Source organism: Martes martes (assembly GCF_963455335.1).
Source record: "Martes martes genome assembly, chromosome: 5".
NCBI lineage: Eukaryota > Metazoa > Chordata > Mammalia > Carnivora > Mustelidae > Martes > Martes martes.
In genome coordinates, this window is record NC_137892.1 from 100,244,726 (window position 1) to 100,533,083 (window position 288,358).

Sequence of the window (288,358 nt, forward strand, 5' to 3'; positions counted from 1 at the left end):
CACTTGCCCATTTGTATACACTGCCATGACGTAAATCTTTTAAGATCAAAATATCTATTAAATACTGAGTTGGAATATTAAGGACATTTCCTGAAGATGGAAAATTGGTTATTTAAAAAAACCCATAACCTTAAGATGCAATTTTTATGACTTCATCTTATTCTAAGTGGTAACTGGACTTCTAATATTGACATGAATTAATAGTGTAATACTCCTATGCAACTTTTTCAACATTAAGGGTTTAAAACTCCCCAGTAATTGTCATGTACTGCTGTGGCTCTTTGGATGGTCCACATTTTCATAAAGTGGTTCACATTTCTCACAGCACACAGTGGTTGTGCTAATGGAGTTGGCTGGGACAGGTTATAACTATCTTACAAAATTCTACATTGGCTTTCCTAAAATTGGTGAATATAATTTACCATAGAGATAATGCTAAACATATTAAACTCTCTCTTGGCATAACTACTATAGCATGTGAGAGGAATTTATATCAAGCACTGTGAATAATTATGAAATATTCCTTATCATATAATTCACTATAAGTAACATATTCTCCATATTAAAGCTAATACATAAGCTATTAGTTGGGCCACTTTTGGTCTATTTATCTATAAATACAAACAGTTTATAAATTGTCTGACATATCTCCCTCTAGGGAAAGAAGAGTTTGGCTGACATTCTGACGTGAATGGCTTCTCCTTGGCATTGCCAAGCATATTCACTGCTCTGACCGATGTAGGATATGAGGAAGAAATTAATCTTAGGGTCCCAAATGAATGAGCTCAAAGGTCATGAGAACAGATTCACGGTGTATGAAGAATGACATCATCACTAAGTTACATTTCATATATCCGCAAGGGTCCAAAAGGTGGCAATTTTGGGGTCGGGGGGACTTGCCAGGTCCTTTTGTCTTTTAATTTTCATTCTGACAGAAGAAATTCTCTCCTTACCCAAATCTAGATCAAAATATCTAGGAAGTTTTGACTTCTCAACTAGACCTCTCCAAATATACCATGTTGTTTTTACAATATCCAAAAGGCTCTATGTGTAATTGATGTTTGAAAAATCTTGAGTGAACTCTGGTGAGCAAGACTCACCTCTGATACAAATATGGTGTCAGGACAGCTTCAATCCTGAGCAGCTGGTCTAGCAGAGAGAATGCACAGGCAGGGATGGCAGTGCTCCTTCAGAGTCCACATTTGCTGCCCGGCTTTCTGCTTAAGATGCTCTTGTCTTTGTACAGGAAGCTTTCAGGATTTTGGTGGGGTTTTTTTTTGTTTTTTGTTTTTTTTTTTTTTTGTAATATAATGAGGAAAAAAAGTTGTGTTTTTTTTTTTAAAACTATATTGAGGGCATTATGGGGAAACTCAAATGTATTGTGGAGCAATGAAGAGATGGTTCTCAAACAAGAAAGGGGAAAAGATTTTTTTCTACCAGAAAGGACTTTTCATGGCTATTGACCCACAAGTGTCTCAGTTAAATGCCTACCCATCCCCTAGAGCCAACGGTCAGCCAAAGGGTAACTGTTAAAATGAACCAATTGTTTCTAAGGTGTGTTCCAGGTAATTCAAGATGTCCTTGAATTAACTTTGGGGCTCTTGACAAGAAACAACCATTAAAAGAGTGAATGTCCAAGGTGTGTATCATCTCCCTGACCAAACCACCATCACTGGATACCCCAATTTGATAACTGGCAGGGACAATGCCTAGCAGAATGGGTGCACAATACATATTTGTCAACTGACTCACTGAGACACCACATAGGGTTTCATGTCTTTAAAGATTCACAACCACTGTTTCCTCTCATGAAGTTGCTTCCTCATGCAGCTTTTCAGACCTTCTGTTCACTCAGGTAGGTCAAGGAGAAACCGGCTTTCTTGCATCATGTTGGCATTCTCTTCAGACAACTACCTTGAAGTGAAAAATGTTAGTGCATGACAGGTGCGCAAAGGATGAGCATCCATTCTGGTTTGCTTGGGACAGTCCAGATTTACGCCCACTGTGGGTTAAATATTCATAATGCCCTCATTTACACTCATAAGTGTCCCAGTTTGGAAGATCAATTGTGTGATCCTCCCAACGAAGGTCTTCGGTAAGACCAGTCTGTGGTACTCATTCCATAATGAGCAGCTCCTCACTCCCCTACCCCCTGACTTAACCAAGATTCGGAACCCACAGATCAAAAGGAGCTCCATTAATATTAAAAAGCTTCTCTATTTCTATTATAAGCCACTCACCCACGGTTACTTTGCAATTTTAGTAATGACCAATTTTAATAGATTTGATTTATGTATTTTCATCTCCTCCCTCTAAAAGAAAAAAAAGGACAATGCATTTTATCAAGCAAAAAGATAAGTGGCAATAATACAAGAAACAATGAACATATAATATAATTTTTTTCATTAACAATCCAAGCACTACAAAACATAGAATATACAACTTAAAAACAGAAATACAAATTAATGAAAAATGGGGTACAGGTCATATTAGCAATGCAAAAGACCAGCTTAAGCATAGTTTCTCTAAATCAACAGTTAATAAAAGGAAAGTGCCCTTTTCTCAAATATGCACAAAAATATTCCGGTCACTTCTAGGGAAAAGTTAATCAAAACTTTCTGCTAATTCTATATTACAGCATGTGTTACTAATGGTTTACAAAACCGAAGCGTCTTCTTACACTTAAAATTTACAACCTTTTCCAATCATTATACACTCGTTTAATCCGGTCTGTCAAAAATAAAACTATTTCATTTTCATATTTATGAAATAATTATTGATATGTTATGGACCTTCAGTGGTGTATGTACGATAGGGACAACAATCAGAATGACATCATGGATGAAAAGTGGGCCAAGGGTCCAAGTAGATAACCCTCTGCCAACCACACCTGTATACTGATTCCCGAAATAATTCAACTACTCCTAAAATAAGTCTAATTTTTCATTTCTTCATCCTAAAAAAAAGTCTAAAGTTTTCATATTTAAACGGGCTAACCAATTCCAGAGTTTACTCAAAGTCTCTCCAGGGATGCCACTTGACAGAACATTTCTTCCTGGGTTCATATTATCCCTATAAGTCTGAGTCCAGCTGAAAAAAATAAACATAAGGACTCAATACTATGCCCCTTCTCTTCTACATGTTTAGTGATTCACACTAGATTTTATGATAACTGCACAATCCTCGGTACAGGTCTGCAATGCAAATGAGAAAGAAAATATTTAAATTTTAATTGTTCAAGCCATAATGTCAACAGCCACCGTACCCCATGACTCCCTCCCAAAGACCTCCGCGCAGTCATGCTTCCAGCCCAGATTTTATAGGAAGTCATGCTTCACGAGTGCAGTTCCAACGCTTAGAAGAATAGGAAGTCACATTGATCTCTCCTTCCGAGCCACCCGTACAAGGTGGACCTATGGTCAGTCAGCCTTAGCTTTGAGCTTTCTGGTTCATGTCCAACAGTTGCCTACCAAGTAGATTAACATTCACCTAAGGTGGCAAACTTGAGAAGGAGAAGAACCGAATTGCAGTTCTGGAAACTGTTTCAGTGGCTACCGAGCAGTCCTTTGGTGTCATTCACTGCTGCTGCTGCTGCCGCTGCCGCCATCCTCTCGCTTGGGGGAGGGTGAACTGTCTCGGACTGGCAGCAGGTCATAATGGCAAGGGATGTGACTGTTCTTTGGGAGGTCGTATGGATCCTGGCTGAGATGCCCATTATTGCTGAATATTCCTTGGACAACACTCACTGTAGGTTCTGTGACAACCAGGGACACATCAATTTATCAGCAATGGAAAGTTTTAAAAAGAATAGAATATGGCATTTCTTGCAAATCTCACACATATAGGAGGAGCACTTCTAAAAATGCAAAGAAACATTATTTTAATGAACAAAGGAGGGTTTTATAATCACATTGAGGTGGCTACTCTACATCTGTCAGACCAGCTGATGTGTACAGTGGAGTTCTGAACAAAAAGGTGACCACAGGGTTGGGATGAAGACACCCAGGGACTAGACAGAAACCCTGGATATGAATCGTTGTCTGAAAAGCACTTTGTAGTTAATCTAGTCCAAACCCTCTACCCCATAGGTGAGAAGACTGGGATCATTCCAGGGTAACTCAATTCATGGAAATACTTAACAAGGTGACTTTAGGACTCAGGACCCTGGCTCTCAGTCGAGTTCCCATGTTAAAGTGGTGGGTTTACTGGACGGTTCAAAGGGGGATTGTAACCGATTTAAAAAAAAATAAATTTAGGTCACTATACCTCCCATTAAAACAAAAGCTGTCTTAATTCTTTAAGAAGTTATCTTTTCAGAGACATGTCTGTGACATAAATTAATTACTAGCAGCTGGAGTTAAATTAGCTATTTCATTTACAAGTTAACAAGTAATAGAGAATTTTTTAAAGTTTAAATCATAAACTTGAGAGAGACAGAGAGGAAAAAAAAATTAACTAAAATACATAGCCCTACTCTACCTACCCGGTGACAGCTCTGATGTGTTTCAACTTTCCCCAAATGGTATTTGTAAGGGGAAATCAGAATAATTCTAATTTTAAATTGAATTCTTACTAATTTCCATCCCATTCACATCCAAGAATATTACCAATATATCAGACAAATTTAAAAGTAAAGTGTTTCCATCCTGCTAAAAGCATTAATGTAATGAATATGCAATCAGAAATAGAAACACCTGTTTCATCCCCTTGAACCATTTGTTTAGGCTAACTCCACACAAGAGCTAATGTGAGACATATGCTATTCCACAGGTGTGCTCAAATAGTCACTATGGTTACAAAACAAAAGATAGACAGCCAAGTGAGAGATAAGGAAAATTTACTTAATTTTGCTAAATACTATTTTCTTTTCCCTTAAAAATTTATTTGACACCAATTAATATGGTCACTGAAAACACAGGTTGCATTGAAAATATGGACCAGTGTCTTCAATCATGTTTATAAGAACTGTTACTGTATGCTCAAGGACTTTAAAACTGTTTTTAAAAAATTCCTATATTAGGTTCTTTCTTTGGTTAGGGGAACTCACCAACTTCATAGACATTCTTGTTGGCTGAGGTTGAGTTATTGATCTCTGCATAGGGGGAATCTCTCCGTGCCGGTGACTTCATCTCCACATAGCCACACTCTGAGTTTTTGGGGATAAGTACAGGTGGGTCTTTAATAGTGGCATATGGGTTTTCAGAACTGCTTAGGGAGCAGTTACTTGAATTATATTCAGAATTCTTTCCCAGATCTGTGAAGAGAGATGGGGGAGAAAAGCAAATGATAGTGCAGGGACATTAATTTTTTTCTTGGTGGTAATATACTCAGGTTACTTCTTTCTCTTTGTAGCTAGTTTTCTATGATTATATATACCAACAACAACACCATACATTTTCTACCTGTTTTGGTGAGAATCTGCTTTAAAATTACCGATCCATAATTTTTAGCTCCTCTTTCAGGTGAGTATCAATGTAAAACCTTGTGGATTTGATTTCATTTTGATTGTGTTTCACACTCAAAACTAATTCCATTCTAATTTACTAATAGTCTCTGAATTCTCAGAGGCTTCAATCAAGAAACCACCTGTGGATGCTCCTGGGAGCACAAGAATGTTCTATCATTGTGGTGAGGGAGGCCTTTGTCACTTGAGACTTCCTTGTAAAACTTCAGGACTGGGCACATGAAGTTATTCATGCAAAGATGCTGAACTCCTGTTTTCCTTGCTATTTCCTTTTTCATGCATTTCTCTCTCTCCATAAGTCCTATATCTTTTCAAAGAAATATGAGTGTTTCCCCAGCAAATGGAAACCTTTGTTCCCCCAGACTTATGCTCTAACACCACGCACCTACGGTCACGCTTTTGACCTCAGTCAAACATGTCTGTGTGTCTGGTGGTGTAATTAACCACACCAACAACTGACCATTTTCTCTACACTGCCACTCTTGCTTGTTTAGCCAATTATTTCAGTCTCTGATATAAACTGTTTTTAAAATTATGATTCTGATAGATGTATTTCTTCCTTAAATTTACACCATACCTTTCAAGGATTTTCCCATATAGCTTCTGTCAAGTCCAAAAGCTCCTGTGATAAAGAAGAAAAAAATCCCCAGTGAGATCTGGAAACAAGAGAAAACCCATCTAATATTCCAAGGTCATGGAGGAGGATGGTTTGGGCACCTACGATTTCCCCACTGCAAGAAATAACCAAGAGTGCTGCTTTTCAAACCTTTGTTACCAGGTTGCTCATGCTTGATATTTTCAGCACTTAGTATATATATATATATATATATATATATATATATATATATATATATATATATATATCATTCGGATCATCCTCCTACTCATTTCCAGTGACTTTGGGAAAGGCTGATCAGTATAGGTAGGAAATAAGGCATGGGTGAATTGGTATACTTGATTCAAGGTCGCACTGTGGAAAGGACATAGCCAGGGCTAGAACTGAGACAAAGGACTTCAATTTCATCACTCACTCACCACATGACTTTGGGCAAGATGTTCAGCTCTCTCTCTGTCAATTTTTTTTTAATCTCTAAAATGAGGGAAACAAAATCTGCTTTCCAAACTTTACGGAGCTGGTGTGATCATTAAGTGAACCAGACCGCATGAAAAGGGGTCCTAAACTCTGAGGTGCTATATAAATGAATGGCAACACAGAATGTGTCCTACGACCCCCAGCCTCATTTTACATGGAGGCATTCCAAGGTCTCTTCCATGATCTTTTAAAGAAGTGTTATAGCCTTACATTAGAAACAGAGAGTAATGACTAATGACAAATATTCAAATAAGTAGGAGAATGGCTAGGGGATGAACCCCTGCCACTGTGCATGTGCCCCTTAGAGTGGTAGTTGACTCAAGTTCTGATGTCCTGGAGGACACTTGTGAAGAAAGAGGGAGCATCCCTTAAAGGGAGTGAGTGTGTCTAATATCGTGGGACAGGATACAGGAATGTCCTCTTTTCTCAGAGAATGTTTTCTCTCTCTTGGGTCTGGGTTGTGAAGCCTAGCCATGCTCCCAGCTGGCAGGAAAGGTGCCCAATTATGCAGGGAGGCAGGATAAGGATGAATAGTGAATTAACCTAATCAAAGTAAGCTCTGGCCTTTGCCCTTAGTTCCTGGGAGGGGATCTCTAAGTCCTTGGACTATCCCACCCAGTAACAGTGTTTTTGTTTACCTGGGGCCTAGGACTACACCGGGTAGTGTTACAAAGAGATTTATGGAAGGGGGTTGGGGTCACTTCATGTCAGCTCCATCTCCAGATGGGGGGGTCGAAAGGTCAACCACATCGGCGGTCAGCCATGTTGACCTTACCAAACTCTCATAAAAACTCTAGACACCAAGGCTGAAATGAGCTTCCTTGGCTGGTAATACTTCATGCATCTTGTCATATACTGTAGCCAGGAAAAGTTAGCACTTTCCATGATTCCACTGGGAAAGGACAACTGGAAGCTTCTGGCTTGGAACTTTCCTTGACTCTGCCCACTGTGTCTCTTCCCTTGGCTGATTTTCACCTGTATCCTTTGGCTGTGATAAACTCTAACCATGAGTATAACAGCTCGCAGGGAGTTCTATGATTCTTTCTGCCAAATTATGGATCCTGAGGGTGGTCTTAGGGATTTCCAGACCTTTGTAAAGGGATGGCATGAAGAAGGGTAGGATCTGTGGCCTCTGAGAACTCCCTATGAAGGAACTCTGTCTTTGCTGCTCTGCCGGATTCACTTAGCTGTCTCCAGACTTTAGCAAAGTCTTGTTAACTGTCCATCTTGATCTTAGCTGTGTAACGGCTAGCATTCCCCCAAGAGGCTCAGGAGAGGAGCAGCCTGAGGTGGAGAGTAAATTAGGGAACAAGAGTGGCACCGTGACACCAGCATGCCTGCTAGGTTCTCTCTGGAGGCTGTTTTAATGAGGGAGCAGGCAGGTTTCCTCATATAAACTCCCATTTGTTCCAGTCCCTGGATAGATGCTTTCAAATGCTTGGCTTAATCTAATTCATACAATGATCACAACATGATCACTATCTCCATGCCACAAATGAATGGATCTTCTTCATGGGGGTGATTAGCCCAGTGCCATATAACAGAACCAGAAGTCGACCTCAGGGCTTTTTGTGCCAGGTTCAGGGCTCTTTCAGACAACATCACAACAACTTCTCCATCGTGTCAAGCACATACACATTTTAGCATCCATAGTGTGCCCTACCCTGTCCATTGTAAGGGAAGACTTTTTCTGGCCAACAACTATAAAGGGACATTAAATGTAGAATTGCTCTTGGATGGAAACTCATGAAGGAGACCCAGAATTTCCAATGAAGATGTTACATTCTCAGTCTGGTGGGTCTTAAGGAGACAAAAAGCAGAGAAGTTTATATGTTACCACTGCAGGGACTGGGTCCTAGAGTTAGGACCATATGTAGCAGGTAAAAGTGGAGTAAGAGAACTTTTCCCTCATTAGTGCCAGCTAGTACTTTCCTGATATCAACTCACATATTCCTTGGAGCTACAAGAAATCTCTCTGATGTTAAATGATTTGACCGATAAGTATACTGTGAATCTGGTATCTAAATAATTTGACCGTGTTCAGGAATGCACAGCTATTTGATAATGTGGATAGAGAATGCAGACAAAAGTTAAGAATTTGTATTTGTTTTCCTACTTTAACATTTACATTTCTATAGTAATAGGGGATTCCAGAGCCCATACGGACTGGTTCCTCTATCTGGCTTAGGTAATTTGGCGTGTATGGTGTTCCCAGAAAGAGCAGGGGAGGAGTAAGTAGTTGGAAGATGAACTTTGAGACCTGGCTTTACCCTCTTCCTTCCATGAAATCCTGGGCAAGAAGTTAACCTCTCTGTGCTTCCCAGTTTATTCCTCTAAAAAACAAGATTCATGGAAGGGCCCATCCAGTAAGGTTGTCAGATTCAGCAAATAAAAACAAAGGAAGGACCTTGCACTTTGAATTTCAGAGAAACAACAAATAATTTTTAGGGTAAGTATGCCCCATGCAACTTTTGGGATATATTTATTATACTAAAAATATTTGTTGCTTATCTGAAATTCAAATTTAACTGGGTTTTCCTGGCCACTCCGCCATCAAATAAATACAAAAAAGGGTTTGCTATCCATAAGGTGAGCACATATCAGTTACGGCTTCATCAAGCACCTCCCTGAAATCAGGGGCAATGGCTTGGTAATGGCACAGTTCACTCAGTGGGGTATCACAGCAGCTCTTTAAGGCTGGTCCAGGAGGCCTCACCCTCTTTCCAGGAGGCCCACAAGATCAAGACTGTTCTCATTATAATACATCAACATTATTTGCCTGTTTCACTCTTGTTCTCTCTCAAGTGCATGGTGGTTGTCTAAGAGCATCACCAAGCGTGGGATCACCAATGACTGAATGGAGAAGCAGATATGAGAATCCATCTTCTCTGAAACCAGATGTTAAAGAGATCCAACAAATGTAAAACAGTGCCACTCTTCTCACTAATTTGTTTTTGTTTCAGAAAATGTGGGTTTTTTTTTCATAAAAATGTGTTTTACATTATCATGAAATTAATTACTATTATTATAAACAAAGCAATAAATAACTCTTTTAAATGGTCTCAGTTTTAATTTGTAATGTGGTATCAATAGATATAACCCATATTGAAAGAAGCTCTTCAGGGCTCCTGATAACTTTCAAGAGTATGAAGCAGGTCTGATTCTAAAACGTTCGAGAAGCACTGACTATATTCCTGTTGATATCTTCATTTCCTCACCTAAAGGGGAAGCGGCCCTCAAGTATGGGTGCCCCATATTAAAAGACAGCAAAGGGGAACACACATCCTGGTACCAGCCTGACAGGATTCAGATCCTAGCTCTACCATTTAATAGGCTTTAAGACTTTTCTCAGGGGACTTAACCTCTTTTTGACTCAGTTTCTCAACTGTTATACGGACATGATGATGACATTAACAGTACCTACTTATCAGAGTACTTGTGAGAATCATGTAAATTAATATATGTAGAGTTAGAATGGGAGCTACAAGCAGGCAGAGATTCTCATCTCTTTTTATCAATTCCTGGCACACACTAGGACCTTAATAAATGTTTGTTGGGTAGATAAAGCACCCAGGACATTAATAAGCCCCATACAAGCATTAGGTATAATTCTATCGTTCTGTTTTTTTCATGCATATTTCCAATAGATCTCTTTGGCATATCATAAATCTATGACTATCTGAGGGGACTAGAAGATAAGGGAGCTTGTTGAGGACGGATGTTGGGAGAACTTGCCAAGCTCATTGAGGTAGCCGCCATGTTTCCAGTCTGCTGGCAGTGTTCCCGTGCAGTCCGCCACTGGGCCTCTCTTCCCAGGATTCACATTTTTCAGATTTACAAACAGCTGATTGTTCTTCGACTGTTAAAAATATAAACCATCAAGATGTAAAAAGAGAACATAGCATAGCCCAGCACAGTGTTACAGATGTGAGAAAGGACATCTGTGGCATGGATCAAGGGCTGGTTCTTCAAGGAGGCCACGCAAGGGGACAGAGGTCATCATGGGGTGGCCTTAGAGGGCAGTAGGAGTATCTGTCCCTTAGCCCCAACTATTCCCCACTGCCTCAAATTCTTCATCTCCCTTAGTCACTCTGTGCCCATTCAACTTTACTTGAGTTAAGGTACATGGAACTTTGAATTTAAAAAAGTTAAATTCTTGGTTATGATTTTTTTGAGTCACCAGTGACTCTGAGCCATTTTCTTAGCAATAAACATGAGGATAAGATTATGTACTTTGCCTCCTTCCCTGAATATGTAGGAGAACAAATGCAATGATGAACATGAAAGTCTCGAGGGAATGGGAAGGGCTATTTAACTATTAGGTGCCATAATTAAAATCCAGCAGCATTAATTTAATTGCAATGGAATTAATTTGACTAGCTTGGTTTTTGTCTAGCAGAGAGCCAGAATATGACAATGGAGATTATAAATATAATTTGGGACAGTCGGAAGGAAGAAATGCTTGGAATTTCCAAGCGTCCTCAAGGAGACTGGGGGTGAGGTGAGTGGTATGGGAGGAGCAGCCCTAGGCGTCCACCCTCTCTGTGTACCTATAAAAATGAGGAAAACAATCACTCTTGAGTCATAGGATCGATGTGAAGATTAAATGAATTTATATTTGCAGATTGATTAGAAATGCTTGGCACATAGTTTCTATTTGATCATTTTTGACCTACAAAAAAGCAATTTCCTGTGGTTCAACCTAAATCAACACATGCAGCTGTTTTTGTGAAGAAAGGACAGGGGGACCCGGCAGGGCACTGGAAGACAGGTGGTCTGAAAAGACAAAAGAAAGGACCCAGGATGGAGTCTGCTAAGGTCAGCTCTGAGACGTCATTTTAAAACCTCAGGCAATATCAGAAACATTATTCCAAAGACCTACACCGGAACCAGTACAAATCGGAGACAAGGAGACCATGACTCACACTCCAACTGCCTCCCTCATGAACTGGGGAGCTCTGTTTCAAAGTGAATGCAATTCCCCACCACTCGGATTTTTCACCAGTAAACTTGAGATTCTAAGACGCAGATAAGAGATGTAAAGTGCCCAGAGCTGCAGCTCTCCCTCCATGCTCCTTCCTGTCCTTTCTCTTCCCTGCTCCGCTTCAGAGCCTGGGAGTCACTTCCTCTCACCTTAGCGATGGTCATCCTGTCCCTGTTGTTGACATGAGGGGATGTGGCGCACTGGGTAAGCGTGTGATAACTGGGGTTGGTGAAGTAATGACTGTTGGCGCTTCCCCCATTGCTGTGGGGAAGGGTTTCTGTAAGAAGAGAAGGAAATGGTTAAGGTGACAGGCTCCCCTAAGTCTGTGTGGATCAAAGGGAAGCAAAAGAACCAGAACAAATGTTTGTGCCACTTCCACATTACAGGCTGGGCCGAATCCCCTCCTGCCCAGCATACACAGCAAAGCTTCTAGAAGCAGCAGGTGCCTGCCTTCCTACCTGCTTCCTGGAAAACCGTGCAAGTGTCCTCAGACAGCTCCTCTTTGCCTGGGAAGCCATCACGTTGAAGCTATGTCTGCTGGAACTTGCCTCTTTTTTTAATCTTTTTGAAATCTTTTCTTTCTTTTTTTTTTTTTTAAGATTTTATTTATTTATTTGACAGACAGAGATCACAAGTAGGCAGAGAGAGAGGAAGGGAAGCAGGCTCCCTGCTGAACAGAGAGCCCGATGTGGGGCTCGATCCCAGGACCCTGGGATCATGACCTGAGTCGAAGACAGAGGCTTTAACCCACTGAGCCACCCAGGCGCCCCTGAAATCTTTTCTTAATCTTTTAGACCCTATAGCTCTTACCATAATATTCTGGGCCAGAAATGCACTATGAAGCTAATCAGCGGCTTTAGGTATTTCCCCTAGAATCAGTGTATATATAAACATGTAACCCATCCTACAGTAATTGTCTAAAATAATAAATTACTTTAAGTGTACAAATTCCTTAATTTAAGTGGTTTCTTCTTCTCCTTCTCTTTCTTCCCCTTCCTCCTCTTCTTCTTCCCCTTCCTCACTACTTCCTCTTCCTCCTTCTTCCTTTTTTTCTTCTCCTTCTCCTTCTTTGGAGAGAACGAGCATGGGCAGGAGTGGGCTGGGAGGAGGGGCAGAGAGAAAACCTTAAGCAGACTCCCTGCTCAATGTGGAACCTGATGTGGGGCTCGATCTCCCAACCCGGAGGTCACGAACTGAGCTGAAATCAGGAGTCACCTTACTGACTAAGCCACCCAAGCACCCCTAAGTGGTTACTTTCTCTGATGGAAGAGCATGTCACTTAAAAATTTACATTTCTGGGCACATGTGACAGAAAGATTTTAAAGAGTTTTCTTACAGAACAGCTTTGATTCTTGCTAATATGACAAAACTGTTTCTTATATAAGTTTGTTGCCATGTGATTAATGGTTTGTATGGGCCCAGGGACAGGTTAGAAGGCACTCTGTTAAGTGCCCAGGTCCAGAGACAGAAGACCTGGTTCTGTTCCCTGATCTGCTCCATGACCTTACCAAACTTACGGGTGCCTCCTCCTCTCCACTCCCAGTCCCCCACATACGACAAAAGCTTAGGTGCCCAGCAAAGCTTCCTCCCAGTTGAAATTCCCAAAGTCTAAAGCAACCTCATAATGAATCCAGTTTAAAAACCCTCATGGAAGAAGACAGTGATGATTTTGCTACCATTGACCTCTACAGCACATCTGTAACAATGTATCTTTTCCAAACACAATATTTGCTCAAGGCTACTGGACAACAAGGGAGAGCCCAGCCACATGCCCCAGTTTCAAAGAACCAGGATGAAACCTTCCTTCTCAAGGAGTAAGATGGCCCTAGGGACCAGTCTTACCTGAAATGGCATAGTCTGCATTCATGACCCTCAGAGCAGGGGTGTAGGTAACTGCTGGCATGCTCGATTCCTTTCCCTTCTGCTTCTGTCTATAAATAATGAACAAGGCCAGCAGGAAGAGCACCACCAGCACAAGAATGATGATGCCCACGATGGCCCCGATCTGGTAGGAGTCAGCAGGAAGAGCTGTACTGGTCCTGCTTAGGCTGTTCAGGTTTCCAACTATGATGACACCAGCTAGTGAAAGGAAAAGATGAGATCTGAGTAAGGACGACAAGGTGCCAGACAAACGTCTGAACTCAATCTACAAACTTCTCCCAGTGGGCTCATGCCGGGACATTTTCAGTTCATGAAAGGTTAATTTGGAAACTTTTAGAAACTGCAGGAAGGAAAAATGAACATTCTTCATTTGCGGATGTTGTTGGCTGGTCTGTGCCCAGAAAAAGGCGGCTCTATGCCTCAAAAATGGGACTGGGGATTTGCAGAACCCAAAGACTTCACTGTAGGGTTTGGGAGCTTCTCGCATAAACACTAAATAGACACTCAGACCAGACCAGGAAACTCACTGGAGGTAATAATTTATCTATTTTTTTTTTTACCATGCTTTATTTCTTAAGCAACAGGAAGCTTATGAAAGGCTAACTTCTAAATGCCTCAACTGCCTAACTTAATTTTATGTCTATCCTTAGCATTTCTAAGAGTAATTGTCCTTCCAAGCAAGGATAACTCCATTATAAATCTGGTCCAAGATGAGGGTCTGCCTTATCCTAATTTCAGTGGGCTTTTTACCCCAGGAGATACTGCTATGCAGTTATTTTCCATGACCAAAAGGTCTGCCCCAGTTAACACCTGACAACATCACCCTAAAAGCTTACTAATTAAAATTTAAACCGTAGCTTTACATAATTCTTTCTTGCATTCAAGGAGGACAGGAAAGTGAGGACAGGAAAGATACGAACCATGAGTCAAGAAACTGGGTGTCTAAAAAAAAAAATTGATCCAGAGGTGCTGAATTTTTCTTTAAGCACTTTGGCCAGAGTTTTACCATCTAACTATAGAGGAGGAAACTGGCCCCAAAGCAGGTGCTTCCAGCTCAAACATCCCTATAACTTTATGATTCTGAGGGTTACACTTCCTTATTAGACAGCATGCCCCATAACACGGAGCATGGAGGCCAGTGCCGTGTGACCACAAGCCATGTGTATTAATGATGTGATTGTGAAACACAACCTCCTATTGTTAGGACAAATACAAATCGTGAGCACTCAGAAGTTCCCTAATGAAAGGAAATGAACTAGGAATGCCTATGTAGTGCACAATTTCAGGGGACGGCACCTACAACGCTAGAGTTCATGAGAGTGTTACCTCCTGAAGACAGCTACACAAACCAGGAGCTCTCTGGGTACCACGCTTCAGAACCATCAGAAGAAATTTCTCAAAGGCCCCGCGCAAGTTTTTTTTTTTTTTTAAAGTTAAGCATATGCCTATCATACAAGCCAATCGTTCTACACCTATTGATTTACCCATGACAAATGGCACTGTATCTCCGTACAAAGACTTGATACACTATTGTTCATAAGAACATTATCTATAATAGCCCCAAACTGGAACCAATCCAAATGTCCACCCACAGGTGAATCAGTAAACAAATTATGATACACCCATGCAATGGAATGCTACTCAGCAATACAAAGAACTGAAGCACTGATATATACAACCAAATGGTTCAGTCTCAAAATGATTATGCTGAGCAAACGAAGTCAGACAAAAGAGAGTATGGTGTGATTCTATTTACATGAAATTCTAGCAATACAAACTCATCCGTAGTGACAGAAACTAGTTCAAGGGTTGCCTGGGGCCTCGGGGTCAGTGGTGGCAGGGAAGGGCATGAGGTAACATTGGGGGGTGATGGCTGCATTCACTAACTTTACTGTGGTTGGGTTTCATGGGTGGATATGCTAGATCTTATCAGATTGTACACTTTATGTCATACGTGTCATACATATATGTGTATGTGTGTGTGTATATCTACCTCTAATATAGTAGCATACATGTGTTGCTTTTCACAGATTAGTTATACCTCAATAAAGGTGAAAACATTTGCAGGCACAGTGGAAAGCTCATGAACTTTGGAATCAGACAAACCTGGCATCTAAGCCCTGACCTACATATAACTATGTACTACATATTAGCTGTGCAACCTTGGGTAAATTACTCAGCCTCTCTGAGCTTTAGTTTCCTCACCTGTAGGACAGCAATAATAAGGCATCCATCTGGCAGTAAATAACAAGCTGTGCCTTGCAGTGTCCCAAGCCCATTTACATCAGATAATGTAGGTGCAAATACTTAACACTGGCTACATGGTGGTTACACATTTCAAGGCACTAGTGTCCTTACCTTGATCACATCGTGCCCCTTTCCAGCCTGGGCTGCAGTAACAGGTGCCAGTGATATGGTCACAGGTGGAGTTGTTCAGACAGTCACATATCTGGCGACAGCCGTAGCCATACGTTCCTGCAGGGCACTCTGAGAAGGAGATAAAAGTCCAATGTAAGCTCGCCAGCCTTGGGCATCTGGGCAAAAGGCTGTCTCTTACTACATGATTCCATGTGTCTAGAGGGCAGAACTTCCAGGGGGATCCTTGCGCAGGTAGAACTACCCAGGGAGTCCTAGAGCTGACAGAAATTCCCTGACTCAAGGAGGGGACTCACAGGCCAGGCTGCACGGGGCCAGAGACTGAGCTCCTCGCCACAGCTCCTGACTCCTTCAGCATTTATGCACCCACTTCTCTGATGGGTAAGTAGACACTGTAGAACCCAATGGAACTGATGAAGACCATCTGCCAGGGCAATCTGAGATGACCCCACCGGGCAAAACGGTGGGACGGAAGACTGAAGAGTATAAACCAGAGCCGAATCCTTGAGAACATGAGCAGTTTACTGAAGGCTCAGCGATCCTCCTACAGGCACATTGTGACTTGGATTAGCTGGGAGCAGGGGACAAAGGAGGGGCAATTTTTGTTAATTTTCTAGGTAAGAACTTCATTTACTATAGAATGGCTCAAAATGGGGGTGTGCAGGTTGAAGCCTGAGAGACCAAAATGGAGAGATTTTTAGGATGCACTTTTAATAAGAGCTGGGTATAGATTTCAAAGAAGAGTATAGGCATGTCAAATTTTAAAATCATCCCCAAATACTAATGTTTTCTGCAAAGTGGGCAGCAGGGGGCAATGTGCTATTATTTTTGGAGTTCTCAGTCAAACACAGTGTTTCTGTTTACAAATGAGCATCAGGAGGGGTCTCCAAAAATAGGAACATTTTGATTGGATGTTCAAAGTAATCACAGAGGGATTTAAGCAGCTTTTAAAAAATAAGACCATAACCAGTCTGGCTTCCAAGGGAAAGTCAGTTTAGAGCCTCTTCTGGTTTCTGTGCATATATGTATGTGCACATATGTTTAGACATTTATACACACAGATGCACAATATTTACATACACAAGGGGTGTACAGGCAACTGTGTGACTCAGTATGGGTTTCGGGATGAGATGAATACCAGTACAAAACTCAAATTGGGCCATTTCTGTCCAGGCTGATTCCTAGAGTTAACTCCTGCTATGCACTAGTAAGGAAAATATGCAAAAATACTTCTAGGGTTCAGCACACCAGACCCAGATGACCTAGCCGTCCGGGGGTGTTGTGAGATGCTGCTGGAGTGGAGAGAGGGTGATTGTTTATTGCCAAAGTCCTGCTATGCTGATCCACCTTTCCAGGCCACACTGCTCCTACAGCCATGTAATCTTTGATGCAACCTTCCCAGGAATGCCCCCTCTGATAAGCCACAAAGGTCCTGCCCCCTTTCCTGCCAGCTATGACACGAGTGTGAGCCCCACACAGCTCTAAGATCCTATTTATCCATTCAAAATATTGAATGAAAGTCAGAGGAAAGGAACAATAGGCTACTTTGAAGTACTCAGTCTAACACTAATTTTCTTATAACCCTGCAGATGCACAGCTGTAGGGGCGGAAATGCAAGACAAGGACGCGTAATTGCAGCAGAGCATGTTCTTCTGGAGTGGGAGTCTTACAACAAAAAGTTTTAAGGCAATCTATTGTCTTGAAGGTCGGAAAGACTAAGATGAGAAGTTGCTAGGGAAACAGTATAAAAATACCATCTAGAAAAGGCTGTCAGAAGGGGGGTGGCCTTTTGCATGGACGTTTGCATGGACCTGGTTCCACACCCCCAGTGGGACTGGGAGCCCACCTGCCACCTGGCCCCAGAGAACGCACTCTCGTCCAGAGTACGACCCGGGCTCTGTGTCTGCCGTGAAGAAAACCTGACTGGCTCGTAAAGTTCTGGGCAGCCCCGTTCCAAAAATAAGCAGGACAGTGAGAGTGAGAGCCAGGGTGAACAGATGGAAAACTTGAATTCTGTCTTCATCCTTGGAGCCGCACCCCCTCCACCCAGAGCACTGATTACTTACCCAGAAGAAGTCTGAAGGAAAAGACAGTCAGCAAGGAACACCAGGTGGCCAGGTCTCTGGGCAGGGAACGGTCAGCTGGGCCAGGAAGTGACCAACCATCGGTTTAGACAACTTAAAAGTTGCAGGTCCTGCCTTCATATTCTTAGGCATGCAGGACAACTGGTTCTAGGGGAAAATACCACCTGGGTGTGTCACACTCTCATACTCACTCTGTTCACAGTGCTTCCCCATGAAGCCAGTGCGGCACGTACACTGCCCGGAGATGTGGTCACAGTCAGCGCCATTTTGACACTGGCATATCAATGCACAGTCCTTTCCATAGAACCCCAGAGGACATCCTGCGAGGGAGGGAAAGACAGCAGAGTCAGGAGGCTGCTGAGGGAACCAGAAAGAAGCTCTTGCTGCCAACTGTTTGTGTTTAAATCTGAAGGATGCGGAGCCACTGGAGAGTGAATAAAGACAATAACACAGATCTCAGCTTGTCACAAAGGCTTCTTTGAAGTCCCAGGATGCTCCTGCAAGGAGGTCATAATTCATGAGCAGAAAGCAGAACAGTTCCACACCTGACAGTTTAACTCTTGCTGGTGCTCCCGGAGACGAGTGTCTTCTAGCAAAGCATGCTTTCAACCCCATGGAGGTATGGGGGCATTTCCTTGTATTCCTTCACTCAGCTACTAGACTCCCAGACTCAAGTGCCATGGACTGAAATGAGTACTTTATATTAAAATCACACGTGTGCTTTTACTTAATAGTACAGAGTGTCCTAAGTCTGCTGTAGCTCTGTCCGCTGTATCTGTCACTAACTTAGATAATACTAGCTCCTTCATCAGAGATGTATGTAGAATGCTAAACTTACAAAACAAAACTAAACCCCTGCCCTTCATAGGCGCTTTGTAAAAAAGCAACACACTTTCCATTGGTGCATGATTTGTAAGACACAGACCCCTGGGGCCTTTGGGCTAAGGATAGGCGCTGGCCCTGCAGGCTGTCACAGGCCAGCAGCTGACAAGCAGGGGGGTTTCAGGGATCCCTGGCAAGCTTTAATACAGCCTGCGTCTAGGGTCATTTCTAAGTATCACATGGGATTTTTACTTTCCCTTTTTCTCAAGAGAGGTTTTAATGAAAGTTCAGCTCTCAGGAAACAGAGGCACAGCAACAGAGGTCAGCTTGCAGGGACAACTATCACTGCCACGTTTATTATTCAGCACCTATTCTGTGCCAGCTGCTGCTTTCCATGTGTCCTCTCACTGAATCTTTACAGTAGTCCCACCTATAAACCTACAAATGGGAACTAAGCCCCGAAGGTCCCCTCAGTCACAGAGCCAGCAAGCAGCAGGCTGGCCGGGCCATGATACAAACACAGGCAAGTCTGGCTCCAGACCCTGCGTTCTGCCCACCATCTTCTGCTACGTCCACTTAAAAAGGTCCTCTGATTGAGGTAGACCCAGATTTTGGAACGATAAATAATAACTTACAAGCACTTTCCCCTAACGAGCTTGAAACCCTTTCTGCATACAATCTTGGCAGACTATGCTCAAGACAAGCTCTCTCCTTGCCGGCTCTTCCTTTCGAATCATGGCTCAAGGTCTACACCTCCCATAAAGTTTCAACACACTTTTTCGGCCTCTTCACTAATTATATCCCCTAATTAGTATTCAACAAGAAATGCCTAATTTCTGACCCACCTTTCCTTCTCAGCTCATTTTTGCGACTTAAAATTCTTTTATTATTAAAAATGTTTTAAAAGAATAAACTATACATTTTTATTAATAATAACCATAATTTGTGCTTTCCTGTCTTGTTTCCTTCATTCCTTTGAAGGCAAGAGGGCAGAGAAGAGTCTTTTTTCCCCCGACAGTGCTGAGCTGTGGAGTGCTTTGCACAGTACAGGCTATGAGGGCAAAAACCTCATACAAGAAGAAACAATTAGGACACTATGGGATATAAAATGGAAAAAAGAACTAGTGGCTCTTAGAGCAGCCTGGCAGCACCATGTGGAAAGTTGTCAGAAATGTGAATTCTCAGGTTCCACCCCCGCCCCGGTGACTCAGGCACTCTGGGAGTGGGGCCAGCCGTCTGCGTGTATTGAGCCCCCCGTGATCCCGAAACTCACTCAAGGCAAACTTCTCCAAGAGCACGCGTTATGTTAGGGAGGGAGGCTTGTCATCTTCACTGCCTTCTAGTCACTGTCACTTACCCTAACCTTTGTGCTGTTGGAATAAATGACAGGGTATACATTCATGGAACCACTACCCCAATGTGAAGAATTATATAGAACATTTTCATCACTTTCCACCACTCTCCACCTTCCCAATCAATTGACAATTGACAGATCGATTTGTGTTTGATCTTCATATAAAAGGAATCACATGCTGGGCAGCTGGGTGGCTCAGTCATTAAGTGTCTGCCTTCAGCTCAGGTCATGATCCCAGGGTCCTGGGATCAAGCCCTGCATCTGGCTCCCTGCTCAGCGAGGAGCCTGCTTCTCCCTCTCCCACTTCCCCTGCTTGTGTTCCCTCTCTCGCTGTGTCTCTCTCTATCAAATAAATAAATAAAATAAAATAATAAATAAATAAATAAAGGATCACATGGTAAAAACAGTAGATGTATGTGCATACACATATACATGTATATGTACAGACATGAACATGTATGTACAAATGATAGGGAGCTGGGTGCCTATAAACAGGGTCTGGTTGAAGGAGAGGTGGCAAAGGAGCCGCACACCACCACATCCAGCAATGCTCCATCCTGACACAACATGCAGACAGAAAACCTGGACCTTGACAGCATCTAAACACACAGAAACATTTAAACATCTAGCGGTCATCAGGGCAAGACCCTCCAACTCCAGGAGTCCCAGCTGAGCTCAGCTCAGGTGTGCGGAGGGCGAGCTGGCAATCTCCTCGGGGGTGGCTCCCCCCCTGCCCCCCGAGAACGTCGGAAGGCCGGTTGCTTACTCTGGGTGCAGTAGAGACCCGTCCAGCCAGGCGTGCATTTACATTCGCCGTCGTAGGCGCTGCAGAAGGCCCCGTTGTGGCAGTTGCACGTGTGGATGCAGTTTGGGCCCCAGTGCGCAGGTGGACAAGCTGAAACCACAGCACGCATGGAGAGTTCCGTTAGAGCCTGGGGGTCAGCACCCAGCAGAGAGAGTGCCGTCCTCCCACCCCATCTCCTAGCATGCGAGACGTTAGCAGTGTGCGTCAGGACTCAGCAAGCATGGTGCCCCGGATCTGCCTGATGCCCGGAGGGCAGTGCTGACCGCAACAGCAACTGTTACAACGGACACTGTATTTATGGGCTGACTGCACAGTAAGGTGGGCAGAGCAACAATCATCTTGAGGGCGCAGATTTAGTTCCTTAACAAATAAATGCATATTGGGCTCTTATGCACCCAGCACTGTTCTAGACACAGAAGAGATAGCAGAGGACAAGACAAGGCCCAGACCACCCTCTGAAACCTTATGTTTTAGTAGGGGAGTCAGGCAGGCCAAGGAACCAACCAACCACCAGCCAGCCAGTCAACAGAGAAAACAGTGGCAGCAAGTTCTATGAGAAAAAAAATAAAATAGGGCAACGAGGGAAGAATGACCAGAGCTACTCCTTCAGGGAAGGCTTCTCAGAGGAGAGGACATTTAAGCAGAGGTCAGATGGGCTAATGATGGGACTTGAGAGAAACTAAGGGACCCAGTGTCACATAAGTCATGAACTTGCCCCTCTACTCTCTCTAGTGAGAGATTTGTTTTTAAACTTTATAGTTTAAGGTTTCAATTATATGTAAGCATCGGTTTATTCATAGAAACTCTTAATTGGATGATGCAGAAACAATAAAATAGAATCGTTTGGAGTCACCGACCAATGAAGAGCAGTAAGAACTTCAGATAAAGTGTCCGTGAAATTGTATAACATTATGGGGTAAAATGATTTGACTTACCAAAAACAAACAAAACCCCCTTTTGTTTATACTAATGCTTCAAGAAAATAACTGCTTAAAATGAGGACAACCATTATGGGGCACCTGGGTGGCTCAGTGGGCTAAAGCTTCTGCCTTCAGCTCAGGTCATGATCCCAGGGTCCTGGGATCGAGCCCCGCGTCAGGCTCTCTGCTCAGCAGGAAGCCTGCTTCCCCCCCTCTTTCTGCTTGCCTCTCTGCCTGCTTGTGATCTCTCTCTCTCTGTCAAATAAATAAATAAAAATCTTTTAAAAAAAATGAGGACCACCATTGGATCTACATGAGACAATGGACGTTAGCTGAGGCCACTGTGGTGATCATTTCACGATATATACACATCAAACCATCAAGCTGTACGCCTTAAGCTTATTCAGTGATGTATGTCAATTACTTCTCAATAAAACTGGAGGGGAAAAAAAGGAGGACCATCTAGAATTTATATTTGGTTATCCAGTAGGGAATATGGCCCAATAAAAATAATATGTCTGAAGTAATTTTACAAAATGGAAAAAAATCTCCCATGGTTATGTGCATCATTTTTGCCCAAGAACAAGGAAAAATAAATAGCTGGAACTTGAGGCCTGATATAAAACTGAGAATGGACTTTCTGAGTACAATACCCTCATTTCATAGACAAAGAAGCACTGAATAAGCAAAATGTTATCTATTTAGATTCTTTCTAAGACATCATGTGGGTTTAACATTGCATGGAGCTCTTAATGGGGAATAAAACCACTTAAAATTAAAATAAGGTATATTATAATTCTTCATATATTATTTCCTGATTATAGAAACCCTCAGACTTCCAACCTAAGGAATGTGGAAACAAACAGATACACATGGTTGTTCTCAAGCAAGACTCACGTTGAGAGCAGTCACTGCCAATCCAACCCGGGTAACATTGACAAGATCGGTCAATGGGGTTACAGGTTCCGTTGTTGGTACAGGTACAAACTCCAGCACAGTTTTTCCCAAATCTGCCACTGGGACACACTGTGAATAAGTTACAGGGTCAGTAATGCACAATTACATCTCAGCTCATGGAACTCCAGTCTTGGGGCAAGAAACGACTTTGAAGGTCATCCGCCCAGCTTCCCGTTTACTGGCTGCCTCCACTCAACAGCATCCCTCATCTTGAACGGGCTCATTTTAAGCAGACACATGAAGCCAAAGATTCTTAGGAAGGCATCCCAAACCAGGAGACATCATCACATTTCTAGAAATCTGACTTCATGGCCGCTCACTCAGGGAGCCAAAACCCTTCTTCCCTCTGTTGATTTTTCCTGGGAGGCTGTTTCCAGTTAATACCAAAGAGTAGCACAGCTCAGAGAATAAAGAGATTCTGCCAAAGCAGGAAGCCAGCTTCTCAGAAGTTCCTAGTCATATCTGCAGAAGTTGCAGACACAGCACACCAGAAGGCATGGAGAGCTGAGAGCGGAAAACGTGTCCTCGGACTCCCCCAAGGGCAGACTGTATGTGGTTCGCCCACCAATGCACACCTCTCTGAAACACTCGCACACCTTACCTTCATTGCAGAGGGCGCCTGTGAAGCCAGGCAGGCAGTCACAGAGGCCCGTGATGTGGTGGCATGGCCCGCTGCTGTGCACACACTGTGGGCATGTCTGGCTGCAGCGATGCCCATAGAAACCAGGGGAACAGACTGAAAACAGATCGGAAATCAACAGATATAATTCCTGGGATGTGTGTCTCTCAAATTCCACATCAGCCTCCAGTTCCAGTTAGGGGTAAAAAAAATTTTTTTTAAACAATATTGAGAATTTTCCAAGTATAAAATCACCACCATGGAAGGAAGAGGGGTACTCTTTAATAATGAAAAGAAACCACTAGACTGGATGGCTCGAGGGCAGGCAAATGTCTCTGTCCTCTCAATTTTCTCATTTATGGTCCTACTTAACTCAAGGCATGACACAGAATGGAGGCTTGAAGAATTTTTGTTGAAGAAACAATTCTAATTCTATTCTAAAATACACCAAAAATACTCTCAAACCGTGTGTCAATCCTTTATTCTTTAAGAGTCATTACTGGCAATAAATAGATCTCCAGTCTTCATTTATCTATCTATCTATCTATTATCTATCTATTTATTTTAAAGATTTTATTTATTTGACAGACAGATCACAAGCAGGCAGAGAGGCAAGCAGAGAGAGAGGGGGAAGCAGGCTCCCCACTGAGCAGAGAGCCCGATGAAGGGCTCGATCCCAGGACTCTGGGATCATGACCTGAGCCGAAGGCAGAGGCTTTAACCCACTGAGCCACCCAGGCGCCCCTCCAGTCTGCATTGAAAGGATTGTTCCTTCTCAATGTGATTGAGGTAAATGATGGTGATTGAAAAGGGAGCAAGCAAAAAAATGCTACATAACTAAGTCCTTCTCAAGACATTCCTTGAATTTAAATACAGGATGAATGTGTAGAGCGAAGAAAAAAAAAGTTATTTAAAAAGTAGGATAAGGTATCTTAAAGTCATATACTCTTTTTTTAATTATGTTTCCTAAAAATTTAGTAAAATCTTATGGATCCCTTCCTAACTTCAAGTCCCATTGACCTATGTCAACAGCCCCATTTTTAACTCCGCAGTGCTATTTTCCCCACAGCACTGGCTGTAAGTCTAATAGCACGATGTATGATTTGCCGCTAGGTTTGGCTGATGTTGACTTCTGGTAATTGAGGTAAGGCCAATGCCAAAATTGCTGAATCAAATATTTACAGGTCAATGGATTTCTGGAACACCATTTGTAAGATTTAAGGCAGGATCGAGAGACGTATCCCGATGATAATGCCAATGAGGCATTGAAATCATTACTGAGAAGGAATGGCTCTAGCCCCATCTGTTAGGTTCATCCTGAAGGCTGGAACGAATAAAGCTCTTGGGGAGTGCTATCAAGGACAGCCCTTGGAGAAACAGGGAGACCTAGTATCTCTCCTCTCCCTCCCCTTGACTGAAACAGAATGGCACCATGTGCTGAGAGGTAGGACAGGAGCCGTAACTCCGGGGGCCTAAGAAGGGAACGCAGACATCGCCCCTCATGAGATACTTACTTCTCTGACAAGTGGTGCCTCGGAACCCCGGCGCACACTCACAGATGCCGTCATCTGGGGAGCACGAAGCCCCATTTTTACAGTAGCAAGGCAGAGAGCAGTTGGGGCCCCAGCGCCCCTCAGCACACACGCTGTCACAGTGGACACCTGAAACAATGCACACGAGTGAGGCTGAGTGAGAGGCAGGGTGGACAGGTGCCTCGGGGATGCAAAGTCCAGGACAAGGAGCACGGTCACGGTCCCCAAGCTGAGTGATCCCAGGAAACCATAAGGGGGCACGGCGTAGGGTTTAAAATTCACTTACATACATCCGTACATCATCATATTGTGTAATCACTCATTGTGTCACCATAACATTAAAATAATCCCAGGATGATTTTCTATGGAGTCATAAAAGAGCAGGAATAAAACACCTTTGTTATACTGGTTTTCCTCTTTTAGGAGGAGGAACAAATGGGAAGCCCAAGAGTTCTATTAAAAGAAAAATTTATCAAAAATATTTTATCGTTGAAAACTTCCTCCCCCGCCCCATTCTTCATCTTTACAGAGAAATGAACAAAGAGTAAAAAGAGAAAGAGAAGTAAAACAGTGGTTAAATTGTTCTACATAAAGAGAACCTTCCCCCTGGAGCAGATACCATCTTAAAATATTTTGATGATACATTGTACAGGATGGAAAGATACACTCATCTGTGCCACTAAATTCCTCTTTAAAAATTTCACCTTACACCAGGCAGGTAAAGGCAGAATATCACAACTGATGCTATTTATAACTGTTGTCTAAGTTATTGATTATTAGGATACTATATGTAGGTTTTTAACTCTCACCCTGGGAACAGAAACTCTAGAGCTACTCATGAATGAACAAATGCCTAAAGAAAAAACAAGGGAGGGGAACCAAAATAAGTCCCCAAAATAAAAATAAAACCAGTTTTGTTTTGTTTTTTTTTTTGAGGTAAATAGAAGTCTCTTTGGTATGTTTGTCTTTGAAATACAACAGGCACCTCTTTCTTGTAAGTCAGAATTCTCCGCAATTCAAAGACATGCTCTCTGCATTGAGAAGCAATGAGTTATAATTAGTAGTGAACCAGCGACGGCTGGCTTGAGACCAAGGGAAAACACAGGAAAAACAAGCACGTACACACACAGGGACTCCAGAACGCTGTCAATACCCAGCACCAAGGAAGCTGAGAAAGGCATGTTTTGTATTACAGTTTTTGCTTCTGTGGCCCAAACCTTAAAACAGGTGCAGCCCCAAACCACAACGTGAACATGGCTAATTGGTACACAGTCATTTCTGCCGAGCCATAACTCCGCTTTGGACAGTTCCCGTTTCTCTCCTTCCAAAAGTCTCCCCCTTAGTAAAGGCTGCTAAGTAGTCATGAAAGCGTACAGACCTCATTGTGTCTAGCTTGCCCCAACAATAGATGATTATTTGAGCTTGCACTGTGGGCTGAAGGAGATCAGACCTGCTATAAGCTGACCAGCGTTTCGGGGTTCCCTATAGAATAAAATACAAAATTTGGGTCCATTGTGATTTTTTTCCCTTGAGTTCACGAACATGCAATCTTTTTTTATTTCCCTAAAAACCTCTTTTGAAAAGCTAAGGTGGAATGACATGTAAATTCTCTGCTCACCAAATGTGATTCACCAACTATAGGGTTGTATCTGGTGTTTTGGCTGACAAGGCAAAGCATCAAACCTACTGAGGAATAAACCACTTCAAAAGAGGGCTGCAAGCCTAAATTTTGTTTTGTGAGTCTGAAGGAGGTATCAACAAGGGTAACCTGTTACAGGCTTCAGTCCTGAGATCTGACCATAATCCATAACTCCTATTTAATGGCAGCTAGGATGGGGACACCCAGTTCACAGATACTCAGACAACCCTGAGCATTTGGGTTTGGAGCCATTCATGCAAATCCCAGTTAGGATTTTTGAGATGCGGAAGCTGAGTTAATCTGAAAATCATCCTGAAAATGAGTCCTCATTTTTGGCACATTTTTGTGGGGTGGGAGCTTGAGGAAGGGGGGGATTTAGCCATTCATGGTGATTTGGTTCATCAGCTTCTTGCCAAATCTCTCCTTCATATCCAATAAATGCAGTGAAGCTGGAATGGAGCACACTTTAGGTCAAAATTATCTGCCACTTTTTTACATTATAGATTATCATAATTTATATACGACTTAGCACATTCTCAATCAGAGCATGTTAAGAGAAAAAGACTCCAGGGCAGATTGGCAAATCTGAATAAAGTGATCCTTTATTTCATATCTGACTTGTCTTCCCTAATAGGTTTGTCCAGCTGGATAACATAACCATCTGTCATAATCAACTTTATCGAGGTAATTTTCATAGAGTAACAGGGCCCACGATATAGCAAAGAGATCCATTACAATGATATGCTTGTTTCACATGATTTACCCATGATTTCATTTCCAGAGAATCACAGGGAATTCTAGAGATCATCTGTCAAATCTTCTGTCTCCAAATGTATAAGCATATTTCAACAGAACCCAGCTTACTTTTAAAAAATCTTTATTTCAGGATTGCAAATAAATCTTTCTTTAAAAAGTAAATTATAATAATTCTATTACCAACTTCCCCTAAAAATCAATCCCTTTTCTTTTTCTCTACCATTGGTAAAAATAAATCATCATTTTTCAGATATTAATGCTTAATCTATTTGTAGACTTTGTATATTTGAAGCTGCATTTTTTCCTCTTGCTGTCCCATTTTCTCCTCTTCAGAGCTCTGTGCCCTCCTGTTATCTTTCCCTTCATCTTATAGTCAAGAAAAGATAAGATAAATTGATTATTGTTGAGTTGTTACCTTCTCCAGAGAATACTTGTATTTTAAGGGAATATACATGTAAGGAGCCTAAGAAATAAATCTCTAATTGTGAAATATCTATCAAGCAGTGAGGCTCACAGAGGAGGTAACTGGGCAAGTGCTTCTCTAGGTTACACTAGGTATACAGCTACTGATGTGACTTCTGTGTAAAGGTATTCCTGCCGTAAATTTTTTTTCAGGATAGGGAATTCTAAGTTTGCATTAACCATCTTTTTTTAGTGTGTGTGTTAATCCTAAATTATTTCCATCGATTTCACCGCAGTCTTTGCAAACTTGGCTGGCGTTCTACAAGACATTTTTCTGTTTCCTTTTTTAATCAAAGACAGAAAAAAGAATTCAACTTAATCAACATTCAAGGGGTCCAGTAAGCTATTGGCTTACTGGTAATAGGTTCTCTAAGAAAGACCTCCAGCTGTAGAATGATAACGGCCCCAGAATAAGCACCGTTAACTCTGTCTGGGGGATCACAGTCAGAAAAGGAAATAGCTTTAGAAAAGGAAATAGCTTGTGAAGGTGGACAACGGTTCCAAGCTAATGGAATGGTGCGTATAAGACTCTAAAGTCCAAGGAAGTACCCAAAGCTGAGAACAGCCAAAACTGGGGTTGGAAAGAATGGGAAGGTCTCTGGGAAGCCAGTTTGTGGCATGCAGAGAAAGCCAAGAACGCCATGCTGTGGAGTGTGAGCCTCCCCCTTGGGGGTGACAGGGACAAAATAGACAATTAAGTAGGAGAAGCACATAATTAGATTTGTGGTTGGCAGGAGGGCAGAAGACAGTATGAGGAGGATGAGCCTGGAAGAGAGAAGGCCTGTGTCAGGTGGCTGTTGTAGGTCACACAGGTTAAAAAAAAAAAAAGATATATATGACAAGGTCTTAAACTAAGTCATTGGCAGTTGGAATCCAGGGAGGATAAATTCCAGAGAAACATAAGAGAAAATGGAGATGAAATATCTGTACCTGCCCCCCACCCCATATTCCACACAGGGTAATGAATGAATTCTGGCAGCTCCCTGAAAGCGAGATGGGGATTTTGCTCCCTACAGTGTTAAAGATGTTATTAAAGATGGTGCTAAATATTTGTTGAATGCATCAATAAGCAGAGTCCCTCTTTCCACCATGATATTCAGAACCATTTTCCAAGTGGATGGAGCAACCATATAATTCCCTCTTTCCCGAAAGAAATGATGAGAAGCATAGGCAAACCAAGAAACCCAGCGTATTTCTGTTCTGTGTGCCTAAAATGGTGACCTTTCCCATCTGAGGGGGTGGAAGTGTCTGCCTTGCTGATTTTGGAGAAGACAGACCTTCATGAGCTCAGGTCTGTGGTCTGTGTTTTTTAATGTTAGCCCAGATTACAAAGCAGAAGAATTATGGAGGCATCTTGCAGAAATTCTTTTGGAAGGTTTACTAAAGAACAGATAAAGGCTCTAATAGGAATTACTTCATGAAGCAACTCCCTAAGGTATTTGGAAGAGGGGACAAAACGGGAAAGGGGTATCTTTAAATTTGCAGAAATCTCTGGTTCAATGGAAGGAAGAATTTTTTTCCTGATAAACGTTCTAACGCTGATAAGGCGATCTGTGAGGGACTGTTTTTGCCAGGACCAAGGACAAAGAGCTCTTTGATAGCCTTCCCAAGTTGCTAGGCAATGACTGAATGATCGTGATAAACTTCAGCTAAGCAGCTCTAAAGAAATGTTCGTGCATTTCATGCCTGATGCATTATGCCGGCAGCCTCAGTGTGAAACCAGCATTCACTAGGCATTTGTGATCGCATGAATGCGGTAAAAGAAATCATCTGGGGTGTCAGTACTTCTCCCTCTCAGAGATAGAACCCAAACTCCTCATCTTGCTAATTGTTCATATTCCTTCTGCCAGCACTGCAACCTTTGGGGGCATTAGTGAACGAAGGACATGATTTCAATTCAGTGTCTGGTTCCTGAGCAACAAGCTATGAAACACGTATTAGAACGAAGAGAGAGATTTGTTAATAATCATTGGGCTTGATGATTATAGAAGAGAAGAACCACAGTATAGAGTCATAAGACTTTTTCTGCTTTCCTAATCCTCTTGCTAACAAAGCGGCCACTTACTGCTGGCGTAGAGACGTTAATTCATTGGCGTCTCCACCGGTGCCCATGCAGGGTTGGCCCGAGAGGATGTGAGCTTCTGCAGGCCGGGGGCTGGCAATGCTTTCCCCTTGTGTTCCCGGTACCACCCAGCACTGTGGCTGCACACAACTCAGGAGACACTCGAAAAGGCTTGCTAAATTGTTCTATTTGGATGCATGAATTTTAAAGATGGATTTAAAAAAAAAAAAAAGATCTGCTTTCTCGGGATGACCAAGTTGAAAAAAACAACTTGAAAAGTCCTAGAAAGCATCAATGTTTGCATTTGCAGCTGCAAGACAAAAGCACCAGAGAGTATGACCTGCCTCACCCTGGACCCCCGGATAAAAGCAAACAGGACAGACTGCTAGACAGATGGGGAACTCGGGGAGCTTTGGCTGTTTCTGCAGCCTTTCTTTTCAGAACACAAGCCCCTTCCTCCACCGTCACCTCAGGGACCCCACATTCTGCTTTTGCAGAACTCCCTCCCCACAAAATCACATAGACAGACCTACAAGGGCTCCTGCATGAATGCTGTCCACCCTTCAATACCCTGGTTGATTGGGTGCATGCATGTTAATTAAAGCTCATTTGTGCCTGAATTTGGACTTTTATGTTACTGCACAATGAAAGGTAGTTTCCCCCTTACTATAACAACTCAGGTGTTATTAAGCCTCATGAGAGATCACTTTGGGACAGATCAGTACCTATGGTAGCAGTTCACTTGTTCACCTGGTCCTACTTGGAGTATTTGGGGAAATGCACAGAGGGGGCCATCCTTTGGGGGAGGGGCTGGAACCACTACAGGCCTAGCTGTGCTTGCTGGGAAGAGCCAAAAAGCTGGGCTCAGGGTGCCTGGATGGCTCAGTGGGTTAAGCCTGTGCCTTCAGCTCAGGTCGTGATCTCAAGGTCCTGGGATCGAGCCCCACGTTGGGTTCTCCGCTCAGTGGAGACCCTGCTTCCTCCCCTCTCTATCTGCCTGCCTCTCTGCCTACTTGTGATCTCACTCTGTCAAATAAATAAATAAATTCTAAAAAAAAAAAAAAAAAGAAAGAAAGAAAGAAAGAAAAAAGCAAAGAAAAGCTAGGCTCTTCTCAGAAACTTTCCTCCTTCTAACACACTCCTCCTGGCCAGACTCAGAGAATCACCCCACCTCTCCTGCTACTCTTCTTGCCCCTGCTACCCTCATCCATGCTTGCTAGTTCCTCTCCTTTTCCCACCATTCCTAGAGGTTGATTTGGTATCCTAATCTCTTTTCTCTTAGTTTAGCATTTAACTCCCCTCCGCCCCCGCCGCGGTATGAGTATATCCCTAAGCCTTCTGCCACTGGTTACAAGGCTTCTGTCACAGAAATGCTCCCTGGGACCCCTCTACCTCTTCAATAGTGAGAGTAAAAAGGCATAGCAGAGGCCAGTCTACAGACTGGTAACTATGTCCATGCATGGGTCACCAGTGCAGCTTTTGAAATGACAAACGAGGCCACCATGTAAAGTTGTGCAGGCTGTATACTGCACAAGAGCCCCAGGCCACAGAGCAAAGGGAAGACGAAATCCAGCTTGCCCTTGACCTGCCAAGAAGTGCAACCTGAAAGATTTCCAAATCTTCTCCAAATTTGTACAAAAGGTGCTTTATGGGCTGGCAACGGCTCCATCCCCCTCCTCACTCACTCTCCAGCTTGTCATTCAGTAGATGTGAGGTGGGGACGGGGAACACACAAGTTAAAAATATTCCCAGGTGACAGTGATCTTAGCCAGGGCTGGGAACCAGGCTGGAGACGACCTATGTCCCCACACAGCTGGAATAAAATCTTGATTAGCTCTCATGCTCAGTGAAGAGGTGTTCTGGCTGGCTGAAGTCAAGGCAGAAAGGAAGAAAAAAACGTCAGCATGTTTCTACTGTTTTGGGAAAATATTTATAAAGCATATTACCTCACTACTCTGGAAATACACATTCACACACACACACAACTAATTACATTTCATTGACATCTGGGACTTTTGAATAATCATTTTTAAAAGTCAGTCTCATTTTATAGCAGTGTGCATGTGTGTGCGTGTGTGTGCCTGCGTACATGCACGTGTGGGCTCATGTGTATGTGGGGAGAGGTGTGGGAGAAGGCGCCTAGGACGCAGACTATATTTTGGACAGTGTTTCATTTTTCTGCCCATTTTTTTTAAACTGCAATCTGCCTCTTTTTGATAAAATAGTCAAATGGCTAAAAATAGCTATATAGTAAGGTTTTAAATAACTATATATAATAAAAGTGCCTGTCTTTTTTTAATGGTACCTTTCTTTTGGAAATAGTACCCGGGATATCAGAGGCAACTTTTGGTTTGGGTAATATGTATGGCAGTACCTTTTGAAAATCTGTTTTAGAACCAGGTAAAATGGAACGGTCGATGATAGAAATAGAGTCTCAGTTCCTTTAGGAGAAAAAGACAGTCCAACGTCAGAAAAGAGGGTAAAGTCAGGAGGAGTGGTGGATGAGCCCCACGGTGAGAAAGCCAGCTGATTTCCTTAGTGTATCAGATTAGCAGATGATTTCCTCAGTTGAGGTGTGTCATTTTCTTTTCAAAGATTTTATTTATCCATTTGAGAGAGAGAGAGTGAGAGAGAGCATGAGAGGGGAGAAGGTCAGAGGGAGAAGCAGACTTCCCGTGGAGCTGGGGGCCCAATGCAGGACTCAGTCCTGGGACTCCAGGATCATGACCTGAGCCAAAGGCAGTTGATTAACAAACTGAGCCACCCAGGTGCCCAAGGTGTGTCATTTTCTTTGTAAAGAGGAATAAAGCTCTCCCCACCCTTATCTCTGGCTCTAAAAACAGAGGTCTGATGAGCATCCCCCCCAACACTGTCCTCCATGACCTTGCATTGTTGGTGACCCTGTGCCTTCTTATTGATTTGTCAGGGGAAGAGCCCCGTTACACTCTTGTTGTTAGACTACACCAAAACCTCACTGTTACCCCCAACGCTATTACCCTGTCCAGTGATACCGCACATTTCAGCTACAGCACCCTCAACAACAGGGAGGAGAGGAAAAGGAATCATTGACTTCCCCAGACTCATGTTATTTATCCGCCCTGGCATCTGGTATCCAAATGCAAAGCCAAAGCTTTCTTTATGTGGAGAAAGATTCTTCTGAGGTACTTCTTCAAAAACAAGTTCGTTGATGAAAAATTATGAGTCTATCCAGTGTTGACAATGAAATGGCGCTCTATGTAAATAACACAGAGTCCCCTCTTCTTTCCTCTTGGGAAAATGAACCAGTTCTTGGTCCAATTGGTGGGGGGCTTTTTGAAATGTTCGTAACCTTCTTCTCCTTGATGTAAGTTTGCATATACCTAGTATGTACTGTGAATGTGGGGAATGATTTCTCTTTAAAAAATTCTTGGGGCAGTCTTAGATCATCAGAGATCAACAGCCTCCACAGAAGACCCAGAGAAATGAGACAATGGGGCCATGAAGCAAAGAGACAGGGGGCTGATAAGTAAAGAGCAGCTTGAAGCAGCAGAGTGTCTTCCCCTTTGGAGAAGCAGACCAGTCACAGATGGACAGAGTATTACAAGATTATGCTGTGTGACAAAGTCACTGCATTCCCGCAGGAGCTCCATAGGTCTAAGGCCAGATGGGGTAATTTGTCTTACCCCACGACCCAGACTGTGGAATGCAACAAACACATTTTCTGGCTGGCTTCAGGCCAAATCATATCTCCTGCTTTTCTCATGTAGACGCGAGTATGCCTTTCACAGTCTGGCTCTAAATCATCAAAGCAGGTAGATACTTGAGCAATGACTGGTGTGTTCAGGAACACCTCACATTTCCTCTGTATTCATAAAACAAAAGGAGATTTGGTGGAGTGTGGTCCAAAACAAATGATAGGGCTTCTCTGTTAGAAAAGTTCTGAATTTGCCCGGGGGTTCAAAATGCCTTTCCTTCATTGTGGTGATGGAGAACTTAGTACTGGTCATTTTATTTGAGGAGTTCAAGCATGCTAGGGAAGTGACGAAATCTGGTTTACTCTTAGCATGATGCAGTTTTAACATTTAGTGACTGAGAGCCACATGGAAACATGGGGAGGTGGAATTTCACGCTGTGAGGTCAGAGTTATCTTAGCTTTTGCAGGTCAAGGAGAAACTGGAGGGCAGAAGAGTCCTTGTGTCTATGGGTAACTCCTATTGACAGGAAATAAAGTCCATTACCCCAGCCTTGGTCTGCTTCCCAAGGTAGCTCTCAGACACAGGAAATCAAGCACATGACAGTTCATCTCAGTTTACTCCTGTCAGAAGCCAAAGCAGCTCTCAACAAATTTCAAAGGACTGAGACACTGACAAAGAGGTCACTGATGACATTTTCTATTCAAGGATCTGAAGACATGTATTGCCAAGTTAGCAGTAATCCCCATATTGATCTATAGACTCATTCCTCATTAAATCCACCTTGCTTCTTCATAGGAATTGATATGTTCACCCTAAAATTCATATAGAAATTCAAGGGACCCGGGATGGCCCAAACAATCTTGAAAAAGAAGACCAAATTGAAGGACTCACACTCCCCATATTTCCAAAACTTTCTATAAAGCTATAGTAATCAAAACAGTATGGTACTGGCATAAGGATATGTATCAGAGGAGCAGAAGTGAGAGTCCAGACATAAATGCCCTCATACAAGTGGTCAGTTGATTTTTTGCAAGGGTATCAAGACAATACAGGTGATGGGCGGGGAGGCGGATGAATGATCTTCTCAGGACATTATGCTGGAACAAATGGAAATCAGCATGTGGAAGAATGAAGTTGGACCCTAATCTCACACCATATATAAAACCAAACTCGAAAAGGATCAAAGACCTAAATGTAAAATCTAAAACTATAAAATGCTTAGAAGAATACACAGGTACAAATCTTCGTGACCTTGGACTAGCCAACGGTTTCTTAGATTTGACACCGAAAACATTAGCAGCAAAAGAAAAAAACAGATAAACTGAACTCCGTCAAAATAAAAATTTATTCTGTGGAAAGAGACTCATGAAGAGAGTGAAAAAAGTAATATACAGAATGGGAGAAAATATTTGCAAATCATACATCTGATAAGGAACATACATATAAAATACATAAAGAAATACTCCAAGTCAATTATAAAAATACAAAGTGACCCAATTAAAAAATGAGCAAAGTCTCTGAGTAGATAGCAGAAATACAGATGGCTGGAAAAAGATATACAGATGGCCGAACTAAATACAGTAGACGTTTAAATCGTCCTTTATTAGGGGAATGCAAATCAAAAACTCAATGCAATAACATTTCACACCACTTGAATGGCCAGAATAAAAAAGACAGATAATAAAAATTTTGGGTGAGGAGACAGAAACCTCACACATTACTGGTGGGAGTGGAAAACGGCGCAACTGCCTTGAGGAACAGTGTAGCAATTCTTTAAAAGATTCAACTTGGAGTTATCACACAACCCAGCATTCCACCCCTAATTTATATTCCAAACTTACACATCCACACAAAACTTTGTACGTGAATGTCCTTAACAGGATTTTTCAAAATAGCCATTAAGTGGAAACAACCTAAATGCCTATTAACTGATGAACGTGCAAATAAAACGTGGTCTACCCGTACTATGGAATATTAGTCAGCGGTCAAAAGGAATAAAGTACCGATAAATGCTTCAGTAGGAATGAACCTTGAAAACAAGCCAACAGAAGGAAGCCAGTAGCCAAAGACCACATATTGCACGAATCTATGCAGTATCAGAATAGGCAAATCTATAAAGACAGAAAGTAAATTAATGGTTGCTTAGGGTGGGGCAGGGGAGTATGCCTAGTGGTGAGTTGGGGGTAAATGGAGAATAACTGCTAATAAGTACAACTGGAATTTCTTTACGAGGTGATGAAAGTCTTCTAAAAATGATACTGATGATGGTTGTACAATTCTTTGACTATACTAAAAACCACTGGATTATACAAATAGGTGTATACACCTATACAAATAGGTGGATTCTGTGGTATATCTTCCTCTCTCTGCCTCTGCCTCTCTGTCTCTTTATATATAAATGCATACATATAAACATATGCATATATACTCTCTCTCTCTCCCTAGGTATGTACAGACACACATAAACATACACATACACACATATGCACATATATGAAGAGGTTGCAGTTTATCAGCACTTATCACCACAGTCCTCTCATATAATTCTCAGAAGTCCTCATCCATGCTCAGAATTAATCTCAGCCTAACTGTCCTTTCCCTCAGCACATTTTGGAAGAAGTCTGTGCACAGTCTGTGCAGTCACAACGAGAGCTGGAGATGCAGTGGGAGGGCATTAGTGCAAACCCTGTCTCTCTCATTTACTGACCCTGGGGCCTTGATCAACACTCAACTTCTCTGTGCCTCAGTTTCTTCATCTGCAAAAAGGACAGAATGATATTTTCTATCTCACAGAGTTGTTGCAAGCCTGCCGTAACCATTCAATAAACACTACTTATTTTTATTTCTCTGTTCTTATTTTTATGCTTTTTTGCTAAGAGGTAAGATCACCCTAATGCCATAATTTCCTAAATGTTCCATTTCTGGCATGGAGGCATAAGATTCTCCTCTGAAAGAACCATCTCCTCAAAACATGAACCATCACTACAGAGGACACTTGGCTTGTTACTACCAGTTTCTCTTTTAGAAGACATGTCAAAATAAAAACAAACAAACAAACAAACAAAAAACAAAAACAAAAAAAAAAGGAGGTAAGTCAAAAAACCATTTTGGAAGATAGGGAAGCACCATCAGTATGGAAATAGTTGTTTCCTACAAATCTCCCTCTCTTCTCTGAACATAGATACATGTATATTTAGATATAAATACAACATATGCAAAATACACAACCAAACACACACATACACAAATGACTAGGAATGAGAATTTTAAAAGAGAGTTTGGGCTCATTTAACCACCTTAAACACGCACCCAAGTTTCACAGTACTTGACTCCCAATTGGCGTATTAGCAGCCAATATTTTCTTTTACTTTCAGAAGAAATCGCTCATAAATAGACCCAGTCTCTCATCCCCAAGTTCAATAACTTTCTTGGTGCATTTCCATTTGTAATTTTTCTAAATAAGCATTTTAAATTCCACTCATTTTGTAAGGTTTTGTTTTTGTTTTTTAGAATAGGCTTGACTTCATGAAAGAAACAAAAAAGCAGGACCCCAATTTGCCTGAGCATTCAGTGCCCTCTCCCAAGTCTGTTTATCATGAGCAAAAGCAGGGTTCATTTTCTAGTCTGATAAACTTCCTAGCTGGAACCGTGAAGCCCTATAAATAAGGAGAAACCTCCACCTTGTGGCTACAAAATTGATACTCAATCATACTATGAATTTTTATGACCTAAGTATTATTGTAAGAAAAAGAAAGTTTTAAAACTTTCATGTCTAGCAATGAATATTTTAATATGGCATATTAACCATATTAATATTAATATTGAATATTTTTGCCTCACCAAGATGAACTTAGTTATGTTCTTATGGTTTCTTTCCATCCTTTCCTCAGTGCTCCAAAATGTCACAGAAGCCTTGCTAGGCCCTTCAAGCCATTCACTCGTCCCTAGTTACTGAATTAGGTCTCATACTGATATCTCTTGGGTAAAAATGTGACCGTTTTCACTGGAGGTTTTAACATTTCTTCTTCCCTGAAAAGGTGACCTGTGTGTGCTTCTCTAAAGCAGCAAGGAACAGCACTGGGTATAACGTGGCACGTTTCCCATTTCAAGTAGTGGTCCCTGGCTCACCTGACCATCCGGGGAGGCAGCGGCAGTGACCCGTTGTGGAGTGACAGCCATCTGCATGGCTACAGTCACAGCGCTCTGCACAGTTCAGCCCGTACGTACCATCCTGCGTGGAAGACAGCGATAAGGTCATGGAAACCCATACTGAGAGATGATGGGGACCTCGGTCAGCCACCTCAGATCCAGGACTCTCCTCTCCCAAGCATCTCTCAGCAACACACATTATAATCCCCTCTTGCCATCTCTCTCTTTCCCCAAATGCAGGCAGTGGTGTTTTAAAATCATTCAGACTGTAATTGATGTCTAAGGTAATGGTTGGTCCTATGAATGGTGAAACCAACTGATATGCACACATACAAATATATGTAAACATGCTCATTAATTAAGAGAATCTTTTGTGTCTTATCATAAGCCACCGCTCATAATGAAATAGTCTTTTGCTCCTGAAGATTTTTATAACGTGTTCCTTGTAGGGCATGCTACTCATTAAGCTCTAAAATTAAAAGAAAATCATAGCGCTAATTGAAGTTCATTTCTGTAAACTTCCAATGCAATACAAAGAACCTTTAGGAGAAGTGAAAATCTTCTGTTGCTTTCCCCAGTCAATACCCTCCTTTCCATGAGGAAGTGTCAAGGACATGAGTATTCTGAATCGAGATCCCAAGGAAGGCTGGCGTACTTGCTGGCACGCACTCCTCCCCGGTCTGTTCCCAGGCCTGAATGTTTTCAGGTGCCCATCCGTTTCGGTCCAGCAGAGATGACACCCTTCAGGCATGTAATCGTTTAGTTTGTGGGAAAGGAATGGAAAACTCTGCACTTAGCAACACTTCCCTTTCATGCCAGGTCTTGACGAACTGAGGGAGGACACTATAAACCTTCAGGGCGTACACAGTTACGCAGGGCAATGAAGCTGAAAACCAGCATAAAACAGGTGGTGGGTATCTGAGAGCATCATCATTTGACTACAATTTACTAAAACTAAAAAACTAAAAAAATAAAAAAAAATTAGGCTCCACTAATGTTTGCTGGGGTTTTGCCACCATATGAGCCACTTAAACCAGCAGTGGACTTCAGTGAATTTTCTAAAGCATCTTACACACACACACACACACACAGGGCAAGATTGTGCCAGGTGCTTTGGTTTACCTACCATCAGATTGTGAGTGAAAGGTGCTCTTCGAGCCCGTCACAGAGCACTAATAATTTGTTCACTGGTGGATGAGAGGCAGCAAAGCTAACTGAACTCTTTCCCAGGGGTTTGGAGGGCACATGAGAGCCCAGGGTGGGATCCTCTCTAGTTGGGAAATGGGTTGTACTTGATGAAGTGGAAGCCCAGGGGAAAACTGCTCCCACCACAAGGGGCCCAGTTCTGAGGGTCACAGTGTCATCTCGCCATTTCTCCTGGGGGCGAGAATGCACATCACTGAGTGAACGCTTAATGGCTTAGGAGGAAAGAAATGAGATAGGAAGAAAGAGTCTTGGAAAAGAGGGCAAGAAACAGGCCACGGGCTTCAGAGGAAGAAAGGGAAATCGGCACGTTACTACAGAACATGTGTCCCACTTGCAGCCCCTGTCTGCCTGCAGTGGGACAGGGTATGAGATTTATAGTGACTACTGCCTCCAAAGTAGGTCAGGGGAGTGGAGCCAGCATAGAACGAGGGAAATCTTTGGAGATTCTTGTGACTTGAGATGCACTTGTGTTTAACAGACGGCTGTTTCTAAACCTCTCACCACCTCAGTAAGCATTTCTGTGACACTGGTCACCACCCCCTTTCAATCCTCTGCCACTTTCCCGCCCTGAGACGGAAGGATTTCCATGATAATGGAGATACAATATTTGGAGAGTTGACAGGCAGACGGCTGGGTGGTTGACTGGCTGCCACGGAGACATAGGGCTACAGGAACGGGGTTAGGGGGGGCGGCGGGGGGAAACCAGGCAGAGATGAAGGAAAAGAAGGGAGTGCTTCTCGCAGAGCTACCCAACCAATTTCCATGTCTATCCCTCTTCTGATCTTATGTCCGATTTGACTTCAAAGACCTCAGTTCTTCTGAGGGTTTCGTTGGGTTCATACATGCATGCCTGACACTGGGGACATTGCAGCAGTGAGGAGACACTCTGCCCTCAGCAACCCCACCCCCCATGCCTTCCCAGCTGGGATGTTGGCTCTGTCGTACCTGGCAGGGGAGCTCACACTTCTCCCCACGCCAACCAGGTGCACACGTGCAGGTCCCATCTTGGGTGTTGCAGGCTCCCCCGTTGAGGCACTGGCAGGTCAGGTTACAGCTAAAGCCCCAAGTGCCACTGGGACAGCTGATGGAGCAGTCCACACCGTGCCAGCCTGCAGCAACAAGAACGCCAGAGCGTGGAGGAAACAATGGTGCACATCGGGGCCCCCAGGCCCAGCACAGAGAGCAGGGGCGCTGCCGAGAGGCGCCTCCATCAGCAACGACCCAAGTACCCAGATTCCATCTGTGCTGTATGATGGTCAAAGATGCCACGAGCAAGAGGCACCGCTGGGCTACTGGGATAAGACAGGGAGCAGGGGCACCTCTAATGTGTGGCGATAAGCCATGCAGAATGCCGAGTGTCGCTCTGGTCAGGAAAGTGAAATATTTATATGGGAGGCTAAAGGAAGGCATGTGTTTGAAAGAGCAACCCTACCTTTAAAGCAAACCCACTGGACCCTGCCTGTTGCAGCAACTAGAGATAGATACATTTTGCCCTTTGCCTAAAATTGGACCTTGGCTGCATTTCTTGGTGCGACTCCAGGCCAATTTCGGGACATGGCTGTATGTCTGCTTGCTCACTTTAACCCAAAGCCCACAGACTCCCAGACTTTGGGAGCTGGCAGCAACTTTGGAGATCCTACATAAGTCCCTTTCCTTGGCTCACAAATGTAGGAGAGCCCACCCTGGATGGCTGGGATTAGATGCTGAACGTTGGCACCAATGGAGCTAGAACCCTAGTGGAGGTTTCTTCTCTGTGACTTTAGAAGGTAACAGAATGAAGAGCAGAGAAAAGACTCATTCACCCACTTACCTGCCTTGCAAGTACAAGACCCATCTACAGGTGAGCAGAAAGCATTGTTCTTACAGCCACAGAGAGAGGAACAGTTTATTCCGTAGGTTCCCAGTGGGCATGGGATAGAGCAGTCGATGCCCTAGACAGGCACAGAGAGGAAAAGGCATGCAATTTTACTGCATGAAATAAGGCCAGCACAAACAAACAAAAATACATCTTGGCACTGCTAATTATATTCCCTGTCTAATTTTAATACTTGTATTTTTTTAAAATTGTTAAATGTCCTCAGCATACAAATTTTAAAGATTCAAGGGCAATGCTAGCTGGCCTGTTTAGGATTCAGTATTAAATGGGACTCAAAAGAGCCTGCTGCCTTCATAAGCTTCCCCTCCTAGCAAATAAAAAAAAAACCCTTGTCCTTGCACTCAGACAAGCAGATACAGAACAATAAACTATCAACTACAGCCAATAAATAAATAAGCATAAATATAAACTATACATTAAATTGCAATGCTTCCTAGCCTTCTTTGAATAATATGTAAAATGATTAGTGGGTGAGGCAAAGCAACAGAACACACACCACCTACAGCATGATTCAATTTATTATCTGACAATAAGCCTAAAACATAGAAGTGGATTATCAAGGATGGCTGGAGGTCATCTTCTTTAAAAACAGAAGAGACTTGAGGTGCTGGGGTGGCTCAGTCGGTTAAGCATCTGCCTTCAGCTCAGGTCATGATCCCAGGGTCCTGGGATCAACCCTGCCTTGGGCTCCCTGCTCAGCGGGGAGTCTGCTTCTCTCTCTGCCCCTCCCCCCTGCTCACGCTCTCTCTCTCTCTCTCTCTCCCTCTCAAATAAATAGGTAAAATCTTTAAAAATAAATAAAAAGAAAAACAGAAGAGACTTAACACAGGCTTAATGAAGGGCTCCACCAAAGAATAGTGATATAGGTTAGAAAAACCTGTAAAGATCCCCTCAACTCTGAGTCTTTATTACCTACTCACCCCACATTTCACACTCTGGAATAATTAACAACATCTTCATTGGTTAATCCTCTCCTCTTTCAAAGGAGAGAAAATAATCAAAACTCACCCATTTTCCTTTATTTTTTTCCCCCATTTTCCTTTAAAACAAAAATTCCTAACCTGTAGTTCAGGAATCCTAGAAACTAGGTAAAATTCTGCTCGGTGGGTGCACGGGCAATAAGGTACCTCCTTATGTTTCTTATTAATGCTTTTCATTCTCTTTCTAGGCCATGATGTGACAGATCTTAGCACATTCCCTGTACTTGAGGAAAGGTCCTATATGGGACACGGTGTCATAATGCTCCTCATCGTACCCCGCGTCACCTTCCTCCAGAGCCACTCACTTTGAATCCCGGGGCACAGGTGCACTTCCCGGTCACACTGTCACAGTCAGCCCCGTTTTGGCAGTTGCAGATCTGCTGGCAAGCTTCCCCGAAGAATCCAGGAGAACACGTCTCATTGCAGTAGAGTCCTGACCAGCCCGGCTTGCAGGCACACTCTCCAGACATGGGGTGACAGCTGAGAGACACGGATGAAAGGAGAAAGTCACTCCCGGGTGAACATGACACCCAGGGCCCATGCAAATGTTGCTTCAGCCATGAGCAATGAATGGGTGGGTAATTCCATGCACAATAATTTAAACTTCGTTCCCAGGCTTGCTATGATTTAATTAATTGGCTGAAACCCGACTGGTACCACAGAAATGCGGCGTGAAATCGGCATCATGCTCTAACCGGAAGACTATTACAATGGCTTCCTTTTGTCTGAAATTCATTATAATCTTCATAAGTTGAAAGCACTAATTCAGCAATAGGTCCCTAGATGAGAGGGTTGAAAGAACGACTCTGTCCGGTGCACGACACCAAAGTGGTGAACCGGGGTTTTATGTCCAAGGAACTCCAAAAGCAGTGGACCTTCCTTGCCTGTTTCTGTTCTCCGTACCTGCTGGCAGAGCAGCTGTCTCTACCTGAGGCAGCTGCCGCAGGGACTGGCCAGGCAGCCAGCTGTCACTCTGGAGCAAACGGACACATCAGCTGCGCTGGGAGGCACTTGTTAGTGAGGCTGACACAATAGGACACTCTGTGGCATGCAAAACACATGTGCTTCTCACCACAGGAACATCTCAACAATCAAACTGGCTCTGCTCACAATCGGAAGGCTGTGAAAGACGGTCTCTTCCACCCCTGGTGGAGATAAACCCTTCCTGGTAACTACAGCCCACAGCAGAATCCACTGCCTCATCCAGAACTTTGGTAAGGGACTCTCATCCAGAGACAATCCATGGATTTTCAGTCTTAGAGAGAATGATTTGGGGGAGAGGAGGAGGCTGAGATGGCACAACAGCTCTCCCACTGCCTGGGTACCTTAGTGAAAGCACACAGCCCCTGAAGCCTGAAGTCCTAGTCTGTCAAGGGCAGGTCTCAGCCACACCCCTGTGGGGAGGATGACTTGTTCCTCTGCTGCAACTAAGCGCCCACAGGCAAAAGACGAGCATCCGGCACAAGCTTTATTAAGGGAACACGCTATGAAGAAATACCCAAGTACTACTCCATATTTAACATGGTTTCTTAGGTATAGAAGATTTGGATTTGAGGGACACCTGGGTGGCTCAGTTGGTTAAGTGTCTGCCATCAGCTCAGGTCATGATCCCAGGGTCCTGGGATCGAGCCTAATGTTGGGCTTCCTGCTCAGCGGGGAGTCTGCTTCTCTCTCTCTCCCTCTCCCTCTGCCCTTTCCCTGCTCATGCTCTCTCTTTCAGGCTCTCTCAAATAAATAAATAAAATCCTAAAAAAAGAACAAAGGTTTGGATTTGAAAGGCAAGGGTTTGTCTTAGATCTCCTTAGACCTACTCAGATCTACTCGTCTGCTCCCAATCCTTGAGCAAACACTGGGCACCTTCATCTCAAACTTAGGCCTGTCAAATACCATGTCTTAGTTCTTCTGGTCCTTTGTTCCTCCGTGTTTACTCTCAATCACCCCACTGGAGCAGTGGTACCACCAACCACTCAGCTGTTTAAACCAGAAACCTCAGTTATTCCTGGGAACTCCTCCCTCATTTCCCATGTCCTCTTTATCACTAGGACCTAAGAGCCGGCCTCCACCCCCATGTCTCTGTCCACACCATCACCACACTACCCGACACTGAGAAACCAGGGAAACCAGGCCGGCCTTCTGCCTTGCAGCCTCTGCACTCACTCAAGACTTGTCACCTAAAAAGTAGATGCTCTCCTATCATTCTCATTAAATATCTTCAAAAACTCCCCACTGCACTGGGAGTAAAATCTGTGCTGTCTAACACAGCTATAGTGACTGTGTTATTTGTTGTCTAAACCAGGACATTTTAAAGAGTGAAGAGGGAGTTTTTAGGACTACAGCCCCTAATCCAAAGAGTCCCTGTGATCCTAGACATCAAGTTGCCCTAAATGCAGCCCACAGGCCATTGTTACCTGGCCACTACCTGCTTCCCAACCTGTCCTCTAGTCATTAGTCTCTCTTTATTACCATGCTCAACAGCAACGGATTTCTTTTACTTGGGAAAAGAACTGAGTGTTGCCAATATAAGGGCGTCACGTGGGCTATCCCATACACCTAGAAGACTGCTTCCCCATTCTTCGCCTGGGCATCTCCATTTTACCCATGTCTTCCTTCCATTCTAGACCTCGAGTTCCATGAAGGCGAAAATTTGGCATGTTACCTGACCTGTCCCCGGCCTGCAGTGGGCACACAGCAAACACTGAATGCGTGATGGAAAACGGCAGTTGAAGTAGAGAAGGTTCGGACTCTGAAGTCTTGCTTTCCCACATGGATCTGCTTACCTCCCTGAGTCACCCAGCCACTCTGAATGATAATCGGTATATCTGCACAGAAAGGCAAGATTTGCCCTAGAATTCGTTTTTAAAATGTCAGAGTTGTGGCCGAAGGGGAACCACTCTGAATTACAAGGCATACTCGCTGACGTGACTCTTCTGGTGCTACCGTAAGTCAACACACGTGCGAGCAGCTAGCGTTGACCCAGCCCTGAGTATGTGTCAACATCACGCTCAGGAATCCGTGAGCACATAATTTCATTTAATTCTCACAACCCATTCCAATTGTTGGGTATCATCCCACTTTATAAATCAGGCAAGAGTGACCTAGAAAGAGTAATTTATTCAAAGCCCAACACAGGTAGTAGCGGAATCAAACCCGGACCTAGATTTATTGGTTTGTTTTTACACCAAAGAGAAAGGAGGCTTGGTCGCAGCTTGCCGGGAAGGCTAGATGTGAAAAAGAATGGCTAAAATGTAGGACTTAGCATCGAGCAATGGGTTAGCAGGACCAATAAAAGCCTGTATTGTGAAAAAGAAGAGACAAATCTAAATTTACTTCAGGAAGGTCCTACATTTGAGAAAGGGAAAAGAAATTTTTTAAAAGAATTTATTTATTTATTTGACAGAGAGTGAGATCACAAGTAGGCAGAGAAAGAGGGGAGAAGCAGGCTCCACACTGAGCAGGGAGCTCGATGTGGGGCTCGATCCCAGGAGACCCTGAGATCATGACTGGAGCCGAAGGCAGAGGCTTAACCCACTGAGCCACCCAGGTACCCTGGGAAATGAAATATTTTAAGCGTGGATTGGTTAAAGTAGTTTGCCTTACTTTGACATACTATAAAAAAAAAAAAAGGACATCTTTTAGTAGCAAATATTGCTTTACATTAAAAAGGAGAAAATCCTATTCCCGGTGTAGACACAAATGTTAAACAAAACAGACAATCCGGAGATAAGGGAATTGACTAAGCTACAGGCAGACACAGAGATTGATATTCAACACCCCCCAGTGAGGATTAGTGCAGCACACTGGTTCTCTGATTGATTGGCACTGAAATTAGTATTCTGCAATTTGTAATTAGATATAGGAAGCCAGAGCACTTTGGAAGCATTTGATGGGTTCTCTTGCAGGCAGCTTAATTGGTAATGAGATTTACGTGTTGATGTTAGAGGCGGATTGGAGGTTGAAGGGTAACACACTCCTACTCATTTTCTTTCTAAAGAACAGATTGCTCTGTGTATATGAAAATAGGATTACATACACATAGGAATACCTATCACTTTGTACACATATACAACCAGATATAAACATTCAAGTCAGTTTTTCAGTTTAAGAGTTAAATTATTACGTGAGTCTAATATAATGTTGGCTAAAATAGAACGAGTCATCGAACTTCCTTTTGTTCATTTCCTTAGGTGTTATTAATGCTCAAATGTAATGACAATTATGTGGCATTTGCAAATAGGCACATCCTGATTGCCCACAACTATTAAATGTCCTTATTAACAAGAGCTACTGTACATCTCCCATGTGGAATCTTAATAAATCTCCAATTTTATTTTGGTGTTCAAAACCATTTCTACTCTGTAAGAGTTAGTTTTTGGCTGAAAAGTACAGGTCACAGTGAAAGTCTTTAGGGTCGATAGTAATACTATGATCAAAAACATGAGGGTCACTTATAATTATATTTAAATTCATTTCAACCTTAGGATAGATTGTAAAAGTAAAAATGGCTCCAAATTCTTGGTAACTCCTCCTATCAGAAGGTGGAGTGTTTTGAAACCACAGCTGGTTGTGTGACCTGTTTTGTCCACAGGGATGATAGCAAACACAACATAGCCAAAGGTTTGAAAAGTGTTTGCATGTTGGCATGTTGCTCTGTCTCTTGCTGCTTTTGGGAGCCAGTCATCCTGAAAAGAAGCCCAGGCTAACTAACATGCTAGCTGCTAAAGACATGTGGCTCAGGTGCCCGTCACCACTGACCAGATGCTGGACAAGTGAGAGGAATTCTAGAACCACTCTACCTCTAGCTAGTCCGCCAGCTGAATACAGGGAGGAAAGCAGAAGAACCACCAAGCTGAGCCTAGCTCTAACAGTCAAGCAAAAAACCAACTGCTAATAAATAATCAACTTATACCACTGTCTGCGGTGTTTGTTTTGTTTTGTTTTAATGCAGCAAAAGCTAACAGATACAAACCGCTAACCCAGATATGTGGTTGCATTACCTGTCAATATGTACATGCATATAACTACATATTAACCTAAAGACAATATAAACTAATAGTCTGCATTGCGTAAGTTACCTCAGTCATGAAAACGAAAAGTTTTAGGGTAAATAAACATCACGAGTTACATAATAGCAAGCTCCACTTGCCTGATTAAATGGTGAAATGAACAAGCTGGATTTTCAATTAAAACAAAGATTTGGGGTGCCTGGGTGGCTCAGTGGGTTAAGGTTCTGCCTTTGGCTCGGGTCATGATCTCAGGGTCCTGGGATTGAGCCCCACATTGGGCTCTCTGCTCAGCAGGGAGCCTGCTTCCCCGCCCCCCCCCGCCCCTCTGCCTACTTGTGATCTATGTCTCTGTCAAATAAATAAATAAAATCTTTAAGAAAAATACAAAGGCTCTATGCCTTTTGGTTCAAAGGAATCTTGTGTTTCTAGGACTTTCACATTTAAGTTCAGGGTACTTTAAGGTACAAGAACCAGGGGGATGGCTTCAATTATGAATTCAATAAGAGAGAGTCCTTTCATCAATACTGAACTAGTTTTAAGAGAAATCTGCAAAAGCTAATTTTTATTTTTTAATTTTTAAATTTTATTTATTTATTTATTTATTTACAAAAGCTACTTTTTAAAAACTAGCTTTCAGGCAAGCACTTCCTGGGTTAATTGTTTTTAATCTGATTATTTGTTATACCTTATTAGACGGATTTTAGTTTTCTTTTGATCCATGTGATTGCCAAATAATTTCCCATACTTCTTTGGTAAAGCATACATGCTTAGGTACATGTGACCTATGTCAAATATATCAGGGTATTGATGTCAGTCAAGTGACTGTCCACTGGGACCTTGCCACTATTGAACATGGTACCCAATTCTAACAAAACTCACATTCTCTCTGCGTCCCCAATGCTTCTCATGACACAGCTCCCTTCTGTAGGTTTATTAATCTATTTGATGTCAGGCTCATACAATGAAATAGCACTCTGATATTAAGAAGTTCTTAGCTGTCACTACACAAGGCTTACCTTTTGCTGAAACAAGCCTTAAACACTGCAGGAAAGGTAGCCAAACTCAAGACTTATCCCTAATCCTGCCAGCTCCTTAAACACTGGAAAGTTAAAAAACAAACACAATCCTGCAGAAATGATTCATTTTCACTCCCCAAATGTTTACTTAACCTTGTCACATAAAGAGTGGCAATATTTTCCAATGAAGAAAACCAAAGTTGATTAAAGCAGCTTGCAAAGTTGCTTGAGATACATTAAGAATGCACTTCTTTGATATGTCCCAGTAAAATGTATTCCAAGCATGCACACATGGGCTCATGCACATGCATACGTGCACACACACACACGCACACACGCACACACACACACAAAACCTCTCATAGTACAAAGTCCATTTTTTTGTTCCTAGCAATGGTTTAAAGAAGAGACCAACCATAGGTTTCTGTTTACATTTAACTTTTGTGCATTTGAGAATTGACAGGGCCACAAGTTTACCTTTTAGAAGCATAAATGAAGTAAGAGCTGTGCTGAATGCAATTAAGTAATTCTTGTAACATTTGAACTTCTATACAATGCACCATATTTTTGTCAGACCCAACTTTTCCAGCAGTCTGCAAATGAGGCCCAGAATTCTAAGTGATATGTATCTGGTCCTTGGGGGATGGAGAGGAAGAAAGGGGGTGGAAAGGTATTTTCAGGGGCAGACAAGGTACAGTAGGGTGGGTGGGAACCACGGTTTCCTGTTCTTAAATTCTTCAAGAGATTTTTGAGCTAAAAGACCCCTGTGAGTTTTATGTCAGAGTAATCAATTCTGAAAACATATTTCACATATGACAGCCACATGTGAAACACTTCTATAAAACTTCCACCGGTATACTTCCTCACTATACAGATGTGCTCTCAAGTCAAAGATGTTGCAGCGAGAATCATTTTTTTGTGATATTTTCACATATGAAATTGGCTTAACTCATGTCTCTCATTGCATCTTTGCTTCTAAGGGAATGTCACAGAATCCCTCTCTTAGGGTAATGTTCTACTAACCCCAGCAAATTTAATTTTTGGCAATGGCCATTCATCGAGACTAGAACTTAATATCAACCCATGACCATCTGCCAGTTTTAATGTTTCTAACTTGGACCGTCACCCACTAAAGAAAGAAGTTGTCCATATACTTGGTGGTTCCTCTGAAGGATGACCCAGGGGCAGGAAGGTCTCAGGGTGGGCATCTCTCTGGCAATCCATCCTTCCAAAGAGTGGACACTGACGTTCAAATGTTAATAGGGCACATCCTTCCAAGGTAGCTGACCCTCACCTGTGAGTGTGGTCCAAGTGGCAGGGACACTGCTTGTCACATTTGATGCCGTAGAGCCCTTCGGGACATAGGCGTGCCTCACAGCGCTCACCAGCAAAGCCTGCTTCGCAGAGACACGAGCCACTCACGTGATAGCATTTCCCTCCGTTGACACACTGGCAGGTCTCAGCACAGCGAACTCCATATGTGCCAACGGGACACTCGTCCTGGCACCTACCAAGCAGGGGGGCGGAGCAGAGGACAGATTATGTAATGTCATGTACAAACACACAGTTGATTCCAACAGGCTTTGTAAAGTAGAAACTGAAGGTGCTTTTTGCATTTGTTGTGTTTTTTTAGTGACGGGACCATTATAGGTATAAAAGCAGGAAGCTGCATTACTCTGGCTACAGGTAGTAGTAATAGCCACATGACCTATTCAAAGGAATAGAAAAACAAAACAAAACAAAAACAAAAACAAAGTAAAATCATGAACTTGGCATAGGAATCCTGTTTTATACCTAGTATTTTGCTTGTTAAAGATATACATACATGCATGTATATACATACTGGAAAGATACCAGGAGATACCAGAAGAGAGAGAAGAGTGACTGCTCAGATAAGGAAATTAAAATGTTCGCTTTCCCTGTTTCAAAGAGAAAACTTTGTAGCAAATTTCAAACAATGTTAATTCTCTTGGCTTTCATGGTGGCTTTAATATTTAATCTTAGCCATGTGGCTGCTTTTTTCAAAGCTGAATGGGAATAATTGCTCCCCATTTAGAAAGTTATATATTTAATAAACAAAGTCCTCTTTAGATCTGGGGAAGTCAGAGCTATTGCAACCAGGTTTCTTCAATTCCACCTGGGGAACTCTTGCCAGGGGGTGTATGGACACGTGGAGTTTCCTAGTACAAAAAAATTTTTAAGGGGGTTACTATCCCCTGTTTATTAGAAGGACTGACAAATGGCAAGGAAAAAAAAATCAGGTCTCAAAAATTCACTTTATCTTTTAAAAAATGACATTAGAGTCATTTCTGGTGTCAGAGGAAGGACAGGCTCTGGATAAGTTGGATCAGGTGGGCAGCTAAGTGGCTGGAAGGAATGGTGATGGAGAAGAGAAAATTCTCATTACTCCATAGAATGTGTGACCAGCTGTCAGGCCAGCCAAGTTTCTTTTTGACCTGGCAAGGTGACTTCACGGAGCCTCCTGCAACAGAAGGAGCACTTCCTGCCAAGGGAGAGGGAGACAGGGTCTCGTCTAGCCGAGCGCCTGCCATAAGGACGGTACACTTTGTGGGTGGGAATCAGCAGACACTTCCCATGTGGCTCTCAAGTCACGCCAGACCCATGGTCAGAAATGTAGGTCAGCACTGCATTTTTTCAGATCAGTATCATACAAGCAGCAAGTGCATAATAATGAATTCAAGGATATCTGAAGGCAGTAGCAAACAGGCTAAAAAGCAAACCTTTTCAACAAGGCTTGGCATATTTTTAATAATAGGGTGTGATTAGTAACAATACCAAGTTTGGATGGGATTCTACTTAAATGTAGAAGCGAAATCAGATCTCCCTCTGCCCTCCACCCCCAGCTCTTTGACTTTTCGGCGGTTAACCCTGGCTGTAGTATATCCTTAATGTGACAGAGACAAGAAAAGGAGCCTCTTGTAAACTTGGCTTCACCTGATGCTTAAGACATCTTTAAGTGTGTTTGTCAAAAGGTAAAATCTTCAAATCAACTGCTCAAAAAACCATTAGCAAAGTTCTGAAGTAACCGCCTACCATATAGCATAAAATCAGATGTGTGCTTTAAAATTATGCAGGAGTATACCTATTTTTAGACCAGAGTATTTTTAAAAGGTACTCTATTTTTAACTTGTAAGAAGTCTTAAAAAGCCAAGTCACTTAGTTTATTCCTCAAGGACGTAAACTTTAGGGAAAGAAATGCCGAGGTGCAGTAATTGGGCCTCATCATGGATTCTGTTAAAGGCTGGTAAGAACTCTGCAGCCTGTCTATCCAGATTTTCTCGTGATTCCGTACCAAAAAGGAAAATATAAACAAGGTAAAATAACATTGCTTTCTCTCTCTTGCATGCATGGGAAAACAAATCCAATTGTTAAGCTTTGGGATCCACGATTTTAACTTAGTAAAAAGCTTAGCTCTAAAAGTGGGTGAACCGAGTATAGATCGGAAGCCTGGAAAACCGTCTGCTGCCAAATGACATGGAAGCAGTGTGTATATTTTATCCTATCTTGGCAGGGACTTCCTTTTCTTTGGGAAAACAAAATCCATAATAGCTGGTCCCGACCCATATTTACTTTTCAAGCCTGTAATAAAACATACTACTAGTTCATATTATAAATGGCAAAAAGCCATTTGAATTTGCCTTACTAAAGTAGCCACCGTGTAAAGCTTGGTTCATATTCTCATTTCTTTTTCACCAAAGTTGCACATGTAAGAAAACCCTGTTTATAATAGTTATGTCTATTTCCATCTACCAAACCAAGGTAGTAGGATATCGTTCTAGTAGTAGACTTTTTCTATCTCAAACATAAAGCAGAGGCACCTGGGTGGCTCAGTCAGCTAAGCATCTGCCTTTGGCTCAGGTAATGATCCTGGGGGTCCTGGGATTGAGTCCCGCATTGGGCTCTCTGCTCAGGGGGGAGTCTGCTTCTCTCTCACCTTCTCTGTCTGCCCTCCACCTCCAGCTCATGCTCTCTCTTTGCCCATGTCCACACTCTCTCAAATAAGTAAAAAGAAAAAATTAAAAAAAAATAGCAATCATAAAGTAGCTTATAGCTTTCAGGTTAGCGGAGTTAAAAGCCTCTGTCAAACAGACTTATCTCCCTTTTTGGCCCCTTTATCCAAAAGAGGCATCATTTCTCAGTGAATTTTATGCCCTTCATGTTGTTTATGTGGTCCCAGGCAGAACGACAACAAAAAAGCTATCCTAGGAATTAGTAAAAGAGGTAATAGATTTTCTTACAAGTGAAGGCAGAGAAGCTGATAAAGACAGAGCAAAAAATATCAGCCACAGTGGAAGTATGGAAATTTGGAATATATATATATGTGCGTGTGTGTATACATTATATATAAAATTATATCTAATACATATGTATTTATCATATATATGAATATATATGTATATATCTCATATATAAAATGTATATATATTTGTTTTCATTTATTATTTTTTAAAATTTTTGTTTTTGAATAATGCTCTGGAATTGGGAAAAAGATGGATAAGCTTTAAGTAGAGATAATAAAATATGACACCAATTCCCCAAACCCATGAGGTTCACAGGCTTGTTTTAATATCATTTCGACTACTATGATGCATCTTATCACAAATGGATGGAGAAGGAAGTGAGTTAGCATATAAGGGGTGGCAGCTCCTTCCCGCCTGGTCCTTCTGAGCATGTCCCTCCCCAGAGTGCCAGGAATAATTGGGCCAAACCATGATTTAGTGTGAAAGAATCACATTCCTCATTAAACCTGGGATCATGGATCAGTTGCCTGCCTTTTGAGCATCTGGAAGTGCTGCTCTGGGGGAAATATACAAAGCGCTGGAAAACAGCCAACTTTTCCACAATCCTAGATCCAGGAAAGTTCTCCCAGTGGAGACCAATGCTACGTCCCCCCAATTCCTGTCTGTCATTTCTGACTTCACCTCCTTTGACTCACTTTCCTTCTTCACTTGTAGGCTCTACGGAACACAGGTGTGGCCGGACAGTCCCACCTTTGCCGGAACAGGGAGCATGACAGAGGCACAGATCTCTTCCTCTGGCTCACTCTTGGGGAACACCAGCTATGAGCGTGGGCCCCAAAGTCCTGAACAATTCCATGGAATCAGCATGGAGAACATTCTTTTAACCCTTTCAGAGGAATTTCTGGGAGGCTCTGGAAATCATCTTCTCTTCCTTCTTGCCTGGCCTGGCCACAGTACATTTCCCCACCACAATGTCCTCCCAACCTTTCCGCAAGCCCCCAAGACTATTATGTGGGCATCCCCTGGGCTGCTCTGCCTGCCTACAAGGTGTCTGTTTTGTTTGTTCTGTTTCGCTCTGGCTGGGAGGACCATCCCCACGTCCTGGGAAGGCTTTGCTGGCGGCAGCCTGTGGTGGTACCTGCTCCTTCGGGCAGCAGAACTCTGGTTTAACCTCAGGGATCAAGTTCTGCTGACTTCTCAAAACAGGGAAACACCAAGACCCCGGGCCCTCAAAGCTGCCTTCACCACACCTCCTGCCACAAACTGCCCCATAGCTACTCATTTTTCCCTATTGTAGTGACAAATGTGCATGTTGTCAGTGTGTGTGTGTGTGTGTGTGTGTGTGTGTGTGTGTGTGTGTGTGTGTCTAGAACCCAGATGGAGATGGTATAATTGAAAACAGAAACCACATCATCAGTTCACTGGCAAAACAAAGTTATCAGAACAACTCAAGAAGAAGTTCCCTCTTCACTTTCCTTTGTCTTTCTTTGGCTCCTTGCTCTCTTTGCCTTAATCTAAAATTCACCTGGAAATCAGTTATTACTCCCCTTCCCTGCATTCTAAATCAGATGAATATAAGCTCGCCCGACATGTTTGTTGTTTCTGTGTTGCCTCAAATTTGAGCCTTAAACTGTGAGGGAACAAGAAAAAAATTATATAGCTGATCCTTGAGTAACACAGTTTTGGAAGTACATGTCCACTTACAGATTTTTTTTTCTTCATACATACAGTCCTGGAAATATATTTTCTCTTCCTTGTGATTCTCTTAACATTTTCTTTTCTCTAGCTCACTTCATTGTAAGAATACAATATATAACACATATAACATACAAAATACGTGTAAATTGACTGTTTATATTATCAGTGAGGCTTCCTAAATAGTAGGCTATTAGTAGTAAAGTTTTGGGGGAGCCCAAAGTTACATATGATTTTTAACCCACTGAGCCACCCAGGTGCCCCCCAAAGTTACATATGATTTTTGACTGCATGAGGGGTCAGTGTCCCAAAGCCCTGAGTTTTTCAAAGGTCAATTGTATTTAATTTTTTAGTGCCCTAAAATATTAGACAAAAGTATTATTTGGGATTCTGAATAAGATAGTAAGTTCAGAACTCATCTAAAAACATCTATCCAAAACACAACTGTAAGCCAAGATGTAGGTCACAAAAACTTTCTAAGAAGTCCTATAACATATTACATGGGGTGCCTCAGTGACTCAGTTGGTTAGGTGACTGCCTTCGGCTCAGGTCATGATCCTGGAGTCTCAGGATTGAGTCCCACATCGGACTCCCTGCTCAGCAGGGAGTCTGTTTCTCCCACTGACCTCTCTCTCTCTCTCTCTCATTCTCTCTCTCTCAAATAAATAAATACAATATTTAAAAAATATATTACAAAGACCAAGCTCTGAAGGGTGCTGTGATAATTTATAACATCCAAAAATTAAAGGTAAAATACATAACTATATTAACAAAAGGTGAAAAGTCTTTTAATGAAGTTAAACAAATACTACTAAGAGAAGTTCTTAATAAAAACAGGGATTAAAAAAAAACAAACACTTAACAAGAAGTTTACTAAAAACCAGTAACAAACATGAAACTACACTGAAGCCATTTTCAATAAAATTAAGATAGGAGTTTCTGCTTTTTTTTTTTTTAAGATTTTATTTATTTATTTGATAGATCACAAGTAGGCAGAGAGCAGGCAAAGAAGGGGGGGAGGCAGACTCCCAGCTGAGCAGAGAGCCCGATGCGGGGCTTGATCCCAGGACCCTGAGATCATGACCTGAGCTGAAGGCAGAGGCTTTAACCCACTGAGCCACCCAGGTGCCCCAGGAGTTTCTGCTTTGACCTCTATTTGTCCTCACTGATTTAGAGGCTTAAATTAATGCAATCATTTCAAGAAAGGAAATAATCATTATAACACTGAAAAGCAGAGACAAATACCTTTTTTGATAAATGATGAAATAACTGGTGTTTGCTAAACATAACATCAGAATTAATTAAAAATTTTGGTGGAGAGGCTAAATAAAAAAAACTCAGGACCAAGTTTTTCTTTATCTTGAAGTAGCCAATTAGAAACAGAAATAACATTTTTCCAAAAAATACAAATTAATTAGAGATAAAGTTAACAAGAAATTCTAAGTTGAGAGGTGGTGGGGGTGGGGGGAAACCATGCTACAGTATCTTAGTAAAAGTTAGAAAAAAATAAAAAAGATCAGAACTTTGGAAAGAAAAAAAAAGGAGGGAGGAAGAGTGAAGAAATACTTAGGTCACAGATCTCACTAAAAAATAATGATAGCTAATTTTTATTCAGTTCCTAGACATCACTCAAATTGATAATCGCTGGTATTTACACGGTTCAGGGAAATTACTCACCTATAATAAGAACTAATGTTTGTAAACTTCCACACTGTTCTAACTGCTTTAATGTACTTATTCAATCTTGATTCAACTCCAGAAGAGAGTAAACTTATTATTTGAGTATTAGCAATAAGGATGTGTGGAAGGACACAGGTTCCAAAAATCTTTGTTTTGAGCCAGCATGGTACCCTACCTCTCCAAACTTTTTTCTTCAATTTTACACACACATCCACTAAGCCTGGTTAGCTGGTCTTTCAGGATGTAAGAAACAAAAGAGCAAATTAGAAGGCGCAACGTGAGCAAAACCGTCTAGGGTAACACTTTATTATCTAATATGAAATATGACAGTGGCTGGAAGAGTCACACGAGTACAGCCACACATTTGCTTTTATTTCATGTGGGACTGGAGAGCACTAGCAATCCCATCGGACCTTCCTCAGTCACGGCCGCACAGGAAAATAACTGATATTCTTAATGGAATACTGAATCACAAGACCATAACTCTATGCCCCACATATTTGCTAAAGATAACCAGGTACACATCCAATTTTGAAATAAATCTACCAAAAAATGTTTAAAATATATTTTGATCTTTGAAGTAGCTGTCCAACCACTCGACTGTTGAACCTGACATACTGACCATAGGTTCTGGACAGCTGATATTTTTTAATCTATGTTTTTGAATGTTTCCTCTCTATCTTCAATTCACTATCGTCTATGGCTCACTTTCTTTCTTTTTTTTTTCAAACATCTTTTTTTTAAAGATTTTTTATTTGTTTATTTTATAGACAGAGATCACAAGTAGGCAGAGAGGCAGGAGGAAGCAGACTCCCTGCTGAGCAGAGAGCCCGATGCGGGACTCGATCCCAGGACCCTGGAACCATGACCTGAGCCAAAGGCAGAGGCTTTAACTCACTGAGCCACCCAGGCACCCCTATGGCTCACTTTCTACACACTGAGTTGGGAAATAATATATCAAATGCACTGATAGTTTATAGATATCTCTGGAATGTTATAGAATAGTCACAGAGGTGTTCCCTGGGCTCTTCGAGCTTTTCTTTCACGCCATTACGAGCAGTCAGAGAAAGATGAGGCTATCCCTTACCGTTCCCCTGTGTATCCTGGACTGCAATGACATTGGCCTGTGGCAGCATCACACGTCCCTCCATTATGGCACTGACATTCTTGTGAACAGTTCTTTCCGAAGCGACCCTCGGGGCAAGGCTGACCACACACTGTGCCCTGCATTCAAAGAGACTCGGAAAATTACATGGGCCTCCAGCCAGGGAAGGGCCAAAGGAGGAGGAAAAGAAGAGAGGAAACACAAAGGGAGGAAGGTATAGGGGAACAGGGCTGCAAGAGAATTAGATGAAGGGGATTTTAGAACACATGCACTCTGCTCATCGTCTTTAAAATGTTAGAAATTTTAAATGAACTTATTTACTTAGAAAGCCAGAACTCTAGATACGTTTGAAGATGGCAGAATAATCTTAAGAAAGACCCATATTAAAAAACTGAAGTTTAAGATAAAGTTACATGAAATTATTATGGTAACCTCAGGAATTTATAAATCCTCCTAAGCGTTCTTCCGTGTGTCCTTACATGTATAAGTCAACAATACTTATCGAGCATCCATTACAGAAACAGCAACATCTGGTGCAAATGGAATATCCAAATGCTTTACCATATGTTCTAAAGAAAATATACATTATCAGTGGTTTTATGTCTTAAGGTATAATGGAGCATGAGATGGAAATTTTGTGTACCTGAATTAACAGTAACATCTCCTAAGACAGTAGTCCTGTAAGAATGAACCCAGACATATTATTTCAGAAGAAAAACACTTTTATTTTCAGCAGGTTGAACAAACATTGCTGGGCCAAGATCAATAGGAAAGCTTATTTCCTGGGAAGAAAAATCAGAGGGTAACTGGGACATGTTTCCTCACCCTAGAAGCTGTCCATCTTGTCATGCACTATCATTATATTTATTCCAATCCTATGTTTATAGGAATAAGTACCAATAGGTCAATGAAATACTATGATTTTCTACTTCACTTGGCTATATAACTTGGGCTTGTAGTTTATCATCTGTTTATTGGAGTTATTGTTAGCACAAACAACATATCCCAAATAACAGGGATTTTTAAACTGTTTTTTTTCTTTTTAAACTGTTTCAAGCTGTTGCTTTGTCCTCCTTCTCCCTAAAAAAAGGCAGACTGTGGGCACTCTGAAATTGGAGGCTAGCGAACACCAGATGGTTTTGTAAATGTTTATTCTGGATAGCGTAAGAAAATACATTTCCTCTAACTCCTGGCTACCCACAAAGGCAGTTGGTGTGCTAATTAAGTCTCCTCTGGTGGTTTTTAGCTATCTACAAACAGGGAAAGTTCTTCCACAGACTCTTGGAACCAAAAAAGCCTTTGAGAGATGATTCAGACCAATGCCTCACTGAGAATCATCTATGTGTCAGGCACAGAGCTAAGCTCTGAGAATCAAAGATAAAGTCAAAACCTTTAATTTGTTCACAATGTGGTGGTGGGGGATAAATGCAAAAATAGCTCTAATCCCTCCATTCTAGCACAACTGTCAACATGCCTGAAAAAATAGTGTGCCAGGAGTCAATTTGCAGTAAGCTGGAGTTCTGGTCAAAGTTCTCATTCTCTCAGGGAATGAATCTGGCCACATTTGTAAGGGTCCCACATCAGCTTCAGAGATGCTGTGGAAATACTGTTTATGAATAAAGATTAATGTGAGCAAATAGCTTCGAATGAGACATTCCTCTCCTGAGTTGAAATACAAACGTGTGTATTTGTAAAAGGAATATATATTCATCTTTGAAAAGCACCTAGAGAGACAGCATAAATAAAATGTTGTAGAGAGAAGTTTAAGTTAGGAGCTAAGCTATGCAGATTGAGAAATGACCCAAAGCATTCAATAAAAAACTTCTGTCCAGGTCGGGGGCCTGGAGTGTAGAGAAGGCAGTGGAGGGGAGGCCCCACTGGGCTGATGGATCCGTCCACCCAGTTACTGGGACTCACTGTCCGAGCCTGTGATTGCCACTATCCCGCATCATAACTACACCAATTAAGAAGAAATTTCCGGTCTCAAGATAAGGCAACTCTACTGACAATGTCTGTACACCAGTACTAAGAGTAGAATGCTTGCAGCTCTTCATCCAAACACGGAGCTCTCTGGACACTCTGCTGCCCCAACAAAAACATTCCCTTGCCAAGGACCAAACAATGGCCAACAGGGCAAAAGACAAGAAATGAAGAACAGAGGAGTCAAATATAATTCAATATTTCTATCTTGAGCAACTAAGAAAGAAATGCTGGTTTTAACTAAGACTGAAAAATCCAAAAAGGAGTAGCCGTAAGAAAGGCCTGGGTGTATCACAAGTATGTTTCTATTAGCGCTGACTTTGCTGGGCTTACACTCTTCAAGAGCTCCCTTGTTCGCCCCATCATCAGGCACTCAATAAAAGGCCTCCTCGCTCTGACTCCACTGCCTCATGGAGTTTCTCCAGGCTCTGCCTCTAGAACCAGACCTAGTCTCACCTGCTTACCTCTCTAATTCTCACCTTGGGTCTGGTATTTCTTTTCCACTTTTCTCCATGGCCCTCACACCTTGAGCGCTCCCTTTCTTCCCATGATTCTTACCGGGAAGTGGACTCCAGTTCTCCTTTGCTTCAGGACTACCACAAGGACATTAGCGGACCCATTCCATCCCAGACTTGGCTCCTAAGGCTCCAGCTTGGGTGGAGCCCTGTCAGACTGTGGCTTTATGTGTACAGGCCATCTAGGTTGGGGGTCTAATAGGACAGTGACAAATATGTGTCTGGACTCAGCTGAGGGAAGGTCAAGATTTAGAAAAATCACAGGATGACTGTTAAAGCCATGAACTGGGTGAGAGTTCCAGAGATTTATAGTGAGGAAAGAGAAGAAGAAGAAGACTGAAACCCAGGAAATACTGTAATAAAGCAGTATGTAGAAGAAGGAGGTTAGGAAAAAGAGATCTTTAGTAACAGAGGTAGAGGGTTAGCAGAGGCATGGAAAGATTATGAAGGATGGATATGGATGAGCAACGGGGTCATATGTTTTGGCTTAATCAAGCAGTATGAGAACAGAAGGGTCATCACTGGATTTGGGAACTCAGCTTCACTACAGCTCCTGGAAACAGCAGGTGATAGTGAAATTTCTTAAATTTTGTTTGCTCATGAAGGAGACAGACATTGGTCATTCTTTCTTGTGCCTTCGAGCAGATGTACACACAAACCAATGCTGGTAAAGATCAGTACCCTTCCCAGATTTCAAAGAAATCGGATTAGCAAACCAGCTTTGACACTGAGTGTGTCACATAACACCAAGCCTGTGACATACTACATGAAGAAAGTGTGACATGGTCCAAGTTTGGGAAATGTGGTAAGTGACAGCTCCTCTTGGATTTTCATGTTGAAGGCTTTGAGAAACTCTGCAATACTTGGTAACTGGGTTTGCCTCAATGTGTCTCTGGATGTACATGACCAGATAATTTTTTCACATATGACCTATTCCTTTGAGAATAATGATTTCAAAGAACAACAATGACTCATGGAAGTTAATTATAAAAACAAGTATAGACATATTCATTTTATTCTGCTTTGCTTTACTGTGCTTCACAGATATATTGTTTCTTATTTTTTAAACAAATTGAAGGCCTGCGACAATCCTGCATCGAGCATGTTCACCGTCACCATTTTTCTAACAACATTTATTCCTTTAGTGTATCTGTGTCGTATTTTGGTAATTCTTGTTGATATTTGAAAAAAAGATTTTATTATTATTATGTTCATTGTGGTGATCTGTGATTAGTGATCTCTGATATTACTACAGTAATTATTTTGGTATATACATTGGTTTTTTAGACATAATGCCATCGTACTCTTCATAGATTACAGTACAGCACAGCATAAAACAACATTTATGTGTAAGAAGAAACCAAAAAATTAATTTGACTCACTTTATTGTGATTCCACTTTATTGCCGAGGTTTGGAACCAAACCCAAAGTATATCCGAGGTACACCAACATTTAGAAATTTCCAGTATTTGACAGCCCTGTCTGTCATATGTGTGATAAGGTATTTCCCTCTTTTTTTTGTCCTGAGGGAAAGTGAAGGACAGATGGCCCCTATGTTTTCCATGAGGACCCTTAGTGCATGTCAAGATTTAATCACCTTCTGCCTGAAGATAGACGCAAGGACACCAGCTTTGAAAACGGTCAGCTATCTCCAATTTTGCAATCTCTAACCATCAGGGTAACTTTCCCTTGTGCTAAAGTCCTCCATGTGCATTTTCACTTGAGCATCCTGAAACAGGTGACTTTGGGAGGGGAGGAAGGGAGCTTACCAGCCAGCCGGAAGGACAAGAGCATTCTCCAGTGACATGATGACAAACTCCTCCATTTTGGCAGGGGCATCTTTGCTCACACTGTGGACCATGCTTGCCAGGGGGACAAAGATCCTCACAGCTGAGGAATTGATGTGTGATAAAGGATATCATTATTACCCAACCACAAGACCCTCAGGTTCACAGACTCAACAGTGCCCGGGAACCTGAAACAGACAAGCTTCCTCTGCTCAAAATTCTTCATTTCATTAACATCAAAGCATTAATCATATTGGCTGGAAAGGTTTTGAGGGGTGGTCTAGACCTTTCCTTTCTTTTGGGCTATTTTCTAATGAAACTATTCCTAATTTGAAGAGAATGTTTCCTATCTAAGAGCACCGAGGATGACTCTTCTCAGCCAAACACTCCTTGGTGACAGGAACTTTCCATGCAACTAGCCTAAAGCCTCTGTGTGGTATCTGAGGTCTGCTTTTGTTTGTGGGTTTACTCCAACCTCAGAGGAGGCTGAAACATTTGCACATCCCCTGCTTTATACACATATTCTTCACAATCAATTTTCAGCATTCTCTTCTTGAGCCTCATCATTTTCTGTGTCCTTAACTCCCACCGTTTTCCTATGAATGAACCTTCTTCTCTAAGCCTTTAATTGCCTTGTTTGCGCTCTTATAAAACTGCTCCAAGTTTCCCAAAGCCCTATTCAATTGTGGCCTTGATAAAAACCCATAAAAGCAATATTAACAATTAAGTAGTTTGAGATGATCATTCATTCTTCTGAAAATGAGGGCTTTCTAGGCTAATGCAGTTTTTTCTTTAGCTCTACTTTATAGCTGTTAATAATGTTGGCAGGAAGTATTTACCTAATCAGCCACATTTTTTCAAGTTTTAATTCTGTGATTTACAAGTGTAATTTTCTCAGTAAGGGAACAAGATTTTTCTATTTCCTTTTTTTTTTTTTTTGGGGCAAATTCTGCCTCTTATTCTCTTTACTGATACCAACCAACTGAAGAAAGTCCCTGACACAAAATAAAGTAGTGGAGGTTAAGAAGTTGCATCAACTGTATCCAGAAAAAATAAAACTATCTGTGTGCACGTATCCTACAAAGATCTGACACATTTCTTTTATGGTCACAGAGCAACGCATGTATCCACAGGCATTAAATAACCCAGTTAACCTTTTATCGTGGATTGTCTCAAACATCTTCCCCTTTTTCTCTTTTCTATGGCACTGAACCCACCCAGCATTATCCAGCTAATTAGCTGCCACACAGAGCAGAACAACATGGACCATTAATAATAAATGCAATTGTGGGGGAATTAAAGCAGAACCTCAAATCTGCCCCAACCCCCTCCCACTACCAATATTACCACTCAACATAAAGCCTGGTCCTCTCTATCTCTGCCTGGCCGAAAGGAAAGCATGGAAGCTGGCCGTCAGACTCCGTCTGGAGTCTGAAGTTCAAGGAACAGCTCAGGGCTGTCACTGCTGATCTCCCCGCTCTGCACCCAGAGCCCCGCCCTTTCAGTGACTTCAGGCAGCAACAGAAACAGGAGCCCAGGAGTAGGGAGGGGGAAGCAGCATGAATGGAGAAGGTGAGCGGACTCTGCCCTGCTGCTCTGCGGCATGTCACTTACAAGGCTCCAGTGTACCCAGGTGGGCAGCGGCATTCCCCCGTGATGTGGTCGCAGGTGGCGCCATTCTGACACTGGCATCTCTGGTGACAGTCATTACCGTAGGTGCCCTGCTCACAGCGGTCCTCACAACGCCAGCCCCGGAAACCTGCTGCGCAGTGGCAAGCCCCCGTGATGGGGTTGCACAGAGCCCCGTTCTTGCACTGGCACCGGCTGCTGCAGTGGGGCCCCCAGTGATCACCATCACAGGCTGTAGGGGGAGAAATGAGAGAGGACATCAGAGGACGGATGGGGGCAACGGCAAGCTCTTCAAAACCAGCTTTCCCCTGCCCTTGATGAGAATGGCTTGGTGATCCCTTCATCGCCAGTTCATAGCTGGACAGCAGGGCCCTGGCACCAGCCCAGGGTAAGGCCTCTTAAATGTGTTCAGCACTAAATGGGCCACTTCTAGTTACTCCATTGCTGAAGCAGGGCTACGATTTCCAGCTTCATGCCTTTGCTTAGCCTGTTTCCAGCGCCTGGAGTGTTGAGTCTGAGGTGGTGATGGGAGGATGTTGAGTCTGAGGTGGTGATGGGAGGATGTAAGAAGCATAGAGAGAGAGGAGGCTGGCTCCCCAGATGGGAAGGTTCAGCTCAGGCAAGGGCTTGAATGCACACAAAGGAGTTGGAGTGCATCTTGTGAATAAGGAATTGGTCATAAGGGATTTTAAACAAGGAGAGACAATGTAGGTTTGCATCCTAGTAAGGTCAGTGGGCTATAGTCTGGGGAAGGGGCAGGAAGGAGCTCACAACAAAAGGCAGGGAGAAGGGCAGGAAAAATAGAGCAGATCAGGATGTAAATGAGATTCAGGGACCTGACCTTGGGCAGTGGTGGTGAAGACTAAGCGGGGTCCTGCAGGCTGACCTACTGGGAAGCAGACCGACCCCGCTATACGTCTAGGCCAGAGCAATCCAAAGGAAAACTGCTGATCTGCTTTCAAGCTATCAGTCAAAAGATGCATGGATTGGGAGGTAATCAGAAAAAAATGGAGAGTAATTGATTTGAACACTGAAATTCACTGACTTACTTAATAAAAATAAAACAAACACTTAGAACAGCAAAGAAAAATGACAATAAGCATCATTTCAGAGTTGTGAGATCAAGCCCTGTGTGGAGTTCTGCACTTCCTCTCCCTCCCTTCCTTCCCTCACTCTTCCCTGCCCACCCATTCACACATGTAGGAACTCAAGCACACTCTCTCTTTCTCTCTTTCCCCCAAAAACAAAAAACCAAACAAAACCAAAAAAGCAACAGCAGGCACATGAAACCAGTAAGACAGTAACAGAAAAGAGCACTGAAGAGACAGACTTAAAAGTATAGCTCCGAAGGAGAGGAAGCGTGGCTGCAATTCACGATGAGTGGGAAGAGGGGAGTGTGAAAGGAAAAATCCTCGATCCCAAACATCCTAAAAATTATAAGCCAAAACCAACTCTTAAGATTCATTGCCTAGCCAGCTGCCTATTTATTTATTAATTAGATGCTATAAAAATCACTAGGGAAAATGCTCTCTGCCTGGAGCTCTTAGGATAAACTGCTTTTATTTATAAACTCTTAGGATAAACTGCTTTTATGACAGTTTCATGTCATAAAAATTTTGTAACCTTAACAGATCTAGAATGATCTATTGGGAAAAAAAAGGAGAGAGAGAGAGAGAAATAAAACCAGGCACACAGGAAAGAACTTATTAGACATGCAGGATTCATCTTCCAACAGTAGAACCTACCTTCCATTTCATAATATCAAAAGGTTTAAGTGAATAATTTTGTTTTTAATCAGTACGGTTTTGTTCTCATTAGTACTTTAATAAACATACTTTAACACAATTAAAAACAATGAGAGGATTAGGGAACCTAAACCAGATCAAGAAAGCAATTACCTGAGAACTCACAATCTTCTTTCACAGAATAAGATTAGGTAGTAGTTTAAGATTTAAGCCTAATTGTTATTCATATAGTTGCTTCTTTATTGCCTATGGATAGGGTCAAAGAACTGTTTTTCAATTACAACTCTTTCAATCTAGGATCTGTTCTTTAAAAAAAAAAAAAATTACACTGTATGTTTCTTTAAATGCTCTCAGATATCCCAGGTAGAGAAGAATTTCTCCTGTTTTTAAGGGACACCCAAGTAAGTTACAGAGTCCTTTGTAACTTGTTCCCTGATTCATCAGTCCTAAGAGTAAGGAAATCTTCATTCCATGGAAGCCAAACCTGTTATCGTGGAATCTGACCCTTTTTCGTTCTGTCTTCCTCATGGTCTATCTGACATGGTTCATCACTGTTGTCTGTACTAGAAATGATCTTATTCCTAAAATGTGAATGCATCCTTGACCCTGCTCTTTGCAGGCCAACTACTCCCTCAATAATTTTTACTTAATTTTTTTATAAGTCTGTTCAATTTCACTCATTTTCTTTGCTCAACCCTCCCTAAAGTTTTCATATTTCTCTCAACTTCTGGGAACCTCAGATATTAAATTAAATATTCATTTTTTCTTAATGTATCATGGCAGATTAATATAATCTTAGCTAATAAAACTACCTTGATAAGGACATCCAAATTGTGTCAGAAGCACTTGGAAAGCAACAACCATGATGGCATAGAGTTCTTTTTCCCCACAGTGACACTGGGATAAGGGTGGGCTGAAGCACATACATTTTATAGAATGTGTTTTACATCAGAAGAGTGGTGGGAAGAGGTCAAGATACTGAGGGGACAGAACTGGTCTCTCTTCTTCCTTGTGCTACATTTCCACATCCCATTCAACAATTTCTCTCCCAGAGGAGCAGTCAGGCAGAGACCACTTCTATTTTCTTGGGGTTAGATAAATGCAAACGACAAAAAAGCAAAAACCCTTAAGATACCTCCTCATGACAGAAACAAGTTCATAGCAGAAAATGATAACTCTCAGCATCAAAGAAAGTGTTTCAGGCTTTTAAGGAAATACCATCATGCCGACATGGTTAATTTCCTGGCTCTATCTAAGCACTGTGGCATGCTTTGAAGTGACAGCTTCTCTCCTTGGGGCTGTGTTTCTCTAACAGGCCACTGATACATGGGCCTCACAGTGTGAATACTGGGCATCAACATAAGCTGTGCTGAGGGAAAAATCCACATACAAAAGTGTACAGACAAATAAGCAGGAAGTAGAACAAGTCGGACACGGAAGCCTGGCTTGAATTTAGGCATCACTGGGACTTCCTTTTCTTTCTTCGTGTGTCATTTAACTACTGCAACACATCCATTTTTACAACTTATGACACAAAAGCCTGATTACTCCAAATACTAGAATATGTTGACTGTTTAGACTAGAGGCAGAATTTGTTCCTTTTGAATGCCAAGGTTGACCAGTTATCCTGAATTCATGCACTATGTTTGGAAAGACAGTTAGGAGACTCTGAGGTCAAATCAGTTCACATTTTTTACTTACTACCTCGATCTAATCTCAAGGGCCAAGTGGTTAACTCCCAAAGAAAAAGTGACTGGGTTGGTTACTCTCGCTGACAACTTAAAAAAAAAAAAAGTAGTTAATATTAACATGGCAATAGATGGGATATTCTAATAGGAAAAGGTATATGAACAAACTTTTGTTTTAGAACAAACTAAAAAGAACCTTAATACTCATAAGGGACTCATTTTCAGCTTCTGGTTTCATCTCTTGTTGAGTTGTGCTAACAGCTAGATGTGCACTCTAGACAGAGTATACCCAGATTCATACAGCTGTTTCAGGGGGCAGCTTAATGAGGGTCTCAGGAAGCACAGATAGCATGCTCTAATAAGCTCTCACAATAAGATAGAAATAAAAGGAAGCTTAAACTACTGTGGTCAGAAGTACAGGGTCTATGCTACAACCCTCAGTGACAACTAGTGGAGCACTGGGTCCTTGCAAGACAATGGGCTCACCCTAGAGCCCTTATAGCAATAACTTCCAGTGACACCTGTAACCACAGTTTACATCTGCAGGCTGAGTACTGAAATTCACTCTGTTTATATCTCTCAAGGGCCCGCCATGTGCCAGCCGTGGTGCTAGGCTTAGAGTTCCAAGGAGAATGGTAGAATGCCTGCTTCTAGAAGCTTATAGGTTATCAGCAGAGGCCTTAAGTTCTTAGACAATAAAATACCTGTGATAAGCCATAGAGTAGGAATATGGATGAGGTACAACAGAAAACACAGGGATGACCCCTAACCAGTGTTGCTGAACTGTGAAAGGCTCTCCAACTAAAATGACGTCCAGGCTGAGACCTAAAGGCAGAGTGTGCCCTACTTAAGTAAAGGATGGAGAATTTGAACATAGGAAGAGGGGCAGTGGAAAGGGAGGAAGCTGCAGGAGGTACTATATTCAGAGAGAATGATTACAACAGTCACAAGGCTTTGAAATGGCAAATGCCCATGAATGCCTTCTTCTACTGCATCATGGCCACTATCATCTTCCTGTGTACAACAAAAGTAGTAAGTATAGAAATAAGCAGACATGGAGAGATGCCCTCTCCTTTCATTGGCCCTCACCAGTCTTCCAAGCTCAGCCCAGAAACCTCTGTCCTTCAGGTACATTTTTTTCAGACCCAATCTGAGATGCTCTCTGAAAAAGACATCGGTATATATTTTCCATGAAACTCATCTTGCACTCAGATCACAGTTTTTATTTATGTTTGCCTTGTTCCCTATCAAACTTGAATTTCACAGGTGTTAAGACACACTGACAGCTTTTCTTGATCTCAGTCATTGTCAACGAAAGCCTTCACCCTGCCCCATCATGGGAGCCACCCAGTTGACTCTGATGGTTGGAAGCATTCTGATTTCAGGGATATTAAATTAGGAAAAAACTGTGCAGCCTCAGTCAGGAAGTAAGGTGCGAACAAGGATGAGCCTGATATTTACTGGGATGGTGATAACCTCTCTCTTTTCATGAAAACTAGCACTCACATGTACATCTATGGGAGAGCAGACTACCATCTCTGTTCTAGACGATAATCTAGAATAATGTATCAAAAGCTCTTCAGTCATAAATTCCTCTTCAGAGACTTTTCTAACACAAATAAACATATGGGTGTAAACATAGTAACAATTCACAATAGTTCACTCATTAAAAATATTTACGATGTGCCCACAGATACCTATCTAAGCCTGGAGACAGATGAACCCTCGCAATGGTCCTGTGAAGTAGGTACTAATGTAGTCCCTATTTTACAGATAAAGAAATGGAGATCCAGGTGACTTTTGTTCACCTGGTACATGGGCAATAAACAGTGAAGTCAGACCTCCTGTCTTCAGTCTTTTTACTAAACCACTATATTTTACTCCCTCCAAAACTACCATGATGTTTAATCACGGTACTGTTTATAGTAGTAAAACTGACAAAATCTAATTTTCTAGTAATAGAAAATAGGTAAAAAGGAATTGGTATAATCACATAATGGAATATGAAGCATCAACTAAAAGTGATACTAGAGAAGAATATTTAATGAACTTAAAAGACATTAGCAATATCTTAATTACAAAAAGTAAATTAAAAATGATAGGCACCATATGATCCAATTTTAGCGATATATTAGAATGAACCAGATGAAATTGCTATTAATTTAGGTTAAAAAAGGCCAAATATCAGCAATTTCATATGGCTGAACCTAATACCTGGGAAGGAAGGGAGAAGAGAGAGAGCATGACAAAGACAGAAAGAAAGGCAGACAGACAGATACAAAAAGGCTCTATGGTCAAATGGTACCAGAGTACCAAATGGTACTCTGGGTCTTAAGAATATGCTCGGTTTTTCTATTGTTCATTTAGATTAACCAGATTTTCTAAATTTTTTGCAATCATTGGATATTCTTTTGGCAGTAAGAGAAGAATATGCAGAAAAAAGGCTTTTTAAAGGGTTCAACCCACTGAGCATTTCTATTGTGCCAGCTTCTGTGCTCCATGCTTGATCTCCTCTTTCTAGTCATCACAGCAATTACAAGTTTTGTATCATTATCACATTCAGCACACAGAGGATATTTAGGATGAGACCATGTGGGTAAAATGTCCTAAACACCTGGCTGGTAAGTGGTGGCATCAGTATTAAAAAATCCAGGACTTTCTGTGAACAAAAGTTGAAGCATTTTTCATGCGGCCATACGGCTCCTAAAAGAGTGAAATTACACATTTTGGTTAAACGGAATGTCCTACAATTTCATCAAATATGATTCTTTGAAGCAGAGCTGCAAATGATAAGAACTTTCACTGAGCAAGCCTATGGGGTCAGCCGATAGGGGCACTGAAAATAGGAAATTAACTGAGTCGTGAGAACATAGGGCATTTCTTGAAGAGAGAATAAAATTAAGGAGATATCAGATCTGAAGAGCTTCTGTGAGTTGATAATGACTCTATGCAAACAAAAAAGCCAATAAACTCACTGTGAAAGCAGTGATGATATCATTCGCTTTAGGAGCACACCGGACTAAACACTAGACCCACATGGTGCATGGCCAAAGTTCAAGGTCTGTTTGGTGAACGAATGAAGAGGATCATGAATGTGGAGCACTATGACTTTCACAGGCAAATAAACCTGTTAAACCGTCTTAACACTTCTGGGAACATTCTTCCCCCCTGGCCCACTTTAAACCCTCAGTCCAATTTCCCGTCCAAAGGACGGGAAGAGAGTGAAGGGGTTGTAAGATACATCAAGCTGCAAACATGTGTCAGCATTATGCAGCTATTTTCTTCAAATATCACAATAACTCAATGAATAACTCATTCCAACATTTCATGTGCAAAATGGACTCAGTTGGTAAACTGCTAAGTCACTTACCATGCAAGTAGTGAACACAAGCGAATCACCCAAACCTGTCAATGCCTCCAAAGCTGTGATCTTGCCCCCACACCACATGCACCGTCCCAAGCAACTGATGGCCATCAATTACAAAATCTGTTATCAGTCAGTGCACATTCACTGCATCTCCTGATTTTCGAAGGAGAACATTCTAAGACAAAAGTCTCACAGATGTTTGAAGGATAATTTTTTTTTTTGCCTGAAAGTGGTATTTCTCAGGCTTTAAAGTGTTAACAGCAGCACCATCAGAATGGTTTTGATATGGAATGTCTCCACATGTCCACAGGCGCACATGTGCTGACAAAAACAAGGCACTGGAACATTCTTTGAACAAATGGCAGACAGTTTAGTAAATCTCATGTCTTTGTGTAGAGGAAGAATAAGAAAAGGAGCACAATGAGAGATAAACATAAATGCCAAATTGAGAGATGCTCTGGAGGAAAGAACAAGGGCACATTAATATATTGTCTCAGCCTAAACACTCCTCAACAAGAACAACAACAAAAAGGAAAGGATGAAGTCATTTTTCCCTTAGATTAAGGAGTAATGTTTACCGTCAAGTTCACCTTGTTACAAAAGTCATCAATCACTGGCTGGCTCAAGGAAGGGTATAATCACCTAGCATCAGACAGACCTGGACCCTAGCAGACCACTGTCACTTCATAGCCATAGAACCTTGAGCAAGTCCCCAACCACAGTTACACTTAATTTTCTCTTTGCCACATGGGAATGATAAAACATACTAACCGCACAAAAAGTACTTATTGGTATGTGTGACACAGCACAGACCTTGTGTATCAGAAATTTTATTCCATGATTGGCACAGTGGAACATCCCACCCTAAGAAAAAAGAACACCCTAGAAAAACATCCTCCAGCTGTACATAAAGCAAGAATAACAGGTCTGTTACTGGTTCATAGTATTTGTTTGTCTTGCATGAATCATTCATGACAAAAAGGACAATTTAGGTCTCACAATGTGAATTTCAAAAACAAATTGCCCACTAACTCTACAAAGTGAAAAACAAGCTCTGGTATCATCCCTTTCAACCGTTTCCCTAAAGCTGACTGGGAAAAAGCTCAGCCCCACAGTGAAACCCAGTTGTTACGTGACACCCTATTCTTAACTGCCAACCAAGAACTGGATTTAGAAATTTCTCCCACTTGCAGATGATCAGTGTGTCCAGAGGAGTGGCCTGTACGTAGAGCCCAGAAATGTAAAAAGAGAAATTGAGAAAGAACACATGAACTCCTTAGTAATCCTCCCCTTAGCATGAAGAAAGAGGTGGTCACAAATAAAATCTGGATGATCTTGCCATATTAGGAGGCACGCATCCCACTTCCCTGATTTTGCCTCAGCTTATCTATGCCCACTGAGACAACAGAAGCAGGCTTCAAACGCACTTTGAACTTTAAGGCACTTTAAGACTCTGAAGCAACAGGCTCTAAATTACCGAGAACCACATAAGTGCCCAATTCGGTTGAACTTGCATTAGGTCTATAGAAATCCTAGATGAAATGAGCAGTTCGTGTTTGGTTGTCATTTTATTTTGGTTTTGCTGGTCTTGGCTTAATACCTCTAGCGTCTAAAGAGTCAAACTGTGGAACTATAAGGGGTTTGAGAAACTTGTGGATACATTTACCTCTACCAAACACTGACAGCAGGATAATATTGAATCTTGGAACCCAGCTTTATCAGAGGGAAAGTGATGTCAGCTTATAATACATAACTACCCTCACCAGGGTTGCTGTTCGAAGTAAGACTCTTTAAGCATTCTTAACATTTAAATGTCAAGCACCTGTTAGGATACGGCAGTCAGCCACACTGACTTGAAAATAAATTTTTATGTGTCATTTTGCTGTGACGTTCTCAACTGACTTTAAACTTAGGAAAATTTGGGACCACAGAAGAAATTAATAGGAAGGAAAATTCAGCCCTTCATATTCTAATATACAGACAAAGCACAAGGAAGTCACTTTCAGGAAAATCTCTCTACAGAACAAGTATCTTTCGGAAGGGGCCAAAATAATCTTCCACAGTCTCAAAGCACAGAAAAACATGGTTCTTCTTGAAATATACACCCTTTCTTCCTAAGCTTCGGTGCCCCTCAGGGCCTTTTATCTCTCTGTGATTTCATTCCTTGTGCTTCAGGCTAACAAGGCGGTGGTGTGTCATTCCCTTTGTTAATGTAGAAGAAAAGATCCTCATTCAAAACATCAAGTGCTTCAAAAATAAAACAACTTTGTAAAGCTTCTCCATCCATGAAGAAGAACAATAAAAATGTATTTTCCAGATCCTCTGAAGGCACTAAAACCCCATGTCCTTCACATGTCAAAAACCCCACTGGAGAGCTGACAGAGTGCCAACCGTCACTGTGGACAGCCACCCAGTGCTGTTGATATTAATATTACTCAGTGGCTGAGAGAAAACCTTTATTCTTCTTTTTAAAAAATGTTTGTTAAATGAATTTTAAAAGCATGAAATGTCATTTTAGAACTTCAGTGTATGCTTATCTCAAACGATGAAGCAGAAAAAAGGGCGTGAAATGTTTATTCTTTAACGTGTCTAAATATAAATGTTGATGGGTCTCAATGAGAGCCTGTTGATGACCCTATTCACGGTGCAGGAAAATCTCAGGGATGTACATGGTAGGCTGGGATTAAGTAAAGCATTTGGGGGGATTACATTTATTCACTGAAGTCAAAAGAATAATAAGACCCAGGAGCCATTGTGGGATATCTTGCTTTATCAAGTCTTGTCATGTTTTCGTTCTTTTGCTCACGTATTTTTTCATTAAAAATGTATGAAGTTTCTTCTATGGCTACTAAGTTCAGTTTGTTGAGCGTGTACTACTTGCTCCTGCCTGACATGGTCTACAGCCAGATTTCTTTGTCTCTCAGGAGAGACTTGTCCATGGTGTGACTTATCACAAAGCACTCACTGCAACACTTAACACTGTTAAGTGTTGCAGTACCCAGGATGCTCAAGGAACACAGAGGGTCTGCGTTATGTGCACTGCACCTCTGGGCAGAGGAGAAAAGGGATGGGGAGAAGGCTTCCAGGCGAGGTGCTTCAGGTAAGCACCACAGGCTAATTACTCAGGATCGCCACCGTGCATCTAATTATCTTCATTATGAATGTGGGGGACCAAAGGGTGGAAGCTTAAATGCTTGCTTAAAATGCCACAGTAAGGAAACTAGGCACCCAAATCCTCAGTGCTACCTGGATGGTCTCAAAAATTGAATAAAGATTTCTAGAAAAGAAAATTTTTTGACTATAGGAGACTACATGTAATACTATAACAAAGGATCATGACACACAACCTAGAATTAACTGTTGTGAGGGCCTCACCTTTGCTTTATCATTTGATGCAAGAAATAAAGCATGACAGATAAATTCCCCTTTGTCTTCTTGTGTCTGGCTCCCAGCTCTTCCCCTTACTCCATAACCCTGATCATGATTTTAATGTGCGTCCTTCTAGCCTCTGTGTATCCAGAAATAGTACATTGTATCATTTTATGCATTCATTAGTTTAACATAAAATGTATATAACACTGCACATCTTGCTTTTTCCACCCAGTATTATGATATTGAGATCTATTAATATTACTACATCTGCTAATACAGAGGAATACTATATATCAATTTATAGCAAGGAATGGCTACACAGAATTCCTCTATATTAATAGCCTCTAATAAATTTATCTTTTCCTTTTTTTTTTTTAAAGATTTTATTTATTTATTTGACAGACAGATCATAAGTAGGCAGAGAGGCAGGCAGAGAGAGAAGGGAGGAAGCAGGCTCCCTGCTGAGCAGAGAGCCCGATGCGGGGCTCCATCCCAGGATCATGACCTGAGCCGAAGGCAGCGGCTTTAACCCACTGAGCCACCCAGGCGCCCCCAAATTTATCTTTTCCTTTAACCGGAGCCATGGTTGTTGCCAAATGTCCACAGTTACAAAGATGCAAAGAATATATCCCCCAGGACCTAAAATCAAAGGTTTCTGCAAGGTATATGAAACAAATTATAAAGAAGTAGAAGAAAAATTACTGGATCATATGGTGTATGCAATTTAAAATTTAATTCTAGAGACAAATTACTCTTAAGTTATTCTGCCAATTTACCCTCATGAGAGCAGTGTATGGAATCTTGCTTTCACATCCTTGCCAACACATGGTATTGTCAGACTTCTTAATTTTGTCATTGTGATGGCAAAAAATGACATCTTGCTCATTTAGGATGCATGCCACTGATTATTACAAAGAGAATCATATTCTCATATGCTTATCAGCCAATCAGGTTTCCTTGCCTTTAAATTATTTTACTATATCCTTTGCCTAGTCTAAAGTTGAAGGGTTTTTTTTTTCTTATAGATTTGTGGAAATTCTTTACAAATTCTATATACTAATCATTTGTTTTATATATTTCAAAAATCTTTTGCCATTATTTCTTCTCTTTTAACTTTTACTTACAATATCTTCTGTCTTGAAGTTTTTAACTTTAATGTAGTCTAATTATTTTAAGCACTAATTTGTAACATGGATAAATCTGATTTTCACAATACTAATTTTACAACATAAGGTTCTTTTTTTTTTTTAAAGCGGTTGCTTTTTTCTTTTTTTTTTTTTAAAGATTTTATTTATTTATTTGACAGAGAGAGATCACAGTAGACAGAGAGGCAGGCAGAGAGAGAGAGGGAAGCAGGCTCCCTGCTGAGCAGAGAGCCCGATGCGGGACTCGATCCCAGGACCCTGGGATCATGACCTGAGCCGAAGGCAGCGGCTTAACCCACTGAGCCACCCAGGCGCCCCAAAGCGGTTGCTTTTCTTTAACGTATCAACAAAACTTCACGGTTATATACCAAGATCCAGTTCATATCAGTTCCATTAAAATTTTTAAACTTTGGCAGTTACTTCCACTAGTTTTGTGTAACAGTAGTGAGTTGAAACATTAAGTTTTCATGGAATTTTAAGATGATCGCATCATTTATGGTTCAAGAGGTAGGCTCTTGCAACCTCCTCTATTCACTCTATTGAAATAGTCTTAATCATTTTATTACTTTCTACAATTTTTTAGTTTTATACATGGCAAACATGACTAATTTGCTCCAGTATACAGGTACAAATGTTTGAACTTTTAAAAATCAATGAGGTTGTTAGGGTTCTTTAAGTGGCTCAGTTGGTTAAGTGTCTGACTTCAACTCAGGTCATGATCTCAGGGTCCTGGGATCTCAGGCTCCCTGCTCAGCGGGGAGTCTGCTTCTCCCTCTGCCTTTCCCCCGAGTTCATACTCCCTCTCTCTCTCTTAAATAAATAAAATCTTTGAAAAAAGAAAAAAAAATAAAAATCACTAAGGTTGTCAATGAATTAAGAGATATTTTGACCAAAGAAGGAAAAACAGTGACTAGCCCTTTTTCTTGTGTGCCCTGAAGAAACTTTCAAGTGTCTTAAAAAAACTCTCTGATACAATCACAAATATAAGTCAGATATAATCATAAAAGATATCAGACTATATAATATATCACAGCACTTAATTTCATCCAATTAACATATGATGAAATGGATGTAGCTCTACTAAAATTAGGTATTAGCTTACCTGATTTTACAGGTTAGATAACAACTGAGGCTCCAAGACCACCTAATACATATCATTATTTCACTCTAAGCAGAAGAGCCAGGAAACACATTTTTGCTCTCAGAAAATGGTTGGTATGTGGGATGCCTGGGTGCTCAGTCAGTTAAGAGTCTGTCTTTAGCTCGGGTCATGATCCCAGAGTCCTGGGATCGAGTCCCACATCGGACTCCTTGCTCAGCTGGGAGCCTGCTTCTCCTTCCTCCCCTCCCCCTACTTGTGCTCTCTCTTTCTCTTTCTGACAAATAAATAAAATATTAAAAAAGAAAAGAAAAGAAAATGATTGCTATGTGATTTGGAATAATTTGTAGTCTGAATTTCTTTGCCTTTTTTTTATAGTCTTTTTTTTTTTAATTTTTTATTTCTTTTCAGTGTAACAGTATTCATTGTTTTTGCACCACACCCAGTGCTCCATGCAATCCGTGCCCTCCCTAATACCCACCACCTGGTTCCCCCAACCTCCCACCCCCCGCCCCTTCAAAACCCTCAGGTTGTTTTTCAGAGTCCATAGTCTCTCATGGTTCACCTCCCCTTCCAATTTCCCTCAACTCCCTTCTCCTCTCCATCTCCCCTTGTCCTCCATGTTATTTGTTATGCTCCACAAATAAGTGAAACCATATGATAATTGACTCTCTCTGCTTGACTTATTTCACTCAGCATAATCTCTTCCAGTCCTGTCCATGTTGCCACAAAAGTTGGGTAATTTCTTACTGCTCATACTCCATTTTGATTCAAGTTTAACAGCTAAGTTCTACATTGTCATATGAAATTTCCACCTTGAAAAGCAATATGTGAAAGTTTGGATGGCAGAACCATCAAGCTTTCCCCATTCAAATGAAGGTTGACTTTCAAACAACTTTCCTAGTCTTGAGGCCACCATGTCAGAAGCCTTACCCCTCTATAAGTAATAATCTTGAAATTCATTCTATAACATTCCCTCTTTTGAGGGTAAGGAGCTCCCACATCCACATTTCCTCATAGTTCATGGAAAACCCTATCATATCTCACCTGGCTTCTAAAAATTTCATTGCAGCTTCCCATTTATGGATGAAGAATCTTGTGCTTAGTCACCAAGGAGGAATGGGCCCCAAATACAAATAGTCAAGGTCAATCCAGGAGCCACATGAGACCGAGCTACCTCAAGGCCACTGAAAGGAAGATTTTAGGTCATACCCTTTCTCTAGAAGATCTTTGACTACTTCCTTAACTTCTCTGGACACTTTGCTTCTGCGTTTGTGCACATACTTCCAACCCCTCTGTTGAACTTAAAGCTCCTTGAACAAAGAGACAGAGCCTTTTTTTATCTCTCATGTCTTGTTTTTATATCCATGACTATTCCTGAAATATTGATGCCTTCGTTCTTCCCTTCCACAAATATGTATTGAGCATTATGGTGTGCCTAGCACTGTGTTGGATGTTAAGTGATAAATTAGCTAAATAGCAGTGAAAAAAAAAAAAAAGACAAAATTTTATGAGGCTGGCATCCTAGAAGGAAAGACAGAGCAAAAGCAAAAGAAAAAAAAACAAAATATTTTCATAAAGTGCCATAAAGAAGTTAAAAAGGAAATACAATCCAGAATAACAGAGAATCGCCTTTATATATATATGTAAAGGTTGGAGCAAGCTTCTCCTGGTGGTGGTGGTTAGACCAAGACCTGAGTGACCCAGAGAAGCCAACCATGTCAAAATCTAGGGAGGAGAGTATTCCAGGCTGCAAAAAGTTCAAGTGTAAAGACAGAAATGAAATCAACATGTCCCATGAGAGGAAGGCAGAAGTCAGGCAGTATGATGCCCAGAAGGGGAGTGGGATGACAAGGGATTGGAGAGATAGGCTGGCACAGGTCCAAAAGGGCTTTGGAGATTATTCTATCATGGGAAATATGGGGAGTTCAGAAAATGGAGCAGTATTTGCAGTTTTCCAAGGTCACTCTGGTCTCACTGCAGAGAACGGATCCCAGTGGGGCCCAGTTAGATGTAGCAGTGAGGAGACTCTTGTGATCACCGACCAAAAGCAAGCAGTGAGGTGGCTTGGAGAGGGAACAGCAGAGATGGTGAGAAAAGCTTAGATTTTGTTCAATTTTGAGGTTGAACCAAGATTTTCTGATAAACAGATGCAGGTGGATATTATACACAGTGAAAAAAGGAAAAGGAAAAGCAGACAAATGAATAAATGATGTAGAATGGAGTCAATGATGTGATAGCCCAGCCTGGGGTTTCAGCTGCTGCATGAGAACTGACTGGTGTGTCAGTCAGAAATGTCGATAGTGTTCTCATTATGCCGCAAGCAACATAAACCAGACATACCAACATAAACCAACATAAACCAACATAAACCTTCATCTGAGAAGGACATCCAGGGTCGGAGGTTGGGGATAATGCAGAAAACTACACCAGGGCTCTGTCTGGGGAGCCTCCTGCCAAGCAACCGCAGACAGAGACAGGCTTCCGCTAAAGAGGGGGGTGGCCCCCAGGACTAAAAAAGATGTCCACAATGAGCCTTCCCATCCACTGTCTGGTCCAAACACTGCACTGATTTGAAGAGGTCTGGGGCAAGCCGTGTTTGTCACACAAGGAATTGCAAGGGAGAACCATTTCCTGAGCCAGGCCTGGGGCAGAGCATGTCACAGGTATGGTGCCAGCCAGTCCTCATGAGCATATGAAGTTAGATACTCTTAACTTTATAGAAGTCTGAGGACCATGAGACTCAGAAACAGCACAGAAAGGACTGTAGCAATTCAGTTCCAAGAGGGTTTGGAGGAAGCAGGTGGAGGAGGTTCTCTGGCCCTCTAGAGAGAAACCAAGAACAGCTCGGATTTCAGACTCCTTCGGAAAGGCAACATCAGCAGCTTGTGTTTGCGACCTCTATCAAAATATTTGGGCAGTCCGTCAGTGAAATTGCCTTCAGGCGGCTGTGATGAACCATTCCCTGCCTAGTTCTTCCCACCTATCATCAATGCCTTGGCCCCCTCCCCCGTCCCCCCCGCCAGGGACACCGAATGATTTTATTCTTATTCTTGCTGCTTCATCAAACCAATCTCGCAAGTAATTTTGACAGCGCAATGGGTATGTTAATGACTCTCTGTGAGCATTGGGTTCTGAGTGTCTTCTCTTGCCAGACACCATCGATCCGACTATTGTGTCCAGTCCATAGAGCTTTACAGCAGAACTTGCCGGGGAATAAGTCAGCTTTTTGTGTCTTATGATTTTGGGCTTGTAATATCCTTCAAATGGATTCCCCGATTGGAATATCCCGCAGGCAAAGTCTTATTACTTACCCTGTGCTGCACAGTGTGCGTGCTTTATATAAAAGGTTATCAGTGTTCTTAATGCTGCACCTAAAAAGATTTCAACTTGTCTTGCCTCCTAGGCATATTTTTACTACCTCCAAGTACATTTAACCAGAAATGGTACTGGTGACTAAAGAAGCCCCAGTTTGGAATTTTTTAAACCAAAATTAATTTCCATGTTTGCCTCTACTTGGTACTAAAGTCAAAAGCCTGTGGGACATGCTATTGAAGGCTATTTGCTGGCTGCTGGTTGATTTAGGGCTCCCTCTTGCATTCTGGAAGTGCCCTATAGCCAGAGGAGAAATATATTTCTTTATAGACGTTTAGAAAATCATCAACAGGATTATACAGGTTGAGAGAACAAATGTGTTACTGCTACTCATACAAAAGGTTTAAAGGGCTTCCAGCACAAAGAAAGGTCTCAGTGATTACAGATATGTGTCTACTAGAGCAAACCACACATAGACTCACAGGTGGACAGGGATCATGAATAGAATCTGCCCAACAGTCTGCATCGTACAAATGAGGAAATTAAAAACTACAAACGAGTCCATCCAAATGGGTGCCATTTAAAATTCATCATCTCTGAGACAGTCCCCTCGATATCTCTCAGGATATGCATTCTAACATTTGTCTGGGGCTGTTAACCCCTGCCTCCTGCTCTCATTCCCCTCAGGGCCCTGGACCCTGGTCACTTTCATCAAACCTCCCTTCCAGTTGCAGGAGTCACCATATCTTCATGGTTAAAATGACTGGCTATGAAGGGGATGCGAGTGTGTCTCCACCATTCAGTAGACATCAAAACTCAGGCAAGTCATGTAATTGTTCTGCAGCCCTATTTCCTCATCAATAAAATCAGATCAAGAATTGCAATCATCTCACTGTCTGCTGTGAGTATTAAATGTAATGTTTATTAAACCCTTACAGGGAATCCAGGCACGTACTTAGAGCTCATTTAAGCAGAACTATTACTGTCATCGTCATCAACATGACCCAACTCCTGCTCCTCCTCGGTTCAGCACACTGTCTCTACTCCTGGGTTTACAAAGGGAAGAAAGGTCATCAGATACGAGCTCCCTCGAGCTTTCCTTGCCTTCGCGCACTAGCACTCCGATACTAGAAACCTTTTGACATCCTGCTGGCCACTCCTTCCTCCTCCTGCTGTAACCAATTCTCACTCCCATACCCAGCTCCATTCTTGGGCTTTCTCCACCCACCTCTTCTGCTGAGACTGTGCTCTTTCTCAGGATGAGATATTTGCACTTCTGTCTACCTGTCTCAAAGCTGTAAGCTCTGTGAGGCCCCCACTGCTCCACTCGAGTTTCCTTATCTCCAGCATCCAGTACAGTTCCTGGCATCCAATAATCACTCAATGAAAGTTCACACCATGAACACGTGAATGACCTTCACAGAACCATTCAGTTCATTCAGTCTAATTAAATGGAACAACCACACGCCAGCCACAATGGTGGCTAACGAGATTAATAACACACAGTGCTTGCCTTCTATGAGTGGTTTATCATCCCCTGAAGGAGGAAGAGGAATAGGGGATTGATGGAGGGATGGAGAGATCGATGGGGGTAGGAAGAAAGACAGCAGGGAAGAGGAGGGTAGAGAGAGATGGAGGTAGGCTAGATTAATGGCATATAGGCTAGGGTATGCATTAGGCTGCCAATAAAAGTAAAATACGAGTGTGTGTTTTTTTTAATCATTTAATCAAATTTAAGAAGAAGCAATACATCTGAGTTTAGTGAAATAAATCACGATTTCACTCCAGGGGAACAAACTTTGTACAGTCCTCTGACACACCTGGTTTTTTTATACAGAGAAGAAACTGAGACCCAGGAAGACTGTATATCAAACACAGGATTCCTTCCTCCACAGACAAGGTAAACAGTCAGATCAAATCTCCAAGGGAAGTCTTTGTAACCCCGTACAAGTGAAAGTACCTGTTAGCCCATTTTTCTTCCATGTATATTAGGAATGAAAAAAACCCCAGAGAGATAGCTGTGTGCAACCATCATCGATTTATTACCATCTGCTTATTTTAGGCTCTTAATGTAAATAAAAAGAGTTACTCTTCTGGCTGGAGTGAATGGTCCTGATTATCAGGCAGAAACTGGGCTGTTAATATAGGACAGGAAAAAGGAGAACTATTTCTGAAAGCCAAGAGACTCTGTGGGTTTCTAAGAAGTACTTCCATGGCCGGAAGTCAACGGTCAACAGAGAACAAAGTTGCAGCAAGGTTTTCCACGGTGGTTCCAGTGCTAGCTCAAGAGACTGGTACAGATCAGGGGGCCTCTCTAGACCCAGCTCCTGCCACACGAGCTTTTCCAGCATCTGGCCATGGAGCACCACCATCTTGCATGGTGCCCAGTTCCTGCAACAGAACCAGCTTCTCCATCCCAGCTCATTCCAGGCTCCCATAGCATGGGCAGCTTCCCAGCATCCAGCTTCTCCATCAACAGGAAAGCCAGCAGCACCCATCAGTCAGCAGCTTCCCCTGGCAACCTTCTGGGGCTTTTCTGTAGCAGAGAGCTTCTGATCAGACACTCTTCCATGAAGAGCTTTCCCAAACACCTTATAGGGCAGAATTCTAGCAAGTTCCAGAGGGCAGATGTCCATCAAGTTCTGCTAGAGTAGTATTATGCAGTCTCTCGCTATTCAGTGAGCTGTGGTGTGCCTTCCCTAATGAATCATAGCCTTAGTGGAGATTCCTTTTGGGTATCCTATCTCAGCCCTGGGAGTAGTGGCTGCCCCTTAAGTCTGCTCTTCCTGTGTCCTTTCAAGTGTTATGAATTCTACTAACCAGTTCTTCATTACTCCAGTCCCCTGGTACAGTTAATAACTGTTCATCAACTTCCCCTGTCCAAGTTACTGTGCATCCCAGGAGCAATGAGCATACCTGGCAAGATTCTCCTTTCTAAATGCCATTCTCCAATGGAAGTCTAAGGCTGAGGCAGAAAAACACACCATGGCCTTGGAGTATCCTATAGTACCAGTAAGGAAGGAAGCGCTCACTAAACAAAACAAACAAAAAACAGACCAAGAAAGGATGGGGGCACATCAAAAGGACACAGGGGTGACCTGAAATAACTCCCAATCTCCAAGGCAGAAACAATCTGAAGAACAAAATCACATATATTGGCCTATAACCCAAAATTTCATATAAATATCTCTGAGTCCATACTGATACAAAGGTTGAATAAATGGGAGTAAGATGATTCTTCCTTACAGAAGAATTCCAAATAACATATGTAAGGACTCCCCCTCAAAGACATGAACATAATTCCTGCCCTTCACCCTTGAGGGTAGGCTAGACCTAGACTTGCTTCCAAAGCATAGACTAGGAAAAGGGAAAACAGTAACTTTTGTGGCAAAACATGTTGTACACTATGCATCAGCTAATGATGAAGATTAACCAAGTGATGACATCATCAGTGATGTCACATGAACATTATGATACCCCGATACGATGAGAAGAACAGAGTATTTCAGCTCGATAGTATTCTTTTCAAAACCCATAACCCTAGTCTAATGATGAGAAAAAACACTAGACAAACAGAGATCAGGGGACATTCAACAGGATACTTGGCCAGCACTCCTCAAGATTGTCAAGATCAGGAAAAGCCAAAGATGGAAATTGTCATAGACCATAGGAGACTGGGCAAACATGACAATGAAATGCAACATGGTGCCCTGGATTGGATCCTGGAAAAGATAAGGGACATTCATGGAAAAAACAATGAAATCCAAGGTCTGAAGTTTAATTAATAGTAGTGTACTAATATCGGTTTCTCAATTTGACAAACTAATGGTAAGGTGTTAACAAGGGGAAAACTGGATGCAGGTATAGGATAACTCTCTGCTATCTTTGCAACTTTTCTATAAATTTAAAATTGTTCCAAAATAAAACGTTTGATTGAAGAAAATTTATTGTGGTTTCTCTCTCCTGATGGGACCCTGACTGATGCAAGTACCTAGTCTGATTATCAAGGCAATCATTCTACAGACCTAAAAAACAGCATCCAACATCTTCACAACCATAATCAGAGAAGGAGGGAATAGAGAAAAGGAATCCTTGAAAATGAGGTCATTTATTTTTTTTTTTAAAGATTTATTTTAAAGAGAGAGAGAGAGAGCCCGTGTGCTTGCATGAGTGGGGGGAGGGGCAGAGGGACAGGGAGAGAGAATTTCAAGCAGACTCCCGGCTGAGCACAGAATCCGATGGGGCTCGATCCCAGGACCTGAGTCGAAATCAAGAATCAGATGCTTGACTGACTGAGCCGTCCAGGTGCCCCGAAATTAGGTCATTAAACTGTGCTACCTAGTAGATTATTCAAGTATGCTTTTTGTTTCAAGAACTACTTGGCTTAGAGTAATTAAATGACATACCTTCTAATAAGTTGTATTAGAGGAACCGCTGCAGACAAAGCCCAGGTAACCATATCCAGTGCTCCAGCTCAGAAGAGCATTTGCTTAGGTGTTTGAACAAAGTGTCAGAAATGTTTTTCTCAGAGCATCTTGAAAGACCTCAGTTATCAGCCTGTGTTTACTTACGCTTTGGGTCATTACAGAGCCCAAAGTTGTAAAGAAGAGATTAAACACTGCATCAGTACCGTATTCTAGGATGGAAAGAACACGTGTCTTCAGAATTCTAGAGGCTTCATTCAAAAATCAGTAAACTCTAAAAGCAAGCAACAAGTTATTTTCTAGAAAGCCCAAACTCCAAAAGAAAGCAACAGTTTGTTTTCTAGAAGGCCTGAATCAGTTCTGGACAGCCTGAAATTCATGTAGCATTTTGTTTTCTGCACATAAGCAGTCAGCAGTCTGATTCCTCAGCTGGAGACGGCTGTGGGCTCCTTAGGACACGAACTCTGAATGCAGCTACAACCATTCTATCCCACAGCTTACGTGCCCTGACATTAGGAACAAAACTCACTTCTCAAATGAAGAATACATCCACTCCTTTCATTCCTGCTAGTTTTTAGAATAATGTTATTTTTCTTCAAAATGTGTAGGCACAACTGATTTTTAAGCTGGAAAAGTTAATGAAAGCGACATTGCATTTGAGGTCAGCCGGCCAGAAAAATGGCTGTGAGCCAAATCCCACATCCCAAACATTTTGCCTCCACAGCCTGTGAACAAAATGCCCACTCTCCTCCTGATCTCCAGCAGAAGCAAAACAAAACCCCGCAAGACAGTTATCCATTGGAATTGGAAGCCTTTCAGGGGCAGAAAGACACACACACACACACACACACACACACACACACACACACTCCCTGTTTAAGACACAATAAAAAGGCTCTTTCACACAGAACGTTCTGTGCACAGGCAGCACAAGGACTACCCCTGGAGATGCTGTTTTGGGGACAGCCAAGAGATCACAAGCCTAAAACAAGCAGTTCTCACAAGATATACAGTAATCTACCTGGTTCCAAATATAAGCAAGAAAAAATTCTTAAAGCCGGTTTATCTAGTCGGCTTGAAATCCCCTTGGACTAGTTGTGGAAAACCGTGCAGTAGAAATGGGGATGAATTTGTGTTGTCATGAGATCCTGCTGATTTCCTTTCTCTCAATGTAACATTTCATGCATTAAAATTCAGTTGCACTCGGACTCCCCCTCACATTTTTCAAAGCAAAAAGCAGTACGAAGAAACAGGAAGTATCCACAATTACATGCGCAGCAACGAGTTAGGCAGAAAACTAAAGTTTTAACTGTGAAATTCAGAAAAGCAACTGTATTACATGACATTCCACTGCTTAATCCTCTTAATAAAGAATATGAGGTTTTAAGTGCAAACTGTTTACAGTCCAAAATATTATGTTAGAATTTTAATTATATACCATATATATACAAATTATATACCACATTACAACTTGATTTAATATCAAAATGTTCATGAATTTCAGTTATTACCAGTATTTGTCCTCCATGTTTTCATTATTTGCATCTCAGAATTCAGAGGGAAATAAATATACTAAGCATTGACCATATCAATTTTACTTCTGACCTAAAGCCAAGAGGTGATACATTTTAATCATCAAGGAAGAATGCTAGATAAATCAACATATAAACATAGCAGTTAGGATAGAATAGTTATGTAACCACAAAACTGCTTTACTGAACTAAAAACCTCAAATCTGGACCCTACTCTGGAAAACATATTCATATTTACAGATGTATCAGCATCAGATTATTAAAATCTCCTTCTTTCCAAGTACTTTTCTTTATCCTCAATTAACAACATATACTGTTATATCAGTATAACACATACTGATTTAATAGAAACTGTATTCCTGAGCTGGGCTGGGAACCCACAACCATATTCTGTACAGGGAACAAGAGGGAAACCAGTGGTTCAGGATAATCGGCAGACAAGGGAGCTCATACAGCAAAAACACGCCAAGACAGACAAGAGCAGGTGGAAACTTACCACTGGAGCAGTTGGTCCCACCCCAGCCAGGCTCACACTGACAGGTGTTTGGAGCAATGCAGCGACCGTGGACACATTTATCAGCACAGTGGGCTGTCAGAGAGAAAATCAATCAAATAAGGAAAGTTGGCACAAGAAAAAAAAAAAAAAAAAGAAAAACCAACAACACAGCTGTTTCACATCCCAGTCTCAAGTATCACTTAAAAACAACATGCATGCTTGATAATTTCCTTCAATCCATTCCTTGGCCCTCTCCTAGTCTGCTGTGCGACCAAACAATTCCCCTTCTTATTTTGAGATCACCAAAAAAATTCCTTCATTTCTACTATCTAAATTCGACGTCATGCCAAATTAGGAAAGAAGTTTCAAGGAAAATGGCCTAGCCCACATTTTAAAAAAATTATCCATGATTACCCAGTATACCCTTTTTGCTTCAGGAGAAGCATATGTGGATGTAGCAACAAACCCCAAAGCAAGATATGAAGACCTGAGAGGCAGAGTCAATGGAGGGGTCTTCTCCTCACACGACACCTTCACTGGAAACAAGAGTCGAATTTCTCTAAGCACATGTCACTCACAACTATGACACAGCAGAACTAGACACCCTTTTTCTATTCACAAAGATATTCAAAAAATGTCACCGACGTCTTTAGGAAGTAGTCAATCTCAACTTCTCTTTCATTAGTGAACATGTCAGGTGTGACCCACCCCACGGGAGTCAGGTTTATCACTGCAAACGTGAGCAGATGGGTTGTCTGAGGATGTCTAAAGCAAAGGTCCAGAGCCCCAGAGAAAGCAGCATCAGATACACACCGAGCTGAATGTTAGCACTGCCTTCAGTGTCAGCACCACTCACTTTGAGGACACATTCTTTTAAGTACCCGGATCTAAGAGTAATTGGGAGAGCCACAAGGCATAGTTGGGAGTTCAGCTGTTCCAAAATTTTATGTAAGGATGGGATAAGGTACCCTATGCTTCACAGATAAGTTTTACTAATGTGTGTCTTATTACAAAAGTTAAACAGATTTACTGTCTACACGTGAAATTCCACAAAACAAAATAAACATTTTTCTGGTTCCATCAACTCAACATTTCTGTTACCTAGATCCTTTCAGGAAATTTTCCCTATATATTTCTCTCCTCAAGGCAAAAAGAGAATCACAATATTTTTCAATTTTCCTTTCCACTCAACATAATGGTAAAAATCTTCCCCTGATGTTGAATATTCTTTTATGTGATTTAGGCAGTGTTGTATGAATATAGTTTATATTGTGTATCTATATGTATATATAATATATATACCATGATATATATTTTATGTACATATTTGCATGTATGTACATATTTGTGTGTGTATTTTATATATTACATATTTCCTGGACCAAAAACAATAACCACTTCTAAGGTCTTTACCAAAAATATTAGATATGAAGAGGGTGCCTGGGTGGCTCAGTGGGTTAAGCCTCTGCCTTCAGCTCAGGTCATGATCTCGGGGTCCTGAGATCGAGTCCCGCATCGAGCTCTCTGCTTGGCAGGGAGACTGCTTCCTCCTCTCTCTCTCTGCCTGCCTCTCTGCCTACTTGTGATCTCTCTCTGTCAAATAAATAAATAAAATCTTAAAAAAATAGATATGAAGAGATATAAGGGAAGGCATTTTAGATGAAAAGAAAGCACAAAGAAGGGGTAGAAAGAAGTCAAAGTGGAATGAGAAGATCTGCTTGGGTGCAATGTTGGGAGCAATAGCTTTGGAAAGATACAGAGTTTAAAACCAAACTAAGGTGTTAAGACTTTACTCCAAGAATTAACTGGGAATACTCTAATGAAATGTACAGAATTATTACAACAAACCATCAGGTAGAGGACCCCACAAAGGAATAAAGTGACCATAAACTTAAGGGAACTAAAGGCTCACTTCCTTCACCAGAATAATTATTTAGCCCCCAGGCCATTTGGTGAGGGATGCCAGGCCAAGTGAACTTGGGACCTTGGGCCACAGTAGAGGTTATGGATACTAGCATTCCAAGGAGATGCTTAGCAACTCCCCAGTACTTGATTCAGACAATCATACATTGGGTTGTAATTAAAAGCAAGATCAGCCTGTAACATATGAACACAGTGGCTTTGTAAAGCCTGACTCATGCTTCCAGGTTAAATCAATACGTGCCAACCTCAGGATCCACTACCTCCTACCATCTCCATGCAAGTGTTTGACACTGTAGATGTGCCATTCATTTGTAAGGTCATAGCTCCGTACTGTTCCTTAAAGTGTAGCTATGCACATATAAGCCAGCAAACTACCATAAATGGAGCATGGAAGAGTCAACTAAATGCCACAAAAAGCTCAGGTCTGATCGTGCAGAGGGCATATTCTGGACCACACTATGTTCTATGGTAGCATGCGCACCCCAGGACACTCCCGCCTTACCAAGAACATTGGTGTCCACTGTGATATGTAAATATGAAAGTGCTTTGTCTCACTTGTCTCATGTACACATGACATCTATTTGCAACATAATTGCAAACATCAGTCTTCAGACCCAAATTAACCATTTTCTCCTCATTTAAGACACTAAAACTATGTAAAACTCTGTTCACATATCTCGAGAAGTTTTTAAGAGTCGATACTATGAAAGAAGTTTTGTCTGATACTGTGCATTTAAAAGAAAGCACAGAAATTGCATATGGTAGTTGAAGAAAAAAGTGTCACCCATCTCCTCAAATTTCAAATTTTTGAGATTGCTGGGTCATCATACAAATGCTCTCATGTTTGATTGCTGATGGGACAAATTTTGTGTTTTATGAAATGAACACCGAGAAGTCCAGTCAATTAAAATAAATAAAACAAAAATCCCGTGACGGTAATTTAAAAATCCAGATTACTTTTATAGAAGCCTCAAACTAACATTGAGCCAAAGTCTGGGGCAAACTGTCAATAGATAGTTAGCACCAAACAAATTCATCTGTAAATTAATGAGAAACTGGAAGGGAGACTCTGCTCTCCTAACGATTTTTTTTCTTAATTAAAGCTAAAGCCAATGGAATTGCCTCTGAGCATTGAAGCCTCAAGTCAAGTAATTAACTAAGTGATGGGGGATATTGTTGGTATAGATTCCAAAGAGAAAGAATACAAATTCTACAGCCATACTGCAGAATCTTCCCACAACATTAGACTCTCACACAAGGGCCATGTGTGCTCCATGTCCTTCCTTATCCTACCAGCTTGGACTCCCACATCTAGCAATAGCCTTCACCAAGCAACAGCTAGACCAGCAGGAGCAAAGGGAGACATCAGAAGAAAAGAGAATAAGCCATAAAACTCTATGGCCTCAAATATCTCAGCTGGCCAAATTGCAGGAACACTCACTATGGTATATGTATGGACAAACACAGACCCTCCCCCAAGGACATCAGTAGACCTCGATGCCTACTCTAGTCTCATCTTTCCTCATTTAGCTTCAGATGCCACCTACTCCAGGGTCCAAGCTTCCTAACTAACAAACTCCGTGTGAGAAACCAAAGTAAGATAAAGAAATCGATTTTTCCTGTAAAAAATCCCAAAGTGAACTAGAAAGAGAAAAGGAACAGCGGTCCCTCTTAACAAATGTTTAATCACTTATCACTTAGATTTCAAGAATAGTTACAAAAAAAAAAAAAGAATAGGAACAAAAGATCCATCGTAAGTGTGGCTCTTGCATCAATGGAAAACAGTCACTTTATTCCCTATTGAGGTCCTTTCTTCTTATTTTTAAAAGGGCAGTTATAATCAGGAAAATGCTAGCAAAAATGACCTATCCAATATGATTTATTTTTCACACCTCCCTTTAAGAAAATCATCACGTTTCATATTCCGAGTTTCGGGTTGTCTTTTTTTGGGACCACATGTAAGCTGAATCTCGCACCCCCACTAAATGCACTGCTGGAGACACATGACTTGTGAACGGCAGCCAAGGCATCTTCTCGCTCAAGAACTGGCAGGCGGGAAACACTGATGAGAAGAACATGCCCCATCTTTGAAGTGAAATCTGTGGACAGCCTGTCTGCCTGACGGACAGGTGAGGACTGACATGATGACCCTAGGATCTTCTCTAATTAGGCTCCTATTTCAGCCTTAGTTCCTAAATCCATTTAAATCCCATTACTAGTGCCATGGACCTCATTCCTTTCACTTGTAAATACTTGGCTTTAATACCAAGAGCCACTAAACTATACTCAATGGTTTTCTCTTCTGCCACATACATTTCACTTTGGATTTACACCTAGGGTATGGAAAAAAAAGTGGGCAGACTAAAGATTCCTTTATAAACCAATTATATCTCCTAATACAATAGTTACTGTTGTTCTAATGGACATAATGTCATCAGTTCATTTAATCTGAAAAATGTTTCCATGATCCAAGTATGTCTTAAAAATAACTGGTGGAAACACAAACCTTCCAGCTAAACTTACCTCAGAAATTCTTTTCTTTCTGATATTATAAATGAATATCATAAGTCACAAATCTTGTTTTCACTCTTTATTCTGAGTTGCTATAGAGGAACATACATTTTTAGAGGTAAAGGTGCCTTTTTCTGAACATAATCACCGTATTTTTTTCAAAGAAACCGAGGGTAGGAATATGGGATGGTTTCCCCAACATTCATAGCTGGTGTTAGAGGCAAAAGAAGGATTAAATTTTAGTACCTGACTCGCAGTAGACCAAAGCTTATGATGGGTCTTAAGAGAGGTGGGGGGCAGGGGTGGAAAGGATGGTAGAGGTAATGCTGGACCCCCTACTGGGGCAGCTGAACTAGATGGCTAGGAGTTGTAACTTAGAAGATTACAACAAGGAGAGTAGACTTCTAAGGTAAACTTTATCCACACCATACTTTTGTTTGAGGCCAACTATATAGTCATTACAAAACTCTAATTGCTATTACAGTGTTCAGGTGCAGACAGGAATAATCTTGTTTTCCTATATCTAAACATTACATTGTAACCTACCCCACTGTGTTTGTTTAGAAAGGGGAAGGGAATTCTCTTTCTTTCAGTTTAATGTTTACTGATGTTACCGGCACACTGTAGGCACTACTCTGGATACAGAGACAGCAGACCAGGAACTCTCGCTCTGCAGAGGAAGTCAAATACAAGTGCCTCAAACTCAACGGACCCAGAGTAGAATGCAGGGGTATGAGCAAAATACTGTGAGAGCATATTCAATGATTCCATTTACATGAAATGTCCAAAAGGTAAATCCATAAAGACAGATAGTACATTAGTCATCTAGGATGGGGAGGGATTAGGTGTGAATGTGGTTAATGGTCACAGGGTTTTTCCGAGGGGATGAAAATGTTCTAAAATGGATTGTGTGATGGTTGCACAACTCCGTGAATGTACTAAGAACCACCAAATTGTATACTTTAAGTAGACAAAGTATAAGGTATGAGAATTATATCTCAATAAAGCTGTCAAAAAAAAAAAGTACTACGAAGGCTGCAGGAAAGAGCAGTTAATTGCAACTGAAGTGAGATCAAGGAGGTTCTCCTTAAAGAACATCTTAAAGGAGGAAGTGGACATGTTTGTATTATAGCTGCAGGAAAGAATGGCTAACAACAGCTGTTTCATAATTCCCTTCTCCTTCCATCCATTCCCAAAGTTGCAAAACCCCACTGCTTGGGATCAGGTCTCTTGCCCCACAGACACCAGTGGTCCACAAATGACCTGCAGAGATGGCTGATGAGTCATGGAAAGTAAGAGAACATGGGGAGCCCAGAAATCTGCCTTTAATAAACGTAATTTTAAAAAAAATTCCTTTTCCCTCCATTCCTAATAGGGCTTCCATGGCTCTTAAGGACAAGTACAATGAGTGCCTACTAGTAGTGTCTTTGGCAAACATCACGAATTGTATACCTAATGTCTTGTTCTTCCTTCCGTCCGACTTTCACCAGGGACAATGATGTCACCAGCAATAAACTACATTTCCCAGCCTCTTTCTGGATTGAAGCATCCAGGTTGCGGAAGACAGTATAGGGGACAGACTTAATTAGTAAGTGTCATTCCTCTTCTTTTTCTCCATTCCGATGCCCAGGATGTGGACAAAATGGCTGAATCTGCAAATACCATCATGATCTTGAAGGAAGGGCCCAGAGGATCATGGAACCCTTTGCTCTGTATTCCTTGTATGGATGAATGCATGCCACGAGTCAATTACTTTCAGATTCTCATTACATCAAGACAATAAACCCTTAATATGTACATGTCTCTATTTTTTAGGTATCCATTTATTGTAGCCAAACAGGATTCCTAACTAAAACTGCCCTTTTGGGAGATATGTCAGGTGAGTCAGTTCTTCAATTAAAAAAGTAAAAATAAAAATAAGAGAGCAGAAAATGATTATCTCAAAAAAAGCTGAAAAAGCATTTGGCAAAACCCAATATCCATTTCTGATAAAAATTTTCTGCGAACTGGGAACAAAAAAGGAGCTTTCTCAACCTGATAAAAGACAAATATGAAAAATCTACTACTAATACAATAAAATAATGGTAAAAGAACGAGTGCCCCCCCCAAACACATAAGATTAAGAAGAAGACAAAGAAGTCAGCTCTTACAATATCTATTCAACATTACAGTAGAGACTCTAGCAAGTATAATAACACAATAAAAAAGAAATAAAAGAGGCAAAACTACCTTTATTTATAGATTATGTAAATATGTCTATGTATGTAGAATATCTGATGGAATCTACAAAAAAGTTAGTAAAAATAATAAGAGTTTAACAAAGTTACAGATAAAAAAATGTACAAAAATATATGTCTATATATTAGCTAGCAATAGACAAGCGGACATTGAAATTTTAAAAAACACTTACAATAGCACCAAAAAAAGGGTGAGTCTGACCAAAAATGTGAGACACATATACACTAAGAATTAATAACACTTCTGAAAGTAAAGAATTTAACAAAACCATCAATCAATTTGACCTATTTAACATTTACAGAACTCACTCCACACAACAGCAGCAGAACATACATATTCTCTCCAGAGGTACCCCTTGTTTATAAGCCAGATGATTCAATATTTTTTAAGATATCAATTCTCTTCCAAATAGATCTACAGATTCAACACAGTAAAAACCCTAGCAGTATTTCTTGTAAATATTGACAAGCTGGTTTAAAATTTATATGTTAATACAAAGTGCCTACAGTGGCCAAAACAACTTTGAAAAGAAATACAATACTACTTGATCTAAAGATGTTGGTGTAAAGATAGACAAACAGATCAGTGGAATGGAAAAGAGAGTCCAGAAATTAATTTACACATGTATGAACAATTATATTTTTACAGAGGCACAAAGTCTGTAAAAAGGCCTGTAGAAAGGCCTCAGTGAAAAAGAAACAACACTGGAAAGACTGAATATCCACAGACAAATAAATAAATGTGGGAAATTGCGCAGCATATACAAAAATTAACTCAAACTGAATCATAGACCTAAAAGTATAAAACCTGTAGAAGAAAACAGAGGAATAAACTTTTGGGACCATGAGCTGTGCAAAGGTTTCTTAGATATAACACCAAAAACACAATTTGCAAAAGAACAGATTAGTGAATTTGTCCAACAAAATTAAAATTTTTGCTCTTCAAAAAAAATTATGAGAATGAAAAGATAAGTCATAGAATGAAACTAAGTTTTTAAAAAACTATTGTCGGATAAAGAGCTTGTATCCGGAATACATAAGGAGTACTAAGAAAATAATCAGTGCAATTACAAATAAATAAATAGGCAAAAGATTTGAACACTTAATTCCAGAAGATGTATTAATGGCAAATAAGATCATGAAAAGATGCACATTATCATCACTCACCAGAACAGTGCAAATTAAAATGACAAGATAATACTGCACAGCTATTCAAACAACTGAAATTAACAGGGCTGTGTTCATAGACGGCACAGAGGTGGAGGAACTGCAAGTCTCCTACATTGTTAGTGAGAAAGTACAATGGACAACCACTCTGGAAAAGTTGGAAATTTCCTTAAAATGTTTATATGAATGTTTGGATTATTTGCAGTGTTTGGCAATTACAAATAAAGCATCTCCGAACACTTGTGTATAAGAACAAAATGATGCACCCACTCTGCTCCCAGACTTGAGACAAGAGAAATAAAGGTCTATGTCCATCCATACCAAGAACTTGTGTTCTTTGTGATTGCCCAAAATGGTCCGTAAACACATGGAAGGATAAATAAATGGTGATAGGTCCATACGGTAGAATACTACTCAGCAATAAAAAGGAATGAACTAATGAGACACACGACCATTTGGATCAGCACCAATATGATTACACTGAATGCGAGAAGCCAGACATAAAACAGAACATAACATACTGTATGATTCTATTTATATAAATCCCTAGAAAAAACAGACTAATCTAGAGTGACAGAAAGTAGATCAGTGGGTACCTGAGGAAGTGGGGGACAGTCAAAGTGGATGGAAGGAACTATAAAGGCACATGAGGAAATGTTTGTGTGTGATACATATGTTCACTATCAGGACTGAGATGGGTGGTTTCGCAGTTGTAGACATGAAATGCGTGCCAATATCTACCACATATACACTTTAATTTGTAGTTATTTTCTGTCAATTTTACCTCGGTAAAGCTGTTAAAGACAACTACAAAACAGAACTAAAGTGTGAGGAGAACTACCAAAGTAGGAGAGAAAGACCTCTCTACAAGCGGGCAGGTTTTAAAAAACCTGAAGGAACACTAAAATAGTGTACACACTTGGCAATTTCTGGAAGAATCTATGGTCACTGATGGCTGGGCTCTGTGAATGCTTATGAAGGTATTGGCTTAGAAGCTCCCAAGAAATAATTATTTGGGGGAACTTCTTATACTAAAAACTCACAATGTAATATTGTACAAACTTATCCTCTACCATGTGAATAACTTCTACAGGAGGAAAAAAACATTTGTGTTGAAATAGACTACTGTAATGAATCCCACACAAGGGACTGAAACGCCATCTGTGGAGTACATAATCCTATTCATTTGTTTGAAAATGGAAAGAGTTTTTAGCTCAATTCCACACATACACAGGCATTATCTATTTTGGCCACGACCTCCCATTGTCTCTTTAGATTAAATCAGATTTAAGTCACATAAGTAACAGGATCCTAATGGATCATACTTTCAAGAAGTTAATAAGCATTGGAATAAACTCTAATTTTCCTAAGCATGAATTTACCACAACTCAGCCTACAACCAGTCTGATGAGACAAACTCCAACCTACTTCAATATGAGAAGGATTTCAAAATCATCAGCATACAGTTTAGAGAAGAAACCAGAAGAAGAGCACCTTCATTTGTGATCTATCATTTTCCTCCTGGTCCTGTCATGTGGATGTCTGTGGGGAAAGCGGGATGATTCTACAGGAAGTGCCATACCAGGCTCCTCAGTTTTTAGAAAGGCATTCCTCTTGCTTTGACCACTCTCCATGGAGCCACGGAATTTTTGCACAAATACTCTTTCCCACAGCATGTTTTCTGCCACATGGCATTTCCCCTAGTCCGCCCTATTTCATCTCAGTGTCACTTGGTTCCAGACACTTTGCTTCCGGTTAGCCAATACATCTGAATCACACGTTTGTAATAAAGGCCAGCTCAAGGCAGTTAAGAGGGCAATGGGTGTCAGAGTTATGGTAGCTGCTTTTCCAATTCAGTGTTCTCACTCCTCCTTTCTCCTTGGTGGCAGTCCCTGGACACTTCCTTTTAGACTCTGGTCCCTCATGTTCTTTCTACAGCCTTGTCTCCACTAGCCTGGCAATAAATGGAGTCCTCATAGCCAAGGGTCGGTGACTAATAATAACAACAAAGGTTATCTCCTTGTCAGGGACATATTTGCATTTCAGGATCGAAGACTTAAGCCAAATATACAAAATAAATGGTAGAACTTGTTCAAAGAGAGGAGGATCAAGGGTCCGAGAAAAAACTGGCAGCAGGACCTTTGCTACTAGAATGTCCCATGAAAACCAGGGAACATGAACTCAAATGCCTCCAGAAGTCATGTGGGATCAATGAGGAGAGTAAGCAGGTCAAGTAAGGACTGAAAATATTGAGAGAACAATTGTTCACGTAAAAGGAACAGCTCCAGGAGGTCAAAAGGAACAAACTTCCTATTATAAAATAAGTGACAGCACGGTGACTCTACTAATAATATTGTATTGTATGTCTGAAGGTTGCTAAGAGTAAATCTTAGACATTCTCATCACAAGAAAAAAAAAAATATTTTGTCCCTATGTGTGGCGATGGATGTTAACTAGACTTACTGTGGGGATCATTTTGCAACATATATATATTGAATGATGGTGTTGTACACCTGAAACTAATATAATGTTATATGTCAGTTATATCTCAATTAAAAATAATAAAAGGGCAATAATAAAAGGGGCAGCTCCTCTTCAATGGCTCTAGTCTCCTGCCACATAATAATATCAAGCCAATGTTACCAATTGCCTGTTTTTTCCATGGAAGAGGACAGTCTCAAGTTTCATGTTAAATCAAAAAAAAAATGTAAAACACTCTGTGGACCAAATCAAATATGATTATACATCAGGTCATCCAGCCTGTGGGTCTGCCCCCTCTGGCACAGACTCCTGACCTGCTTTAAGAAAACAGCAGTGATGGTCCTAAAAGTGTTCAGAATAAACAGCTTTTAAGTTCTTTAACAGATGGCATTTTTAACATAACTGTCCTTTTTTCTTAGTTTTTGTTTTTGCCCTCGAATCAAATCTATCATTTATATAGATATTTTGAATTTAATATCAAGATCAACTTCATAGGCATACTCACTGATGACTTTATTTTTGGTGAACAATTGTTGGCCATGAAATGTCTGTGTTAATAATCTTCAAAGCCTGGAGGAGAGGCCCCACCAATGCTGGCTCCGATGGGGAAGCCAGGAAATAAGTACATCTTCTATATCATGGTGAAGGGTAGAAGGTCTGCCATATCCTCTCATGATTCAACCAAGTATTTCCCCTTCTTGAGTTGTTAAAACAGATATTAAGATTGTACTCTCCCTCAAAAGCAATTCAGCATCTCCCCCAGGGACATAAAAAGCACCTTTATGGGAGCTGTGGGATTCAGTGCCATACTCCAAAAGACCCAGGTGTCTTGCCCACCCATGCATCAGGGAGTAGACATACAGACCTCAGCCCCAGCTGTGGACCCTGCGGTGGCCCATGAACTGTCTCCAGTCCATCTTGGCCATGGTCCAGAAGCCCCTGAAGAACACTCTCTTCAACAATCACCCGTGGATGAGACAGCCTTTGTGGGAGACCAGGTTTCCAGGAGAGAAGCTCTAGCACATCACTGAAGCAAAAAAACACCAAAGTGCAAGCGTGGACACAATGGAGCGGATAAGAGGAAGAGTTGTATTTTACTCATCACCCCTCCCCCAGGACAGCACAGCTCAATGTCACAAGGGCCCTTCTGTGCTTCTCATGCCAGGGAAAGAGAGAATGTGGGAGTGAGTGTGCAGCTCCCCCAAATGTGTAAAACTTTGTCAGGGAGGCCCATTTCTCTCTTGTCACATCCAGAGTATAGAGTTGTGACCTACATGACTGGGGAGAGGGAAGAGGCTGGGAGAGCAGCAGATAGGAATGTTGGAGGGCATTAAAGCAATGTGGATCCTACCATCTGCATTTCACAGTTCACCAAGAAGGCCACCCATGAGCCACTGGGAATGCCCAGCCTGTGGATTCTCCTAACTGGCCCATGAACACTTTCAACACTCCATGTTCCTCAAACCACTCCCCACACAAACTCTGTGTCCAGCTCTCTGTGTATGCTCTCAACAGTGGTAAGCATGAGCTTTGGCAGCTGGCTAGTGAACATATCCAGAAAGTCAGCCCAAATCTGTGGGCCAAGGAGAGACTGTTGTAAGCTCCAGCTTTTGCTCTGCCTTGGGAAAGCAAGAGAGCACGTGGCCTGGTGTGTTCCAGAATAGAAGGCATGCAAGTTTAAGAATTCTGCCACAAGAGGGAGCAAGAAGAGAGAAGCAAACACATCAATAGAGGGTCTGAGAAAGCCTCAGAATCCCTAGCAGGGCTGACAGAACACATTGTCTTCTAAAGTCTGTTAGTAAAGACTGGAGTAGGTGTCTGGTACTACAAATGTGAAGGTAACAGTAACAAAGACTTCAAGGAACATTAAGTATCAATGGAACATGATGCCACCAATTGAACACAGGAATCTTCCATAACCAACCTCAAAGACACATGGAGAGCTGTGATTTACCAGATAAAGAATTCGAAATATCTGTTAAGGGAAGCTCAAATAGCTACATGAACAAAAGAAGAAGAATTCACTAAGATTAGGAAAACAATATGCAAACAAATGAGAAGTTTAACAAAAAATAATTGAAAAGAACCAAGTCGAAATTCTGACTCTGAAAAACATAATGAATGAAATGAAAAATACAAGAGGGCACAAAGAGATTATTATATCTGTAATATATTTTATATAAGCCTCATGGTAATCACAAAGCAAAAACCTACAGAAGATACCCAAAGGGAACAGAATCAAAGGATACCACTATGGAAAATCATCAATTCACAAAGGAAGGCAGCAACAGAGGGACAAAGAGAGGGACAAAAGGACAAAGCAACTACCAAACAATCAGAAAACAAGAAGACAGCATTATTAAGTCCTTACCTACTGAAAAGTACTCTAAATATAATGGATAAATTCTCCAATCAAAAGCACAGAATGACTGATTTTATTAAAAAAAGAAAGATCAAACCATATGCTGCCCAGAACAGGCTCACTTCAGCTTTATGCATACATACAGGCTCAAAGTGAAGGGATGAAAAAAGATATTCCAGCCAAATGGAAACCAAAAGAAAATAGGGCTACCTACCTATACTTGTATCTGAGAAAAGAGACTGTAAGCCAAAAGGATAACAAGAGAGAAAGAAGATTACTATATAATGTTAAAGAGGTCAGTTCATCAAGAGGATATACAATTGTAAATACATATGCACCCAACATAGGAGCACTTAAATATATTAATTATATGCCAACAGATATGAGGGAAGAAATAGACAATAATATAATAATAGTAGAAGGACTTCAAAATCCTACTTTCAACAGCAGATATATAAAAATCCTACTTTCAACTGAAAATCAATAAGGAAACGCTGAATTTGAACTTTACTTTAGACCAAATGGACCTAAAACAGACATATAAGACATATTTGTCCCAAGACAGCAAAATAATGTTCTTCCCAACTGCATATGGAACATTCTCTAGGATATCAAATGATAAGGGTCTTAGCAAATTTAAGAAGACTGGGATCATATCAAGTATCTTTTCCAACTTTAGTGGGTTGAAAGTAGAAATCACTAACAGGAGAAAAAGTAGAAAATTCGCAAATATGTGGAAATATAACACCATACTTCTGAACAACCAATGGGTCAAAGAAATTAAAAAAAAAATTAAATGTCTTGAAACAAACCAAAGAGGAAACACAACATATCAGCACTTATGGGATATAGCAAAAGGTGTTCTAAAGGATAAGTTCATAGTAATAAACACAGACATTAATAGAATATCTCAAAAAACAACCTAACTCTACAAATCAAAGAACTAAGGAACTAGAAAAAAACAAACAAACAAACAAACAAAAAAAAACCCAAAAAGGAACCAACTAAGCCCAAAGTTAACACAAGGAAGGAAGTGATAAAGAGCAAAAATAAAAGAAATAGAGACTGAAACACAGTAAAAAAGACTAACAAAGCTAAGTGCTGGTTTTTTGAAAAGATTATCAAAATTGACATATCTTTAGATAGACTACCTGTGGAAAAAAGAGAGAGGACCCAAATAAAATTAGAAATGAAAGAGGAGAATGCTTCAATTGGTAACACTGAAATAAAAAAGATTACAAGATGCTACTATGAACAATTATAGACCAACCAACTGGAGAACTGAGAAGAAATGGATAAACTCCTAGAAACATAAAACCTACCAAAAGTGAATCACGAAGTGAATCTTTTTTTTTCTTTTAAGATTTTATTCATTTATTTGACAGATAGAGATCACAAGTAGGCAGAGAGGCAGGCAGAGAGAGGGGGGAAACAGGCTCCCCGCTGAGCAGAAAGCCCAATGCGGGACTCGATCCCAGGACCCTGGGATCATGACCTGAGCCGAAGGCAGAGGCTTTAACCCACTGAGCCACCCAGGGGCCCAGGGGCCCCTCATGAAGTGAATCTTAACAAACTGATCAGAGTAAGAAGATACAAAACTTTCCAACAAAGAAAAGCCCAGGACCAAAAGGTTGCCCTGGTGAATTTACCAGACATTAAACAAATTCATGCCAGTTTTCTCAAACTCTTCTCCAAATTTGAAGAAAACACTCCCAAACTCATTTTACAAAATCAGTGTTATCCTGATATCAAAACCAGATAAGGACACTGCAAGAAAACTAAATTATCAACCAATACCCTTGGTGAATATAGAAGTAAAAATTCTCAGCAAAATATTACCAAGGCAAATTTAAGTGCACATAACGAAGATCACATACACTGTGCAAAAGGGATTTATTCTTGAGATGCAAAGATGGTTTGACTTTAAAAAAAAAGCGATATACCACATTAATCTAATGAAAGGTAAGTTGAACGATCATCTCAATAGGTGCAGAAAGAGCATTTGCCAAAATAAAGCAGCCTTTCAGGATATAAACTCTCAACCAATTGGGTATGTAAGGAATGTAGGTCAACCTAAGAAAGGCCATATATGACAAGCCCATGGCTAACACAACGCTCAATGGTAAAAAGTGAAAGCTTTTCCTCTAAGATCTTGAATGAGACAAGGGCACTTCTATTCAACTTAGTCCTGGAAGTCCCATCTAGAGCAGTCAGGTAAGGAAGAGGAAAAAAAGGCATCAATATTGGAAAGGAAGAAGCAAAACTATCTCTGTTTGTAGATAATATAATCTTATATAAAGAAAAATCCTGAAGACTTCACCAAAAACAGAACTAATCAACAAATTCGGTAAAGTTATAGGATACAAAAAACCAGCCACAGAGGAATCAGTTTCAATTCTGTATGATAATGGCAAAATATCTGAAAAAGAAAGAAAGAAAAACAGTTCCATTCGCAATAGCATCGAAAACAATAAAGTACTTAAGAATAAATTTAACCAAGGAGCTGAAACTTTTATACACTGAAAACTATGCAACTTTGATGAAAATAATTTAAGAAGACACAAATAAGTAGAAAGGTGTCATGCTCATGGATTGGAAGGATTAATATTGTTAAAATGCCCATAGTACCCAAAGCCCATTCAATGCTCTCTCTATAGCTTCCCAATAGCATTGGAATTCTAATAGCATTTTTCACAGAAATAGAAACAACAATCCCAAAATTCTTCTAAAACCACCAACCACCCCTGAAGAGCCAACGCAGTCTTAAGAAATAAACACAAATCTGGAGGCATAATTCTTGCTGATTTCAACCTGTATTACATAGTTATCATAACCAAAGTGGTATGGTACTGGGACATAGACCATTGCCACAGATTCGAGAGCCCATAAGGCATAGATGGTCAATTAATATTTGATGAGAGAGCCAAGAATACTCAGGGGGGTGGGGGAAGGAGAGTGTCTTAAATAAATGGTGCTAAGGAAACCAGAAAATTACATGCAGAAGAATGACATTGGACCCCTATCTTATGCTACTTACAAAGATTAATTCAGAATGGATTAAAGACTTAGATATAAAATCTGAAACCATAAAACTCCTAGAAGAAAGCATAGGGAAAGAGTGCTGTGATTTTTTTTTTTTTTTGGACAGGACGCCGAAAGCAAAAGCAATGAAAGCAAAAATAAGTAAGTGGGATTACATCAAAGTAAAATGCTTCTGCACAGCAAAAGAAACAATCAGCCAAATGAAAAGTCAACCTACAATATGAAAGATAGTATTTGCAAATCTTGTGTCTGATAAGGGGTCAATATCCAAAATATATAAAAACTCATACAATTCAATAGCAAAACCCAAACAATCCAAAGGGTACAAATTTGTAGTAACAAGTTCTGGGGCTCTAAGGTACAGCATGACAACTGTAGTTAGTAATACTGTATCATATAAAGAAACTTGCTAAGAAAAGTAGGTCTTAAATGTTCTCACCATGTGCTCAAGCTATGATCTCAGGGTCGTGAGACCAAGCCCCACATCAGTCTCCCTGCTTAGTGCAGAGTTCCTGGGGATGTTTTCTGTTTTCCCCCATGCACTCTCTCATGTCTTGCAAATAAATAAATCTTTTTAAAAAATCCTCCCATCACAAACAAGAAACAGTAATTCTGTAAGATGATAGAGGTGTTAACTAACCCTATTATAATCATCTTGCAGTACATGCAAGTGTGTCAAATTATAATGTTGTACACCTTAAACTTGCATGTCATATGTCAATTTCAGGGAGCTGGGAAGAAAACCCAAGAAATTAAAGATCCAAAGAGTCCTGGATAAGTTAAATATTTATAATTACCAATCTAAGGTTATATAAAAGAACACCAAATTCCTTATAGCATTGTTTCCTAAATAAGTAGAGTCTGAGAACTATCAGTTCTATCAGGTTGTTGGGGAATAAAACTGGGAGTGGGGGTGGAATTTCATGGCCAAATAAACTTGAAACATGCCTTTACTCCAAGCATTTCCAGAGCCTTTACAAGACTGCCATAAATCTTTGAGAAAGGGGACACAACACAAGGCATTTCCCAAACTTACTGGATAATGCAACAGTGAATACTATGGGGTGGGAATTTATTAGCTCATACTAGGGGCATATAACTATAGATAACACCCAAGGTCCAAGTTTCTGGAAACTTACTCTCCTCCTTGGATCAACAGATCGACTTCACTTGAGGTGGCAGAGTTCTTTTTTTGTCCCCCAATTATGTGTTAAGTACAACAGATCAATCTAGCTGCTTCTGAGCTTAAACATCAGTTTGGTGGCCATGTTTTTAGACTTGCTCCTACAGCCTTTGCCCCTCCGATGTGCCCAAGAGGCCAGGGAAACCCATCTTCAAATCATGGTGTCCTCTGTAGTCTACCTAAGAAGGCTGTTTCTCTTTGGGGTGGTTCTCTTGGAGCTTTAGCTGATTTCTTTCAACCCTTTCAGAATTATTCATCAAGACAAAAACCACCTCTGGAACTTGGGATATTGCTGCAGCTTATGGGAAGAATAGTGTCTACGCAATCCTGCTTATATTATTACATGACTCCCCCCCCCCCCCGCTTTAGCAACTCTGTGTGTGGCCCACAGGGATGTATTAGGTTTACTACTGGTTTATTTGTAAAAGTGCTGATAGCCACCATCCCAGATGACAAAATACAAGTTCTGTCATCACCTGGCCAGGTCAATGTTTTGTGGTTGGTCATTTAAATCAATAATTGACTTAAATGTGTTTTTTCCATTATTTTAAAATGACTTTGCTATAAAAAGATCTGATCCACAGTACAATAAAAATTGCTTCTCAGTTCTGAGATTTTTCTATTAACTATTATCTATCCCTGCAAGGAGACCACGTAAATTGTTAGACCTGTGAGAATTCCACCTGTCCTGCAAAGGCTAAAATTGCAGGAACTCATTTTCTAGAGATAAGGCAAGGATTTTTCATTGCTTCCCTTTGGCCCTGCCTCCATGGGACTCTAATGTCAGGCTTTCTTAAGTTAAAAAAAAAAAAAAAAGGGCAGCAGACATGATTTCCATCTGTTTGGGCAAAGGTTATTCTGAATTCATGGTTTATTATTACTATCACTATTATTATTAAATCCACAGTTCCTATTTATGAAATCCTAACTAGTGAAAAAACACTGACCATCAGTAAACCAATAAAGATTTCTCTGCATTGTTTAACAGGTTTGTTATCTTTACTACTAGCTGAGACCAAAAACCAAAAGTGGAAAACTGAAGTTTAGGTTCCAGTAGATGTGTGGGAAAATTGGAAATTCTACTGGTGAAGAATGTGGACAAAGGACATTTCCCAGTATTTAGTGATAGGTTCCTCTGCACCAAGTTGGGCTCCATAGCAACAGAATACAGAGTCCCTATGGAAACACGAAAAAATCCCCTGCCAGTGGCAGAAAGGGCATCATGAGTAGGTATATTTAGAAACACACCATCTGACTGCTGTCAGTTCAAGATCCCTTTGGCTAGCCTAACAGGATTGTCTCACTTTTATCTGGACTCAAAAGGGTCTGCTTAAGGGTCTACCAGCCACAGTTGTTTGGAAATATTTGACAAGATCACAACTTTATTATTAATCGAGTCTGTGAGAGTCTAGCAAATCCATAGCACAAGGCTCAAATAGCCTTCAGCATCAGGGAGCTGTTCCTCTCTCCTTAAGGTCTCACTCTGCCCCTCTAAATTCCCTATAGAGACACCTAGCTCGTCAATAAACAGCCCTCTGTCAAAAGCGAAAACTTCACAGCCTGAACAAGGCATCTTGCCCTGTACTCTAGTTCTTCTCATCTTGAAAAATCTGAGCCCAAAACTTTGCAAAAGACTGAAATGACATGAAGCCTGACTGAGGAGTTTCCTGTTCTTCCACAAACTCCAGGTGAAGGAAATAAGGATCCGCGTGGCAGCTCTTCCCAAAAGCCTTGCCCATTAGGACAATTTGCCCAAGCCTGCACTCCCCCTCCTCTCAGACCCTCCTACAGCTGAAACGGGCAAAATGTGGCTGTTGAGTCTCTTTTTCAATTCCGTAAATAAAATTGCTGACAATATAATCCTGAGTGAGTCTGGCAGATATTCCAGTGCATGAAGAGAAAGCTCGCTCTATTCCTGGGGACAATAGCAGAAACAACGGTATATGACTTCATGGTTCAAGGGGGAAGGTGGGTATAACAGGAACCTATGGCCAACTGCATGATTCAGGAACCATAAATGATATCCCCATGACTCCAGAAGTCCAAAATGTCACAGAATGCTACTAGGGTCTACTACAGCTATGACAAGTGTAAGGCACTCAGGCCACCCAATGACAATGACAGACATCACTGATGAGTCACTCTGTTCTCTCTTAGCACTTACATGGTCTCGGAATCCTTCTGTTTTTGTTTTGTTTTGTTTTTAAGATTCATTTGTTTATTTTAGAGAAAGGGGGGGGAGGGACAGAGGGAGAGAGAATCTCAAGCAGACTCCTTGCTCAGCATAGAGCCCATGTGGGGTTTGATCTCACGACCCTGAGATCACGACCTGAGCAAAACCGAAGTGTTAGATGCTTCCCCAACTGTGCCACTCAGGTACTCCCCCCCAGAATCCTTCTAAACACAGTGTTCCAGGTCACTGCTTCTAAGGGATGGTGCCCTCTCCCAAAAGAGAAGGTTTTTGTTGATTCCAGTTTAGCAGAACATAATATTCTAGTATAAAGAAAGAAAAAGAAAGAAAGAAAGAAAGGAAGGAAGGAAGGAAGGAAGGAAGGAAGGAAGGAAGGAGGAAGGAAGAAAAGAAAGAAAGAAAGAAAGAAAGAAAGAAAGAAAGAAAGAAAGAATAAGAAAGAAAAGGAAAGAGGGGAAATGTATGGGTTGTGTTAAGTGCCACCTATTTGGTCTATCTGCTTCCTGGAAAAAAATAGTCCTGCATGAGTGAGCTACAGATGTCTTTAAGCCCTTAACCCCAAATTTGGTATAAAACCCACTGTTTACTGAGGCATGACATTCAAACAAGAATAAAGCACATTTGCAGTAATTTTTTTTAATATAAATAGCAACCCCAGTTCTAGCTCCTTATTCCCCTAAAACCAGTTCTGTTTTTCATAAAATTGGCCAAGTTAAAAATCAACTGTGAATATTCATTCACTGCTATGGTAATCAATTGTCACACTGGTCTCTACTAAGAACAGGAAATCATATACTGTTCAGTGTGTGGGAGTTAAGGCTTCTTGTTTACGGTTCCAGAGTTCTCTTAATGAATGCCAAAGACATGCAGGGCACATCCATGGGAACTGATCTTCCACCATCAGAGTTGGCCTACAAGGCAACAAAGTGGGTGACCCAGTCCCCAAACCTCTTCCTAGGTCTTCCTCACAAGCCACACTGCCTGCAATGCCCCCGTTACAGCTTTAATTTGAACTTAGCACTTGACCTTCCCCATCTAACAAAAACAGAGAGGCAGAGTTAAGTCCCCCACAAAGGAGACAGGTCTCAAGATAGTCCCTTCTTTTGCAGGAGCATTCAGCAGGACACTGGGCATCTGAGGCAAAAGGATGGGAGCCAGCTTGGAGAAGGGAACCCTGGCCATGTCCTTTGTCCATTCTCATGCTGCCCCAAGCAGCTCGGCTCAGTCCCTATCTGCAGTCCCTGCCATCAGTCAATGTCCCTAGGACATGGGAGTGTCCCATGTCCCTAGGACATGGGAGTGAGAACATACGGCCTGCCTTGTCCTGGAATTAACCAATCCTTCCCACGGAGGGAGAAGCATCAACTTCCCACTCTGCGGCTACTTTTCCTGTGAGATTTTCCTAGTATCATGAACCCAAATCTATAGGAGAGTCCTACTTGCTAAGAAGTCGGTTTCAAGTATGAGTTTGGAAATCAGTTGTATGTACTCCAAACACATCATCCTGAAATTCCAATGTTGTAAATAATGGTAAGACCCTTAGAGCTGCCTCAAACGCTCATTTATTCCACAACTGCGGCACCATAAACATCTTGAATCTGGATCTTAGCTCCTTTCCATGGACCAGCACACCGCTGCCCTTAGGCTTGTGCTGCTTCAAGCTGCCCTTCCTGCCAGAGGACCATAGACTATTCCTCTTTCCTCACTGCTCATGGAGGGAGCTGCGGGAAGAAGGTAAGAGGCCGCCCTGGCTCCACACCATCCCTGGAGCTGCCAACAGTTAAGGTCTTGGGAGATGGGGGACCTGGGGAACTCTGGGGTGAGAAGGGAAAGGATGAACAAAGCAGTCTCACTGTAGCCCCTAGACTATCCTCATCCCTGGAACCAAATTAAAAATTGCTAATAAATGTATGTTTCTGGAGAGAACACCTTCACTGGTACTTATGGGAATGCATAGGAAGGCAGATACCATTTTCCCCCAACAAGCTGAAAGCAATAGTATTACCTAGTGTTGGTGAGGATGTGGAGAAGAGGGTATATTCATATACTTTTAGTGGACAAGCAAGTTGTTACAACCTGTTTGGATAGCAATTTGGTAGTTTATATCAAAAATCTTAAAATGTGGCTCAGATGGCTCCTTTATCCTCAAATCCATTATTTCCTTCCAATAAAAATATATTTTTACTGGCCCTTGACCATTCAGAATTAAAATGCTTTTGCAGGTTAGGGAGTACTGTGACAAAGTGGAAATGGAATGTGCTCACTTTTATTTAAAAGAACCTTCTTTAAAAGACAGCTGGAAGCATTGGGTGGCTCAGTCAGTTAAGCATCTGCCTTCAGCTAAGGTCATGATCCCAGGGTCCTGGAATTGAGCCCTGCATTGGGCTCCCTGCTCATCGGGGAGTCTGCTTCTCCCTTTCCCTCTGCCCCCTCCCCCTGCTCATGCTTTGTCTCTCAAATAAATAAATAAATAAATAAAATCCTTAAAAAAAACCCAAAAAACAAAAAACAGACAGCTGGCATTGCCATTTGCCCCTTCTCCCATCTCTTCCATCCATTGTTTTGGGACCAGGATAGATAGATATGTGGAGATCCACAATGGTATATGAAGATGAAGCCTGCACCCTGGAGACGGTGGAGCAGAGAAGTAAACATTGCTTGGAGACCCTACTGGGTTACCCAACTCTAGGCTCCAATGTGAGAAAGAAACAAACTGTTATCTCATAGCTGAACCTAATCCTTAGTGATACAACATGCATGCCCTTTGTCCCAGAATCCTATCTAATTTATCTTATGAATCACTCACATGTACAAAGTGAGATACAAAATGATGTTCATGCATCCACTAACTTATTTCAGTGTCTAATAATTGGATGGGTGAATTGGTAGGTAGATAGGAAGGAAGGGAGGAAGGATCAATGAGGGAGGCAAAACAATGAGGGAAAAATAGATGTTAATACATAATCTTGGTCAATTACATTTGACCACTACATTTAGGTCAATTTGTGTTACTCATCTTTTCACTTTAGGAACAAGACCAAAATTCTAAATTAGGGAACTGCATGGAATGTATATACATAGGGATGGGGTGTTTGAGAAGATGGAAAATGCAAAGCATCTGGGGACTGCTGATCTATTTATAGAGGAAACTAATACCCTGGAAGAAGAGCCACACAACTGCCACTCTTGTAAACTTCAGACTATATATGGGACCAGCATCAAGGCAAGATGGAAGAGCATGAACAAGATGACCTAAGAGGTTATGACTTCACATTCAAACATAGCCACAAGATTTGCAAGATGCAATCAAATATCATTTTAATATTTACAAGAGATAGGTGTCATAAAATGTAAGAATTATTTGAAAATAAATAAATCATAATTGTAGCAATTACCATAGTAAAGTTGGGCCAAAAATACATTTATATATTTTAATGACTAAGTGATATGTCAAATTCAATCAAACAGGGACACCAACTGGGTTGATGGTTCTAACCTAACCTGAAAAATAGGACTAGGACTAGATAAAGCCTCAAATTTCAGGAATATGGAATACATCTAGAATAGACAATGGGCTCAGTATCTTCTACCAAGGTAGTAATCAAGGACAATATTGCCTGCTTTTAAAAACTTCAGAAAATAATACAAAGGGATATTATGTAGGCTTAGGAAAATAATTTCTAGCAAAGGGTACAACATGGATGAAGCTCGAGGACAGATACTCAGTGAAATAAGTCTGTCATAAAAGGACAAAGACTATATGATTCCACTCACATAAAGTCTCTAAAGTAGCAAAACCCCAGCAACAGAAAGAAGTTAAAAGGCGGATGGCCAAGGGCTGGATAAGGGAAAAGGGGGAATTAAGATTTAATAAGTGTAGAGTTTCAGTGTTAAACGATGAAAAAGTTCTAGGGATCTGTTGCATAACAAAGTAAATACACTTAATACCACTGAATAATACACCTAAAAATTAGGAAGATGGGAAATTTCATGCTATGCATTTTTTTTACTACAATTGAAGAAAACAAATTAATTAATTAAAAACTTCAGCAAACTGAGAAGATACACCAAAATTTTTTTGTAACGGTAAAGCAAAAACACGAGATGACATAATTATTTTCTTAGGGAGTAAGTAACTATATTTCAGCCTTGTGAATATTTTAAATTCAATAAAGAAATGTGTGAGACAATCAAACTCTATAATGTTTATTCCATTTTAAAAGCATAAATTCCATTTTAAAAACTTGATAGCGTTTATATTTGTAAAACATTAGTTAGAAGCCCTTCTCTGTGTTTTTAAGAGTTTGTTAGACTGATGAACAGAACATCTATAGGCTGAATTTGGTATAAGAAACACCAGGTTTTTATATTCATAACTTCAATATATCAGATATCTCATGCTATGGATTAGAAAAATTAATATTATTAAAAAGCCCAAAGCACCCAATGCCACCTACAGATTCAACATAATCCCTATCAAAATTCCAATGATATTTTTCATGGAAACAGAACAAACAATCCTGAAATTTGTGTGAAACCACAAAAGACCCCAAACAGCCAAAGCAATCTTGAGAAATGAGAACAAAGTTGGAGGCATTATGCTTCCTGATTTGGAACTAGAGTAATCAAATCAGTATGGTATTGGCATAAAAATAGACACATGAGATCAATGGAACAGAAGAGAGCCCAGAAATAAACCCACGCATATATGGTCAATTAATTTATGACAAAAGAGCCACAAATGTATAATGAGGAAAAGACAGTCTCTTTAATAAATGGTGCTGGGAACACTGGACAGCCACATGTAAAGAATGAAACCAGACAATTGTCTTTCACCACACACAAAAACAAACTCAAAATGGATTAAAGACTTGAATATGACACCGAAAGCATAAAACTCCTAGAAGAAAATACAGGCAGTAAGCTTCTTAACATCAATTGTGGTGGTAAGTTTATGGATATGATACCAAAAACAAAGGCAAAAAAAATAAAATAAACAAGTGGGACTCCATCAAATTAAGAAGGCTCTGCACCACAAAGGAAATCATCAAGAAAATGAAAAGCAACCTACTAATAAAAGAAAACATTTACAAATCATAAATCTGATAAGGGGTTAATATCCCAAGTATATAAAGACTCATAAAACTGAATAGCAAAAAAAAAAAAAAAAAAAATCGAATCAAAAAGTGGGCAGAGGATCTGAACAGACATTTCTCCAAAGAAGACATGCAGGTGGCCAATATGAAAAAGTGCTCATCACCGCTAATCAGTGGGGAAACAGAAATCAAGACCACAAAAAGATATCATCTCCACTTGTTAAAATAGCTATTATCCAAAAGACAAGAAATAATAAGTGTTGGCGAGGATGTGGAGTAAAGGGAACCCCATGCACTATTGGTAGGAATGAAAGCTGATAGAGCCACTGTGAAAAACAGCATGGCGGTTCCTCAGAAAATCAAAAATAGAAGTACCGTATGATTCAGCAATTCCCTTTCTGGATATTTATTGGAAGGCAACAAAAACACCACCTCATAAAGGTATCTACACGCCTATGTATATGATAGCCTTAATTATAAAACCCAAGAGACAGAAACAACCTAGTGTCCATCGATGGATAAATGGATAAAAGAAATGCGATATATAAATACAATGGAATATTACTCAGCCACAAAAGGAATGAAATCTTTAAAAAAAAAAAAAGTGGATAAAGAAGATGGGACGCACGCACACATGCGCGCGCGCGCGCACACACACACGAGCGCACACACAATGTAATATCATACGGCCAAAGAAAAGGACGAGATTTCGCCATTTATGACAACATGGATGGACCTACAGAGTATTGGGCTCAGTGAAATCAGTCGGAAAGAGAAAGATAAATACCAGTGATTTCACTTGTGTATGGTATCTAAAAAACAAAATGAATGAATGAACAACAAAAAAGTAAAATCAGACCTATAAATACAGAGAACGAACTGATGGTTGCTAGAGGCAAGTGGGTGGAAGGACAGGCAAACGGGTGAAGGGGAAAGGGATGTACAGTCTGCCAGTTATGGAGGGAATCAGTCACAGGAATAGAAGGCGCAGCATAGGAGATGTAGTCAGTGATACTGGAATTGCATTCTATGGCGACAGATAGTGGCTAAGTTTGTGGTAAGCAGAGCATAACGTATAGAGAAGTTGAATCACTATGTGAATCACACCTGAAACTAACACAACACCATGTGTCAACTATACTCAAATTTAAAAAGTTAATAGATAACAAAAAATCATGTCTACACATACATGTTACACACACCACAAACCTATATACACATACAATGTACAAACCGACACACACATACTAAATCCCTTTCATTCCTCTGGGCATTTCTTCATTAACATTTTAATTTCTCTAAATCAAGAGTAATTAAACACAAGATTAGGCTAGAAGAGTAACCCTGGAAGTTGAATAAACGTAAAAAGTTTACTTTTAGGAATAGGTGAAAACCTCATCAAGAAATCATAGACATCGTCACGTCTAATGATATTTGCCTTATGGAAATTTTTCCAACCATTTTTTTCCCCACCCAGATTCCAACGCTATACCCTATATTTTCTGTTTCGATTCTTCCTGCCTGATGACATAATCTATCTTCTGAACACACTCAGAGTGAACTCTGCCAACCAGCAGCTTCTGTACAGTCTGAGTCTAGGAGATACGCTTCGTCATTGGCAGGAGGAAGGAGGGGTGGGAGGAAATGGGAGGATGGAGCTTGCTCTCCGGAAGGAGTTACTCCAGCTACCTGAAGGAAACTTTTTTTCAAATGCAAGTATGTAGTTGCATAAAATCACCCTTTTTTGCCTTCTAGGAAAATTTACTACCAAAAATTAAACTAAAATTATTACTGATTCCTATGTTTCTGTTCCTTCTGGTAACTGGAAACAGTTAACAATGGTGACTACGCTAGGTGCCCGACAGCAAAACCTAACTGAAAAAAAGAGAATCCTGTGTTCTCTCTTCCTTCCCTATCCACAAGGGTGCCTCACTGGTACCTGCTATTGAGGGCAGAGAAGATTGACCGGAGGCATCTCCACGAACAAGGAAGTAAGAGAAGCTGGAGTGTCCTCTGGGGTTAAGCTATGAAATCAACACATCAGAGTGGAGAGATGCAAAATACCCTTAAAGAGACCAAATAGCTCCCAGGCCTCTGAGACCAGACAGAGAGCTGCTTAAATATATTAGCATATCTAAAAGAAAAATGTTTCAGTCTCCAGGGGCAGTTGATTGGTTGAAAGGCTTAGAAAAAGAAAAATTTTAGAAGCAAATGCTAGACATAGCCATCCAAGCAGTCAGGAGGATATCTTGCAACCTGTCTAGTTTGAGATACAGGAAAAGTTATTTTTACCATTGTAATATTCGGGTATGATGGGGTTGGGGAATTGCCCAGCATCCTGAGATGGGCCGCAGTACTGAATGAAATGACAGAGGTGCTGGATTCTGGAAGGCACGGACCATAAAGCTCTAAACACCGACTGACCCTGCTTGGATCCACGGTCTCACACCAGCTTGCCAGTAAAATCTAGCTTCCCATGTGCGAGCCTTCAAGGAAAGAAGATATGACCAGAAGGTAGCCCTCCAGGCTCTGTGTCACTTCTTGACTTTATACGTGACTTCTGGCACATGGGTAATAGAAATGAACCTTGGGAGATAGAACCACTCCTTTACTGTACTGACCATTGTTCTTGTAAGTTTGAGCCCAGCATGGGCACCAAGATAATGCTACCCTGAAGCTTCTGGGTAAAGTGGCTGCCCGAGACAGCTGAAGTCCACCCCCACCCCGTGCCCCTGTGTGCACTCAGGGCTTTCCTTGGAAAATTCCCATCAGCCTGGGCCACAGAGATCAGTTAGTGATTATCCTCCAAGATGTTTGATTATAAACATGTAATTTTTCTTATTCAGCATCCTTATTAATCAAAGACATGCAAATTAAGAAAATGTTAGTAAAGGGAAAATTGGCACAGGGATAAGCAAAAAGCAATCCCACATAAAGTGGAAACACACCAAACATCTGAAAAATACATGTACACCTCTGACCCAGCAATTTTACTTCTAGGAATTTATCCTTACCTATTCATTAAGGGGATGAACAAAGATTTAACCACAATGATGTCTTCTACAGCAGTTCATAATAGGTAAAACATGGAAATCACATAAATATTCAACAGCTGAAATTTGCTAACAATCTATAATTCAGTAACACACTGACATTTGCAATATGTTACAGAAGTACATTTACTGACCAAGAAAGATATTCACACTGTATTTTTCTTTTCTTCTCTTCTCTTTTTTCTTTTTTCCCTTTCTTTTCTTTTCTCTTTTCCTTTCTTTTCTTTTTCTTTCTTTTCTTCCTTTTCCTTTTCCTTTCCTTCCTTTTCTCTCGTTACATTTTCTAATTTTTTCAATGAACACTTATTACAACACAGAGCCCTGGCTCTAAATCCAAGTTGAGGAACTGCACCTGTTCCTATAAAAAAAAGAATCCAGGGGCACCTGGGTGGCTCAGTCAGTTAAGTGGCCAACTCTGGATTTCAGCTTGGGTCATCATCGCAGGGTCCTGGAATTGAGACTGGAGTCAAGTCCTGCATTAGGCTCTATGCTCAGCAGGTTGTCTGCTTGTGGATTCTCTCTCCCTCAGTCCCTTCCCCCGTTCTCTCTCTCTCTCTAAAATACATAAATAAAATCTTAAAAAAAAAAAAAAGAATAGAATCCAGTCATTGGAAGAAAGAGGACACATATACTATCCATTTAAGTCCTCTCTGCACTTGAGATCAAAGGAGCATCGAAGAGGTATAAAGGGCTTCTCCAAAGTCACCCAGGGCTACATTACCCAGCTCTTTTAAGCCAGGATGTGTCCAACTATTCCTAATGTCTTCAGTTTAGAGCAGAACCTTGTCTCTCTCGATGCTACTCAACACCAGTGCCTCAGCTTGGAAAGCAATGTTGCCCCTCTAGCTGTGTGTGGGGCCAAAATATTTGAATACACCCCTTTCTATTGATCTCTCTTCTCTACATCCTAAACACAGTGGAAAGAAACCTTAGCTGCAAACTCAATTGCACATGAAATTCCACAATCTTCTAAAGTGCATCATAAAATCTCCAACTTCCCCTGAAACATTTCAGAATGAACTGGTGAGATGGGGAGGGGAGACAGAAAATGACAAAGAAGAAGGTCTACTTTGTGACCCAGACTTAGAGCTGTTTCTTAGTGTGAAAGCTCCTCTGCTTTTTGTAAGCTTCATCATTCTGTGCACCAGAAAAGAACACAGTGGCCTCTCAGAAGCTGCCTCGGGACTCCGGTCAGCTGCTGCGGGGAAGTCCTGCCTCTGTTCTCTTCTGTGACCTGAGTCTAGTGACTCCTTGACCAGTTTCCAAAGAGACATTTATTGCAAAACGGTAATTAACACTGAGACATCCGGCCTTAAATCATCCTTCTATAACATCTGTTTTCTCCTCAACTGACACTCATGTGGAGATTTTTGATAGGACAGAGGGACAAAGCAATGCTTCCCTCATTCCATAGACCAGGAAAGCAGCAGCCAAGGGCGACAGGGAATGGTCCAAGCTGCCCCTCCCCGGGCCTCCCTCTCAGCTGCCATTCACAAGTACACACCAGCACTGGGAAACACACGCCGCCCACAAGGGGATAAAGGTCTTACTTACGGACACACATTTCCCTGCTTTCATAAAATCCAGGACAACACTGGGATTTGCGCCTATACATAGTCTTCTCCCCATGCCGATAGGCTGTCCGATAACTGATTCTGCATGGAAGGAAAAATCACATTGTTACTTTTTTTGACCAGCAATTTGATTAGGAATAAGGAATTTATATTTTGATACAGAAGAGCTATTAAATATAATAAAGGTATGAAAAACAAAGTATTCTAAAATAGGTAAGAAGGAACATGTACTACATGTCTTGACCAATATTATGCTCTTATCTTTTTGTTTAAGAATTTATTAAAATTGCACATTTTAGTAAACCTGTACTTTATTTCAAGGGATCAGAAGTTTTTTGACTTTCCTATTTCACTTATCTTGATATACCTTGGAAAGTATTGATTAATTTCAGATATGATGGGGACATGGGTGGCCAGTCGGTTAAGTGTCTGCCTCCGGCTCAGGTCATGATCCCAGGGCCCTGGGATCGAGCCACATGCAGGGCTCCTTGCTCAGCAGGGAGCCTACTTCTCCCTCTGCCCCACCGCTTCCCCCTGCTCATGGTCTCATTCTCTCTCTCAAATAAATAAATAAAATCTTTAAAAATAATTTCAGATATGATACTGATCTAATTATCCTTTACTTACATATGTTTTAAAAGTAGAATTCAGAGAATTCCTTGAAAAATCTATGACAGTGCAGTCTCATCCCACTATAAAATAGCAGGTTATAGACAAACAACCCTCATTTAACTAAAGCTTCATTCATTCACTGATTTATCTATACAACACATGTTTACTGAGCACTTACTCTATTCCAGGCACTACTCTAGGCACTGGGAAAATAACTCATGATGAGCAACAATATAAAGCCTTGCCCTCAAGGAACTTATATTCTACTAGGGAAGACAGACCTACAGAACTTAAATTAAGTAAGATCCATATTAAACAAATAAATATGTCATACAATGACTAGTAATGATTATATGGTGTGATGAAAAATAAGGCCTGAGGAAGGGAAGAGAGTGGGCAGGAAGGGAATACTTGTTCAGATAGAGTGGATAAGGAATGTTGGAAGAAATAATATTGAGCCTAATGTTTAATGCAGCATAAATCAACAGGTGTCATATTTAGACCCATGACTCACACCACTGTAAGCATTTTACAAATAAAAGTAAGGTATCACAGTTCCCTTCCATAGTAATGTTAATACTTAAGATTTTTTCCTTTTCTGTTTTCACATTTATAGAAAAAAAATTATGTGCCTTATATTGAGGTCAAATTTAAGTTGGTCTAAGGACAACTGGGTGACTCAGTGGTTAAGCATCTGACACTTGATTTCAGCTCAGATCGAGTCCCTCATCAGGCTCTGTGCTGGTGTGGATTCTGCTTAAGATTCTCTCTCCCTCTGCCTCTCCCCCCAACCCCCCAGTGCATGTTTGTGCATGTACTCTCTCTCTCTCTTAAAAAACAATTAAGTTAGTTTAAATTGAGTCAGATAATCAAGTAGATACATATGCTGGAATATGAGTGTCTTGGTACCTCGTGATGTCCATATTCAAGAGGGTCTCCTCCATTTATGCACCACACAAAAGCTGCATGAATTCTTGCTAACCAAAGGATGGTAACTAGTAGACACCATCTCTGTGAGCTCCTCAAGGGCACAGAAACAGTTTTGCTTTTTCTATATAACTCCTATGGTTTGGAACAAGGCTAGGTTAATAGCAAGCACTCAGTAACTATTCATGAGACGGATGGACACATCGTATCAAATATTTAATTTTCTGCACTACAGTCCTTCTCAGTTAGCCAAACTCATAAATACACCTGAGCTTCGATTACCTGTGCCGTGTGCATTTAAACCAGTTCAGAATGTCAGTGCAGCTAGTGTAGTAGATCTGATCAAAGGGATGTGGGTAGGACTCTTGCACAGTCACTGAGTAGCTGAAAAAGAAGAAAGATAAGGAATCAATATTTCTTATTCTTACATTCATGATATACCACGTATATTTAAAAAAAAATCAGAGGCTAAATTATCTTCATTTGTGACTGCACGCCGACTTTTAATAGAGAATGTTTCTAGGTTTCCATTTGAACCAGAGCACCAAAAGGACCGATATTAATAATACATTTAAAAGACAAGAGTTCACGTTCTAAATTTCATAAAAGGAATTCTCTTTCCCATTCACCATAAACTCTGATAATCCTACATGATTTACAGACATGATTACAGACATGATTGCCACATATTGTTCTGTATTTCATTCCATCCCCTCATCCCAGACATACAGGGTTAATCCAGACCTTTCACAGGAAGTTTTCCATCTAAGTCTGCATGCAAATAATAAGCACGGAGACCATGTGAATATTCATAGCGATACATTTTGGTACTGATTCCGGAAAACCAGAAAGAACATATTTCTCAGGTTGGAACTTGAATTAATTTGGTTTTGTGTGCCTGCCCTACTTCTCAGGCACTGGGAGAATATATGCAACCTTTAAGTAAAAACTACAAAGTCTCTAAACATATCACTGAAACAATTAGCCTGAAATATACATATCCACGGCCTGCTGCTACTTAGCCTGGTTTCGAATACATTTTCACTAACAGCTTCTTGTTAAAGTAAAAACATGCAATCCTAAAGTCCTGAGAATGTAGGTGGAAAACATCCATAAAACATAAAGAGCATTCAGTGTTCAATGTCATAGCTCTTTATTTTAAAGCAGTCCATTACAGGCTCAAGGGCTTAGAGTTCCTGTCTACAGGAAAACCTGGAGAATCCTCTTGGCTGAATAAATTAATCCTCTTCTCTTGAACAGTCTCAAAGATTTTCACTAAAATCTTTAATTCACACTAGCAAACGGAATGGGCCACAATAAAGGACTCACTTGCAGCAAATCAATAGACCAACTTCATTACTAGGAGCTATCGACTAGAGAATGTACAGAAGGAATGCGGCTGAAACGTCAACATGAAGAATTCAGGTTCAGGTTAGACACACAGTACAACCTTCTCATTTGAAAAGCTATGTGGTGCTGGGCTCCCCCACAGGGGGATTTCTTTCTCTAAGTGGCCTCTATTTGCTATTCTGCACTTAGGCTTCAATAGGAAATCCATGAAATAATCATACTGTTCACACTTTTGTGTATTTCGTTCTTTGGATCATCGCAACTTGATTTGTAGGTTAATTTCGGGATGTTCCACAAATCTTACGCAGATGCAACAGGCCCTACTGAAAAGATCACTGGATTAGCAGAAGACAGGGTTATCCTCATCGGGCGTGGAGAAACTAGACAGCCATCAGCAGATAATTTTACTCCCAGGTTTTGAGTATCACACTTTAAAACCAGAGAATCACAGATGGTCTCAAAGATCCCTTCCTACTTGGCATTCTGAATTTCCTACATACATTTTAGGTGACTATTTCCTTTTCTCTTGTATGCCACCTGAGGCTACCCCAAGAGCATTTTCCAATGAGTGTATGGGACGCAAATGCCCATGTCTGTGATACAACCCCTTTAGGGGAAAAGAGGCCTCTATTAAAATATAAAGGTTCTTGGAATGAATTATCACAATAAGGTATTTTTTTATGTTATATTAGTCACCATACAGTATATCATTAGTTTTTGATGTAGTGTTCCCATGAGTCATTGTTTATGTATAACACCCATGTGCCCGTCTTAATACCCACCCCCTTCCCATCCAAAACCCTGTTTGTTTCTCGGAGTCCAGTTTCTCATGGTTCATCTCCCCCTCCGATTCTCCCCTCTTCACTTTTCCTTTCCTTCTCCTAGTGTCCTCCATGTCATTCCTTATGTTCTACAAGTGAAACTATAGGATAATTGACTTTCTCTGCTTGACTTACTTCACTCAGCATAATCTCCTCCAGTCCCATTCATGTTGATGCAAAAGTTGGGTGTTCATCCTTTCTGATGGCTGTGTAATATTCCTTTGTATATATGGACCACAATGTCTTCTGACCTCTAGCACAGTTCTGAGGTTCAGGTTAATGCAAATTCCAAGACTTTCTCACCAATTTTTTCCCTGCCTATCCAGCTGCTTGTAAATAACTGAATCTCGAGGACTGGAGCGTTATTTCTCCATTCCATTCCATTTTCAGTGCAGAGCAAAGTGAATGAATGTTCTCTGCATATAGGTATAGTCCTGTATTACCCATGAACAAAGCAGCTATGGTCCACACGTGCTAGAGGAGTAAAAAAGAAACCACCCTCAATCCAGGCTGATTGGGTGTCAAAAATATTCTACCAGGCTCTACAGCACTAATTAAACAGAACTAAATTGGTTTGTTAGAACTAAACTTGATGCATTATTCCCATAAATTGGTTTGTTGGAACTAAACTTAATACATTATTCCCATAAAATTCAAAGGCCGTGTTATGATGGTTAAGGTCTGTCTGCCTTGGTGAGCAGAAGTGATAATCAACAAAGAGGTCCCGGCCAAACACATCATATTTAATGTGGACAGAAGAATGGATTCCATAGGCAAACGGATTCCACAGGCAAACATGAGAAAAGCTTTCACTAATTTCTAGCGGTCTGTAGGATTGCTTAAAGGAGAGGAGATGCTGAAATATACGATTTTTTTTTCTCTAGCCACTTGCTGCTCACTAATAGCACACATCTGAGGGAGGCTTCTCTGGTTTTAGGACAGAAAAAAAGCTCTTCTCTAGAAAAGGGTCATCAAACAATTTAGGATTCCAATTCAACAAACAGTTATTTGAACATCTCTGCAATTCCTGCCCCCAAAGAGCTCTCAAGAGGGGCCAGCCCATAATGCTAGAAATAACACAACAGGACTCTGATAGAGAAATACATAAACACAAAGACAAAATGTACTATGCTTTGTGCATTTCTCTTCCAGCTTGACTCCTCTGATTCAGAAGGGACTGAAAACTAATTTGTACGTTGATCACAAACAGGCTTCTGGTGAAGTCTATGGGAGAAAGGTTTTAAGCCTTTTCACACCAAATGTCCTTCCTGTTGGTTTTTATACATTCTTTTTCTTTTCCATACAATCTTGCTCTCCCCCACCCCCGCCTGCCATTTTTAATGGTATTCTAATCACACTACAGAATTTGGAAAACAATACTTTTAGGAGACAGAGAATTCTCTGACTCTTAAATAACCACCAACAGCATTTTGCTGGCTTTTTTATAGTCCCTAGGGGTTTTTTAGCTTTTTGGGTTGGTTTAGTTTTTCGACTTTTATCATAATATAATCACACCATGCACATAATTCTGAAAATTACTTTTAAACTTGAATGTATCCTAAGCAGGTTAGTAAATAGTGAATATTCTTCAAATTATGACTGCCAAATACTCTGTACTGACTACACCTGATTTGCTCAATATCCACCTACGGTTGAAGAATTAACATGTCACTTTTGAAGGGGCCACTTTGTGGAGGCTGTGTGCTTGCATTATGAAGGAAAAGATCTCTGAGGGCAGGCCAGCCTCCTCTGGGTCTTTATCATTGCTTCCAAGCTACTATTTGAACATAATCAGTGCCTCCCTCTGCTAACTGTCCACAACTCTGTGTTCCTCATCAGCTGCTCTCAAGTCAGAGTGGGAAGGAGCCTTCTTGACTGTCTAGTCCAATCCTGTTTTTATCACAGATGAGCAACCCTGAGCTCCCTGTGTTAGCAGTCAGCCTAGAGCCAGCACTAACACTGGGTCCCCCAGACACCACCCTGACCCATGCCACCTCTCAGATGTCATCAGAACATCTGAAGCATCTGAAGCAGACAATGGGTATAAAGGGAATCTGATCTCAATTCTACACTATTTTCACCACAGAGACGTGTAACTCTTCACCTCCTGCTTGTGTGCTTAATCTTCTCAAAGACACTGAAAACATATCATCACCGGGACTTTAACCTATTAAATATCATCCAGGGAGAAACCCCAGCAAGATTTAATTTAAGGTCAAAGAAGGGGGCAGGGGGAGGGAGAGGGAGGGTGGGGAGAAGCCATCATCGCTTGGCCACATTCCAAAGTGGTTAATTACATTCTATCTGCCAAAACGATCTTGTTACTTTAATCAGATATGGTAATAATCATCATTCCTTATCTCTGCTCCCTTCAGGACTCGCTGCTTCAATTATTACCACTTCTGTGTGCCACCTCCCAAGGGGATGGGCCAAGAATGGCTTCTCTTCTCTTGTGCCTTCTTTAACAAAAACCCCAGTAGATGCCGACATGTAAACTCACAGACCAGGGAAAGGGGATGTGGAGAAGGAACAGATAATTCATGGAATTATCAGTTTCTGAAAGGCTGCTGCATGGGATTCCTTTAATAACAAGCACCCCTTGTGTATTTTAAGTGATTTCATTTTCCTTAATTTCATTTTCTGTACGACTTCTAAGAACCACAATTGCTGCATTAAAATGAGGCCTACTTTTATTTGAAAATAAATGATTCAGCAGGCCTGGGGTAGGGCCTGAGAGTCCGCATTTCTTTTTTTTTTTTTCTTTTTTTTTTAAGATTTTATTTATTTATTTATTTGACAGAGAGAGAGATCACAAATAGGCAGAAAGTCAGGCGGGGGGGTGGGGGAAGCAGGCTCCCTACTGAGCAGAGAGACTGATGCGGGACTCGATCCCAGGACCCTGGGATCATGACCTGAGCCGAAGGCAGAGGCTTTAACCCACTGAGCCACCCAGGAGCCCGAGAGTCCGCATTTCTGACAGGCACCCAGGTAGGGCTCAAGTCACAGCCACACTGTGAGAAGCAAGGCTCTGGCTGAGTCCACTTGGTCCAGGTGGGGTTGAGATAAGGTAAGTCTCCAATGAGCCCTACTCAGTGCTACTACCAAGAATTCTGTCCTTGGGGCGCCTGGGTGGCTCAGGGGGTTAAAGCCTCTGCCTTCGGCTCAGGTCATGGTCCCAGGGTTCTGGGATCGAGCCCCGCATCAGGCTCCCTGCTCAGTGGGGAGCCTGCCTCCTCCTCTCTCTCTCTCTCTGCCTGCCTCTCTGCTTACTTGTAATCTGTCAAACAAATAAACAAAATTAAAAAAAAAAAAAGAATTCTGACCTTGACATTCATCCTCTTCTCCCCATTTCCATTCAAGCCCCATTTCAGGTTTTGAAAATACAGAACTTGTCACCTACACTCTTGTTTGATCATTTTAACTTATACTCCTTTCTCCATTCTTATCACAACCATCGCACTTTCTTTTACCTTTCTTCCAAGAATCATTACCTAGTGTTAAATAGGAAATGTATCAATAAGAAGAATATAACTGTCAATTCTTCTTTCCAGAAGGTCATAGAAAAAAAATAGTTGGGAGAAAAAAATCTCCATCATGTCCCTAACTCTTTCACCCTCATTTTCCCTCCTCATTAGTAAGTGTTTTAGAGGTCACTCTAATCACTTCTGCAACAGTGGAAATGCATGAAGTTTAGAGACTACTGTGCCCCTTGTCCATCCCCTCCCACCCCTTCCCCCACTGGCGTCCATATTTAGCCATTTCATTGCCTGTCAATAGGTGAGTGGACTCAGTCAACAGTTATTTATCCAGCACATGCCCTAAGCAAGGCAGGGTTTTAGACCCTGGAAATTATCCCTAGTGAACAAAACATGCAATTACGTGTTGCCAAGTTTTGTTGAATAATGAGGAAGGAATCAGGATGAAATGTGCATGTATGAGTGGGTGCTGGGTTACCTGAAGCCTGGCTTCTTTTCTCTTTCTAGCCTTTTCCTCAGAGAGTTCACCTGCTTATGTCTCATCATGCTGGAGACTCCCGATTCTGTGCTCCAAAACACTACCAGGCCCATTTCTCAAAGCGATCTTAGGAACATGACAAGGCAACTGCACTCATCTCTTCCCTCTTAAATCAGTACTCTTCCTTTTCTTTTTCGTATGTGCAATAACACCTCCAGGTTTTCACCAAGAAGGTTCTTTTTTTTTTTTTTTAAATATTTCATTTATTTATTTGACAGAGATCACAAGTAGGCAGAGAGGCAGGCAGAGAGAGAGGAGGAAGCAGGCTCCCCATGGAGCAGAGAGCCCACTGGCTGCTGGGATCCATCCCAGGACTCTGGGATCATGACGTGAGCCGAAGGCAGAGGCTTTAACCCACTGAGCCACCCAGGTGCCCCACAGAGCAGGTTCTAAATCTCACCTCTGCTGACTCCTACCCATCCTACAATCCACGTATGACCAAGATGTGTTGATTCTTATCTCACAGTATCTTCCGAATGTGATTATTTCCTTCTATTCCAAAGGGTTCATCCTCCCACAAGTTCTACCACCAATGAACGGCCTCTCCCTTTTTGAAACATGATAGGTACCCATCCTTATATTCACTGATTCATTTTTAATTGCTTCAATGGATATTTATTATGCACTTGGTAGCTGAAATGTTTATGGGAGGTGCTGTGATGACTGTAAAGATAATTAATAAGAGGTCCTTCCCCTTTGATTCTACATAATACAGTTAATACCGCAGATACATAGATCTTGATTACATGTACATATTTCCTCTACAGCTTAAAGTTTCCTAATGATACGTAACTCCATGGATGGATCAGAGAAGTGGGATTCTGTTACCCTGATTGTAAGCCTGCACCTAGACATGGGGAAGCCGTCACTGAGAAAAATAATGCTATGAGTGAGGGACCAGGGTGCCCCTACAATAACATAGCTGCTGGGCCTGAAAGGCTCTGGGTGTGCTCATTTTGACCTGTGCTGATGACAGTGACAGAATGTGTCCCCTGTGTTGTGCTCCCCATGGTGCTGAGGAGAATAGGGGAAAGAGACAGAGAGTTTGATGAAATGGTGCATACAGCTATCAAAACTACCTATTATTCTGGAGTGCTCGAGCGGACTAGAAGAGTGCCACCTTCTCTCTGGAAAACTGACATTTGCAAGGTGACCTGTGGCTAAAGATGTTTCCGGAAAAATGCAAGTAGCACAGTAGAGCGATATAGACCACACTTGACTATACTGCGGTAGCGCTAGATGGTTTGTCCTATTTTTGTGTTCCAAAAAGGACTCTAAGCTCTCTGACAGTGACCTGTTGTGTGGTCCTCCCTCTGCATCTCCCACTGCACATTGCCTTCTTCTGCATACGACATCATCTGCTTTGATGTAATCTAGTGTCTCTTGCCTTCCTGCAGTACTGTACTAACTCTAGATCTGTTGCTCAAGACCATCAGTGGTCTGCACGGCATTGGCTTCAGGCCACCTTCCATTCCTAGAACTCCACTCAATCACTGCTATCCGCTCCGTCTTATTCAGGTCTCTGAGAGTGTCTTAGCTGACACTACATCCATGCACCCTCGCCAGTGCCTCCAGAAATCGTGTCGCCCTTTTCAGGCCACATACAGCCCAAACTTTTTGCACTACACATGGCCACCCTTCAGTACATTATTTCATATTGTCCTTCACCACTCACCCACTGGTTCCCATGCATAAGTCCAGCTCCCCCAGATTATTGCAAAATAGACTGAGAGCAGGGAGATATTTGGGAGATCATGTGAATGGAGCTAGTAATATTTTCCCTGCATGCTACAACTACTCCTGTGTTAGAATCAATAGATCAAAATTTTTTCACTTTATATGCCATAAGACTGAGGTGAATAATACTAATGTATTATTACAACTACTGGTATTTACATAAAAGTGATTTCATAATCTCTTCTCCAAGTCTATTTTATATATCAGGTTGATAATGCCAATATATAAAAATAATCAGAAATTATTTCTCAGACGACTTTCAGAATGATTACCTTTCCCAGTGGCTGCATACATTAGGGTCTTCAAGATTCAGTGATGATGCTGTCCTGCTCCAGAGGCATAACGAGAAACAGATAAAGCTCAGGCGTGGGTTCAGAGAAATAACCATGTTTTTGGAAGAAAAACCTACAAGAAAACAAAAATCCAAATTAGAGAGGCATGAAAATGACCCACACAGAATTCTTTTCAGTACAACCACCATTCAGAACTGGTTTGTCACTAAGGCTGAACCACACATCACAAGCCATGTGTTTAAATAGAAGGGTCACCGGATTTCATGGTCCAAGAGAGAGGTATTTCTTGTGCTGTGCAGGGCGGTCACCATTTTGTAAATTACAAAAATGTGCAAATCATCATTAATTGCCACCACAACAAAAGCCCTTCTCATCCATGCCAACCAGCATTAAAGGAATCTTCCCGAACAATTCGGAGCAACGCAGGCATCCAGACTCTCTCACCAGGCATATTTCCCTATTGGAAGAAGAGGGCTCACAGAGGAATCTGGCCTCATTTGTCCTGGAGGGTAAAGGATGAAACAGAAGCTCCATTGACTCAAGAGAGAGGCACCTCAGGCTCAAACTGAGATTCATTCAATAATCCATTCCCTGGGCGCTGAACGTCTTCTAGGTCTGCTCTATCCTAGGCACCGTGCAAAAACTGGGCATCAAATACAGATACAGTTCCTGCCCCTGGCCATTAAGATGTCTATAATTTCATAATCATGATGTTCATTTCTTACATTTAGTGCTTCCGATTCCCCATCTGCTCAACAGAAACAAAACCAGCTATCTTACAGAAGTTTGTTTGCAGGTGTACAGAAAAATGTGTAAGTCTGTTTAGAGGTCTGTGTTAGAGAAAATCAACCTGGTGTTCTTGAGAGGAAGAAGGAACACAATGGAAAAACAAACAGCAGCATTTTTGCCAAAGAGGCCCACAAAGGAGACACAAGATGAAGGAGAATGTTCCATGCAGAAGGAATCAGAGGGGAGGCAGGGTCAAGCACACTTTTGGGAGCCCAAATTAATTCAGCCGAGAAAGAGGCGGGCATATCACAAAGCTTTTGTACACCATTACCAAGTCCATGAACTTCACTGGGGGATAACGCAGACGCTGCAGGGAACTGAGCAAATCTGAGAGACTTTTCAGACTTGGAATCAGTAGAACTTGGTGACTGAATATGGCAGTAAGAGAGAGGAGTGTTTGCTGGAAGAGCCCCATGGATGGAGTGTTGTGCCCTTCACGAAGATGAGAAGCACAGACACCCTCTCCTTCTGGGAGGAAGAAGCTTTAGTTCAGTTTTAGATACATCAAATTTGAGATTCCCAGGAGATACTCACATGAAGTCATCTGCAGGCATTTACTGAACACCTACTATGTGCAGGACTCACCAGCTCAGGTGTGTCACAGCAGGCATAGCCTGCGCCTGAAACTCACACCCATCTCCTCACCTCCAGGAACTTACCATTTAGTCAGAAGGAAATGCTTAATTGCCACACTTAAATAAAATGACTTTATGTAATCGTTGTAAAAATGGACACGGAAATATAAATAGCTGATCCATTTACTACTTAAAAAGAGAATAAGTATTAACCTGCCTATTGGTAAACTAGAAAAACTAGTAACAATAGGTCAAATTATGTGACCGAAGCAGTTATTTTCCAAATGAGAGCTGGCATTTTGAGAAGTTACACTAACTTTTTACACCACAAGGAGCGGAACCAAATGGGAGCAAAATTTATTCAATAATGACCTTGTAGTTTGAAAAGATAAGTTTAGTCAGATGCCTGGCTATTTCAGTTGGTGGAGCATGGGACTCCTATTAAAAAAAAATATATATTTATTTGAGAAAAAGAGAACCACACATGTGCGTGAAAGCTCTTGCTCATGAGTCAGGGAAGTTGCAGAGGGAGAGAATCTCAAGCAGACTCCCCACTGAGCATGGAGACTCCTCAGGACTCAAACTCAGGACCTTGAGATCAAGAGCTGAGCTGAAACCAAGAGTCAGACGCTTAACTGACTGAGCCACCCAGGCACCCCAGAGTGTGGGCCTCCTGATCTTGGGCTCATGAGTTCAAGCCCCACCCTAAGTACAGAGATCACTTTAAAAAGAGGGGGTTAGGGGCGCCTGGGTGGCTAAGTGGGTTAAGCCTCTGCCTTCAGCTCAGGTCATGGTCTCAGGGTCCTGGGATCGAGCCCCACATCGGGCTCTCTGCTCAGCAGGGAGCCTGCTTCCCTTCCTCTCTGCCTGCTGCTCTGCCTAGTTGTGATATCTCTCTCTCTCTCTCTCTCTCTCTCTCTCTGTTAAATAAATAAATAAATAAAATCTTTTTTAAAAAATAAATAAAAATAAAAAGAGGGGGTTAAGTTTATCTTCAAATGAACAATAAATGACAATACCAGCAAAAACTAACTTTAGGAAATAGTTTATCCTTCAAATTCAAGACATTAGATCACGTGAAGAAGTACTCAGTCCTTTGGAATCATGGCTGTTTATAAGGATAAGTATATCAAGTATATCATGATGAGTCACCTGTCTCTAACTGCACAAAGGCTTAAACTAAAGACAACATTTGCTTTAGAATAAGGAAATAATATCATGAATGTGTAGGACAACGGAAAGATACTGTAAGCCACTATGAGAGGTTGTGAAGTCTTTAAAAGGGGGAGTTTCCATCATCACAAAATATATTCTAACAGAAAAAGCATAAGTGGGAGGCCAAAAAGGGCTCAAAAAGTAATTCAAATTGGTGTTTGTCATGAAGTTGTAAAAGCTGAAGCTCAACATTATATAACCAAAGAAGTTTTTCCACTTAACAGGAGTGACCAAGAGCGATGATGATGATGAGAAATAATTTCCTGACCAATTGCTGGGGGCCAGGCCCAGGGTGGAACCTTTTATGTGCATGATCTGTCCAACCCTCACAGCTATTTACCTAAGAAAAAGGTGTTTTTATGATCCCCATTTCACAGTTGAAGACATGTAATATACTGCTAATATTTTCTTCATTCATCAAAAAAAGCAAACCTCTAATATACTTAGTTGTAACAAACAAGCATGGCAAATATCTGTCTCATTGCTTTATCTACCTCAGGATAAGCGTTTTGTTGCAGCGAAGTGTGAAACAAGTATATTAACTTTCATTCTCTCCTCAAAGACAAAATGAGTGCTAGTCAGCAGTAATCTGCCATCTACTTACCAACAATTACCCCAAATTGGAAAGTTTATATCGTGAGTCACCATCTTAGACTCAAACCATTCATTTTCCAATTAGAAATGTTTAGTCTGTAAAGTTAGAAATTGCTGCAAGCAATGAATCAAACTGCCAAGAAAAAGAAAAAAGGCTGTGTGTTTTCCTTTAATGTAAAAATGTTAATGTTAATCTTTTTGAAGCCTTTCTTGCTTTGCACTTGATGTGAAGCTCTATGAAATCTTTAACCTCTCTATGAGGATGGCAGGAAAAAAAAAAGCAAAATTTGGTCATCGCCCCTGTGCTTTTGAAATTTGGCATAGAAAAAATCTAACTGCATTGCCAAGTTGCTGGAGGTGTTTACAGAAGGGAAAATATAAGGACATTTAAAAAAATGTATATATACATCAGTGGGTCTCATTCCCAAAGGATTTTCCAAATGAAAATTAAAAAATTAACTGAGTTCTAGAATAATCTGCGTTAGAGCATAAAACATCAAAAGCAAAAAGAATTGCTAGACCCAGATGCAGGGATCATGCAATTCCACATAAACAGGTTAAAACCCTTTGAGAAAATAATTCAAATGTTATATACTGTGGAGGGATTCACAGACATGTCAATGAGCTGTAAAAGTCTATAAAACACAACATTTCACTATATTCAAAAACAAGATGCTCCTTCCTTTTTTTCTGTCTTGTTGAACAAAAGGCACTGAGAGACACAACCCAAATAAGTGTATGGGACAGTACATATACTCTTTCCCTGCTTTATTTGTTTTCTTCTATAGGTTTCGCTGAGTAAAATGCACGTACAATTTTTCCTTTGTATCTACCCTGAAGGAAGAAAGTTCGACACATTTTTCTCCCCATTTCTCTCTTTTAAGCTGTGCCATCTTGTCTTACACTATAATCTTCCACTTTGGAGCACAAATGAAAACAAAACACAATCTTTAAAAAATAGAATTATTTCAATTGAGAAAAAAGTAATACAGTGGTGATTTGCTTCATTAAAACAGACATTTGGAAAATATTCAAAACTCTAAATGGAGATTTCTGCTAACCCCCACCCACTCAGTCTTCATCTTCAAATAACTTTCGTTATGGTTCCATTTAACAAAATTTAAAATGTTAAAAAAAAAAAAGAGTCATTTGCATGAACCCCCTAGTGCCAAACTTGATTGCATTCCATATCATTCACTTAATTATTATGGAAAAATCAAAACAGAAAATCAGTACAACTGATTAGCATTGCTAAAGTGCTCCTATTAGAAAAAAGAAACACAGCAGGTAGAATTAACTCTTGCTGTCTACTAGGAAGGGAGGCTTTGCTTAGTCTCACAAAAACCGCAATAAATAATCAGGTTGAATATAATCCTTACAGTGGATGAATCTGGGTTCTGATGATAGGGAGTAGTTGATCAGTGTAATAGGGAGAAATAAATAATGGGGCGTTGACTCGCTAATTTATTTTTGCAACAACAGAGATATAAATGATGCCAGACAATCCTTTCTGCCTTTCAAATCTATTTCCTTCCTAGAACCATTAAGAGCACTGATAGAAATAACTTGGGTGCCCTCACCCAGTTTTTTCTCAAACTCATTTCCCTAAAGTCATCTCACAGTTTTCTAAGCCAAAATAAATTTCACGATTAAGAATAGTCACACTGGGGCACCTGGGTGGCTCAGTGGGTTAAAGCCTCTGCCTTCAGCTCAGGTCATGATTCCAGGGTCCTGGGATCGAGCCCCACATGGGGCTCACTGCTCAGCAGGGAGCCTGCTTCCTCCTCTCTCTCTGCCTGCCTCTCTGCCTACTTGTGATCTCTGTCTGTCAAATAAATCAATAAAATCTTAAAAAAAAAAAAAGAATAGTCACATTTCCACAACCCCCAACCCTTGATCACCCCATCACATTATCAATAAATAATATTAAATAATATACTAGTTTTTCCTCAGAAAGGCCGCCCAAGTGGGGCAGAAGGTAGCATGCTGTGTTCTTCCTGGAGCTTCAAGCCTGTGAATAGAGTATCAGAGCTCCAGCTCAGGGGTACCAAAGATGTCAATGCTTACTCATGTCACTCTGGATCTCAGGGTCCTGAGTTCAAGCTCCATACTGGCGGTAGAACTTACTTTTAAAAAGTGGGGGGGGGGGGGTGTGCCTGGGTGGCTCAGTGGGTTAAGCCTCTGCCTTCAGCTCAGGTCATGATCTCAGGGTCCTGGGATAGAGCACTGCATGCTCTCTGCTCAGCGGGGAGCCTCCTTCCCCCCACCCTCTTTCTCTGCCTGCCTCTCTACCTACTTGTGATCTCTGTCTGTCAAATAAATAAAATCTTAAAAAAAATTAAAAAAAAATAATGCTACTGGTTGTCCTGAGAACAACCCCAGATGAGAATTTCCACAGAAACACTACTTTGCAGATAAAAAGAATCCAAGAGGCACTGTTGTGACTTTTGTTTTCACCATCCAAAGCTAGTTACTCTAGTAGCATATGACTTTAAGCAAGCGTAACTCTATCTGAAGCAATGCAAGTACTATATATGTTGTGTGTGTGTAAAACTTTGTGTTATTTTGCTCGCATCAAACACCATAACACAGATATTCTTCTGAGTCACACTGAGTCATCTTATATGGGCGGTCACACAGCATTCTTTAGAAGACTCTAAAGATATAAGATACATGAGTGTGGCTATTAACACCAAAAAAATTTTAAATCCTATACTACAAACTTATAATGGTTTTATAAGCAACACATTCATACATACATATATATATATATATACCTAAATGTTAGCAGGAAGTTGAGTGTTTCATACCAGTTTTGGCATTCACTAGATACTTCACACCAAACAAGAACTAGACAAACCCTGAGGATGCCAGGCACTGGGCCACCCTGAGGAAGCTCACCAGCCACATGAAGAATGGCCACAAACAGAACATTTCAATACAGCACAATGCCGGCACAGTCAAGCCCAGAAGAGGCTGTTGTGGAACAGAAAGTTACAGTCTCATAGACTTAACCTGCCGACTCCACACGTATTATCTAGGTGGCATTAAAGGGTAGTTTGAGGGGACACCCTGATCACCCACATGTCCTCAACTTTGGATAGTACTACAAAACACCCCTATGACTCCCACCCCTAGGAATGGAAAATTCCACAAACAATACTCACTAAGGATTGAAGCTCAAGCAACTGTGGGGGCCATGCTTATAAGGCATGGTCTCAGCCTCAACAGGTCCAAATCGACTAGGGAACGAAAATTCTAAATAAGCTATTATTTGCCAAACGAGTTGACATAGAAATAGATGACCAGGGTTTTAAGAGGAGGAAAAAACCAATGTGAGAAAGAAAGTTTCATAAAAGAGGCCGAATATGAACAGAAGCATTCAAAAGAAAAAGAACTAGAAACCACTGAGTATCTACTTCACGACTTGCACCTCACATATGTAATCTCATTGGCTGAGACTAAATGTTTCACTTGAAAACCAACAATTAGAACAGCAGAGATTTGAACCAATCTGGCTGATGACTACAACATCTGTGATCTGTTCTTGGCATCACATCCGGGTAAAAGGAAGCCTTGAGTAAATGAAAACCGTGGCAAAGGGCCATGAGGCAAAGAGAGAAGTGGGAGCCAAGACTTGCGGGTGGAGAGCAGGAGGACTTGTAAGGAATCCTGAGAGGCAGTGCTAGGAAAGTAGGCAGAGCTCAGTGATAAGGGTCTTGAGTACCAGGCTAAGGAGCTCATACGGTTTTATCTTGCCTGCAGTGGGATACACTGAAGTCTTTGAGCAGGGCACATTATTAGATGAAAGAGATGTTTTAGAGATTAACACAGAGAGGGTGTGCAAAATCCAAAGAAGGGAACAGGGACTGGGGGCAAAGGAAGGGGTGCAAGTTTGTGCCTTCAGGGGTGGGGTGGAACTGCCCTTGGAGGGTGGGTAGACTAAGGGAAGTATGTGAGAAACCAGTGAAAGAATTGGTGAGACTGGGAGAAATTACAGAAAATAGGGTTAATATCAAGGACAGCTGGTGGCACCTGGGTGCCTCAGTCAACTAAGTATCCGACTCTCGATCCCAGCTCAGGTCTTGATCTCAGGGTTGTGAGTTCAAGCCCCACGTTCCCGCTCCAAGCAGAGCATGGAGCCTAATTAAAAGAATAATAATAATAATAATAATAATAATAAAATAAAAGAATACAAAATAAAAATTAAAAATCTAAGAAAATAAACTTCTAATGTTGATCATGAAAAGAAGAAAGTAAAAAGACCCAATATCAGAAATACAAAGAGAGGCTTAAGAACAGGCTCAAAAAAGATGTTTGGGGTGCTTGGGTGGCTCAGTCAGTTAAGCAACTGACTCCTAATTTCAGCTCAGGTCCTGATCTCAATGGTCTCAGAACCGAGCCCCACATCAGGCTCTGTACTCTATGTTGAGCATAAAGCCTGCTTAAGATTCTCTCTCTCCTTCTCTTTCTGTTCCTCCCCACCCCTCAGCTGGGCACTCTTTCTCATTTGAAAAAAAAAAAAAAAAAAGACAGCTGCTGTGGCTTAAACCATTATGAATTGCACTTCTATTTGCTTGGTTCAGTCTACTTATCTTCTTTTGGTGAAACAATACCTCTCTTTTTTATAAGAAAAATAAATTTCAAACACTGCTTCTCATTCCAGGGTTCAGTGAATAAAATCATCTTGATTTGCCTAAACTTCTCATGACTTAATATTCCTCAATAACATTCCCACTCATTCTTCTCAAAGTGCTTTATTAGCCCTATTATAAGATTTACCCTTTCTTTCTTTCCTTTTTCAACAACTATGCCTTGGCAACCCTAATTATACCCCAGGGTTGTAGCCAACCTCCAGGCTGACCTCCAACGATCCCTGCCTTGTGTCAGACCCTTTCTCGATGAATAGACTGTGTAACCAATAGGATATGGCAAAAATGACAAGAGTGTAACTTCCAGACCTACATCATCACAGGCAACGTGGTTCCCTTCTTGCTTTTCCGACCGTCAGGAAGCCAGCTGCCATGTCATTAGGACACTCAAGCAGCAAGGCAAAGCCTCACGGAAGGTGTCCCACCACCAGCCATGCGAGTGGATCCTGCAGCCCGGCCAAGCCTTCAGGTGACCATAACCACTGATGACACATACTATGACCTCGTGAGATCCTGAGCCAGAGCCACCAGCTGAGCTTCTTCCAATTTCCTGACACACAGAAACTGAGGTAATGCCGCTATAGAAAACCACTACATCTCTATTTTAATATGTCTATACCAAAAATATCTTGTTGGACTTCCAAAATGCTCTCAATAATGCTCACAATTTTGTTGGTATCTTCAGGAGCATCAAGCAGAAACCACCTGCAAAGATTCTGAAATCTTTTCTCTGCATTGTAACTCCTGGCAGGAGCCCCTTGACTTTTAATTACAGTTTCAGTTATTTTGCTCTGGGAGGCATGACCTCGAGATGCCTGTGCTTTGAGGTGTAGCTGCTGCTTTTTCACACAATGTCGTGTCCTAGATTATCCTGCTGCTTACCCTTAACCATTAGCATTTGACTACCTAGAAGAACTGACCTGCCTCGTGATAACCGGGAGTTTGTCATGTGCTTGGTGCTACTGGTCACTTACAAAATATTAAACGAATGGATTCTAAACTTTTCTCTGGGTTGCTTTTTCATTTACAAATAAAAATTCTTTTTCCTTTCCTGCCTTTGAACTAGTTTTCCATGATTATCTCTGATAATATATGTAAATGGTATCTGAAATAAATACATAAAAATTTATTGATAGAAATAAAATATATGTGAAATAAAATTTAATTATTGTTTTGCTTTTAACTCTTTACTTTGAAACAATTTCAAATTTACTTGAAAGCTATAAAAATAGAACAAAGAATGGCCTTCTCTCAGACTCACTAGCTGCTAACATTTTGCCACATTTACTTTACTACCACCCACTTACACACACACAAACCCTTAACCATTTGAGAGTAATTTGTAGTTTGCCACTATCCATTTACAAACACACACACGCACATACACTTAATCATTTGAGAGTAATTTATACATGAAATTTTGCCCCTATGCCTCTAAATACTTTAATGTGCATTTCCTAAGAACAAGGACATTCACATATGTAATTACAGTACAATTACCTAAATGGAAAAAATTTAACATTGATGCAATACAAATGGAAAAATTTAATATTGATGCACTATTACTATCTAATCTAGACCTGATTCAAATTTCATCAACTGTCCTAATCATGTCATTATTTTAATCATCTTTCACACAATCATTTTTCAAAGGCTTTGCTGAAAAACAGACAACTGTTTTTTCAATCAGCAAACCCTGGCAAAGTCAGTCTTTGCCCTCAAAGAGTTTACAGTCGAACAGGAGAGTAGTATCATGTCTATGATAATGACAAAGCAATGTACAATGGGATTAGGGTCGAAGAGGGTTACCAAATAAGTATCAAGAGTTGAGAAAGTCTTACCAACTGGTGAGTAGACATAAGAGAGAGCAATGTTGCAGGTTTTGCTGATTAGATGGAGCAAGGGAGGGTGTACCCAGAAGAACCACTAGGAACACAGGCATAGAAAGAAACTTCCCAGAGGGAAAGGCAAATGGGCAAGATTGTCTGGAACATAGGGTGGAAAACCAAGTGAGTGAAAAGGAGTTTTAGAGCCATGTTAGGAATGGCGCTGAATATCATGGTTTAAGATTGACCTGAGGTAAAATATCCCAACACCTCATGAGACCTCAGGCAAAGAATGAATGGGTTTGAGAGAAATGAACTAGAAAACAGAACTTGATCAGCCCAAGAAGAAAGGGAGACCTACTGTGTTTTTCCTTCTTTTAACCAATAATATGGATTGAAGAAGCTGACCGTCAGGTTTGACCAATCCCCTGACATAATACCAGCAGGAAGAAAATCCAGTTGTAATAGAATATATGACAAAAGAAGGTAGTTTCCTTTAGACAAAGCCAAATTATAATACAATGGAAAAGGAGAAAATATATCTCTCTGACATACAGCAGGATAGATGGGTATCATCAGAATCTTAAGTCTTTCCTTGTACATGGGGTCAGAGGTGGATGGAGAAAAGAATGGGAAGCCTATGTAGTCGCATGGTCCCTCTCTTGGGAAGGTCCTTTGCAGTGATGCATAGAGCTATAGTAGGAAAGATGATGACACTCATTCTGCCCCCATCACTGGCATGACAAGGGCCACCCATATGTCACCTGGTCATCTCTGGGTCATTGTACTAACACTCAGTTCCTGAGATACTATTCAGGCACAGCTGAACAATCCAACTCAAGGCTTCCTTTCCCTGAAGGTTATTTCTTACGTAAGAAAACAGAGGAATGAAGACTCTATGAGGGAAAGAACATCTATGGGACCAAGATTTTAGAAAATTTCCCTATCAAATGCATCTGTCCAGATTCTATGAAGGAGGGATACACACACACACACACACACACACACACACACACACACACACACATACACACACAGCATTCCTCTATTTTTAATATTTCATAACAGGCCAAATAATTTATATTTGTAACAGTCATTTGGCTTCCAAAAGTTTCCAGGGCACTACACATATCTTAGGGTCCAGAGAGCTTTTGTACTAAAAAAGAGAACAGAAAGAGTTTAAGGCCTTATGGGCTTCAACCAAAATCCTTTCATTTTTATGGAAGAAATAATTGGAGGCCCAAGTTATGGTGACTCAGTTATATCACAGAGTAAGTTTGTGAATGGTCTAACACTAGAACCCAGAAGTCAGGCCTCCTAATTTCAGGCAAATCATCTTCATCCAGTGAAAATGCCACTTTCTTTCTAAAATAACACTCTACTTGTACAATGGAGCAAGAAATTCTTCTTAAAATGCAAATTCATTAAGAGCTAGATCCTCCAAGTGACTAAGCTATCTTCTGGCCAACACTGAGAACCTGAATTAGAACGTACAAAAGGTAGGGGTGCCTGGGTGGCTCAGTCGGTTAAGTGTCTGACCCTTGATCTCACTTCAGATCTTGATCTCAGGGTCATGACTTCAAGTGCCCTGTTGGGCTCCATGCTGGGCACATCGCCTACTTAAAAGAAAAGAAAAGGAAAGAAAGTACAAAAGGTATTTCCATATTTACACTGTACCGATGTTTAAAATAATCAGGAACAGCAGGACTCAACTGCCATTCTTCCCAGGGTTGCTCAATTCAGAACCACAAATCCAGACCAGGATACAGAATGACCACAGACATGGCTCACAGCAGGCATGGCCACAAAAGAGTCTGGACACTTTCATCCTCATGGTTTTAAGCCCACATGGTCAAAGGCTTTGAAGAGTTGAGGCAAAAAGTGAGGAAATTGCTGAAGAAATGTAAGTAGGCGGAAGAACATAATTATTTGAAGTTGCGTTTGGCCTGGACATTAAGGAGAAAATACTTGGCCAGCCTTCCCTCCCACCTCAGTTTCCTCGCCAACTGCATATATATGTAAATATGAGAAGCCACAACCCAAACCCCAACTTTATGACTCTTAAAATAGGGCTTTGTTTTAGTAGATAAAGTACCACATGCTGAAGTAGGAACACCACTTCCTGTGGTATCTAGACAGATCTTTTATTCACAAAGTGACCCTGTCTGACCCTGAATAATGGTTTGAGAACAATCTCATATTGATAGGAAATTAAGGGCCATTCCCCATACTACTTTCTTCATTCACATTATCCATCATTCTCTCTTCTAACGTCCCTGCATTTCTGTACTTATCTTCCTCTGCCGTTTTTAGGGTAATTCAGGATCTGCATGCCATGGGGACAGGAAAGTATGGCAACCAAGGAAAATTCTAGTGTGTTTCGGCATCAGACTCTGATCAATATCAGGTCATTTATCTTCTCTCTGCTTTACTTCCCTTTCATAAATATCAGCCAGGAAGGCAGCTTGAATGGCAAGCAAACTTATAAAGAGAGTTATAGTTTCCCATTTGTCTTTCTTTACAAACTTCCAGAATGCCTAAGTTTCATCAGCTTTTGTATGAATATAGCCTGTAGCAGGAAGGTGGTCCAATACTCTTAATTTTACAAATGGTGATACTGTGATCCAGGGAAATTCAGTGTATGCCCAAGGTCACAAAGCTCTTTCACAAATAGCTTCTCCTTAGGCTAATATTGGCCCAAAATTCAAGATCCTGTCAGTGTGCACAATATTATGATTTGCTGCCCACAAAGATAATCAAGACACAATTACGTTTTTTTTCCTGTGGCTGATGCCAGGCTTAATAGAATATAAATATACAAATTATAAGTCCTAGGGTTCTTAAAAGTTTAATACTAAAATATTGATGAAATGCCCAAGACTTTCATAAGGCAACTTATGAATGCACCTCTTCATATCAAGGAGGAGGAGCTCACAACGAATTATGTCTACTCAGTCTGTGCATCAAAGGAGCAAATTAGACATGAGCTTCATAGTCATTCTGCTAATGGCTATTGCAAAGGAGCTGATGAAAGATAAATGGACACCCCCAATTTCTTCACTGCAATGATGCTTTTTGGTTTTCTGTAGTATTTTGGTACCCAGAGCAACACCTAGCAGAGGGAGGCTAAATGGATGAATGAATGAATTTAATGAACATATATGTATATACATATGTATATGTATAGAATGTATAAACAGGAGTCATATATGTGGATTTGAACAAAGAATTTTAAGAAATCTTGGATCTAGTAAGACCTCTCGAGTCTAGCAAGATCTGGAATTGGTAAATGGGACAAATAAAAATCTGGTGAAGAAATAGATATTTCAAGTCATGAGTTTTTCAAGAATTAATCATTTTTATGTACCATGAGGCAGTTGCGCATCCTTTATGTACTTTAAATTACCCTAAAAATGCTTATCTTTTTTTTGTTTTTTGAAAGTTTCAGGGTAGGGAGACTTTGACCTTGTTAATTTGAAATAGGGCAAGTTTACAACTTTTATGGGCATTTTAGAGTTTTGTCTCTTATTCTCAGCCAATTAAGCTTGATCTGCTTTTTGGAAGTGTTTTTCAGTGCTTGCCTCAGCAGCACATATACTAAAATTGGAAGTGTTTTCCATTAATTTATTTTTCATAATTTTTCAGGCATCAGTCAATGTCCCAGTGGAAAAATTGTTGCAAGAGTTGTCATCTCTTACCTCATTTATTTATCTTAAAGATTTGCATGTCTATTTTAGAGAGAGAAAGAGAGTCAGGGGAGGGGCAGAGGGAGAGGGAAAAAGAGAATCTCAAGGAGACTCCTTGCTGAGCATAGAGCCCGACAAGGGGCTCGATCCCATGACCCTGAGATCATGACCTGAGACGAAATTAAGAGTCAGGAACTTAACCAACTGAGCCACCCAGGTGCCCCTGACCTCATGCATTTATAAGCTTTGTATATTGTAGGATGATTTCATGTTTTTGGACATATCACTTGACCCCTTTATCTGCTTTTAAAAGTACTTTTTAAATCATTTTCAGTCAGTGATGCCAACTTCCTACTAAGTGTGATCGTACTCTCAAATGATCACTTCTATATTTTAGCAAAAACTTCTATTAAGAGTGAAGAAATGGCCAATTGTTGGTTGACTCTTCCTGAAAGGGACATTCAGTTTTTAAATTTCATTTTAACACAGAAATATGAAATAAAAAGTTGAGAAATATATGCATCTGTCATTTACCGTTCATCTACTTTACTCCCAGTTTTAACTAGAGCAGTAAGCAGGTAGATAGTATTGGTCCTTTAGTTTGACTTTTTACTGTAAAGATAAAGTAGGTTTTACTAATAGCAAGCTTAAAACCAAAGTCTAAAAACACTAACTTCTGATTAGCTTTTCAGTTTGATAGATTTATTCTTTTTACCAATTCAGTTCTAGCTGGTCCTCCATGCTGTCCCCAATTCTGTCAAAACACAAATCAGAATATCACACATCTATACTTAAAAGGTTTTTTTAGAGATTTATTCATTTATTTTAGAGAGCAAGAACGGGGGTGGAGGGTGGAAAGGCAGAGGGAGAAAGAATCTCAAGCAGACTCGACGCCGAGCACAGAACCCAACTCTGCGTCAGTCTCCCCACCATGAGATCATGACCTGAGCCGAAACCAAGAGCTGCATGCTTAACAGACTGTGCCACTCAGGTGCCCTTATACTTAAAAGTTTTTGCAAGCTTTCTTTTCACGGAAGTCCAAACTGGCATTTCTTCACTCAAGATAATCTGAGTCCAACCTTATTTCCCAGAAAGTTCTGGCATGTACATATCATTTCTATCACCTCAGCAGTGCCTGCTACCTGACTTTACCAGTTATCCTTCAAGAAGCAAATGCCACCACAGAAGTGCTCCCAGGCCAATCTAAACATCCTTCCTTATTCCCATCCGCCTGGTGCATCCTGGGAGTAGATGACATCGACTTTTTCAGACTAGAAAAGCACACTATTTTATTCACCATTGTCTTATTCATGTCTCTACCAACTGGTAAATTCCTTCATGTCAAAACAATACATTGGTCACTCTACATGTTTCTGCTACAGATGAGGGGCTCAATAATATTTCTTGTCTACTGACTGACTGAATGAATGAATGAATAAATGACCCATGGGAAAGACAAAGCTCAGAATACATAAATCAGTTGCTCTGCATTTTGAAATATTTTTCTCAATATATAGGGGGGAAAATGGAAGGTCAAGATTGTCCCATTTAATTGCTAAACTTTGTCCCATTTAATTGCTAAACAATACCACTGCAAAGGAAAATCCCAGAGTTGAAAAAAATGATGACAATACTGGGGATTATAAATACAGAAAAATAACAAAAGCTTTGCTGGAAAAATATGTGGTTCAATTAGAGGAAAAAAACTGATGCTGTTTCATAAGAGAATTCTATGGATACTTTCAAGGGCTTAATTAGTAGTTATTCTGTACATTCACTGAAAGCTGAAGGCCTTCTTTTCACTGGCATTCCTGTATTCTCATTAAGTGGCTCTCCTCTGATATGGCTACATGTAGTCATGTTTTTAGGGACCTGATATTCATCTCAGCTATGGCCACAGGGAAGTGACCATGAGCATACACTGGTAGCACTAAAGGGATGGTCCAGGATGGGCTGAGAGTCAGGCGACAGAAGAAACAAAGGACGGTACAGGAGTCAGGGAGAAAGGAGCAATGGAACAAACCTTGCAATGGCAATATTTTACTATGCTAAGAAGAATACTTTCAGCCTCATGGCTGAAAAGCACAATTCCTAGGGTGCACTGTGTATGCTGGTATAGGGACCCAGCTCTGCAAACTTCTCCAGAAAAACAATGTCTGGGAATACCCTAGAATGAACCCCTACTTATTAGCAGATTATTATAGTCTACAGTTAACTACAGGACTGCCTTTCTTCATTGTGTTCATGAAGTGTAATATAAAAACAAGCTAGAAAAGGGCAAAGAATATCTAAGGTTATTTAAAATATATTTTTGAAATATAGACAAAAGGAAAAGGAAGGGGTTCCTATAATTTTAAGGCTTAATTTTGAAAAACAACTGAGGTCTCTGATGGTCTTTGATGAAGCTCACAATGTGACTGCAAATAAAGAACATTTCAATGTATCCTAAATGTATGTAAGTGTCTGTACATTACCTAAATGAAGCAAGAAAACAAAAAGCACAGGTAGCCGTAAATACATATGAAGTATAATGTTAAGAATAAATAAATAAATGACACTAACATTAAATATTTAACATTAATGTTAAATAGCAAACATTAATATTAAAATAATATTAATTATTTATAACATTAATATTAAAGTAATTACAGGTTTCATGGTGAAGAACACCTCTGCTTTTAAGCAAATGCTGGTTAACTTTTAAAGGGCAATCTGAACCAGAGAAGCTGAAAGTATTTGAACTGAAGGTGTGAGCTCTCAAGTCTGCAGAAACACAGACCTCATTTGCAACATTTTGTTTAATTTCTTTCCCTCTTCCATTCTTGCTCTTTTTAAAATGTCATTTCCCTTTTGCTTTTATTATAAATCCTCTTCCTTGACACTTTTTTAAAATTTCAAGATCTCTAATAGCAGCATCTTCACTTTATCATAAATAATGGAAACTACAGAGAACAGAAAGCAATCCAGTTTAAGCTGACCCCATCACACTGAATACATTCATTTCCTTCTTACGAAGAATCAGTTCCTATAAACTGTATCACTGTCATTTGTTCAAGGTTTTAAACTCTCTAATCATTTCATTTAAAAAGGAAAACTAAAACCTAATGGACTTAAACTGCCCGTGAAGACCATCTCAATTGAAGAATCTGCAGAGGGTGGAAATGGTTTCTTGCACAGATAATATTTTTCCTGCCCTGCTAACTTTCAAGGGTCTATGATTCATTTCTGTAATTCCCTTGGGTCAACATGTAAGTCTCACTAAGTGTTTGAAATTCAAACCATTACATAAGCTTCCTGTCAACTTATTTCTCTCTCTGCAATAATTTATGCTCTCATTAAGTATCTAGTTAATGATGTGTTGGGACCTGAGTAAAAATATCCTTTAGTCTTCTCCCTAAAAACTGCATAGAAACCTCCAATGGAACTAAAGCTGCACATTCTTCATCTGATATGGATTTGTTACCCGCGGCTGCAGGTTCGTCTTCAGTGTAGCCCATCCCACCTCCTCAGCTATAAACACCTTGAAAGCAAAGCCCGAGTCTTGCTCTAGTCTTCTCCCGCACTCGCCCCTGATTACCACCTCTCTTCACATCCATAAGAATATAATAGATGCTCAATAAATAGTTGTTAACCGAGCTAGATCAAAACTTGGGGCTACAGAGCATAGAACACTCACATTATGGCAGGCAGTGATCTGAGAGATTGAAGGGCAATCAGGGATCACCCTCTGTGAGTCATGGGCAGCTGACATGAGTCCAGAGGTTTGAGGTGAGAGACCGATAACTAAGGGTAGGAAGGGAAACAAACACCTCAGCTGGGAGCTGGAGGGACTTTGAGAAACCTTGCCTCCAGGAGATGGCACTTCTGCTCAGGGCTGCTCTGACTTGGTCAAGTTGCCACTTCCTCTAAAAGGCCTATCCATTAAGTTATAGAAATAGTTCCCCAACAAGAGAACTGAAACTAACAAATGAGCTCTTTTATCCCAGAAGATATTGCTGTTCTTAGGAAAAACAGAAGAAGACTAATCTGATTCTCATGTAAAGAAAAGCTTTGATTGGTCCACAACTGAATAATCCTGACCATAGCATCTTTGCTTGAACCTTGGGTCTTTCCTACTGTATCTTTGTTGTTGTGTTTTGGGTTTGGGGTTTCTTTTCTCTTTTTATTTATTTATTTGTTTATTTAGAGACAGAGCAGGTGAGCAGGGAGAGAGAAAGAGAGAATCTCAAGCAGACTCAGAGCTGAGTTCAGAGCTGGAGGGGGAGGCCCTGATCTCACCACCCTGATATCATGACATGAGCTGAATCAAGAATCCAGTGCTTGGGGCGCCTGGGTGGCTCAGTTGGTTGAGTGACTGCCTTCGGCTCAGGTCATGATCTCGGTATCCTGGGATTGAGTCCAGCATCGGGCTCTCTGCTCAGCGGGGAGCCTGCTTCCCCACCCCACCGCCTGCCTCTCTGCCTACTTGTGCTCTCTCCCTCTCTGTCAAATAGATAAATAAAATCTTAAAAAAAAAAAAAAGAATCCAGTGCTCAACTGACTGAACCACCCAGGCACCCCCATATCGTTGTTTCTTAAAACAAATTTTAATGTGGTAAAAATCTGACTCTAAACATGCCTGCTTTCATATTTGGCAAGAACATGTTTGACATCAATGATGGAGAAAGTTGCCTTTATGGATAAAAGTGCATCACAAATATTCGGTGTCAGATGAGCCAATAAAGAGGGAGTAACATTCAAGTCGGTATACCTTTACATGTATGTATATGTACAGATGTTAAATATATACAAATTACAAGTAGGTCACATTTATGCTTCATTAATATACGAATTGAAATTAAATCTTGATTAGGTTCTACAAATCACCTGTTTCGTGTGGGTCAGATTAAGAGCTACATTTAAGAATACAGTCAACTAGAAATTCTCTTGGGAATATCCTAAAAAACTCAAAATTATGCATCAGGAATCAAGGAAATGAATCAATATCTTTAGAAAATGGGAGCCAGAGCCTTTTCAAAATATTTAAAACAAAATGTCTGCCCAAATCTCTATGCCTCTGGCCATCTTTTAGAAACAAAAAAATTTTCTCCAGAATATAAATGCAGCTTCCAAATCTACACTACCCAATAGAGCCAAGTCAGAAATGGGCAGAGCACTTGGCTCTTTCCCAAGAGTGCCCCAATCACACAGAACCAGCTCTGAACTATTCAGAGGAGCTCAAGAGAATTTTTTGAGCCATGTTCTCTTACTATTAAGGACATATATTTTTTCTGCCTGTCCCAGGTCATTAAACTCTTAGATTCATTTTCTTTAATGATGAGCCAGACTCATGTTCATCATTAAAAAAAGAAAGAAGGAAAAACAACCTTAATGAAGACATTTGCCTTAGAAACTGTCACAATCAAAGACAGACCTTTTCAGATGTAATTAAACTTTTTTTCCCAGGTAATTTACCCTATTAAAATATGGTAATTTACCATGGTTTCAGGTTATCTGAAACCTTTCTAGGATTGAAAACCAAAGTTAATTTCTTTCTATAAGCAGTATAATTTGAACCTAAGAGAATCAGGGGGCATTTTATATTCACACAAGCACGTAGAAGCTAAAACTTTTTCTATGGAAGGTACTTGAAGGAATCTGATTGTGCCCCTGGAATCTTCACATGCTTTGGTACCAAAGTGCAAAGGGCACTACAGAAAGAACAGAATCGTCCTCCCCCAAACTAATCCACCCTTTCCCTGGCGGCACCGTGGGCTGATAAGGACTTAGGAAGAAAGCCCTTGCAGCGATGTTATTTTTGACAATATCGGTGGGCCCAATTCAAAAATCAGCGTGATTAGAGGTTTAATGAGGCACTTTGTTATTCCCTGCAATAAAAAACGGAAAAATAGAGACAGAGTTCTTCAGGCTTAATTACCACATCTGTTATTAGGCACTTTCCCGTGATTGACTGGAGTGTATGTCGGACACGGTGCCAAAAAAGCCTCCCCATAAAAGCAGCTTCCCGCTCACGGCCTGAATGGCACCGGTCTCTGTTACAACCAGGATTTCCATGGCAAACAAGCAAAGCTTGGCGCACACAAGCCCCCGTGCCAGCTGAAGGCACTTTTTCCTGGTGCCAAGGAAACTGGTCACGGGGCCTGGTCGGCTTGCTCTGACTTCTGCTCCTCTCCCTCCTTCCCTCCACCCCACTTCCCTGCAGCTTGTGACATACAGGGCACTGCTGGGGAGGCAAAGGAGCCAGGGGAGGCGATCAGGGGCTGGGCTTTCGTTTTTGTTGGAATGCCTACTTGCAGACACTAAAGTTGGGGATGATCATTCAGTTAGTTACACTGCAGGTGGAAAGCACTTCCCAGCTTCTGATGTCATGATGACATTAAAACACACAGCGCACAGGCAGCACCAAGAAGCGGGTATCTCAGAATCCCCGGCCCTAGGAAAACCCCACCAAATTTGGCTTTTAGGAGCATCTCGTTCTGTAGCATGCAAATCAGAGGAACTTACTGCCCTCCTTCCTTATACCCAGGAAAGCTCATCACAGATACCTTCCAGTCTGAGCATGCAGGCAAATATGGATCTACTCATGAAACCGTGGCTCCTTTGAAAAGAGTGGCACTTACAAAAAGTTCCACGTTTTAAAGGTACAAAAATCCAGACACCCACAACTCAAGTGACTGTGCAGGCAGCAGTAGTGTGGGGAGAGTGACTAGCACAGATAAGCCCTCTTCAGACCAGACCCACAGGACAGCCAGGAATGTCAGAGCAACCTCTACCCTGAGCACACGCCAGGTAGGGACACACAACCAATGCCAAGAGTAAACAACAGCCCAGTGCTCCAGAAAGTGTGACATGTGGTTGCAGCAGAAGTCAGGGGAAAATACTAGAACACAGATATCCTGTAAATACATTCTTCTGGAACAGACAAATGAAAAGAAGAAGGCCCAGGAGGCGTTCTCTCTCTGGATGGAATTTGCTCCTCGAGGATGAGATTGTATAAATGTACAATGCACTTCCCAGTTGCTGTTTTCTACCAAGCAAGATCGTGGCATTTTGGATGTGTGGCTCCTGTTAATGGTGATTAGTGCACAGAATATAACCCCAAAATAATAACAAGTAAAGTGTGAGAAATGAGCAAGCAGGGAAAGGATTTTTCTGAGCTATTAGAAGAGTCTTACCAGCATTTAATAAAAATAAAAGGAATATACAGTGTTTTCTAAAGAGGAATGAACATTGATAAAAGCCATTATCTATACACTTGGAAAAGTGTCTATGGAAGAAGTTTTTCAGTCCTCGGGATACAGACTGGAAGCCAGTTCCCTAGAGGTTTGCCTCTAGAGCCTGCCTTATTTTCAAATAATCTTTCCAGCCTGAGGAAGGCAAAAAGAGCTTTAGAAAACAGAATTCAGCCTTCTCAAACAAATGGCAGTCCAATTTGTTGTCATACACTTCCTGCCGGCCACGGTTACCACAGGGCCCTCTCATATTCCCCAGACTTTCTCTCCTCAGCCCATATAATATACATGATTGAGGCTTTTTTCAAACTAAGCCTCACTCTCTTTTTTCTTTATCCACAAGTGAGCCTTTGTGATCCGTTGAGAAGAGAAGAGAGATGGGTAGAGCATGGCGGAAGTGAAGTCAATCAATTCTGAAATTATATTAAGGCCCGCTGCAAACAAAAGAAGAGCTATTTCCAAGCAAAATTCCCTCAATAGAAAAATTTCCACAAGTCATGGTTTTTGTGGTATTAGAGAGAAAGGAGCTATATGTTAAAATATCTAAAAGCAAATTGGCAATGATCTCTTGGGTATGATACCAAAAGCACAAGCAACAAAAGGAAAAAAAACAACAACAGATACATCGGGCTTTGTAAAAAACAAACAAACAAACAAAATAAAAAAACTTTGTGTGTCAAAGGGCATTACTGATGGAGTGAAGAGGCAACCCACACAGTGGGAAAACCTATTTGCAAATCATATATCTGATAAAAATCCAGAACATTAAAAAAAAGACACCTATACTCAACAACAATAAAATAAACAGCCTAATTAAAAAATGGGCAAAGGACTTGAACAGCTATTTCCTTAAAGAAGATACAGGAATGGTCAATATACACAGGAAAAGATGTTCAGCATCCCTAATCATTAGGGAAATGCAAATCAAGATCACAAAGAGACAGCGATTCCCTCCCATGGGTAGGGCTTATGATCAAAACACAAAACAAATAAAACCCCTAAAATGACAAGTGTTGGTGAGCATGTGGAGAACCTGGAAACCTGTGCTTTGCGGGTGAACATGTGAAATACTGCACATGTGGAAATACTGCTGTGGAAAACAGTACGGCCGGTTCTCAAAAACCTTAAAACATGGGATTACCACATGATGCAACAATTCTACCTGTGGGCATATATTCCAAAAGAATGGAAAGCAAGGACTCAAACAGATTTGTACATCAAGGATCACAGCAGCATTATTCTTAATACCCCCAATGTGGAAATAACACAGATGTCTATGAAGGGATAAATGTATCAATAAAATGTGGTATATACATATGATGCCATATTATTGAGCTTTAAAAAGGAAGGAGATTCTGACATGTGCTGCGACATGGACGGACCTTGAAGACATTATGCTAAGTGAACTAAGTCAAAAGGACAAATATTGTGGGGCCCCTGGGTGGCTCAGTCGGTCGAGACACTGACTCTTGATTTCGGCTCAGGTCATGATCTCAGGGCCATGAGATGGAGCCCAGCAGCCGGCTCTGTGTTGGGGGTAGAGTCTGCTTGGGATTCTCCCTCTCCCTTTGCTCCTCCCCCTGCTCATGCTCTCTCTTTCTCTCTCAAAATAAATAAATAAAATCTTGAACAAAAACCAACAATAATGTATGATTCTACTTATATGAGATATCCATAATGGTCGGACTCATAGAGTCAGAAAATGGAAGTGTGGTTGCCAGGGTGGGAGGCAAAGGGGAAAAATGGAGAGTTGCTGTCTAGTGGGTACAGAGTTTCAGTTCGGGAAAATGCAAAAGTTCTGGAGAGGGAGGGTGGTTAAGGGTTGCATGCTGTGTGAACGGGCTTAACACTGGAGAACCCTACCCTTAAAAAGGGTTACATGTTAATTCACCACAATAAAAAAAAAAAAAAAGGAAAAGCAATATCTAGAGTCAGCCAAGTTCTAAGGAGTAACAGATGTCTGCCCAAGAGATAGGGGACTCCTGTTTGCTTCTTTTTATTACCCATCTGCATGATTAAAACAAACATTCACACATTCTTCCAGGGCTCCCACACGGACCTGTAATCTGGTAGAGAGAACCCGAGGCAAATGTCAGCAAGTGTAATGACAACAGTGTAATCCTCTCTTGGCCCCAGACCCATCGCCGCCTCCCCCAGGGCCGGAATATCACCTCTCCCGCTCTCCCAGAGAGCTGTAACACATCCAAAAATTCATCCAGAATCCAGACTCAGAAACGCAAAAAGCACCATCTCACTATCTCTCAACTTGAAGCAAAGAGAAACCAAAGGGCACTGAACATCCCAAAGCCACTGCACCAGGTCAGAGTTCTGGCTCTCTGCGACTTGTTGGCCGGAATTCTGAATTGATTGTTTGACTTGGAACGAAGGCACGTAGAGGGCTCGACTTGTGTGTACTTCTTACTTTCCTAGAGACGCTCTAAGGAATTTGAGGTTTGGGAGGAACTTGCCTTCCTCGATTTCAATTCTGAATTCCTCACCTCAATTTTCTGGGTCACAGTAAAACGGCTTTGCTTTGGGGTTTGAGTCTCCTACCCCTCTCACGGCTGAAGAAGTTAAGGTTACACAAAACAACGCCTTCTGAAGTACAGAATGCAGCTCTCAATTCCCCCTCTGGCAGGTACTCCTGCGGACCAGTTGTTATTTATAATACCTATAGGGAGAAAGGGGCTTAAAAGATCAAGTTTAATCAGCACGCTGCACTTGCCCACAAAGCAGGCCACAGCTGTACCCCGGCTTCTGAGCAACTGCTCCACGAGGAGACAGCAAGACCTCTGTTGTCCTGCAGGGTCCGCTCAGGTCACAGCATGTGGTGCGGATTAGAGAGTCCCAGTCCTCTAGGACCCAGTGGGGCAGAACCCTCCCCAACCGAGGCTCTGTGCCATCACCTGACTCTCTTCAGGGTCTCTTGGGGACCAGGAGCAGATACCAGACTTCTCAAAATGTATAAAAGCTAATGATTTCTTTCTCTCTTTCTTTTAAGGTGTGCATCAATTTTTTAAAAATTTTTTTTATTTTTTTAAAGATTTTATTTATTTATTTGACAGGCAGAGAGAGAGGGAGGAAGCAGGCTCCCTGCTGAGCAGAAAGCCCAATGCGGGGCTCGATCCCAGGACTCTGGGATCATGACCTGAGCCGAAGGCAGAGGCTTAACCCACTGAGCCACCCAGGCGCCCCCGTGTGCATCAATTTTAAAAAAAGAGAGAGAGAACTCTTCATTTTTACCCGTTCTCCCAAAGAGCTGTCATAGGGGAGTAGAAGCAAATGTATCCAGAGGAGAAGGTCAGGGCTTGGTCTGAAGTTAGCTAAATTTTGAGACTTCAATGAAGTTACGATTTAAGAGGCAAGAGTCCCACATGTTGGTCGCAGGCTGTGCCTTAACCAGGAGCCGATAGAGAGGAGGAACCCGCAGGACAACAGCTGTCCCAAAGCTTGTCCTCAGCTCCTGCAGTTCACAGAAGGGAGCAGAAAGGGTAAGCCCTCTCTGTCACACAGTTGTGCTTCTTGCATTTGGTGTCTAGCTCCACAGTCCAGCTCCGTGGCGAAGCTGTGGCTCTGCTCTAGGGGCGCTAGGCAGTGAACCCTCATGACGCAGGAACACTGAAGGGAATCCATTTTGGAAAGCTTTCTTCCCAGTTCAAGGGGAAGCATGAAAGTTAATTATTCTCTGAGTTTTGTCCTAGGCTGCAAATACCACCAAGGACCAGATCCCAAATGTGTTCCAGGATGCCAGCTTCAAAGAAACCTTGGCCAATGCTGGCATCAAGATCCCTACCTTTCGTAATTCACAGAGTAATGCCTATTGTTCACCTGACACTCACCTTTGATTGGACCCTACAGTGTAAGCCTGGAGGACCATGTACCCTAGATCCTTCTCTAATGTAAACTCCAAGCCCCAAACGGGGACAAGACTCATTCTCCTTTCCTTTCCGAGTCTCCCAGATACTCCATCTGCTGTTCCCTGCCTGTCGCTGACACTATGCAATAAACTCTGTTTCCATTTTCTCTGGCTTGCACCTGATTTCCATCCTGGGTGAAGACAAGGACCCTCTTGGCTGCTTTTGGAGGACCCTCCGCGGTTCCTGGACCCAGCCTCTCTGCATCACTCACCTCCCTATTCTCACTTGCCCATTCAGTGGCACCCACACACTCCAGACACAGCCCAAGAGACTTCCTAGTCAAGTTCAAGCAGTCCAAACAGGACTTTCTAATTTCCTCATCTTATAAATAAGGAAACACACACAAAAGATTATTATTATTTTTTTTTTTTAGCTGCCAAAGATCAAACAGAGGAACAGCTAGATCTCAAGACAAGATCTTTAATCTCCAGATAAGATATTCATTTCACCACTCGGGGCTACCTAACAGAGTTCTAGTGGGAAAGTATGCTCCCTCACTCAAAAAACGTTTACTTCTTTCACTGAAGAGTATGCTAAAAAAATTAAAAATTTTATGGATTAGTGACACTGACCTTAACATCTGCATCACTTCTTTTTTTTTTTTTAAGATTTTATTTATTTATTTGACAGAGAGAGAGAGATCACAAGCAGGCAGAAAGGCAGGCAGAGAGAGAGGGGGAAGCAGACCCCCTGCTGAGCAGAGAGCCCGACTCGGGGCTCAATCCCAGGACCCTGAGATCATGACCTGAGCCGAAGGCAGAGGCTTAACCCACTGAGCCACCCAGGTGCCCCTGCATCACTTCTAATGCTTTTCATTGGCACCAGATTAGAAAACACAAACATTTACCTCACATTGATACAATTTTAAAAGTGGGCAGCTACACTCATGGGTAGTACTGGAATTTCATGCTTGGGGGATTCCATCAACCTCCCAGAACTCAGCATAAAGCACATTGAATGAAAGACTTGAACTGGATCAGGGGTTCCTGGGTGGCTCAGTCAGTTAAGCATCTGCCTTTAGGTCAGGTCATAATCTCAGACTCGTGAGGTCAAGCCCTACATCAGGCTCCCTGCTCAGCGGGGAGTCTGCTTCTCCCTCTCCCTCTGCTTCTGTGTTCTCTCTCTCTCACACACAAATAAATAAATAAAATCTTAAAAACAACAACAACAACTTGAACTGAACCAATGGAATGAAACGTCCCAAAAGTCACTTTCTCCTTAAATCATTTTCTTCATCTGGACTTCTCTTCCCTAACTATAGGCTCCTCACTGGGGCCTTGGGGATCCTTCTGAGGTCTGACACACTGACCGCCCACAAGCATCTTCACTTTTCTGAGCTGCTCAGCTGCCAACAACGGCTGGGCAAAAAAAGAATGGGGGGGATGGCCATTGTGCATGGCTTACTTTCTGTGGGCATAGCCACCAGAGCCAGCCTGGTCTTCTCCGCACATACCAGGGAGCACACCGTGGAACAAATGGCCACAGTATACCCGGAAGGGGGTTTGCTCTGCTTGGGGTCTGAGTTGTGATAGGTCCAACTCCCAGGTAGAGATTGGGAAGCTGCTTTTGTTTTAAAGAATAGGTTCTCAGAAGTCAATGACAAAACTTGCCTGGTTTCCACAGCCCTTTCTTTACTCACTGACACTTTGGTCTGAAAATCTGCCTGTCAGGCCATGGTTGCCCTCCTTCTCAGCAGCGGAGCCTGACTCACCATCAAAGGAAAGAGAGGAGACGTCAGCCCCTAACACATAAAAACACTGTGGTCTCCCGTGTGTGCCAGTGAATGAAACCACATGCTGCTGGACTCTAATTTCATGGTTCCATTTTTACAAATAGTTACAACCCGCCAAAAAATGAAAAATGTTCTTCCGAATTCTCTGGCTAGACTGGAGTTTCCTTAGGTCAAGCTATAAGAAATCCTTCTTGGATAGAGACTTAATATCTCTCTGTCAGCCACACCTGAACTCAGACAAATTGAGAAAGATTGGAGTTTGGTCCTCTAGGGAGAAGGCGACCCATAAGCACATGTATGAAATTCGAAAAGCAAATTTAGGGGATTGCTTTCAGAAGATCTCTGGACTTCGTAACAATGCCATATCCTCAGCCAAAGACATTTATGCTGCGAGGTGACAACTGAACCCAGAGGGTTAGCTTATGGGATGATCACAACCATAAAAATTAAACTCTCCAGAAGTGATGGGCTGCAGGGAGGCCCTCTGAATGGTCCCCAGAGGTGGTACAAACAAAACTACATAGCACCATTTACATATTGCCTTGAAAGGAAGGCAAGGATTTTTTTTGCCCCCAGCCCTAGCTTGGCAGAGCTTGACATCATAAGCTTTTTTGTTTTTGTATTGAACAGCAGAAGTAAATTGCCTTTGCTCTAGGCGGGTCTTCACCAAAATAAAAGTAGACCATCTGGCCAGCTCTTCTGAGGAACCCTCTGTACCTGAATGGGCTGGGCTCAGATGCAATCATGGTCCTTCCTGGTGGAGGACCTCTGCTCCTTGGTATGAGGAACTGCCTCGTCTCTCCTAGCTGAGGCCAGGGGCTGCTTTGCTGGCGCCACCTCCATCATTCACCCTCCCTCATAGCCTCTACACTTCAGTCCTGCTGCATTCTATTAAAGAGTAGCTAGGGGGTCAATGGTTCAAAACCCGAAAATCTAAAGGAGAAACTGTGTGAGCTCTTCCCTTGCCTCCTGTCCTCCTAACAACAGTGTGTACTCCTCATTGACTATTTCCCTGCTGGTAAGCACCTCCACTAGGGGAAAGACTGGATGTCTTGGGGAAGTTTTAATCAAGCAGTGATGCTCCCTTGCCATCTTGCTGGTATATGGCAGGTGACAAAGTCAAGATTACCCATTGGAATGAAGATTAGGACTGTGGGTCGAGTTCACTTTTTCATGTGAACATCCCTGTACTGTATAGTCCCGTTCATGTAGTTCTGAATAGTTTTGAAATTAATCAGGCCCACAAGGATTTAAGTTCTTAGTATTTTTTTTTTTTTAAAGAAAAAAAAGAAAAAGTCAGCATGTCCGGGGTCTGCTCAGACTGCCTTAACAAAACACCACAGACTGGGTGACTTACCAGAAATGTATTTCTCACAGTTGTGCAGGCTGGGAAGTCCAAGGAGAAGGTGCTGGTCACCTCAGTTTCCAGTGAGAGCTCCCCTCCTGACTCCCAGATGATCTCCTCCCTGTGTTCTTAGAGGATGGAAAGAATGAGCTCTGATGTCTCTTCCTCATCCTCTATGCCATCAGCTCTACTGGTTAGGGCCCCACATTGTAACCCCATTTAGCCTTTATCACCTCCTCATGGGCCTTAGGTCCAAATACGGTCATACTGAAGGATAAAACTTCCATATATGAATTTTGGGAGATATAATTCAGTCCATAGCATTATACTTGACCATTTGGGGACTGAAAGGTAATTAATACAGTTCTTATGGACTCAAGGAGCTTAAAAGCTAGAATTCATTTATTCTAGAAATAAAAGGGCCCTCAAGGTCTATGCCATCTCTTCCCATCAGCTCCAAGGATTCCTTCTAGACATACTCCAAAAATGTGCCTCCTGAAATGGCTGGCTATTTCAGTCTGCTTCACAGAGGGAGGCACAGAGGCACAGAGATCTGAGGTGGTCTGTGGCACTTGTGAAATTAAATTCAAACTCTGGTGGAGTCTCCAAAAGGAGACCTGAGGTGCTCAGGTTTGCAACATCGACCACATTCTGCATCACCAGACTCCTAATGCTGACAGGGGAACACCGCTCAGATCAACATGTTCCTCAAGGCTTCTTGATCTAGAATGTAGGAGAAGCGTTATCTGGAAGCTTGTGCCCAAGCCAAGATCGGGATTGTAGTTTGTTAGAGAAACTTTGTTGTTTTCCTGAAGTATGAATGTAGGCTTTGCATGCTAAGTAATTTGACAAAGTCAACATCCAAGATAGTATGGCATCTTAAAAACCTTAGACCTGAGATGTCCCACAGCAGGTCTCCGCAAGACCCTCTCTGGAATTAAAAAGAGACATAACCTCAACAATTCCTTGAGTTGAAACTAATCAGATACAAATAAACAAATAAAACTTATTGAGCATCTACTATATGCCAGATAGAGTCCTTTATATTCATTATGTCAGTTGACCCTCATAATGGGTCTATGAGAAAGCTAGCATTATTACCCCCACTTAACTGATAAAGAAACTGAAGTCTGGAGTAAGTGGTTCAGGGTCATACATCTAGTAGACATTGGGACAAACAAGTATTTAAATCCAGGAAATCTGGTTGTAGAACCCACACTCAAAACCACTCCATGACCTGGGCATTGATGTTCCAAATACGTTCATCCGCAGGACGTAGCAGTCAAGGCTTGAAATGTATACTAGAGTGCAAATCCAAGAGGGCAGGGACCTTGTTTATCTTGGGTATCATCCCATTCTGACCAAGGGAAATCACATGGAAGGTAACAGGTGCTCAATAAATACTTGCTAAATAAAAAACGAACAGATTATATGAGATTTCATGAAATTACTGTACTATTCTCCCCACTGTCTTCTAATTTTTATATGATTTTCTACTTCTATCATCACTGGTAATCTTTTGCTATCCACTGCCAGGTGAATTTAAGCAGCTTTCAAAGATTTTCAAACTTGGCTCCAACATACACCTCTGACCTCATGTGTTGATACTCCAGTATAAAACACTCCCCTCTGGGCATGTCTGCCAGCCCTCACCCCTGCCTCTCCCGCTCTCACCCTGGCCATGTGCAGTTTCTACCAACTGGGGTACTTTCTCAATCTTTGCCGATTATATGCAGCTCACTCATCACCTTCTCTCAGGTGAAGGTGTGAAGCCTTCTCTCATCACCCAAGTCATAGTGCTCTCTCCCTCTCCTAAGACGAATTCACCTGGAACCTATCACCTGCTTCTTCATCCTTCCCTGTCTTCACACATGAAGGGTAGGGGCCATGCCTGCCTATCAGAATTAGAGCCCTGCCCCAAGGAAGACTTCTGAAATGCAGAAATGGTTGTGTTTAATCTGGGTGTCAGTTACGTGTGGGTGTTCATTTGGTGAAAATGTGTTGAGCTGTTCAATTCTGTTTGCATTCTTTTTTGTATGGATTTTGTACTTAAAAGGCTCAAAAAAATTTTATAGCCTATATTCTATATTCTAAAGTTTACTATAGAATTAAAGCTGTAGCACTGATAGTGAACAGTAGACTTTGGGAACCACAACTGTGTATAATTTACATCTTGGTATTCTCCCCAACACACAAAAGGCTTAACTCAGACATATCAAGAGCAGAGACTGACTGACTGATGCAGATACATCTCATTTAAATGCAAAACACCTACTGATGTGTGTATTTTTTTTAATAAAGGTCAAAAAGATTTCATTGAGTTAAAATACACACGACATAGAACTCACCATTTTAACCACACTGTGCAAACATTACCATTACCTAATTTCAGAAGATTTTCATCACCCCAGAAGAAAACCCCATACCCATGATACAATCACTCCCCATTTCCTCCTCCCCAGGCCCCTGGCAATCACTAACCTACTTTCTGTCTCTATGGATTTGCCAATTCTGGACATTTCGTATGAATAGGAGTATACAGTATACGGTCATTTGTGTCTGGTGTCTTTAGCTTAGCATCATGTTTTCCAGGTTCATCCATGTCCTTGATAGCATGTATCAGATTTCACTCCTCTTAAAGGAATGAGTAATATTTCACTGTATACATACACAACATTTTGTTCATCCAGTCTCCAGTCAATAGTGGAAATGTGGGTTGTTTTCATCTTGTAGTTATTGTGATTAATGATGATACAAACATTTGTGCACACGTTTTTGTTGGGATGCCTTTTTTTAAAGATTTATTTATTTATTTTAGAGAGTGAGTGTGCACAGTGGGGAGGGGCAAAGGGAGAGGGAGAGGGAGTCTGAAGAAGACTCCCTCACAACCCTGAGATCATGACCTGAGCTGAAACCAAGAAGCTCAGTCAACTCTGCCATCCAGGCGCCCCTGGAACACTTTCATTCTGCTGATCTCCTACTATAAGATAATACTATCTTCCTGAAAAAAACGTTGATGCCTGTGGATAAATTTAACTGTTGCATTCCAGAATATTTTAAATTTCTTATAGCTTATATTTTGGGTCAGAAACTATTTTCTAATGTCCATATTTAATTAATGGGATCTTACTTAAGCCCTTGGATGATTCTTTCATAAAAGGTATATGCAAACCTTATTCCTATTAATTATTCTTCCCTCTTTTAAGATTATTTGGTGTTAATAGTGATAACTGATATTGACGGAGAGCTTACTATGTATGTGCCTACCACTATGCTAAACATAACTGTCTTCGAACTACATCCTGTTTGCCCTTCCCAGGTGATGGAATGAGGCTTGGAGAGCGTAAGTAGACTGTCCAGGGTCATGAATGTCCAAAGGGTAGACATGGGAGCCTGAGCCAGGTTGTCACATGTCGTATGGTTAAATGAGACCAGCCAGGACTAGATTCAGACCATCAAAACCTTGTATCTTAACTCATGACTTTAATCACACGTTTGTGTAAGTCCACAGTTAACCTTCAAGTCCAATACCTAAAGGAAGTGTACAGAATGGATACGTACACATCTCACAGATGTACTAGAACCATTTCAAAGCCAAGAACTCCAAGTTCTCTTTAAAAGCAAAACAAAACAAAACCCAAAACTCCTGTTTTCTCTGTTTGAGTATACTAGCTCCATATTGTAACAGCAAGCTAGAATGTTCTACAGGCATGATGACCCACACTGGTGATGGTTGATGTCCTCTAGATGGAAAAAGGCCCACAGGCTGTTCTTGTGCCAGAAGTGTCCCCTCACTTATGGCAATGCTCCTTTAACAGTATTGCTCCTGGAGCTCACTGTGGTGCTCAGGAGGTGACGGTTGAAATAAGCAAAGAGAGAGGAACCCAAGGCCCCATACCTCCTACCGCTAAGTCTCAGTTAGCAAAATGGGAGAAAAAAAATAAAAGCATTTCAATATTAGACTTCAGGGAAGATGTTATCTAAAGACTCAGAAAAAAAATAAATAATGTATAGAGTCTTCTTTGATTTTTTCTGACAGATTACAATGAAGGAGGTGAGTAATGGGAGTGAGATTTTGTAGTTGGCCAACTTGGAAGGATGCCTGTGTTTTAGATTCTCAAGAGCCGGGCTCCACTGACACTGTTGATTTCTTAGGCACCGGATTTGCTGCCTAGAAAGGTAAAAAAACCAACTATGCTGGAGCTGGTCCATTGCTTTCTGACACTGGGCTCTACGAACTATGGAAGGAAGGGAAAATTCATGGATGTTTAAAGCTCTAGGCCTTCCCAGCTCCACCAAGATCCAAATTATACAACAGTTGGGGTTCCCAAAGTCTACTCTTCTCTCTCACTGCTACAGCTTTAATTCTATAGTAAACTTTAGAATTTAGAATATAGGCTTTAAAAATTTTTTGAGCTTTTTATGTATAAAATTCATATAAAAAAGGAACATAAACCGAATTGAACAGCTCAACACATTTCCACTAAATGAATACCCACATGTAACTGACACCCAGATTAAACACAATCATGTCTGCATTTCAGAAGTCTTCCTTAGGGCAGGGCTCTAATTCTGATAGAAAACGAAGCCCCATGCAAACACCTCATGCCTAAAAAAGCATTGAGTGCAACCTGGGACATAACCACAATAAAAGACGACCTTATCACCTCTCTATTTTTTCAAAAGCTGCGTCCACGCAGACATTCAAGCAGAGCGCTGTACTCATCCCTCAGAGCACTGAGGAATGAGCCTTTCCAAATCACAGGAATGGAGCCAAATGAACAGCCTAATGACAACGAAGTGAAAATTAATTAACTCATCAGCAGCATGTTTAACACAATCCTTTTGCCACCTGCAAAGAACAGTCTTGTCTTCCCCTTCAACACTTCAAAGGCACCTACCTCACTGGTAAAAGCAAATATCCACTCAGTAAAGTATAAACAAACTGCAAGGGGAGGGAGAGGGGAAGTCTAATGAAGAAAATAAAGCCACTTGCCTCTCTGCAATCCACTTGCTTCTCCTTCTTTAATGGATTTACAATGATAGTCTACCATCAAGGTGCAATAATAGACTTAATTACAAGGAGCTCTAAGTGACCTCGAGAAAATCATATATGGCCCTCTCCGGGGTACAAACCTCCTTCAGCCTAATCCTCCCAGTAAGGAAACCTCTTATCTCAGAGACAAAAGGATCCCTACTGGCCAATGAGCACCAACTGCCCGAACACTCTTTGTAAATGGGCTCTCCACAGCCCACTATATCCAAAAAAGGCTTTCCCCATTTTTGCCCCACTCAAGGCTATATCCCCTGCCTAACTGGAAAAAAAAAAAAAAAAAAAAAAAGAGAGTGAGAACAAGGAAGAAAAATTTGTAGCCACCTACAAATATCCACAGGAACCAGGGACTAAGTTCCCTTTTGAAGGAAACTCAGAGTCAAAGGCTGAATGAATAACATACTTTTTCATAAAGGGAGTAAATCAGACTAAACGAACAATCCTGTGCAAAAAAGGCTGTGACCTTTGCTGAGGCTATGATCTTGAATTTGAATCCGGGGACACAAAGAATGTAGCCAATTGTTGAGCTCTGGATTAGATCTTTACAGGAAGTTTGCAAGCCTTTTCCTCCAGGGCTAGAATCCAGTTTGGAAGTTGGGGGTGGGGGGTGGTATTGAAATGATTTCTAGGGAATCCCCCAACATCATAACTGTCTAAATAGATCCATAATTTTCTAATGGAATTAACTGTATTTTAACCTCAAAAACAAAAACAAAAAAAACTTCTCTGCTTCAAATCTTAATCTGAATCTAGATTTGGAAGGATTAGGAACACATCATGATACACACAGTAACCATACCCTGGAACAAAGAATCATTCTATGAGGTCATGGGCCTTATACTTTCAGACCAAACACCTGTCTTTGATGAACCTGGGGAGAACAGGCAGTGAAAATGTGCCTTCCCATGGACAGAGAGGTCTTTTTTATTTTTTCAAATCAATAACAAAACCCTGCAGTAAGCCAGTGGAACGTACTCGGAAACAATACCTCATTGGCCAAAGATCAACTGGGAGTTCTAACAGACTTGTTCCCCTAACACCACGTCTCACGCTCCCAAGCCAGATTAATGGTGCTTCCACAGAATTACTTTCTTCCTTCCCAAATCCTACCTCGGACACATTGCTACAAGTAGTTTAACTGTGAAAGGCCTTGACCTCCTTTCTTTGTCTCTCCGATTCAAGTGTGTCTGTTTCCTTGGGGCTACCAAGCTCAGTTGGATGGCTGGCCAGAGCTGAATGTAGCATCAGCCAACCGCAGAACAATGGGCCCCTTTCTCTGGCTGTCACATGAACAGCGTTATGTTACAGCCATTGTCCCTGCAAGCAGAGAGGGAGAGGCACGGGTTCTCACAGACCAGCTATTCTCCCTGACCCCCTCTGACCAAGTCACTAAAATATTTTACAAGAAGAAGAAAGAAAAAGCAAAAAGACTTGGGCCTGCTGAACGGAGCAACAGAGCCCTAACAGAGATTTCAGGGCGTCCATGGACCACCTGCTTCAGAATACCTTGTCAAAAATACACCTCCCGGGGCCCCGCAACACACCTACCGAGTCCAAATCCTGATAGGCGAGCCAGTATTTGCTGGTGAGTCCCAGGCCTCTGTTTGAAAACAGGCTGCACAGAGGCCTTGCTAACCTCACTCATGGCCTGAGTGTGCATGTCTCTCTGCTCAAGAAAGGCACAGAAGATGGGAGATAGCTGATAGCATGTGTACCAGATTTCAGGGTGGGGGAAACATGAGGAGAAGACAGGTGAGAAGGATCAGAATGATCACGGTATGGAAGAACATGGAAAATGAGACTGGAAATTAAAAAAAAAAAAATCGCTGTTCAAAAGAGAATAGGAATTTGAGGGGAGGGCCAGCAACAAGAACAAAGAGGGAGGGGCAGCAAAAGTTGCAGGAAGACTTGGAAGTAATCTAGCAGAGGCTGGAGCCTTCAGAAAAAAGATGGACAGGAAGAAAGCTCCCTGGGTGGTATGAACAGACAGGGGTTTTGTATTTTTCATTTTAAATAATTTAATTGCTAAATAGTAACCAATTAAGGTATATGAAATGGTTATAGGTAATATGTAATAGTTATAACAATAATTAATAATTTAAATGGTTTAATGGTTTTAAGTTTTAAGATGTGAACTTCCTTCACAGTCCCAAGCCTTAAAGGTCAGCCACTCAGAGCTACACGTTGGATGATATTTTACAAAGTGAGAGAGAACTGATATCTGGATGTCTGTGGACAACTTCACGTGAAAAGAGATAGTACAGCAGTGGGGCAAGATAATCACTAAACCGAAGATCTTAAGGGAAAGTATGAATTCAGATCCAGGTGATGCTAGAAAAACCATATCCCCTGACCCCACCCTCCACCCCCAAGAAACCCCAGAGTTGTTAACTGAATTAGCCATTTCTTCATTTTGCACCTTCTCATGGAACAGGGCTCCATTTTTATATGAATCCCAGAGATGCCCTAAAGCACATCTGCTTCATATAATGAAATAGTGGCATTGTAACCTGTGCGGCTCCTCTCATCGTGTACCTTGTGCGGTGGGAGCAGGCAGAATCTTGTCCTAGAGCCCCTGTGTGGCTACCACGAAATGATTCTCAAATGTTACCTCACCACACCTGTAGAATGGTTTAGCCACTATTGCTTGAAGATGTCTTGCGAATGTCCGCAGCCACATGTTTGCTGAGCTCATTTCCCTGTCTAAAATGAGCCATAACCCAAATCCTCTCTCTTCGAGGCCCCACCATGCCAGGAAACCTTTGATGAGCATGACGAGCCCTCTCTCTTTCCCAAATGAACTTGCAAAGAAGCTCTCAGAACCGCCCACTGGCCCTTACTACACCCAGCCTTACCCAGTCAGTCATATATTTTTTTTAATCTTTGTTTATTTTTAAGGCAAGAATCTTGGTAATTCCATATAATAATCAACCCTATGCCCTATACACCTAATAAATAATGGACGGGCAAAAGTAAAACTCAAACCCATTTCTTTTTTAAAGGACACCAAAGTCACATCTTGTCATTAATTTCTTGTCCAAAAACAAAAAGTACCCTTCTGAAGCTACCAGTGGAGGTAGATATTTTAAATTCCTCATTTTCATTGCAGAATTAACCCCCTGGGCCCAAAACAAAGAGTTTATACTTCTGTTTTGCTCCCAAAGGAAAAAGGTAAATTTGTGTTTTGGTTTTCAATTTGCCGTCAAAAAAAAAAATTTTTTTTTAAGATTTTATTTATTTATTTGACAGACAGAGATCACAAGTAGGCAAAGAGGCAGGCCGAGAGAGAGAGGAGGAAGCAGGCTCCCCATTGAGCAGAGAGCCTGATGCAGGGCTCGATCCCAGACCCCTGAGATCATGACCCGAGCTGAAGGCAGAGGCCCAACCCACTGAGACACCCAGGTGCCCCCCACAAAAAAATTTTTTTAAAGAAGACAAGCAAGTCTTCACCAGAAGGTATTTAAAGGTACATTGTGGGATGATCACCTGTGGTGAGGTCTGAGAACAAACCAGATCTGTGCCACTCATCCAGACCAGCCAGGATGTTCACGACAAGGCATTTAGTCAGCCTCTAGGATGGGGCCTCCTTGCTCTCAAAGATAAGATGTTTTCAACAGATGCTAATATCCTGCATATGTACCTATCAAGATGAGGCTTCCCATGCTGAAATACTGTTTTCTTTGTTTTCGAAGTGGGGGGAAGTGTATGATTTATTGCCCTCTAAATAGGAAATTGAGGTGGTTAAGATGCTTTACATAGTTTCTTTATCTAAGAGCATAAGTCACGAGAAACGAAACAAGAGAGGAAATCACTAGACACGAAGCTCCATTACAGCAGGATACATGATCACATTCACACTTTCCAGACTAGCTAATGGCAGAGTATGCATTATCAAACGACATCCTTATGATGACCCAGAATTTTGCAAATAAAGTTGTATCAAGTAAAACCACACCGGTTTCTACTTATTTTCTCCCCCATCATATGAGAAATCTTCTGATCAAGTGCTATAAATTAATCTTCTGCAATAACCGTTTTTTTTAATGATTTTTACATATTTATTTGACAGAGAGAGATAACAAGTAGGCAGAGAGGCAGGTGGAGAGAGAGAGGGAAGCAGGCTCCCTGCTGTGCAGAGAGCCCAATGTGGGGCTAGATCCCAGGACCCTGAGGCCATGACCTGAGCTGAAGGCAGAGGCTTTAACCCACTGAGCCACCCAGACCCTGCAATAACCGTTTTTAAAAGAGTTAGAAAGGCCACCGTGAAAAATCATCTTAAATTGTGAAGAAAGGAGAAACTAGAGATAAATACAAAACCTTGGGAAATTCAGATCGAATGAATGAATCAGACCAAATGTACTTAGAGAAGTACACTCAGCTGCAAGCTTAAACTCAGGTAGAAAAAGTTCACTTTGGAAACAGAACGGAAAAAGAAGACACATCAACAACAGTCAATGAATTTTAGTTCATTCTTAAAATTAAGCTAATTTTGAATACAGAATACTAGTTACACTTCCTCGAGAAATAAAGAGCATGGGCAGTTCTTACTATTGCTTTATCTGAAGTCCAAACAATCTGGATGTTGATACTCCGCATGCTGATGCTGCTAACTCCCTGCCCTACGTCACTGGAACTTTCATGCATCAGCCTATGAATGAATACTTTCTGTGGTTTATTTTATGGTGAAGCTGTCTATGAGCTAAAAGTTCAACTTTTGCAACGTGACCATCATCGTCATTACCCCATGATGTTTATTCACTCCTTGAAATTATTTCTATTATCTATTTCTATTATCACAAAAATGAGTGGGAAATGAAACAACTAAAAGCCTCAAGTAACAAAGAGAAGTTTGGGGTCTCGTAAAACTTAATGTGAGACAAAAACGCAGGTTATTAGGCATGCCAAAAATGGCAAATATTTAATCTGAATCAAGACATTTATTGAACTTAAACAGATCAATTGTTGTTCAAACGAGAAGGAAATCACCAAAATTACAGAGAGTTCAAAGAAAGAAAAATTAAAGAAAGTCGTGAACACTGAATGCAGAGTATAAATGGCTAGGTTGAATGAGATATTTGGTAATATACGTAGCTCATAGGGCCAGCATCCCTTATAAAATGTAGGGTTTTGCACCATCAATATCTGGACCATTTTTAAGAGTGCGCCCTATACTAAAGTAGGAAAAATAGTACTAAGCCAGTCACCACGTTTATGATCAAATATAAAAACAAAGATAAAGGAATGCATAAATTGACAAGCACAAGGCAAAGTTCTTTATTTTATTGGCATTGGCACTTCCATCCCAGTGCCCCAACACTGTTATACACAACCAGAACCATCCCAAAGGTATAATAAAATCATTTCTTGGATTATAGTGCTGCCATAGTGTTGAACATGTAACATTAATTCAGTGTTAATTAATTTAGTGTTTCATAAGTCTTAGGATAATCTATCTTGCCCATTTAGCTCTCTTACTAACTTTGCACACTATGTCTAGCCAAATTGTAAATTCTTGACTGGCTTCTCCACAGTCCTGAGTGCACATATCCGGACCATCCTAAATACTTCGTGTGCTAGGGAAAAGTCAACTAGTGTTCATTCATTCCATCTTCCCCGCCATTCTTTAGGCATTTATCATATAACTATGATGTGCCAGCCATGCGGATGAAGGCTTAAAATAAGGAATGGTAAATTCACCAAGCAGTTGCCCAAACATCCAGATCACAAATACAGCTGACATAATATAATAGATGGCAAATGAAAGCCATCTGCAAAGTAGAGTAGCAATCACAAGAGATAGCACTAAGTTTATCAGAGAGAATTGCAAAAAGCTTCAGAGGGTGGGTCTTATTTGAACATGTCTTGGAGGGATAAATGTGTAGGAAGTTGATTGGACTGAAAAGAGGAGCAAAGACATCTCTGGCAGAGAAAATAGCATACACATAAGAAGTAAAGGCAGGCAATGCATGCTTTTAGGAAAAGGAACCAGATCAAGATTACCTGGAGGCCAGAGGAAGAAGAAAGTAGAAGAAACAACCCAGAGAAGATGTGCTATGGTCTTGTGCATCATGATAAAGAGGTTAGGCTTTACGGTGTTAGGCCAATTGTGATCTCCACCAGATTCATTTAGGGATCTGTTTCAGTGCAGATATCTGGCCCTTGCATCTCGGGTGGACCCTTGGAATCTGCATTTTTAGTAAGTACCCGGTGACACTGTTGGTCACCATCTGGAGAGCTGCCAAAGATGTTTAAACAAGGTGAAGACATGATGAGACTTGTATCTTAGAAAGATGCATTAGACCAAGCAGACAATCACAAAGAAGGTAGATTCAGTGCTACTACATGAGCCTGTGACTTGGGTTTGCAATAGGGAACTTGCAATACCACACACTTTCACATATCCCCCAAGACTTACTGGATCTGAATCAAAGTGGAAGGGGCCAGGATTTATACTAGATTGAACTGTATGAAATTGCCATTTTCTGTAGGTCAAAAATGGTCGAATTTTGGCAATTTCTCACAGTTTAATGAAAGCTAAAAATTACTAATGAAATACAAGCAGAACTAAATACTTATACTTCTTTTTATTAATTATCTGTGCCATTACCCACTTGATTAATATGCAATGATGGAAGTGACAGAATTTATATACCTAAGACAAATGTTAAAAGAAAAAAAGATTAAAAAGCAATAACTGATGAAATAAGGCAGTTAATCTAAGGATTGTTAGAGACAGAAGGAACCCTGGAGATTATCCAGCTCTTTCTACCTCCCTCCCCACAAATTTACATATGGTGAAGCTGATGGGAGAAGTAACTGTGCTGGAGGTTATACTGAATATTTTGTTCAATTCCTCAGTGGTATGTTCTCCTCATTTTAACAGATCTTGAAATCATTATAGCTAAAAAGTATTTGGGATTTAATTCATGGAGAGCTAGTGTCACGTGATGCCCTCAAATGCTTGGGGTGGGGGGAAGGGGAGACAAAAGGCAAATACTTATGCATTTTAAAAATGAAGCCAACGAACTTAAATAACATGGAACCTAGATCAGTGCTTGAAATGCCATAGATGCTTAATAAATATTTATTGAACAAATTAATGATGGACCTCTAAGAAATAGGTTAAAGGAGGTATATTAATGCACGGCATTTCTAAGACAGTATGCAGGGTGTAAAGTGAGTATAGATTTCCCACCTGCCAGCCTGTCTCAAGCACCTGTTGGCACCCAACCATCACCCCTTCTGTAAAACCCCAGTCCTGACGCATGCACCTTTCTTTCTTCTGAAAGGGTCCTAGCAGAAAGCAATACAAAGATCGTGTGTGAGATAAATCTGGCAACACATCTTGTCCTGGCAGGACTGAAGCCCACATGAGCACAGCCTTCAAAGCTCAGCTCAACACAGATAACAACTAACACTTAGCTATATTACAGTGATGCAGTGGTTAATAATGTTAGCTATTTCCTCATCAGAGTAATAGCTAACTACCTGCCAGGCTTTTAGCACTCTATGGGCATTGACTCATTGAATCTTCTTCACAATTCTAACAATAAGAAGGATTATTATTATCATTCAGATTCTACAGATGCAGAGAGAGAGATCAAGTAACTTGCCCCAAATCACACAACTGGAAAGTGGCAGGGTTGAAGCCGACCTCAGGTTGCCTGCTCCCAGAGTTCACCCTCTACAAAACTCTTTGATCTTAGAGCTGCAAAAAAAAAAAAAAAACAAAAAAAACTCTGCAATGGGACCCTTTGGAGCAGTAGTGTCAGGAAGATGGCACTTCTGTATAGAAAAGATCAGATCCTAATCTTTTCATCCATAAGGAATGAAGAATCATCTTTAGTTGAGAAGACCATATACAAAGTGAGACCCAGGATATAAAGGAGAAAGGCAAGAAGAGTCAGCAAGGAATGTGATTCTCCTCTGCCTAGGAACAGCACGGATTTCACTGCCTAAGAAATTTTTGGCTAATAAAACCCCAAACTTTAAATTTCCCCTAAGAATTTGGGTCCTCCTATGATGATATTATCTAAAGAAACATCAAATAAATGAGGACACTTCATGCACTGGGGGTACCATCCTTAATTCCAGAAAGAACTAGAGAGACAAATGGTTTCTCTTAAGCCAGGGCTAAAAATCCTAGATCAAAGTTATTTAAAGGACTAACACAAGATAGATCTTTCTATGGCTTGAAGAATGTCCCCTCCCAACATTCCCTGGGGAGCCTGGCATTGCAACCAGGAAAGACCCTTCTCATCTAAATCACCAGGCTTGCTCCCCACACCCCTAAAGGACCCTGAGAACACAGGAAGGGGAGCATCCCACATCTGTGCACAATGTGAATATCAAGTACTGGAAAAAGAAAAGTTTGGAAAACAAGTTAAGATCCCAGAGAAGTAAAGCTGGTCTGGAAGAAAGGGTCCTGCTGAAGCTGCTTTTCATTCTCAGTCTGATTCCACTCTCCTCACCTCCCTACATCCAGCTTTGGCACCGTCAATACAAAACAAACGCAAAGGAGGCAATGCAAAATAAAATGCGTAACGGAGGTGTCTCTCCAGGAAAAATACTCCCGGAAGTTCCTATACGGCCCCAAATAACAAGACCAAATATAAACAGTAACAATAAACCATTGAGACAACGTAAACAACCCAGCCTGAGCCCATCCCGCCCCACCTCACGCTGCCCTCGAGTCTCCTGACGAAGGAAAAAAATGCCCTCAACCCGTAACAAACCTGGCAGCGTCCGGCCAAGGTCCCCTGGCTGCCAGAACTGAGTTTGCTCAACTCTTACCCAGGTCCCGGGATCCTGAGATTCGTAGCGCAACCCTTTCTGCTCGGTTTTCGACCCCACGCCAGCCAGCCAAGAAGCAAAATTTGTTCCAACAGCGCAGTTAGCCTCCAAGTAGCGTCCCAGAAGAGAGCGATACCTGGGGGTCTCCGTTCAGGTTCCAATGTGCACAAGCGGGAAAGAAGGCCGGTCTCGGCGCGTTTCCAGACCCCTAGTTTTGCGCACGGGAAAAGTACTCGCTGCAAACTTAAACAACGTTTTCCTGGTCTGGCCCGAGATGCTGGAGGAGGAGCGGAGTAACCCGAGCTGGGGCTGGGATGCGAGCAGTTGCCGCTGCTGCAGCTGCTGCCGCCGGGGCAGTGACCGAAGGGGGGTGTCGCTTGGCGCCGCGCACTCCCTAGTGCCACCGACAGGCTCCTACCCGCCCGACTCCTAAGTGCCGATCGCAGGTCGCCCCTGCCCCGAGCGGCTTCCACCGCCCAGAAGTGATCCCAGCAAATAGTCCTGTCATAAAGTTGGCAAACCGTGGGGTTACCGCAAGAAATGAACCAAGGAGTGGCGGAGAGAGTGCCCCCGCCTGCCTTTAGTGAGAGCTCCCGCGCCAAAGTCCCTGGGAGGTGTTCTAGACCCTCTCTGAGGACTTGGGGTACTGGGGACAGCGCCGGAGTGGCCAGCTGGATGGACGGCACGTCCCCAGTGGTGCCAGGGAAGGAGAGCGAATGTGGGACGGAGAAGGGGTGGGTGACCTAGTGGTGCCAGAGTGTGCGATACGGCAACAAAGTGGTTGGGAAGGTGGAGCGAGGAACTCGCGGGGAGAGGGGGGGAAGTGAGGGAGCCTGCTTTACAGAGGCGGGGCAAAGGAACTCCCGGGACCGTCAGAGAATCTTTCCAGGCCCTCCACCAGGCCTCGTGCGGAGATTTCTTGGGGAATGGCTCCCTCTGCCGACTAGCCAAGGAGGCCCCGGGAGACAAATCACAGAAAGAATAATGAAAAGGTTTTTCTCTATTTGTGGGTTGGCCAAGACATGAATTCTGCAATCTGTTTCTCCAACTGTCCACCTTCTTCTCTACCAAAGAATTTCCCCGCTTCCGAACAAATGAAGCAGACACAAATCTCAAACTCCTGGACAATTCTTATAGTCAGCTGAATTCTGTTACCTCCCACCACCACCACCCCTCCAGAAAAGGCTTTTGCGCCATACTCAGACACCAGACGATCTCCTACCAGGTTTCTCTTGCTTACATGAATATGAACTTTCTTTTTGGAGACATCTCAAATACTTTTGTGTCTCCAGTCAGTAACAGCATCTGCAAATAGTCCATACTCAAGATTACGCTTGAATGAATGGCATGAATAAGCATACATAGATCACCATTCTCCTAGGTCACCCCTGGAAATTCCCAGGGGAAGTGTGCATTTGTTTGTTTGTTTGTTTACCAGACATTATTGCCACTTCCGGATAAGAGCTGCTCCATTTTTCCTTGGGGGACCACTCCTGCCACACTTAGTTCAGTCTGGATGAGAAGGTCTGTTGGAAAGGTCCATCTTTTCCAGGTTCAAGAGCCAGCACCTGACCTAAGCTGGTCCCTTTAGACCTTCTCTGCAGGAATGTGAACTTTGATCAGAAGGGCTCAAGGACCAATAAATCTAGAGCTGATGGACCAGATGACAGGGTTCTAAAGATTGGCCATTAGCTCAAGTCACTTAATCCCCAAAGCTACCCTGCTTTATGTTTTAGGAAACCTGGTTGCTCCACTGCCTCTTTTTTTTAATCAACTATATTGAGACATGATTTACATTCAATGTGTTGTGCTCATATTAAGTGTATGGCTTGATGAGTTTTGAGTAATATGTACATGCATGGAGCCACAGTCAAGTTAATGAATGACTCCATTATGCCAGAAAGCTCCTTTGTGCCTTTTTGAAGTTAGTTTCCCACATACCACATCATCCCTGTCCCCTGAGCTGCTTTCTGTAACTACAGATTAATTTTGTCTTTTCTAGAGTTTCTAGAATGGAATCACATAATGTGTATTTCTTTGTGTCTGGCTTCCTTCACTGAGCATAATGTTTCTGAGAGTCACTGATCTTGATTAAATCAGCAGATTGTTTCTTTTTATCGCTGAGCATCATTCCATTGTATGGGTAGACCACAATTTGTTTGCCCATTCACCAAATGTTGATGGACATTTGGGTTGTTTCGAGTTTAGGCTCATTATGAATAAAGCTGCTAGGAACACTGCTGTACAAGTCCTTTTGTGGACATATGTCCTTTTCCTTATTTCACAGCAGTGGAATTACTGGTTTATACAGAAAGTGTATAATGACATAACAGTTATCCAAAGTAAATGTATCACCTTACATTCACAACAGCAATGTATGACAGTTGTTTTACATCAACAGTTGGTACCGTCAGTCTTTTTATTTTAGCATTCTCCTAGCTGTACAGTGGTATCTCATTATGGTTTTAATTTACATATCCATAATGACTAATGGCGGAATATTGATCTGTATTATTATTTTCTCATGATCACTCTGTCTGGCAGGAGGTTCATCAATGTTTTTGAATCGATCTATTTTCCAATCCTCTCAACCAAGAAACTAGTGCCCTGAAGGTCTTTGGCACAAATCATCACTCCAAAGCCTCCTGCCCACACCAGCATTCCAGTTCCCTCCTTACTACCTTGGCCACAGCTTGTCTGCAGCCTGGAAGTTTCCTGTTGAGTCCCTGTATACTCTACACCTCCCCACCCAGCTTGCCTGTGAATTAGAGGTTGTCTACTGAGACTCTGCTCCCTCTCCAGGACCCTCTGTGGCTCATCTGTGGTCCAGAGCATTCCTCTGTGCTATTCCAGTGCTATTCCTCTCTCTGCATGCTCACACTACCTGTTACTAGTCACCAGGGTTTTGCCTGCTCTCCAGAGGGTTGCTACCTGATGGCTAAGAGACTTCAGAGCAGCTCTAGCCTAAGCAAACCAGCAAACTTCTTTGCTATCCAGTATATACTGAACTATACCTTCTCCAATGAGGTCTAAACCCTTTCCAATTTTATCCTTCCTTAAGTGCTTTCCTGGCCCTAGAGTAACATGCAGAATTGTCATATCATCAGTCGCTTTTCATCAGAGTCAATAAGCCTCCATATTAAAATGCCCCTGTTTAACTGACAGTGCGGCTTCTATCTTCTGATCCGACTCAGACTGATGCACTGTAATAAGGCATGACTTTTTGGGGTCTCTTTTTGGATGTTCACTGAAGACAATTCTCTCTCCACTCTGCATATCAGTCTGGCAAGGGCTCTGGGAATTGTTCCGCTTTCAGTTTCCTGATTGGTATGTACCTATTCTCACACCGTTTTAGCCCATTTGTCATGGCTTATTATTCAGCAATCGAAGGACCCTATGCAAATTTCTGTAAGTCTTTCTTTGTATAAATCTTTCCTCTTTGGTGCACTGCCCTCCAAAATCCAGCCATATCAACCTCCCTGAATTCCACTCTCTTGTGCTCCCCTGCACTGTAGGCCAGGAAGCAGCTCATCAGAAAGCCAGAATGATTCTGGGGTTCATTGCATTTGCTTACCATTTCTCAGGGATCACAGTCCTCCGGCCCAATGTTTGAAAGGAGGTTGTTTTTTTGTTTTTTGTTTTGTTGTTTTTTTGTATTGTGTCTAATTTTTATTTGTTTAAAGCTGGCATCTAAGTCCAGTCAGGCTAGTCCTTTATAGCCAGAAAAGAAAGTTCTTTTCCTTTACTTTTAAGAGTTATTCTTAGAAGAAGAAAAAAATCTTCCATCTGTTTTCTGTGTTTTTCTATGTTTTTACTTATTTTGCTTGAGTTGAATAGCATTGGTTTTTGCTGCTTTCATCCAAAGACCTTCGAATGATACATGTGCTCTATCCAGAATGAACACACAAAGCATTTCAGACCAAGCCTTGAACAACCTGGATTACAGCAAGACTTTTACTGACCTTTATTCTGAACTCCATAGTATCATTAACAGAAGGTTTTACGGGCTTTTGTTGGTGCTGGTGGTGGTAACTATACTATTCTGTTAACATAGAATTTATAATCTATTAAAATTCCAATTATGATTCCTATTTGTTATTAAGCCTGACTTTTAAAAATATTATTTATACAATTAGTTGGGACTTTCATAGTAATTTTACAGGACTATTCATTTTGTCCTTTGAAATTCCATTTTTCTATATGCTGTCAATCTTTAGAATTCGAGATCTTGGTGGAGTTAATTATTGTCCTAGAATGTTAGCTAGCCAGCTCAAAATCATGAAATTTGAAATTTGATCAACAAGCCACAATACTCTTTAGCAAATACTTATTAAACATATGAAAGAAGGTAAAATTCAAAGACACACTCTAACAGTTAGAGATGCTATTCTCTATTTCTATTTATTCTCATCTTGTAGTATGTCATTCAACCACTTATAAACACTACACTCTATTATATCCAGACCCTTTTCTTCATCAGATACACAAGGACTTCACATGATTTTTTTTTATTACCTTATAATTGCGGATGTATTCTCATTCCTTTAATTTATTTGTCTGGTAATACTTCCCATAAAGGAAATCAAGTCAGCCTAGTAGTTCTACCTCTTAGCAGACAAGATTAGCTTCTTATGCTCATGACTTCCGCTCTGTAGTGCTCTCAATCATGTCTTTAAATCTATGATTTAAAAGCTTGCTCAGTTACAGCAATAGAATAGAGGTCATAGAATTTACTTTCTTCCCATTAAAAAAGAAGAAGAAAAAGAAGAGGGCACGTTACTGAGCATTAATTTTTAAATACAGCACAACACATTTTTTACTTCACCCAATCCTAACAACAGGAAGTATGTATCATAATTGCTGTTCTACAGAAAATGAAGACTCAGAAAAATCAGTTAACTTATTCATGTTCACCTAGATAGCAAACGGCAAAAGCAGGTCTGATTTCAAACACCATGCTCTCTCTACTGTTCAACCTGCCTCTAAACTACATTTACCTCTTCTAGTCTCCTGATAGCCCACTGCATGTCTCCTAGTCTTGCCAGTGTGCTGTGTTTACTTACTTTCTCCCCAATGGACTTCGTAAGGGTTGATTTCGAGTCTTTGCTCAGGAGTCTTAGACCTTGGGTACATACAGCTCCATCACCCTCTCCCCAGTACAAACACAAGCCAGATGGAAATAGACTGTACCTTTAATTCTAAGACTCAGCCAAAGGATGAAGAGAAACAGCAAGGTGGAGTTCCAGTCTGATGAGAGTTCCCTCAGACTCCCTCTCTTCAGTCTCTTCCTGTTGACCTAGATTTTCTTTATACTTCTTTATGGAGGATGACCCCTGTTTATCTTTTTAAAAAGATTACTCTCCTGGGGTGCCTGGTTGGTTCAGTTGGCTAAGTGGCTGACTCTTGATTTTGGCTCAAGTCATGTTCTCAGGGTTGTGGGATTGAGCCCTGTGTCGGGCTCCATCCTGAGCAGGGAGTCTGCTTGGGATTCTCTCCCTTCCTCTCCCTCTGTCCCTCTCCCCACTCACATGTGCTCTGTCTCTCTCTCTCTCTAAAATGAATAAATAAGGGTTGCCTGGGTGGCTCAGTCAGTTGAGTATCAGACCTAATACTGGCTCAGGTCATGGTCTTGGGGTCATGGGATCCAGCCTCATGTCAGGCTCTGGGCTCAGCAAAGAGTCTGCTTGTCCCTCTCCCTCTTTCCCCCATCCACCCACTCTCTCTCTCTCTTAAAATAAATAAATACAATCTTTAAAAATAAAATAAAATGGGGGTGCCTGGGTGGCTCAGTGGGTTAAGCCTCTGCCTTCAGCTTGGGTCATGATCTCGGAGTCCTCAGGTCATGATCTAGGAGTCCAGGAATCGAGTCCCGCATCCGGCTCTCTGCTCAGCAGGGAACCTGCTTCCACCCCCCCTCCCCCCGCTTGCCTCTCTGCCTGCTTGTGATCTCTCTCTCTCTGAAATAAATAAATAAAATCTTTTAAAAAGTTTTAAAAATGAATAAATCTTTTTAAAAAATTACTCTCTTTTTAAGATATTGGTGGGAAGAAGGGACGAGACAGGACAATAAACAGGAAAACTGTATCTGCAGCCCTTGACCATGAATTAGAAGTTAGGGGCACTTTTCTCTCTCCCCTTATGTAAGATATCTTCACAGATGTGAAGGATCTTGGTATTCTTAGGGAGATGGGAACAATGGGATTAAAATTCCACCTGCGTAGTTCCCTTAGCTTAGTGTTTTTCAATTTTTTTGTTTTCATTTTTTTTAAAACTTTGCCTGTTATCTCTAAAAATTACTTTTCAGCTTTATTGAGCTATAAAACCTATAACACTGTCCAAATTTAAGGTATAGAACCTGATCATTTGAGACATTTTCACATTGTGAAATGATTACCACAGTAGGGTTATTTAACACATCCATCATGTCATATAATTACCATTTCTTTTTTGTGGTGAGAACATTTAAGATTTGCTTTCAGCAACTTTCAAATATATAAAACAGTATTGTTACCTATACTCACCATGCTGTACATTAGTTCCCCAGAACTTATTCATATTATAACTGGAACTTTGTTTCCTTTGACCACATAACTCCACTTCCCTTACCTCCTAGCCCTTGGCAACCACCATTCTACTGTCTGTTTGTATGAGTTCACCTTAATTAGAATCCACATCTAAGTGATATAATACAGTATTTGTCTTTCTCTGACTTATTTCCTTAGCATTAATGCCCTCTAGGTCCATCCATGTTATGGCAATTGCCAGGATTTCCTTCTTCTTAGTGGCTAAATAACATTCCATTTTATAGATATGCCACATATTCTTTATCCATTCATTTCTCAAAGGACAATGAAGCTGGTTCCATATCTTGGTTACTGTGACTAAAGCTACAATGAATGTGGGGGTGTAGATATCAGGGTCCCAATATCACTTCACCTGGATATATACCCAGAAGTGAGTTTGATCAATCATACACTAGCTCTACTTTTAATCTTTTGAGGGAACTCCTTACTATTTTCATAATGACTAAACCAATTTACCATCCCACGAATAGTGTAGTGCCTCTCGTCCACATCCTCACCAACTTGTGTTATGTCTTAACTTTATAATAAAAGTCATTCTGACAGGTCTGAAATGATAGCTCATTGTGGTTTTGAAATGCATTTGCATTTCCCTGACGTTAAGTGATGTTGAGCACCTTTTCACATCTGTTGGCCATTTGTATGTCTTCTTCAGAAAAAAGTCTATGCAGGTCTGCTCCTCATTCTTAATGAGATTATTTGGTTGTTTTTTTTGTTTGTTTGTTTTGTTTTGTTTTGCTTGCTCGTGAGCTGTGTAAGTTCCTTATATATATATTGGACATTAACTCTTCATGAGATATAAGTTTGCAAATGTTTTCTCACATTCTGTGGGTTGCCTTTTCATTTTGTTGACTGTTCTTTTTGCTGTGCAGATTTTCAGATTGATGTAGTCCCACTTATTTTCATTTTTGTTGCTTATGACTTTGGTGTCATATCAGAAAAATCATTGCCAAGACAAATGTCAAGGAGTCTTTTCCCTATGTTTTATTTTAGGAGTTTTATGGTTTTGGATCTTATGTTCAAGCTTTTAATCCATTTTGAGTTAATTTTTGTGAGTAGTCTGTAATGGGGGTCCAATTTCATTCACTTGTGTGTGATTATCCAGTTTTCTCAACACAATTTATTGAACAGACTGTGCTTTCCCCCCTTTTAGTACTTCTTGGCTCCTTTGTCAAATGTAAGTTAACCAAATATTCACGGATTTATTTCTGGTCTCTTCTGTTCCACTGGTTTATGTGTCTTTTTACGCCAGTACTATACTGTTTTGATGACTTTATAATATAGATTGAAAAAAATCAGTAAGTGTGATGCCTTCAGTTCTTTCTCAAAATGCTTTGACTATTCATGGTCTTTTATAGTTCCATACAAATTTTAGGATTTTTTTTCTAATTCTTTGAAAAATTCCAAAGAAATTTTGGTGCGGTTTGCACTGAGTCTAGACGGTTTGGGTGGTACCGACAGTTAAACAATATTAATTCTTCCAATCCACAAACATACATTTACTTGTATCTTCTTCAATTTCCTTCATCAGAGCTTTAGTTTTTAGTGAACCAATCTTTCACCTCTTTGGTTAAATTTTTTCTTAAGTATTTTATTGTTTTTAATGTTGTTGTAAAGGCAATTATTTTTTATTTCATTTTGAGCTATTTCATCATTAGTGTATAGAGACACAACTGATTTTTGTATGTTGATTTTGTATCCTGCAACTTTACTGAATTTGTTAATTAATTCTAAGTTTTCTGGTGGAGTCTTAAGGACTATCAATATAAGGTTATTTTATCTGCAAACTTTATTACATGATTTTATTACTTTCTGACTGGATGTCTTTTAATTCTTTGTCTTGCATAACTACTCTAGCTAGAACTTCCAGTGTTCTGTTTAGTAGGAGTGGTAAGAGTAAACACGTTTTTCTTGTTCCTGATCTTGGAGACAAAACTTTGAGCCTTTCACCTTTGAGCATGATTTTAGCTGTGGGCTTGTGATATATGGTCTTCAGGTTGAGATACATTCTTTCTACACTAAACTTGTTGAGAATTTTTATCATGAAAGGATGTTGCATATGGTCAAATGCCTTTTCTGAATCTACTGAGATTATCAAATGATTTTTTATCTTCATTCTATTAATGTGAGAGATCACATTTATTAATTGCATATGTTGTAACATCCTTGTATCCCAGTGATAAATCCCCCTTGCTCACAGTGTATGGTCCCTTTAATGTGCTGCTGAACTTGGTTTCATAATATTTTATTGGGAATGTTTGCATTTATATTCATCAGGAATATTGATCCATAGAATTCTTGTCCTTATCTAGTTTTGGTATCAGGGTAATGCTGATCTTGTAAAAGGAGTTTGAGAGTGTTCACCCTCTTCAATTTTTCTGGAAGAATTTGAGAAGGATTAGAATTAATTCTTGAAATGTTTTGCTTAAATGTTTAGAATATAGTCCTGGGTTTTCTTAGGGAAGTTTTGATCACTAAATCAATCTCCTTACAGAGTATTGGCATGTTTGGGGTTATTTCTTCATGATTCAATCTAGGTAGGGTGTACATTTTAGGAATTTATCCATTTTTTCTGGGTCATCCCAATTGTTGGCATATAATTGTTCATAGTACCCTCTATTTTTTAAATTTTATTTATTTATTTGACAGACAGAGATCACAAGTAGGCAGAGAGGCAGGCAGAGAGAGGGGGGGAGGCAGGCTCCTCGCTGAGCAGAGAGCCTGATGCGGGGCTCGATCCCAGGACCCTGGAATCATGACCTGAGCCGAAGGCAGAGGCTTTAACCCACTGAGTCACCCAGGCGCCCCTCATAGTACCCTCTTATAATCCTCTGTATTTCTGTGGTATCAGTTCTAATATCTTTTATTTCTCATTTTATTTAAGTCTTCTCTCTTTTTTTCCCACAATATGCTAACTAAAAGCTTGTCAATTTTATCTATTTCTGCTCTGATATTTGTCATTTCCTTTCTTCCATTAACTTTGGGCTCAGTCTTTTCCTTTTTCCAGGTCCTTGAGATGAAAAGTTAGATTAAAAATATTCTTTTTTCTTAATGTAAGTAAGCATCTATCACTATAAATTTCCCTTTAGAACTGCTTTTTCTGCTTCCCATAAAGTTTAGTATGCTGTGTTTCCATTTTTGTGTTTCAAGATTTTTTTTTATTTTCCTTTTGATTTCTTCTTTGACCCATTTGTTGTTCAGGAGTGTGTAGTTTGATATCCACACACATGAATTTTCTAGTTTTCCTCCTGTTACTGATTTCTAGCTTCAAACCACTGTGATAGCAAAAGATAATTTGCTATGATTTCAATCTTAAATTTGCCAAGACTTGCTTTGTGACCTATCATATGATCCACGTGCACTTGAGAAAAATATGTAGTCACTGCTAATGGATAGTATATAGATAGATAGATTTTTTTTTCTCTATGTCTCTATAACAGTAGGCTGGAACTTCTCCAATGGACTCTTCTGGACTTCCCAAGGACTCTCTCATCTGTGGGTGACTGTCTAAGTCAGTCACCTGGACCATGGCTGTGTGGGGCTAATACAAGTTCATGGGTCACCTGACGGTCCATATTCAGGGCCAAGGTCTGCCTATTACCTGATGCACAGATGGGTAAGACTCTTCACTGGTCCTTCGTGATATGGTGCTGGACCCTACAGCTCCCACAGTAACTTCTTCCCATGGATTAATGCCAAATTTTTGTTGATGGTGGGCACATGATGAGGAGGTTCATATTGGCCATCTTGCTGACATTTCTCTCTCCAATTTTTTCGTACGGTGACCCACAGTAAGAAACACATTTTTCCTGATGACCAAATTCATATCTTATATATACTTGGAATAAGTTTCATGAAACAACACTGACTCACTGTATGTAAGGTCCTCTGACATTCTCTATTCTAGTGCTTCTCAAACTTTTTGTTTTTAAAAATTTTATTTATTTATTTGTCAGACAGAGAGAGTACACAAGCAGGGAGAGCAGCAGGCAGATGGAGAGGGAGAAGCAGGTCCTGCTGAGATAGGACCCCCGATGTGGGATTCAATCCCAGGACCCTGGGATCATGACCTGAGCCCAAAGCAGATGCTTAACCAACTGAGCCACCCAGGCACCCCGTGCTTCTCAAACTTTAATGTGCATGTTAATCAGCTAGATATTTTATGAACATATGATTCTGATTCAATATTTTGGGCAAGGCCTACATTTTAACCAACTCCTATGTGGATGTTTCCGTTTTCAGACACACCTTGAGGACCAAAAGTCAATTTCATTTCATTTAAATGTGAAATTACTTTTACGACTCTTGGATGTATCTGGACTGCTTCTGAAAGCACTGCTGGTCTATTTCCTGGTGTAATACTATGTTTTCAGAAGCTCTTGAAACAACAATATGTCTATCTGTGATATGTTCGTAAAAGTAGGCTTCATGTGGGATGGTATTGCGCTTGGAAGCAGTTCAACAGGAAATCTGCTTCACCTTTCACACACCAAAATCAGAAAATGTTAGAAGACATGGGTATCCTTCTGACACTGCTTTTTAAAATTGTAACATTTGGCACAATAAATACACCTAATTCTGAATAAATAAATCTATGCAATCTGCATAATGAATACTCTCATCTCTGTATGCAAAAGGAAAGTTAGAGAAGATGACCAGAAGGGACTGTGGCAATGATAGGAGTATTTTCTGACCTGCCCCCTTGCCATTTCCCGTGATCTCCTTTTGTTTGCAATATGAATGCTTGCTGTGTCGGACAAGATTCTTGTCCTCAAGCAATAAAAGTCAACTCTGACTAACCTAATAAAACAAAGCTGGGGGGAGACCATTAAGGGGGTCCAAAACAGATGGGAATCTGTGAGGCCTGATGGCAGAAGCCTGTGGAACTGGAGCCCCAGGAAGGCCTCAGGAAGAGCCCAGATGCTGGAGGTCTCATCACCAACACCTCCAGCCCTGGATCCTGATGAGGCAACTACCACTCCACGGAATGGGATGTTGCTGCCTCCCCTAGTTGCAACAAGAAATCTCTACTGTCCCAGTTTCCGAATCAAAGTCTAGAACACATGCCCCTCATTGGCTGAGCCTAAGTCACATGTCCAAGGTCTGGTTGCAAAAGTGTCTGAAGAAGCAAGTGGTTGTCCTTCGTGTTTCTATCCTGAAAGGAAGCCTCTCCCTAAAATCAAGTCTCATAAGCTGGATTACTAATAGCCTCTTGATGCTTTGTACAACTGAGGAAAATGCACACCTCTAGTCGACAAAATTAGTCTTCCCCTTCTCCAGTGATTCCAGGCCACTGTCAGGGTTTGGGAGCAGAGCATGCTTGACTTTTAGCTCCACTGGACCACTCTGCAGGAGTCTTTGTGCAGAGCACACAATGAATGTCTGTATGCAGTAGCCCTGTTAAGGTGAATGTTCATCCAACACAGAAAGGGGGTGTAGCTGAGATAATGAACATATACTAAAGGAAGATATCCAGCTTAGAAATATGGTTAAGTGGTCATGTGCATTTAGCTTGATAAAGACCAGTGGAGAAATCCTCTCATGAAACCAAGACAAGTGAACAAAATCTAGGCAAAAATTGGACTGTGGTGAGTCATCACTTAATGGAAACTCAATCACCATCACTCGGAGAGTCTCTCTTTACCATGTATGGAATTTGGCTTCCAGTGAACGGAAACACAAAGCAATATTGGCCCATGGTGGGCATATCTGATTCATAATGCAGAATTACCAGGAACCATTAAAAATTTAAATCGATATAATATATTGAGATTGACATCAACTCCCCTCCTGGTTCATGAAATAACTATCTTATGCTTAACACAAGAGAAGATTTATGAGAAAAAGTTATATATTTTCATGTTAAAACAAATAATCATTTGTTCACAGTTATAATAACTGAATATCTGAAAGAAAACATATGTATTATTTTAATACTATATAATAATCTATATAAAAAATTTTTAGCCAATTTCCATTATGAAATTAAAAGTAGATATTCTTAAGTTATTCCTATTTTTTATCCTGAAAATTATAGAAATAGTAAAAATAAGAAAATTCATCAGGTTATTCCATACTGATTAACCAGGCCAGGGGGAAGCAGATGTGATTCAATTAAACCCTCCTGTCTCAGATCAATTCCACATGCATGTATTACACAATGAGTGCTGCTAGGCTGGTAGATTTTACACATAATTATGTCAGGAGTGCCCTTCTACAGTGGAGCAGTGGATTGAAAGTCTATTTGGAGACAAATGAAGACACACTAAAAAGAGCCATCTGACACAGAGTACTGACAACTTCTCCAAACTGTGTTCTAAACTGCAACAGAAAAATGAGACCATAGTCACGTAGGATCAAAGAAAGGTTTTCTAAAGTAGGAGGTATTACTGCTTTTGTATCTTGTTGGGAATCACCCAGTGGAGAACAGTGCCTCTCTCTCACTAAGAGTTCCTGGCTATTAATTAATTAGTTAGTTAGTTAGTTAGTTATTTTAGGGAGAGCATGTGTGCGAGTTGGGGGTAGGGGGTGAAGGGCAGAGAGAGAGAGAGAATCTTAAGCCGGCTCCACACCCAATGCTGGTGGGGCTCCACACAGGACTCCATCTCACAACTCTGCGATCATGACCTGATTGTCTGAGGCTTAATCGATGGAGCCACTTAGGCGACCCTGGCTATTTTAGCCACCTTCCATCATGAGAACTCTTCATCTTGCAAAATAGAGTCTCTGTACCCATTAAATATTAACTCCCCCATTTTCCTTTCTATTAGCCTCTGGCAAATACCATTCTATCTTCTATGAAAGTAACCATTCTCGATACACAGGTGGAAATCATACAGTACTTGTCTTTTGGGGACTGGTGTATTTCACTTAGCATAATATCCTCAAGGTTCATCCATATTGTGGGATGTGTCAGGATGTCCTTCCTTTTTAAGGCTGAATGGTATTGCACTGTATGTATATCCATACCTGATAACCATTCATCTGTGGATGGAAATTTGGATGAAATCTATCTTTTAGCTCTTTTAAATAACACTACTATGAGCATAGGTTTACACATATTTTTTAGAGCCTCTGCTTTCAATTTTTCAGGATAAATACCCAAAGGTGGAATTGCTGGATTATATGGTGATTCTATTTTTACTTTTTCTAAGAACAGCAATATTGTTTTCCATGTGACTGCAGCATTTACATTCCTACCAATGGTCCATAAGGGTTCCAATATCTCCACGTCCTGCTGACACCTGTTATTCCTGCCCCACCCATTTTTTGATAGTAGCTATGTGAGGCCGTTGGTCATTGTGGTTTTGATTTGCATTTTTTGACATTGGGTATCTCTGCATGTGCTGTTAGTAATCTGCATCTTCTTTGGAGAAATGTCTATTAAAGTTTTTCACCCAGCTTTCCCCCCCCCCCCCCAAATTGGTTGTTCTTCTTAAGTTGCAAGAGTTCTTTGTGTAGTCTGCTGTCCTCTTGCTCACTCCATTCCAGACATACTGATCTCCCTTCTTTTCTTCAAAACACCAAGGATCATTCCCCCTTAGGTACCCTGCTGCTCCCTCTCACTGACAGGTGTGGCTTGTTGTTTCATCTCTTTCATTTCTAACTCAAATAGTGCCTTCTCCTATCAAATATTTCAACCCATCCCTGCCCCCGCAACATACCTAATCCCCCTTTAAAGTGTTCCACATTTTCGGGCACCTGGGTGGCTCAGTCGGTTAAGCATCTGCCTTTGGCTTGGGTCATGATTCCAGGGTCCTGGGATCAAGCCCCACATCAGGCTCCCTGCTCAGTGGAAAGCCTGCTTCTCCCTCTCCCTGCTGCTCCCCCACTTCCCCTACTTGTGCTCTTTCTGTCAAATAGGTAATAAAATCTTAAAAAAAAAAGACTCTACATTTTTCTATTCTTGCTAATATCCTATATAATTTACTTACTCACTACGTTTATAGTTTACTATCTGTCTTTTCCCCATTAGAATATAAGCTTTTCGAGGGCAGGGATATCTATTTTGTTTACTGATATATCTCAAGCACCAACAGATGTCCTTGTGCATCCTAATGTCTCAAAAATAGTGACTACATTTTAAATATAAGTTTTGTAAATCAGTAGAGCATTTTTATTTTCCACTTGAGTGTTATCTTTTTTAAGTAGAAAATTATTTTAAGAGCAGAGACTCCTCAACATGAATTTCTTTCATTCGTTTAACACATTTGCCCAAACCACAGAGTTGCACAAATACAGCTCTCAGTAGATTCTGTCTTATCTCTCAGATTATAACTATCTCACTCTTGCAAGAAAAGAAAAGGAGGAGGAGATGAAGATAAAGAATTAATTAATCAAAGTCTTTAACTTTTCTGAAAACCCAGGGAATTTTTATCAGCCTCCTCTGTTATTTATCTAACATAACTCTCTGGAATATTAGTATTAAATCCTGAGATTTGCAGCTTTACATGGCCATGATGTATTCACAGAACAAAGTGCCCAGAAGAGTCTTTCCTGATACTTGTTGTACACTAATTCATTTCAGAGCTTTCACATTCAGGAACAACATTCACATTAAATCAAGAGAGGACCCTTTCACTAAATGCAGCACTTTATAGCTTTTTTCATGATATATTAAGAGGATAGTTACATTTATATGAGATATTGGGATCAACAAAGGGATCAGAACCCTTTGCAAGGCTCCTCTGGTGACCCAGCCTGCTTAGTCACCCTTAGAGCAGTGGGAAACCCACTGGGGGAGGAGCTCTGCTAGGCAACATGTTATCATAAGAAGTTAATTCTTAGCAATGGTAAGTGAAACCAATCCTCTATGATAAACATGTTACAATTTCAAATTGTTTCCTTCACCAGATATTCTAACAAACATACCCTACTCTCAAACTTTCAAATCAATGATCCTTTAAATTTTTAAAATAAACATTTCAATCTAATGGGAAAGCTCCTCACCTCTTCTGCGGTATTTGTCTGGTGACACCCAGCACCCATTCCCCACCACCCCACCGCCACATTTGGAAACTTTTCTATCTCCCTTACATTGCAGAAGCTGAAAGCCTGAGAGGTAGGTTTCTCTGACACCCTTGCCAGCATTCTGAATGCATTTTTAGGCTCCGTCTTCACAGATAAACTCAAATAATCCTGAAAGACTGCAGGGCGGCCCAAGTCATTTTTCCTCTTTCTCTCAAGCAGTAGAAGGCATAGCATGGGCCTTTCCAATGTGAGTTTCTGCAGCAGCTTCTGATTCCTTTCCCATTCCCTCCATCTTGGATCTATGAAGTACCAGGAGATGTACAGGAGGTTTCTGCATGTTCATGACTCTGGCAAACAGAGGGTCTCTGATCTTCCATGGTCATGCACCAAAATGCTAGTGGTGGCCCATTGCCTAGGCTTCTTCAGCCCCTGTAATAGGGCAGTAAGCACCTGAGTCCTTGTACAAAGACCTCTTAATACAGCGTTTTATGTTCTTCCCTGAGCCATGAGTGAAACGTCCTCCTGAGGAAATAAATCTAGAAACTCCATTTTTTGAAATAAGACATTTAACAAACACACAACTTTCACTTTTGTTTTTGGTAACAGATATGTTAATGTTCTCTAAACTTTTTTCTGATCTATTAAGTAGGATATAGTGGCTAGCAAAGTGTTCTCTGCTCATGTTTTAACAGGCTCCCATGCTTTAAACTGCCATGATACTACCAAAAGGACTATGGTTTCTGCCCCAAGGGCTTTTTAGCTGAGAGTAAATTAAAGAATACCAGGCTTTTAATGTTCTGTTTCTGCATTACCCAAAACATACGAGCAGAAAGTGAAAGGTGGGGGAGGGTGGTGAAACTCTATATGAAAAATCAAGGGCTCTTTCTAGAAAAAAATTGTGAATGAATTTAAAAGGGAAGCAAATATACACTACCATTTAACTATGTAAAAATAAAAGTAATCTTTAATGTGCCCATTACACCAAAACAAATTACAAACAGATAAAAGATTTAAGCTTTTAAAGAAATGATCCATTAAAATTCTAGATTGCCTCGGTAACTATTTTTTTAAAAGTCTAGTTTAAGAAAACATTTTCTGAGTGTGACATCAAAGGCCAAAACTGTTAAAAGAAAGTTAGGTTTTTCAAAACTATTTTCATTCTGTTTCAAATTAGAAACAACAGCACCAATTAAATAGATTTAACTATTGTTTACATTGTGTCATCATTGCTTTATCCCTGTTTTTTATTCCGCCATTCCACAGTAAAAGAAAAACGTCAAAATTTTCCACCTAAATGCTTCAGCACAGATCTCCAGTATCTTGATTGCACCAAACAAATCTGACAATAATTCCATCATGTCATTTAATTTCTAGTATCTAATACCTCTCCCCCTTCTTTTTTTGGCCTATGACACTGGCTTTTCTGAGTTCGGAGTGGTTTTCTTACAGAAGATACACATTCTACACTGACTTTTTTTTTTTTTAATTTTTTATAAACATATAATGTATTTTTATCCCCAGGGGTACAGGTCTGTGAATCGCCAGGTTTACACACTTCACAGCACTCACCATAGCACATACCCTCCCCAATGTCCATAACCCCACCCCCCTCTCCCAACCCCCCTCCCCCCAGCAACCCTCAGTTTGTTTTGTGAGATTAAGAGTCACTTATGGTTTGTCTCCCTCCCGATCCCATCTCGTTTCATTTATTCTTCTCCTACCCCCCTAACCCCCCATGTTGCATCTCCACTTCCTCATATCAGGGAGATCATATGATAGTTGTCTTTCTCCGACTGACTTATTTCGCTAAGCATAATACCCTCTAGTTCCACCCACATCGTCACAAATGGCAAGATTTCATTTCTTTTGATGGCTGCATAGTATTCCATTGTGTATATATACCACCTCTTCTTTATCCATTCATCTGTTGATGGACATCTAGGCTCTTTTCACAGTTTGGCTATTGTGGACATTGCTGCTATAAACATTCGGGTGCACGTGCCCCTTTGGATCACTACGTTTGTATCTTTAGGGTAAATACCCAGTAGTGCAATTGCTGGGTCATAGGGTAGTCCTATTTTCAACTTTTTGAGGAACCTCCATGCTGTTTTCCAGAGTGGTTGCACCAGCTTGCATTCCCACCAACAGTGTAGGAGGGTTCCCCTTTCTCCGCATCCTCGCCAGCATCTGTCATTTCCTGACTTGTTAATTTTAGCCATTCTGACTGGTGTGAGGTGGTATCTCATTGTGGTTTTGATTTGTATTTCCCTGATGCCAAGTGATGTGGAGCACTTTTTTATGTGTCTGTTGGCCATCTGTATGTCTTCTTTGCAGAAATGTCTGTTCATATCTTCTGCCCATTTCTTGATTGGATTATTTGTTCTTTGGGTGTTGAGTTTGCTAAGTTCTTTATAGACTTTGGACACTAGCCCTTTAACTGATATGTGGTTTGCAAATATCTTCTCCCATTCTGTCAGTTGTCTTTTGGTTTTGTTAACTGTTTCCTTTGCTGTGCAAAAGCTTTTGATCTTGATGAAATCCCAATAGTTCATTTTTGCCCTTGCTTCCCTTGCCTTTGGCGATATTCCTAGGAAGATGTTGCTGCGGCTGAGGTCGAAGAGGTTGCTGCCTGTGTTCTCCTCAAGGATTTTGATGGACTCCTTTCTCACATTGAGGTTCTTCATCCATTTTGAGTCTATTTTCATGTGTGGTGTAAGGAAATGGTCTAATTTCATTTTTCTGCATGTGGCCGTCCAATTTTCCCAACACCATTTATTGAAGAGGCTGTCTTTTTTCCATTTGACATTCTTTCCTGCTTTGTTGAAGATTAGTTGACCATAGAGTTGAGGGTCTATTTCTGGGCTCTCTATTCTGTTCCATTGATCTATGTGTCTTTTTGTGCCAGTACCATGCTGTCTTGATGATGACAGCTTTGTAATAGAGTTTGAAGTCCGGAATTGTGATGCCACCAACTTTGGCTTTCTTTTTCAATATTCCTTTGGCAATTCGAGGTCTTTTCTGGTTCCATATAAATTTTAGGATTATTTGTTCCATTTCTTTGAGAAAAATGGGTGGGATTTTGATAGGGATTGCATTAAATTACACTGACTATTTCTTAATAGTCTTATCTCATATGACTTAAGATTGTTAGATTCCATTCTGACAAAAGGTGGTAAATTGAGGTGGATAGTCAGAGATGTCCAACAGAACTTTCTACAATGACAGACATGTTCTATGGCTATGCTGTCCATTGTGGAAGCCATGGTCACGTGGATATTCAGCAGTGAAAGTACAGCTCCTGTGACTGAGGAACTAAATTTTAATTTAATTTTAATTAGTCACTTTAAGTTTTAAATTTAAGCAGCCACATGTGGCTAGTGCCCACCAAATCATTTGTCTAACATAAAAGTGGATATAACATGGGGCACCTGGGTGGTGCAGTCAGTTGGGCATCTGACTCTGGATTTCAGCTTGGGTCTGACCTTGGGGTCATGAGATCCAACCCCATGTGGAGCTCGTACTCTGCACGGAGTCTGTTTGGGTTTCTCTTTCTGTGTCCCTCTGCCCTTCCCCCACACACTCTAAAATAAATAAATTAAAAAAAATAGGTATGATGTACCTATGTCCTGCCTGTACATAGCAGTTATTTAATAAACGTTGGTCTTCTTCCCCTTCAAATACATACTTCTCCACATGCTATCTAATATATTTTCATATTGACTTGAATGAGGCTGTATGTTTGACTTTATGGTGTGAATAAAACCTTTTCAATAGCAGAGAAGTAAAGGTTTTTGTTGACTTCAGGAAGCATCATGATCAGCACCAACTGCTATAGTTACCTGGGTATATTCATGATCCACATTTTAAAAAAATCTCAGAAATAGTGGAGTCATTCTGTTACCTATATCTGCATCTTTAACTTATATACATAAGGCTTAAGAGTTACAAGTCACATTTCCTGATATAGCCAACCCTGTACATTCACGTTCCTTTCAAGTTGTTCATAGTGTGGTTAAGATTAGCTAGGCCAAAAGAGGATAGTAGAATTCAATACTGAAACTCTTACCCCAGCTTAGAAAAGGGATCTCTTTTTCCATGGGATTAAAGCTTTAAAGCCTGAAGCGGAGCTCCTGAGCGCCTGCCTGATAGCCAGCACAATACAGAGAAAGGTAGAAATGAAACCTAGAGAGAAAGAGTTCCTCTTGGTCCCTGAATGCAACCACGCCTGCAGCAGGCAATGTTGAATGAGGAGGATCTGGTCTCTACGTGACAGTTTGTGAGCTGATAAATTACTTGGTTTTCCTAAGCCAATTATAATAGTATTTCTTTCTGTCTTTTGTACCTGAAAGGGTGCTGTCAAAATTTAACAACCACGAGAGCATAGAATTTAGAATCAGATGAACTGGATTCTAATATATCTGTGATCCAGTGTACCCATGTAGAGATCCTGGGATAACATGCCTTCCTCTTAGGCCTGTCATGAACACTAGATGAGATAGTATGATAGGCATGTGAAAGACATTCTGAATATGCTAGTTTCCATTTTTTGAATTTCTCCCAGAGCTGAAACGACATCATACTCTTGAATCCTCACACACTGTTTCCCTTTTCCCTCCATCACTTAGAACTTTTCCATTTATGCCCAGATATAATGTGAACATTAATTAAAAACTAATTTTAATTTAATTAAAATTAGAGAGGGTCATTTCCTACAATAGGTGATGGAATGCTCCCTGTCTAGTTTTATGACAATCAGTTCAGGGAATGATCATATTTGTCTTTGAAGGTAAGATGGACTCAAAATGATGGCGGTGAATTTGTGTTGCTCTTCAAACTCGATTCTTTCCTAGTTTCTGTCATCCAGATAATGGGGATTTAATCTTGCACAGGCTTTGCTCATATGGTGGTTTCCTTTGCCTTCTTAAATGTAACCATGTGTAGAATCTCCTCTATTGGCATGGAAGATTTACTCGCCTTTTATAATCATAGTGGATTTAAGTTAAGTAGCTTGATAATCAGACAGAATATAATTAGCTAATCATTTACAGGATTACCTAGGCTAAAAATTGACACAGTAAAATACAGTAAGCATGTTTATGCCCATCTGAATCCGTGCATTAATAAAGGTGATCAGATTATACAATTCAAATGAATTTCCAAGAAAATATCCCTGGCACGGAGGATTAGAAATATATTTAAGCTAAATATAGAATTCAGGAAAAGCAATCCCACAGCTTACTTTCCATTATTTTTTTCCCTTCAACTAAGCTCTTAAGCTGAATAAATTAAAGTCTCCAAGATGTGTAAACAGTTCAGTCTATATTAGTATACTACAGTTTATTGCAGAATACAGTTGTAAAACCATTGCCAAGTTGCCCCTAATACCTGTATGGTCATAACTGGAAATCTCTAGCAAAGGCATCAATGTCCTACTTACCTATAGATTTTAGCTCCTTATCTATAATTACTCATCTCCTCCTTAAGAATCTGTCTTCCTTCCCCAAAGTCTCATCCCTGTCTCTGGAGCTCTGCATCACATTCGTGAAACCATATTCCCAATCTGTCAGACAAAATGCTGCTTTTTATGGTCTAATAGTGTATCAAAAATAATCTCTTGTACCTTTAAGATTTTTTTCATTCTTTTAAAAAGCAAAATATAGCTCTTCAGAACAAAGGCACATGAAACAGAACTATCTGGAAAAGTATAAGGCTGGGTTTCTCTTAGACTCAATTTTAGAATTGTGTGGACTGGGAAGAAAGAAGAACACAGAAGAGAAAAATAGAATAAAGTGAGTTGAGCTCTATATTCTCTATATTTCTCAAGTTATAAGGGTGTCAAAATGATTCTAGGCAGGTTTAGGATCTTTGAATAAAAGGATACTTGTAGCCTGCTTTTCCGTCTAGACACCAAAGAGACAGCAAATCCTCAGAAAGGCTGATGTTAAGTTATTTGCTGCATACTATGGGCTAGTTCCCACCTGTCTAAGTTCTCCTTTTCACAGGGGCTACATTTCCCTGTCTCCTCTTGTAGGAAGATTTCAGTTCAGGACCTGCCAGTGGAAAGAATCTGCGGAAGATTAAAGTAAGATGCTGGGACAGCTGGGTAGTCACATGCAAGAAAATGCAGTGAGGCCCCTACATCAAACTATATGCCCAAATTAACTCAAAAAGATGTAAGACCTACGGCTGTGAACTAAAACCATAAAATTCTTAGAAGACTACATAGGGGTAAATCATCATAATCTCAAATTCCACATTTTTATATATGACACCAAAAGCACAAGTAGCAAAAGAAAAAAAGAACAGATAAATTAGACTTCATCAAAACGTAAAACACTTATGCACCAATGAACATTATCAAAATGTGAAAAAACAATCCACAATCTGAGTGAAAACATTTGCAAATCGTGTATCTACTAAGAGACTTGTAGCTAGAATATATTTAAAACTGCTACAGCTCAATAATAAAAAGACAAATAATTCAATTAAAAATGGGCAAAGGCTCTGAAGAGAGATTTCTCCAAGAAGATACACAAATGGCCAGTAAGTACAAGAAAAGATGCTCAACATCATTAACCATCAGGGAAATGCAAATGAAAACCACAATAGGCTACCACTTCTGACTCAGTAGGAAAGCTTATCATCAAAAAACAAAACAAAACAAACAACAAAAAAACATAATCACAAGCGCTGGTGAGGATGTAGAGAAATGATGGAAACCTCATTGGGTTGGTGCTGGTGGGGATACAAAATAGTGCAGCCACTTTGGAAAACAGGTTAGCAGTTCTTCAAAATGTGAAACTTAGATTTACCACCTGACCTAGCAATTCCACTCCAAAGTCTCTGCCCAACATATATACATTCATCAAAAACTTGTACATGAATGTTCATGGCAGCATTATTAACAGCTAAAAAGTAGAAACAACTCAAATGTCCACTGACTGATGAATAGATAGATAAGATGTGGTCTATTCATACTGTGGAAGAATATTCAGCAATAAAAACAAATGAAGTCCTGATACAACATGAATGAGCCTTGAAAATGTTACGCTAAGTGAAAGAATCCAATCACAAAAGAACACACATTATAAAAATCTATATGAAATGTCCAGAAGAGGCAAATCTACAGAGAAAAAAAGGAGATTAGTTTATGTGTAGGGTAGGGGAAGGATGGGGGAGGGAGGGGAGGATAACTAGAGGGATTGGGAGCGGGGTGAGGGGGTGATGCCTGAGGAGAAAATGTTTCTTCAGGAATAATGAAAATGTTCTAAAATTGATCATGGTGGTGGATGCCCAACTCTATGAATATACTAAAGCCAATGAATTATACACTTTGCACACTTAAAATTATTCAACTGCATGGTATATAAATAAGTAATTTTTTTTTTTTTTTTAAGATTGAAGAGAAGAAGGAAGCCAGAGCCACACCAGGCTTTGGCTGTAGAAGCAGCATGACCTTGCAACAAGGGCAGTGGGTCTGCAGGGGCAGAAGACCACCAGCTCAGAGCAATTCGGGGTTAGACAGGTGAGCTCTCCTACAGGGGCAGGAGCAGCTTCCTGGAATTCCTGAACATTGACTAATTCCATCTTACCCCCTCGTTTTTCTCTCTTCTACCCCTTCAAATGATTTTTGCGGCTTAATTCCCTATGTTAATCTTGTTCTGCTTGAAATTTCTAGAGGGGTTTATTTTCCTAACTAAATCCTGGCCGATATTATTTCCTAGAGAGCAGTTATCCTCCTCATTCTCTCCTTAAAAAATTCCAAATTTCTTCAGGTACTCACCCCTTCTCCACATAGTACCTTAGGAGACTGATTTCTAATCTCAGCTTCTGGGTTCAACCTGATTTTGGTCTAGCAGTAATCCCATTACTTTTGCTAAAAAGTAATTCAAAAATAAGCATGTGATTATAACACTCAATGTTAAATAACTGGAATTAAAATTAAAATTTCAATTAAAAAAAAAGGGAGGGGGGAAGAGGCATGTGATCCAGCCACACCAATAAGAGGAAAGGATTTTACCTGAGACTTCTAGGACTGCTCTACTTCATTCTGAAGAAAGAAGCTTGAGACGTCAATTAGATACAAAAGACAAAGCAGTAATTTCTGCAGGCGGCTATCATACAACCAAGACACGAATCCATTTCAACATGAAGATCACAGGCAGAGGGCAGGATAAAGAGACAGAGAGAACCCAAGCCTTTGATTGCATTTTTAAACTGTTGGATCAACACACTTTGAAGCTCACCTCACCTCTTGACTCCTTATATGAGCTAATAACTTGTCTTAAGGCAGTTTGAGATAAGTTTCCTATTACTGCCGGAAACATCTTAATTTATGTTCTGAGACACCGTGAAGTGGCAGTCCCTCTATGCAAATAGGGCTTGAGGTAACTCCCCAGTCTCCCACAGCCCCAGAGTGGCAAGAGATATCATCTAGACGGTATCTCCAAACCTTGAGAAATTTAGCTGAGAGGCGGCTGGTAGACTGGGAGGGGCCTTGCAGCTTGAAGAGGAGACAAAGTAGCATGACCATGTAAAACCAGAAACGACATAGGAATGTGAACATCATGACAGGAGGGTGATGACAACCAGGACCCGATGGGTTGCTCCATCACAGCAAATACCAGACAGGCTAGAAGACAACATGAAGTTACACCTTGTCCACTTGACAACTCAGTGTAACTTAAAGCCTTTCCCCAAAGCCCTGAAACCTTGGGAGAAGGATAATGCATTGCCTAGGTTAGTTTTCTACCACCAAAGAGGACAGAAGCTCAAAACAGAAACTGCTGGATCATAGAAAAATGAAAGAAGTTATGGGTGGAGAAAAATCATAACCCTAAACGGGTACATTTCAATTATGCAGAACTCATTCTTCGGCCAGTGGGTGGCAGGAGTAGCATGATTATATGGATTCCCATCCCTATCCCAGATTTATCAACCTTACCCACCATGGAGGATCACGATCAACCTTAATCAAGTCCTCTTTCCACTGCCTCCTTTCATCTGCAATTGTTCAGAGCTCGAACTCACATCCTCTCGCAAATGGAATTTTTTTTTAAAATTTTTTATTTATTTTCAGCGTAACAGTATTCATTGTTTTTTCACCACACCCAGTGCTCCATGCAATCTGTGCCCTCCCTAATACCCACCACCTGGATCCCCCACCCTCCCACCCCGCCCCTTCAAAACCCTCAGGTTGTTTTTCAGAGTCCATAGTCTCTCATGGTTCACCTCCCCTTCCAATTTCCCTCAACTCCCTTCTCCTCTCCATCTACCCTTGTCCTCTATATTATTTGTTATGCTCCACCAATAAGTGAAACCATATGATACTTGACTTTCTCTGTTTGACTTATTTCACTCAGCATAATCTCTTCCAGTCCTGTCCATGTTGCTACAAAAGTTGGGTATTCGTCCTTTCTGATGGAGGCATAACACTGCTGGGTATTTACCCCAAAGATACAGATGTAGTGAAAAGAAGGGCCATCTGTACCCCAATGTTTATAGCAGCAATGGCCACGGTCGCCAAACTGTGGAAAGAACCAAGATGCCCTTCAACGGATGAATGGATAAGGAAGATGTGGTCCATATACACTATGGAGTATTATGCAAATGGAATTTTTATTGCAGTGGCTCTTGGATACAATTCTGACCAGAAGGCTTATGGTAGAACACTGACCGTTGGTCACCCTCTACAGGCCCTCAGCCCCACTCTTTGTCTAAAAAAATATATATATACATATATAAAACTAGGTAAGAGAAACTCAGAAAAATGGCCTTAATTTGGTCCTGCAGCCTTATCCCTTCTTCCTTGCATGTCTTTCAAAGTCATATTGTTCCAAATTTGAGGCAAAGAATAAATTTTTAAGAATTCCTGATGGACAATATTCAAGTTGAAGTTGCTCTAACTTGGAACATGAATGTACTTACAACTCTTTCTTCTGATTAATTTTGTGAATTTAAATGCCACACGGCTTGTAAGAAGCTGTTATTATGATTTCACTTCTTGTTTCTTAACTTTCTTCTTCCTCACTTACGTTCCAGTCCCTTAAAACCAATCTCATTTCCTCAACGTTGCCATAGATTACCCCAAGGAGAGATGATTGATGTCAACACAAATGTCATTTGGTCCCTATGCCGAGATGAAGAAAATTTTCCAGTTTTCATTCCAGAGAAAAGGAAATTTGCTGTGCAAAGCAAGAATGCTGAACACAATTGGAAAAGGAAAGTTAAATAGCAGATCAATGGGTTTCTGATTCCTGTTATCAACCTTCTATTAAAAACAAATTTAAACCCACTGACTTGCAGAAAATAATTCCATCTTCGTATTTCACCACTATGTTAATGATATTCTTTACGGAAACATTTGATTGAAAATGTTACTGGAATAGCGGAAACAGATCTTAATTTTTCAATGAATTTTTAAAAAGTCCTTTTACTTTATGTGCTAGCTCTTACAACTTTAAAAATTGATGAATAATATATAGCAATTATGTACATACCTATTACTGATAAATTTAAATGAGAACTATAGTTATTCTGTACCCTGTCACCAAAAACTTGAGTTTCTGCCTAAGTCTGTTTGCTAAATACAAATCTTTCCTGTAATATTTGAAGGTTTATTTTTAATATTTCTACCAAATGTTGGCTTACAATCTTGGAATTAGACCATGTGTTATGGGTTACCATGTTAGCTAAAATGTTTGCTATAAAAAACTGTGCATTTTTATTTAAAATTACAAACCAGATTTGTCAAACAGATTGGTTTTACCCACCAACTTAATGAGCATGAACCCTCTGGGGCACTACCTGATGTAGCTTGAATTATTTCAACCTGTGTAGAAGGAATGGAGATTTTCTTAGCACTAACATTTCTTAACTTTTAGAAACTGGCTTGTAAAGACGGATTTGAAGAAAGGGTCTAACAGATTAATTTCAAAACACAATGCCAGTGAGAGTTTTTAAATGGCAGGAATGGATGGCCACAGAGCCTTCTGGGCATCACTGAGGGGAGGGGAGGTCAAACACATCTCCCATGGGATGCCAGTGGTTGGTGTGAGGTGGAGTGGCCAAGGTGAGAGCAGTTTCCTCTAGTGCCACGTAGTCAGTGGTAGAAGCATTTCATCCCTAGGTGACTTCCAGGGCACAGTTCCCTGGAACCTACTAGAGGAAGTGCTCCCCCCAAACAAGAGTGTAAACCATGACAGTGGAAGACACGGCATCCAGCAAGCAGGAGCTACAAAGTCAGCACCAGGAAAAGGAATGTTCCTAGGATGACAATGAAGGGGAAGCAGCTTTGCTGTTCTGGCAAAGCTGAGCAGCAAGTCCAGAGAGGAACCAGTCCACTGTGATGTGGAAGGATGATCCAGAATACAGTTTCAAGCAAAACTTAAATTCTCAGGCTTTTCTCAAGTATGTGATGGAGTTGAGAAATTTTTTGTTGTTGTTGTTGTTTGTTTCTTCCTCCTCTCTCTCTCCTCTCCCTTGTTCTCTTAATTCTGTCCATTGTATCAATAACAAAGCAAATTTAAAAGTAGACAATTATTGGGGCACCTGGCTGACTCGGTCGGTAGAAGCATGCAACTCTTGATCTCAGGAATCTGAGTTCAAGCCCCACTTTGAGTGTAGAGTTTACATCGTCATCATCATCATAGTAATAATAATGAGGAGGAGGGGGAGAAGAAAAGCAGACAGTCATTAACTTCCAGAAAAGCAAGTTGTTCAGGAAGGGAAAGCATAGAATACTGTGAGACACAGACATTCTGCTTATAACATTGAACATTGATGGAATCAAAAATACTGTTGGGGGGAAGAGAAGTTGAAACATGTACACATTTGTAGGATGAATATATGACTATGGGAGAGAGTCTGGTTGAGGTTTGAAAAGTGGATCAGAGAAGTGATTATTACCTTTTGTGGTAAGAAGAGAATCGATCATCTGCAAAACTGAAAAAGGAAAACAAAACTTAATTAGCAGAAAAATCCTCTCGCTGAAAAGTAAGAAAGTTACAAACACCAGTAAAAACTGCACAAACGGGGCCCCCTGGGTGGCTCAGTTGGTTGAGCAACTGCCTTCGGCTCAGGTCACGATCCTGCAGTCCGGGGACTGAGTCCCACATCGGGCTCCCTGCTCAGCTCAGAGTCTGCTCTCCCTCTGACCTCTCCCCTCTCACACACACTCTCTCACTCTCTCTCTCTCTCTCAAATAAATAATATATATATATATATATTTTTTTTTTTTTAAAAACTGCACAAACATTGGGTACTATTGACTTGGGGAGTGTGAATCAAAAGCTGGGAAGAGTAAAGCTGAGGATTGCTGTTATAAGTTAGAACTCATCATACTTAAAGTAAATATGTATAACTTTGACAAAAATAAAGACTACAATTTTAAATAAGAACAATTTCTAAATCCCAAAATTATACCACTATTTTCACTAGAACTCCATTGAGCTTATAAGTGAGTTAGAGAGAAATGACATCTTTATAATTCCAAATATTTCTTTCTGCAAAGATGGTTAGGACTTTTTCATTTTTATCTTCAGAGTTTTATCATTTTCTTGTAATGGGTCTTGTGCGTTTTCTGCCACTGGTATCAAGGCATGTTACAGTGTCATTTGCTGGTATGAATGACATGTTTTTCCATTGTGTAACTGTTGTTAATAGATTTTTAAAAGTGCTCTATATTTTTTGTAGCTTGCCACTTTACTACACACTTCTCTAGTACTTTTTTCAACTGACTATCTTCAGTAATTATCATTGGATATCCCAATTTTCCTTCCCCACGCAGAGGATTCATTTGTTTCACCCATTTATCGCATAGGCTCCAACTTGTTGAGTGCAGCTTTAATAATGGAGTGAGGAGGTGTATTGCTTTCAAGTGGAATAAAAAGACTTCTAGTGTTTCCTAACATGAATATTGTTTTCTATTGATTTCAGACAGAAATTTGATCATCTTTTTATTCCCTTCCTAATACTTCCCCTGTCTAAATACTCCTTCATACCTTAGCAAATAGCATTTGTTTACTTATCTGTTTTCCCCCTACAATGCGTGTTTCTGATGATATGGATGAGCGTCTGATTTTATCCCAGAACAGAGAATAATGCCTGGCTCTACAAATTTGTTGAATGAATGTATCAATCCATGATGTATGGGTCACCCCTACATAGTCAGATGTTGCTTTGTCTCTTTTAGCCTTCGAAAAAGATTAAAATCTGCCATACTGTTAAACCACTTTTGCATTTATGGACTACACATTACTTCATTGTGGTGTACTAACTGGATTTCCTGGTATTTTATTTTAAATGTCTGCATCTATAAGTATGAAATGTAGGTTTGCTATGGGTTATTTTTGTCGGGTTTGGTTTCAGGATGCTGGCCATACTAAAATAATTAAAATATTGCATGTGTTTGCTCTATAATTGTTTTAAAGTAATATGAATTAGCTCCTAAATCAAGAGCATCTTCCCAGAAAATATTCTGCGTCCTGGTGCTTGAACTTCTTCAGTCATTAGCGTTCTATTATGTTTCATTGTTCTTTTTTATTCAAGATGTGTGGGAGCATGCTTTCATTATAAAATGTTAAAACTGTACCTAAGTGTAAAGACTAAAAATGTGAGGTTCTATCTACCTTTCCAGCACAAGCCCAGAGATAGCCAGGGTTAACAGTTGAGTACTTTTGTTTCAGTATTTTTCCTATGCCCTTCCATATTTACAGGTGCACATACGTGTGTGTGTGTGTGTGTGTGTGTGTGTGTGTGTGTAAAATAACAAAGCCAGGAATTGTCTTGAAACATTTACTTTTTTTTTTTAACCTTCCTTGAAATGTTTCCACTAATATGTTGTAAAAAACATAAAATATACAGGGGCATATAGCTAGCTCCACTGGCAGAGCATGTGACTCTTGATCTTCGGGTTGTGAGTTCAAGCCCCATGTTAGGTGCAGAGATTACTTAAAAATAAAATCTTTTAAAAATATGAAATATATACTTCATCCTTTTTAGTAGTTGTGTGATATTCAACATTATGGCTTTACCAGAAATTATTTAACTGCTCTTCTAACGATCAGTATTTGGCAATTGCCCCTTTTTCACTATTATAAACAATCCTGCTATGATCATTTTCACACACCGACCTTTAGTCCATGCTGATTCTCCAAAATAAAGTCCTCAACATGGAATTGCTAAGCCAACAAAGATGGACAGCTTTTATGTTAGTAGATACTGGAAAAATTGCCCTCCAAAGAATGTTTTTTCATCTTACCCTCCTACCAGCAGAGTTTCATTTGCCACATCCTTACTAACCTTGGGTATTATCAAGCTTTTAGATTTTTGCTAATTTGATAAGTAAAAATTCCTTAAAATGTATCACATTAATTTACATTTCTCTGATTACCAATGAGGTTGAACATTTTTTTTGAGGTTGAACATTTTTGTAGAGCTTATTGAATATCTATACTATTTTTCCTATCCATTACTTACTTTTTTAAAAGTAAACTCTAAAAAAATAAAAATAAAAAAAAAGTAAACTCTATGTTCAATGTGGGGTTTGAACCCACAACCCTGAGATCAAGAGTTGCATGCTCTACTTACTAAGTTGGCCAGGTGCCTCCACTGCTTATTCTTCTATTAGAGTGTTTATATTTTCCCTATAGATTCGCACTGATATTAATCCCTTGTCAGTATTATGTAAACATATTCCCAGGCTGCATGTTGTCTGTTAATGTTGTTATTATGTCTTTTTAATTTTTGTGTATTTTATTTTTTTAACTTTCCTAAATGTTGTTTATTTATTTGTGAATTATTTTTATTTTTTTATTAACATAGAATGTATTATTTCCTTCAGGGGTACAGGTCTATGATTCATCAGTCTTACACAATTCACAATGCTCATCATAGCACACACCCTACCCAATGTCCATCACCCAGCCACCCCTCCCTCGCACCCTAAATATGTCATTATCTTCCTTTATGACTCTCATGTTTTATATCTTGCTGCACAGGATTTCTTCATCCCATACTTATGAATTATTTTTTATACCTTCATTTAATCCCTTTATGTTTAGTTTTTTGGATATTGGGTAACATGTGTGTGTAAGTATATTTCTTCCAAAACGAACAACTTATCACCCCAGGTGTATTTCTTTCAAAACTGATAACCAAACTTCACCTTGATTTGAGAAGTAAATCATCTTTTTCCTACTAATTTGCTTACCATCTTCATTATTAATAGCAGCTAACATTTACATAGTTCTGACCGTATTCCAAGCTCTTTTAAGTGCTTTTTCTTATTTAATCTTCCCAACAACCCTACGGTATGGGTGGTATAATGGTCCCCATTTTACACATAAGCCAACTACGACAGAGTTTGAGTAACTTAACCAAGAATGCATAGCAAATATGCCTTGGCTTGAGATTCAGTGCTCTTAACTACAATGCCAAGTGCCAGTGTACAGATTCCCGTTTCTAAATTCTACACCATCTTTATTCATCACTATTTCTGCCTATACCTGCACCAACCCTATACTTCTACAACTATATTTTCAAATGTGCTTCAATTTCTGAAAGAGAAGTTAGTACAATATCTTTCTTCTCAGAGTTTTGCAGGCCATTACTTGCCATTTTTTTCCCTGTCATGTAACCTATAGAATCAGCTAGTTAAGTTTCATATATAATGATTAGAATTGCATTACATTTCTAAATTAACTTGAGAAGATTTATATCTCAAAAACAGTGGCTTTCCATTTAGGAAGGGACTATCTGCATTTACTGGATCATTTTCTTTTCTAGAGCTTTCTAATTTTCCACTTATGAATCTTATATTTTTGTTAGGCATTTTGTAATTTTTCTTTTCATTGAGAATAGGTTCCTTTTTTCTCTGCTTATTTTTTAATATATTATTGATAATACATAGGAAAGCATTGATTTTGCTATGCTAATTTTGTATCTAAACCTCATATTGAATTCTTCATTGATTCTAGTAATTTTTTCTTGATTTCTAAGACAATTTCTTATTTGCAAATAACTATACCTGTGTCTTTCCTTTATAATATTTATATACATTATTCTTTTCTGTCTTACTGCATTAGTTAGACTCTCCATTTTAAAATTCAATAGCAACAATGCTGGGAGCAAATTTATCTTATTTCTAACATTAGGAGGAATGACTATAATGTTTTATACCAAGTATTTGCTTTTATACCAAGTATTTGCTTTTGGTTTATGCTAACCTTTATCAATTCAAAAACTTTCCTTCTATTGCTAGCTTGCCAGGAGTTATTGTTTACTTGTTTTTAATCAAGAGTGATGATTGAATTTTAGCAAATGCATTTTTGCCCATATTGAAATGTCATGAGTTCTACCCCCTTTGATCTATTTATATAATGAATTACATTAATGGATTTCCTTGTGTTGAGTCATCCCTGCATTAATAATAGTTCTATGTGCCAGGAGCTATGTTAAACACAGTGATTAGATGAATACACATTTAAGACTGTTGTATCTTCTTGATGAACTGACCTTTTTTTATTACGAAATTTATTATTAACTAGAATATTTAGTGTATTGCCAGTCAACGTAACTATTAACATGGTTGCATTTAATTCTACCATCCTGCAATTTGCTTTTTATTTGTCCCATCTCATGTGTGTTTCTTTGTTAGTTCCTTTCTGCCTTCTTGGTCCCATAAAATATTTTTAATACTCCATTTTATTGCTTCTTTGGTTTCCTCTGTGTGTGTGTGTGTGTGTGTGTGTGTGTGTGTGTGTGTATTAGTGATTGCTATAGTGATTCCAGTATACATTCTTAAGCTTATCACAGTCTACTTCTACTTAATATTATAACATTTCATGTAGAATATAAGAAACTTCCAAGTGAAGAATTCCATTTAACCCCCCTGCAACTCTTAATGCTATGGTCATGTGTTACCATTACATATGCTAAAAATACAACAGTGCGTTATTATGTTTGCTTGAACCAGTCAATTATGTTTAAAGGAAGTTCAAAGATAAGAAAATAAAATTCTTACTTATGCACATATTTACGATTCCCAATTGTCTTTATTCCTTCATCCTATCTTTCTAAATTTTATCTTTAGCCCAACAAACTTTCTTTGGCATTTTTTTAGTATCATGACTACTATCAGACTATATTCTATCAGGTTATATTCCTGTCAAAATATTTTTTGACCTTTATTCTTGAAGTTTTTTTTTTTAAGATTTTATTTATTTGTTTGACAGACAGAGATCACAAGTGGGCAGAGAGACAGGCAGAGAGAGAGGAGAAAGCAGGCTCTCCATGGAGAGGAGAGCCCAGTGTGGGGCTCGATCCCAGGACCCCGGGATCATGACTTGAGCAGAGGCAGAGGCTTTAACCCACTGAGCCACCCAGGCACCCCCATTCTTGAAGATTATTTTGAAAGATACACTGTCTTGGGTCTTAAGAGTTTCTTATATCTGTAGAATGATTTTTTTTTTTTGCTAAGTTTTGAATATTTGGGGTTGTTATTCCTTCAAATAGTTCTGACCCATTCTTTCTTTCATTTTCTTCTGAGGCTTCAATTACATATGGGACAAATCATATCATTCCACAAGATACTGAGGCTCTGTTCATTTTAGAAAATAGAAAATACAGTTTATTCTGTTTTTCAGTTTTGATATTTTCTAATTAATCTATTTTCAGGTTCTTGTACTTTTTATTCTGCAGTGTCCAATCTCCTCTTAAGCCATTGAGGGAAATTGTCATTTCTAGTATTTTTAATTGGTACTTTTATACAGCTTATATTTCTCTTTTGAGATTTTTACCTGTCCATTATGTCCATTTTTTTTTTCCTTTAAATCCTTGGGCATGTTTACAATCACCATTTTTAAAAGATTTTATTTTTAAGTAATCTCTACACCCAAATGTAGGGCTCAAACTTAAAACCCCAATATCAAGCCAGGCACTCCTATAAGCACCATTTTTAAAATGTGTTCTAACTCCAAAATCTGAGTCATTCTCAGGATCACCTTTGATTGTCTTTTAACTTTTCTTTTTTTTTTTTTTTTGGTAGGCTCCATGCTCAGCATGGAACCCAATGTGGGGGACTTGAACTTAAAACACTGAGATCAAGATGTGAGTTGGGATCGAGAGTCTGACACTCAACTGACCAAGCCACCCAGGTACCCTCAATTGTCTGCTTTTTAAAATCTTGATTATGAATTCAATTTTCCTGCTTCTTTGCATATGTAGTGATTTTTTAATTATATGCTGCATGTTACAGGTGATATACTGTAGAGCATCTGGATCATCTCGTTTCTCATTTAAAGGTGTAATGTTTCGGGACACCTGGGTGGCTCAGTTGGTTAAGCAGCTGCCTTCGGCTCGGGTCATGATCCCGGCGTCCTGGGGTCGAGTCCCACATCGGGCTCCTTGCTCGGCGGGGAGCCTGCTTCTCCCTCTGCCTCTGCCTGTGCTCGCTCTCTCTCTCTCCCTCTCTCTCTCTGACAAATAAATAAATAAAATCTTTAAAAAAAAAAAAGGTGTAATGTTTCATTCTGGTCAGCAACTGCATAAATGCTTCATTCTCTTCATCCTTCAGGCCTCGTTTTATGCTCTGTTTGGGCAAATCAACATTGATTTTGACCTTAATCCTAGGATATGATCTTACTCCTTACTCCAAAAGAGTGGCCTTTCTGGGGTCTCAAGTCAATGTCCAGTGGGCTCAGTAAAGTCTTTCTACCATAGCTGGATCGCAACTTCAATTTATTTTGGCATGGCACGGCATGACTTCTGGCATTTCCATTCATTTCTTAGCACCACAGGAGCTGCTGTTTGCAGAATCATGAGGTCTTACAAAATCTTAACCTATACAGGCAAAGCCCAGAGTAGCTCCTAGCCAAAGAGCTGAGAAGAATCCCTACACAGACTTGGGAAACCTCCCTTCTGTAGACCTCATTTGTCTCTGTAGTTCTATACTGTGAATTTCACCTGTCTTTTCATCCCCTCTGTTGCAATTTTTGCCACACTTCAGTATGACTTGATGTTGTTCACTTGGGCTCCACTTTGTGGCAAATTCAGGAAAGTGCCCCCAGACATAAAATCAGGTTTAATATGGTACTCACCTCATTTATTCCCTGTCTGGCTGAGACTATAGTCTTGCACAGTCTATCTTCCAATGCCTAAAAGTAACCACCTCACAAGTTTGGTTCAGTTTTATAGAACAGTAAATCCAACAGCAGCTACTCCACCCTGGGCTTGAAATAAACTTGTGATAGAGCAGGACACCTGGGTGGTTCAGTCAATTGAGTGTCTGCCTTTGGCTCAGGTCATGATCCCAGGGTTCTGGGATTGAGCCCCATGTCAGGCTCCCTGCTCAGTGGGGAGTCTGCTTCTCCTTCTCTCTCTGCCAGCTGCTCCCCCTGCTTGTGCTTTCTCTCTTTGTCAAATACATAAATGAAATTAAAAACAAAAACAAAAATGCCACACTTGTAATAGAGAAACCTCACTGGTATTTCTCTCTCACTCTAAGGCTCTTATTTCTTCTCTCTCTCTCTCTTTCACACACACACACACACACACACACACACACACACACACACACACTTTGCTATCCTTTGGAATAATAATATTTCCCTTTTTTTTTCTTTCTTCTCCAATGGCCTTATTTTAATCTGGTTTTAATTTTTAAAAACATGTTCTAATTTATTCTCCACCAGTATCAAGAACGAAGTTACTGATATGGACTCTTCTTGTTCAATATAAAAACTTTATCACACTTCACTCCCTCTTCTACCTTTCTCTTCACCCCATGTCTCCAGGTGGTTTTAAAAATTATATACATTTTCTTTTTAAAATTCTTTGTTATAAATTGTACAGTTTCACAACTACTTTACAAGCAATTCTTTAGATTTACATCTAAGTTTTTCTTGCTCACTGCTCTTTTTTCCTAAAACATGTCTTTGTCTTTATTAAATTCTTTATTTTGATTAGTTTTTGCTTGAAGGTCTAGTTTAAGTTGTAGTTTTCAAAAAGCATACGTTAGTCATATAATTTCTGAATTCTTTTAAATCTGAGCCAGGCTTTCATTTGCTTTTGCATTAAGATAATAGGTAGGCTTGGAATATAATTCTTGGAACATAATGCTTTTTTTCCCAGGAGGCTATACATTTTCTCTGAGCTTTTCTAACACTAGTGTTACAAATAAGGAGCTAATGCTATTTGAACTTTTTTTTCCCCCTTTGGTGACTTTTTTCTCCCAGCTAACTGCTTCCAGCCAAAACCACCTGGGTACCATTCCTTCTCATTAAACCCATCTAATCTTTGCTAACCCTGCTCCATTTACAACACTGAATATTTCAATTCAGAGAAGTTGCCTTTTTCTGTTTGATTATTGCTTTTCATTCATCTGCTACTTTCTCCTTCTGGAATCCATATAATCATGATATTAATTCTACTGCTTCAACATTTTCTGCCTCTTGATTTTTCTCTTGAATTCCCAAATCTTAAAGTTTGTGCTGTGCATTCTGAAAGAATGTTCCTCAGTTACTCTTCTTTTTATTCCTAACTTGTTTTTTACCTCTCGGTTTATACATTTTTGTAGAAGTTGGCACTTAAAAAAATAATAATATATGATCCTTTCAAATCTAATTAAGAAAATTAGCTCCCCAACCCCTACATTCTTCTCTCTATTGTATGGGAAGTCTGTTTTACTACGGATGATTTGTTCTGAATATTTGCATTTGATACCCCTCATTTGAATTACTGTATTTCTTAATTTATCTGGAAATTTTTCTCTTAACCTTACAAAAAAGTTAGTTTTTCCAATAGTGGCTCATCAGTGCTCCCTTATTCACTCCTACCTGCTCCATTTCCAGTTAAAATTCTTCACCTTCATAGACATGTTTCCAACAGTAATACACACATATTCCTTTTATATTCCCTGGACTGTTTCTTTCTGAAATGGGGAAAAGGAAGGGATCAAACATGTGATTAGGATATCATCTTTGTCATAGAAATTTATTTTTCTTCAACTACGACGAAACAAATTTTCCATTGTATTGTATTATATTAAGAATAGTAAAATTCTTTAAGAGAAAAAAATGGCTATACACATTCTTTCCTTACAGAGAAACAGGGATGTTACCTTGTTGCCAACATTCTTACTAAAGTGGGGGATAAAACCTTAAGTTACTTTCCCACCACTAAAAGCATTTTGAAATACTTCCCTTGAAACCACATTTAGAATCTTGAAACTACTATGGACTTCTGTGTCCAACTGCCCAAACAAGGACGGAAATATGCCCGTGAAAGTTAACCTCTGCTGAATACTACCATGAGGTAGAAGAAACACTAGGAACATCTGCATTTTATCCTGCCAATATGTTCTCTCTTATTCTAGAAGCACAGGATGTCTTTACTGTGTCAGCTGCAAAAATATTATCTCTCTGCAGGAATGAAACAAGTGTGGAATATATATTATGCTACCACATTACATGCATACCTAAGCAGAAAACAAAGAAAATAGCCATTTAATATATAACTCAATTTTGCCTCCAGGGACAGATAAAAATTTTTATTATAATACCCAAATGGTACAGTACATAAATATACATGGGAAATGTGATAGGGCTAAGTCAGGCTCTTTTGGCTAGAGGCTGGTGGCTAAAAATTTATCATCTGACACCCATTCTAATCTTGCCTTCCCATAGACAAGAAGTAGGCTATATTTTTTATGAGGGCCAGGAATTTGGGGCGAGGGAGACCAAACCCATCACCATTTTTCAGCAGATCATTAATTTCTAAATGTGTGTGGAAAATAACTATTGGCTGATATCTTCTAGTTTCATTTCAAACATTATACCTTATAAAGTTTGCTTAATAAATAACCAAGATAGTAAAAAAAAATAATGACAGTAACTAAATTGGTAATTTAATAACTTCAGATGATTCTAGAGGCTTAGTAGTGTTTATCCTTCTTGAAATCAATAACTTTTCATTTGGAATCTTAAATCCACTTTAATGAGCATTCTGCTGGCAGCAGTTTTATTTAGGGTGTGAGCTTATACAAACAGAAGTAATGGAGGCTTTTTCCTAGATAACAATTTACAGTTAACTTTGCAGATCACATGGCTGATTTGAAAGTATAAATCTCTGCAATCCCATTATATATGCTCCTCAAACATTTTAAATGCTTTTAACCAGAGAAGAGGTTACACAGGAAGAGCATTCTCAATGTGGGGAAACCTTCATGCTTCTCAGTTAGAGGTAACATGTCTGAAATGGCTATTCTAATATTGATTCTATTTTTGAAAGCCCATACAGAGCAATAACACAACTTTCTTACAGGCAGCAAATGGAAAACATCCTGTGATGATGCTCCTAGCTTACTATATAAATTGCATGAACTATCAAAGTGAAATATTTATCAACAAAAAATAACCTATCCCTTCGTATCTTCTCATGTACTTAAGTCTAACTCTGACAGCATCTTCCACAATGTTTCCCTCTCTGTAGAAAACCTTTGGGGTCATGGAATCTACCATATAAAACTAATTTGAAATACCCTCCACAGAACATGGGGCTAACTCTATTGTTATTGTAGCCCACATTACTCTGCCTCTGTGCCCCCAGAGACGTGAGTAGCTGTGGAAGTCTCCAGAGGGTGTTCAGGAATGAAGCTAAAGCTTTTGCGCACATCATTGTTTTCTGTGCGATGCTGTCCTCTGTTGCACTAATGTCCCCTGGAAGCATTTCAAAGCTCTCATGCCCTAAAAACACCAAAACTGTGCTGCATTCCCTTCATAGTTTATAAAATCCTTTATAAAAACAGTGATTTCACCTTCTGTTATAATTCTGCCTTTCACAGAGGCTCAGAAACTAGTGAGGTTTCCCCACCTTGCCCCTCTCACAGGGGCCTTCTAACAAAATCCCTCCTTTCTCCATAAGCCAAAATAAACAAACAAACAAACAAACAAACAAACAAAAATGCAAATTAAATTAACAGATATCCAGGCAGACTCCAAATCCCAGTTTGTGCTGGAGCCCCTTTCCTCATTTGTAAATATCTGAAGGTCACCCTGTATCAATGAACAACCTACTGTTGCTTCACATAAGTTCCCTTGCCAGGTGTTAGTAAGGCCCTTACCTGAGAATGAAGCTAACACAGAAGTAAGCAAGTCAGGAGTTGAGGAGAGATGTCTACCCACCTCATCTGAGCTTGTGAAACCAGCATCCACCTTTGGTCTCCCCAGTTATATGTCCCAATAAATTCCCCTTTCTGCTTAAGTTAGTTTGAGTTTGGTTTTATGTCACTTCCAACTGAAACAATTTTGACTAATATACTAATAAGTACCAAATTTTATTGGGTTATATAAATATCATCGCCTCAAGAACTTGAAATAACACACCCCAGAGATTTCCAACTGTGAAAACTATAGCCTGATGAGTGATTTAATTAAACATGTACATATGGATCACTCCCCAAACTGCGTATACAGAAGTGAGGAGAGACAAATCTGAAGAAGAAAGAAAAAAAAGTTGGCATGTGAAAGGATGGATTAAGGAGAAGACATCTGCCCAATGTTTAGGACTGGGAAGATAAATGATTCCATTTTATGTTGTTATTAAATTGTATTACTCTTCATTAAAGTTAAATGCATTTAGAGGAATTAAGCTTATCAAAAACTTGGCAGTGCAATATAAGCGATGATTCTTTGTTTATTTGACGACATCCTCCTGTGAGTTGATTCACAATTTTAATTTTGGAAAACAATATTTCCTTCACAGGGACTGACAGAATGATGTGAACTGCTGCATCATTTTGCATGAAGTCATATCGATTATGAAAGCAAACAGAAGCCAAGTGACTTAACCCATTTTTCAAGGAGCATTATGACAATAATGTTTCTATATTGTCAGAGGGGATCACATCAACTTAAGAACTGAAATTAGCCTCAGTTAAGGGGGGAAAAAAAAAAAAGACCTGGAATGGAGAGCTTCAGGAGACAATCGTCTATCCCTTTTAAGGAACTCGATAAAGACAAAAATTCTAAATATTTTTAGTGGGAAAAAACTATTTTGGAAGGTACATATTAAAAATATGTATCAGAAAAATAAATATGTATCAGTATTGAGATCCGACTATGGACACCATGGTAAGCAAAACAAATACACAAGAGAGCTTTTAACCTGGTGACAGCAGAAAGCATTAATGCAATCACAGAGAACTGTCATTCCTGTTGGGGTAAATATTACCAGAGAAATGTGCCTACTGCCCTAAAAGCCCATACTAGGCCTTTATCCTAAGCAGATAGACCCAGAAAGGATTTCACAAAGAATTGATGTTTGAAGAATGAATACACACCTAAGTAAATCAAGAGGGAAAAGAGCATTCCAGTAAGAGGGAGGAGCCACAGGTGTAGAGAAGAATGGGCTAGGAAGCAGAGATCAGAAACAGCACTGAGCCCAGGATGCAGGGACAGGAGGTGGAGAATAAAAGAGGCCCAGGCTGGGCAGAAGTGGGCAGTCTCCTCTAAAAATGGTGGGCAGAACTTGAAGGGCTTTTGGTAGGGCTTGGTAAGATTTAAAAAAAAAAAAAATCACTTTGGCTTCAAGCTGGATAAGAAATGAGTGGGGTAGGGGTGGAGGGGGTGGAGTCAGAATCCAGGCAAGGGAAAATGGTAGCTAGGGTAGGCAGGAGTAGGGGTGAGGGCAAGATACAGAAAAGTAGAGAATCTTCATGGCAGTTTATCCTTATCCTTTCTTGAGAATCAGCATCGTGAAACATGACTGAATCTTTCTGATTTTCACAATTTTGCATTAGGGAAAATTCCAAACCTATGAAAAAGTAGGATAACGTGATGAACTGTACAAACTTGACACCGAGCTTCAAGCATGTACAACTCAAGGCGAATCCTGTTTAATTTATATGTATCCCCACTTACTTCCCCTTTCCTGTATCCCATTTTTAAAGTATTTATCAACATATCAAACCCTCCAAAAAGTTCTGAGAATAGTACGATAATCACCAATTTATCATTCGTATAGATTCCCTGTTAACATTCTATTAACTTCTCTGTGTGGATATGTGTATATTTATACACACACACACACACACACACACATACACATTATATCTGTCTTCGAAGAGCAATGGCATTCTCTTACACAATTATCACACTCAGGAGACTCAACAGCATCAAATATGCGATCCAGAATCACAATTACCTGTTTTTCCCAACGATGTCCTCTACAGCCTTTTTTCCTCCTGATCCAGAACCCAAATGAGGTCCACGCATTGCATTTCATTTTCCTGTCTCTTTAGTCTCCATCAATCTTAGAGAGTTCCTCATCCTTTCCGTCTTTCATGACATTGATGCCTTTGAAGAGTGCAGGTCAGCTCATGTGCAGGATGCCCTTAAATGTGTGGTGGCCTGATTGTTTCCCCATGATTAGATTCAGGTGAAACATTTTGGCAGTACCAGCACATAGATGATGTTGTGTCCTTCTTCGTGTGTCACATCAGGAGTGGTATGATGTCAGCTGTCCCGTTATTAATGATGATTCTTTCAGCTTTTCCACAGGTTGAATTCATATCCTGTAGACATAATCCATTACTGAGGAAACCAGACAAGGGCTGCAAAATATAATTTCTATTTCCCCACGAGCCATCTTAATGCCAAGAGACATTAACACAGGTCATTTATACCGACAAAGCTCTGTCGGTTTTATTCACGAAAGGTACATATAGATCATAAATAGACTGTGACAAGGAAGGAATATCCTACAGCGATGAGAGGAAATTGGCATACGTGGGAATTAGAATTGTGAGCAGAAGTAAAGCATGTGGTACAGTAAAGCCCATAGCCTCAGAAGCCAGACTTGTAGGGGATGTCATCCTGGCTCTACCCTTCCTGTGTGACCTTGGGAGAGTTACAGGAGACCTGTCTGTCTCTGTAACATGGGAAATCATAGAACTCATCTTACATGGTTGACATGAGCACTGAGCTGCTACACACATCTGGTACAAACAAGGTGTGATGATGATGATGATGTTTCCAGGGAAGGATAACTGGTCTCCATCTGTTGACTAAAGAAGACACTAGGTCTTCCTTATTTAAAAAAAAAAACAAACACACACACACACACACACACACACACACACACACACACACACACACATATATATATATATATATATATATATATATATATATATATAAAATCTGAGGGGCATGTGGGTGGCTCAGTCAGTTAGGTGTCTACCTTTAGCTTAGGTCATGATCTCAGAGTCCTGGAATTGAGCCCTGCAACAGGCTCCCTGCTCAACGGGGAGTCTACTTCACCCTCTGCCTGTGCCCCTACCCCCACCCCCTACACACACTCATATGCTCAATCTCTCTCTCTCTCAAATAAGTAAAATCTTTTTTAAAAAAAATCTGAAATTTGAACCCTATTAGTAATATACCCTGGTAAAATATCATAATGGTTGCATAAAATCATGAACACCATCTAATTAGAACTACTCGGGACAGAAGAATATTGATTTTAATGATCAGATGACAATTGTTAACATTTCTCAAATCATAAGCAATAATCTTAACAATAGAATGTGTCCACTGTTGTTTCCTGTAGAGGATCTGATTACCTCCTGTTCCTTAGTAATGTATACATGACCTGTGTTTGATATAAAAGCACATATATAATACTGAAATTCCCAGAGCAGGATCTAAATCATATACAGAAAAGCTCAGAGAATGACTCAAGAATCTAGTCTAGTCTTAATATCACTCATAAATCTTAAAATGGCAACTTGGTTTTCAAATTTCAAAGATATTCTTCTGATTAGGCAATTCAGCCACAGTATCTTTACTTCACCATCTTGTTTATGTATATTTGTGTGCTTGTTGGTGCTAGTCCTGGCAGCACCAGACATTCTCCCTGATCTTATCCCATTACCTTTTTTTGAAAAAATTATTTTATTTTCCATGTAGTATTTTCACTGCTAGTCAGTCATGGCTTAATTACTTAATTTTTAATATATTTTCCCCTTTAGCATAATTATATTATCAAATAGGATAAAAGAATTATCCTTAACTTTGTATTTTTAGAATTTGAGTTTCTCCTAAAATGTGTGACCATAGTAGAGATCTTTTTCTTATCCCTGAACAAGTAATATAGAAAAAATTAAAATTTCTAAAAGTTGAGTGGCTTGAGTTGTTACTATTTTAAGCAAAAGGAGATCAACTGACCTACATCAACACTTCCAAACAGAGGAAGGAATTTTTGAAATTTAAATTCAATTAATTAACATATAACATATTAGGGGCACCTGGGTGGCTCAGTGGGTTAAGTCTCTGCCTTTGGCTCAGGTCATGGTCTCAGGGTCCTGGGATTGAGCCCCACATCGGGCTCTCTGCTCAGCAGGGAGCCTGCTTCCCCCTTTCTGTCTGCCTGCCTCTCTGTCTATTTATCAAATAAATAAATAAAATCTTAAAAAAAATAATGTATCATTAGTGTCAGAGGTAGAGTTCAGTGATTCATTAATCTTATATATTACCCAGTACACATTATACCACGTACCCTCCCTAATGTCCATTACCCAGTTACCCCAACCCCTCATCCTCCTCCCTTCCAGCAACCCTCAGTTTGTTTTCTATGATTAAGAGTCTCTTATGGTTTGTCTCCCTCTCTCATTTTGTCTTGTTTTATTTTTCCCTCTCTTCCCCTATGATCCTTTTTTGTTTCTTAAATTCCACATATGGATGAGATCATATGATAATTAACTTTCTCTGACTGACTTATTTTGCTTAGTGTAATACCCTCTAGTTCCATCCACATTGTTGCAAATGGCAAGACTTCATTTTGGATGATTGAGTAATATTCCATCATATATATATACACCACATCTTCTTTATCCATTCCTCTGTAGATGGACATCTGGGCTCTTTCCATAGTTTGGCTATTGTGGACATTGCTGCTATAAACATTGGGAGCAGATGGCCCTTTGGATCACATCTGTATCTTTGGGGTATGGTAGTGCAATTGCTGGGTCTTACAGTGTGAGAAAAGAAAACTTTAAATGAGTGATACAATATTTGCTTTGGTACCATATTATAGTTTGTTCAGAAGAAGACAAAGTAAGGTAGAAACATCTAGAGGAAACAGAAAGAGAGGAAGGGAGCAGAGAGAAGGAGAGGCAAAGGGACAAAACCAATATTGCTGATGCTTGATTCCCCAAATCTCCCCCTTTCCTGGGGTTACTGCTCCCATCCTCTTCATCACTCTCAGGCCTGCTTCCCTCAACGGTCCCTTCTGAGCTCCCCCCTGCTCAAAATCCAGACTTAACATCTCCAACTCAGTTTACCTACCTACACCCCAAACATACATGAAAAGTTTTCCTCTTTTTCTTCTTGTCTTTTATTTTTCAACTGTTTTCCTCCACTTGTCATGGTGAACTTTTGTCCCAGGCATCGATTTGCAGTCACGAAGCCCAGATGTACAAACATAAAACTCCCTTTACTTCTTCAAAATTGACAAAGCTCACAAACCCCCACTCCCACAGATGGGAAAATACCTAACTTTGCCTATTTCAGGAAAACGTGGGTATTTCTGAGTTTTGTTGGGTAAATACATCGTTGATGTGACATTCCCGCTCATTTCCTTCTGTTCTCTCCATCAATCCTCTAAATTTGGGCTCCGGGAATAATAATTGTAAGGTTGGAACAGCATTTGCTACAGAGAAGAGGGAGTTCAGCCTAGATGAGAAGACAGCAAAATAGTTAAATAAGTGTCCAGTTAAAATACAGATGAGTTTCTTAAAAATGTTATGGGAGCACAGAGTGAATTTAAAGAAGCCCAGAGGGGCAGAAAGAACCATCAACTCAGCCACAAGGGGCCACAGACATCTTCTGAGAGGAAGCACATTTTAAGCTTCATCTTCAAAGGTGAGGAGGAGTTAGTTGGTTTAAGAAGATAAGAAAGGAAGTGTCAGGGCACATGAGCTGAGGCACGGAACCAAGAGAGGGTGTGACACGCTTGGGAGATGAAGCAGCTCTGTTGTGGCTGGAACACAGCAAGTCTTCAGAAGGGTGGGTGAGAGAGGAGTCGAGAGAGAGAAACAGACCTATGTCAAGCCAAGGAACTGGGATCATATTCTCTAGCCCTGGAGTCAATGCACAAGACAGAAAGTCCATATCAGTCACCTGCCTGGTTTTGTAAACAAAGTCTTACTAGACATAGCAATGCTCATATGTTTCACATATTATCTGTGGCTGCTTTCATGCTACCGTATCAGAGTGAAGCAGTTTTGACAGAGACAGTATAGCCACCAATCCCTGAAGTATTTACCACCCAGTCCTTTACATGAAAAGTTTGCTGACCCTGCTCTAGACCACCTGAGTGATAGACTCACCCTAACAGTACACATAGACCTCAAGTGCCATTGGATATCGTTGGCATATTACTATTTAGAGTTGTACAAAATTAAACTATGTGTGAGCATCTTACATCTAGAGTTCTTATGCAAGGATAAACATCTATACATTAGATTTAAACTAACAAAAATAATAACACTCAAATTAATGATATTCAATGTGACCGATGATACGAGTGGTATCAACTGGAATGAAGATACCAATGGTATGGAAATAGATTTCCACTCCTAACAATGGACTCACTGTCCCAGTATAGGTTTTTTTGAATTCAGCAACTTACACCTTTGGGGCCATGGTTTTACTTATTTAAACCAGGGAAAAACCTTTGTTAAAATAACAAAAGACAGTGATTTCATTGAACTTTATATTTCCCAAATGCCTCATATTAGAATACAAAGTCCCTCTGCCTTCATTTTTTGGGTAGGCTATTGATAATTATAGTAATGCCCATTGCTACCATAAAAACACAAAAGCCTGTGCAGGCACTGAAGTCAATTGTCAGCACTCACTTTTAAGGCAGCCATCCGGGTGATCCAAAATTGCTTAGATTTTTTAAATGTCATCTAAATGAAAGCACACTAAATGTGAAAATATCACAGAGAGCTGCACATCCTGGATGGCACGCAAAGCTATTCACAAAATGATATCTAACATGAGATACTTATTGTGACAACAACAAAACAGCTAAAAACAGCTGGTCTAAACTGGGTGAGCTCAAGACATGGCAAGGAAGAAGAAGGAAGAGGAAAGATAGGAGAATATGGAGTGTATTACCTGGACAAGATTCTAACATGAGATGGTTGTGGGAAGGAAGGAATGTGAAGGGGGATTCAGGAAAGACTCCCAGATTTCTGACCCAGGCAGGTACACTCATTGAGGCGAGCGACACAGAAGAGGGGAAAATTTGGGAGGCAAAGACAATGAGTTTACTTGGGCATGTTGAAATGAAGGTTCCCAGGAGACTAAATCTTGAACCTGAATGAAGGTAGGTATGTTGGACTGCAGAGTCATGAGTGAAGATTGGCTCAGATATCAAAATTTGGGAGCTGGAAAGAAATAGTGGTTGAAGTATCCACATAGAGAATAAGAAAGTGACAGTTGGAAAGGTACTAAAAGATGCTTAATCACCAGAGGCAGCTGTATAAATAACTACACATATGCATCCACAAATATACTCAATTCAGGATGATCTATACTGCCGGAGCCAAACTGTAACATGCATCATAGGAAATATCAGAACAAAAATCACTTCTATGCCTTTGGATGGGTACACAGAGAAGAGATGAGTTTATAGAAGATTTACTTTTGTTTGCTAAAGCTTGGTTTGTTCTCCCAGAAGGCACATTAACTTGAATAAAATGCCAAAATGGTATGTAATATGGAACTCACTGCTCAGTGCCTACTCAATAACCATCCTCCTTCCTTCTTTATTAACAGAACCTTGATTTTTGTCAGGGTAGCAATGAGCCCAGGTGAAAGCTACAATTCCCAGCCTCTTTCGCATCTACGAATGGCCATGTAACACAATTCAGGCCAATGAAATATAACTGAAAGTCACCAGATACAACTTGTGGGAAGGCCCTTTGAAAGGCAGGTAGACTCCAGTGACCAGATCCTTTGTCCTTACCCTAATTCCTGCCTGGATTCATAATGTTACACGGGAAGTGACCATATTATGACCTTGATGCCCCAAGAACAGGGTAAGGATTACCGAGTAGAAACCTAGAAGAGGATCTAGGGACTTCATGGAGCCCCAGTCTCAGCCCTAGACCTCCAACTTCCAAATATAAGAATAATCATCTAATTTTTTAAATCGCTATTTTCTGGATTCCTGTTCCTTAAGACCCAGTACAATTTGAACTTACTAGAAACATAAAATAGCAAGAACAATTTTAAAGTATGCTTTAATCCTTTCCATTCTGAAATCAGGTAAGTAAGACCATTTTTATTTTCAAGGCAAATGTGCAAATAAAAATGTTATTACCCCTTATGTGAAATCCATAGAAAGTACTGAGATGAAGGAACTACTTACCAAAAGCTACTTTCTCTTCTCAGGAATTGCTTCCTTAGCCTTTCATGCTTTCCTGCTGTCACTGCTGCTTTGGAATTTGCTGTTATGTGTAATAAGACTCCATCACAAATGTTTGTGGAGGAATCGAGAAATACTCACTGGTGATCTTGGCAGAGACCACAGTCAAGACTCAGTCTCTGATCTCCCTTCCTACGCTCCCCATCTGTATTCAGGCTTTCTTTCTTCTTCCCAGTTATCCATTCTCCTGAGTCTACTAGCTGTTGGGCACTCTTGAGTATGTCACAAAGCTTATATATTAAGGGCTAGGGAAGGAAGGAACTCTGACCTAAGAATCATGAAGCCTGAGTTTATTTGGTCATTCATTCAATCCACAAATATGTTCAAGCATTTTCTACATTTCGGGCACTGGGTTAAGCCTTAGAAAATAGAGATGAATACGGCAGGAAAATCCTGTTCTTCAAGACGCTTACATTCTAATGGAGAAAAACGATAGATTCACAGATAACTAGAACAATTACAGATTCTGAAAAATGCCGTGAAAAAAAGACATGGGGAAGTGTGGCAGATAGTATCTGTTGGGGACATCCTTGGGATATGGCTCTCAGGAAGTCTTTTATGATACGTAAGCAGACCTGACAGAGGGAAGGTAATGACCAGATTCCAAGGAAGAGCATTTCAGACATCTCATTCTGAGATGAGAAATTTCCTATGTCCAAGGCAAAGAAAGGAGGCCAGTGTAGCAAGAGACAGCTTGCAGGATGGAGAATGACCCTAAGTGAGCCCGGTAGAAAAAGAGTAGCTCCTAGAGGGCCTCATAGCCATAGTAAGGAGATGAGATTTTAATCTAAGAGTACAGGAAGTATTTGATACACTTTAAGCAGAGGAGTGACAGACTCCTTTTTTTTTTTTTTAAATCACTATGGCTTGTGGGTAGAATATGGATTTTAAAATACTGATGAGGAGACTAGTGTATAAATTTGGGAGAGAAAAGGGGAAGGAATGGATACTTTAGAGTTGGATCCCATATGTGAGGGGAGAGAGGGTCAGCAAGATGGCACCCAGGTTTTTGGCTAGAAAGCTTGAATAGATGGCGGCTCCCCTTTCTGAGATGGGAAAGCACTCTGAGCCCACCTTGCCTGACCCTGGGTCTCTTCAATTCAGAAATGCAGATATTGACCAAGATAGAAGAGATAGCCTCAGATAGTTCTTCAGCACTACAGTATCCTATCATAGTTCAGTTGGGTAATTAGGACACGATCTACTTCCTTGCTTCCAATTACGGGAATAATACAAACTTAGGAACAATGGAGAATGGGAACTCCATTAAGCCGCCAGAATGCTCCACAAAACCATGTGACTTTGGCAAAGAGATTCTCTGTGCCTCAGTCCCCTTGTATGCACAATGGGATTATAAAACTGACTTGCTTCACTGGACTGCTGTCAGGGACAAGAAATATCATTACGCAAAACAGCTAGAAGATACTAGTAGTCACACATTCTCCTTTCCTGACAGGCGCAACCCTTGTTCCTTCTCTTCTTTCAATCACTTCACTTATCAAATCTCTTGACTCAGAGATTTTCTTTTTCTGAGAGTGAAGCATCTCCAATGCTGGGAATTCCCAGAGCAGAATTTCACGTGTGTCCTTTCCTGTGAGAGCCACTCATCCCTGGACCTCTGTGACTTCTCATCTGGAAGGTGAGCATTGCCAGAGGAGGGCAACACAGCCGGCTTCAAGCCTATGGGCTCCAGGTTACCAACCCTAGAGTTTCAACCTTAACTCTGACTTACTCACCTTTCCCTGCCCTCTAGCTCACCCTCTCCCTGATGAATGGGACTCCAAAAACTGGGTCTGAGAAGAGAGTGTGATGGAATGTTTCTGGCTGCTGGTAAGGGAACACTCATGCCCTGACCCGCCAGCCATACACCATCTACTGCTGCTGGCCCTATTATCTGACACTGGGGAATGAGATGGGCATGCTACAGGAGGGGAGATGATAGTCTTACACGCTGCCCTCAACACATGTTTAGTTAACAACAACTAAAATGTTAACCTTGAAAATTCACTAATAAGTAAGCCCGGTCCTTTTTTAAATATGTTTTTCTGTTTTCACTTCTCTCATCTGTCCTTTTTTTCCTTCCAGGAAAAAGCACAAATAATAGGATTGCCCAAATGTCGTGTTTTTCAAAGGTTTCTTGTTCCAGACGGAGAGCCTGGTTCTTGCCGTCTTTTCTGCTGTGGCAGCTGGAGGGCAGTGCAATTCTCTCTCCCTAACTGAACCTTCGCATTTCCTCCCATCCCCCTCCTGGCTAAGTTCAGAGGGGAAGAGACACAATGGAGGGAAATGTGCATACAGGGCCCAGGAGCAGCAGGGGGGGAAATGACTTGAAAAGAAACAAGCAACATCAAGTTCACAGATGGCACATCCTGGTCTTCTTGCTTCCTCCTCACTCACACAGCCTTAGCTGCCTTCACACCCATTGGACACATGCTTCCCCTTGCCTCAGCCTGTTCTATGTCTTCTCCCTACACCCAATTCATCAAATTCTTCACATGTGAGCTCAGCCTGGACTCACCCTTGCACGCTCACACACAAACTCACTCAGCACCTCCCTGTCTTTCCTCATCTCCAGCTCAGGGCGGGCTCCCAGACCTTGTGACCGGGGACTGAGAGGTGGCGACTGTGCTCTGACAAGGTCTCCCTGTGTGACAACAAGGCAGACGGTGAGGCAGAGAGGCTGGCTGTTGGAATGCTGCCCAGCCCCCTAGGCAGGGAGGACATAATCAGTGAATGACCTGAGTGACTACTGGCAGACACTGACCAAGCCCAATGCATGAGTGCCCACGATGCCACCACAGGTCACAGAAGACTGCTGGTTTTTGTGGGCAGGGCCAGGCATGGAACTGGAACAGGAGAGAGGGAAGCCATGGTATCAGAGTCTTATATTTGCAGTGAGTTTTGTGCCTTCCAAAACTGAGGCAACTCTGTGTACCTGTTACTTCATGTAAGACAGGCCTACATGACAATCCCCTCTTGAGAGGTGAGAAACTAAGCCCATGTGAAGAGTAAGCAGACTGCTCTCATCAGACAGATGGTCATGACAGAGCTGGGTTAGATTCTACTGCTGGGGTGAGAGCTTTACCCAAATCATTGACCTGCATAAAAGTACATATCGGGAGCAAAGTTATCATGTAGGATAGCATCTCTAATAGGGCTTTGCAAGGTAAACATCGGGTTTCTCACCATCTCAAAATCAAACATTAGGCCCTACTATGGCTCTTTAATATGTCCAGGTCCTCCAGGGAAGGACAGGGAAGGGATGACAGCGAAGGCCCAACAGAAAAACAGGTGATCAACATGAGGTCCTCACCACCTTCCCACCTACAGAACATACTAGGCACCAATCTCTCACAAGAGGTTTCAAAGCTGAGATGCCCTCCTTCTCTTCCATTCTCTCCTCATTGAATACAGTCCTTATTGATGGAATTATAACTGTATGAGCCCATGGTGAGAAGACTGTAGACCATCCACTAGAAAAATCTGTTTACAGGAAGATTCTTTCTCTGCAATGCAAAAACAGAATATTTTTAATACCATTCCTTTTCTCTGCTCCCTATAATTTTAATGAAGAGAAAGAGAAGACCAAAAATCAAAGATATCTCAGTGGTAATATATGGTTTAGAAGGAAAAATGGGTGCTTTGCTTTTGTTTTTAAATTAACTCTCTTTTTCTAAAGCTGCCCTCCAACCCAAAGAAAAGTAGTGGGAAGCAAGGTGAGGCATTGTAGATCCTGTATTTTTATATTCACTTTAGTAGATTTCAATATAATGCTCTGACTCTCTTTTAAATTTCTTTATGACCTAGATCAAGCTGACCTGTTTCAGGTTCCACATCAGTAAAAATTAAATTATAGCTTCCGTCTATATCACAAACATGTTATGTGGGCTGGTGAAGTAACCTACTCTAAGGTCATATTTATAGTACGGCGAAAACTAAACTATACTTGTCTAAGATGCCAATACATAAGCATCTTTGGGGTGCTTCGTGAAACTGTGAGTCTGTACATTTTTCTTTTAATTAAGATTTTATTTCTTTTTACTTAAAAATCAATCAATAAATGACTCTAATGTCGAGAGCCAAAGTACATACTAACAGTAATGTGAGTCACAAAGCCTGTTCACTTGTACAGACCACATTTCCTCTTTTACCTGAAATGTTTCATCTGAGAAGACATTTAAGTAATTTGTCTCCTTGCTGACCTCTCGGATATACCATAGAATCCTATAAATCGGTCTCTTGAAGACTTGCACTTCAAGATGACACACCAAGCATGTGTTTACTTCCATTCCTTCATGGAAGTCACATGGCACATATGATAAAGAAATATAAGGTCATGACACCATTATGATTAGGGGGAAGAATAGCGGTAAGAAATATATTTCGATAAATTTCTTGGCAAAGAAGAAGAAGGGACTGTATTACTGGATAAACCAGAATGAAGGAAGTTGAGACCCAGATCACAGCTGCAAGAAGGCTACCACGGAGGTGGGAGCCATTCTTCATAGGAGAGACCTAGGAGTCCCTAAATGTGTAGATGACAAAAAACAGGAGCAGAAATAGGATGCCAAGCAATAATCAATGTAATTAACTAAAGGACTATTTCTGAAATATCGGGTCCAGGTAGCACCTCCCACCCCATTCCTATCCCTTTGCATCAAAAGAACTATATGCTGTGGAATTTGAGCCAAAGACTTGCTGGTTACCCACTCTGGACTCATATGCCCTAAAGGAAGACCTTTCTGTCCCACCCACAAAGCTCACAGTCCGATCACTTGTTCTGCTGGTTAGTAGAGACACTTGTAAGAGAAGGAGAACCACACAGCAGCAGGGGGAAGCAGTCACAGTAATCTATAGGACTGAGTCTCACTAACACTCAAAGAAATCCAAAGCTAAGATGAGAGATTTGAGAAGAGACCCAAGGGAAACTTTTGGATTGATGAAGCTATTCTCTGTCTTGATTATGATGGTAGTAATACGACTGTATATACTTAGCAAAACTCACCAAAGTAAATATCTTTAAAGGCTGAAACTTGCTGAATGTAAATTATGCCCCCAAAAACCTAAATTAAGAAAAGAAGCACAAACCCACGAAAGGAAAGAAGGCTGAGGTTGTTGACATCTGACTTGGTCTGAAGCTGTTCTGGACATTCTATCCACTTATCTAACAACACAGAGTTGTAACAAATGGAAGGCTCCATCTCAGCCAAGGCATTAAGCTGGACTGATTAACTTAGAAACAGAAGGGAGAGAAAATCCTATGTACACCAAGTACACACCAAGACCAGACAGTCCAAGGCACCTTATTTTATTTAATTCACAACAAAGTGATAGGACTATTTGGGGACATCTTACATCAGCATAGGACCTAGATAGATGCGCAATAAATGGGAACTTAAGGTCATATAAACAAAAACAAAAGAGGCTTCTTATTTAAAAAAAGGAACAAAAATAAGGAAAAATTATTATAAATTTAAAATATGCTTGCTAAAGATTTTTACATGTAATAGAGGGTTGAAAAATAAAATCAAGGAAATCTTCTAAAATGTTCAACAAAAAGAAAGAAATCAAAGATTTGGGAGGAAAAGTTAAAATCATAGGGGATCAGTATAAAAAGTCCTACAACCCAGCTAACAAATCTGAAAGACAAAACTAAGAAAAACATACGGTGAAAAATAACTAAAGAAAGAGTGGTTAATAAGTAAAAACAATAAAATGTGGATTACAGATAAATATATTATCTGTCCATAAAAAGAAATGGGGTACTGATATATGCTACAATATGGATGAATCTTGAAAACATTCCACTAAGTGAAAGAAACCCATATAAAAGACTATATATTGTATGATTCCATTTATATGAAATATCCAGAATACAGAGTCATAGAAAAAGAAAGTAGATTGGAGGTTGTCATGGGTTGGGGGAAGGGTGAATGGGGAATGATGGATGATGGGTATGGGGTTTCTTTCCAGGGTGATGTAAAGATTCTAAAACTAGATAGTAGTTATGATTGCAAACCTTTATGAATATGCAAAAAACCACTTACATGTGCTTTAAAACAGTGAATCCTATGACATATGAATTAGATACAATTTTTTTTAAAAAAAGAACTAATTTAAAAAATCCCAGAACTCAAAAAAAGCAAACCAATGAGATTTAAGACTGAATATTAAGTAGAGCAAATATATAGCTGCTCAGTCCCAAAACCATCTTACAGAATTGAACACCAGAAGAAAAAAAAAGCAAAAAAAAAAAAAAAAAAAAGCAAGAAAAAGTTATTTACAGAAAAACTGAAATGAAACTGTCAAACTTCTCATCTGCAATACTGCTAGAAGACATGGAACAATGGCTTTTCATAGTTCTGCAGAAGTATGTTATTGATAAAATTAAAATAGGAAGTCAGACACCTATGAGAGTATCTTCTTTATAAAAGAGTACTTTCCATTGAACAAATAGTATGATTAGTAAGTTGATATCTAAGAGTTTAAAGTAATTATTATAACTCAGTAATGGTCTCTGAACTCAGGATAAAGATGAACACAGAGAGAACTTTAACACAGAGATAGAAAATATGTAAAAGAGTCAGTTAAAAAATATAACAAATGAAATGAAAAAACACTAGACAGAATCAACAGCAGATAAAATAATGGAGAAAAATGAATCAGTAATCTGAAAACAAGATCCTAGAAATAATCAAATCAGAAAACAAAAAGAAAAAAGAATTTTAAAAAGCAAGGACAGCTTAGGGGACCTCTAGAACATCAAGCATACTAACATTCACTTTATAGGGATCCCAGGAGGAAAGATAGAAAGGAACAAAAAATCTGCTTGAAGAGAAATAGTGGCTAAAAACTTTCCCTAACCTGGTGAAGGAAACAGCCGTCCAAATCTTAAAAGCAAAGAGAATCCTGGGGCCCCTGGGTGGCTCAATCGATTAAGTGTCTGCCTTCAGCTCAGGTCATGATCCCAGGGCCCTGGCACCCAAGCCCCACTTCAGACTACCTACTCAGCAGAGAGTCTACTTCTCCTTCTCCCTCTGTCTGTTCATGCTTTCTCTCTTATTTTCTCTCTCTCTCAAATAAATAAAATCTAAAAAAGAAAAATAATAAAAAAGAAGCAAAGAGAATCCCAAGATAAACCCAAACATATCCACACCAAGACACATTATAATAAAGTGTCAACAGTTAAAGATAAAGAGAGGATCTTAAAAGCAGCAAGAGGAAAAAAACTAGTTATGTACAAGGGAACTCTCCATAAAACTACTGGCTGGTTTTTCAGCAGAAACTGCAGACCAGAAGAGAGTGGCACAATATATTCAAAGTGATGAAAAGAAGAAACTTTTAAGTAAGAATATTCTACTTAGCAAGATTCTAACTCAGAACTGAAGGAGACATAAACAGTATCCTAGAAAAGCAAAAGCTTAAGGAGTTCATCAACACCAAATGGCATTACAAGACATGTTAAAAGCACTTCATTAAATGGATAAGACAAGGCCATAATTAGAAATAAGAAAATTATGAAAAAAAAATCTCAGTGGTAAAGCTACATATATAGTAAATATATCTGATCAATCCCCTATACCTGTATGCAAGCTAAAAAGACAGTGTAGTAAAATCATCTAGACCTGCAATAATTAGTCAAGGGATACACAAACTAATAAGAAGTAAAATATGATCTTAAAAACATAAAATGTGGGGTGCCTGGGTGGCTCAGTGGGTTAAGCCTCTGCCTTCGGCTCAGGTCACGAACTCAGGGTCCTGGGATCGAGTCCCACATCGGGCTCTCTGCTCAGCGGGGAGCCTACTTCCTCCTCTCTCTCTCTGCCTGCCTCTCTGCCTACTTGTGATCTCTCTCTGTCAAATAAATAAATAAAATCTTAAAAAAAAAAACATAAAATGTGGGGGAGAACAAACATAGTGCTTTTAGAACATGATGGAACTTAAGATGACAGACTGCTATATACATAGGAAGTTTTATGAACCTCATGGTAACCTTGAACTCAATATCTATAAGAGATACATATACACAAATGAAAAAGGAATACAAACATAACTCTAAAAAAAAGTCACCAAATCACAAGGCAAGAGAGCAAGAGAAGAAGAAAGGAATGGAGAACTATAAAAACAGCCAGAAAACAACAAAACAACCATAAGTGCATAACTAGCAATAATTTCTTTAAGTGTGAGCAGACTAAATTCTCCAATTAAAAGACAAAGAGTGGCAGAATGGATAAAAAAACAATACAAAACAAAACATTTATTTGCTGCCTACAAGAGACTCATTTCAGAACTAAAGACATGAACAGACAGAAAATGAAAATATGGAAAAAGATATTCCACGCAAAGGGAAGCAAAAAGAAAGCCTGTGTAGCAATACTGATACAAGACTCTAAAAACAGATTTTAAAACAAAGAGTTTAACAAAAGACAAAAAAGGACATTATATAATGATAAAGGACTCAATGCAACAAGAGGATATAACACATATAAATACCTATTGTATCCAATATAGAGGCAACTAAATAAATCACACAAATATTAACAGACATAGAGGGAGAAATTAACAATAATACAATAATAGTAGGGGACTCTGACAACCCACTTACATCAATGGGTAGATCATGCAGACAGAAAATCAATAAATACTGGACTTAAATTAACACATTAGAACAGGTGAGTTTAATAGATATATACAAATCATCCAACGTCAAACATCAAATACACATTCTTTTCAAGTGCGCATGGAACATTCTCCAACACAGATCATGTTAGGACACAAAACAGCTTTCAGTAAATTTAAGACTGAAATCATATCAAGCACCTTTTCTAACTACAATGGTCTGAAATTAGAAATCAGTTCAAGAGAAAACTGGAAAAAATATGAGCATATGGAGGCTAACCAACATGCTATTATAAAATCAAAGGGCCAGTACACCTAGGTGGCTCAGTTGGTTAAGCATCTGACACTCGATTTGAGCTCAGGTCATGATCAGAGTTGTGAGATGGAGCCCCACACCAGGCTGGGCCTGGAGCCTGCATAAGATTCTCCCTCTTGCTTCCTCCTGCACACCCCCTACTCTCTGTCTCAAAAAAATAAAAAAATAAAAACTGAAGGGCCAATTAAAAAAAGAAGAAGAAATTTCTAAAAAATGCCTTGAGACAAATGAAAACGGAAATGTAACAGTCCAAAATCTACTGGACATAGGAAAAGCAGTTCTAAGAGGGAAGTTCATAGCAATACAGGCTCATCAAAACAAATAAGAAAAATCTCAAAGAAACAATCTAACCTTACACCTAGAAGCTAGAAAAAAGAAAAACAAGGGGTGCCTGGATGGCTCAGTGGGTTAAAGCCTCTGCCTTCGGCTCAGGTCATGATCCCAGGGTCCTGGGATCGAGCCCTGAATCAGGCTCTCTGCTCAGCGGCGAGCCTGCTTCCTCCTCTCTCTCTCTCTGCCTGCCTCTCTGCCTACTTGTGATCTCTGTCTGTCAAGTAAATAAATAAAATCTTTAAGAAAAAAAAAAAAAGAACAAACAAAGCTCAAAGTTAATACAAGGAAGGAAATAATACAGATTAGAGTGGAAATTAATGAAACAAAGACCCCTAAAATGGAAAAGATCAATGAAAGTGAGACCTGGTTCTTTGAAAAGACACATAAAATTTATAAACCATCCAAAAAAAAAAAAAAGAGAGAGAGAGAGGGAATCCAAATAAAATCAGAAACAAAAGATAAGTTACAACCAAGACTACAGAGATACAAAGGATCCTAAGAGACTAATATAATTATATGCCAAGAAATAGGACAACCTAGAAGAAATAGATAACTTCTTAGAAACATAGAATCTTTCACAACTAAATAAAAGAAATAGAAAATCTAAACAGACTGATAACACAACTAAATCAGTTTTGCACACGCAAAAGTCCAAAACCAGCCATCTTCACCAGTGAAATTCTACCAAGCATTTAAGGAAAAAGTAATACCTCTCCTTTTCAAACTATTCCAAAAAAACTGAAGAAACATTTCAAAACTCATTCAATGAGGCCAGCATTAACCTGATACCAAAACCAAAGACTACACACATACACACACAAATTATAAGCCAATATCCCTAATAAACATATATGCAAAAATCCTCAACAAAATATTAGCAAACCAAATCCAACAATACATTAAATGGACACTACATCATGATCAAGTAGGATTTATTCCAGGGATATAAGGAAGATTCACCATCTGCAAATCAATGTGATACAACACATCAAAAAAAAAGGGTAAAAATCATATGATCATCTCAATAGATACAGAAAAAGCATGTGACAAAATTCAACATCCATTTATCATAAAAAATCTCAACAAAGTCAGTCTAGAAGGGACACAACTCAACATAATAAAGGCCATATATGACAAACCCACAGCTAACATCACACTCAATGGTGAAAAGCTAAATGCTATCCCTCTCAGGTCAGAAACAAGGAAAAGATGTCCATTCTCACCACTTTTATTCAGTATACTATTGGATCTCAGCCACAGCAATCAGAAAAGAAAAAGAAAGAAAAGGTACCCAAACTGGAAAAGAAGTAAAAATTTAACTATCTGCAGACAATATGATACTATATATAGAAAATCCTAAGACTCAAAAAAAAAAAAATCCTATTAGAACTAAAAAATGAATTCTGTATAGTTGCAGTATACAAAATTAATAAACAGAAATCTGTCACATTTCTATACACTAATAATGATCTATTAGAAATAGAAATGAAGGAAGTAATTCCATTTACAAGTGCATTAAAAAAATAAAATACCTAGAAACAAATTTAGCCAAGGAGGTAAAACACTTGTACTCTGAAAACTGTAAGACAGTGATGAAAAAATTGAAGATAACACAAATAAATGGAAATATATACTATGCTCATGGACTGGAAGAATTAACATTGTTAAAACGTCCATACTACCCAAAGCAATCCACAGATTCAGTGCAATCTCTATCACAATACCAATGGAATTTTTCATAGAACTAGAGCAAATAATACTAAAATTTGCATGGAACCACAAAAAAGCCCAAATGGTGAAAGTGATCTTGAGGGAAAAACAAAACAAAACAAATCAAAAACCCAAAGCTGGAGGTATTAAACACCTTGATTTCAAACTATACTACAAAGCCACAGGAATCAAAAACGGTATGGTACTGGCATTAAAAAAAAAAAAAACACAAAAAAAAAACAGATACATAGATCAAAGGAACAGAACAGAAAGCCCAGAAAAATACCATGCTTATATGATCATTTAATCTGACAAAGGCAAAAATATACAATGGGAAAAAGATCATCTATTCAGTAAATAGTGCTGGGAAAACTGGGCAACCACAAGCAAAGAATGAAACTAGACCACCATATACAATACCTTATACCATATACCATATACAAAATTAAACTCAAAAAGGATTGGAGACTTGTATGTAAGACTAGAAACCATAAAACTCCTAGAAGAAAATACAGGTAATAACCTCTTAGACATATGTCTTAGCGATATAGATATATTTTTTATCTGTTTCCTTAGGCAAGGGCAGTAAAAGTAAAAATAAACAAATGAGACTACATCAACCTAAAATGCTTTTTCACAGCCAAGGAAACAATCAACAAAATGAAAAGTTAATGAGAGAAGGTTTTTGCAGGTGATATAAATGATAAAGCATTAATATCCAAAATATATAAAGAACATACAATAGCAAAAAAATAACAAAAAAAATTATCCTCTTAAAAAACGGGCAGAGGGGCGCCTGGGTGGCTCAGTGGGTTAAGCCTCTGCCTTCGGCTCAGGTCATGATCCCAGGGTCCTGGGATCCAGCCCGTGCCCCACATCCGGCTCTCTGCTCAGCAGGGAGCCTGCTTCCTCCTCTCTCTCTGCCTGCCTCTCTGCCTACTTGTGATCTCTGTCTATCAAATAAATAAATAAATAAATAAAATCTTTAAAAAAAAAAAAACAAAACGGGCAGAGGGGGGCGCCTGGGTGGCTCAGTGGGTAAAAGACTCTACCTTTGGCTCAGGTCATGGTCCCGGGGTCCTGGGATCAAGCCCCACTTCGGGCTCCCTGCTCAGCAGGGAGCCTGCTTCCACCTCTCTCTCTCTGTGCCTGCCTCTCTGTCTACATGGGATCTCTCTCCGTCTGTCAAATAAATAAATAAAATCTTAAAAAGAAAAAAAAGGGCAGAGGACCTGCATAGACATTTCTCCGAAGAAGACTTGGAGATGGCCAAAATACACATGAAAAATGTGCATCAGGGAAACACAAATGAAAACCACCATGAGGTATCACCTCATACCTTTCACAACAGCTAGTACCAAAAAGACAAGAAATAACAAGTGTTGGTGAGGATATGGAGAAAAGGGAACCCTCATGAATTATTGATGGTAATGCAAATGGCATAGCCTCTCTAATCTTCCACTATGGAGGTTCCTCAAAACAGTAAAAATAAAATTACCATATGATCCAGCAATTCCACCTTTGGCTATTTATTCTAAAACACTAATTCAAAAAATATATATATGCACTCCTATGTTTACTGCAGCATTATATATATTATACAATTATAAACATATATTATATATATTATATAATGATATATATACATAAGTGTGTATATTTATACATATATTATTCAGCCTTAAAAAAGAATGGAATCTTGCCATTCACAACAACATATTTGGACCTATAGGGTGTCAAGCTAAATGAAATAAGTCACACAAAGAAAGATAAATACTACATAACTTCACTTATAAGTGGAATCTAAAAAACAAGACAAACAAAACAAAACAGAAATAGACTCACAGAGATAGAGAACAATCTGGTGCTTGCCAGAAGGGAAAGGATGGGAGAATGAGAGGGGATTAAAGGTACAAATTTCTAGTTATAAAACAAATAAGACAAGGGGATGCAATATACAGCATAGCGAATATAGTTAATAATATAACGGCACGGTATGGTGACAGATGGTAGCTAGATTTGTCACGGTGATCACTTTGCAAAGTACATAAGTGTTGAATCCCTATGTTGTACACCTGAAACTAAAAAAAGGGGGGGAAGTTATCTCAGTGGTATAATGTAAACATTTGCATTTCCATTTCCTCAAGAAAAAGGTAAAGCAATTAGCAACTTAGGATAAAAGAAAAACAAATAGTTGTTCAAGAAACCAATGTACAAATATGAACTAAAGTACAGCATGATTTTGAAGAATGTGAGTGTGAAGCAAGAGAATCCAATGCCTTCAACATACTCCCTTGAATAGTTTAGTATCACGGAACTGCATTCTATATGGTGAAAATGTGGAAAGTGATATTTGTTGATTTAAAGCTACAAATGTAAACAATAGAGAAAATGTAATAAATATGGGAGGGAGTAGAAGTTGAAGATAAATTCCTCATCTTTCAGAGTAGGAGGCAATAGATATTGTCTAAGTAGTACATTCAGAATGGAAAAAATGGGCAAATTAAATTATAGTCATAACCATCAAGGACTAAAAGCAGCAGTAATTAAAAGTAGGGTGATTTCCTCTGAGGAGGGTAGTGGGGGCTGGGATAATAGATGTTCACTTGTTATTTAATGCCTTTATATAGCATTCAATGTTTTGTTCTACTATATACAAGTATGACTTTTATAAATTAAAAAAACAAAGCAAGAACAATTCCCAAGCCTGCCAACTTAACTGTAATTGTTAGTGATATACAGAAAACATGACTAACTGGCTTATATCATGACACGTGTTACTTGTTTCAAAAGGAATCCAGAGGTAGGCCGAGGTTTAGTGGCTTGATGACATGAGAAAGAGCCCAGCTCTTTCTATGTTTCTCTTCTGCCACCCACAACACTGGCCATGGTCTCGACTCACGATTCCAACATGAGTTTTCTCACAACCACACCCAAAATTGAAAAGGAAATTAGCAGAGACACAAGGGACTAAGTCCCACATGATAATCTGTTCTCATTTCTTTTCCAGAAACCATCATCACTTCTCCCTCGAACTCATTCAAAATCTACGTCTCTTACATTTTTTTTGGCCAGAAATAGGTCACCTCATTGACCCTATACCAGTCACAGGCAAAAGCATAGTTTACTTTTATTGGCTTATACCAATCTTATCTCATTACCTGAGACAGAGCACATTGCTTCCTGAACAGAACCATCAGTGTTCTTTAACAAGGAAGAAGAATCAGCTGTTAGATAGGCAACAACAGGGTCTACCAGGCGAGTGACCGATTAACTTAAAACTACTATTCCTCAGTGAGGAGATGGCTGCCAATATATCTGTCAGAATCACAAAATCTGGACTCTCTCATATAAAAGTCAATAAAATATGAGTCCTTAGTCCTGTGTTGACTTAATGTGTACTAATCTTTTGAGATAAAACCATTAGTCATGTGTTGGCATCTGCAAATTAAAACTGGCTTCTGGGAAGAAACTGTTGAGAGAAAAAAAAAATCACATTACCACATTTTTCAAAGGTTTAACATCAAAAATTTTTCAAGTGTAACAACCCAGTCTGTTTGATACTGTTGAAATGATTAATTTTACAAAAAGCTAGTAGAAACAAGGCACATCTGACAACCCAAAGAATTAGAAGACGAGGCAAACATTTTCCTTTCTGAGTTTAAAAAAAAAAAAGTTAGTCCCATCATTTCCATTTTCCCTCCTTTGTAGCACTTTATTGTCTCTGGCACATCTCTTAAGTCAAAGACTTTCCTGAAGATTCCATATATCAGACACTTATTTTTGGCTTATTTTTCAGCAACTCTATCATGGCTGATTTACTAATAGATCCTATAGACTTTTCTGTGAAATCTACACAGAGAAAGCCCATAGTGCCTCATAATTCCCATCTCTTTTAGGTTAAAGACTTAATGTATAGATAGGATCTGACATATGAGTGCTGCTCACCAGTTCGCTGTCAGTGTGGGTCTGAATAATTAGCACCAGCAGCTCTTCTCTCCAGATATTAATCCCTTATATCATAAATGTCAAGCATAGCACAAAGATGCAACTGGAAAACCTCTGAAGGGAAGGGAGCCCATAAATCATGGAGGTTTCACTCTATTTTCCTTCCATTTTACTATCAGAAAATAAACCCAGGACGGTGAGATTTAAAATCTTGACCTCTTCTTATTTATTACACACCACTGTGCTTTCCCTGAAGAGGTACCCTGGAGGGAGGGCTGAGAGGAGGAAGACTGCTCAGCTGGGGAAGGATCATGAAGCATTCAGGGGTAAGAGAGGTCAGAGAGAAAACAAAACCTCACAGCAGCACTCCGGGGCAATTCTGTGCCCTTGACCCACGAAGCTGTGCTGTGTGTACTTGGGACATTGACGTTGTCCTGTTGCAGAATGGGGGCTCAAGTGAGGAGGATGTTTCTATCTAAAAATCCTGAAGCCCCTGACCTACTCCTGCCTCTTCCCTAATGGAGAAAACAATCTCTTTTATGGTTAGAGAACAAGTGTGAGAACGAATGTTGTAATAAAAATTTTAACGAGCTTGCTAAGGACACCAGGCCCTAAATAAACACCCTATTCAAACGAGGCGCTCATTCCAACCCCACCTCCAACAATAGCTATGACTCTTCCAGCTGCAATCATAGATCTCTAATTCAGAAAGGAGGAAGTTCTCCTTCCAGAAAAACAAACTATTCTAACTTTGGAGAATCTTGACTATCAACAGGTTCCCACAATAATAAGCTGAGGTCAGTCTCCCTAAAACTCTTGTCAGTTTATCCTATTTTTATCCTCCAGGAACCCACTGGGCAATTCTATCTCCTTTTTATTCTGGAAATTTTTTGTGTATTTATAAATTGCTGTCTCAAACCTCCAGTATATGAAGCTGGCCAGCCCCAAGCTCTTTAACAGTTCTTTGGGTGACAAAGCTGCACATTTCAGTATCTCATCTAAATAATCCCCAATTTATAATGAAGAAACCAAAACTCAGAGACTTAAGGCTCTCCCAGTCTGCACAGAGCAGAGCCAGAGCTCTTTGCCCCTGCACCATCTTATACTCCAGAGTCACAATTGTCACTTTCTGTATTCTTAGGCTCCCTACTTTTAGAACTATGGCCAAAGACCAAATTTTTTTTTTCTTTTCTTTCTTCTTCTTCTCTCTCTCTCTCTCTCTCTTTTTTTTTTTTTTTTTTTGATTGAGTTTGTTCCTAAATCTGTATCATTAGCCCAAATCTCTCTCTTGGCTTCCAGATTCTTATCCACATCTGCCTGCTGGACATCACCATTTGGATAACACCTTATCATCTCAAATTCAACATGTCCAATTTGAATACACCACTTTCTCTCCCAAATATGCTCCTTTCCCCCTTTTTCCCAAATCAGATAATGCTTTCACTATTCATTCAGTTTTCCCAAGGCAAAAGCCCAAGTGTCACTCTTGAAATTTCTATTGCCTCCACACACAAACCAACACCAGGTCTGGATTCCTCTTCCAGCTATTTTTCAGCTCTGCCCACTTGGTTCCATCTGAACTGTCACTAGAGGAGGCCACCAATATCTCTCACTTCAATGACTGCAACACCCTCAAAACAGGTCACTGGGCACCGAGTTGTGTTCCCTACCACTTCTTCCCTTCTTTACACTAAAGCTGGTGGGAAACTTCAAATATGAAAACCTGATTAAGTCACTTCCTTGCTTCAGCCTTTTCCATGCTTTCTCAACCCCACCTGTTGTCTCCCCCATACACAAACCATCTAAGTTGAGTAAGTCACAAGGATGAAAGGTACAGCATAGGGAACACAATCCACGGTGTTTTAATAATGTTCTATGGTGACAGATGGTAGCTACACTGGTGGTCAGCAGAGTATAACACACAGAGTTGTTGAATCACAATGATGTACACCTGAAACTAATGCAACATTGTATGTCAACTAAACTTCAATTAAAAAGAAAAAAGAAAGAACGTATCTAAGTTCTTTTACCTGATTTGCAAAACCCTTCCAGATCTACCCTAGTGCTCCTTCTCCAATTTCATCTCTCATTATTTCTCCCACCCTTTATGTTATAGTCTTAATAAACCTCCCCTTCCTTCACTGTTTTATGTCATATTGCCTCCTAGCCATTACCCATGCTGTTCCCTCTTACTGGATCATTCTCTCCCTGTTGCCTGGTAAGCCAACTCCTACTCATTCTTCAGATTTCAGCTTTAATGTCATTTTCTCAAAATGAACTTCCCTTAGTATTAAAGCTATGCACTCCCTAGGATAATGATTTTATTCTATCACTGCATACATCATCCTTTATTTTTCTTTCTTATTTACTTGCTTCCATAAGGAAAGGAATTATATCTATCTTGATTACCTTCAAATCTCCATCACTGAACCAAGAAGGAGTTGAAAAATATTTGTTGAACGAATGAATAGAATAAAGGAATGAATGACAGTTAAAATGTTGCTCAAATGCAGTGGATCTAAGCATGTCCCCTTCAACATATACGCATAAAGTTGGTAGTTTGGACACTAGAGAGGATAGCGCATGTATTCCTCACTCATCTTCATGCTGTTAAGTTCATTTCATCACTTCAAATGCTGAGATGGCTTTGGATCCCAGGTCTCTCTAACTTATTATCTAGTATGTTAGCTATCACTGCTAATTTAATGTTACTTGAAAACTTGTTTGGCATGCCTCTGTATCTTCATCAAATAAGGACAGAGCCTCGTTACACCCATTAGACACCCACCTTCAGGGGCGCCTGGGTAGTTCAGTGGGTTGAGCCTCTGCCTTCGGCTCGGTTCATGATCTCAGGGTCGTGGGATCAAGCCCCACATCGGCCTCCCTGCTCAGCAGGGAGCCTGCCTTCCCCCTCTCTCTGTCTGCCTCTCTGCCTACTTGTGATCTCTCTCTCTCTCTCTCAGTCAAATAAATAAATAAATAAATAAATTCTTAAAAAAAAAAAAGACACCCACTTTCATTAATGAGCACCCATCAGATATGGTAACTCAATCAGGCTCAAATATATTGCATTTTTTCTGTCAAATTCAAGAATGTCATGGGTAAACTGATCAAAGAGCTTGGAGAGGACCAAATAAGGACTACTGTAATTCTCTAATCCCATGATTTTCAATTCTTTTTTTGCCTACCACACTCACAGATAACATTCAGGTAATATCCCCTGTGCATACTCAAGTTTTTGTGAAACTCCCAGAAGCACAGCTAGAACTCCACCTCTTGCTCTCTCATTAAAGAAATCACACTGAAGAGCAACTCAATGAGATGTAACAACAGATCTGGCAGGGGACCTGGCTCTTCTGGAACTGAGGCTTGGATCTGTGCCTGGAAGCTAGCCACCGAGCGTTCACTCCCACTTCCATGGCATTTGGGTTATGGCATTCTGGCCCTAACTCTGCACTCTTCTTCCCATATAATACTCTATTTCTTCCTGACCCAGTCTCCTGCTGGTCTCTAAATGTACTGGGATGAAAAGAACCAGGTGGTTAAACTGACTCCGTTAAAGTCAGCAGAGACCAAAGAGTGCAGGGAAATTTTACCTAGGAAACGAAATATTCCACCAAAACAATTGTACTATGGAAAGGTGCATCAACCTCACCGCTCTGGCTGGCAACCTCTGAAGACCCAAAATTCACAATGTGATGAACATCTTGTAGACCATGTCCATAAATGAAGCCAAGGTCAGTGAGAGACACTCCATTCACAGCACAGCCTTCTGGTTGCAGGGGCATCAAAACATGTGAAGGAGAAGAGGTTTGTGTCTGTTCTGCTACAAAGATGCTACTTGAATTGCTGGCACTAAGTAAGGTCTCTGGGCCTTTCCCCAAAGAAAGCCAGAAGCTGACTTCTGTAAGAGGATGGGTACACAGAGTGGGATATTGTGGCATCCCACTTCTAATATATCAGGCTTTATGGACTAAAGGTCTGTCTATACACTGCAACCAGATCAGTAGCAAATGGTGGTTGGAAAGAGAAAAAGAGCAAGAGCAAGGGATGCCAGGTGTCCAGGCAGGGAAGGGAGGTAAATTTGAGACTGGTATGAGGAAGGGCCAAGGCCTGGTCATCTGATGATGGGGTCTTTTGATCTAAAAAACACAACTAAGGAAAACTGTAGTCCAAGAGCTCGTGAGATAGGAAAACATGACAGTTACCTAGTTACGGCAGACACTACCAGCTACCTCTCCATATCTATCCCCTCTACCTCCTCATAAAAGAACTCCGAATTTTTAAAAGGAGGATACATTGCTTTTCACCGAAAAGAATTTTTCCCAGCTTCCTTTTCAGTCAGCTTAGGACATAATGAGTTTTGGCCAACAGAATGAATGAAGAAGCATTATGTTGCAAGGTCAGGAAATCTTGTAAGGGAGGGGTGCATATTTTCTCTCCCCTTGCTCTACCCTGCTGCTTGGGATGAGGATATAATGGCTAGATCCAAGCAGCCATCTTGGACCGTGAGAAGGCCCTGAGAATGAAAGACACACACAGAATACAGCAAAACAAGAGCAGTTTCCCAGCACTATTGCTGCCACACCAACCCTGAATTGCCTTATCTCCAGGTTTCTTTTATATGAGAGAGATATAAACTATTTTGTTTAAGATACTATTTCTCAGGACATTGTTACTTGCAGCCAAATGTCTAAATCTAAATCATTACTGCTCCCTCTTCTAAGCTTAGCCACCCTGTCTAGCTGCCCAGGGTTTTTGCAGAGGGATCCAGGCCAGTTAGGTCATATTTCACTCTTACAAGGGACACCAAATGTAGACTTTCAATGTTTTCTTCAAATGAGATTATAAAGTCTTTCAGGGTTTCTGACGTCAAAAGGATTGATTTGCTTGATATAACCAAAATGGGCCACAATCCTTAGAAACTTGTTTTGCCAAATGCTTTTTAATCCCAGGAAACCTACATAACGAGAAGGGACTCAGTTCAAGGGCGACTTTGCTTGTTGCCATCAGCATCATGCCATTAGTGCTGCTGGAACCTGTCTGAGACTTTTATACTTATGTGCTCCCCCAGCTCTCCCCTGAGCAAAGGGTTTTAACACCTGTGGTACTGGGCAAGTTCAGATCTGATCACATAAACTCTTGTGCTTAAGGAAAGAGAGGATAGCAGAGATCTGCACAATGGTCCAGTTCTACCAAAGTGAGGAGAGTAGTGGTGGTGAGCCTGTGTCTTCAGTGGAATTTAAGGTAAATGAGAAGAGGCCACGTGAGAAGAGAGTTGGACCCCATGTTCAGCCCTCATTCAGGACCCTCAATGCCATCACCAGCCTTTGTTGAGACGCCTCTTACTTATCAGTACTGACAAACACAGTCTTCTGGGGCTAGGGAGCCAGGATCATGCTCAAGGGTAATGCTCTGTGCAAAGAGGTTCCAGAGAAACTAGAGCTGTGCTACCATCTATGGGGAAAAAATGTGTGATCACTGTATAGCGAGACCCTCCTCCAATTCCTGATGAGTTCCTACCACCCAGCTCAGGGAATGATTTAACCCAAAAGACTTTCAACCCCATATTTCTTACTCTAACCCTATGGAAAGGAAAGACTGCTTGCCCTGGTATTAGAGAGACAAAAGGTACACCTCCCCCAAATACTTTAGTTCCCCTTACTAACACATTTACTTCTGTCATTATCAATGGAAATGTTCTAAAAATCTTTAGCTCCAATTTCTCTCCTCTTGGGACAAGTTTCATGGTTTTATAATCCATAATGTAAAGGACCTGGTAGTTCCACTGACTTGTTTTAAACTCATTCATCATTTTCAAGCTCAAATATTGCACCTTTTTAGTCAAGTCAGTTCAGCTGTCAGGTCACCATATCTACCAGCGAGAGGGTCACTACTGAATTTGAACTAGAATCAAGCTCACACTCTCAAAACATGGCAAGCCTGGCTTTAAGGACTGAATGGCACTCATTCCTTTCTACCTTTTTAAGAACTCTAGAGAGCCACTGTCTGGGCCCCTGGACTCAGCTAGCTTTCCATCACCTGGAGATAAAGCTGGGGGTTCTGTATCTCAAGAAATCATTGGGCAATCATTTGGTACCACCTTCAACAAAGGAAAATCGATGGCTTCTGTTTCTTCAGCGTCACTGTAACACTCCCCTGGGTATCTACCCTGTTTCCACAGCAAAAGTTACACTCTGCATCTTCAAATCAAGAGGCAAGTTCTCTTCATCCAAACAGAATAAACCAAGCTCAGGGGCCACATTGGAGCCACTCCAACTGTCATGTGCAGAACTGAAATCTCCCCTGGCATGAACATTTATCCTTTCTGACTCATTTCAAGCTTTTGCTTTTCTATGAACTTGAGCAATGTTATCATTTCTTTGGGGGATGTCTGAACCCAAGGAGATAAATTTCTGTATCCAAAAAGAAGAGAACAACTTTACACTGAATGGAAGTATCTCCACGAGGTTCCCGGATACTAAGTGTATCTCAGCTCTCCATATTTGAGCTTCATTCCTTTCTTTCCGATATCTTAACTGGAAAGTTACAGGAAGTATATTCAAGGGAAAAAATATTGTGTTTGGAATTTATGTATGTAAGTAAAATATTTTTTCTTCTGGCTCCCTGGTCCTCACCTAACTGTAAATAGATTTTTCTTCAGCTCTTAGCAGTTCTCATCTGATAAACATTACAATCAGAAGCTCGGGCTGTTAGGGGACTGCTGTAACTGTTCGGGAAAGAGTCAATGTTATTCCTCTGGAAAAAATGGTTTCTCAAAGATCAAGCAGGCATTGGTTGGCCATACATTCAATTCGGTCTGTCTGAAAAACAACAATATTATTTCTAGTCCCTGGGTGTTGCCAACTAGTTTCAAGCCATGTGCTGGAAGCCTCATCATTTGATCTACAGAGGCTTAGGACAGATTAATTGCTCCGAGTTAGTGAGTTTGCTGTTAGCACTTTCCACATATAAAGTCACCTATGTCATCAAACATTTTGATTTTTTTTTTTTTGCTAAAATACACTCAACATGGGTTCATGAGTTTGGGGAAGCCATGCAACTCAAGCCTACAATGAATCTGAAGCACAGATGACCATTAGAGCTGCCTATCTTCTGGAATTGCTGAGCAGTCTTTGATGTAAAATGCTGTGCCAGAGGTTAAGGTCCCACCTTCTACTTTGGACAGTAAAACCTATATAAGGTGACATCTTAGGACCTGCTGTTAACAACACTGTTTAACAAGCTCAAAGAATCAATGGAACATAATATGGGCTCCTTAACATGCTGCCTTCCTAGGAAGGATATTTCTAATCTTCATCAGGAAGGCTTTTTCTCCGATGTATGTAAACTTCTTCTGCAGTAAATTGCCAATTTATAATTAGCCTCCCCCACCTTGAAAGGGACATTTTAGAAGCATACATCTGACTTAACTGTAAACCCATACTTCTTCCTCTATGGAGCATCTGGAAAATATTAGATACCATAAGTACTGTCATTTTAAATCAAGTCTTTTAAAGAAAATAGTTAATTCACAGAAATATCCATGTTGCTTTTTCAATTTCATTTTGAATATTAGAAAAGTCCTTTCACTCGGTTCCTTCTCAAAAAGGAACAAGAAACAAAACAAGGCAAAAAAAATCCTCAACAGTAAGAAAACAAACAAACCACTTAAATAATGGGCCAAAGACTTTAACAGGTACTTCACAAAGAAGATAAACTAATGACAAATAAGCCTATGAAAAGATGCTCCACATTACATCTAATCAGGGAAATGCAAATTAAAACAATAATGAGATACCATTACATGCCTATTAGAACAACCAAAATCCACAACACTGATAACACCAAATGCTGGTGAGGATGCAGAAGAACAGGAATTCTCATTCATTGCTACTGGGAATGCTAAACAGTACGGCCACTTTGGAAGACAGTTTGGTGGTTTCTTAAAAAAAACAAACATATACTTAACATACGATCCAGCAATCACACTCCTTGGTATTTACCCAAAGGAACTGAAAACTTACATACACACAAAAACCTACACAAGGATATTTACAGCAGCTGTATTTATCATTGCCAACACCTGGAAGCTGCCAAGATGCCCTTCAACAGCTGAATGGAGAGATACACTGTGGTCATCCAGACAATGGACTAGTAGTCAGTGCTAAAAATAAATGAGCTATCAAATCATGAAAAGACATGGAGGAAACTTAAATGCATACTACTAACTGAAAGAAGCCAGTCGGAAAAGGCTATGATTCCAGCTATACGATGTTCTGGATAAGGCAGACTAGGCGAAGGTAGACGAGTGGGTGCCAGGGATGAGGGCGAAGGAAGGGACGAATGGACAGAGCACAGAGGATTCTTCAAGCAGTGAAACTACTACGTGTGAGATTATAATGCTAAATATATGCCATCATACATTTCCCAAACCTGGAAGATCTACAACCCCAAGAATGTAAACTATGGACTTTGGATGATGATGATGTTTCAGAATAGGTTTATCAACTGTAACAAACGTACCGCTCAGTTGGGGAATATTGACTATGGGGGAGGCTGTGCATGTGTGGGGCAGGGCATATACCTCTAGATCTGCCTTTCAATTTTATGTGAACAGAAACTGCTCTAAAAAAAATTATCTTTACCCCAAAAAACTGACAAAAACAAAACAAAGAAAGCAGTCAAAAGATGGCTGGAAATGGATGTGTCTGAAAGAGCAGGAAAAGGAAACATACAAATTCTGAGTTCCTCCTGTGTGTCTCCGCATGCAACGGCAAGCAACCATTTGGTGAAATCCTCCCTGTTTTTAGTTTTTACTGTCTTTTTACGAGCAGAGCCCACTTACTCCGGGCCCATGAGATGAGTGATTAGGGAGGTGTCAAGTGGAGAAATGCTGCCAAGCCTTACAAATGAGTTTGTAGTTAATGCGGATGCCGGTTACTTTCCAGACGCTTTCAAACATATGAAGGACGCTCTGTGAATGACGAGCTTTTAACCTTGCAGCTGGTCATTTATTTTTCTGATTAGGACGTGCCACTGTCTCAGCTTCCAGGTGGTTTGTTCGCTGAAGGCAGTGGAGGCCTCTTGTTTACTCATCTTTACTGTGCTGTGTGTTGCAGGATTATTGTTCTGTGTGATCCTGCCTCTGTGTGGCCAACATTAGTGGATAATCACTTTTGATCCTTCACACTTTATTATGTTAGAGAAAACCATAGAATATTTTAAACTCTAGCATTTACTGAGGGAAACAAAAATTGAGTGTGTGTCTTGAGAAAGAAAATGGAGGGCACCTGAGTGGCTCAGTGGGTTAAGCCTCTGCCTTCGGCTCAGGTCACGATCTCAGGGTCCTGGGATCGAGTCCCGCATTGGGCTCTCTGCTCGGCAGGGAGCCTGCTTCCTCCTCTCTCTCTCTCTGCCTGCCTCTCTGCCTACTTGTGATCTCTCTCCGTCAAATAAATAAATAAAATCTTTGGGGAAAAAAAAAAGAGAAAGAAAGCAAATGGAATTACGGAGCTCCAAAACACAATGCGCTTCCCGAAGGAAAATAAGGAATGATGAAATCCCAGATAAAAACTACTCCTCAGAAATGTTTCGTGTTAGCCAACTGAACTCTCAGGACCACACACTCCTACTTAACAATTTAGCATTTCATTTGTTGCGTTTATAATTTACTTAATTTCCACCCCTCCCTTCATGTAAACTTTAATAAAATCAGGGATTTAAACAAAATCCCCAGTTGTGTGTACTTTCAGAATTGGGCAAAATCCTTTTATTATGGTAGACTCAGAATAATTGTTTCATTCTCTCCTTGAGAGAAAGCCAGGATTGCTAAGCCTACAGTGGTGCATAATATGGTAAATCAGCTTAATGATGTGTGAATAAAACTATGTTAAGAAAAAGGGGGCTTGTTTTCCTAGATTTAAAAGGGCAGAGAAAAAAACAATTCTGGATGCTTCAGGGAGACTGAAAAATCTATACCACAGAGTTCTAGGATTTTTTTTTTTTTCTACAAAGCCTTAGAACAACACGAGAAAACTGAAGTATCTTGGACAAAAGGCAAGCATACGAATAACCCACTGGGAAAGAGACCTCAGCGTGGTTTCATATTTACACATTATATCCAGAAGTTAAAATTTTAAAATCCACCAAAGACCTAACCTTGGTTTGAAGGGATGGGCTTAGGGGTTGGAGGGAGAGCACTCCTTTCCCCCCCCCCCCAACAACATGAAATCCCAGTGTTTGCTGCAGTTGTCATAACAACTGTTTTTTAAATAAAATTTATAGTATTCATCAAATACTGGCATCCAAAACACGGTACTACCTAAACATTATTAGCTATTCTCATCTCCATAAAGCTAACTTGTGTGGCAAAGGGAAGAAAGAAGGTGGAATTTGAGGTCACAGCTGAGAATTGTCAGTGGAGGAGGCAAGGTTTCCAAGAATGCCCACTGTCCCCATTTGCTCCTCTAATTTCTCTCATGAGCCATTTCCCACCTGGGCAGGAGAAGAGACAGGCGAGACAGAGCTGAGATGCTGGAACAACTGTAAATGGTGCAAGGTGCTGTACACTAAATTAGAAACCCCAGGAGCTGTGATTAAGAGATTTGATTTCAGGGAAACGTGTCTCTTCAGGGAAAAATACCCTCTCATAGAGGTTTTTTCCTAATGCTTTAAGATAAGTTTTTAAGCATTACAATTCTTCACTTGAAGAATTCAAACAATACAAAAAGACTGTTCGGTGAATCATAAGCTTCTTTCCCATCCCAAGTTCCCTCCAAAGCTAACCTTAATACTAAGTTTTATTCATGTGCAAGCATATATTTTTATTTTCATTCAAATATTTGTAGTAGTATGCATACTGTTCTGTACCTGGCTCTTTTCATTTAACAGATCTCGGAGAATATTCCAAGTATGTCAAGGGAATGGCTTTATTCTTTTTCACAGCTACGGAGCTCCATTCCTGGTGGTTGATATTTAGATTGTTTCGCATGTTTTGTCCCTATAAATAGTGCAGCAACAAATATCTCTGTCCTTCTTAATTGCTCTAGTCTTATCATGGACCCCATTGTCTTCCATATTAATCCTCACTAGCTTTCTGATCCCCGTATTTCTGCCCAAATAATCTATCTCCATGGCAGGATCAATCTTGTCACACCTTTACATTAACACAACAGTTCTCCCACCATACACACAGAACACATCCAAATTCCTCAGCATATAAAAATGTACCATGGGTAGGGTGGCTCAGTCATAAAGTGTGTGCCTTCGGCTCAGGTCATGATCCCAGGGTCCTGGGATCAAGCCCCGCATCAGGCTCTCTGCTCAGCGGGAAGCCTGCTTCTCCCTCTCTGCTTGTGTTCCCTCTTGCTGTGTCTTTCTCTGTCAAATAAATAAATAAAATCTTTTTTAAAAAAATTACCATGGGGTACCGTCTGGCTTTTTGGTCAGACCGCCACCACCCCACCCCCACCAAATATGACGCTCTTGCCAAAACATGAGTTCTTAGAATATTTTTAGCTTTCGCGTGGACCCATGCCCTTGGCATTACTTACCATTATTCTATCCACAACGTAGAACTCTCCTGCTAAGAGTGAAGTTAGTTTTTACAGTTAGCTCTGAGCTAGGATCCTTCCGGGAAGCCATATCTAATCTGCTTGCTGCCATAGGTTTTCACCTGCTGGTCCCAGATGAGACTCACCCCAGACATTAGCAATTAGCACACCTGCAGCTGTTTGTATGAAGTCGGAATTGATGTGGAGCTAACATTTGCCTCCTGACACCTTGCCTGAATCTCTGATCTTACTTTGCTATGGCCCCTGCAACTCAAGAGATACCATATTCAAACTACTTGGCACGTAAAGGAATATTCAGATAAAGGTTCTTCCCCAAGGCCACTCTGCTTCCTACTTCACTGCCTTGCTCTGATTAAAGATGCAGCCTCATTCTCTGACTCTTAGAAGTTAGCCTTCTAGCCCACTTTCATTCAGTCTGACAATATCTGGCATTTCCATTCTTACCAGTCAGCAACATTTCCTTCCTCCAAACACCTTCCCTGGTATTATTTTACCCAAGTTAACCGTCACATTTCAATTCTAAAGTAAGATGATATTGTCCAGCTGGTGAAATGCCATTTCAACCCTACAAAGATATTGGCACAAGAAAAATACACATTTGTTCATTGAGGAATGTTCTGACAAATACCTATAACAGAAATATGCTAGTAGGGGATGGCTCTTTGTTCCTTTTCCAAAGTCTAACATCACCGAGTGCCACAGATAACTGAATAGAGGAGCACAAATTTTAAAACGTGATTGTGGCTAACTGGTATACCAGTCATGCATTGCGTTCAAGGGTGCAACTGACATTGACACAATGCCGAGCATAAGGAGAAAGATCTTTAATCAATGCCACTTAAAATGAATATTGAGTCTGATTCCTCCTTTCTCTCCACAAACACTCATCAGGAAAGAAGGGGTAATATTTGCTTTAGAGCGAGGTCACTTTTACGGGCAAATGGATGGACAGACTATGTGTCATAATGAAAATAATGAGTGAACTCTGTTTTAAAATGTCCCCCATGGGACCAACTATTAGATTTATTTGCTTGTACTAAGGCATTGTCTACAAAAGAGCAATATTAAAATACAACCATCTCTCTTGGCAGGGGCAGCAACACATTCAAGCAAAGAAAAAAATCTCTATATGTTTATATTTAGCAATTGCTGTTCTGTTCAAGAGAATTTAAGGTAGATGTTTAAATAAGGAAAAAATAAGACATAACTCCTTTAAGAAATAAACTGTTGTAGAAAAGAATATTAATCAGATACTGTTATATGAAAGAAAACAGAATATAAATGAGCATTTTAACATGATCTCGTTTTTATAAATGAAAAAATATGCAAATGCCAGACTTTCCTTCCTCCCCCCAAAACTAAAAAAACAGGCTGTACAATGTTCATAGTGCTGGTATCTGAGTCATGGAATGTGGGAGATTTATAAATCTTCTTTTCAATTCTTTTTTAAAAAATTTTTTATGAACATACATTTCTATAAGAAAATGTCCATAGAAGTTATCATTACATGTATATATTTGTGCACTTTTCTGTATGTGTCTTTTTGGGAGTCAGGTTTTTCCATTTCTAAATGGTGCTACGTTTAATTAAAGTGCACTCTCAGTGGAGATGAGCATTTAATGTGAAGGAGAATGAATAAATGGGATTTGAAAGGGAGAAGTATTGTACAGATACTTTCTCTCCTGATAGCTGAACCATGTGGCCTAAGGGAATTTTTTTTTTTTTTCTTGGAGCCAAATGAATTCAGGGCAGGTGGAGTGAGCAGAGAAGATTCTGGGAATGCTCAGGGTATGTGGGCATCCCTTGCTTTCTTCCTGAGGAAACCCATGAAGGTAATAAAAATTAGAGAAAAACTGCCTACCTGGGTTTTGACATCTAAGCAAAAAAACTTCCTGAGTCATGGGAGTGGCTATGTAGGTTTTTGAACAGCTGAAATATTGATGGAAAAACAAAAGTTCTCTCCAAGAAGAAAAAGGAGGGGGGCAGATTAAATAGTAATCTTTTCAATTGCACACAAACTTCATTTGTTAACAGAAAAAAAATCAATATTGGGCGCCTGGGTGGCTCAGTGGGTTAAGCCTCTGCTTTCGGCTCAGGTCATGATCTCAGGGTCCTGGGATGGAGGCCCGCATCGGGCTCTCTGGTCAGCAGGGAGCCTGCTTCCCACCCCCACTCTCTCTGCCTGCCTCTTTGTCTACTTGTGACCTCTCCCTCTCTGTCAAATAAATAAATAAAATCTTTTAAAAAATCAGTATTTACTTTTTTAAATAAAGTATGATGTTTGAAGAGGGGAAAGCACATTTAGATGACCACAGATCTTTCTTGATATGCAAGGTTATCCAGCCCCTGTCCCCTCTCCTGACTGTCTCCATGATTCTCTCTCCCATATGGTCGACAGAAAACAAAGAATATGCCACAGCTGTCTTGCCCCAGTGAGGCTGTGCTGGCTTAATTGCATTGGTTTATACCGAGCGATCTAATCAAATCAAAGTGCAGGCTTTTAAAGCCTTTCATTTCTAAACTCTGAGTGCAGCAGTACATCAATTAATAAAAGGGAAGTATTTTTTTAACTGCACAGTACTTTTTTAGTTTATAAAATGCTTTTATATTTTCTCATTTCATCTTCAAACCAACTCAATTTAAGTAGGTATTTCAAGTGTCCATCTCTAGTTTTTCCGTGCTCAGAATCCATTCCTCCCACTTCTTCTGGTAACATACCTCAGTTTTCCTTTCATGGGGCATGCCTCTCCCACTTGCACGTGATTCAGACAAGACTGACCTTATCTCATCCCTAAATCCAATTGTGACATGTGACTAGGGCTTAAGCTGTGTATTCCACCTCCCTGGCCACGGGGATTGGTTCACAGGAAGACACATGACTTAAATCCGTCCCATAGACTAAATTCTGGGTTATTCCTGAAGTTTGTAAACCAAGGAGCTCTAAGCTGAAAGCTCCCAGCAATCACTGTGACCAGAAAGGCTGTCTCTAATGGTGCCAACCCACAGGAAAGCAGAGCTGAGAGACGGAGGGGCACAATGTCCTGATGAAGCTGTTAAGTACCTGAATCAGTCACAGTTGAAGCCAAAGATACCCTGATGCTTTTCAGTTACAAGATCCAGTAAGTCACTATTTTTTTTTTAAGATTTTATTTATTTGAGAGAGAGAATGAGAAAAGGAGACCAGGAGATGGGGGAGTGTCAGAGGGAGAAGCAGACTCCCGGCTGAGCAAGGAGCCCCATGCAGGACTCGATCCCAGGATCCTAGGGTCAAGACCCGAGCCAGACGCAGACACTCAATGGACTGAGCCACCCAGAAGCCTTAGTAAGCCACTCTTATCCTTCATCCTGTGTGAGCTGAGTTTGTGTCACTCACAATCAAGAGTTCCAGCAGATACAGTCTCTACTCTTTACCAATCCCAGGAAAAACAGAGCCACTTGGTCTATACAGCCCTACTCTGAGACACTGCTGGTCCCCTGAAGGAAGCTACCTGAATTGTCTTTTAGTGCTTAAAAGAAAATGAGTATTCTAGAAAGAGGGGGCTGATAAGTCATAATTCATGAAGTACGAGTTATCACAAACAGAATAGCATCTATTAGCAGAGATCCACTCACTGAAGCCCTAAGTATTAGCAGGCAATTTGTAAGGGGACCAATTCTGATTAGGCAAAACCCATAGATGTTAGAATACAGTTTCCAATGGTCAGTTCTGAGATCTTTGCCTAATTTCTTAATCTTCTGATTCTGCATGTCCTTATAAGCAGTAAGTATTAAGAAAATCAATATTTATTTTTTAAATAAAGCATGATGTTTCAAGAGGGGAAAACACATTTTGTTGACCATACACCTCTCTTGATAATGCAAGGCTAAAGTTTGTGATAACGCTCTCCTCCTCAAAGTGTTTCTGTAAAGACCTATGATACTATAATACAAAATACTTAGCACACTGCTGGGCACAAAATAGGTTCTCAGTAAAGAGTAGTTTTTATTAATAACTTGGGATGTTTTTAATAATGTGGAAGAGTAGATACTCCTAGGAGGACAGTCTGATAGGACACCCTGACCAACGTGAGAAGGTATAAAGCCACTGAAAAAGTCAAGAACGGAGTGACTGCAGTTCACAGAAAGTAAGTAAGAAGGCTCTAAAGATGAATATGTTAGAATCCACCATTTTTCCTGGGGCCAGTACTGTCAAAGAATATTCTTTTAGATTCAGGGACAAGTCTGGATTAACCAACCATCCCAGTTTACCTAGACAGATATATTTCCTGGAACTTGAGACTTTCAATGCTAAAACTAAAAAAAGTCCTGGATAATTAGGAAGGAACTGGTCACCTTACCAGCTACCACATGGCTACGTTCCCTGAGAAGTGAAAGCTTCACAGCCTGGAAGGGGAACTATCTACCAAGAAGGGCATCTGAATGCTCCATTGTCACCACGGAAGACCAAAGGTTATTACCCTACCACACTCCAGGAGAACCAAGTGCCCAGAGCGCCAGACAGGAATTTCAGAGGGAATTAAGCTAACGACCATTAGTTCCCTTATTCCATCTAATCTCTAAATAATTAACAACAACAAAATAACCTAAAATCATTTTTAACAGTCTCCTATTTCAGTTATCAAGTGCTGAATTAAAATGGAATGCAAACGCTAAAATTTAACACACTGCTAAAAATGAACAAGTCTAAAATATTAATAGCAACTTTCAATGATTTATAATGCCCTCTTGGGCATATTTTATGATTTATTGATGTCATTTTAGCTGCTCCATGGGTGACAGAGTCACCTCACTGTGTGTGTGCTCTGGTGGCTTTCTAGGCTGGTTATTCAGAAAACCACACTCTCAGACTTTTACTGCATGTGCCAGGCTACAGGTGACACAGAAAAAAGTAAAGATGTTCATTTTTCCCACAAATCAGAGAATTGTGGGTCTAAAAGGGCTTTAAAACTGGTTGCTTCTTGTTTTCTCAACTTCATGCGAGGTCATACTGGCACTATCTTCAATGAATATGAATTTCACAACCTCCCTTATTAATTTATAATGTCAGTCTTTGTTGACAAGAAATTCTACTTTAGATCTAACCCCATTACCCTTTCTGCATCAAGCGAAGCCCACATTCTGGAGAAAAAACTCGTGATTTTGTTGAAAGTTCACTTCCCTTCTTTGGCCTAATAATCCTTTTTTTTTTTTTTTTCTTCAAATCTTTCTGCCTATCCCACAGATACTACTTCCCAGCCCTCCACTTTATGAGTTACTTCTAGTCCCTCAATAGGTTTTCAAGAACTCTTTTTTGGTACCCAGTCTACTCTAATCAAAGTTGAATTTTTCTTTTATTTTTTTCTTCCCTGACACTGTCCCCATCTCTCAGCTGCTTCTCCCTCTCCAGAGACTGAAAGATCCCATCCTGTCCCCTGGAACAGCTGGCCTTTGTTGTCATCACCTCTCCAATGACACACGTCTAGACCACGTCTAAACAGTGATGACACAGGCCTATAATTGTGGGAAGTTCCCCAAGTTTAATAATGACCATTCCCCCCTTCAAAACTCCAAACCCCTCAAAACAGGGATGTTGGGATATGGGGAGCTTTCTGAGAGCCCATGAAATTAAATCATGTTGACAACTGCCTGTCTCCCAATTTGAAATCATAACCCAGACTCAGTACTCTGTATAGTATTAATAAACTAGAAAATAAACAAGCAAGCCAACAGAAAGAAACAATAACAAAAAAACCCAACCCTCAGAGTCTTTTACTCTGTGTTTATTTTTCTAGATCCAGCCTGTGATTTACTTTGTGAACTCTAGTTCATTGTTGCTGACTCATGGTCACTGTATTTTTCTTCACCACAGACATAGTCACTTCTTATCTTATTTTGATGACATCTGTTTTTCCTCACTCTGTTACAACCTTATAATTATGTAGGCAGGACCCAATGATCCTAAAATACAGTATGTAATTGCTCAAGTTAAAACTCTGGCCAACAATTCACCGCAGGAACCAAAGGCTACATAGAGGCATGGTATATAAATTTGCCATGTTTCTTCTTTATCTCAGACATTGAGAAGAGGTGATCACGTTGATGGAGATGTAAGTACACTATGGTTACTCAATATGCACCTGTTTATTGAGTGATTATATGTAATTAAGCACCCGTCTGGTTTTAGATGGGCAGTGAGTACCCGGCCAGGCCTGGTTACGAGTATCAAGCACAGTTGAGGGTTGGTAGCTTGAATTAGGTTGACTGGGATCTCTCCCTTGAGTAGTGGGAGATGTCAACTGGGACTCCTGGAAAGAGGCTCTGAGATGGTTAGGAGTACAAAATGTTTACTGTACTGGTGAGTAACATTTGTGTAAACAAAAAGAGAATGGGATTGGGTGTGGGAAGCTGTCACACTGGGACGCCTACCTGACAAAATCTCTGCCAGCCCGATGAGGAACTCTGAGCAAAGAGAGGTCTCAGAGGGACCAGCATTAGTGGAGGTAGCCAGACCTGGGGGCCTGAGAAGGGTTTGGCCTGGGCCCCAAAGCTGAAGCAGACCTGAAGGAGTTAACAGCTAGAAGAGTCACCTAAGCCCAGTCCTTGACAGTGCGCAACACGTTCTTTCTTCAGAGGGAGTCTGAGAGATGTATCTCTGTGTCTGCTGCATAGGCCAAGAAAAAAAAAGTACAGGAGAGCCATGGATCCAAATTAAGTACACGGAGCCAAGAATTCTAAACTTGGTGAAACGGGTTCGAAGCAAATGAAGGTCAGGATTTAAAAAGGTGGGAGCCCGTCTTATAGCTCAGGAACGACCTGAGCATTAGGTCTGACACCAGCTGGAGTTTAAGACTTTCTTTTATGGGCAAGAAAAGCCCCAGGCATGGATGGGTCATTCTGCCCAAAACTGTCAGGGCTGTGATGTAGAATTAAAACCACATAAAACATTCCATAGTTAACTTTGCTTTAAGTAGGGACACGACTTGAAAACTTTGGGGAACATATGCCATTTGTTCTACATTCTGTTGCTTCGTAGGAAAAGCCAAATGGGCATAGATACCACAGTCACACACATGAATGAAGTCGGGTGTGGTGGCTGAGGAGGCAGGTTCTGGAATGAGCTAAGCAGTCCAAGGACTTACTGCAGTGTTTGGTCTATAGGAACAGCACAAGAGATATTACTTGTTATTACTTCTGTTATTGTAATTGTTGTTATTTTCATCTTGAATCATCTTGGGCAGGCACATCACTTGAGAACCTGAGGTTTCTAATCTGTAAAACGGGAATCCAACTGCCTGAAGGTCAGATCATCTTTCAAAGTCCTTCTGAACTTGAGAGACGTCTATGACTCCATCATGATCACAGAAGGGTAATGGCTAGGACTTGACCAGCATCTCCTGTGTGTCAGGTGTTATTCTCGGTACTTGATGTGTTTCATCTTATTTAATCATCCAACAATGCTATAAGATGGGTACTATTTTTAATGTCTGTTTTATAGATGAATAAACTGAAGCATGGAGGGACCAAATAACTTGCTCAATAAAGCAGCCTGGGGTAGAGTCAGAATTTGAACTTTGTCATTCTGATGTGACAGTTCATACTCTTCTCCTTGCCACTGTTCTGTCCCCATAGCCAGGCCATCAAAGAGAGAGTTTAACGAAACTAAATTAACTCCAACACAATCAGAGTGATCAGATGCAGCATTTAACACATCATGGCTACGACAGGCAATATTCAGGCTGTGGGTTCTCAAACCTGCCTGCACATTAGAGTATTTTTAAAAGACTGGAGATTTTTTTAAAAATACAGACTTCTTAAGTCTCATGCCCACAGACTCTGTCTCAGTAGTTTAGAAGTGGGGCTCAAATATCTTCTCCCCCCCCCACAAGCTGTTAGAGACTAATCTGATGCAGTCAAGATTGAGAATGTGTGGGAACATGGGTTAACAAGCCACCACTCCTGTGTCTAGCATGTAGTAAGTCAAACTTCTTTCGGAAGGAATTGGAAGGAATAAGGAAGCAAGGAAGGAAGAGGGCAAGGGCAAGACAGACAGAAGGAAGGAGAGAGGTTGGTTGGTGATGGAGGGACAAGCAATTCTCCCTAAATCCCACAACACACATCCTTGTGTCTAAGTAGTTTCCTTGCTTGAGTTGCAGGATGGAATCATACATCTCCCGAGCCACTATTATTTAGGGGGTTGTTTAATGGCACTTAAGTAGGAAATATCTTGGAACCACTCAATGGAGGAATGAATCTTATTTCATTGTACTTCCATGAGGGAGAAAACTCTTTCAGCCAAAAGAAGGTGAACAGAACCGTCCACATCACCTGGGACAACAGAGGGAGGACTGCAGCACAGTTGGAAGAGAGAAGGTTGATGTGGGACAGTGCTCGGATGAGAAGGAGAGAATGGAGGGACGGGCACAGAACCCAGAGTTGCTCCCAGGTATGCAGGTAGAGGAGGAGATTCATATTTTCTAGAGCACTCCACACTCAAGCAGATCTACAGAAACAACTGGTAAGGACTGGACCTGAAGCAAAATTAGCCATGACATACATAGAGCCAGAGAACAGTCTGAAAATAGCAATATGGACCCATCCTGTCACAGAAAGCCTGGGGTACTGAAGAGCATGGACTGTGGTTGAGGAAAAGAGGAATCCAGAACAGATACCCTAACAGAAAATATTCCCTGAGCCATATGTGCAGAGGAGGGAGAGAATTACGTTAAAATCCACTTTAAAATAGCGGGAAGTTTGTTGTCTGTTTTGGTGCTAAACTTGATCATTAGTTTTAATTCCGGGGTTTGGTTTCAATCAGTCTCAAAAACTTATTTTATTATCTTTGTAAAGCCCTTGGTTAAAAAGATTCTCAAAAAACCATACCTGGGAAAAATAAACCCAAGCTGAACATTATGATAGGGTTCTGCTGCTGTGCAGCTTTAGTAAACAAAGACACCTAGAAAACAATGCCTCGAGCTTTATTTTGCTGTGAGTGTAACACATTACACAGCATCCCTCAGAGGCAATGGAAAGATAACAGGTTAGCAAGCAATGTGAAAGGAATCACTCTTTCTGTAAATAGGGTATTTTGAATTGAAAAAGATGGCGTAATGTACCAGACGACAACAGACACGTGAAGAACCCTGGGTTTGAATGAAGTGAAATCAATAGTTGAAATGAGGAAGCATGTAAGAACAAACAGATGATCATTTTTAAATAAAGCTCTAATTAACATTTATCCTTAAATAAAATATCGCAAATTTTACTTTCCTTGTTACTTCACATCCCAGAACTCTTCAGGGATGCACCAGCTAAAAGGGACTAACCACAGCAGTGAATAATTCATGTGGAATATAGAGCCATAGATAAAAAAGAGAAGAGCAGTTGATTGGTTTTTTTCCCAAGAAATTGTTAATGTTGCATTACATTTTATTGAACCAACCTCAAAAAATAACAGAGCCTGAACATTATTATCCCTGTTATTACCTTTCCTTTCCAAGTGCCATATCTTGTTCTCTCTTGAGTTGATACATTCTGATTACTTTTGCTTACTTTAGAGATTTGCTTTTTCTAGTGAAAAATGCTTGACTAGAACCTCTCATATTCGAATTTCTTCACGTTATAACCACTTGCTATCAAACTTAAATAATCTCCCTTATCTTATTGGAATCCATTTGTTCATTTCCAGCCTATACTTTCCATTTAAATTATGGAAGTGTTCTTTAGTGCCCTTTCTCCCTGCCTACAAAGGACAAATGTGTCTTTCATTAGTCACAGTCATGGTGACACCCCCACGTCACCCAAGGAATCAGGACAGCTGGCACAATGTCTGCAAATACGGCTACAGAAGAATTGAGTGTGACTGGAAAGATTCTGAGGGTCCAGTTCACCTTGGATTAAGCTAGGGAACTGATTTCCAGGACCTTGAAAACAGCTGTGATGGAGCAGACAGTCCATTTAGTGAGAGTCACAGATGTGGGGCCTGGTTTGGGCTATTTGCCTCTTTTCATTTCCAGAAAAGCTTCTGCAGCCAATTCCGCCCTGCGTTTCCTATCAGGCTTATCATTGTCTGTTGAAACTGTGTCATGCACCCCGGTGTATGAATCCAGCAATGCACCAAGTGTTTCTTTCATTTGGGTTTTTGTTTTATGGTTTGGGTTTTGTTTTTGAGGTTTGTACTTTTGTTTTTGTTTTTGAGGTCCATTTTTGTTTTGCTTTGTCTTTGGCTATTGTTCAGGGAACCTAAAGTCAGAGATCCTTATGTTCAGCCTTAAGCTCCTATGCTTTTCTTCCCTATATTTGATTTAAAAAACAAAACATAAAAAAACCAACATATTCCAAAAGACCAGTTTATGTCTTTATGTCTTTATCAGTTGTGGAAACTGCTTTGGTTCAATAGGGAAAACGTGGGAAGGGCTGTTGGCAAGGAAAGTCACGTCAGGTCCAGTCCCTCCCACTTTGTGCTCCTTCTCTCCCTCACCTTTCATCATGAGGTGCTTAAAAATAAACAAATAAACAAACAAATATATATATATATATAAACAAATACACACACACACACACACACACACACACACACGAACAGCAAGCAAGTAAGCACTGGTGTCTTCATCCATTCAAGCTGCTATAGTAAAAATACTGTGGATAGGATGGTTTAACATCAAACATTTATTTCTCTTAATTCCAGAGGCTGAGAAGTCCAAGATCAAGGTGCCTACAGAAGTGGTGTTTGGGGAGAGCCCACTTTTTGCTTCATAGATGATCATCTTTTCACTGTATCCTCACATGGCAGCAGGGGCAAAAGTTCTCTGAGGCCTCTTTGATGGAAACACTAATCCCATTCATAACCATAACCTAATCATCTGCCAAAGGCCTGCCTCCTAATACCATGACACTGGGAGTTAGAATTCCAACATAGAAATTGGGGGAGGGTCGGGGCCACAAACATTCTGTCCATAACAACAGAGATGCTAGTGTCTGATTTCATAGATTGTCTCTTGATGTGCAGCCAGCCTTGTCCCAGGAGGGTTCCTGATGCCACACTCAATGTTCTTTTAGCAGGAAATCAGTTTATCTCTTGGATTCCGTGGCCCACCTCTATAAATACAGAAATTCCAGGATTCTAAATAGTCTCAGAAGGGAATCCTGCTTTTCCTATTTCACCATTTTCCAGCTCTGGAACTAGATGTACTCTCTTAAAGCCAAAGCAATTTGTGACATTTTCTAAAGCTCACTGGCATAGAACAAGGAGGCACACCAAAGGCATATGGAGCTGTAGCTGAGGCCTGGACAGCCTGGAATGGCTTCCTCTGCCCGATGCTGCTGTTTCTGCTGGTGCTTAAGTAGGGTCCCAAGTGCTGGGCTGAGGCTGGCCTCTGCCAGTATACCCCCCTACGTAGGTTACAGTGGTTTTTGTAGATTCCATGGAGGGAGAGTCCAATCTCTTAGTGCTCAGCTCAGCCAAGAAGCTCCATACCAACTTTCCTGGGCTTCCTACTTCAGCTCTTTAGATTTCACTCCCCAGCCTTTTCTCCATGTCAGGAGTCTTATCCCAGATGCTGGTGCCAGGAACTTAATAGACCCCGAAACACCAGACCTCTTACTTGTTACCCCCTAGAAGTAGAGCCTTTTTGTATTTTCAGGTCGCAGCCTGGGTTCAGATCCTACTACCAAATGAGTGAAAGGGGAGGAAAAACTAACCAATTGCTATTATGGGGTCTCCAACCCCTACACCCTAAAGTCCGTCTAAGTACAAAGCAGTGATTTACTTTTACGTATAATGCTTTTTTGAAAAGATGAGTAGCAAGCCAAATGCGAGAATTTTGAAAGACTTTCTGGGAGCCATTACACGTGTGCTAAAAATGCATTTAATTGCATTCATATATGCTAGTGATGAAAGTCTTTGCTTCCAATGGTAAAGAAATGAGGGGGGCAAAGTCAGAAAACAGTTGTTTTTCATAAGACAACACACAGAACTGAGTCTTTAAAATATGACCATTTGTAGATTTCAAAATATAAAAACAAAAAAAAGTAAGAATAAACACTACTGTGAGATCAAACAAACAAAAAACTTTGCAGAGAAGAAGTAAATCACATACAAACTCAGAAAAAGAAGGGCTTCAGAATTTTCAGCAACAACACTAGAAGCCAGAGGCAATGGAGAAATGTTTTCTGGTTTTTGAGGAAACTAGTTTCCAAATTAGAAATCTGCTCTCAATCAAACTCATACGTCTTGCTGTAGAACCAAGATACCTTTAGGCATACAAGGCACATTGGCCAGGTTAAGCTAATACAGCAGAAGTTATTCTAGACAGTTGCTATGGTTAAATATTTGTGCTTCCTCTGCCCCCAAATTCAAATGCTGAAATTCTCACCCCCAACGGATGGTATTAGAAGAGGGTGCATTTGGGGGTGCTGAGGTCATGAGGTGGTGAATGAGTCTCACAAATGAGACCAATGCCCTTCTAGAAGAGACCCAAGAAGGCTCTCCTGTCCCTTGCACCATCTGAGGCCACACGGAGAAGTCAGCAGGCTGCCAGCTGGAAGAGGACATGCACCAGAACCTGGCCATGCTGGTGCCCTGATCTTGGACTTCCAGCATCCAGAACTTTGAGAAATAAATATGTGTTGGCTTTAGGTTTGTGGTATTCTGTTATAGCAACCCAAACTAAGATACCAAATTAAGCCAAAAAGACTAGTTAGGAGATAGAGAGAGCTCACAGACTGGGAGAAAAGGGACCACCCTTCCAGGGCTGACACCCCTGCACAGTCCTGCCCACTGAGGGAGTCAGTGCCTCAGACAGAAGCCGCTAACTCAGGACACTGCTGTCCCAGGGGCCAGTTCCAACCTCTGCCTCTGTCATCATCAGGAGGCTGCAAAAGCAGGTGCCTCAGTCACACTCTGGACTCCAAAAGCCTGCTGGACTGCCTCACCAGGGTATGCACCTGCCATGTGGAAGCCTTGGCCTTGCCTCTCTCCCAGGTCATACAGCTCTGGATCCAGAGTCTGATTCCAGCATAAATGCAGCTGACTGGTAGACTCAAAACCACATACCTGTAACCTAACAACTGGAAAATGACCTAAAAATGTTCTTTGTTAAGAATATAGAATTTAGGGGTACCTGGATGGCTCAGTCAGTTAAGCATCAGCCTTCGGCTCAGGTCATGATCTCAGGGTCCTGGGGTCGGCTCACCAGGCTCCCTGCTCAGCAGGGAGTCTGCTTCCGTCTCTCCCTCTGCCTCTGTGCTCTCGAATAAATAAATAAAATCTTAAAAGAAAAGAATTTATAATGCAGGAAACTCTTAAAACAATGAGAGAGGGGTGTTCAAAAATGTGGGGCAGCCTGAATGGCAAATGACCATTGCACACACACTTAAAAAACTCTGCCTCTTACAGACTCTTTGTTACAAAGCAACCAAAAGATACTACTGGTGTTTCAGCACCAAAGAAGGGAATGAATCCAGAAAGAGAGAGACATAAGTCAGGAAACAGGAGATCTAACACGAGGAAGCAGGCAAAAGAAATTCCTGAGACGATGATGACGGCTAAGTCCAGGATGAGCAGGAAAACTAAGTCTGCACAGAGGGATGGGAATGGAGAAGGGGAAGAATCTGCTAGATTACCCGATGCTTTCAACTCATATCAAAGTATTCAGAGACTTATGAAAGGCACAGAGAACACTGAACAATTGGGGGTGAGGGCAGGGAGGGAGGGTGGGGCAGGCCAGCATTAACCCTAAGAAACCAAAAAGATATTTAAGAAAGGAAATGTGATCTTAGCATGCTACGTGTCTCAGGCATGAACAGGACTTGCACAGGCATGGTAGTATAAACACTCCTTACTGAGGTTGGAAGGAGCCCAGAACTCTGTCCCGAGGCTGGGGTAAGAAGGAGGAAGGTGCACTGAAAGGAGAACACAGTGGGGTACAAGCCCTGACTCTTCATCTTCTACTTTAGGAAGCCAAACATAGTACCTAACATTTAAAAGCCAAGAAAGAGTAATATACACATGTTACTAAGAATGTGGAAATAAACACCACAAGGAAGATTTTAAAAAAAAAAAATTAACTTTTTTTAAAGGAAGGTTTCTCTTTGGAGTTGAAAATTGTTGCCTTGAGGGCACAGAATATTGGGAATAGGCAAAGGTGAAGACTGCTGTTTTTCCATCACAAGCCTGACAGCATTATTTCACTTTTAAAGTCTTGTATATACATACATAGGTATGTATACACACTGATACACTCAAACATATTAATTAAGATTTTTAAATTAAACGTAGGAAAAAACAACTCTTGTGGTTCATTTGTAGCCTTCCTCTCTTAAGATTCATGTGTCTGCTGTCTCAGATTGTCTCCCCTTTCTTTGGCACACCTGCTCATTCTATAAACCATTCTCTCCTCCTGTCAAGATGAGAAACTACATTAGCCACTGGCTCCTTCCTGAAATCAACCCTAAAGAAACCACAGAAGCCAGAGGGAAACTCAGATTTGAGGAACTAACAACAAAGAATAAAATAAAATAAAACACTATGAAAAGTTTCTGGGAAGCCTCCAGACTCAGGAGATGGATAGGAGGCAAGGACGGGGCAGGGGGTTGGGGCAAGAATGACTTCAGCCTGGGGGAAGGCAGCCAGAGGAGGACAACTCTCTGTTCTCCTCTTGCTTCTCCCCTACATGGACAAACACAGCATGTTGATCACCACGGAAACTGGCAGCAACAGCTGAGGCTGCAGAGGCCAGCAGGGTACAAGGAGGGCAGCCCAAAGGCCCTGCGGGAATAAAGGGGGATGAAGACCAGGAATGGATACTGACCAGCTCCCCTTGGGTATTCACCACTGAATACTCTCCCACCCTAAACCCCCAGGACAAGGACAGCAAATCTATGGAGACTGCTCTGCTTCCAGAGTCTAGAGGCTGTTCCCCATTTAAATGGGAAATATACACTAGAAAAGTTATTTCTGGTGGTGGTCAAATGAGAATAATCACCAGCTGCCCTGTGGCCCCTAAGACTCTCTTCCCTGGTTTTAACTCACCTACAGATACATCAATTAGAGTCTGGGCTGTAGCCATGTCCCAGCCCATAACCATGTACAGTAACTGAGAGTCAAACAGAGGAGGGGTTCTTGGGACCAAAACACACACACACACACAAAACAAAACAAACAAAACACAGAAATCCATGTAAGGACCACAACTGCTATATAAGAAAGACAGCAAACTCAACAGTATAGACCATCTGAATCAGAATTATGAGAGGAGACAGACTGAGAAATTAATGATGATAAATATATCAAGAAGTTAAGGCTGATGTCAGCAATATGAAGTAAGACCAAGAAAACTGTTTTTAAAAAGGACCAAATTGAGGGGCACCTGGGTGGCTCAGTGGGTTAAAGCCTCTGCCTTCGGCTCAGGTCATGATCCCAGGGTCCTGGGATCGAGCCCCACATCGGGCTCTCTGCTCAGCAGGGAGCCTGCTTCTCCCTCTCTCTCTGCCTGCCTCTCTGCCTACTTGTGATCTCTGTCTCTCAAATAAATAAATAAAATCTTTTAAAAAAAAAGGACCAAATTGAGTGTAAGGTATGAAATATGTAATAGCTGAAGTGAATAAAATAATGGTTAAGATATAAAGCAAGATGGATAAAGGTGATGCATACATCGGTGAGTTAAAAGATCAGAGGGACACGGGCACCTGGGTGGCTCAGTAGGTTAAGTGTCTGACTCTTGATTTCAGCTCAGGTCATGATCTCAGGGTGGTGAGATCAAGCCCTGTATCAGGCTCCACACTGGGCATGGAGCTTGCTTAAGATCATCTCTCTTCCTCTCCCTCTGCCCCTCCCCCAACACGCATGCACAGGCCTGTGTGTGTGCATGAGTGTGTGTGCTCTCTCTCTCTCTCTCTCTCTCTGAAACAAATAAATAAATCTTTTTTAAAAAAAGAAAGAAAAAAAAAAGATATATCAGATGGACAAGTGCTCCTAGAAGTCAGCAGAAAAGGGTAAAAAGAGGAAATCCCGAAGAAGGCTAGAAGATGTGGACAGTGGGAGCAAGAGTGCTGACACCTGAGAGCAGTGGCTTTGTATCCACTTGGCTAGGCCAAATCTGGTTTCCCCAACTCTATTTCCTGTGCATTTCCATTGAGGTGGGACATAAGCCAGGTCCCTGTGAAAGGTTTGAATGGTACTGTCACTAACCTGCTAGCTCACCTCCTTGGGGAAAAGCAGCCATGGAGTTTCCTCCAACCTCTGTATGTTGCACAGATCCTCACTACAGTGTCACTGACCCCTGGCCCAGGTGTGTGCTTGGCAATCGTGATGAAAGGCTCTGGTTTCTGTGGGAAACACATAAAATCAAGGTTAGAGGCAACAAGAACTAATGGGAGTTTCCGTCTGGCCTCACAGGCTCCAGTTTGAGCTCCTGAGTCCCAGTATGTTTTGTCCACCCCCCCTTTACTTCCATCTTCTGTTCTCAACCTCCTGATCTGTAGTAAACCTGACCAAGGAATTGTATCCCCTTTTCCATATTTCTTGAATATTAAGTACTGCTTGTAATACCTGTTTACAGTATCATATCCTTCTCAGTCTTATTTTAAAAAATATATACACATCTATATTTATATTTATATTTAAGCCATCACATTGGAAAGACAATTTGGCTAGCCATAAAACTCAAGGTTCAAATTTATTTTCCTTTAATATTTAGAACATATTTTTCCATTTGTCCTCTTGTGCCCACCGTTCAACCTGATTCTTGTTCTTGTTAACGATCTCTTCATTTTCTCTGGAAGTTTTTAAAATTCTTTCCTTGTCTTTGATAGTCTTGAGTTTTACTCTGATGATTCTTGGTTTGGGGTTTTCCTTATCTCTTTTTAACTTTTGCTCTCTTTCTGTATTTGGGTATAATAGAGTTCAATCAGAGAAGCAGAACCATTATGACATGGGTGTGTTTGTGTGTGTAAAATAGCAATTATACACACACACACACACAAGTTCACTAAATTACTTGTCTAGTTAGGAGAAATATACATATGTTGATAAGTTTAAGAAATTAACAAGAACAGGGATGCCTGGGTGGCTCAGTTGGTTAACCATCTGCCTTTGGCTCACACCATGATCTCAGGGTCCTGGGATTGAATACCGCATCTGGCTCCCTGCTCAGTGGGGAGTCTGCTTCTCCCTCCGCCCTCTGCCCCTCTCCCTCCTCATGCACACATGCTCTCTCTCTCTCTCAAATAAATGAATAAAATCTTTAGAAAAAAAAGAATAAGAACAAGTAAACATGAGCAAAGGTCTTAAAGACAGCCACCCTTGAACAAAAACAAAATAGTTTTTTGAGCCAACAGAAAACAAAAAGAAAATGCAGTAAATCAAAAATAAGAGACATGGTAGGAGAAGTAATTTCTAACACAAAAGCAATCACGGTAAATGTAAATACAGTTAACTCACAAGTAAAAACACAAGTGCTCTCCAATAGTATTAAAAAATAAAAACAGGGGCACCTGGGTGGCTAGGTGGGTTAAGTGTCAGGCTTTGGCTCAAGTCATGATCCCAGCGTCCTGGGATCAAGCCCCACCTCTAACTCCCTGCTCGGCAGGGAGTATGCTTCACCTCATCCCTCTGCCCCTCCCCCTGCTCATGCTCTCTCTCTATCAAAATAGATAAATAAAATCTTAAAAAAAAATAAAAACAAAATCCAAAATACATTGTCTGTGAGAAATGATTATAAAACCCAAATACACACAAAGAAACATCAATGATAGTAGCTGACAAAAAAAGTTGAGATAAAAGGTAAACAAAACAATAAAGTAAGAAGATATAACCATCACAAACCTATATGGACCTAATAACAGGTTATGGTAACTGACAGCATACAGACAGAAACATATAAATAGTTGCAATTATTAACATGCAATTATCAGAAATGCATTAAGAAAACAAAAATTAAGTAGATTTTTATCTAAATAGTATAATTGGTAGGCTTACGCTATTAATTATACTGTTCAGATCTTTGATAGGTATGTTCTGATGGTATGCTGTGTATAATATATATCTTCTGATATACATATGCCATAATAGTTCATGCAACAAATAGCAAGCAAATATACATTTTTAGAAACATACACATATTAACATGAATGTATCATGTCTACAGGAAGTCTCAATAAACTCACCAGGAACAATGTCTTATATATTATATCTTCCAAACATAATGAAATAATATTACAAATACATAACAGAATTTCTTTATATGTCTCATATTTGAAAACTCCATATTACTAGATAACTCATAAGTTAAAAATGAAATTATAATCAAAATAAAGAAATACCTATGGGCACCTGGATGGCTTAGTTGGTTAATTGTCCTGACTCTTGGTTTTGGCTCAGCTCATGATCTCAGGGTCATGAGACTGAGCCCCAAGTCAGTCTTTGCACTCAGCAAAAAGTCTGCTTGAGATTTTCTTTCTCTTTCTCTGTCCCTCTCCCATGAGCTCTCTTTCAAATAAATAAATTTTTAAAAGAAGAAGAAAAAGAAGAAGAAGAAGAAGAAGAAGAAATCTAGAATTAAATGAATATAAAAACACAAAATATATGGGACATAATTAAAGAAATTTAGAAGAGCATATATATATTTAAATATGTTTATCAGGAAACAATAAAAGTTGAAAATAAATATGCTCAGCATCCAACTCAAGAAGGGATTAAAAAAAAGAACATCAAAAGAAACTCAAAGAAGAAAAAAGAATATTAGAAAGGAGTTAATAAAAAAACAATATAATGATTTTTTTAAGTGGAGGAGATTAATAAGACTACAAGTTCTGTTTTTGAAAAGATAACCAAGATAAATCTCTGATAAGACTGGTAGGAGGGGCGCCTGGGTGGCTCAGTCAGTTAAGCAACTGCCTTCAGCTCTGGCCCTGATCTTGGAGTCCTGGGATCCAGCCCTGCATCAGGTTCCTGATCAGTGGGGAGTCTGTTTGTCCCTCTCCCCCTGCCCCTCCCCCCTATTTGTGAGCTGTCTGTCTCCCAAGTATATAAATAAAATTCTTAGAGAAAAAAAAAAAAGAAGACTGGGACACCTGGGAGGCTCAGTTGGTTAAAGGTCTGTCTTCGGCTCAGGTCATGATCCCAGGGACCTTGCGTCGAGCCCCACATCAGGCTCCTTGCTCAGCCAGGAGCCTGCTTATCCCTCTGCCTGCTTCTCTCCCTCTTTCCCTCTGACAAATAAATAAATAAAATCTTTTTAAAAAAATAAAAAAAATTTTTAAAAGACTGGTAGGAAAATAAAGGAGATAAAAAACTAAGTAAAACACAATCAAAAAATGAAGAGGAGGAAATAATTAAAGATTTTAGAGCAAGCATAGCTAAAAGGCACAAAATGCCAGAAAATACACAAAATGCCAAACTGGCACAAAAAGAAAAAGGTAATTTAAAATAGATTCAGAAGGATTAAAGAAATTGAACTGGTAGTTAAAACTCCATCCCAAAGATCTCTAGACCTGGATGCTTTTTAAATGGACTCTATTAAACTTTTAAAAACACAATTCCCATGTTATATAAGTTGTTCCAAAAAATGCAAAAAGAAAAATTCTCAGTTCATTTTATGAAACTAATATAATCCAACTTCCCTTAAGGCTTCTGGAGTTTAAGCCATAATTCAGAAATTGTTCCCCACTCCCAGGTTATAGAGAATTTATCCACGTCTTTCCTGGTACTTGTATGGTTTCATTTTATTTTTACACTTATGTCTCTGATCCATTTGGAATTTATTCTGGCACATACTGTAAATAATGAATCCAATTTTCTCTATTCCCATATGGCTACACACAGTGGTATGCTGGAGTTGGCTCATGCCAGCTCATAAGAGATGATTGTTAAATTTTCAGGAATTTTGTGAGCTGATTGCTAAACACAGCCATTATTACAAAATAGAGAAAATCTATTAAGTCTAATCTACAGAGAAAATCTAAATGGCTTTGGGTTTGGTGATGACTTTTTAGATATAACACCAAAGGCATGCTCCATGAAAGAAATAATTGGTAAGCTGGACTTCATTAAAATTCAAAACTTCTGCTTTGCAAAAGACATTGTCAAGAGAATGAGAAGATGAATCACAGACTGGGAGAAAGTATTTGCAAAAGACACATCTAATAAAGGACTGTTATCCAAAATACACAAAGAACTCTTAAAACCCAACAGTAAGAAAATTAAAAACCTGATTTATAAGAGGGATAAAAGACCGAAATAGACACCTCACCAAAGAAGATATACAGTCAGTAAATGAGCATATGAAAGGATACTCTACATGATGTATCACTCAAGAAATGCAAACTAAAACAATAGTGAGATGCCACTAATACCTATTGGAATAGTTAAAATCCATAAACTGACAACACAAAATGCTGGTGAGGATGTGGAGGAATAGGAGCTCGCATTCTTTGGTGGTGGAATGCAAAATGGAATAGCTACTTCAGAAAACAGTTTGGTGGTTTCTTACAAAATTAAACATACTCTTCCCATGTAATCCAACAATGGCCCTTCTTAGTATTTATTCAAATGAGTTGAAAATTGATATAAAAACATGCCCCCCCATATTTGTAGTAGCTCTATTTGTAACTACCATAACCAAGATGTCTTTTTTTTTTTTAAGATTTTATTTATTTATTTGACAGACAGAGATAACAAGTAGGCAGAGAGGCAGGGCAGAGAGAGAGGAGGGGAGGCAGGCTCCCCGCTGAGGAGAGAGCCCGATACGGGGCTCGATCCCAGGACTCTGGGATCATGACCTGAGCCAAGGGCAGAGCCTTTAACCCACTGAGCCACCCAGGTGCCCCCAAGATGTCTTTCAGTAGCCAAATGGGTAAACTGTGGTTAAATCAGTACTAAAAAGAAGTAAGCAATGAAGCCATGAAATGATCTGGAGGTATCTTAAATGCATATTACTAAGTGGAAAAGGCCAATCTGAAAAGGCTACCTATTGTATAATTCTAAGTATATGACATTCTGGGAAAGGCAAAGTAAGAGACAGTAAAAAAAAATAAAAACAAAAACAAAAATAAACAGTGGTTGCCAGAGGTTATGAAGGAGGAAGAATGAATCAGGGGAGAGCACAGACGATTCTTAAGGCTGTGAAACTATTCCGTATGATGCTGTAATGGTAGATATATGTCATCATATATTTGTCAAAACACACAGAATGTACAACACCAAGAGTGAATCCTAATGTACACCTGCACTTTGTGTGGTTATGATGTGTCATTGCAGCTTCATCGATTGTAACAAATGTACCACTTTTGTGCAGGGTATTAACAGCGGAGGAGGCTGGTGCAGGGACAGGATTATAGAAGGGAACTATCTTTGCTTTCCCCTCAATTTTATTAAGAACCTAAAACTGCTCTAAAATATAAGGTCCATTTAAAATAAGAAAAGCAGGGGCACCAGGGTGACTCAATTGATTAAATGGCTGCCTTCCTACAGCTCAGGTCCTGAGATCAGGGTCCTGGGATCAGCCCTCTGTCAGGCTCCCTGCTCAACAGGGAGCCTGCTTCTCCCTCTCCCTCTGCCACTCCCCCTGCTTGTGCACTCACTAGCTCATGCTCTCTCTCAAATAAATAAATAAAATCTTTAAAAGAAATAAGATAAGGAAAGCAAAATGAGGCCTTTTCTAATATGGGCTTCTTCTCTAATATGGGCAGATTCTAGAGAGCTAGGTCATACCAAGTGATGGCGGAGAGGTAACAATATCACGCTGTGCCAGCGGGCATGTAGACAGGCGCACATTGTCATACAACCTGGCAAATCAATGGCACCATTTGGTCAGGTCAAGTGTATACACATCTAGAACCCCCTTCTTGAGTACCTATCACAGACACAGGCTCACACACATCCATAAGGGGACATGCAAGAGGCTATAACTTTCAAAGTTGTCCATAGGGACAGAATACTGGAAGCTCTCCAGGGGCTCAGTCCCCAAGATGGGGGAGGGGAAGACATGCAAAGGTGAAATGTGATGGTTGAGCAGCTAGAAAGCCAGACTCCAAATACGCATAGCAACAGGTATAATATTAAAAACACAATGGAAAAAAAGAAAACTATAGAACGAAGAATAGAATACAGTACTACTAAAAGTCAATTTTTAGATGGACCACCAAAGAATACATACAAATAAAAAGATGAACATTAAATACATTGGAAGTGTTTCCTACGTGGTAGAAGGGGAATAGGAATAAGCATTTGCATAAAAAATTTTAATAAAATTAAAAGAAAAAAAAACTAGATTAAATAGCATCTTTGTGTAAAGCAATGCTAATAAGATGCCATGAACTGAAGAGTGTGGTTAAATTAAACTTCCACACCTGAAACCCAACTAAAGACAAATGATGGTGATGATGATGACAGATAGACAGAAAAGAAACCATTCTCTCTCTACTTATGGTCCCTGAAATACAACCACTACTACCACCCGCCTCCCAAGAGAGTTCCATTTTCAACCCATCTGACCTTGGTCTTATATGGAACTTTGAAGATATTTATACAGCAAGAATTGAGAAGACCTTTTATTTCAGGAAGTAAATTCCATCCACCAAACTTCTACTGTCATTTCAGTAAGTCTTCTCCCACTTTCCACATCTTGTGCTGCGATTCTGATTTCTCTCCCGCCTGCTCATTACAACCCAATATGAACTATACAAATGGGAGAACAGAGGAAGGGTCTCTTTATAGAAGGGGAGAGAAAGCATCTCAGATAGAAAAGATAGCATGTGCAGACACATGGTGGTATAAGGACACATTTGGAGAACTGCATTCAGACCACTTAGAACTCTGGTATGACTACAATTTAGAGTGAAAAAGAGAGGCTCTAGGAGATGAATCTGCAGAGGGAGGCAGGGTCAGATCATTCACAAAGGATTGTAGGTGATGCTAAGGAGTTTGCATTCAGACCAGAGGCAAATAAGGAGTCATTGAAGAATGTCAAGCAAGGAAGGGAGGGATTTGATTGGATTTGTGTCTAGAACCATCACAAAGAGTCTGTGGAGTGTGGAGAAAAAAGGAGGGCAGGAAAGGGGGAGCCATTAGAAGGATGCTGCAGTGGTCTATACTAGAGAATTCATGAATTTAACAGAAGGACCAGAAAAGCCTGACTCTCTTCATGGATTTGGTATATAATTGCAAATTGACAGGGCTAGACAAAATGGTTTCCACAGGTCCCTCTCAGCTTTATGATTATCAAATCCCACTTATTTTATATTTAATCAAAGAAGGGAGTGATGAGGCATAAGCTAGAAAAATTTGCAAATTTGTGATCAATATGCAGAACTCACATTCAGCAGACAGAAGGCATTAAAGGCTATACATGATGCTGATTGCCTAGATAATTCTCTGTGATCAAGCACACTTTACAATTAATAATAATTTTTTTTATTCGGGTGATATCTGCTGTTTTTAAAAGTTTTCATGTTTGAAATTTTATGGGAAAACTCTGTTGAGTTTAATGCTGAATATTCTAAATAGTAGCAGAAATATTTTAACATCACTAGAGTCACTTCTGCGTCTCCCGTCACAAATAAGATTGGATTTGATAGAAAAATCTAGGGCATTGCCATGACAATTACCAGGCTTAATCTTAGTTCCACTCAGGCTTTATTATAACTCCAATCAGACAAAAAGCAGAGAGCTGTAAGGGGCAGGGATGGGTGCTCACCTCTGCCTCTTGTTATCAGAGTGTCCTGACTCCAGTGGTAACGCAACATGACATTAAGCCACGGGTTCTCAACCCTGACTGCATGCTGGAATCACCTGAGGATCTTTTACAAATTGCTGATGCCTAGGCCCTCTCCCTAGAGCTTCTGATTTAATTGGTCTGGAGTGAGAAGGTTTAAAAAAATCTTCCCAGGTGATTTTAATGTGCAATCAGGGTTAAGAAACACTACACTAGGTAATTATCACAGCCAATTCTCAAGGTGCCGCCCAGGGACACACAGAAGTTGGCAATGCCTTCCAAGTGGCTGCCAGTCTGGATTTTTGTGTGTTTGGATGCTTTCGTGGTTTGGCAAAAACAACAGAATTATCACATTAAAAATAAATCGATTGTGTCATTGGTATCCCATCTAAAGGGCGTTGGTGTTTTCAGAGATCCTGTTTCAAAATTGTATAGGATTGTTTTTAATGGAGCAAGGGGGAGTAGGGGAGAAAAGAAGGGGAGAGGAAATGCAGAGATCCCACACAAGGGTGTGAGAACCTCTGGGTTTAGGAAGAAGCTGGGTACAGTGCAAGCAAGTAACAGCTGGGCAGGACACCATCCTCTTCCCATATCATGCCCTTGGGGGATTTTGAACTCTCTCATAATTACAGTCTTCTATTTTATAACACAGAATTTGAAGATTTTTTTAAAGATCATGGTCATAATATTGCCAAGTCACCTATTGGGGTCTCTCCCTCTCTTTTCTAACGAGTCTGAAATAGAAGACTTCTACCGCATCTTTTAAATACCACAAGTAGGTCCAGCATCTTGTTTCTGTAACTGGACAATTCTTAGATCTTATTCATCTAACTGTTGAACTGGAACTGGAACTGTTTCTGTTGTTTGTCTTTTTTTTTTCCCAAAGACATATACCATCCAGAATTTTTCTGATATTCTTGCTTTTAACTATTGTGGCTGAATCAAAGAAGCTAAACATGATACATATTCAATGTCATTTCCTTCAAGACCTAAGTCATCTTTCTGGGCTTGAACAAGCAATTCCTGGACTCATTCAAACACTACACTATTTCTCACCCCCCAAAACTACCGATTTCAACAAGAGACCCATCCTACTGAATAACGATACTGAAGGAGAGGTGAGAATACACAGACCTCACCTTGTAATGGAAGCCCAGAATCTCATTCTTGATCATCTTCTGTACATGACTACAGATAGTCCAAACTGTAGCCAGTTCCTTTCTTTCTCCCCACTGCTAGAGAATGAATGTTTGTGTCCCTCCCAAATTCATCTAATGAAACCTAATCCCCAAAGTTACGGTATTTGGAGATGGAGCCTTTGTGAGGTGACTGGGTCATGATGGTGGCACCCTCATGAATGGGATTAGTGACCTTGTAGAACAGATCCTGGAGAGTCAGCATCCTTTCCCCTTCTGCCACGAGAGGACACAGTGAGAAGACAGCCATCTGTGAAATGGGAAGCAGGTCTTCACAGGACACTGAATCTGTTAGAGTGTTGATCTTGGACTCCCAGTCTCCAGCACTGTGAGAAATGCATTTCTGTTGTCTAAAACCACCTTGTCTGTGGAATTCTGTTATAGCAGCCTATGCTGACTGACACCTTTAGTCAACCTGGAGCCTCTTCTTTTTCTTCCCAAGGAGACTGAGCTCTGTATTGATTAAAATGATTAAAATCTCTGGGACCCTTCATAATAACTATGCATCCCTTCAAAGTGATGTTGACATTTTCTGGCATACTGCAAGTCTGGAGGCTTAGGATGGCCTTCATTCTCAGAGTAGATGTGGCAAACGGTTCAAAGTCTCTTGATAGTCAAATGGGTAGGGGTCTTAATTATAGTATCCTTTTCTATCGTTGCAAAAAAATTATCATTATATAAAAATATAATTATTTATCAGTTTCCTGGCACTGCCATAATGATGTTCCAAAAACGAGGTGACTTAGGAACAAGAGAAATTTATTGTCTGATAGTTCTGGAGGTCAGAACTCTGAAATCAAGGTGTCAGCAAGGCCATGTGCCCCCTGAAACCTGTAGGGCAAATCCTTAACTATTCCTAGCTTCTTTGGGTTTGCCGTCATTCTTTGGTATGCCTTGCCTTGCAGATCCAGAACTTCAAACTTTGCCTTCATTGTCACTTGGTGTTCTCACTATGTGTCACTGTGTTCACATGGCCATCTCCTTATAAGGACACCAGTCATGCTGGATTAGAGGCCACCCTATTCCAATATGACTTCATCTTAACTATATCTGTAATAACCCCTTTTCCAAATAAGCTCACATTCTGAGGTACCAGGGGTTAGAACTTAATATAGCTTTTGGGGGGACACAATTCAATTCATACCAATACCCAACTAGATTATTTAGGAGTTTTTAAAATGTATGAAATCTAAATTTTTTAAAGAAATTCTTTGATTAACCACTACATGCCAAAATAGTTTTTGATGAAACTATACCACTTCTGGTACTTTTTGCAAGAGGCCCAAAGGTGAGCTGAATCTCCATGACAAAAAGAGACATTCTTGACTAAAAGAATACACCTTTGGGACTATTCCTCTATAATTCATCTTCTTTTTAATTAAAGCAAAAGAGAAAATGGGAGGAAAGGTCTCTGCTGCTTACTTTCTACCAAATTTTAGTTGGGAGTTTATCTTAAAACTTTGAGTCACATTGGAGAGAAGAATGTTTTTAAGGAATATGCAAAGTTCCCAACTTTATTAGTGTAAAACGTGAGAATCTAAAAAGATTGAGGGGAAAAAACCACTCTAATTTTCAAAAGCTATTTTTTTTTTCTGTTTGTGGTACTTAACGACACCTTGAATCAGAAAGACCTTGATGATATAAAATGTTATTCCTCAAGGTTTTTTACTAGTAAAATGACCCACATTTTTTTCTATGCTATTGAATTAAAGTCTATCCTTCATTCTATTGAACTAAAAAGAATATCCCTATCAAGGAGCTAATGTCATGAAACCAAAGAGAAAGAAGTTTAGAATTTTTAAATTTACACTAAAAATATTTAAGATTAAAGATACTGATATGGATAGGTGGGCAAATATCAAAACTCCAAATAGTATTTTACTTTCCTGCTATTGCTATAAAAGTATAAAGCACTACTCAGACAAAATGAGAAGATGTGGAATAGAACAGTCCTCACTTCAAAGAAAACTAAGGATTTCCCTGGGGTTGGAATGTTCTCATCCACACCACCCCAGCCCTAGGTCAATATGGTCATGTTCATGCCCTTCAGCGACAGCTGTGCCAGAAATTCAACTCAGACTGTTGTTAAAAAAAAAAAAGAAAAAAGAAAAAAAGAAAGAAAGAAAGGAAGGAAGAAAAAAGCAACAACAACAACAAAAAGGTTTGTAACTAATTAAACAAGGCCGCTCAAAGTGGCTCAACAATGTCACCAGAACTCAGCTCTTTCGAACCTTCTTTTCCCTCTGCTTTCTTTTCACTGGCTTAACTCTCTACGTGGAGACAACTGGCAGGCTTACATCTTCTAGCTTCAAGTCCAACAGAAAGGAAACACTTTGCAGTGGTCCAAGAATGATCCATGCCACTAGACTATGTGTCGTCTTGAACTGTGGCCAAGGAGATGAAAGCCTTTACTAGGCATCCTGAGGACAGCACCCACTCTTGGAGTTAGGTGAGCATGACCTGAACTCCAAAGACTGAGTGGGGGAGAGATCATGCCTTACACAACGTCAGGAGCTATTACAAGGGGCTCTGAGTCTGGGTAGGCAAAAACAACCAATGTCCATTTCAAATGAGGATAAAGAATACAGAAGATGAAGAGGTCCGCTTGAAGAAATGAAGCAGACCAGGAGTCAAGATGGCGGAAAAGTAGCAGGCTGAGACTACATCAGGTAGCAGGAGACCAGCTAGATAGCTTATCAAACCATTGCAAACACCTACAAATTCAACAGGAGATCAAAGAGAAGAAGAACAGCAATTCTAGAAACAGAAAATTGACCACTTTCTGAAAGGTAGGACCGGCGGAGAAGTGAATCCAAAGCGACGGGAAGATAGACCGCGACGGGAAGATAGACCACGGTGGGGAGGGGCCGGCTCCTGGCAAATGGCGGAGCAACGGAGCACTAAATGAGGACTTTTAAAAGTCTGCTCCATGGAGGGACATCGCTCCAGAGGCTAAACCAGGGTGAAGCCCATGCGGGGTCGGAGTGGCCCCAGGTCCCGCGGGGTCATGGAAGGATCAGGGGTGTCTGAGTGTCACAGAGCTCGCAGGTATTAGACCAGGGAAGCTGGCTACAGAGACAGAGCCGAGGAGTGAACTCTCAGCTTGGGGTTACCTTGAACCAGTCGCAGGCTGGGTGAGCTCGGAGCACAGCCAGAGGCCAGGGATAGAGGAGTGATTGGGCTCTTTTCTCTGAGGACGCACTGAGGAGTGGGGCCCTGAGCTCTCGGCTCCTCCGGGCCAGAGACTGGGAGGCCGCCATTTTCATTACCATCCTCCAGAACTCTATGGAAAGCATTCAGGGGACAAAAACTCCCGAAAGCAAACCCAGCGTATTACTTAGCCCGGCCCCTGGTAAGGGCGGTGCAATTCTACCTCGGGCAAAGACACTTGAGAATCACTACAACAGGCCCCTCCCCCAGAAGATCAACAAAAAATCCAGCCAAGACCAAGTTCACCTACCAAGGAGAGCAGCAGAATTCTAGAGGAGGAGAAAGCAAAGCACAGAACTCATGGCTTTCTCCCCATGATTCTTTAGTCTTGTGGTTAATTTAATTTTTTTTTCTTCTGATAATTTTTTTAACTTTTACCCTTTTCTTTTTTAACGTTTTTTAACTAGTTTATCTGATATATATATATTTTTTCTTTTATATATTTTTTCTTTGTTTTCTTTTTTTAATTTTTTTTTCTGAACTTCTTTTTATCCCCTTTCTCCCCCCCATGATTTGGGGTCTCTTCTGATTTGGTTAAAGTGCATTTTCCTGGGGTCTTTGCCACCCTTTTAGTATTTTATTTTCTCCTTCATATACTCTTATCTGGACAAAATGACAAGGCGGAAAAACTCACCACAAAAAAAAGAATAAGAGGCAGTACCGAAGGCTAGGGACCTAATCAATACAGACATTGGTAATATGTCAGATCTAGAGTTCAGAATGACAATTCTCAAGGTTCTAGCCGGGCTCGAAAAAGGCAAGGAAGATATTAGAGAAACCCTCTCTGGAAAGATAAAAGCCCTTTCTAGAGAAATAAAAGAACTAAAATCTAACCAAGTTGAAATAAAAAAAAGCTATTAATGAGGTACAATCAAAAATGGAGGCTCTTACTGCTAGGATAAATGAGGCAGAAGAAAGAATTAGTGATATAGAAGACCAAATGACAGAGAATAAAGAAGCTGAGCAAAAGAGGGACAAACAGCTATGGGACCACGAGGGGAGAATTTGAGAGATAAGTGACACCATAAGATGAAACAACATTAGAATAATTGGGATTCCAGAAGAAGAAGAAAGAAAGAGGGGAGCAGAAGGTATATTGGAGAGATTTATTGTAGAGAATTTCCCTAATATGGCAAAGGGAACAAGCATCAAAATCCAGGAGGTGCAGAGAACCCCCCTCAAAATCAACAAGAATAGGTCCACACACCGTCACCTGATAGTAAAATTTACAAGTCTTAGTGACAAAGAGAAAATCCTGAAAGCAGCCCGGGAAAAGAAGTCTGTAACATACAATGGTAAAAATATTAGATTGGCAGCAGACTTATCCACAGAGACCTGGCAGGCCAGAAAGAACTGGCATGAGATATTCAGAGCACTAAATGAGAAAAACATGCAGCCAAGAATACTATATCCAGCTAGACTATCATTGAAAATAGAAGGAGAGATAAAAAGCTTCCAGGACAAACAAAAGCTGAAAGAATTTGCAAACACCAAACCAGCTCTACAGGAAATATTGAAAGGGGTCCTCTAAGCAAAGAGAGACCCTAAAAGTAGTAGATCAAAAAGGAACAGAGACAATATACAGTAACAGTCACCTTACAGGCAATGCAATGGCAGTAAATTCATATCACTCAATAGTTACCTGAATGTTAATGGGCTAAATGCCCCAATCAAAAGACACAGGGTATCAGAATGGATAAAAAAACAAAACCCATCAATATGTTGCCTACAAGAAACTCATTTTAGACCCAAAGACACCTCCACATTTAAAGTGAGGGGGTAGAAAACAATTTACCATGCTAATGGACATCAGAAGAAAGCTGGGGTGGCAATCCTTATATCAGATCAATTAGATTTTAAGCCAAAGACTATAATAAGAGATGAGGAAGGACACTATATCATACTCAAAGGGTCTGTCCAACAAGAAGATCTAACAATTTAAAATATCTGTGCCCCTAATGTGGGAGCAGCCAACTATATAAACCAATTAATAACAAAATCAAAGAAACACATCAACAATAATACAATAATAGTAGGGGACTTTAACACTCCCCTCACTGAAATGGACAGATCACCCAAGCAAAAGATCAACAAGGAAATAAAGGCCTTAAATGACACACTGGACCAGATGGACATCACAGATATATTCAGAACATTTCATCCCAAAGCAACAGAATACACATTCTTCTAGAGTGCACATGGAACATTCTCCAGAATAGATCATATCCTGGGTCATAAATCAGGTCTCAACCACTATCAAAAGGTTGGGAACATTCCCTGCATATTTTCTGACCACAATGCTCTGAAACTAGAACTCAATCACAAGAGGAAATTTGGAAAGAACACAAATACATGGAGACTAAACAGCATCCTTCTAAAGAATGAATGGGTCAACCAGGAAATTAAAGAGGAATTGAAAAAATTCATGGAAACAAATGATAATGAAAACACAATGGTTCAAAATCTGTGGGACAGAGCAAAGGCAGTCCTGAGAGGAAAATATATAGTGGTACAAGCCTTTCTCAAGAAACAAGAAAGGTCTCAAATACACAACCTAACCCTACACCTAAAGGAGCTGGAGAAAGAACAGCCAAGAAAGCCTAAACCCAGCAGGAGAAGAGAAATAATAAAGATCAGAGCAGAAATCAATGAAATAGAAACCAAAAAAACAATAGAACAAATCAACGAAACTAGGAGCTCGTTCTTTGAAAGAATTAATAAGATTGATAAACCCCTGGCCAAACTTATCAAAAAGAAAAGAGAAAGGACCCAAATTAATAAAATCATGAATGAAAGAGGAGAGATCACAACTAACACCAAAGAAGTACAAACAATTATAAGAACATACTATGAGCAACTCTACGCCAACAAATTTGACAATCTGGAAGAAATAGATGCATTTCTAGAGACATATAAACTACCACAACTGAACCAGGAAGAAATAGAAAACCTGAACAGACCCATAACTAGTAAGGAGATTGAAACAGTCATCAAAAATCTCCAAACAAACAAAAGCCCAGGGCCAGATGGCTTCCCAGGGGAATTCTACCAAACATTTAAAGAAGAATTAATTCCTATTCTCCTGAAACTGTTCCAAAAAATAGAAATGGAAGGAAAACTTCCAAATTCATTTTATGAAGCCAGCATCACCTTGATCCCAAAACCAGACAAAGATTCCATCAAAAAAGAGAATTACAGACCAATATCCTTGATGAACACAGATGGCAAAAATTCTCACCAAAATACCGGCCAATAGGATTCAACAGTATGTTAAAAGGATTATTCACCACGACCAAGTGGGATTTATTCCAGGGCTGCAAGGTTGGTTCAACATCTGCAAATCAATCAGTGTGATACAACACATTAATAAAAGAAAGATCAAGAACCATATGATACTCTCAATAGATGCTGAAAAAGCATTTTATAAAGTACAGCATCACTTCCTGATCAAAACTCTTCAAGGTGTAGGGATAGAAGGCACATACCTCAATATTATCAAAGCCATCTATGAAAAACCCACCACAAATATCATTCTCAATGGAGAAAAACTGAAAGCTTTTCTGCTAAGGTCAGCAACACGGCAGGGATGTCCATTATCACCACTGCTATTCAGCATAGTACTAGAAGTCTTAGCCTCAGCAGTCAGACAACAAAAAGAAATTAAAGGCATCCAAATTGGCAAAGAAGTCAAACTATCACTCTTTGCAGATGATATGATACTATATGTGGAAAACCCAAAAGACTCCACTCCAAAACTGCTAGAACTTGTACAGGAATTTAGTAAAGTGTCAGGATATAAAATCAATGCACAGAAATCAGTTGCATTTCTCTACACCAACAACAAAACAGAAGGAAGAGAAATTAAGGAGTCAATCCCATTTACAATTGCACCCAAAACTATAAGATACCTAGGAATAAACCTAACCAAAGAGGCTAAGAATCTACACTCAGAAAACTATAAAGTACTCATGAAAGAAATTGGGGAAGACACAAAGAAATGGAAAAATGTTCCATGCTCCTGGGTTGGAAGAACAAATATTGTTAAAGTGTCTATGCTACCTAAAGCAATCTACACATTTAATGCAAACCCTATCAAAATCCCACCCATTTTTTTCAAAGAAATGGAACAAATAATCCTAAAATTTATATGGAACCAGAAAAGACCTCGAATAGCCAAAGGAATATTGAAAAAGAAAGCCAAAGTTGGTGGTATCACAATTCCGGACTTCAAGCTCTATTACAAAGCTGTCATCATCAAGACAGCATGGTACTGGCACAAAAAGACACGTAGATCAATGGAACAGAATAGAGAGCCCAGAAATAGACTTTCAACTCTATGGTCAACTAATCTTCAACAAAGCAGGAAAGAATGTCCAATGGGAAAAAGACAGCCTCTTCAATAAATGGTGTTGGGAAAATTGGACGGTCACATGCAGAAAAATGAAATTAGACCATTTCCTTACACCACACACGAAAATAGACTCAAGATGGATGAAGGACCTCAATGTGAGAAAGGAATCCATCAAAATCCTTGAGGAGAACACAGGCAGCAACCTCTTCGACCTCAGCCGCAGCAACGTCTTCCTAGGAACATCGCCAAAGGCAAGGGAAGCAAGGGCAAAAATGAACTATTGGGATTTCATCAAGATCAAAAGCTTGTGCACAACAAAGGAAACAGTTAACAAAACCAAAAGACAACTGACAGAATGGGAGAAGATATGTTCAAATCACATATCAGATAAAGGGCTAGTGTCCAAAATCTATAAAGAACTTAGCAAACTCAACACCCAAAGAACAAATAATCCAATCAAGAAATGGGCAGAGGACATGAACAGACATTTCTGCAAAGAAGACATCCAGATGGCCAACAGACACATGAAAAAGTGCTCCACATCACTCGGCATCAGGGAAATATAAATCAAAACCACAATGAGATACCACCTCACACCACTCAGAATGGCTAAAATTAACAAGTCAGGAAATGACAGATGCTGGCGAGGATGCGGAGAAAGGGGAACCCTCCTACACTGTTGGTGGGAATGCAAGCTGGTGCAACCACTCTGGAAAACAGCATGGAGGTTCCTCAAAAAGTTGAAAATAGAACTACCCTATGACCCAGCAATTGCACTACTGGGTATTTACCCTAAAGATACAAACGTAGTGATCCGAAGGGGCACGTGCACCCGAATGTTTATAGCAGCAATGTCTACAATAGCCAAACTATGGAAAGAACCTAGATGTCCATCAACAGATGAATGGATAAAGAAGAGATGGTATATATACACAATGGAATACTATGCAGCCATCAAAAGAAATGAAATCTTGCCATTTGTGACGACGTGGGTGGAACTAGAGGGTATCATGCTTAGTGAAATAAGTCAATCAGAGAAAGACAACTATCATATGATCTCCCTGATATGAGGAAGTGGAGATGCAACATGGGGGGCTAGGGGGGTAGGAGAAGAATAAATGAAACGAGATGGGATCGGGAGGGAGACAAACCATGAGTGACTCTTAATCTCACAAAACAAACTGAGGGTTGCTGCGGGGGCGGGGGGGGATCAGGAGAGGGGGTGGGGTTATGGACATTGGGGAGGGTATGTGCTATGGTGAGTGCTGTGAAGTGTGTAAACCTGGCAATTCACAGACCTGTATCCCTGGGGATAAAAATACATTATATGTTTATAAAAAATAATAATAATAAATAAATTAATTAAAAAAAAAAAGAAATGAACCAGAACTTTGGTCTCCTCTTTCGAAAGCTGTGATAAACACAAGCAATTAAATGTTAACCTTTTCTGTGGTCCATCAGAAGTAGTGTGTCAAATAAGAAGTACTCTCATGACAGAATGTGCATGGACCTCAGAAACATTACATCAAATAAAAGAAGGCAGACACAAAAGGCCACATATGATTCCATTTATATGAATATGCAGGAAAAAAGTCCATCTGTAGAGACCAAAAGCAGACTGGTGGTTGTCAGGGATCAGGGACAGAAGAGAATGGGAGGTGACCACTTTGAGGGTGATGAAAATAATTTAGAACCTGATAAAGTAGTGCCGGTACAACATCACGGATATATTAAAGCCATTAATTTGTGCACTTTTAAATCGTTAATACTATGTTATGGGGATTTCGCTTCAATTTTTTTTAATGGGAAGAGAGAGGACTCTACCTAGTCCCTGTGCAAGACTTAAACTGGGTAGAAACCCTGATCTTTCCTCTCTATCTCTGTATGTGATCACCTGCTTAAGTGCCAATGGAGGTTCACAGACCTCTTTTTTATCAAGCATTCATCCCGCACTCAAGAAAGTGGTCTTCCCTTCCTTGCTTCTCTGACAAATCCAACCATCCAGAAGCTTACTGACCATCAAGTTTTAGGTGGTTTTAAAGCACTTGGACTTCGATTACTCACTCCCCCTTCACCCTCCCTGGCTCCAACAAATGAGAAGCTGGTAAGCTTTGGCTTAGGCTATATCCTATTCCCTCATTTTCTGCCTTCTACTGAGGTGCTACTGTTCTCAGTGCATGAGAGTTTAGCTAACAATGAATTGATAAAGTCCGCTTTTACATTTTGTAAATTCTGGGAGAATCTCAATAGATGCAGGCCCCACAACAACCTGGCCAGAAATGTTTCCAGAAGAGAGTCCACTCCTCTGAAGGACAGCTCTGGTGGGTTTTGCTAAAGGCTTTATTTCTGTCGAGTGTCATGTCAAATCTTTAGCCTGAAGTTTCTAAACTCTGCACAGTTACCAGAAAATTGGCTGGAAACCACACAGAGTCAAGCAGTTTAAGGAGTAGTGTGTGAATTTTTATCTGGATCCTGCCTGTGAAACTTCAACGGCTCAAACAAAGACAAGAGTAATTGTTTAAGACATATTTTAGGAGGAAAAATAAATTGGTGTAGTGGGCACGAATCTCAGTGAATAAATTCTAGGTGTCAGAAATAAAACTTTATTCTTCTGTAGTAAAATCTAATTTGTATTTAGAAAGCCTAATGCCCCCAGACAGCAGGAAGTTCCCTGGTCAGCTGGAGACCCCTGAGCCTTGCCCTTGGGTAGCGTCAAAGTTCCAGGAGGTCAAAGTCATGTCACATTTTGGGAAAGGAGGCATCTGGCCCTTGGCTGCAGGATGGGTAAGACGTCCCCTGATCCCATCCATCTGACTCCATCTCCAACTTCCAACATGACACACATGTGGGCATCACCATCATTTTGTGACTCCGTGCTCCATTAGGACATGGAAAGCCACAGAAACCTACAGAGCTGTCTATACCTTCCAGGCCTGGATTCTGTGCAGAGAGTCTCACTCTGTGGTCTTTCAAGTTCAAGACTCTGCCTTAGAGTTACAGGGCCCTTGTGTCTCAAATTGCTCCATTTCTTTCCAGGTTTTTACCAGGTCCCCAGCATTCTGCTTGGGAAGCAGGATGCAGAGACTTTCCCCCTGGAATGAACAAACTCTTGTCAAACTTGCCTCGCATCAACTTCCACCTTTCCCCACCACCTGGCAGTGCGCACAAGCACACAGGGATACGCGCGTGCACACACACACACACACACACACACACCGTGCTAAGTAGAATCCCCTAGTGGGGAGCCCAGAAATGCCTAGAGGCTTGAATGGGAGAAAGGGCAAGGAAGGGAATGGGAGGATTTCAGTGTATGTTTCTTTAAAATATCTTCATTTTTGTATTGTTTCTTTGAATATTGCAGACTAGAATAACATCATTTTACATACTACTTGCCCGCTGCCAAAAGAAATAGTGTATAGAATACCAGACATAAGAATGCATGCAATTTCAAGATATTGACCCTGATACTTTTTTTTTTTGAGATTTATTTATTTATTTGAGAGTTAGAGTGGGGGTGAGAGGGGAAGAGGGAGAGAGAAATCCAAGCAGACTTTGAGCTGAGCATAGAGCCCTCACACAGGGCTCAATCCCACAACTCCAAGATCAAGCCAAAAGCAAGAATCCAATGCCCAATGGACTTTGCACCCCAGGCACCCCTACCCTGACTCTTTTCTACCACCCAAGATGGGGCACTGACTTCCTCTGCATAAGCCCCATCCTAGCGGGGGATCCATTACCACCTAGGACACCTGCATATTACACACTCAAACCTCAACATGATTGTGAAGGGGAGTGTACTCTACCTTAGAAAACGCTAAAAGTAATGGCTTATCCCTCTTAAGTATCTTCAAGGCAACCTTAACACACACCACAATTTAAGGAGAGGAATTTGGTTCAACGAGCGTTGAATGTATGGCATTCAACTCTCTGTATCATAATTTTGATAAGTGCCATGTACTATTATTAAATGTATGTGTTTGGATATTGGCTGGGGAGAAATAGGGTTTGCTCCCCAGCTGGATATTAAACTCCCAGATGGTGTTTTGATTTTTTTTTAAATGTATGTCTGTTCATTAACAGGCGGGTAAACTGAGTATCTCCTCTTCCCAACACAGTGGAAGCAGGAATAGCTTGTCTCCATCAGTGGGCATTTTTAACAATGAAAGCAGGAATTCACAACTACTGCACACATTTTTTTTTTTTTTTTGCATACCTTTGTTTTCAGCTGAATCAGTCCCACTATACTCGGGTGTTTGGTCCTCCTCCATGGCAGAGAACTTTGCTCTAGCAGTAGCTCTGGTCAATGGAGACTTTTTTCAGTCACTGCCTACATACAGTTTATACCTAAGACATCCTTTGGCGCCTGAGTGGTGTGGTTCTTCCCACACGAGAGTGGAGAGCTCCATGTTTTTACATTCTATTTTTTTTATTCTATTATTTTATTTTGTGTGCACAACATGATGCTCTTTTTATGGAAGATGCCTCCAGAAATGCTTGCTAAAGAGGATGGATGAATGAAAATCACCCACTATTAAGGCTAAAAGGATCTTGAAAATTTACCTAGCCTTTTCTGAAACTTTCAGGCGGGCCATGCGCTCAAGTCAATTCAAATAAATGAGAACTTACTCAATTTTTTTATACCTCCAGCAAAAATTACTAAATCCATTTTCATAAAAGAGTATTAATGTGGCAATGAACAACTCTATCCAAAACTTCCGCACCACATTAAACGTGACTATGACAAAGAGAACACACACCAGACTGAGGATCAGGAGTTGTGCCCTGGGGCCTGGCTCTGTGGCCCACAGGGCTTGACCTTGGCAGTCTCACTGACCCTCCAGGGAGTTTCCATGTTTCATCTGTAAAATTATAGGGGTTGATCACAGGACCTCTAAGCTCACTTACACTCAAATCCTGTTAATCCTTTTCATTTGTGTGCCAGGATAGGAAGAGTGAGGCTCTTTTCATATGGTATGTATTTTTCCCTTGGTTTATTTGCCATTTTAAAGGGAGAGAACACAAATGTTTTCTTTTACACTCCTGGAAAGACCTGAAGATTAGTGGCCCCTCCTGCCATAATGTTTGATCACTCTTCTAAGGAATTATTTTATAAAATTTGTAAGATTTCCAATAGGGAAAATAGATAAATCAGTCTTGCCTCTGTATGGTTGATCAAAATATTCTTTTAATAATGGGATACACAAAACATGACTTCCCACATGGACATCATCAATGTTTTGTAGGTTTGCGCTATAGGTTTCTGCATGAGAGTACGGGAATGCTAATAGATCTTATGTTGTGCGATTCCCATCGAAAAAGACTATATATGTGGTGTTTATGCAATTGTACATACTTCATTAAAAAAATATTCCTGGGGCACCTGGGTGACTCAGTCGGTTAAGCATCAGACTGTTGATTTCGGCTCAGGTCATGCTCTCAGGGTCATGGGATCAAGACCCAAGCATGGGGCTTGGCACTGGGTATAGAGCCTGCTTAAGATTCTCTCTGTCCCTTTACCTCAGCCCCTCCTCCACTTAAAAAAAAATATATACACACACACACACACACACACACACTTCTATATAGGCAAGAACTTGCATTTTAACTAGGCATTGACAAGAGACAAGACTGATTTACCTTTCCTCTTACTTGGATTCCAGAGAAGCCCCAGTTATTCTACCACTGTCCAACAAAAGGGGAAATGTGACATAGGGGGAGTCAAGCTGGAAAGAAACAGTGATCTGAAACTATTGCAATTAAAATGTATTACTTTTGCAAATTTCGAAACACAGAAGAATATGTGAACATGCGTCTAGCAATCTCCTGAGACCTTGGAAGGAAGGAGTCCATGCAGATGAGGACTCTGATGGGTAAGCGTCACTGGCTTCTCAGGAAATTCACCTCTGAACTCCCATTTCACTGCAAATCCTTTCTAGATCAGTATCTTTGCCACTTGTTTTGTTCTCACATGATATGTGAACTGCCAGGTCAAAATTCTTTGCACAATAATCCTTTCAGATAGACATTCTATATCACTTTTTATATTCTCTCCAAATATGTCTAGTCTTTTTAACTTGACTTTGCAGCCATTGTTTTTCAAATATTTTATCATGCTTGCACCTACGTGATCTACAACAGACTGTGCACGACTTAAAAACAAGGAATATTTCTATCATGAGACTCAGTGGAATACTATAATCACACGTCTAATTAATGTATTTGGACAAGGTAACGTGTGTGTGTGTGTGTGCGCGCGCACATGTGTGTGTGCATGTGTGTGGGGATGGGGGGCCCTCCTCTGAAAGCTTACCAAGTGTCCATACCCACCTTTGGGTGTGGGGTCCAGAAATGGACACAGAACTCTGCCCAGGGTTCTAAACTTTTATTTTGTTCATGTGTGTGTGTTTACTACAAAATGTACCTACATCTGCATCAGTTAGGAATTGAGTTCAACTGTGAGTAGCAGAAACAAGAAAAAGGGTGGTAAAAGATTTCATTCTTCCTTTTGTAAGAGGAAATCCAAAGGTGAGCAGTCCAGACCTGTTAGAACTCCCTATTGTCACCAGAAACTAAGGCTGCTTTCAGCTCTCTGTTCCAATAGTGCTGTTCCTTATCCTCATACTTGAAAGATGGTTGCTAGAGCACCAGCGCTTTGGAGGCCATCAAACCTGCATTCCCAGCAGAAAGAAGGATACATGAGGTGGGAAGGCAAAAAAACATGCCTCTTCAAGGCCTGTCCCTTTTCTACGGAGTGTTCTCGATAGTCACGTCAAGTGACTACTGCCTGTATCTCATTGGCAGCCCTTGCTGGAAGGAGTGAGATGGGAGGAAATTTGGAAATACGGCCCTTCTCTGGACACATGTTTACTTATAATGGGTAACATGTAAACCACTGAGGCTCAGAAACCACAATGAAGGATGGAAATGGGGTAAATTACCACCACCCCTGCTGTGAAACCTCAGGCTGCCCCAGTCCCACACTAACTGTGAAGAGAATCATGGGCTGTCCCTTGCCTTGCCTGTCCCTCTCCCACCCTTACACAGGAACACACATCCACCTACTTCAGAGAAAAAAAAAGCCAGAAACTCATTCACACTTAGCAATGACAAAAAACTAAATTTCCCTAGAATGTGTGTTTTAACCAGGAGCAAAGCTTTGAATTAGAGGAATAAGGTCATCTTCATACATATTCTGGTATCAGTAAGTGAGATATAGATCACTGAGTTTGGGAAGGAATGATTGGGTTTGGATTCCCCTGTCTCTAAAAATCAGATCACACAAGACAACGTTCCTATTTGCTCTTTTTTTTTTTTTTCTTAAGTAATTTCTACTGCCGAGTATGGGGCTTGGACTCAACCCTGAGATCAAGAGTCACATGGTCTACCGACTGAGCCAGCCAGACACCTTTGTTTTGTTTTTGTTTTAAATGTTCCTGTTTTAAGTTCAGTGCATTTCCAAGCACAAATGGTAAATGTGTTACCCATCATGAATCCTAATGCTGTTTTTTTGTTATTTGCCCATAGCTCATCATTCCCCTGATTATAACCAAGTAGCATGTTTTTTTTTCTTCCTTTAATGGGAGAAAGTCTTTTTAACATTAATACTAATTGGGCTTTAGCGCTGTGGTGCTTATTGGATGTTTATTATTCACAGCCATCGAGGAGGCATGATGGAGAAGTACTTTTCATTTCGCGTCGTGGTTACGTGGTAACAGGCCTGCTTCACACACATTTATGTGGTATGTGAGAGATGGGAGGAGACTTCTTATTCCACCAAGTCTGTCAAGTGGACATTAAACAGAAAATGAAGTTGAGTTTCCTATGCCACAATAAAACATATGCTTTAAAAAGGAATACAACTGCCTTTGAGTTACTGTGGTTTTATTTTGAGTATTGTGGGGTCTTCAGGCAAATATTTCTGCAAACAGCTTTCAGAAAGGATGGTAATAACTGACATTTGTAGAGCACGTTCTGGTTTATAAAGCGTTTTCACATTTATTATCTGTGCCAACTTTTCTCTGCTCTCAGCTGCTGGCAAATGGGATCTCAGTTTCACAGCTTTGAGATGGCTTCTGGGACATAGCTTTTGAACTCCTTTGCCTCTAGAACGGATACCGGTGGTTTTAATAATGGCTTCAATTACAGGTTTCCAGAAGCAAAAGCAAACAGACCATTTCCTGATCTTTTTCTACCCCAAAATAATGCTATTCCTATTGAAGCAAACAGCTCCCTGCCAGGAAAGTCCATGAGGAAGAAAGGATTACAGAAAGAGAGGGATGTCAGAGCTAAGGATATTCCTTTCTACCTGCTGTTACTCTTTCCCTGTTCTCTTTCCATGCTAACTGACTCAATATCACTGTAGGCCAACATACACACACATGTTTCTTTGGGCCATCAATAAATCAATCACTGAACCTCAGAGTTGACAGAAAACATAAAAGATCTGAAAACCAACCAGCCAGACCTGTACTTCTCAAATAGGAAAGGGACAGATTTCATCTTCTAGAATGAGTAAGAGGATCTCCAGTTGGCTTTCCCAGGGAAGACAGACAGTGCCACAGATAACTGGACCTCGTTTTGTCCCACCTTCTGAATATTTAACCTCTCTGGCTATATGCATGTTGCTCAAGCATCTCTCAATTTAAAAAAAAAAAAAAAGAAAAACACTGAAGCATCTTCCATATTTAAAAAATAACAACAAATTTAAAAGTTCCCTTAGATTCTAGTCATTGCCCAATACCTTTTAACCTTTTCTCTTCCAAAAATCTCCCTACCATGTCCACAGTCGTCACTACTTCCTCGCCTCTCCCCAAATCCCCAGCCTCTTGAAATCTGGCTCATTCCCACCACCACCTCATCTGCATCTCCAATGACTTCCCATTGACAAACCCAGGGTGCATGTTGTGATCTTTTTATTGTGAGACTGCAGCATTTAGCATGTCCACGTGGCTTCCTCTTTTTGCAGCTATGACACTGGACCCTCCTGTCCTCAGACCGCTCCCCATCCCCCCGTGGTTCCAACCACGTGGTTCCCAAGCTCCCTTCCCAGGTTCCCATCCTTGGTTCCTGCATTTCTTTCTCTTCACACTGCCCGGGGTTAGCTCATTCATTTCCTTGATCTCAATGACTACCTATGTATGGATGCTCCTTTAATCGGCACCTAGTGCCCACACTGAGGCCCAGCCTCAGTCTCAAGACCTCATTTTTCTGAAAGAATGCCTCTGCTGAGTTGCCCTAAAACTAAACATACTGTCTCCCTTTAAACCATCTTCTGTCTCTTCCCACTTTCATCCAATGGTCCACCATCTACTCACTGGCCCAGGTTAGAAAGCCCATGGTTCCTCCCTATCCTACATCTCATCTCTGTATTTCTGGACCTACCTCCTCTTTTCATTCCTGCTATTATGAATTTAGTTCATAACTCTATCACCTTCTCCCAGAACAACTGCCACATCTCCTAACGGATATCCACATGTGCATATTCTCCGGCCGCAGGGGTCTGTGTGAGATGAAAATCTAAGCAAAGACAAAAGCTCAAGATCCTTACTGTGGTACAGATTCTAAGGACTTCACTACCAGCTTCCTTCTCCAGTCTCATGGTTTCACCCTGTACTCCAGCAAAATTACCCTGCTGGCAGTGCCCAGGACTCACTACTGTGGTCTTCACCCATATGCTGGACCCTCTGTGCAGATGGCCTGTCTGCCTCTCTCTCCTTCCCCCATTCTTTATCTAGTTAAACAGTACTCAGCCTTTAAAACTGATTAAAGATAGCCTCTGCCAGGAAGCCATCCCTGATATCCAAGGACGGATGAGTTGTCTTTGCTTTGTGCCCTGCGTATTTCTATTCCAGAGTTTGACCCCTTTTGAAAGTTCTTCATCCAGACAGATGGATTTACCATGTAGTTTACTGTGCACTGTGAAGCTTCAAGGCCCTTGCTCAAATAGACCCCTTTTAAGGCCCTTTCCAAACTATTCAGAAATGTGCATTCTTTCCTTAATGAGGGAACCCAAATTTGTCTAAGTTTCAGGTCCCACAGACTCTAGATCTGCACGTTTTTGTGTTTGTTTACCATCTAGTTTGTGAATTCTGTATGGGCAGAGCTTATGTCTTATTTACCTTTGTCTCAACAACACACATGAGGCATTTAATAGTAGGTTGCTGAATGAATGAAGGAATGAATGAATGGTCTAGAAAACTAAGGCAAGACTGAGAAGGGAGGAAGAGAAAGCAATGAGTACAGGATGAGGCAATATGTGGATGGAAAAGTTCAGGACAAGAAGCTCCCTGGTTCCCTGAACAGCCAGGAGAGGGACATTGGCCAGGATACCAGCATTAGAACAAGGCCATGAATCAGACTCATACAGAGAGCAACAGCCAGAAGCTAGGCAGACAAACACAGGCCTGTAGTGTGCACAGCCCGGTGGTCAGAGCAGAACAAAAGGTACAAATACAGGTCAGTGACCAGAAAGAGAGGAGTAAGACAACCTAGGAGGAAGACAAAAACCAAACAGGAATGACAAGCAAGCACTTCCTGCTCAGCCCTCTCTGGTTCTGGGGCGACAGATACCACCCCAGGGGGCAGGGGGCAGGAATTCTAAACACCTGGCCAAGAGATGGGCTATGAAGGGGGGCACAGGAAGCCAATGGCTTGGATCGGCATCCAGGATGATCTATTTCCAACCCTGAGCATCAAATGAAAATGAAATCATGAAAATGCTGCTGAGTTCACAAAGCCCTCTTTAAAAAAGAAGAAAAAAGGGAATAAAAAATCTGTATCCATCCCATTTTGAGGTATTCCTTTAAAGATTTGCTTTCAATGATGTGACAATGAATGGTTATGTTGTAGTATGAAACCAGGACAGCAGTTATGTAAAGGAGGCAAAAATGGCTTCATTAAAATGCATGGAGGGAGAAGCAATGGATTATAGTATAGATCGTGCTACAGATGAGCAGATTACTGAGCACCAGGCACACAGGGGAGACAGATTAATGAAAAATAAATAAAGGGGCGTCAGGAAAACAGCATGAAGCTGAACACTGGCCTGCCGCTTATCACAGACTATAAGCCCAAGTATGTGTGGAAAATCATTTCTTTTCATTTGGAAGGTTGATTTGAAAGTTAATATGATTTGTTTCTTTACCTATTTCTCCATTTTATTTATTTATCTTTGGGATAATTAAACATAATTTTTAAAAAAATAAAACATCAACATAGTAGAGTATCTAAGCAGGATGTTGACTCTGGAAAAATGTCAAGGGCATGGCAGTTTTCTTAATAGTGAGGATAATCACTGAAAATTATAAATAAAATAATTGATTCTTCTTGTCATGGCTTTGCTGTGTGTTTTGCCTGAAAACCTGCCTGGATGTTACTTTGAAGGGAAAATCACTTAGAGTACGGGAGAACAATGGGATTTGGAGTCAGATGACCCAGAGTTGTAAAGGCAACTCTGACATTTATATTGTGGGATTTAGACAAATCACCAACTCTCTCTGAGCTTCAATTTTTGGCAAGAAAAAATGATACCTGCTTTAATTAACTCAGAGTTTTCAGTGCATCTCAAGTGATCTATTATTTAAAAAAAAAAAACACAAATTTGTAAAAAGCTATACAAACATAAATTATCAATTGCATATACAACCTCCATTAGGTTTCAGCTGGATTTGGGTTACATGTAATCACTCTAAGAGATGAAGAAGAAAGCATCTAGCAATCACCTGAAAATCACACCTACTATTTATAATGTTGATACTGACAGTGAGAGACAGATAGTGACTATTTTTCAGAATGGCATTACTTTCCAATATTTACTTAATCACTTTAAAATTAGACTTACAATTTCTACAATGTGTGAGGTTAAACAAGTCACCTCTTTTGAATTTAATAAGCTACATTAAAGTATTTATGATAATTATATATGCTTCTGAACATGGAGATGCTTAATTAGAAGCTTAAAAGTTTTAAGACAAGTAAAAATAGATGAACTATATGTAAGAACTCTGAGAACACAGTAGTGTGTCTATTAAGATCCAAGTGGAGGTGTGGGGTAGCTGCTTACACAAGTCAGGAGTTCAGGAAGAGGATGGGGCTGGAGATACAAATTATGGATTCATCAGTCGGTTTTCAATCATACGGGAGAGAGTAAGTATAGCTAGAGAAGAGATCTAAGGCCTGAGCTGCCGGACTCAGTACTGTTTCAAGACTGTGGAGAAGACGATGACATAGCAAAGGACATTGAGGAAATCGGCTAGTGAGGTTGGAGGAGACAAGTGTTCTGAAAGACAAATGAGGAAAACAGTTTAAGGAGGAGGTAATGTCAACTGTGCCAAATACTGTCAAGTAGTCAGCTAAGATACAGACTGAAAATTGGCCCATGGATCCACCAACCTGGAGGCTGTGGTGACATTGACCTTCAGTAGAATGGGAAGCCAATAAAAGCGGGAATGGGGAGATGTTGACCTTTAAATTACCTCCCTCTTGATACTCTGATTTTCTTTTTAACCTGAGCCCTTGCATTTTCATAAGTGGGGAGGACACAAGAGAGATGGGGGAGAGCTTGAAATTAACTTAGCCCTTTTATTGCCAACAAACCCAATTTCAGTTCACGAAGTATCTCCATAAGATAATAAAATCAGTTACAACAGAATCAATTCCCCAAAGAGAAGGGGCCCTCGACAGACCACACAATTACAATCTCCACATTTTCTATACCCAACATCCAACAGAGTTTTGTTTTGTTTTGTTTTAAAGATTTTATTTATTCATTTGACAGACAGAGATCACAAGCAGGCAGAGAGGCAGGCAGAGAGAGAGAGAGGAAAGCAGGTTCCTGCTTAGCAGAGAGCCCCATGTGGGACTCAATCCCGGGACTCTGAGATCATGACCTGAGCAGAAGGCAGAGGCTTAATCCACTGAGCCACCCAGGCGCCCCCAAGAGAGTTTCTTCTGAGTTATGAACTTAGTCACAAAACTTTCATCTTATACTTAAATGTATATTGAAAATAGCAGAGTGATTTAAAATCATAGATGTTCTGGAAAATCTGAAGCATATAATGACTGTACATACAGCTCATTCTCTTGCCTTTAGGCAGAGGTACATCTGAACCTTTGTGAATATTTAATAGTTAATATTGGTTTCTAACCCAACAGCATTAAACCTAACAGCGACTGCGTGTAAAGTAATATGTTAAGCAAAGATCCTTATCAGGCCTTCCTTTAGGTTCCAATCCCATTGCACCATCAGAGAGCTCCAACTCAGATCCCCTGGAGAGATCTCAGTATGGAACATTTTAATGATTTGGGCCTTTTTAATGAACCTAAAAATAAACCATTAAATGTTCACTTTATTTTACTCCCATGAAATGTGTCCAGATGAAATCCTGCCTCCATCCTCCCATATCATTCCATCCCTCACCCTACCCTTAGCATCAAAATGCACATCAAAATGGGTTTGCCCACATTCTCTTTCAGTGTGTTCACCAATGCAACTACAATAGCAGTTCACCATCTATATGACACACTGATCTTTTAAACACCATCCATCCATCCCCAGGGCAAAACCATTACCATTCCTATAATTTATCTCCATTAGTCCTTTTCACCAGGCCAACAGCCATTTTCCCCTCTCTTGTCAAATCCAGTGGGCCATCAAATTCTAGGAAAAGACTGTCCCAATATCTGAATGATTTGACTATTCTACAGTCCTTGCAAGTTCAGTTTCTCCTAAAAAATTCCAAGCTGTTGCTTTTTTAAGTTATTATTATTCCTCTTAAAATAGAGGAATACCACCTTTCAAGATGTCCTTCTTGCCAAACATATTATTTATTCCATTTACAGTTAGAATTGTCATGCTCATTTTCCTCTTCAGTGAACTACTTTCCAGAATTTCCTTTCCTCTTCCCTATAATTAGTGCTACATAACACTGATAAAGGACCCACATTATCAAAAAGAAGAAAGCCATAGGAGCATATTGAGTATTCTCAAAGGAAAATATTCCAACATAGGCGTTTATAATATTCAAATAAGTGGTTGCTTTCTGTGCAAGAAAATAGAAACAAATTTGCCACAAAGCTTGCTTCCTTTACATTCATCTATTCAATAGGTACTCAAGGAGCAGCCATTACATGCAAGATATATAGACCCTGTTGAATACAGAGATGATGGGCACAAAGCCTGCCCTGGAGAAACTCACTGTCTGGAGAGGAGAAAGTAGGACAAATCTTGTTAACATGTAGTGGAGTACAGGGCGCCTGGGTGGCTTAGTTGGTTAAGCAGCTGCTTTTGGCTCAGGTCATGATCCCGTGGTCCTGGGATGGAGCCCCCCATTGGCTCCCTGCTCAGCAGGGAGTCTGCTTTTCCCTCTCCCCTCAGTTGTGCATGTGTTCTCTCTCTCCCAAATAAATACATAAAATCCTTAAAAAACAAAAACACATGGTGGAGTACATATTAGGGAGAGATTCTTTTCAAACAGCTTTAAAGGAGGGCAGTGAGGAGAAGGTATTTGAATGGCTCTTGAAGATCAGGTGTCCTTCAAGTGGGATTTAGAAAACTGAATGATGGGAGAAGCTTCCGGAGAAGAAACTTGTGTGAGCACAGAAGAGCACCTGGGAGGGCATGAGTCAGGGCAGGGAACGAGGAATCCACTGCTCAGGAGTGTGCGTGAAGGTGAGCAAGACAAAATAAAGTTGGAGAGACGGTTTAGAGCCCAGCCTTGGCATGCTGAGGATGCCAGGGGGAAGAATATGGCTCCATCCTTTAGGCAACGAGAATCCCTCAGGATTTTGGAGGAGGAGAAAAACAAGATGAGAGCATTAACGTATAGGATGGATTAGAGTGAAGCCATACTGGAAAAGGGAGGCTGATTATAAAGTTTTTGGCCACATAGGCTGGGCCTTGATGAAGTCGAAGGAGAGAAAGGCTGTAGAATTCAGAGGAGGGGGAGGATTTTAAGATACTTCATAAAATTGATAGAATCTGGCATCTGATGGAATGTGGAAGGTATGAGGGAGGGAGAAGTCAGAGTTCACCCCAATAACATGGGACTGGCTGCAACGAGGATTACAGAGGATGGGAAGGTTTGTGAGCGAAACATGTCAGGGAGAGGATGAAGAAGATGCCTGGTAGCTGCTGGAAAAACAGAAGTCTTCTAAGAAAGAATTCAGAGATGGAAGTACAAACAAATGTGGGAATCATCTGCACAGATGTGACAACCAAAGTCACGACTCTGGATGAGATTTTTAATTGAGAAACAGCCATAATTACTGTCTATACATCACAAAGTCAAATGGTGTTTTGCTAATTATCCACTTAGTTTGATGAATGTAGACAGCCAATATCAGATCATTACAGCCTAGATGCTTTGCAGATGGACTGGCCCAGTTCTGCAGTCCACATCCATCAAATTAAACAAATCATTGTCCAATCTGCCCTTGGCTTTGTGCTGTGTCAATACAGTCAGTGGGGACATGTTCGAATTGAAATTGAAAACATGATTCAAGACCCTGCAGTATCAAGGCGGATCTCTGGGTCACAGTCCTCCCACCAGTCCCCTGGCCATGATACCATCCAGCAAGGGCCCACACAGTGCAGTGCCCACGGAACTCCAGCAACGGTGTCACCCTCACAGGAGACTTCAACACAACACAGAGCTTTGCCTGCGTTTCACAGATACAGCAACATGAGGCTCAGAGAGGTTGTTAAGTAATGTAGGGTCCCATGGCTAATAACAAGTGGGGGTACAACAAAACGAGTCCTCAGACCCATAAGTGGATGGCAGGGAGGTTTTTGTGGTGTTTGTTTTACTAAACTCTATTGCCTGACCTCTGTAGAAAAAGAAAATTAGTATTGTGCTCTAATGAGCAAAGTTGAATGGAGCAGGTTATCTGTGGCCATTGACCATTTTCCCTTGTGGTCACTTCTTCTGCATTCTCTGTGTTACCTCACTGAAATGGATTGGGTGAGTGAATGGTATGTACATGCATGCACACACACCCCCCTTCCTCATTAATCTCAACCTAGGAGGCCAACTTAGAAGAGCTAGATCTCAAATGACACTTATCATCAAAACTGTAAGGCCCTATTTCCGAGGGTACTTTTCATACTTCTTCCACTGCAGGCAACCAAAACTGGCAATCACATTGCACATGATAAATCTGTAATTCGATGTAACTTTCACACACTTCAGAACATAACTTCTAAGCCAAGTATCATCATGAATTCCAAATTTCAAAATGAAGGCCACTATTCTGTATGAGAAAAGATCAGGGCAAATGAAAATCAAGGTATATTTTCCAAGTAGGCAGATGGGAAGAGTGAGCAAGAAATAAAAATCACTTTCCCCCTTGCTCTGTGCTTAGAGACTTGCAGTATTTCTCCCAACTCTGCTGGATCCTAACATGCAAGGTTCATGAAGCCATACTTAGAAAAACATTTTAAAAACCAGTCGGAGGAAAACATCCTAATTTACCTTAGCTTCAGTGCATTCTGCCCTTCCACTGAGAGTGGAAAAGGAGAACCACCAGCCATTTCTTAATCGTAACAAGGAGGCTTAGTGAGGCAGGTACTTAGCCGCAAATGCTTCTGGGAAATGGACTGAGAAAAGAGCTCCCCGTAACCATTCGTGCCCCCTTATTGTCACCAGGATTGAAGAGTCTCCTGAGGAAAAAAAAAAAAAAAACACAACAAAACTTGAACCATCATACAACTGGAATTGAGACATTAACGGCCATGTCTGATGGCCACGGAACTGTCAGATTACAGATTACAAAGAGAGGCAAAGGCACATCAGAGGGAACATGTCAGCTACAGCAGAAAGTCGACATGTTACAATCCAAATTGTTTTCTATTTCTGTGCAGAAACTTCAGAGTTGGTGACAAGAATGGGTGAGACATCTCTCAGGCTTCTCCTTTATATAGAGGGCATAAAAACAGCAGGACTCCGCAAAGACTTGGGGAAAGAAGTTTTCCTTGAACAGCATGGTGCTAGGCAGACTTCGTGTTCCCCCAGTTTGGAAGGGTAGGGAATATGTGTTACTTGTCCCCAGCTTCTTGACAGCATTGCAACAGGCTACAGTTGGAGACACATGGGTTGCTGTCTCTTGATGTGGGAAACAAAGGCAGAAGGAAATATAGATGAAATTAAATGTCCTTACAACTTGCAGCCGATTGACAAATACTGGAGACAGGCAGCATATAACAGTTCTCCAGGAAACTGCCAACTGTCTTAACTGTTAATGCCTTTCTAGAGGGAAAAACTACCTCAGCTTGACAACAGCAAGGCCTCCGTTATCCAGTCTTCTTTAGCACATGAAAATTATTTTGGAACTTTCCTTATATTTACTTCCCTCAACCCCAAAGTATGTAATTGACCCTCATAAGCCCAGAGCAGCAGCTCTTCCTGCTCCATGGGTCCTGTCCCTGAGCTTTAACAAAACCACCTTCTTACACCAAAGACAGACATCTCAGGAATTGTTTCTTGGCTGTTGGCTCTGGACCCCAACAACACTACTCCAAAAACACATCATTTCTCACTTGAAACTTAAAATGAGCTGAAAAATAACTCAAAAAATAAGTGACTGCACGAAGCAGCCTACCCACTCAGAATTTGTTAAAGGAAAAGGGACAAATGTTTCCCATGGGCAGGAGTGGGTCGCATAAAGAAAGAATTTGCTGCTGCTTTGGTCCTGTCCCTGTCCTTTCCCAACAAAGGGGCAAACGGGCTCCAGTGGAGAGAAGCTAAAGATATTGCCAGATATCTGGTGATTATAGAGGAGTAACCTATTGGCCATAATGGAAGAGTCTTCAGTTGGGTCAAGCGAGCTTCAGAAGA

The 288,358-nt window shown here is 40.5% G+C and overlaps 1 protein-coding gene and 1 pseudogene across 2 annotated transcripts; both read right to left on the reverse strand.

Moving 5' to 3' along the window:
• Window positions 1-2,254: 2,254 nt before the first annotated feature.
• MEGF10 (multiple EGF like domains 10) lies at window positions 2,255-123,231 on the reverse strand. Its single transcript, XM_080804779.1, has 24 exons — window positions 123,104-123,231; window positions 115,192-115,293; window positions 113,351-113,451; window positions 84,551-84,643; window positions 62,353-62,599; window positions 60,721-60,841; window positions 56,439-56,575; window positions 49,009-49,221; window positions 42,001-42,175; window positions 40,650-40,770; window positions 39,785-39,948; window positions 37,613-37,715; window positions 24,874-25,020; window positions 23,342-23,476; window positions 22,681-22,809; window positions 20,825-20,953; window positions 18,074-18,202; window positions 15,781-15,909; window positions 13,384-13,620; window positions 11,691-11,818; window positions 10,293-10,416; window positions 6,042-6,086; window positions 5,048-5,254; window positions 2,255-3,754 (listed from the first exon to the last, which is right to left on the reverse strand). Exons 1-24 carry the CDS (start codon window positions 123,217-123,219, stop codon window positions 3,573-3,575), a joined length of 3,414 nt encoding a protein of 1,137 aa, XP_080660905.1. The 5' UTR covers window positions 123,220-123,231; the 3' UTR covers window positions 2,255-3,572.
• A 139,362-nt stretch (window positions 123,232-262,593) lies between these two features.
• LOC308343339 (large ribosomal subunit protein uL6-like) lies at window positions 262,594-263,538 on the reverse strand (annotated as a pseudogene). Its single transcript has 2 exons — window positions 263,371-263,538; window positions 262,594-263,005 (listed from the first exon to the last, which is right to left on the reverse strand). The product of its transcript is annotated as a large ribosomal subunit protein uL6-like (transcript).
• Between the last annotated feature and the right edge of the window lie 24,820 nt (window positions 263,539-288,358).

What these genes read in the sequence shown, in the direction of transcription:
- MEGF10 (XM_080804779.1), bottom strand. Translation starts at nt 123,219, where the DNA reads ATGGTTATTTCTCTGAACCCACGCCTGAGCTTTATCTGTTTCTCGTTA. An exon ending in TTTAAATGCACACGGCACAG is followed by an intron (nt 113,452 to 115,191) that starts GTAATCGAAGCT and finishes CCTTCCATGCAG; the next exon opens with AATCAGTTATCGGACAGCCT. An exon ending in CCTGGGTACACTGGAGCCTT is followed by an intron (nt 60,842 to 62,352) that starts GTAAGTGACATG and finishes TCAATTCCTCAG; the next exon opens with CTGTGAGGATCTTTGTCCCC.